Source organism: Martes martes (assembly GCF_963455335.1).
Source record: "Martes martes genome assembly, chromosome: 16".
In the NCBI taxonomy this organism is placed as follows: domain Eukaryota; kingdom Metazoa; phylum Chordata; class Mammalia; order Carnivora; family Mustelidae; genus Martes; species Martes martes.
Window position 1 is genome coordinate 31460118 of NC_137904.1, and position 239864 is coordinate 31699981.

General features: G+C 37.3%; 4 protein-coding genes across 9 annotated transcripts in view; 2 read left to right on the forward strand and 2 right to left on the reverse strand.

The window, feature by feature from the left end:
- Window positions 1-6321, forward strand: part of TUBD1 (tubulin delta 1) — a 26145-nt gene extending 19824 nt beyond the window's left edge. The window contains exons 7-8 of the mRNA XM_080827473.1: window positions 3825-4008; window positions 5755-6321. Of these exons, the coding sequence (XP_080683599.1) occupies window positions 3825-4008; window positions 5755-5857 (287 nt within the window). The 3' untranslated portion in view covers window positions 5858-6321. The remainder of the gene's footprint in view (window positions 1-3824; window positions 4009-5754) is intronic.
- Window positions 6322-21188: 14867 nt separating this feature from the next.
- VMP1 (vacuole membrane protein 1) lies at window positions 21189-156086 on the reverse strand. Of its 3 annotated transcripts, XM_080826038.1 has the most exons (13): window positions 155846-155916; window positions 136960-137054; window positions 135579-135680; window positions 133103-133238; window positions 131683-131773; window positions 130368-130478; window positions 99512-99679; window positions 91370-91501; window positions 51927-52007; window positions 48382-48498; window positions 41878-41939; window positions 23773-23875; window positions 21189-22507 (listed from the first exon to the last, which is right to left on the reverse strand). In XM_080826038.1, the coding sequence occupies exons 2-13, from the start codon at window positions 136973-136975 to the stop codon at window positions 22364-22366; spliced, it is 1263 nt and encodes a 420-aa protein (XP_080682164.1). In that variant the 5' UTR covers window positions 136976-137054; window positions 155846-155916; the 3' UTR covers window positions 21189-22363. The 3 variants fall into 3 exon arrangements, with proteins under 3 accessions (XP_080682164.1, XP_080682165.1, XP_080682166.1); XM_080826039.1 differs by lacking the exon at window positions 136960-137054 and having other exon boundaries at window positions 155846-156086; XM_080826040.1 differs by lacking the exon at window positions 136960-137054 and having other exon boundaries at window positions 155842-155940.
- A 70-nt stretch (window positions 156087-156156) lies between these two features.
- Window positions 156157-162413, forward strand: PTRH2 (peptidyl-tRNA hydrolase 2). Of its 3 annotated transcripts, none has more exons than XM_080826042.1 (3): window positions 156157-156239; window positions 156357-156495; window positions 161793-162413. In XM_080826042.1, exon 3 carries the CDS (start codon window positions 161793-161795, stop codon window positions 162330-162332), a length of 540 nt encoding a protein of 179 aa, XP_080682168.1. In that variant the 5' UTR covers window positions 156157-156239; window positions 156357-156495; the 3' UTR covers window positions 162333-162413. The 3 variants fall into 3 exon arrangements, with proteins under 3 accessions (XP_080682168.1, XP_080682167.1, XP_080682169.1); XM_080826043.1 differs by having other exon boundaries at window positions 156184-156239; window positions 156357-156512; XM_080826041.1 differs by lacking the exon at window positions 156357-156495 and having other exon boundaries at window positions 161793-162407.
- A 4685-nt stretch (window positions 162414-167098) lies between these two features.
- CLTC (clathrin heavy chain) lies at window positions 167099-231378 on the reverse strand. Of its 2 annotated transcripts, XM_080826046.1 has the most exons (33): window positions 230873-231378; window positions 210070-210277; window positions 206854-207122; window positions 206225-206386; window positions 203586-203699; window positions 202997-203170; window positions 199479-199676; window positions 198593-198793; window positions 196143-196295; window positions 195415-195537; window positions 194596-194733; window positions 194229-194393; window positions 193899-194079; window positions 192032-192195; window positions 187069-187194; window positions 186326-186468; window positions 183767-184001; window positions 182973-183095; window positions 182053-182198; window positions 181641-181824; window positions 181238-181430; window positions 179584-179741; window positions 179232-179396; window positions 179008-179115; window positions 178759-178926; window positions 178478-178627; window positions 178254-178385; window positions 177791-177901; window positions 176486-176656; window positions 175923-176144; window positions 174654-174674; window positions 170921-170996; window positions 167099-168138 (listed from the first exon to the last, which is right to left on the reverse strand). In XM_080826046.1, exons 1-33 carry the CDS (start codon window positions 230912-230914, stop codon window positions 168014-168016), a joined length of 5049 nt encoding a protein of 1682 aa, XP_080682172.1. In that variant the 5' UTR covers window positions 230915-231378; the 3' UTR covers window positions 167099-168013. The 2 variants fall into 2 exon arrangements, with proteins under 2 accessions (XP_080682172.1, XP_080682173.1); XM_080826047.1 differs by lacking the exon at window positions 174654-174674.
- Between the last annotated feature and the right edge of the window lie 8486 nt (window positions 231379-239864).

The following is a 239864-nucleotide window of genomic DNA, read 5'->3' on the forward strand; positions in this document are numbered from 1 at the left end:
AATAAATAAAATCTTTAAAAAATTAAAAAAAAAAAAAAAAAAGGAAGTCCCCGGCGGCTGGGTGGCTCAGTCGGTTGAGCATCTGCCTTTGGCTCAGGCAGTGAGCTTCTGGGTGGCTCAGTTGGTTGAGCGTCTGCCTTTGGCTCAGGCAGTAATCCTGGAGTCTGGGGATTGAATCCCATGTCGGGCTCCCTGCTCAGCAGGGAGTCTCCTTCTACCTCTGCCCTTCACCCTGCTTGTGCTGTCTCTCACTTGCTCTCTCTCTCAAATAAATAAATAAAATATTTTTTAAAAAAGGAAGTCCCTGAATTTATTTTTAAAGAAAGGAAAATCATAATTATGTGTTTCTATCAGTTACTATGTGATTGGACACCAAAAATAGAAGTGATTGAAACAAGATACAGGTTTAATTCTTTCTTTTGAGCCTTGCTGTTCTTATTGTCCTTACCTTATGGCTTCCTTTTGTAGTCCCAGACATCTGTTTGAGCTTCAGGCATCAAACCACATAGGAATGAGCATGCCAACAGCCTCCTTGCACACACTGGTGTTTATACAGTTTTGATTGGGGCTGACTTTGACTGGGGCTGACTTGTGTTACACCTAGCTACAAGAGCGGCCATGAATACAGTTAAAATTTGGGGGTTCTCTTTCTAAAGAAGAAGGGGAGAACAGGTCATGTAGCATAACCAGTGGTCTCTGTGACAAGCACTTTGATATAAAACTTTCAGGAAGTTCAAAGAGCAGTACTCTTTTAGCTTTGTGTTTTTACGGAAAATCTCCAGGTTTGTCTTATCTTTATTTGATGGTTTTATTTTACTTTTTTAGAAATTTATTTATTTTAGAGAGAGATCGTGCATGCACAAGTTGGGGAGGGACAGAGGGAGAGAATCTCAAGCAGACTCTGCTGAGCACAGAGCCTGATGGGGTCTTGATCCCACGACTCATGAGATCATGACCTGAGCCAAAACCAAGAATTGGACACCCAGCTAACTGAGCCACCCAGGTACTCCTTATTTGATGATTTTAGCAGTATCAAGTTGCCTGCTTCTAGCTGTAATATTAAAAAAAACAAACAATCCAGTTCCTATAATACACCTTAGATAAGAAAGTGGTAATTAAAAAGGGATTGTTTCAAGTCTGTCAAATGGTATACTTTCTCCTACCTCAGAACATTTTCTTCATATTCTTCATTTCAGATTTTAAATTGAGAGAATAAGAGGATATATAAAGTAATCAAACTGCCAAAAATGTATCCAGCACATGACATACAGAGACGTGTTCTCACAAAGATATTTACTACAATATCTATCACAGAAAAATGCAGAAACAACCTAAATGCTCAACAGTAGGAAATGTGTTAAATAAATTATGGTATATTCATATAATAAAACTTTATGAGTGATATTTATTGACATGGAAAGGAGGTTCACAACATATTGGTGAATGAAAACAGACTACAGAACAGCATTTTTGTAAAATTACAGACCCAAGAAGGTCAGCAAAATGTTCATGGTCTTCTCTGGGTGGTGACATTTCAGATGTTCAGTTGACTTTTAAATTTTCTTTTTTTTTTTTTTGTTTCAAGTTTTTATTATAAATTCCAGTTAGTTAACATATACAGTAATACTGGGGCGCCTGGGTGGCTCAGTGGGTTAAAGCCTCTGCTTTCGGCTCGGGTCATGGTCCCAGGGTCCTGGGATCGGGCCCCATGTTGGGCTCTCTGCTCAGCGGGGAGCCTGCTTCCCCCTCTCTCTCTGCCTGCCTCTCTGCCTACTTGTGATCTCTCTCTGTCAAATAAATAAATAAAATCTAAAAAAAAAAAAAAACCATATACAGTAATACTAGTTTCAGGTGTAGGATTTAGTGATTCATCAGTGACACACAACACCCAGTGCTCATCACAGGTGCCCTCCTTAATACCCATCACCCAGTTAACCCATTCCCTGCCTACCTCCCCACCAGCAACCATCAGTTTGTTCTCTGTAAAGAGTCTGTTTTATGGGGGGACCTGGGTGGCTCAGTGGGTTGGGCCTCTGCCTTTGGCTCAGGTCATGATCCCAGGATCCTGGGATCGAGCCCCGCATCAGGCTCTCTGCTCAGCAGGGAGCCTGCTTCCTCCTCTCTCTCTGCCTGTTTCTCTGCCTACTCGTCATCTCTGTCTGTCAAATAAATAAATAAAATCTTTAAGAAAAAAAATTAAAAAGGGTCTGTTTTATGGTTTGCCTCTCTCTCTCCCTCCTGCCATGTTTGTCCATTTTGTTTCTTAAATACCACACCTGAGTGTGGGATTTGTCTTTCTCTCATTGACTTATTTCATGTAGCATAATACACTCTAGCTCCATACATGTTGTTGGAAATGGCAAGATTTCATTTTGTTTTATGGCAAATATTCCATTGTATATGTATGCCACAACTTTTTTTTTTAAAGACTTTATTTCAGAGAATGAGAGAGTGAGAACACGAGCTGGGAGAGGGGTACAGGGAAAGGGAAAGAAATCTTCAAGCACACTCCCCACTGAGCAGGGAGCCCAATGCAGGGCTCAATCCCAGGACCTCAAGATCATGACCCAAGTGGATATCAAGAGTCAGACACTGAACTGACTGAACCACCCCGGCACCCCTGTATACCACAATTTCTTTATCCATTCACAGTCAGTGGACATTTGGGCTCTTTCCATAATTTGGCTATTGTTGATAATGCTGCTATAAACATTGGGGTATATGTGTCCCTTTGAATCAGTATTTTTGTATTCTTTGGGTAAATACCTAGTAGTGCAATTACTGGGTCAGAGAGTAGTTCTATTTTTAACTTTCTGAGGAATCTCCATACTGTTTTCCCAAGTGGCTGCCCCAGTTTGCATTCCCACCAACAGTGTTAAGAGGGTTTCCCTTTCTCCACACCCTTACCAACACCTGTTGTTTCCCATGTTGTTAATTTTAGCCATTCTGACTGGTGTGAGGCAGTATCTCATTGTAGTTTTGATTCATATTTCTCTGATGATGAGTGATGTTGGGCATATTTTCACTTGTCTGTTGACCATCTGGGTATCTTCTTTGGAAAAATGTCTATTCGTGTCTTCTGCCCATTTCTTAACTGGATTATTTGTTTTTTTGGGTGTTGAGTTTGATTGGTTCCTTATAGATTTTGGATATTAACCCTTTATCAGATATGTTATTCACAAATATCTTCTCCCATTCTGAAGGTTGCCTTTTAGCTTGGTTGACTATTTCCTTCATTATGCAGACTTTTTGTCTTGATAAAGTCCCAATAGTTCATTCTTGCTTTTGTGTTCCTTGCCTCCAGAGACGTATCTAGTAAGAAGCTGCAATGGCCAAGGTCAAAGAGATTGTTACCTGTATTCTCCTCTAGGATTTTGATGATTTCCTATCTCACATTTAGGTCTTTCATCCATTAAATTTTCTTCTTAATACTTTCCTGAACGATGTGAATTTTTTTTTTTACAATGAATATGGATCATTTATCCAAAAGCAACATAAAGCTAGTTTTAAATATTTTTATTTACTTATTTATTTTTGCGAAAGAGAAAGAATGTACACGAGCAGGGGGAGGGGCAGAGGGAGATGCAGACTGCCCACTGAGCAGGGAGACAGATGTGGGACTCATCCCTGGACTCCGGGATCATGACCTGAGATGAAGGCAGATGCTTAACCAGCTGAGCCACCCAGGCGCCCATAAAGCTAGTTTTAGAAGGCAAAACAAAAGGAGACTTCTGGTGAAATGAATTTAAAAAAAAGTTGTATTAATTTGTTTCTAAAATTAATGATTTATGATGTAAACAATGGCTTGTGTTGTTTTACTCTAGGAGGATTTAAAGATCCAGCTCTCTATACTTCTTGGTTAAAACCTATTAATGCTTTCAGTGTGTGGAAAACCCAGCGAGCCTTTAGCAAATATGAGAAGTCTGCAGCATTGGTCAGCAATAGCCAGTTCTTACTAAAACCACTTGATACAATTGTGGGCAAAGCCTGGAATATGTTTGCTTCAAAGTAAGTAAAAAATAAATCTATAAACCTTTCTACCTTAGGCAGATAATACCTTAAAACACAAAGCAGGATTTGGAATGTTTTAGTCTGTTTGGTTTGCTGTAACAAAAATAGCCCAGACTGGGTATCTTATAAACAACAAAATTTCTCAGGAGTTCTGGAGATTAGGAAGTCCGAGGTGAAGGTGCTGGCAGATTCGATGTCTGATGAAGACCTACTTCCTGGTTCATAGATGGTTTCTTTTCCTTGTGTCTTTAAATAGCCAAAGGGGCAAAGAACCTTTCATGGGCCCCTTTTAAAAGGCACTAATCCCATTCATGAGGGCTCCACCCTTGTGATCGAATCACCCTCCAAAGTCCTCACTGCCTAATACCATCACCTTGGGGGTTAGGATTTCAATGTATGAATTTTGGGGGAACATAAACATTCAACCTACAGCCTGGAGTAAGCACAGTTATCACTTTGTAGGTGTGAAACTGGGTCATGTTACTTCAGGTGTCATTTTCTTACCTGCGCAGTGGGTCTACACTGAAGATATGCAGTGAGGATTAAATGTGATACCCATGTAAAATCACCTACTACAGTGCTGTTATTGGCTAGAGGAGTCATTTCTTTTTTTTTTTTTTTTAAAGATTTTATTTATTTATTTGACAGGCAGAGATCACAAGCAGGCAGAGAGGCAGGCAGAGAGAGAGAGGAGGAAGCAGGCTCCCCACTGAGCAGTGAGCCCGATGTGGGGCTCGATCCCAGGACCCTGGGACCATGACCTGAGCCGAAGGCAGAGGCCTTAACCCACTGAGCCATCCAGGCGCCCCTAGAGGAGTCATTTCTAAATGAAATGAAATGAAATGAAAGTAGAAATTTCATTATGAGGCTGGACAATAACATAGTTTTCCAAAATAAGACCCTTGGAAGAATGGAAGAAATCCCTGATCTTGTTCAGCAAGAAATCTTACAAGTTCAACTCCTTCTGCTAAGAAATGTCTGCTTGGTACTAAGAAATGCATTATCAGATTTCCTGACCTTGGCCACAATTACTTAATGTCAAAGCAAAATTTCCATATTACTGGGCAAGGCCTCTACTGTGATTAGCCAGGATTCCCAAGGGCCCCCCATCCTGCATGTGGCCATTCAATAAGCCCCTACTCCCAAGACTGTGAACTCTGTCCTTTCCTGGTATTGTTCTCTTCCCACTCCCATTAAATGGCCACAGCCCTTATTACCTCAGTTTAATCCATGTTTGCCTTTGCTTGACATTCTTTTTAACATGATTTCTCATTTGGGGGGTACAGGGTATTCATAGAACTACCTGGCATAACTATAAATTAAATGTCTGAAAAATACTTGGGAAACTTCATTTTATTCCTAGAACTGGATTAATGTATTTCTGAAATTTCAAGGTTTAGGTGAAAATTCTCAGGCACTTTTTAGAGTTGATACTGAACCCAGTCATCTCTGTAGGGTGTTGAGTATGTGCTGGGTTTGATAACCAAATCTGAACATGCTTCTTTTTCCTATGTGCTTCTTATTGTCACTCTCTTAGACACTAAAGAGACAGGGAGCTTTACATAAACTTTCTCAGTTTGCTAATCTTTAGAATAAACATTGAAGCAAATCTAAGACATTTAAGAGGTTCTGCCATCTTCAAGTATTCGTGAACTAGGAAAGTTCTACTTATTGTTTGATTTTAAGAGTTATTCATTTGCCTGATTTTTTTTTTAATTTTACATTTTCTGTTTCTTTCACCAGAGCCTACATTCATCAGTACACAAAATTTGGACTTGAAGAAGAGGACTTTTTGGACAGTTTCACATTGTTGGAACAGATTGTTGCCAGTTACTGCAACCTCTGATGTCGAACAAAGGAGAAATATGTTAAGTCATTTTTGGGCTAAAATATTTTCTTTTATTTTTATTTATTTATTTTTTAAAGATTTTATTTATTTATTTGACAGAGAGAGATCACAAGTAGGCAGAGAGGCAGGCAGAGAGAGAGAGAGGAAGCAGGCTCCCTGCTGAGCAGAGAGCCGGATGTGGGGCTCGATCGCAGAACCCTGGGATCACGACCCGAGCCAAAGACAGAGGCTTCAACCCACTGAGCCACCCAGGCACCCCATGGGCTAAAATATTTTCAATAATACTTTCTCTGTAAGGTTTTCAAATCTCTACCTGTTAAAGTAACAAAGCTGAATGCTGTTTCCTTTGGCATGCTATGACCACAGAAAAGGGGGAAGACCTTTGAAATGGAGAATGTCATGTTTTCAATGAAAATGTCTACGTGATATTTTCATTAGTAAGAAAGAAACTGGTACTTGTATAAAGAAATTCGGAAACACTTTGCTGAGATGTTGGAACTCTGGAAGTATCCAAAAAAGGGAATATTCTGCTTTGTCCCCATGTTTCTAAGTCTTCCCTTTTTTTTTTTTAAGCTTTTATTTATTTGAGAGAGCGAGAAAGAGCAAGCATACAAGCAGGGGGTGGGGCAGAGGGAGAGAGAGAAGCAGATACACTGCTGAGCAGAGAGCCTGAGGTGGGGATCAATCCCAGGACCCTGGGATCATCACCTGAACCAAAGGCAGATGCTTAACCAAATGAGCTAACCCAGGTGCCCCTCTAAGTCTTCCCTTCTTTATACCAAAAAGTATTCACTAGTGGCACCTGGGTGGCTCAGTCACTGGGCATCTGCTTTCCACTCAGTTCATGATCCCAGGATCCTAGGATCCAGCCCTGCCTCGGGCTCCCTGCTCATGGGGAGCCTGCTTCTCCCTCTCCCACTCCCTCTGCTTGTGTTCCCTTTCTTGCCGTGTCTCTATCAAATAAATAAATAAATAAAATCTTAAAAAAAAAAAAAAAAAAAGGATTCACTAAATACCAGCTAAACTTTCACCACACAATTTGAAGCTAAGAAATTGCAGTTCTGCATTTAAAAAAAAAATTATTTTTATTTTTTTTTTTAGATTTTATTATTTATTTATTTGCCAGAGAGAAAGAGAGAGACAGCACAAGCAGGGGGAACAGAGGGAGAAGCAGGCGACCCATCAAGCAGGGAGCCCAATGCGGGGCTCGATCCTAAGACCCTGGGATCAGGGCAGGAGCTGAAGGCTGACGCCTAATGACTGAGCCACCCAGGCGCTCCTGCAGTTCTGCGTTTACTTGAAGTGGATGCTTTGAACCACAAGAGGGAGCTATTGTCAAATGCTAGACTATGAACTTTTTCACTATTTTCTTCTGTAACAGTTAAGATTTTCCACTTGAAGCAGCTATTTAAAAATAAACATCAGATTTTGTTAATAAACGTAAATCATGCTTAAGTACAAAAATAAGTAAATTTTTGCTTTTCTTAAATTTTCTAGGCATCAGAAAATCAGGTCACTTTTTCTTTTAGAGCTTGAAATGCAAGAGCAGAAACTGACTATATTCAACTAGTGCTTTCAGATTACTTATAGGTATTTAGCTAGGATGGAAGATGTTATGCTTGTCAGTAAAAAGGGGTAAGAGCTTTCATTAAGGGGCGCCTAGGGCACCTGGGTGGCTCGGTGGGTTAAGCCTCTGCCTTCTGCTTGGGTCATGATCTCAGGGTCCAGGGATTGAGCCCCACATCGGGTTCTCTGCTCAGCGGGGAGCCTGCTTCCCCCTCTCTCTCTGCCTACTTGTGACCTCTCTCTCTGTGTCAAATAAATAAATAAAATCTTAAACAAAAAAAAAAAACTTTCTAAAAAAAAAATTAAGGGATGCCTGGGTGGCTCAGTGGGTTAAGCCTCTGCCTTCAGCTCAGGTCCTGATCTCAGGGTCCTGGGATCGAGTCCCGCATCGGGCTCTGATCAGCAGGGAGCCTGCTTTCCTCTCTCTTTCTGCCTGCCTCTCTGCCTACTTGTGATTTCTCTCTCTGTCAAATAAATAAAATCTTTTAAAAAAAAAAAGCTTTCATTAAAATTTCACGAAGTTGAGAAAATTACCACCAAGGAAATACTGTCCTTGATGAAATTGACACATACAGATGTGGGTTTCACTGAGAACAAAACACACTTGGAAATTGGCAACTGAACTTGAGGGTAATTGTGGATTTCAATAAAATACGTCACATGCAGTGTATTAACAAATGTCAAATGGGAAACAAATAGGAACATTTGCCCCTTCTGCCAGATCTACCAGTGGTGATTTATTTTTATATGGAAAAATGACAGTTCACAGCTTCACTGGGTTTCTTCCTTTTCTTTCCATATGGAAATGATTACTTTTTTGCTGTTTTTCTTATCAACTGTTGCTATGATTTAAAATACTGAGCCATATCTTACTTCTAAGGAATGTAAGAAGTGGTCTGTTCAGCCACTAAAAGGCACACCCCTCTGCTGCATTTTGTTAACCCAAGTATACTTGAAAAATAATCAGATCATGAATTTTACAAAATGAAGTTAAAAGTAATGGTTTTTACACTGAAGACATCCAAAGCCTGAAACAGTTTCCCAAACTGAACCAGCATTAATGAAGATCTGGAGCTCACCAGGGGTTAAGCTGATTCTGAGGAACCTGCTACAAGTGAAGCTTAAAGAAAGTCATAAGATTAATCACTCTATATTTAAGGAAGTAATTCATGAGGTACCAACGGGCATGAGTTTATTTCTAGTTTGGCAACTCATGGAATCAATGGCAGGTGAATATTCGAAAAAAGCCGCAGGCAGACACAGCTCTTGGTCCATTCACTTATGTGAGTAGAGCTTTTCTTTTATGATCCATTATTGCATTATTTGATGTGTGTGAATACTCAAATATTTGCACACTTGTCTTAAACATTTACATGGAAAAAAAATTCTTTTTGGTCTATTTGGAGTAACATCAAATTTTTACTAATAGACTTGTGATTTAACTTCAACACAAAGAAGGTGATGCCAAAACTTCAAGATAGAGGATGTCACTGGAAATGTATTTTGCATAGAGAAAATGACCTATCAGCAGATCAGCCAGGACAACATTAGGATCATAACTTCCTGGGCATACAGATCCGGAGGCTTTGAACTTGTAATATCTTAGATTACTGGGTAACTGGAGTACTACGTTGTCACTCACATTTTTCCCACAGAGCCTGCACACACCCCCTGTAGGCAGGAAGGAAGTGTAAATTCAAACTGCTGCTTATTTTCAAGGCTTTTCACTCCTTCATTTGTGCTTTTGTCAAGAGTTCTTTAAGCTGTAGAACCTGTTTCTCCCCATTCATTCCCTCTTGCTTCTAGCTTTGCTCCTGCCAACACGATCCAGTCAATCATAAACATCTTTCTCCTTTACTTAACCTGTCACTTAGACCTTAGCCAACGTATCCACAGTTCACTGTTCTCAGGCCATTCATTCATTCAACCAATATCTAGTCAGTGCCAGGCATTGATTTGGATGTTAAGGACATAGAGGTTAATACCACATAGTTAACATGAAGAAGCTTACAATGTAGCTAAGTTTCTTTGGATGTCTTGATGCTCCAGTTATTAGCTTCCTAATTATTGCTTATTATTTTTCCCAAGTCCATGTTCCACTTTTTTACAGGAAAGATGTAGTACAGGGAACAACGAACTGGGAGCTCTAGTCTGGGCTTTAAATTGGTCTGAAAGGCCTCCTCCCTGGCTCTGGGGACTATTCTGCATGGTACATACCAATAATTCTTCTGACCACCATGTTTATCACACTTGAATTCCTATCCAAAATTTTGTTTTAAAACATGCTCCATATGTTCCTATCACAGTAGTCTCTCCCATGAGCCCAAGGTTTGGCAGTCAACCCTTTCTTGTTCTTCAACCTACCTACCAAATATGGCTTTACTCACTAACTTGTCATTTTTGGCAAATAACCAGTAATTTTAGAGATGTCTGCTCATCTTTATCAATCACACTGTTTCCTATGGATTTTAGGGATGTGAGCTAAAAAATCTGGCTCTACATATTTAACTAAATAACTTTCTGGAGTGCCTGGGTGGCTCAGCTGTTAAGCATCTGCCTTCAGCTCAGGTCATGATCCCAGGGTCCTGGGATCAAGCCCCACATCGGGCTCCCTGGTCAGCAGAGTCTGCTTCTCCCTCTCCGACTCCCCCTGCTTGTGTTCCATCTCTTGCTATCTCTCTCTCTGTCAAATAAATAAAATCTTTAAAATAAATAAATAGGGGCGCCTGGGTGGCTCAGTGGGTTAAAGCCTCTGCCTTCGACTCAGTTCATTATCCCAGGGTCCTGAGATCGAGCCCTGCTTGGGGCTCTCTGCTCAGCGGGGATCCTGCTTCCCTTCCTCTCTGCCTGCCTCTCTGCCTACTTGTGATCTCTGTCTATCAAATAAATAAATAAAATTTAAAAAAACACAAAAGAATAAATAAATAACTTCCTACTCCTATACTCTGAAATGCCTCAGACGATACAGTGTCAGCCTTACTAATAAAGGGAATCCCATTTCCACTAGCCAGAATGCTTGCACAAGAATTTAAGATAAACAATGTAAATATCTCCATTTTCTGGGCAACACAGTGTGGGGTCAGTGTTGTAGAAGATAGGGCATTTAACGCAGAAGAAGGAAAAGATAGAAAATCCTGATCACTGAGATCCCAGGGAGCCAGTGACATAGGAAGAGATGAAAAGGAAAGTTGGTGATGCCCCCGCAACCATCAAGAACTGCTTACAAAGAAAGAATAGCTTACAAGCATTTTCTGAAAAGGACTTGATGGTTTCTGAATTTAGACTTTACCTAAAGTAATGAAAAACTAATAGCTTACAAGAATAGCTTAAAAAGAAACAGTAAGCCAAATAAAGTGTCACTTAGCAAATAATCCTCTTACCTGAATTTATCTCCTTTGCTCATGATGGAACCAGTAAGATGAATACTTTCATAGTTTGTCTAATTATCTACATGGGGAGTACACAGAAATTCAAAGATTCTGTACTTGTGCTGTCCAGTAAGGTAGCCATTAGCCACATGCGGCTAGCACTGTAAGTATAAAATACACATTGGATTTTGAAGACAGTATGAATAAAAGAATGTACAATATAAATGTTTTTGATTGTTGAAATGATCTTGTGGACATATTGAGTTAAATTATTCAAATTGGCATATTTGCTTCTTTTTACATTTTAAAATACAGCTACAAAAGTTTTTAAATTAGATATATGGTTTGAATTATATTTCTGTTGAACAGGGATATTCTAGACATTTCAGGAGCAAAGGCCTGGGAACTATAGAAAAGGGAGCTGAACAAAGCTTGTCCTTATTAGGTGAAGGGTCATGGGAACATGATAGTAAGAAACATGACATAAGGCAAAAGATGGGAGTTTCCTTTTCAGAAAAAAAAAGGACTTTGCTTAAGTTCAGCTCATGTGAACGGTATGAAAAAGGCAGGATGTGAGCTTAACTCAACAAACATTCATTAACTAGCCGCAAGGAAAGACAGTGCTAGGAGAGGCAGATTTTGAAAATGAGTTAAACCTGGCCTCTGTCCTTAAGGAGTTTACCATTTGATATATTCTTTGCTGCAAAGCATACGCCTGGCTCATGGCAGAGTTTATAGATTAATACACATGTCTAAAAAACTATGGAAGAGACAAAAAACTGCAAAACTAGAGGCACAAAGTAAAGCCCATTAAAGCTCACTTATTATCAACAGATCTCGTAGCAGATAAAACTGAGGACCTGGAAATACAAACATAATTAAAAATATTTGGTCTTGGAGTGCCTGGATGGCTCAGTCAGTTAAGCATCTGCCTTCAGTTCAGGTCGTGATCCCAAGGGCCTGGAATTGAACCCCACATGGGGCTCCCTGCTCAGTGGGGAGACTGCTTGTCCCTCTGCCTGTGCCACCACCACCCCGCTCCCCATATTCTCTCTCTCTTGCTCTCAAATAAAATCTTCAAGATGGTTTTTTTGGTCTCTGACCCATCTTATACAATTAAGAGCTATCTAGGACAATATAAACTCAATATATTGAGAATGAAGAAATCTCTTTGTTTCTAAGTCCTTGCCTAAAATCTAAAGCCCTAGCCCTGGAATTCCAAGCCTTCTGAAGTTAAGCACTCCCACTGTTCCCTTTACACATGCAGCAGTAAGCCAAGACAAACAGAAATGGCTGTTAAATGTTACGAAAAACACACAGATTTGTTTAATTTTGTTCAGTAAGGACAGGGACGGAGCAGTCTAACACTGACCTGAAGATACAAATAAGAGACGTGAGCCAGTGATTCTGGCTGCCCCTGCTTTGCCCCCACTGCCAGGCCTCCAAGACAGAGGAGAATGGGAAGCTCAGAGCATTTTTGAGCAGTCCTGAAAGGATACACACTAAACTTCACAGTAATTTTCTCTGGGGGAGTATCTTTCTCAGATTTCCTTTTTATGCTATGCATTTCTTTTGCTTGCCTTTTTTTAAAGCAAACTCTTTGCCCAATGCGGGGCTCAAACTCATGACCCCAAGATCAAGGGTAATGTGCTCTTCCAACTGAGCCAGCCAGTTAACCCGGCATATTTTTATTTTAAACCAAGCTTGAAAAACCCAACGTAAAGATAAACTAACTTGTTATTTTTAAAAGGGTGTTAACACCTGAATAGTTTGATGAATGAAGAAATAAGTCAAATTAATCAGAAGGCAGTAACAAGGGGTTGAAGGAGAAGGCAGCATCATTGTTCTGTAAACTACCACATAAATAGGTGTAGAAATTACAGGATCCTCCACGTACATTCAGAGACCAAACACAGGAGGAAGGGAAATTAAAGACTAACTTTGGGGTCCTACTATCTCACCATTTCCTTCTAATGAACACACTGCCTATTGCAAGGAAGACTAGTAAATATTTCTCACACAAGGGGCACTTGGGTGGCTCAGTGGGTTAAAGCCTCTGCCTTCGGCTCAGGTCATGATCCCAGGGTCCTAGGATCGAACCCCGCATCGCATCAGGCTCTCTGCTCAATGGGGAGCCTGCTTCCTCCTCTCTCTCTGCCTGCCTCCCTGGCTACTTGTGATCTCTCTCTCTGTCAAATAAATAAATAAAATCTTAAAAAAAAATTTTTTTTTCTCCCACAAACACAGTCTGGGAGCAACCTAAAAAGTCGACAAAAAAGTAGGAAATCTTCTGTATCTGAAAGAACTTTTTAAGATTTTTTTAATTTTTAAGTAATCTCTACATCCAAGTGGGCTCAAACCCACAACCCCAAGATGAAGAGTCACATGCTCTACCTCCTGAGCCAGCTAGGCACCTCTTACGTAGTTTCTTGAGACATTTTTTTGTCTTTATTTTTAAGATTTTATTCATTTGAGAGAGAGAGAGAGCGCGAGCACAAACACAAGTAAGGCGAGAGGCAGAGGCAGACAGAGGCAGAAGCAGGCTCCTCGCAGAACAGGGAGCCTGACTCAGGGCTTGATCCAGGACCTGGGATCATGACCTGAACCAAAGGCTGACATATAACTGACTGAGCCACCCAGGCAGCCTGAGACATTTTTTGTCTTCAAAAGTAATCTCTACACCCAATGGGGCTCGAAATCACAACCCCAACATCAAGAGTAAGATGCTCTACCGACTGAGCCAGACAGACGTCCCTGTATGAAAGAACTTTTTATTTCTTCCTTGCAGAGACCAGGGATGTCTTTTATGCTCCAAGGGATTCTTTATGTTTGAAGAAGGAAATGTAGAGCATCTGAAAATTTCTTTGATCTCTGTTTTTCTAAAAGCACTATTTTCAGCTTCCGTTACTCTTCTGAAATCGTGCAAGAGCACTCCCACATAGATGCTTTTACTAGATAGGCATCTCATTATGATTGATTCCATCAGAAAGCCAGTAACAGTGACAATCCCAGTTCTCCCAGTCTCCAAAAACTGCACACCCACCTTAGAGAGTACTAGTTTTGTACCTCTCTTCTCCATCAAAGGATCACACACAACTAAATCTCTCCTCCTGAACTCTGCTGCTCCTGGTGAGTGGTGTAATTGTGGTCATATGTCATTGATTTTGAACTCCTAGCCAGACAACTTCAGTAAGCATAACTCATTTATTGAAACATGTAAACAACCCCAGCACCAAAGCAGCCAAATGGAAAGCCGCCTTGACCACATGCTAGAAGGTGTAATAAAGCCATGATTCTGCCTTTTGGCTTGGCAAAGGCAGTTGGGAGGATGCCCTCATACTTACTTGGGAATACTTATGACATCTGGGTTCTAGGTGGCTGCCACTGCTGTCTAGGCTAGCACTGCTGGAATCTTGGACTCCAGTAAAAATATACAGGAAATCACATTGCCAAACTTTTCTCCTTATAAAGACAATCCATCCAGGAATTACCATCCTCCCAGTTCTCATAGGGAGGAGCCATTCATTAAGCAAGCAGGATACAACTGGGATGAGGAATTTTAAAGTGGCTTCCTGTGGCCCGAACGTCTGGTTACAGTGCCGTCTTTTCAAGAAGAGAGCTACATGACTAGTCAAGGCTTAGATGATCACTTATGAGAAAGTACAAAGGACATATTACTGTAGAGAATTCTCTGAAAAAGTCCAGTTTATTCTCTGACAGAAGTCACTGGGTGGTCGGGTTGTACATTCATAAGTCCAGGAGTTAGAAACTCTGAAATAAGACCCATGGTGGCACCCTCCATCCTACTGAGCAGTACCTTCCCTCTGTGTGTTCAGAACAGACCACCATTTCTCACGCTCTCAAACTTGCTCCTCCTCCTGTATTCCTGGCCTGGATCAGCACGACTATCTTCTCAGGTTCCTTCTTGACCTCTGCCCTACCTCCTTTACTCTGGCCTTGCCTGGTCCACTGGGACCCGGACTCAGGTAGCCTCTCCTGTCCACCTTTGCCTCTCCACCGTTCCTTCACTGGACGACTGCGAGGGTCACTCAGCAGACACTGTGAGCTTACTGAGTGCCAGGTCCAGGGCAAACAATGGAGAGCGTAACAGTGCCTGCTCTCACAGGGCTTATGTTCTTGAGCAGGCAACAACAAAAACAAGGCAACAGAGAAACTACTTGTGAGTTATGCAGGTGCTTTAGAAGATACAAAATGGCAATAAAGCAAAGAATAACAGAGGTGTGTGGACTGACCTTAGGTGGCTCCTTGAGTCTTGTCTCTTCTCCCCACCTGACAGAGCTCTCCTCTCTATGCTTCCTGCTGTCTCACAAGGCTTTCTGTGGTTGGACTGCTTTCCCTCTGTCCACCCTAGCTGGCAATTCAAATGCCACATCTTCATGAAACCTTTCCTGATCCTTCCTACTCAGCCATTCTCATCCTCTCCTCAGTGCTTTTCTTAGCCACAGACTTCACCTTGTATTGTAGTTAGCTGCACAGATGCATAATACCCCCAAGAAGACTCTCTAGTCCTAGAGGGAGAAGATTATTGTCACTAGCATTGTCTCTTCCCCACAGTACCTTAAACCTATAGAAATTTAAAAAGCGAATTAAAAAATATCCCCCTCTCTCCCAATGTGGCTAATGCCACTTTTGGCTCTATTCCATAGGGTTGCTGTGAAGATCAAATAAAATTTAACATGTGAAAGTGCTTTGAAAGAGGAAAAAAAAAAGGTCTATACAAATAGAAATTGCTTTGTAATCATAATTATATCAAACATAATTCTGGGAACCTGCCCACACAGGATGGTTAAGAATGGAGCTGGCTTGTCCACCCTTGTGATACAGGGAAGCACAAAGACCGCTCATCTATTTAAATAGCAAAACTTGTAAGGCTGTGGGCTTGATTTTCAGTGTCTCTTTCTCCATCACCTACTTGTGATCACAAGAGGAAATAAGTATGTAGCCAACAAACAAGCTTGGACTTTTGTACTGGACTTTTCTGGAGAACTGAATGTTAAAGAGCCAGAATGCCTAGGGTTTGAATCCTTTTTCTGCCACCTTGCTTCCCACACCCTGCTACTAAACTTCTGTACCTTAATTTTCTCATGGAGTTGTAAGGACTCCAGTATTCAACAACACAAAACAGCACTGAAAACAGCACCTGGTACAAAGTGAGCAAACAATCATTATCAGTTACAGTAATTCACTGTACTTCCTGGTAAAGGGCACATCAGAGGAGGTTCCTGGGAGCTAATCTTGACTGCTGGTGTTACGTGGTTGTGTACAAATATACCTTAGAAGGGACATGGGAATGGAAAGGGGCTGATACAATGGTCCGAATGGAGCAGAAGTGTCTGAGGAGCCTCAAGAATGTGGCCACTGTGAGGTTAGGTGGAGAAAGTCTGGCTGCTTTAAGAGGTTTAGGCTGGTCACTCAAGTGATAAGACCTCTCTGCTGGAAGGTGCATTAAAAAAATACAAGGCAGAGAAAGGCATCCTCTCATTTTTAGCTTTATTATTTATTTATCTTTTAACTAATGAGAAGAGGTTGAGGACAACACGGTTCTTGGGGTGATTGGTGCACCAGGCTACTGTATTACAGCTAAGAGGAGTGAACCTGAGCTCCTCTTTTCCAACACATGGTAGCCAAAGAGAGACAAGAGTCATCTGAACAGTTATTTCCTACCTTCAGGGAAAGGCAGAAGCATCTCTCTTCAAATCTCAAACTGCTTTACTCCACGGAAATGTGTTTTTTTTTTTTTCCCCTTTGGAAACAGGCTGGGACACAATTAAGCAATGCTGTCGGGTTGGGTCAGTCAAAAGCACCTGAAGGAAAAAGCTGCTCACGCGCTAAGCCCCTAAAGGGGATACATAGCAACAAAGCTAAACAGCACATTTAGAATGATGAGGTGGGGGGGGGGGGGAGAGAAATGTGGTCTATAAAGGCCTCCGTCCCAGAACAAGACCTCTCCAGAAGGCTTTAGGTGGAAGGCCGTCAATTCAAGTTGCACATACTCACCCTGTGGAAACTCTCAAAAGAAGGCAGTGCCTGTTAGTTTAGATAGATGGCCCGGGGTCGCTCTTAGTCAAAGATGCCCAGAAAAAGCCAGAGCCTTCCCCTCAAGAATTCAGGAATGTGGTTTCCAATGCAAATAAAGACTACATTGTAGAAATACTGCTGGAGTGCGTCCAAGTACTCCCTTTGTCCTTTGAGTCATTTGGAAATAGTTAACAAATGGGTTGAACACCTGGGCTGATTACTCCTGAAGGGGATTTCCAGACTCTATCCTGTAGTCATCTCCTCCCTTCCCAAAGCAGCTCTGTTCCTCCCTCTCTGAACTGTGCCCTAAAGGTTCCAAATTTTCTGATCCTAAGCTTCCTAAGTTAGAGCAGCAACTGCTGCTGACACAAAGAAACAAGGAGCCAAGCAACTTTGTGCTTTTTTAAAAAGTTTATTTTAAATTAAAAGGAACAGATGTCCAATGTTTCAAAAAGCCACACATTTGTGGATTTGGCTGACGAACCGTCTAAGCTGCATTTTGTTTCTGTTCCCATAGAGTCAGCCAGCCACTTACAACTGACTCACGCTGGGCCACAGTTTGGGCCTGTCTCCCAACTACAGAATTAGAATCCCAGATCTCAAATGAATCCAGGGTGTTTGGGTGGAGAGCGGGGGCCATCTAAAATAAAATTTTTCTTTTAATTTAGTAGTATCAACACCCACACAGCAAACTGTGCAAGGCTAGTGGGTCAAAGAGAATGAGCAAACAGTTGGCACCTGCCTATCCCTGCACCACACAATTCTAAAGGCAGTGAGTAAGCAGCTGTCCAGAACAGGTTTTATTATAATCTCTTTTATGAGTACTGGTTAAATATGCAAATACATGTAGGTTATTTGCTGCAATTCAAGGCCTCACCCTCAAGGCAAACGCATTACCTCAGGTGAACTCCTGGCCTTGTTGGGAAGGGCAGGAACCTAACTCCCTGACTACCAGACACAAATGACTCAATTGCTTCTAGAATTTTAAAGTACATTATGTGCTTTCTTTTCTTGTTGTCTTCAAGAAAAAGGAACAAACATTTCAGATGCAACAGTTTTGCTTAGCATTTACCATGTTTTATGAATACCAGAGATTTGATCAATGTCAGTTACAAATGGAATATTACTTGGCTTTCAAAAATGGCTATAAACGCCTGCTTAAGGGCGCCTGGCTGGCTCAGTCAGTGAAGTATGCGACTCTTGATCTCGGGGTTGTGAGTTCGAGCCCCACCTTGGGCATGGAGCCTACTTAAAAAAAAAATCCCATAAAGGTTAACTTTTTGAGAGCACTTCAATCATGAATTATTTCTGAATAAAACAAACAGATTTTTTTTTTCCTAACAAAAATGAGACTTTTAGGTCTACTGAGGAAAGGTCTTGCATGCCAACTTTTTTTTTTTTGGTAACTGCTGTAACTACAACCAGCAAACCTCACAGGGTATTCTAGATGGAGCGTTTCTAACCAGGTATTAAAAGCAGATAGGGGCTCCTGGGTGGCTTAGTGGGTTAAGCCTCTGCCTTTGGCTCAGGCCCTGATCTCAGGGTCCCGAGATCAAGCCCCACATGGGGCTCTCTGCTCGGCAGGGGGCCTACTTCCCAACCCACCCTCTCTGCGTCTCTGCCTACTTGTGATCTCTCTGTCAAATAAATAAATACAATCTTTAAAAAAAATAAATAAAAGCATATTCTTTTTTCCTCTACCTTCTAAATTTTTTTAGTATTAACTGTCATTATAATAAAAATAAATTAGGAAATGTTAATATTTTAAGGTGGTAATGTTAGAAAAGCATTTTCAATTATTTTGTACTAATTTTTTTTTTTTTTTTTTTTTAGGATTTTATTTATTTACTTGACAGAGAGGGACAGCGAGAGAAGGAATACAAGCAGGTGAAGCTGGAGAGGGAGAGGCAGGCTTCCCACTGAGCAGGGCGCCTATGATGTGGGGCTTGATCCCAGGACCCTGGGATCATGACCTGAGCCGAAGGCAGATGTTTAACAACTGAGCCACCGAGGCACCCTTATAATAAATTTTGTGTATCTTTGCTTTGTTCCTTAAATTGCCTAGCTGGGGGTTTTAGATTTAACATGGTTTTGGTTTTATCAAGTTGATTCCTTAATACATGCTTTTTTCTTTATTAATTTGTATCTTGGGTTTAACTTTTTTTTTTTTTAAAGATTTTATTTATTTATTTGACAGAGATGACAAGTAGGCAGAGAGAGGAGGAAGCAGGCTCCCTGCTGAGCAGAGAGCCCGATGCGGGGCTCGATCCCAGGACCCCGAGACCATGACCTGAGCCGAAAGCAGAGGCTTTAACCCACTGAGCCACCCAGGCGCCCCTGTTTTAACTTCTTTAAACAGAGTGTTTCTACATCCAAACAAGGGCATACAGGCTGAGTATTTAAAAACATGTATACTGGGGCGCCTGGGTGGCTGTCATAAGCGTCCGCCTTCAATTCAGGTAATGATCCCAGGGTCCTGGGATCCAGCCCCTCATCACATCAGGACCCCTGCTCAGCAGGAAGCCTGATTCTCCCTCTCACACTGCCCCTGCTTGTGTTCCCTTTCGCTCTGTCAAATAAAATCTTTAAAAAAAAAAAAAAGTTCTCAAAGTCACCTACATGAAAGGTGTAATTATAAACCATTAACATAGGCTGCTGCATATGGAGGGAAGTGGGTTTCAAAATTATGGAAGGCTTTTTGACACTAAGAGGCTGGGAACTCCTATAAGGTCTTTATACACGGGTCAAAACACTTTTCACCCCAGGGTACGAGAGGGCAACCAGTTATTCTAATTAGCTTAATGCATTAATTGTACTCAGAGGAATCAGTGTGGAGCTGTGAAAGACAAGCCTCATGTTGTCCTACTAAAGCTGCAGCCCACACAGAACACCCTGGAAACAGGCTGAGCTGGTTTCTATGGGAGCCCTTGCTACTGCATCTACTAGTGTACTTCAGAAACCGTACTCTGGCCTTATCTTTCTCTGATTTTTAGAGAATGAGGAGGGTGGCCATCCTCCAGATGAAAATAAAAATCTCCCTTTCTTTGGAGCCCCACACGCCAGTTCATAGACAGTAGAGCAAATACTACAAGTTCCCCATGTGACATGAACTCTTTGAAGGGTGTTTCCCCAGTGTGTCAGTGCACACACTGCAGCTGTGTTGCGTTATACTGCACTGCACTGCTTCTGGTCACGGAGTCGAGATATCACACAGTACCACAGACATTCAAGGAACAAAATGACACTTAAACAAAGTAGACTGAATTAGAATTCCCAGGCCTTTTTTTTTTTATTTGCAGTAACAGCAAACCATCCACTTACATTTTCTGGTCTTCCATCACCTGGAATCAACTAGGTTTGTCTTTGGGATCATGTAGTTGTTGTGTCCACTTTGGTGGATACAAGAAAGGAACAAACCAACCACCTGAACAGAGGGTGCCATTCTGCCCCAGTGGAATCCAGCAGGACCATCTGAGCATGCCACACCTGAACACTTAGCGGAGGGAAGGAGGACAGCTGCTCTTTTGTTTTCCAAGTAAATTCATTCGAAAGTGAACCAACCATCATCCTATGTCAAATGTATTAATTACTTAGATCATCAGTCTAAGAAACATTTTTCTTTTTCTAATACCTTACTCTGAAACAAATTTACCATAAATCCTAAAAATTTAGTACAAATAGTACAATTCATATTTGACTTCCTCTTTCCTTTCTTCAAACACCAAATAAAATGCAGGTGAAAGACATGAAACCCAACTGGAAGGTAACTTAGCAATTCATGATAACCCTAATGAGTGTAAAAAATTTTGTTGGTTAACATGAATCTCTCTAAAATAGAGTATCTGGGTACTGCTTTTCAAATAAAGGATCAATCACCTTGCCAGAAGGTCCCTGGGCAGAAAAAAAGATTATTAACCTTTTCAAAACCCACAAGACAGGTTGTTTGTCCTTTATTTAGCTGTGGTCATGGAGACCATCCCAATTTTCCATAAAATCTTCTCAATACTGCTGCAATATCATGGCATAAAAGATTCAAAGTGCCACTAGACATAAGGATCACAGTTTCTGATCATAAACCATGAGGCTAGGTAATGTTTAAATGGGAATATTTGATATGGATGGTCAGATGAAAGATACCAAAATGTCAGACAGCCCATCGACTGCTGTTGCCATGACATTCAACAGTCAACATCAGTCTGATAAGCTACCCGACAAGGTGGTACAGCCATGGAGATGTCACGACGGTAGGCAAAAATAAGCAGACATTCAGGCAGGATTTTATAAAACAATCAGGCATTTCTGGCCTGTTGCAATTTAAACCCAATTCTACTCTTAACATAATGCCAGAAACAATCTTCCTAAAGAAAAAAGCGAAGCTGTTTATTTTCCTCCCAAGCAAAACAAAGTGACCAAGTTCAACCAGAAACATCCCAAAAGAACGTAACACTTATTGAAGAAAGGCAAGAAAATTAGGTTACATAAAAAAGTAAATTTGTCAAAACCAGAGTACATGCTGAGCTAAAATTAACACAGATATGAGAAAGTGGGTTTTTTTTTAAACAAACAAAAGTTATTCTCTCTTCACTGCCCGGTAATTTGTATACTTTCATTCCTCCTGTTTTCACAAACCCCTCGCTATTCAAATCCCTAAACTGCCCTTTCAGCAATGGGTAGCGAGCTGCCCAATTCCAGCCTAACGAAAAAGTACCTTGGTTGTGGCTCTTACGTGCGAATACATGAAGGCTTAAGAAATTATGGTTGTGGGCGGATTCGGCAAGGCTGACCAGTAGGTGGTAGTAGCTAAAATGAAGCAAAAAAATCAAAACGCTCAAGAAAACGGACACAATTTTGGAATGATCAAAGATGTCTTTATAAAGTTTGTTCATGACTTCATTCTAAATATACAGAATAAAAAATGGTGTCAGCTCATTCGTGAGACACCAACCAGAATTTTCTTATACTGTCTCAAAATTTAAAGATCAGTTTCCCAAGAGGGTGTGCAACGCATCATAAAATGGCCTTTTTTTTAAAGGTAGGAGAGGAAGGGGTGGGCAGGATAGCATATTAAATTTTACCATGATAGACATGCAAGACTGTCATCCAATCTAGTATAATTTATATACATTTTAATGACTTAGAAAAACAAAGGAGTCATTTCTGACAAGCCTAAATGGCTTGACTATTCAACATACTTAGGAACTTTTTTTTTGGTGTCCGGGATTCTTTAACTGTACCACGTGGGCCTTTTGAGGGTAACAAAGAAAAGGACAGTTTCTGTTAAGTTTGCTGCTGAACATCACATTCCACCCTAATAAAATACAAGCTGGACTGAATTGAGGGTGGATACCTTACCTTAACACACAAAGGAAAAGTATGTCAGTGCAAAATATGGACCAAACTGCTTTCGGGGAAAAAAAAAATTAAAATTGATAGAGGTTGGAAAAGGGAATTTTCCTTCCTGGTTTGGAGTCCTCCCAATTTAAGGCAGAACCCATCCATTCTAATTTCTGCCATTAAAACCTTTTCCTGCTTATTTAGTTTTCTCCTCCGAGTTCAACCGCTGCTGCATTCGTTTGGCATAACTTTGTGCCATGGAGTTAATGATGGACAGGATGAAGTAGCACACCATTACAACCACCAACTTCTCAAACAGCCAGGATAACCAGTTTTCTCCCTGCAAGAATAAATGCAAAACAATCCAGAAGAAACATTTCATTAGTTTGGTAATAAAAAGGGAATCATCTATATAATATTTAAGAAAAATGATGAGAACTTGACGCTTATAACCTATAAAGTCTAAACAATTAAAACGAGAAGTCTTACATCTCCAGGTATCCTGAAGTCTACATTCAGGCCTTTTTACAGCCAATTATTAGGATTTCACTTTGTTAGATGTAAAGTCAATGTTGATTCACATAGTTTAGAATGGGCCAAGTGTGAGGTCGCCTCTTATCTTTTACTACATAAGGATAAAAGTGATTAAATTCTACTATCTGAAGTTGCCATGTAGATATTTGTAGAGAGTAGTGTCAAGATAGTTACATATTCTTGTTCCAGCATTGGGAGCAGCTTTTAAAATGTTAGCTCTTCCTGAAGTCATATTTGGTCAACTGAGGGCAGCAAAGGGCCACACAGAGTCTAAGGCCATCAAATAATAATAATAATAATAATAATAAATAAAAAATCCAACAGTTGGGGTGCTTGGGTGGCTCAGTTGGTTAAGTGTCTGCCTCTTGATTTCAGCTCAGGTCTTAATCCCAGGGTCGTGAGATCAAGCCCTGCACTGGGCTCCATGCTAGGCGTCAAATTTACATTAAAAAAAAAAAAAAAAGAAAAAAAATCCAACAAGTATGCTTCCTTCAAGTTTCCCATTTCAGGTTACTGCTTACTCATCCTCTTCTAGTCATTTCCCTTTGCCACAGAACTGTTTACAGAAAAGGCAGGCTTAGTTTAATAAGTTAAAGTTTTTAAGTTCAGCTCTGTGAAGAGACTGAGTTGATTAAAAAAAAAAAAGATTATTTTCCCATCTCTGAAAATAGGGCAAAAATGAAGGGAGATATTCAAGTGACCTCGGTTAGTCTAATACCTTCTTATGCTACAAAATGCTACAAATTAAAAATCTTTAATCCACTTGGGAATTATTATTTGTTAAAAAAGCATTACAGTCAGTCGACAACTCCTTCAATATAACAGATCCATTATTTTCTGTTAACTCTACCTTTGTTTTTTGGGAGAAGATAGATACAAAATAAGTTACATTTCTGATTTAGACAAAGACAATTCCCCAGTAGAGAGTAAATAGAGCCGCAACCTCAGTTAAGGAAGACTGACAAACAAACCTAGCTTTATTTGCCTAAAAATGCCAGTAAGTGCTGTGAATGTAATTTCAGCCTGAAACCACGGGGGTGGGGAAGAGAAGAAAACGGAGTCAAGTCTCACCTGTGGTGTGCCCATTTCACTTTTGTGGTGAAGCTTCTGCCGCTGGGCCTCCAGGTACTCCTGGAATGGCTTCTGCAAAGATGGACCTACGCCGGGGACAGCACTGGAAGCAGGGCACAATAACCCAAGGAAAAAGATAAATTTGGGGAGAAAAGCAGGAAGAATGTTAAAGAAAAATCCACTTACCACCTGGATTCAAAAAGCAGGGATTGGACAGAAAGAGGAAAAAAAAAATACAACAATCAGCAGAGCTGGCAAAGCCTCTGAACTTTTTTTAGTGGGTAAAATTCATCCTTTAACAACCCCCTAGAGAAAAATCTCTTCCACCAACATGTCTGGGAGAAAGTAGGAGCTGAGCCCCTTCTAGCAGAAGAGTTCATCCTCAGAGTGAGGCCAGCTAAGCTAATGCTGCACACTGGTGTGGCACAAAGAATAAAATGAATGACTTCTGAGAAGTCCCACATTTATCACCACCAGTTCCTGTAAGAACTGGTTTGAACCGATTAATAAGGAAATGACTTATGCTTGTGTCATCCCCAGTTGAAAAAGAAACTGCCCGCCCTCTCTCTGACTTGTCCCATCTTCTCAGAGGGGGGCGGTCCTTTCTCAATCTAAGTCCTTATTAGGACAATCTGTGCGTCATCCTTATCCAAAAAGAATGCATTAGCAAATTTGGGAGGCACCTCCCACCAGTCAGAAGTCAGTGATTAACAAAGGAACAAAGAAGGAACTATGAACCTTGAATCACTTCGTGGCTTATGGTAGATGGTTTGCACAGAAACTACAGTACATTACTAAACAACTTGTTCTGAAACGACTGGGATAGTGATCTTTGATAAGTTTATGTACTCGGAGCTCCCTCTCACCCAGAGTACGTGGGGGCAGTACTGTTAAACCGGTTTGGTAACCAGCGACCAGGATCCCGTTTTAGAAATGCTTGCAGGCGTTTTTTAAAATGGTAACTTGAGGCAACTCAGAAAATCAAACATCTCTATTTTCTGTACCTTTTATTTTCTCATCTGCCATAATAGGGCTAAAAGGTAGATGAGCCCAATCTCCTGCAGCCATCAAAAGGTATGCCAATACATATATGCAAGAGCACCTAATGGTCTCCCTTGTAAAGTACTAACTTCACCTCCTCTTTTCTAGAACAATCCAGTTACTGCTTTCTTAATAAAAAGCAAAGGGGCAGAGGAAGATAATTTTTTTGAATACTATATTTACCAGAAGCTAACACATACATAAACTCCTGGCTGATACTTTTCCTTGATCCTCTTAACTATCAACCACCTAATACTTAATGCAGTCCTTATTTTGTGTCTGACATTGTAGTTGGCACTAAGGGAAAACAAAACACAGTAAGGCAACTGCAAGAAACAGTTCATGCCCACAAGGAACTTAAAATCTTGAGAGAGATTCAAAACACACAGGCACATACACCCACATATATACAAATGGATTTGTGAACAAAAGAATTTACAAATCTATACTAAATTCTTTTGGTACAGAAGATATATTTCAAAGGAACTGGAGAAAGAAAGGAGATCAGTGTGGGGTGAAACTGTACAAAAAGCTCCTTTAATAACTACTGCAGGATATGGGAAAGAGGCTGACTAGACATGTATAGCAGAGGCAAAGACTGCACTGATCAGACCATAAGACCCATATGACAGCCATGGAAGATGGAGGCGGGAAAGTCTCTTAACCTACAGCCTCAGTCTCTCTCTCTCACTGACTTCTAAGTGGCTTTACACTAACAACCCATTCTGGGGTAAACCAGAAGAGCTGTGTCTGAACTATGTTGCTATTTATCAGTAATGATTCTGACTGCAATGGGGTAAGAACAGGACAAACTTTCTCTTTATTTTCTTTTTTAAGCTTTACTTATTTAAGTTATCTCTACATCCAACACAAGGTTCCAACTCACCACCCTAAGATCAAGAGTCACACACTTCTCTGACTGAGCCAGCCAGGCTTCCCCAAACTTCCTCTTTAAAAGAGAAATTTTCCTTGGATAAATTTCCTTTTCCTCACATAATGTATAAGGGAACGCAAATAGCTCATCCATTTACACTTGAAACAAACCACGTGAATATAAAAAAACAATTCTAGTAAAATGCATGTGTAAAAACATGGGCTTTGAAGACCGCAGATTTATAAGGACTTTGTTTCAGATATTGATTCATATTCACTCTTAATAACAATACCCTATTGTCATTGTTTTAAATTCTCAAGGATAGCCATAGTCAAGCCATTGTCTTTTTTTTTTTTTAAGGTTAAGAAAACCCTTTTATTCATAAAGGCTGAAATGACTGTATGCTAATCTGAACAGCTGGTTGTACAAGAAATGACTTGAACATTCTCTTTTTTTATGTGCTTCAAGAGTTGGACTCCAATATATGTGCCTTGTTCTCTCTACAGACTTCTAACTTTAACTGGAGTTGAGCAGAAATATGGCTTACAGTTTCCCTCAAGTCATTCTTGGGCTCCATTCTGGGCCATAATTGAAAGAGAAAATGAAGAACTAAGACCCACATGTTAGAAAGGTTCTTCTTTTTTGTTGCTGTGGTTGAGGGGAATGAGGAAGGGACTGGCAACAATCATTCTAGACTCCCTTCAAAATAATCTTAAAAGTTAAATGATTGCCACTGTTAAGTCCATTAAGAGCTGCACGCTAGCTGACAGAGAATATGTCATTACACATTTACATTCAGTGATGTGCAATTTTCAATTATCTTGGGCTAATGCTGAGATTAATTTTTCAAGGTGCTAGAGTGTTACAGGCTTCTTACATGTTTTTGGTAGGTGGGAGAGGTCTCTATGTAGTTTCCAATAAGAGACGAGGAAAACAGTTGAAAATAGAGAAGTTAAAAGCTTTTATTGCAGTATATTAACCAAAACTCTCATGATAAATGCCACATGATCTGAATAAATCTGGAAAAATGAACATATAGGTATTAAGTATTATACCACTAATTATTTATCAGTCCTCTTAATCTTTATATATTTATCAAAATTTTAGTTTTATTTTCATTGCTTTTTCTCTATAAACAATGGTTTAGGCCACAGTTGTCTCAGCTTATACAAAGCACACTTACATTAGAGATTCCTTAATTAATACTGAAGCTATTTTAGTAATGGACTACATAAAAGTTGCAATTACATCTGTCATTCTTTACGTGCATTTAAGGCAAACAATAATAACCAGACTATGACCTCATCCCTCAAGTTATTTTCAAGCAGTCAACAGAAGAGCCATTCCGACATTTAAGATTAATTTAAGGTATATATATGGGGGGTAGGAAGAATAACTTGCATTCCTCTCCAGTGGTTTTTTATAGTTGGCTTAGTAAATGGCTACAGTGCCATTCCCAGAAAGCCATTAAATTCAGAGTATCCTGTGCACATGACCAAGGACTCATCTCAACCTGTAGTTGAGTGCGTCCTCCATCTGCCATTAGATGCTGATTAAGCTAAAAGTATTAAAGTTTTGTGGTACAGATGAAAATAAAGTTGGAGAAGAACAAACACACACAAAACTACTTTTCAGTCAACTGCTGGCCTTAAATATGTTTAAATTAGCTTTGTCAACAGCCACTTTCTCTAATCAAGAAAGCCTTAAAGAAACCCCAAAACAGAAAAAATAAAAACAAAATTGATCTCATCTGCTTTTCCTTGCTGTAGACTTTCAACATGGTGGGTAGAAAAAGCTGTGGATAGTAATTGATATTTATTTTCTTGGCATACACAAAAGTGTTCCAGATAACAGAACTTATTAAAAAACACATTTCCAACAAATTATTCTAATGGCAATTTTAAAATTTTTGTTACTGATTTTAAGAAAGGGGGAAAAAAAAACCTCTCAGAAAATGCAGACAAATGAGGGGGGAAAAAACAAAAAACACAAAAACAAAACCCACATAAGTCCAAACCCACCCGGAGCTTGAAAGTGGTTTCATGGGAACAGTATTTTGTCAGGCTTACATATCTTAGTAGGTGTTAAGAAACAAGACAAACTTCTTTGTAAAATTCTGTCACGAGCCCTGACCAATATGCAAACAAAGGTTATTATTTTTTTAAAGCAATCTTTTTTTTTAAAGATTTTTTAAAAATTTATTTATTTGACATAGAGAGGTCACAAGTAGGCAGACAGGCAGCAGAGGGGGAAGGGGAAGCAGGCCCCCCACTGAGCAGAGAGGCCAGTGTGGGCTCCATCCCAGGACCCTGAGATCATGACCTGAGCCAAAGGCAGAGAAGGCAGAGGCTCAACCCACTGAGTCACCCAGGAGCCCCCTAAAGCCATTATTTTTCTACAGTTTTAAAATCGTATGTGACTTTGCTTCTGAAACCCATTTATCTGATAAGAAATCTATAATTTAAACTCTCCCCATACTGACTCATTATAAATAAAGGTCTCCATTATTCTTTGTACCCACAAAAGCCAGAAAATCTTCCAGAGGAAGCATCACAATTGGCAGAGATTGCATAGAGAGTGGGTGGTGTGATTATTTTTCACAATGCTTTATATTTTCATTTTGTTGGTTATTCCTGGGCTCACACCCATTCCAAAAATTTATCGGTCATTATTATTCTTGTTTTCAAGGGACACTTTTCAAATTGTGTAACTTTCAAACAAACTGGATAAACAGATACTAAAAAACACACATTTTGATTTACTTTCAATCTCCTCTCCATCATAGGTAGTAATCAAACTAAGACTTGTTATTAGAATACCTGAAATTTCCCTATTCAGGATTCTGTTTGGATTTTTCCAGCCAGGTGTATTTTTTGGTTGTTGTTGTTACTATGTACCACCATAAAACTTGGGCACAGTGTTAAATAACAGAAATAACATGAACTTAAAAACAACTGATGTGTCTTGTTGCTTAACCTTAGCTACACAGGGCTGCCTTATATAAAGGTTAAACAGTTAAAATGCCTAAGGGAACTAAGTGGGTATGAATAAAATAAATGTTATAATTAATATAGGCTCTGCTCCTTTCTTAACCACTTTTTGGAGGATCTTAATATTAATGTGATCATGTAAGTTACACTGGCTTTCCTGAAAACATACTGTCTGACATCAGTTCCCAGTAAGGCTACAAAGTAATAAGGCTTTATTTTTCTTAGAAAAAATTACAGGCACAAGTTTTTGTTTGTTTGTTTGTTTGTTTTACCTTTGTTTCACTGGTTGTGTATACTTTGAGGCTGATTTTTTATTTAACATCCCTCTGATGATTAATTATATCCTAACTAACATTCTCAGGGGTGATTAGTTAGACCTCTGAAAGCTTATAAGTGGGACAAAAATATTTTTAGACTAAAATTCAGGTCAAGGGGGATATTAAAGAAAGGAAAATACAAGGTTTAATCAATTCGAAGTGTCATTATAATTCAGAAGCATGACAGAGATTACTGAAGTAAATTAATGATGCCCAGTACTTTTTTGTTTTTAAAAAGATTTTATGTATTTATTCCAGAGAGAGACAGAGAGCGTAAGTACGAGTGGGGCGGTGGGTGGCAGAGGGAGAAGCAGGCTTCCCCACTGAGCAGACAGCTCAGGGCCCTGGGATCATTACCTGAGCTGAAGGCAGACCCTTTATAAACGGAGTCACCCAGGCATCCCATGTAAACATTTCTGATATATGTATATATTACTTATGTAAATAGTAAAATGTACAAGTACAAAAGGATAAAATAAAGATAAAATTTAAAAAATTTTTTAAATTCTTAATTTTAAATGTCTTTCTAAGTATGATGGCTTTTGTGCTATCATTAGTGAATATTTCAAGACAAATTACACATACTTGTCCTTGATTAAAAGTAATAATTTCTAAATTTGTTGGCTGACTTCTGTAGACATATACTAGGAACAGGTAAAATGTCAATGCTGCAACTTTTTTACTGCCTCTTGTGACTGCACTATTACCACTATCCCCCTTCTACTGTTTCTTTACAGGAAACTTTTAAAGCCGCTTGTGTGTTTTGTGAGGATTAGTTTAGTTAAAACTAGGAATTATAAATCTGATTAATGGGGCACAGAAAAAACACAACATATTGCAAAAGGTCCACTGTGAACCCCTTTTGCATTGTGGCACTCCCACTGTTCCCCTAGCCTATTTCCGTACTCCATGAGATGTAATTTTCTGACATGTGGCCCGAGGGAGTGCCAGTCAGACTGATGGTAGTAAACTACATCCTCCATATGTGTAGAGTCATATAAACTGTGTATATATATGCTACCATAATGTTATATACCTAAAATACACAAAAAAGAAAACAACGAAGATGAAAATAAATATAAATAGAAGTTCTAAAAAAAAAAAAAGTTCTATTGTTTTAGTCCCATTCCTATGGTAGAGACCACTGGTGTAGACCATGAGGCTAAACTTCAAGAGGTATAAATATTATACCTTATTCCCAAAAGGTATAGTTAGCAGACCAATTCAATGCAGGACTGTTAGGTAAGATACTAGAGAGAAATAAAGCTATTCCTACAAAGACTGTGGGAGGGGAGGCATCTGGGTGGCTCAGTTGTTGGGTATCTGCCTTGGGCTCAGGTCATGATCCTGGAGTCCTGGGATAGAGATCGCACAACGGGCACCCTTCTCAGCGGGAAGCCTGCTTCTCCCTCTCCCACTCTCCCTGCCTTGTGTTCCCTCTCCTTCTGTCAAATAAATAAATAGATATATAGACAGATAATAAAGCAGACTGGATGTCTCTTTTTTCCTCAGACTTCTAATGGTCATTATAAAGAGGGACTTTTAGAATCCAGATAGCTAAACCTCAAGAGACTGAAACCCTGAGCCCTCAATTGGAACACAACTATATTTCAAATGAGTATCAGAGTCTTCAGAATTTTTTTGACTGAGTGAGGATCACTGCATGTAAATCAATAAATCAGATTCATCTTCTAACTCCAGAGAATTCTATCAACTGAGATTTGGCCCAGAAGGATAAGAGTAGAGAGCCCTATTATTAAATGGAAAATGGTCTCTTGTAGATTCAAGCCAACAGATTCTTCTGCTGAAGAGACTGAATTTTACAGTGAGGGTAATAGTAGGATATATATATTCAGGGATTAAAAAAAAAAAAACCCACCCACCCCACTCCCCCTTTATATGCTGATACTGTCTTCCATACAAAGGATGCAATAAAAACATGGTAGAAGTTCAGTAAGAAGACCGGACTAGCAATTTCCTTTCTTTTTTTTTTTTAAATTTTTAATTTTTTATTAACATATAATAAATTATTAGCCCCAGGGGTACACGTCTGTAGCAATTTCCTTTCTTAATTTTTTGTTGTTTTTAACTTTTTCTTTTTTTTTTTTTAAAGTAAACTCTACTCCCTACATGGGGCTTGAACTTATGACTCCACGATCAAGAGTCGCATGCTCTACTGACTAAGCCAGCCAGGCGCCCCAGCAATTCCCTTTCTTGATAACAGTCTTATAAATAATTTTTTCTGTTTCCAGAAATGCTCACATTTCAAACAGTACAGAGTTAAGTTGTCCCCCCACCCCACGCAGTGATCTAAACAGGCTTAACGGTTAGTATTTTAATGAGTTGTCATTTCCTGTCTGATAAAGATTCTCACAGTATTTAACCACCAGTTTCCCTGGGGCCCAACCAATACTAGAGCTCTATTCATAGTGACTCAGAATGGATCTCAGACTCCAGGCCTGATTCAACAATGATAGATGGCCCTCCAAATGAAACTGTCTTTCCTCATAAGGTAGACTGCTCTGGAGAAGGGAGGAAGGGGGAATGTAGTTTATCATGTAATCTTTCTGAAGAAGCCAAAGGCCATTATGCTGACTCATTAATATTTATAGCCTTCCCGTCCTCAGAGATTAGAGAGAGAAAAAAAGAGAGAAACAAATTGATATCTAATTAACCCAGGAATATGACAAGTAAATGAACTGGGGCTAACTGCAAATCAACTTATATTTAACCTAGTAAAAATGGGATCCCGTAATTCTGTATGACTGTAATGAAAGGGTTATTAATTTTCCCATGTAATCGAATGGAGAATCTGAATCTTTGAAGCTAATATTACAAGAGAAAATTGTTAACTGATGTATTCTACTTGTTTTTGGATCTGAAATGTGGTAGCCCACCCAAACCAAATTCCTTTATATCTTAGGATCTTGGAAGAGTACCCCAACATAAAATAAAGTCAAAATGAAAGTTATGTACTACACTAAAAAATCTAAGGCTTTTTCAGATATAAAATTTTGGGCTGACAATCTAAATTGTTAACAGTCTAAAATTCGTTATGATTCAACCTCAGGATTTGGAATTAAAACATCTTGAATTTCGTTCACATCTGTGTCTCTTTCAAACGATTAAAACCTCTTTTGTACTCTAGTTAGTCCATTGTGTGCTCAGTGGTATTATAAACACATGACACCATCGGGTTTTTAGCGGCTGGGCAGAAGGAAGACCACTGCTTTATCCAGAAACATCAGGTGTATTGTGCTACTGGCTCACAGCATATTTCCATCACAGGCGTCTTTCAAAAAAAGAATTTGCAATCGCCCTTGCTTTTGAACATTTAGAACTGTTTTCTATCAGAAGCAGAATGGAGGTAAAACCTCCTTATGATAATTAGTAGCTACTCTTCGAATTATGTGATCATTAAGGGACGTTTTTGAAAACAAAACCTCAAATCTGAATGTAGACTTGAGCAGCAGGAGCCAAACAGGCATTTATGTCAATGAATGAGGCCAGAGCTAAAGGAGTGGTCTATAAGCACCAAGTAAAAGTGATTGGCTGCCAAAACAAAACCCTGTAAAAAAATCAACTGATTTCAGTTCTAGAAAATGGCAAACTGGCAGCAGCTTTGTACAGTGACAAATCTGTGGCTGGCTTGAAGACCACTGAGTTCTAAGGATGAAATCAGCAATAGGGAACCACAGTCCCAACGTCAATAATAAAGAAGAGTTTGTAGAATTATAAATTGAAGGTAAAATGGTATAAAAACTTACTGACCTTTAGTTATTCAAAGTGGCATGATGGTCAGTGGACTAAAAAAAATGACATTACTGACTGGAATTCAATCTCATCTCAGAACAATATAACTATTCCAATATTAGGCAGAAAATCACTAGATGTAGTAGATAACTAAGAAAAAAGTCAGGATCTCTGTCCTAATGAACTTAATCTAGACGGGTGATGAGAAAAAAATGCATTTAAACCTACAGTACAAAGGCCAGTAGGTTCCTCCCTCAAAGTAACACCTGCAGTAACTAGTTACAGCTGCACAAAGTGAATACACTTGTGAACACGGAGTGGACAGAGAGAATTTCTGCTGACTCCTTATCAAATTCACACAGCAGCCATTTGACACCAGTGCTCTTGTCCAAATCTACAACTTCAAGTAGATTATCTCACTGCTTTCTATAGCACTGACTCAGTTCCTCTTTTCTACTTCAAAAGATCTTGGAATCTTTACTCTAGTTTTGAAGGAAGAAGTAGTTAAGGAAATAATCCACTTAGGCTTTTGATCTTATTTCTTGGATCCTATCTCCAACTCTTGCATTTATATGAATTTAACTTCTGTGTGTTTCAGTTTCCTCATCTATACAGTGATAGTACTTTATAGGTTTTGTTATACATATTCAATAAAAATATATGTAAAGCATCTGGCACCGTAGGTTCTTACTAAATGCTAATTTCCAACCCACATCCTTCCCTTTTTTCATTTCTATTTTCCATCTCTAGTTCTTTACTAGTCTTTCCCTCAGCCTAAAAATACTCAGAGGTCTCTCCTAATAATGAATGAATTCATGAATCGACAAATATTTATAGAACACGTACAATGTGTCAGGCATGACCCTGACCTGCCTTTTCCTTTAACCAACAATTCTATGTAATACAATATAATTCAGTTTCAGTTTTCATCATTCTACAGAAATGTTCTAATTATGGTCAATAGTAACTTCCTAATACAATGACAATTTCTCATGCAGTCTAACTCCAGAGTTCCTGCTTTATCCTTTAGCTATGTTGCTTCCCAATATCTATAACAAAAATATAGAATAGGTAAGTGTCAAAAGAGAAGATAACAAATTACAGGAAAAGGACATGAAAAGGAAGGAGTTTTCCACCTGAATTGCAGAAGATTGTGTTAAAGTCTGTATACAACTGAGTCTCTGCAGTTGCAGTGTTAAAACTTAATATATCCTTGGGGCACCTGGGTGGCTCAGTGGGTTAAGCCTCTGCCTTCGGCTCGGGTGGTGATCTCGGGGTCCTGGGATCGAGCCCCACATTGGGCTCTCTGCTCTGCGGGGAGCCTGCTTCCTCCTCTCTCTCTCTCTGCCTGCCTCTCTGCCTACTCATGATCTCTGTCTATCAAGTGAATAAATAATTTAAAAAAAAAAACAACTTAATATATCCTTTTTCAGTTAATACAAGTATTTGAATTCTACACCTCCATTACCTTTTCTGATTATTTTATAGTGATCAAAGTTAAAGAGAATAAACTGTGTTAACCATTTTATATTTTAAAATTAAAGAACAGATTTGGGGCGCCTGGATGGCTCAGTGGGTTAAAGCCTCTGCCTTCGGCTCGGGTTGTGATCCCAGGGTCCTGGGATCGGGCCCCGCATCGGGCTCTCTGCTCAGCGGGGAGCCTGCTTCCCCCCCTCTTTCTGCCTACCTCTCCGCCTACTGGTGATCTCTGTCTGTCAAATAAATAAATAAAATCTTTAAAAAAAGAAAGAAAGAAAGAAAGAAAGAATAGATTTTCTTTCTGTAGAAGAAAAAGTCCAGACTGACATAGCTCATTCCAACCACTTATTACAAAGTAAGGAACAAGAAACATTGTTAAGATTCAAGAACTTAATTACTCACTGGTTAAAATGATCTCTCTTGCCACAGGCAAGTCGGACTCTGAGGTCAAACATCAAGTTAACTCAGAAATAGGAGACAGCAAAGAGCATGGAACATTCTGTATCTGGTAAAAAGTCCCTGCTCCAGCCAACCCCCACCCCTAAGTTCAATGATTGAGTTACTTTCCTGTGTGGTAAAACTAGGGACTTTGTCTTCCAATAAGACCCTGGCAACCTGACAATGAGCCAATGTTCTGCATATGGTTTGTTACGAGTCAAAAGCTTAATGTTATTTTCTGGGAATTCTTATCCTCTATTTGGTGAGAATACTGGAACATGTCATTTTAATCATGATTTTAATGTTAGACTTGGTCATGCTCTTTAAGAAATATGTCCAGGTCTCTCTCATTGGAGAAAGTCTAAAATTAAATAAAAATTAATTTAAAATCTTATTAAAAAAAAAGACTGAAACAAATATAATGCCTTTGAGGCTCTGAAGTTCTCTCTTTCTTTGGTTCTGTCCCCTTGACTTATTTCAACCTAAGACACCAAATAGTGAAAAACTCTATTACACGCCTAATCTTTTTTTCAGAATCTTTTCGCTGTTCCCTGCCAAACATACCATAAACCAAAAGGCTTTTTCTCAAGGCTATTATCTGTATTCTAACATCTCTCGGAATATAAAACTGATTCATTATACCTGTTCAGATTTCCATATATAACTAGACAAACACTTTGATTTAGGAAAAGATAACAGAGATACCTTTCCCTAAATCTAATGACACTAGCGAACTTTCCAGAACTATCCAAGAAATAAATCTAATTACTATTTCTAGTAATTTACTCGTAAAATTACAGTAAATTTTGAAGGTGGGGCTTATATTCTCTCTGGGACGTTAGGACTGTCATAGAATGACATTCTGTACTAAAAATACCAAAGGCCAAGGGTATACTTAGGGTATCATATTTAGCAGGGCCACTCCCTACTTACATTAAGACTAGAAGTCCTTTGGAAAAGAGTCAGTCATCAGTATAGCAGTCATACCTCGGTAAAATTAATACTAAACCACAGCACCAGAGATGTAATGGTTAACACTAACTCACTACCAGGGATGGTGTGATGGTGGTGGGCAGTTGGCCTGGCAGACCACCGGCATACCCATGGTGAGAATCTGCCCGAATCTGGTCCTAGATAAAATTATCTTATCAATACTAAGTTATCGGGGTGCCTGGGTGGCTCAGTGGGTTAAAGCCTCTGCCTCCAGCTCAGGTCATGATCCCAGGGTCCTGGGATCCAGCCCCACGTCAGGGTCTCTGCTCAGCGGGGAGCCTGCTTCCTCCTCTCTCTCTGCCTGCCTCTCTGCCTACTTGTGATCTCTGTCTGTCAAATAAAAAATCTTAAAAAAAAAAAAAAAAAAAACTAAGTTATCAAAACAGGAGTCTGCTGGGGATACTCTCTCTCCCGCTCCCTCTGGTGCTCCCCTCCCTCCCCTCTGCTTGCTCTCTCTCATTAAATAAATAAATGTATCTTAAAAAAAAGAGAGAGAAAGAAAGAAAAGAAACGTATTGTTTGAAAAAAGAGCAAATACGGACACCTGGGTGGCTCAGTCAGTTAAGTGTCTGCCTTTGGCTCAGGTCATGATCCCAGGGTCCTCGGATATAGCCCAGCATCCAGCTCCCTGCTCAGGGGAAAGCTGCTTCTCCCTCTCCAACTCCCCTGCTTGTGTTCCCTCTCTCACTATCTCTCTCTGTGTCAAATAAATAAAATCTTAAAAAAAAAAAGAAAAGAAAAAAGAGCAAACAGAAGTGGATGCAGAGAGAAATTAAATAACTGGTCTGGGGCAGAGTTCATACTCAAATCTCAATTTCTTTTGTTCAAAGGCTGTACTCTCTTTTCATATTCTACTCCCTAGCTCTCTTTTACCTTGGGGTTCATTTTTCATTCTTCCTTTTTTAGTATCTCATCATTTTAAATTTCAATTGTTGCTGACTTTTTGGTCTTGTCTTTTGATTTTTTCACTACAATGGCAATTCACCACTCCCTTAATTGTGGGTATATAGTTTTTAATATCCTTCAAAAGGCTGTATTCCAAACTTTACTAGTTTGATCAACTGCTAAACCATTTACAGTTTAATAGTGTAATGAGACAACAATCAAAGGATAATGTTATTATAGCAAACTACAGGCACTATTTTCAGTTCAACTCAACAATGGGTCTAGGGAATCAATTTAACTATTCTTCTCTTTTCTGAAATAGATTGCTAAACTATTATGGTATGTAAAAATAAGTTTATGTCTACTAAAAATTCATTCTCCTTGTTTAACTTAATTTTCAGTCTAGGCTTAGTGAGTCTATTTATTAATTATCATTTGAACATTTGTATTTATTTATTTATTTTTTAAGATTTTATCTATTTATTTGACAGAGATCACAAGTAGGCAGAGAGGCAGGTGGTGGGGGCGGGTGGGGAGGAGAAGCAGGCTCCCTGTGGAGCAGAGAGCCCAATGCGGGGCTTGATCGCAGGACCCTGGGATCATGACCTGAGCCAAAGGCAGAGGCTTAACCCACTGAGCCACCCAGGCACCCCTGAACACTTGTATTTAAAAGCATTTCCTACTTCAAAATACAGGAAAACAAATCATGTCAAGCTCAACTGGAGAATATGATTAAAAGATAATGTTATTCCTGACAAATATGAAAAATATACCCATTGGTGTCTGGTAATAAAGAATTATTATCATCTGCTAAATGTGATTATTTATACTGTTTAATACACTGTCTAGAAAAGAAATTGATGAGGTAATCCCTGTAGATAGCACTGGGGAAAAGATGAGGATATCAGGACATTCCAGTATCTATCTCCTGAAAACAATTTAAAAAATAAGATACCACCCATTTAATTCAATAAAAATTAGATTCTAGCAGGTCTTGAATATCTCAGAATGACTTTATGCAAAACCATCTTTAAGAAGGAAGAATCAGGGGCCCCTGGGTAGGCTCAGTTGGTTGAGTGTCTGCCTTTGGCCCAGGTCATGATCCCAGGATCCTGGGAGTGAGCCCCACATCTGGCTCCCTACTCAGTGGGGAGTCTGCTTCTCCCTCTGCCCCTACTCTCACGCATGCTCTCTCTCTCTCTCAAAAAATAAAATCTTAAAAAAAAGAAGGAAGAATCACTGGGGCACCTGGCCAGTTTAGTTGGGGGAGCATACAACTCTTGATCTTGGGGTTATGAGTTTAAGTCCCATGTTGGGTATAGAGATTACTTAAAAATAAAATCTTAAAAAAAAAAAAAAAGAATGAATCACTGGATTTTTTTGAAAGGGTATGCTAGATGAGATAACAAAGGGAAGAAACTACTGTTTTTGAAAACTGTTAAGAAATTCTGACCTTAAAATGTTGGCCTGAGATTATAAAAACTCTTTTATTTCTATCTACTATAGATAAATAATATAACTTTTCAGAAACTCCAAAGGCTGGGGAAACAGAAGATACTGGGCTATGAAATGATATGCTAATTTTTATTAGCCAGAGCTTTATTTGGACATCATGTGTTCATTATATTCACTAGATACTTATCAAGCACCTGTTGGATGTCAATCAAGATGCCAGGTGGTACAGAGACAACAGTGAACAAAACTAGGCATGGCCTTGGCCAGAAAGAAGCTAACAGGTTAGTGAAAGTAGTTAGTAGAAAGATAATAATCATATACCCTCAAATATAAATGTAAAACACAACTGTCAGTGCATGCAGTACATGCTGTTGTGAACAAACGTCCCTATTTTCTAGGGAAAAGAGGATACCTGATTTAGTCAGGGAAGGCATTTTGTTAATGTAATAGTTGAAATCTAAATAATGTTATCTAGGGTCGCCTGGGTGGCTCAGTTGGTTGAGTGTCCAACTCTTAATCTCAGCTCAGGGCTTGAACTCACGACCCTTGATTTCAGGGTCGTGAGTTCAAGCCCTGCATTGGGCTCCGTGCTGGGCATGGAACCTACTTTGAATGAATGAATGAATGACATTATTTAGGTCAATGGTTCTCAGTGAGGTCGGTGGTGGTAGTGAACATATATGTGCATTAGGACATTTGGTAATGGCTGCAGACATTTCTGATTATCATGGCTGGGAGATATTACTAGTATCTAGTGAGTAAGAGGACAGGTTGCAATTAAATATCTTACAATCCACAGGACAGTCCCCATAACAAAGAATTAGTTGGCCTAAAATGTCAAAAGTACAAAGGTTAAGAAACCCTGAACTGGAGTGATTGAGTGGCTCAGTTGGTTAAGCATCTGCCTTTGGCTCAGGTCATAATCTCAGGGTCCTGGGATTGAGCTGGCATAGGGCTCCCTGCTCAGCAGGGAGACTGCTTCTTCTTCTCCCTCTACCCCTCCCCCTGCTCGTGCTCTCTTTCAAATAAATAAAGTCTTTAAAAGAAAGAAAGAGAGAAAGAAAGAAAGAAAGGAAGGAAGGAAGAGAAAGAAAAGAAACCCTGAACTAAGCAAAGGAAAAACCACAAGCAAGTAAAGACCACTGACGGGAGACTCAAGAAAGGGAAATTATAGGGGATACATCATGCAAGGCTCTCTAGACCATGTTCAGGAGTTTTAGCTTTATCTAAGAAGGAAAAAACAATTTAAGGGTTTCAAGAAGATGAGGAGCTGGGGGGTAAGGACAGTGGTGATGACATGCTCACATTAATACTTTTAAAGGTTGCTAACTGCAGTATGGAGAACAGATGGGAAAGGAACGTAACTTGATGTGAGTAGATAAGATAGGTAGTTGCCTAATTTAACTTTTTAGAAATTCCAAAGGATGGTGACACAGAAGGTAGTAGTGGTGAATATGTATAAATTGCTGAAAAACGTACCCCTCCCCTTTTCTAAGATTAATTACTTTATTTTACAAAGAGAGAGAGAGAGAGAGAGAGAGAGAGAGAATGCCTGCATGCAAGCATGCATGCAATTGGGGGGGAAGGCGCAGATGGAGAGAATCTTCAAGCAGACTCCCCGCTGAGCATGGAGTCCACTGAGAGGATCCACTGCATGACCCAGGAGATCACGATCTGAACTGAAACCAAGAGTGAGATGCCCAACTGACTGAGTCACCAGGCACCCTGAAAAACCTCCTTTTATAAATGTTCAGCATAGGAATAGGAGAAGAGAAGGTACAGTGTTACATCCACAGTCACCGTTGTAACTTGTAGGTTTGTACAGTGGTCAGCTCCAGGTCCTTTGGAATTCTAGAGATGGAATAATAACTCTAAAAACAGATGAAATGTCTTCTTTTGTGTTTACAAAATAAGGAACAAGAATATTTCTTTCTAAATGTGATGTATGTTGACTTGTAAACCAATTTATTTGTAAGGATCCAGAGAACAAAAAACTGGAATAATTAAATTCTAATGGACAAGCTATAATCCACATTTATAATCAGAAGCTTAGGAGGTAATAAAACCAATAATTGGCCCCACTGAGTATATTCTCAAGAACACGTTTTTCCTCAATTATTACATTAAAACCATAATAGAAAATATTAAATACTATTTTATTATAAAACATATACAAAAGAGTATAAATATATAATGTATGATTTAAGGAATAATAAAATTAGGGGAACCTGGGTGGCTCAACCTGTAGAACATGTGACTCGATCTCAGGGTTCTGAAATAGAGCCCCACATAGGCTCCCTGCTTGGTGGAAAGTCTGCTTCTCCCTCTCCCTCTGCTGCTCCCCCTGCTTGTGCTCTTTCCCTCATGCTCTCTCTCTCAAATAAATACACTAAATCTTAAAAAATAATAATAATAAGACTAATACTCATGAACTCACCTCCAAATGGCAATATTTTTAAAACAGCAAAAATTCTTCTAAGCGTTTTGTTTTATAAATGGCTTTTAAGAAGGTACACAAGGGGTACCTTCTACCATCAGGCAATGAAGCTTTTTTAATTTTTAATTTTTTTAGTTTTAAGTAATCCCTATACCTAACGTGCGGCTCGAACTCACAACCCTAACATCAAGAGTCACATGCTCTACAGCCTGAGGCAGTCAGGCACCCTTGGGCAGTTAAATTATTAAATGAAAAGAAAGGCTCTCACCTGTAAACACTGAATAAAAAACAAAAATGCATAAAAAAGTTTCATTATCTGACAGTATTCCCATTCTAGTAGGTAATTAACTTGATTAACCCGACAAAGAGGGGCTCCTGGGTGGCTCAGTGGGTTGGGGCTCTGCCTTTGGTTTGGGTTGTGGTCTCGGGGGTCCTGGAATCAAGTTCCGCATCGGGCTATCTGCTCAGCAGGGAGCCTGCTTCCCCACCAACCTCTGCCTGCCTCTCTGCCTACTTGTGATCTCTGTCAAATAAATAAATAAAATCTTTAAAAAAAAAACAACCCAACAGAGTCTTTCTTTACTATTTTATCAAAGTCCACTCCACAAATTTGTGACATTACCATTTGAAGCATAAGTTAAAACTGATCTTACTTCTATAAACACAAAAATAAAAGCTATGGAAAGTCTAGCCTCTTAAAATGGCCTGATTTTTCTCTAGTGAAGTAACAGGTTCATAACTGATAAATTTTGTAATATTATATACCATCTTATCATGACTTCTTTAATGAAATATTAATATTTTATGTAAGATTTGTATTTAAATTAAGTGCAACTGTGCATCTGACAACCAAGTTTTAGCTAAAAATCACAACATTGTACTAAGCACCATTAAACTATAATAATACACAGATGTCTTTTATATAAAGAGAAGTTATTTCTTTGGTGGATCAACAGTCTCAAACTCCAAAGCTTTTAAAATATTTTTTATTTTTTATTTTTTTTAAAGATTTTATTTATTTATTTGACAAACAGAGATCACAAGCAGGCAGAGAGGCAGGCAGAGAGGGAGAGAGGAGGAAGCAGGCTCGCTGCTGAGCAGAGAGCCCAATCCCAGGACCCTGAGATCATGACCTGAGCCGAAGGCAGAGGCTTTAATTCACTGAGCCACCCAGGCACCCCCCAAAGCTTTTTTTAAATCAAGAATTATATGACTTTAAAATTAAAATTTAATTAAAAATCTAAAATTAAATAAGGATTATCTGAACTTCACCTTTCCCAGCTGTAGGGTAAGAAAGTCTTCAATTTAATAACAGGGCAAAAGATATTTCCTTCTCAAAAAATAAAAAGGTATTAGAAAAAGTCTGTCCCAATAAAATATTTTATACTTTTTTTCTATTTGAACAGTGATTACATTAATATTAATCCACAAAGAATTACTCACCCAATGAAAGCCACCATCTGCTCCACTATGTGTTTGCTGAATGTTATTATAACGAAGATTTTCTGTAGAGAAAATACCAGTTAAAATAAGTATTTCTGCTATCAGAAAAAAAAAACCTTCAATATAAATTCATAATTCTGGTAAGAGTTTAAAGAGGCGAGCTCCTGCCCCAATTACAATTTTTTAAAGTTCTTTAAAAAAAAATACTGAAAACATCACTTGCCTAACAAATGCTACCTCCTTTGTATTTTAAAGATGTTTTTCCTTAAGCACAGCTCTAGGCTTACAGGATACGCGACCATGTCTGAGGGAAAAATGTGAGTCATGAAACCCAAGGCTGAGTGAACATTCCACATGTTATGTGTATCTCAGAATGGAGCATACAAACTGAAGTCATGGGTTCCTATATAGCCCCCACTACTGAAATTAAAGCTGATCAGCCTAAGGACATGGGTCTGGACTAAATCTAATCCAGAGGATCCTGAAAAGCCTGTACACCCTTTATAGAAAGTTTGTTGAAGTTGACATTAAAGTTGCATTCTTAGATCCTGGGTGATCTTGGACTTTTAGACTTAATTGTACAAGCAAAAACATCAACAGGTTATTGAGAATCTTTATCAGACCTGGATCATTTTCAGTTTGGTGTTACTGAGGTAGTCTCCATTAATTAAAGATGTTGATACCTTACCTTTTAAATAAAAATGCCTTTAGTGCTAAAAGGTAGCAAATATCTTCAACTCAGTTAGTTGAAACTGTTCAAAATAATATACGGCATTCTTACGGATTTTCAGGGAACATGAAATGCAAAGGACACTTCTTCAATGTCCTGAAGAATTTTTTTTTTTTTTTTTAAAGATTTTACTTATTTGAGAGAGAGAGAGAGAGAGAGAGAGAACAGGAGTGGGCACAGGGAGAGGGAGAAACAGACTTCCTGCCCTGAGCAGGCAGCCCTCTGCAGGACCCAATCCCAAGATCCTGAGACCATGACCAGAGCCAAAGCAGATACTCAAATGACTGAGCCACTCAGGCACTCAGCCCTGAATTAATTAATTAATTAAGAATCATTTAATTAATTAATTAATTAAGAATGATTAAGAATTAATTAATTAATTTAAAAAAGATTTTATTTATTTACTTGAGAGAAAGCAGAGTGAGAGAGAAAGAGACCATGATTCGGATGAGGGGCAGAGGGAGAAGGACAAGCAGACTCCCGGCTGAGCAGGGAGCCTGACACAGGGCTCAAGATCATGATCCAAGACAAAAGCAGCTGCTTAACTGACAGAGCCACCCAGCCACCCTGTGCCCTGAAGAAATTTATAAATCTTTTCCTTTCTTTTTCTTTTTTTTTTTTTTAAAGATTTTATTTATTTGACAGAGATCACAAGTAGGCAGAGAGGCAGGCAGAGAGAGAGAGGAAGGGAAGCAGGCTCCCTGCTGAGCAGAGAGCCCAATGCAGGGCTCGATCCCAGGACCCTGAGATCATGACCTGAGCTGAAGGCAGAGGCTTTAACCTACTGAGCCACCCACGTGCCTCTCTTTTCTTTTTTTAAAAAATATTTTATTTATATATTTGACAGAGAGAGAGAGAGCGCTCACAAGCAAGGGGAGCAGCAGGCAGAGGGAGAAGGAGAAGCAGGTTCCTCACTGAGCAGGGAGCCCAATGTGGGGCTCCATCCCAGGACCTTGGGATCATGACCCGAGTCGAACGCAGAGGCTTAACCCACTGAGCCACCCAGGTGCCCCAATAGGTTTCTTAAAAAAAAATGAGGGGTGCCTGGGTGGCTCAGTGGGTTAAAGCCTCTGCCTTCAGCTCAGGTCATGATCCCAGGGTCCTGGGATCGAGCCCTGCATCGGGCTCTCTGCTCAGCAGGGAGCCTGCTTCCCTTCCTCTCTCTCTGCCTGCCTCTCTGCCTACTTGTGATCTCTGTCAAATAAATAAATAAAACCTTTTAAAAAAATGAACTATACATGACATTAGTAGTAAAAATGTATTCTACGAGTTCAGAGAAAGGAAATGTCATATAAGTACGATTAATTAGAGATTCAAGGTGATATTAAAGTTTAGCTCTAAAGGACTGATAATAACTCTCTTATCAAATATGAGTAATTCTAGATTCTCTCCAAATTCCTGATGATGCCCGCTGACATTTTTATTATTGTTTGTCAAATAATAACTTGAGCCTATGCAACCAAAAGGGAGGGAAGAGAAATAAATGATAGACTTCTTTTTATCTACTCATTATGAATCTCAGAAAAGTAGCTAAATTAGACTAAAACATATTATTTCAGATATTAGACTAATAAGGCAATGACATTTTCTTAAGAAATGTCCTAGCGTTAACAGAGACATTGGCAGCCGCATAGCTGGATCTATGTAAGGAAGTAAGACCAAAAAGAAAAGTTCAGTCGTTTTTGGTGTTTGTTTATTTATTTATTTTATTTAGTTTTATTTATTTATTTTAGAGAGAGAGCTGGGAGAGCAGTAGAAGCAGGACAAGCAGATTCTGTGCTGAGTGTGGAGCCTGAACTGGGGCTCAATCCCACAACCCTGAGATTATGACCTGAGCCAAGAGTCAATTAATTCACCCAGGTGTTCCTATTTTTGTATCTATTGATTTTAAAAAGATACTATCTCATGAAAAAAGCAAGCACATGTCAAAAAGAGCTACAAGATGGATGATGATTTCATAACAGTGTTATATAAATGGTATATAAAGATTATGAAACTAACAAGACAATTATTACAGATCATTTAGGGAGAAAAAGCATTACTATATGGGGGTCCTTCTAGTTTCCATAAAAGCCAGTTATTGGAGCTATAAATCTTTCACTAAGAATTAGAGCTAAGAGTTTTGCCTCTCAGTGATTTCACCATCATGAGTTTTCCCTACCATCATTTCCTAACATTGAAAATAAGCCAATGCCCAGATAATTGCATAATTCCATTGCCTGAAAACAAAACAAGACTTTCTTTTTATATGTAACAGCTTGAAAATTCACATTTATGTCTCGCTGGGCAAGACATAAATGTGCCAGATATTTAAGAACTTATGTCTCATCTCATTCAGGCTAGAGGTCTGAGTGGGGATTCTACCAAAAAAACAAAAACACCGATCACCAAACAGCCCACTTAACCACATGTGCAGAGGAAAGGGTTGAGTAGGGGCGGGGGAAAAAAAGATATGGGTGCAGAGAACTAACAGTGCCAGAATTAACAAAGAAGAAACTATCTATAAAAGAAAGTCCTTCGATGGAACAAAAAATCTTAAATTCATTTATTAAAAATTTACTGGATGAGACAGGGTGCCTGGGTGGCTCAGTCAGTTGAGCATCTAACTCTCAGTTTTGGCTCGGATCATGATCTCAGGATTGTGGGATCAAGCACTGTGTGGGGCCCTGCACTCAGCACAAAGTCTGCTTGAGATTCTCTCTTCCCTTCTCCCTCTTCCCCTTCCCTAGCTCACACTTGCTCTCTCTCTCTTCCAAAAAAATAAAATCTTAAAAAACAACAACAACAACACCCAAATTTACTGAGTGGGGCACCTTGGTTGGCTCAGCTCGTAGAGCGTGACTCTTGATCTCAGGGCTGTGAGTTTGAGAACCATGTTGAATGTACAGATCACTTAAATTTACTGAATATCTACTACATGCCAGATGATATTCTAGGCACTAGAATACTCAGTGAGTCAAAGACTAAATTCTCCACCTTCATGAAGCTTATATTTCTGTGTATGTGTCTGTGGTGGAAAGATAAAGAGGCAATAAACAATATACATGGTAAGTAAGTTATAGGATATGTAAAGTATTGAGTATAAATGTACTGAGTTTGGAAATCCCAATCTAACATTATTAGGTGGGTTAATTTGAAATTTTTAGGGGAAGTTTAACAAATAGCAAGATACGAATAAAAATAGTATTTTTGGCTGTTTACTTTAGGCTGAAAAAAAAAAGGGAAAAAAACCAGAAGATGGGTTTACTAGTAGATGACAGAAAAATCTGTGTGTGGTTTCCTTCTGATTACTTCAGAAATAGTTAAAACATTTATATTATGCACTCCCATTGCCTACCCAAAGAATGAGAAATGTTTGTCACCCTGAGCTACATCAAGTGACATGCCTTTAGAAACTATGTCTCCATGGTACAATGGAACACAGAAAACATATCCCATGGTCTCAGTTTAGTGAAGGAATGCAGATTCTCTGCTTTCAGAAACAGAAAGATTTTGGCTTTCTTTTTTTCGTTCCATACAGATACAGGGTATAGTTTTGAATTTATAGAGTTTGGTTTCAATTCCAGGGCTTTAGCCATGTATTTTATCTTCTCTAACACTCAATTCCCATACGTATGAAATATGGATAATAACTATCTCATAGGATTGTTCTGAGATGACCAATGCACACTGCCTGGCACAGGTCCTGATAAATAGCAGGCTTTAAACAGTTCAGTTTCCTTAATCACATAAATAATTTATAGTTTAGAAGGCAATACAAAAGAATGGAAAGAACACTGAACTTGAAGCCAGAAGACATGGGTTCAAATTCCAGCTGTTACTTACTTTACTTATTAACCTTCTAAGTTTGACAATTATAAAACATAGTAGTCATTTTTCTATCCGAGGATTATAATAAAATCAACTCACAAACACTAAGTGCTTTAAAATGTGAAGTACATATAAAAAACTTAAACATTATCATAACTTGAGGGGCGCCTGGGTGGCTCAGTGGGTTAAAGACTCTGCCTTCGGCTCAGGTCATGATCCCAGGGTCCTGGGATCGAGCCCCGCATTGGGCTCTCTGTTCAGCAGGGAGCTTGCTTCCCTTCCTCTCTCTGCCTGCCTCTCTGCCTACTTGTGGTCTCTGTCTGTCAAATAAATAAATAAATAAATAAAATCTTTAAAAAAAAAAAAAAAACCCTCTATCTTAAAATATTATCATAACTTGAAACAAACTGAGAATGTTTAAAAAAATGTTTAGAATATTCTGTAATGAAAAATCTGATAAGTTGCATGACCTATCACTATAGAATACTCCTAGCATAATAAATTTTACTAAATTCATACAGAAAGTTACTACACAAAGCTGGGTACATAAAGCTTATGGATTCTCAGAGAAGTTGCTATTATAAAGGGAATTAAAATAATCTTATTGTTTCTTAGGTATTAATACTTTTGAGGGAAAATTTTTTATTTTTAAAAAACAAAATGTTAGCTGCCTTCTTCCCCAGAAAGAACTGAAAAGATCAAAGAAAAATATTATCTTCTGTTATACTGCAAAATAATCTACTACTCCCATAGTATTTTATTATTTGAAAAATCCTAATATGGTATTATAATGTTTACCAAAGTAAAAAAGTAATTAGTAATTACTAATTAATTTCAATAATTAGTAAAAAAACTAATTTCATTGAACAATATACTTAATATAAGTGATAGAAAATATATTCCTTGAAGGAGTAATGCCCTTGGAATCCTGAGTGATTATCATGGCAGGGGAGCAGAGGATAGGCTCACTAAACTCATCCCAAATGCCAAAATATAACATTAGAAACTGGGCATGTAAAAGCTGCTCAAGTTTTCCTGTCTCATTCTTCTCTAAGAACTAAAGGTAGAGAGGTGTTAAGAAGAAACCTGGGACAAAGGGGCTTTTAATTTTGAAGGAATCATACCAGGGCAGACATTACTCACTGCTCTTCCCTTTCATTTGGTGAATGCCTCTGTGTTGCAAACCTCACTGGTTAAGAAATTCTATTCAGGTTAATTTTGTTTTCTTCTAGTGAGATTTGCCCTTTTAAAAGGAAACAATTCATATCACAGTCCTAGAAACACCTATTCATTTCCCTTCATTCTCTCTCCTCTATTCATATATATACATACCTCTATCCTAGGGCTTTTGTTAAGACTGGCTTTGAACAATAGAAGATTCTCACTTCTCTAACCACAACCCACAGCTCTTCACCTCTTCAGAGACCCCTTTCTTCCCCACTCTCTCCCACACTAACATCTGGCTGGTTTTCTGTAAAGGACATTGATGCCTTGAAAGGAAGTATATTGGGGGGGTATGAAAGAAAAGTAGAATTAGTGAAAGGCCATTTTCTCTCAGCTCATGGTCAGTAAAAATGTGAAATTTTTAGACTACGTATGTGAAAATGACATGCATTTTCCTATACAGGAACACTGTTTTTGGTTGTTAATAGTCTTCGATGAACAGTTTCACAAGGCAAAAAGTGAAATAAAGAAAGACAGGAAAGGAGGGAGGAAAAAGAAGGAAAGAAAGAAAACAAGAAGAAAAGTCTTAAAGGGTCACAATTTTCCAACAGGCACAGGAAAAATTTGTACCAAATTCACTAACTTCCAAATGACATGGTTAAATACCACAGTAAGTTACCAACCAAAAGAAGCAAAACCAAAATATTAACAATTCATACTGGGATAAGCAAAGAAATTAAGTTTTAATGCCTTTTAATGGGCTCATCATCATTAGGCAGTGAATCAGAGCATATAATTACCTGGATATGCATCTTAATTATTGCTTTTCCAATCAGAGTTGCACCAAAGAAAGTCCAAAAAGGTACAAGAAAGTGTCCACATGTTATTCCAGCCAGATCAAATAGAGGATTTGGAATCTATTTAAGAAAAAAAGTTAAAATATATAATCCAAGGAACAGATTAATCTTATGACTTACAGGTATGGGGAATCATGCTTTAAGCCTTGCTTTCACTGCAAAGACAGGTATAGGTTCCCTCATCACTAGGCTGTTCAGAAGGTTAGGCAAGTATTCTAATGTTTTTGTAAGTTGGGTCTCATATTCATTTTGGGCTGCTGTTCAAAGCAAACCCAGCTGTCCTTTTGCTTTTATTTATAGCTAACACCCCATATATTTTTTTCTTTTAATCACATTAGAATTGGATAAAACCAATGGACCTGCAGGAATTTAATACCTTTCAGCACATTGCCATTTGGTAGCTGTGTTTAAGGTGAGGTATAAATGAAGAAAAAGCTTTAAGATTACTTCAGTAGTTACTAGGGCTCTAAAATCTTCAGCCTGAAATAAGAATATTATCTAGAAAGTACTCACATCTTTACAGCAAACATTCTTATAAAAGTCACAAATACATTTATGTGGAAATGTGCTTTTATTCCTCAACATAAAAAAATTCATAATTTGTATATTGCACATACAAACCTCATCATTTGTATGATAGCCCAAGGCTGTGGGACTGTGTAATATATTTTAAAAAGAAAATCAAGTGTGGAAATATGAGCACATAGATTCAGATGTTCTGAATACTCAGTCCCAGACAAAGAAATGATTCAAAACAAATACCTTTTCCAAACATTCCCACATTTCAAGAATGCTGAAATACAATTTCATGTAAAAATGCAAAGAAACCACAAGCTGCTTTTGAGCACTTCATCTATTTTTCTCCCATAGAAGCACTCTGTCCTTGTGGCAGTTGGCAGAACCATTCAGAAGCCAATTAATTTATATAATTTCATTTTTGAAATTTCAAAGAAAAGCCTAGTTGTTTAAAAGATATTTGTCACATATGTTCTTTTAAAAATAAGTCCATGACTAAATTAGAATTCAAATATTCTTTTGTTCATAACACTTGGATTCAATAACTCAGTTTTGTTTTTCTCATCCAAATTCAAATGTTTTATGCAATTTCATCTGTCTTATAATCATGTTAATAATAATACCATTTGTACAACTTTACATCAATCATTTCTTATATTTTCTCATGTGACCTTCATAACTCCATGGATTATAATTTTAATTGTTTTCCTATATTATCAGGCTCTACCTCATGTTGAAATAGAAATTAATCTAAAGTATACAAGATGTAAAGCAGAGAAGATTAAAAATTAGAATTTGCTAAACATGTTGGACACCTCAGCGTATGCTATATGCCCTCAGAAGAGCATATATAATCAGTGAATTTATTGTTTCATGTGCATGTTATTAACTCTTGCTTTTCAACTCCTGGCTATATACACAGAAAGGAAGACTGGGATTAAATGAACTAAGTAGCTTTGAAATTTTCCCTCAACTAGGAGTTTTATTTATCTTAGTTTGAATGTTAACAAAATAATAAACTTAAATGAAGTATATATGCTTTCAACACTTTAAGATAAGTATCAAAAATTTTCTAGAAAAAAGTTCCTGGTAGGCCAAACTGATCTATCAATTTGCCTATTCCTAGTCCAATATAAAGAAGACTGACTAGTATAGAAAGTGGATTTTCAGAAGTGAGGACACACGGATAGACAAGTACCAAAGAATAAATACTATCTTGTTTTAATAAACTGAAGGTACTCTGTGTTTTCCCCACAAATAATGAAAGCTAATTTTTCTTGAATGTTTTGACTTGTTCAGTACTTTTCTAAAATTTCTACATTGTCAACTTATTTAGTCTCAAAATAATGCTATATGGTACCATTACACTCACTTTACAGAAAAGTGAGACAGGTTTGACAATTTATTCAGGATAGCAGGATTTCAGCAGCAGAGCAGGATTTCAACTCAGGCAATACGGCTGTCATGCTTGTTCACTTAGCCTCTAAAGTAAGGACATTATTATCCATTAGGCCTCTCAGCTTAATCCCATTCTGTTGACTTCCATGGCACTTTCTACCTATCCTTGTATTTCAACGGTCTTCCTCACTGGACTTCAGCATCCTTGAGAAAAGGGAGTATCTTTCATCTCTTTATTCCTAACACTCAGTGACTGAATCAAAGCTGATGAGTAACAATAAAAAATGGAGGAACATTTTATGTTCTAAACACTGTGTTAGTTCACATACACTTTCTTAAATCCTCACATCAGCCTTTACAATGAGTGTCTTATTGCCCCATTTTAAAAATTAGAAAACCAGGGTTCAAAGAGAGTAACCTGACTAGGTTATGCAGTTAATAAGAGGCAAAACTGATTTAGGAATGCCAAAACCAATTCTTTTTCTACTATAACACACTACAATAAACTTAACTTATAAATTGTTCAAATAGTTGAGGTCAATATTATGATAAAATATTAAACATTAAAAAGAAAACTTAGATTACAAAAATTTCTAAAATTGCCAGGGTCAAAGGCACATGTATATTTTACAGTATATCTAAAATGTTCATATCCATTAGAAATTTTGGCACCAATTGTCTTCTTTTCTGGCCATTTGCTTTGCTAAGGCAGGAGTACTCAAAGATTTATTCATATTCTAGTACATAATGGATAAAGGAGTTGTGTGTCAGTAGACAATAATTTTGTGAATTATACTTACAGTTGCAGTTTTCATCATATCAACTAGATGCACCTAGTTACACTGGCGAAATCCACCACTGAAGTGCCAAAAATTGTGCACAGGCTACCAAAGAAAACTCTGTTCAAAATGTTCCATTTCAAATAGAACTGTTTCTATTATGTTAGAAAAGGAGCAGGATAAAAGCCAACTCATCAAGAAATGTCAATTTTACAAATCTGCAATTTGAGACATTAACTACATTTTTGACGTAAGTGGCTTCTTAGTTCACTGTAGCCAAAGATGCACTTAACTTTGCCCGAGAGGTTTTGATTACTTTGATAATTGTAAATATCCCTTGAGACAGGTTTCATATGAATTCTTCCTTATAGTTAATGCTTGAAACTCCGGAAAAAGCCTACCTATCTATAACTCCGGAAGGAATGAAGTCATTTTATTTGGTTAAATGCACGTCATTTTATAAGTTCTTCATGGAAAGGATGAATTTTATCTTTCTTTTTTTAAATCTTTTTATTCTTACTGAAATAAGCTATTTAAGTCCAAAGTCATCAATGGCAAGATGAAATGTTTAAAAAGTCAGTAAACAAGGTATGAACTTATCCAACATAAACAGCTCATTTGATGAGTAAGATGAATGATTAATAAAATTACATACTCATTAAAAGTGATAACATTTTTGTTCACTCAAGTGTGTTATCTTTATTTTTCTAAGTGTGCTATCTTTAAAAACAAATTGGATCAAAATATAAATCTACCATTTATTAGAATTTCTCACTTTTAATACAATTCACTTACTGAAGCACAGGCCAAAATTCCAAAAAATCCAACTTTCTGTACTAGGTTTTGAACTGCCAGTTTAGCCCGGGAAGCAAAGTCCTGTATAAAAGGAGGATAATCAAAACATTAATGAAAAGTCTAAGAAAGAATGAAAGATGGCTCTTTATAGAGTTTATAATATTAAATATCTCACAACCTGATCCACTTATTCATTGCTTTTGACGAATGATTAAAAAAGATCACAAAAGGTTGCACTAGAAAATACGCAAATATAATCTTTTTTTTTTTTAAGATTTTATGTATTTATTTGACAGAGAGAGAGACCGCAAGAGAGGGGACACAAGCACAGGGAGTGGGAGAGAGAGAAGCAGACTTCCTGCTTGATCCCAGGACTCTGGGATCATGACCTGAGCTGAAGGCAGACGCTTAACAACTGAGCTACCCAGGCACCCCACAAATAAAATCTTGATAAAATAATTACACCCTAAAGATAAACTTTCACCACAATTCAAGAATAAGCCAAAACATTGTTACTTTATTTTTTGTATTATCTCTGCATTATCTAGGGCTGAACAAAATGTTATAAACTATGAACCAACACATTCTTTTTTTTTTTTTTTTTTTTTTTTAAAGTAGGCTCCACACCCAGGATGGAGCCCAGTGTGGGGCTTGAACTCACAACCCTGAGATCAAGACTTGAGCGGAGCTCAAGAGTCAGACACTCAATAGACCGAGCCATGCAGACGCCCCAAACCAATTCACTCTTTTGGAAATACTGACCTACCACATTTGTCTCTTTTTCTTTCCTTCTACTACTTGCCAGACATACTCCCTGACTAACAACAGGGTCAAAAATCATAGAATTTTTCAAGACAGTCAATGAAGACACCTCTGCTGATCACCAGTCAGAAGATGAAAAAAATAGTTATGTGGCAATAACTGAATAAGCCTTTATTACCCCCCAAAGCAAAATGACATCTTACATTTCACTAGCTTGTGCTAGTGTCATGAAATATTTTCAGAAACATTTTACTCAAGCCTTCCAATAATCCTGCATTATAATAGAGCAGATCCTTTAGACTCTGAAATCAGTGCTCTTTTTATTTAACTATGCTATCTTCCATGCTGAAACAGGCATTTGGCTGGCTAGCATATTTTCATGATTTTCTTTTTCCTGCATGTTGATGCTACAAATATACCTCCCTCCTTAAAAGTGCCACTCTGGGGATGCCTGGCTGGCTCAGTTGGTAGAGTATAGGACTCTGGACTTCAAGGAGGTAAGTTTAAGCCCCATGTTGGGCATTGAGCTTACTAAAAACAAACATAACAAAATAAAACAAAACACTAACTCCCTCCAACTTACTTGGTTGGTGAGAAAAGTGGTGAGGGTAGTGAGAAAATTAAAGGAATTAAGTCAAAAAGGTATATTTTAAAAGATATTAACAGTTAAGATAACCGTTAAGATAAACACTTTCAAGTTCATATGTATTGGCTTTCAAAGTCAATCATTAACTAAATTTTATAATGCAGTTTTGTAATTTAACAATTTATTTCCAAAGAGAGAATTTTTCTTTTTGGGATGTCTTCCTTTTTCAGTAAGTCAACTATATCAGATTTTATATATATATAAAATTTTAACGTAAGCTCTACACTGAATGTGGTCTTGAACTCACAACTTTCAAATCAAGGGTCACATGCTCTACCAACTGAGGCTTGAACTCACAACTTTGAGATCAAGAGTCACATGCTCTACCAACTGAGACAGCCAGGTGCCCCCAAGATTTAATATTTTTAAACAAACTGAACTACTGCAGCAGAGAGAAGTCTCTCTTTTTATTCAGATTTAAAAAAAAAGATTTTATTTATTCATCTGACAGAGAAAAATACAGTGAGAGAGGGAACACAAGCAGGGGGAGTGAGAGAGAGAGAGAAGCAGGCTTCCTGCTGAGCAGGGAGCCCGATGCAGGGCTCGATCCCAAGATCCTGAGATCATGACCTGAGCTGAAGGCAGAGGCTTACCCTACTGAGCTACCCAGGGGCCCATATTGGTTTCTGGAGTAGAATTCAGTGATTCATTACTTACGTACAACACCCAGGGCTCATCACAAGTGCCCTCCTCCTTAATACCCATTACCCATCTAGCCCACCCCCAACCCACCTCCCTCCATGAACCCTCAGTTTTTCCTTTATTGTTAAAAGTCTCCTACGGTTCCCCCCCCTCTTTTTTTTAAGATTTTATTTATTTATTTGACAGAGAGGGACATAGCAAGAGAGCGAACACAAGCAGGGTGAGTGGGAGAGGGAGAAGCAGGCTTCGGGCTGAGCAGGGAGCTGGATGTAGGGCTCAATCCCAGGACACTGGGATCATGACCTGAGCTGAAGGCAGTTGCTTAACCAACTGAGCCACCCAGGTGCCCCTCCCTCTCTCATTTTTTTCTTTTTCCCCTTCCCATATGTTCATCTGTTTTCTTTTTTCAATTCAACATATGAATGAGATCATATGCTATTTGTCTTTCTCTGACTGACTTATTTCACTTGGCACAATACACTCTAGCTCCACCCATGTTATTGCAAATGACAAGATTTCTTTTCTTTTTTTTTTGATGGCTGAGTAATATTCCCACTGTGTGTGTGTGTGTGTGTGTATGTGTGTGTGTGTATACACACTACATCTTTATTCATTTATCAGTTGATGGCCATTTGGGATCTCTCCATGGTATGGCTATTGTTGATAATGCTGCTATAAACATTGTGGTGCATATACCCCTTCAAATCTGTATTTTTGTATCCTTTGGGTAAATACCTAGTAGTGCAATTGCAGGAGTGCAGGGCAGATCTATTTTTAACTTTCTGAGGAATCTCCATACTGTTTTCTCAAGTGGCTGTACCAGTTTGCCTGCTCACAAATAGTGCAAGAGGGTTCCCCTTTCTCAGCATCCTTGCCAACACTTGTTGTTTCTTCTAATCTTATTGATTTAAAAACTGTTTAATATATAATGGCACCAATTTTCCTATATAACTTGTTTTAAAACAAATTATATTTCCATTCATTTTTAATAATTTACACAATAAATTCCACAAGTCATTAAACTATAATTCACTAGAAGCACTAAATAAAAATTGGTAAGCCATAATGAAGATATATTTTGAGTTTTAAAAATATCAAACAAGGGTGCCTGGGTGGCTCAGTGGGTTAAGCCTCTGCCTTCGGCTCAGGTCATGCATGATCTTAGGGTCCAGGGATCGAGTTCTGCATCGGGCTCTCTGCTCCGCGGGGAGCCTGCTTCCTCCTCTCTCTCTCTGCTTGCCTCTCTGCCTACTTGTGATCTCTCTCTGTCAAATAAATAAATAAAGTCTTTAAAAAAATATATACATACATACATATATATATATATATCAAACAATACTATTAGAGTATAAGCAAGTTATGAAATTTTAACAATACAGCCAAGATTTAAAAATATGAATTCAGAAAAACGTCTTCCTTTACAACCCTTGGTATCTTCATAGCAAATCCATTTTTATGAGTGGTAAGATGGCACTCAACTGCTAAGAAAAAGTGAAACGGGCACCTCATTGCTCAGTCAGTTAAGCGTTTGCCTTTGGTTCAGGTCATGATCCTGGGGTCTTAGAATTGAGCCCCATGTCAGGCTCTCTGCTCAATGGGAACCTGCTTCTCCCTCTCCCTCCCTCTCCCTGCTGCTCCCCCTGCTTGTACTCTCTCTCTCTCTCCATCAAATACATAAGTGAAATCTTAAAAAAAAAAAAAGACAAAGAAAAAAGTCTACATAAATTTTATTTTAAAGATAGCACACTTTTTATGTCCCAAGTTGGACAAATGTGGGAACACTTTTCCGTTTGTTTTTTTTTTTTAAAGATTTTATTTATTTATTAGAGAGAGAGAGAGAGAGAGAGAGAGAGAATATGAGAGACAGCATGAGAGCAGGGAGGGTCAGAGGGAGAAGCAGACTCCCTGCTCAGCAGGGAGCCTGATGCAAGATTTGATCCTGGGATCAAATTTGATCCTGGATTTGATCCAGGATCATGACCTGAGCCTGTTAGGTCCCCCAATAACAGGTCTGTGATCAAAGGAACGAGACTAATACAAAGCGAAAGTCAAGCAAAGCTTTATTTTGCGCCAAGCATCGAGAATCAAACTGACCGGTCAGGGCTGTCTCTTACAAAGAGGGACCCTTCCCTGCCTTACAGACTAACTTTTATAGAGCAAAGGCCATGTGGTTGGGCCTGGCCACACACAGGTGGCCAATGAGATTGTAACACACAGAGAAAGCTGCAGTCATGCTAAGTCACACACGGGTGGCCAATTGAATTACAATTTACCCTAGTAGATACTTGAACTAGCCTATCACCTTGGTCAGAACTGGCACCCAAAAGGCAGGACCCACACTGCTTGGTAGCTAGAGAGACAGTATGTGCGCCCCACTGAGTGGATGTCTCCACCTGGCCTGACCCACCCTTGTATTTGGTCTTTGTTACCTGGGACTGGTTTCCCGGACTTGCTTTTAAGTAAGTTCCTGAGGTGGGGGCAGGGTCAGTTTTAGGCCCTTACAAGCCTAAGGCAGTCACTTAACCAATTGAGCCATCCAGCCACCCCTGGGAACACTTTTCTATCATACCATTTATATAGTCCTCATTATGTAAAATTACAGCAAAAAACTATTTTTTTTACATAAAATTGTGTAGAAAAGATCAGTGAAGTGTTTATTTAAAGTTTGGTGTCCTGTTTTATCTTAATTTAATGGTTTTAGAATCTTTTTCTTTTTTTTTTAAAGGTTTTATTTATTTGTCAGAGAGACAGAAAGAGTACAAGCAGCGGGGTGGGGTGGGGTGGCAGGCAGAACAAGAAGCAGGCTCCCTCTGAGCAAGGAGCTGGATGTGGGACCCTGGGATCATGACCTGAGGTGAAGGCAGATGTTTAAAGGACTGAGCCACCCAGGCATTCCTAAAGGCTTTAGAATTTTATATTTATTTAAATCAAGTTACTAAGATAGTGCCATCATTTTAAACTGATTTTTCCCCTATTATAATGATAAATATACACACACACAATTTTTTTTTAAACTTTTTTAAAAAAAGTAAGTTCTAGGGGCACCTGGGTGGCTTAATCATTAAACATCTGCCTTTGGCTCAGGTCATGAACCCAAGTCCTGGGATCCAGCCCTGCACTGGGCTCTCTGCTCAGTGGGGAGCATGCTTCTCCCCTCTCCCTCTCCCTCTGCCTGCTGCTCCCCCTGCTTGTTCTTTCTCTCTGTCAAATGAATAAATAAAATCTTAAAAAAAAAAAAAATAAAGTAAGCGCTATGCCCATTGTGGGATTGAACTCATGACCCTGACATCAAGTCATATACTCTACTAACGGAGCCCCATCCAGGCACCCCCATACAAACGCATTTAAATTGGGAAAGAGGTATGACCATACCAACTGGTTTATATAAAGAAAAAATGATTAGGGGTGCCTGGCTGGTTCAGTCGGTAGGGCATGCAACTCTTGATCCTGGGGTTGTAAATTCGAGACCCATGTTGGGTGTAGAGATTACTTAAAAAAAAAAAAAAAAAATCTTAGAAAAAGAAAAAGGAAGAAAGATGATCTAATATACAAAACAATGAAAATATTTAAACCTACAGAAGTTCATGGAATCATGTTTTTATTTGACAGACAGAGATCACAAGTAGGCAGAGAGGCAGGCAGAGAGGGAGAGAGGAGGAAGCAGGCTCCCCGCCAAGCAGGGAGCCCGACGCGGAGCTCGATCCCAGGACCCCGAGATCATGACCTGAGCCGAAGGCAGAGGCTTTAAACCACTGAGCCACCCAGGCGCCCCTGGAATCATGTTTTTAAAAACATCCTGAAAGTAAGGTGTCCTTTTAATCTTCGAGGGCAGAATCTCCTTATTCAACAGAAATTAGGTAAGAACAAAGGAAAACAGTCTCCTTGCCCTTTCAGATGCCTGGGTGCTCATCATCAATTATCCTTAAGGGTACAGAAAGAATTTTCATTTGAGAGGAAAAAGAGTTACTTTATCTAAGTAAATGAAGTAGAAACCTCTTTAACTTTTTTTTTAAATTAATTTTTAGCTGCGTGTTTTACAAGGAAAACAAATTAAGTAGGTTTTTAATGGAAAGTTTTACTTTTTAAAGTCCGAAAGTTGTCTACTGAAAATGGATTTCATAAATCTTATTATGTGTTTAACACACACAGTGACCATGCTACTTTCAGTTCCTGTAATTTATTTTCCAGGACTTACACAATATTCTCAGAATTAAAATTACATTTATATATTAAACAATCTATAAACATTTATTTAAATTCAACTAATATGAAATCTGCACACTTGTTTTAATTACAAGAAACCAGCAATAGCAGAATATGCAGCTTGAGAGAATATTTTCTTGATGTTTCTCCTTGCTGTGTAATGAAAAAAAACTTCAGGGAAGCACTGTACTAGTATCTGCATCAAATCTAAAATATTTTATGATAGTAACTCACGTTTAGATTTCATAAACACAACTATATTTTGTTGTTTTTATTTTAAACTTATTTTACTTAAAGCCATATATTCAAAACTTACTGACATGGCTCTAAAGGCTTTATTGAAAACATCATTCTTTTATTGTCTAAAATGTTCTACATGTTAAATGTAATTATACTTTGCTGCTCTGTAGTTTTAAAGGTTCTTTTTTAAAATAACTTCAGTACTTTAAAATTATTTGCATATTTGACAGTTCTTATCATGTTGATTTTAAAGTAACATTGCCTATGTATATGTTTATTTACTTCAGCTTGCTTTTAAAATAGAATTTTATGGTAGGTACATTATTTGACAATAAGCCCAATTTACACGCCCAAACACACACACACCCCCTCAAAACCAGCCAAAAAACGGTGTCTTTTAACTAAAGTTTAAAAGAATCATTTCAAACATAATTTGCTCTTCTTTTTAGGCCAGGATATAAAATAAAAAAGCCAAAAAAAAGTACACCAATAGTGCACAACAACATTTTAAAGAAGAAGTTTAACAAATTAATATGTTAGGCATTCAATATTCGAGTTAAATATCAAAGGAAATTAATGTCTCATTTTAATCGTTTTGGTGTATTTGTGGGAACAATATAGCAAGTTCAGTTTGATTACTTCCTCAATTGTCATTCTTCAGTAAAAAAAATCTGTACAACTAAAAACAAATTCCTTTTAATAGTTTCATTTCTCTGGATTCACATTTCACAACATTTACCTATTTCACAATTTAAATGCCTCCAAGTTTTATTCTCCAGTTCAACCTAAATAAGCAACACAAATTTACGATTTGTAACCACGTACCTCAATCGACTTTTTAAAAAATAAAATGCAAGTAAAATTATCATTCCCTTTCCCCATTGTGATTATGTATTTAACAAAATCATGTTTCTGAAATTAAGAATGAGAGACAATAGGAGCATTTCCCCAACAACTACAAGACAAATAAGACAAGGTTACAATAAATCCTTCTTATCACTGAGACTTCAAGGATTAATAAAGAACAGATAAAGCCTTCAAGTATGAATATTCCTGGACTACTTTTACTTCACCTTTCTTTTTCCTAAGAAAAGTAACTATGATTAAGGGAGAAGAGAAACTCTATGGTTAATTATTAAGTAGCTTGTAAAATACTAACCCTTGAATCTAAAAATACCGATGGATTTAAGTACATGAAATAACATTTATCTACAGTACACTTATTTTAATTTCCATATGTGATCACAGGAAATTTCAAGATCTCCTTAAAAGCAACAAAAAATACCTAAATCTGTGAAACAAATGCAGTATTACTAGAGATTATTATGTATTCGGTTAATAGCTTATGTTAGTTTGAGATGACCTATTACTATCAATGTAATAAGTGGTGAACAATTTTATAGATTATAATTTTGTAAATTATCTGCCTTCTTAATCCATAATACGTTAAAACTTCTGCTGAGCTTGGGATGGCACTGAAGTGGCTCCACAGATAATACTAAAAACGACAGAGCAACAGCTTCAATAATAATTCCTTGTATATAAAGGGAACTTAAAATATACTTTGTGTGTGTGTGTGAAATTCTTTCACCATCTAAAAATGACTTTTTAGGGACGTCTGGGTGGCTCAGTTGGTTAAGCAGCTGCCTTGGGCTCAGGTCATGATCCCAGCATCCTGGGATCGAGTCCCACATCGGGCTCCTTGCTCGGTGGGGAGCCTGCTTCTCCCTCTGCCTGCCACTCTGTCTGCTTGTGCTCACTCTCGCTCCTCTCTCTCTCTCTCTCTGACAAATAAATAAATAAATAAATCTTTAAAAAAAATAAAAATGACTTTTTAGTTCCTTGGCCCTAGTCAAATATGTTGTGTCAAGGAAGTAAAACTCTATTAACCAGAAATGGAGCTAAATTGTAATCATGACTTAATATAAGCTATTTCAGCATTGTAGACAATCATTCTGAAATAGTAACTTGTTATTAAGATCGTAATAACCATGTAACTAAATTAGTATTCTAGAATGAAGTCATATTAAACATAATAAATACAATTAAAAGGTACAATTCTCATTTTCATAGAAAGTGCAGTGAGATATAACTCATAATCTTTGAAGTTTTCAGACTAAAACATGTCCCAATTGCAATTTTCTACCCTTTATCAGGGTTCTTTACGGGTTATTTTCCACATACAAATGTAGATTAATTCATTGAATTCAAATGAACAAAAAAATTTTTTTAAAGATTTTATTTATTTATTTGACAGAGAAAGAGCAAGAGGGAAAGTATAAGCAGGGGGAGGAGCAGCAGAGAGAGAGGTAGAAGCAGGCTCCCCGCTGAGCAGGGAGCCGATGCGGGACTGGATCCCATGACCCTGGGATCATGACCTGAGCCAAAGGCAGTCTCTTAACCAACTGAGCCACTCAGGCGCCCCTGAACAAAATATTTTATCTGTTAACTTCCTAAACAACATCAATAATGTAACTGCTGTGCTTTAACACTGCATATTTAAGTAAGTCTCCTTTATTTTTATTTATATTATTATTTTCTTAAAGATTTTATTTATTTGAGAGAGAGAGTGTGTGAGAGAGAGAATATGAGAAGGCAGAGAGTCAAAGAGAGAAGCAGACTCCTTGCTGAGTGGGGAGCCCAATGTGAGACTTGATCCTGGGACTCTAGGATCATGACCTGAATCCAAAGGCAGTTGTTTAACCAACTAAGCCACACAGGAGCCCCTATTTTTTTTTTTTTTTAAGATTTTATTTATTTATTTGACAGAGAGAAAGATCACAAGTAGGCAGAGAGAGGCAGAGAGAGGAAGGGAAGCAGGCTCCCTGCCTAGCAGAGAGCCCGATGTGGGGCTCAATCCCAGGACCCTGGGACCATGACCTGAGCCGAAGGCAGAGGCTTTAACCCACTGAGCCACCCAGGTGCCCCCAGGAGCCCCTATTTTTATTTTTTTAAATAAGTCTCCCTTAAATGAGGTATATTTTCAAGAGTCATATATCACCTATTCTGTTATTGAATTATAATGGGACTCAAACATGCCTACGTGGTAGAGATTGTAAGGAAATAAACTCTAGAATTAAAAGCAAAAGTAGGGATATTAACTTGATGAAATAAAGTGATTCCAACAGCAGTAAGTAGTTAATAAATTTTAAATTTAGTATCTATAAAATACCAGGTAACAAAATGCACATACACTTACCAAAAAAGGTTATCAGAGCAGAGTTGTACAACAACTACTGAAAATGAATTTTTTTTTAAAGATTTTATTTATTTGATAGAGAGATCAAAAGTAGGCAGAACAGCAGGCAGAGAGAGAGGGAGAAGCAGGCTCCCTGTTGAGCAAAGAGCCTGATGCAGGGCTCGATCCCAAGACCCTGAGATCAGGACCCGAGCCGAAGGTAGAGGCCCAACCCACTGAGCCACCCAGGTGCCCCCAAAATGAAATGTTTTAATATCAAATTTATGGCTTTTGCATTGTTACATCAGAGATGATCACTGGAATTTCTTTCTTTTTTTTTAAAGATTTATTTATTTATTTATTTATTTGACAGACAGAGATCACAAGTAGGCGGAGAGGCAGGCAGAGAGAGAGGATGAAGCAGGCTCCCCACTGAGCAGAGAGCCCGATGCAGGGCTCGATCCCAGGACTCTGGGATCATGACCTGAGCTGAAGGCAGAGGCTTTAACCCACTGAGCCACCCAGGCGCCCTTCTTTTTTTTTTTTTTTTTTAAGATGTTACTTATTTATTTGAGACAGAGAGCACACAAGGGGGGAGGAGCAGAAGGGGGAGGAAGAAAGAATCTGAAGCAGACTCCACACTGAGTATGGAGCCCAATGTGGGGCTCAATCCTACAACCGTTGAGGTTATGACCTGAGCCGAAACCAAGAGTCGGTTGCTTAACTGACTGGGCCACCCAGGAGCCCCCAAATTTCTATTTAAATTGGAAATTAGGGTAAAATTCTATAATGGTGCAAATAGAATACATCACATAAACACATTTCATAAAAGCAAAGAAAATTTATTTTGAAAAAACTTAAGAGATTTAGAAGTTGTGTTTAAAACATTTTATTTATTTATTAAATATTTTATTTTCTTTATTTGGGACTGAGAGAGAGTGAGAGACAACATACAAGCAGGGAGGAGGGTCAGAGGGAGAGGGAGAAGCAGACTTTCAGCTGATCAGGAAGCCTGATGCTGGGCTCGGTTCCAGGAACCTGAGATCACTACCCGAGCTGAAGCCAGACACTTAACCAACTGAGCCACCCAGGTGCCCTAAGATTTAGACATTTTAAGAGATTACAGAGTTCTGATTCAAGATGGTGACATAGGAGGCTCCTGAACACACCTCTTCCCACAAACACACAGAATGTACAGCTATCTAAAGAACAATTTCCTCTGAAAGAAATCCAGAAACTAGCTGGCTATTCCTACACATCAGGTGAATGAGGAAAAAAAAAAAAAAACAAAAAACAAAAAACAAAACAAAAAAAAAACCCACATCAAAAGGGTGGGAAAGACTTGGAAACAGCTCACCATAAAACCTACCTCCAGTGAGACAACCTGCAACTGGGAGGGAAAGCATAATTCTCAGCCTCTTCCTGAGGAACAAAGGGTTTGGCCCCCCACAAACCCATACTCAGCACCCTATCTTTTAAGACTTCCATATGAGAGAGGCACACCCAAAACATCTAGGTTTGAAGCCAACACGACGTATGTCCAAGAGACTCACAAAGCCAAGCTAAAAGACAGTTCTTAAGCCCATGTCCTTAAGCACATGGACTCATCTTGGCTGACCCCTTGGGACCCAGTATACAGGCAGCAGACTAGAACACCCAGTCTTTCCATGAAGCAAGACTATTCGCTTATCTTATAAGTTTTGGTCTGAGGGATGGGCTTCTAATTTAAAATGCATCTAGTGGTACCTGGGTGGCTTAGCTGATTAAACATCTAACTTTGGCTCAGGTTGTGATTTTGGCTCAGGTTGTGATCTTGGGGTCCTGGGACCCAGCCCTGTGATGGGTTCTATGATCAGCGGGGAGTCTGCTTCTCTCTCTCCCTCTGCCCCTCTCCCTGCTCACGCTTTCTCTTTTTCTCTCTTTCTCAAATAAATAAGAATAAAATCATTAAAAAAAAAAATGTATCTAGAAGCTGAATGCAAACTCTCCAGAGCTGCAGAGACTGACAGGTGCCATCTTCACACTGTTCCTTTACCCATTTTTAGGTTTCTGGAATCTCCCAAAAAGGAGCTTATGGACATGTCCTGTGCCCTGGATCTTGCAGATGCTGCGCAAGGGATCCCCCTTGATTGCCTGGCTCTGGTGGCCAGTGGGGCTTACATTCGCAGAGAATGAGACTGCGAATGTAAGTGCATATCCACCAAAGGAACAGGAACAGTGCAGATGCAACACAGAAATGCCCAGTCTTTCCATGAAAGAGGTCTATTTGTTTACCTAAAAAGCCTTGACCTGAGGGGCAGGTTTCTTTTTTTTTTCCCCTTTTGGTTTTAAAGAAATCTCTATACCTGAGGTTGTGAGTTCCAGCCCCATGTTTGGTATAGAGATTACTCAAAAATAAAATCTTGGGGCGCCTGGGTGGCTCAGTGGGTTAAGCTTCTGCCTTTGGCTCAGGTCATGATCTCAGGGTCCTGGGATGGAGCCCTGCATCGGGTTCTCTGCTTGGCAGAGCCTGTTTCCCCCCACCCCCTCTGCCTGCCTCTCTGCCTACCTGTGATCTCTGTCAAATAAATAAATTAGATCTTTAAAAAAAAAAATCTATACCCAACCTAAGGCTCAAACTCAAGACTCTGAGATTAAGAGTCACATGCTGTACCAACTGAGCCAACCAGGTGCCCCAGCAGGCTTCTAATGTAACACACATGGGGGCCCATTGCAATCCTTTCCAGAGACTGCAGAAGATAGCAAACACCACAACTGCCCTGCCCACCCCCTCATCACTGGTGTCTCTGAGAAAATAGCTCGTGCAAACCTCCAGCGCCCCAGCTTTTATGGTTGCCTTGCAGGTGACACGTCCCTTGATTGTCTAGGTCTGGTAGCCAGTGAGTCTTGTGTTCATGAGTATAACAGGATGGTATCAGACAGAAAGAGTTCTTACTATCTTACCAGGGCTCAGTGCAGAGGGAGCAGAAAGAAATGCCCATCTCCATCTTCCCTTGAAAGAGGTCCATTTGCATACATTAAAAGTTGCTGCCTGAGGGTCCATTTTCCAATCAGCATGCATCTAGGTACTAACTAAGCTATTCCCCTTATGAACACTGACAGGTACTGGTACACCCTTAATTACTGGGAGACCCTAAGAACAAATAAAGCTGTTTGGACACAATCACAAAGGACTGACAGACAACTAAGAGCCAAGACGGTTGAAAGAAATAGTTGATTTCCTACAGGAGGCCACCTGTTCAAGACTGAAAGCGGTGGATGTTTTACCTACGGCATAGAAACCAACACAGATGGTCACAGAAAATGAAGAAAAAGAGGAATATGTTCCAACAAAAAACCAAGATAAAACCTCAGAAAAAGACCTTAATGAAATGAAGATAAATAAGGACCTAACAGAGAGTTCAAAATAATGATCATAAATATGCTCACTTAGATCAGGAGAACAAAGCAAGAATTTTAACAAAGATAGAAAATATAAGTTCCATACACAAGTCATAGAGCTGAAGAAGACAATAACTGCATCAAAAATTCAATAGAGGGGTTCAACAGTAGACTAGATGATCCAGGAAAAGGGATCAACAAACTTGAAGACAGGTTAGTACAATTCTCCAATCAGAGCAGGGGAAAAAAAAAAAGAATGAAAATGAGTGAAGATAGCTTAAGGGAATTATGGAGCAATATTAAATGGACAAATATTCACAGCATAGTTCCAAAAAGAGAAGACAGAGAGTAAGGAGAAAAGTCATTCAAAGAAAAAAAAGCTGAAAAAATCCCTGGGAAAGGAAACAGACATTCAGAGTTCCCAATGAGATGAATCCAAAGAGACCCAAACCAAGACACTTTGTATTTAAATTGCCAAAAGTTAAAAGCAAGGAAAGAACTGTAAAGGCAGCAAGAGAAAAACAACTTGTTATATACAGTAGAACCCCTATAATACTATAAGCAAAATTTTCAACAGAAATTTTGTAGGCCAGAAGAGCTGGCACAATACAAAGTACTGAAAGAAAAACAACAACAGCAGCAAACCCTGCCAGTCAAGAATAATTTACCTAGCAAAGTCATCCAGACTGAAGCAAAGAGAAAGAGTAGTTCAGACTAGCAAAGTCTGAAGGAGTTTAGCACCACCAGACCTCACACTTACATGAAATGTTAAAGGAACTTCTGTAAGTTAAAACAAAAGGGCGCTAATCAATAACAGGTAAACATGTAAAAATATAAATCATAAACATAAAGGTAGAAACATAGTTAAATTCAGAATAATCTAATGCTGTGAAAGTGGGTTAATCACTTATAAGCTAGTATAAAGTTTAAGTGAACAAAAATAACTTTAAGTACAATAATGTGCTAATAAGTACAAAGACAAAAAGACATAAGCTGTGATATCAAAAACAAAATGTAGGGGCGCCTGGGGTGGCTCAGTGGGTTAAAGCCTCTGCCTTCAGCTTGGGTCATGATCCCAGGGTCCTGGGATTGAGCCCCGCATTGGGCTCTCTGCTCAGCAGGGAGTCTGCTTAAAACAAACAAACAAACAAAACAAAACAAAACAAAAACCCCAAAATATAACAGTAGTGTAAAAATGTACAGCTTATTTTTTAAAAATTAATGGTCCTTTAGATTCACCATTTTTATAAGTTAGTTTGTGTATACCCACCATGGGGCTCAAACTCATGACCCCAAGATCAAGAGTCACATGCTCTACCAATTGAACTAGCCAGGTACCCCAAATGTGGAGCTTTAAAATGTGTTTGAACCTAAGGTGTTATCAACTTAAGACAGACTATTATAAGATGTTTTATGTAAGCCTCATGATAACCACAAAGCAAAAACCTATAGTAGATACACAAAAAAATGAGAAAAGAATATAAGCATTATCATTACCGAAGTTCATGAAATCACAAAAGAGAGCAAAAGAAGAAAGGAACAAAGGAATTACAAAACAGCCAGAAAACAATTTTTTAAAAATGGCAAATCCATACTTATCAATGACTACTTTAAACGTAAAAAGATTAAATTCTCCAATTAAGAGGCAAAGAGTGGTTGGATGGATTAAAAAAAAATAAGAGCCATCTATATGCTATCTACAAGACACTCACTTCAGCTTTAAAGACACAAAAGATTGAAAGTGAAAGGATAGAAAAGGATATTCCATACAAATGAAAACCAAAAGAAAGCATGGGTAGCTATACTTATATCACACAAAACAGACTTTAAGACAAAGGCTGTAATAAGAGACAAAGAAGGCCATTATATAATGATAAAGGTGTCAATCCAACAAGAAAATATAGCATTTGCAAATATTTATGCACCAACACAGAAGCAGTTAAATATATAAAGCAATTATTAACAGATCTGATGATAAACAGATAGACAGCAATACAGTAACAGTTGGAGACTTCAAAACCCTACTTTCATCAATGGATAGATCATCTAGAAAGAAAATCAATAAGGAAACACTAGAATTAAATGATACTTTCTAAAACCAGTTAGACTTAATAGATATTTAAAATACACTATCCAAAAGCAGCAGAATACATATTCTTCTCAAGCACACATGGAACATTATCCAGGACAGATCATATATTAGAAAACAAGTTGTTTTTTTTTTTTTTTTTTTTTTTTGAGAGAGAGAGAGAGAGTGAGAGAGTGTTGTGGATGGGGAGGGCCAGAGGGAAAGGGAAAGAAAGAATCTTTTTTTTTTTTTAAAGATTTTGTTTATTTTAGAGAGAGTGTGAGTGAAGAGCGCTTGAGCACACATGCTCATGCGAGCAGGGGGAGGATAGAGCGGTAGGGAGAGGGACAAGCAGATTCTACACTGAGCACAGAAACCCACATGGGGCCCAATCCTACAACCCTGAGATCACCACTGAAGCCAAAATCAATAGTTGGATGCCCAACCGACTGAGCCACCCAGGCGCCTGGGAGAGAGAGAATCTTAAGCAGGCTCCATGCCCAGCATGAAGCCTGGTGCAGGGCTCATCTCATGATATTGAGATCATGACCTGAGCCAAAATCAAGAGGCAGACACTTAACCGACTGAGCCACCCAGGTGCCTCTTTTTTTTCGAGAGAGAGAAGACAAGTATTAATAACTAAGAATACTGAAATTGTATGAAGCATCTTTTCTGACCACAATGGTATGGAAATAGAAATCAATTAAAAGAAGAAAACTGGAAAATTCACCAATATGTGAAGACTTAACAACATTTTACTGAACAACCAATCGGTCAAAGAACTTAAAAGTGAAATAAAAATCTACTGAAACACATGAAACTGGGAACACAACATAGCACAACTTAAGGGCTGCAACAAAAACTGTTCTAAGAGGGAAATTCACAATGTTAAATGACTACATTAAGAAACAAAAAAGATCTTAAATAAACAATCTATCTTTATACCTCAAGGATCTAGAACACAAAGGACAAATTAAGCCCAAAGTTTGTAGAAGGAAGGAAATAACAAAGATCATAGAAGAAATAAACAAAATAGAGACTAAAAAGATAATAGAAAAGATCAATAAAACAAAGCTGGTTTTTAAAAACTAAACAAATGAATGAACAAACCTAACAGATTCGCCATAGCCAGATTCACCAAGAAAAAATAAGTAATATACTGAAAAAGTTGACACCTAAAAGAAATGGATAAATTCTTAAAAATCTACAACCTACCAAGAGTGAATCATGAAGAAATAAAAAATCTGAACAGACCAATTACTAGTAAGGAGATTGAATCAGTTAACAAAGACCTCCCAAGAAGCAAAAGTCCAGGACCATATGGGTTCACTGGTGAATTCTACTAAACATTTAAAGATGAATTAATGCCAATCTTTCTCAAACTCTTCCAAAAAACTAGAAGAGGAGAGAACACTTCCAAACTCACTATACATGGCCAGCATTAGTCCAATACCCAAATCAGACAAGGACACTTACAAGCAAAGAAAATTACAGGTCAATATCTCTGAAGAACACAGATGCAAAAGTTCTCAAACAATTTTAGCAAAGTGAATTCAATACACTATAAGGATCATCCACCAACTGGGACTTATTCCAGGGATGCAAGGATGATTCAACATACAATTTCAATCACTGAAATACACCATATGAACAAAATGAAGGATAAAATCATATGATCATCTCAACAGATGCAGGAAAAGCATTTGACAAAATCCAACATCCATTCATGATACAAACTCTCAACAAAGTGGGTAGAGAAGGGATGTACTTCAACAGAATAAAGGCCACATATGACAAGCCCACAGCTAATTGCATACTCAATGGTGAAAAACTGAAAGCTCTTCCTCTGGAACAAGACAAGGAGGCCCAATTTCACCACTTTTATTCAACACAGTACTGGGAGTCCTAGCCAGAGCAATTAGTCAAGAAAAAGAGACAAAAGGCATTCATTCAGAAGGGAAACAATAAAACTATGTTTGTCTGTAGATGACATATTATATGTAGAAAATCCTAAAGACTCCACCAAAAAACTATTAGAATAAATAAATTAGTAAGTAAACAAATTAAGTAAAGTTGCAGGATACAAAATCAATATTCAGTAGCATTTTTTAAAGTTTATTTTTAGTAAACTCTACACCCAAGGTGGGGCTCGGACTCACAACCCCAAGAGTTGCATGCTCTTCCAACTGAGACAGCCAGGTGACCCCCAAATCAGTTGCATTTGTATACACTAATAATGAAGTATCAGAAAGAGAAATTAAGAAAATAATCCCATTTATATTTGCATTATAGCACACTAATGAAAGAAACTGAAGACACAGATAAATGGGAAGATAGTTTATGTTCACAGATTGGAAGAATACTGTTAAAATGTCCATACTACTCAAAGTAATCTACAGATTCAATGCAATCCCTTTCAAAATTCCAAAGGCAGTTTTCACAGAAATAAATTAAAACAACTCCAAAATCTGTAGGAACCACGAAAGACCCAGAGTAGCCAAACCAATCTTGACAAAGGTCAACAATGCTGGACTGGAGTCATCACGCTTCCTGATTCCAAATAACATTACAAAGCTATAGTAATCAAAACTGTATGGAATTAACTTAAAAACAAACACATAGATCACTAGAAAAGAACAGAGAGCCCAGAAAGAAACTCACACCCATATGGCCAATTAATTTGAAACAATGGAGCCAAAAACATACAATGGGGAAAGGATAGCCTTTTCAAGAAATAGTGTTGGGAAAATTGGATGGCCACATGCAAAGGAATGAAACTGGACCCCTATCTTACACCATTCCGAAAAATCAACTCAAAATGGATTAAAAGATTTGAATAAAGGATCCAAAACCATAAAACACCTAGAGAAAACACAAGGAGATAGGCTCCTTGACACTGGTCCTGGAAATGATTTTTTTTTTTTGGACAGACCACCACAGCAAAGGCAACAAAAGCAAATAAACAAGTGGGATTCTTTCAAACTAAACAGCTTCTGTATAGCAAAGGAAACCATCAACAAAAACAAAAAGATAACCTACCCAATGGGAAAAAATATTTATGAATTCTATATATGATAAGGGGTTAATATCCAAAATATATAAGGATTCCTACAACTCAACAGAAAAGAATCTGACTGAAAAATGGGCAAAGTATCTGAATAGATATATTTTCCGAAGACAACCCATTGATGGTCAACAGGTACATGAAAAGGTATTCAACATCGCTAATTATCAGAAAAACACAAATCAGGGGCGCCTGGGTGGTTCAGTGGGTTAAAGACTCTGCCTTTGGCTCAGGTCATGATCCCAGGGTCCTGGGATCGAGCCCCACATCGGGCTCTCTGTTCAGCAGGGAGCTTGCTTCCCCCTCCCTCTCTGCCTGCCTCTCTGCCTACTTGTGATCTCTGTCTCTGTCAAATAAATAAATAAAATATATATTAAAAAAAAAGAAAAACACAAATCAAAACCCCAGTGAGGTTATCCATTCATAAATGTTAGAAAGCCTATCATCTTTTTTTTTTTTTTTTTTTAAGGTAAGCTTTATGCTCAATGTGGGGCTCAAACTCCTGTCCCTGAGACCAAGGGTCGTATGCTCCATCAACTAAGCCAACCAGGTGCCCAGAAAGCCTATCATCAAGAAGACAAAAGATACTAAATGTTGGTGAGGATGCGCTGAAGAGAGAACCCATGTGCACTCTTTAGGGAAATGTAAATTGGTATAGTCAGTATGGAGAGTCCTCAAAAATTAAAAATAGAACAATCATACGATCCAGCAATTCTACTTCTGGGTATTAATCCAAAGGAAACAACCAATATCTTGAAAAAATATCTGTATCCCCCAAGTTTACTGCAGCATTATTTATAATAGCCAAGACATGGAAACAGTTTAAGTGTCCACTGATGGATGAATAAAGAAAATGCGGGAAATACACACACACACACACACACACACACACACACACACACACAGAAATATTATCCCCCATTAAAAAAGAAGGGAATCCTCCCATATGCAACAACATAGATGGACCTTAAGGGTATTGTGTTAAATGAAATAAGACAGAGAAAAACAAATACTGTATAATCTGATTTATTGTGGAATAAAGTAATAGATATGGAGAAATAATAGATATGAAAAGTAATAGATATGGAGAAGTAATAGATACGGAGAAAAGTAATAGATTACTTTTAAGTAATAGATATAGAGAAAGTAAGAGTAATAGATATGGAGTAAGTTTAGTAATAGATATGGAATAAGTTTAGTAATAGATATGGAGAAAGTAATAGTAATAGATATGGAATAAGTTTAGTAATAGATATGGAGAAAAGATTGGTAGTGCTAGAGGCAATGGGGAGGAGCAGTGGATGATGGTGGTGAAATAAAGCCAGCCTTCAGTTATAAAATAAATGAATTCCAGGGGTGTATACTGCATGATGACATGTTAACAATACTGTATTGTGTATTTGGAAATTGCTAAATTGCTAAGAGAGTAGATCCTGAAAGTTCTCATCACAAGAAAAAAACTGTAACTATGTATGGTGATAGATATTAACTATTTTTTTTTTTTAGATTTTATTTATTTATTTGACAGACAGAGATCACAAGTAGGCAGAGAGACAGGCAGAGAGAAGGGAGGAAGCAGGCTCCCTGCAGAACAGAGAGCCCGATGTGGGGCTCGATCCCAGGACCCTGGGATCATGACCTGAGCTGAAGGCAGAGGCTTTAACCCACTGAGCCACTCAAGCGCCCCTAGATATTAACTATATTAACTATTATTGTGATAATTATTTTGTAACATGTATGTATAGTAAACCATTAGGTTGTATACCCAAAATGAATAAAATTTTATATGTCAATTATATTTCAATTTTTTAAAAAAATTCAGTAGTTAAAATGAAAAAATAAAACAAAGGACTAATGGTACAACTGTTTCACAGATGTGGCCAAAATCAAACTGCAAATGATATATATAAGAAATCTGTGTACTCCAATGTATAATGAGCAAACAGCTGTCCTGTCTTCATATTCCCTCCAGTACACTAATTTTTTAGAGAATTAAAGATAATGATTATAAAAACAATATTGGATTATCTAGCTAGAATTATTATTGCTTGCTTTTGTTACTATCTAAAACTGGGACTATGGTTTCCTTTTCTCTGGCACATTAAAAATAAATTAGAAGAACATAAAATAAAAACCATCTTTCCCCTTTAAAAAAAAAGAAATTATATATAAAATATATCTCACATCCATCAAAATCAATGAAAACTGAACACAAGCAAAGATCTGTGTATTCTTTGAAATAATAAGAAATACTTATTTTGGCAAGTAGCTAAGTAAATAAGTACTAAAAAATACTAGGTACCCTAGAAATCTTTAAAAAGAAAATTCAGTTTTTGTTCCTGTTCATATTCATATATTTCTTCTTTTTTTTAAAAGATATTATTTATTTATTTGATAGACAGAGATTACAAGTAGAGAGGCAGGCAGAGAGAGAGAAGAAAGCAGGTTCCCCACTGAGCAGAGAGCCCGATGCGGGGCTCGATCCCAGGACCCTGGGATCATGACCTGAGCTGAAGGCAGAGGCTTCAACCCACTGAGCCACCCAGGTGCCCCCATAGTCATATATTTCTATTACCTAGGGTACTTTTATTAGATTGCATATTGTAAAAATTTAATGTGTGTATACAGGAGGGGGATAGTAATTGGTAGAAAAAGCAAAAAGAGATGATGAATGACTCAGGAAACATACAATGCAAAGGAGAACAAGAAAAACAGAAAAGATGAAAAAAAGTACTTAGAGAAACAGTACAAATACTAATTCTACAGACCTAATGTGACTTCAAAATGATACAGTACTGATTATATTGTCTTTAAAGTTTCCTGAGCCACAGTTTCTTCAGCTTGTCTATAAAATGGTGATAATAGTATTTATTACCATGATAAATAAGAGATAAAACTGCTTATGGGAAAAATTATAGACCGAAGTTAAATTACTCAGTAACTGTCAAAAGGTTAAAAAAACCTGAAAGCCAAAGAAATAAAGTATCTTGTCAGAATTCTTAGTTGACATTATGATGAGCTCAGTTCTAGGGCAACCTTACAGTTACCGGGATAAGAGGTTTTTGTTTTGTTTTGAATTACAAAAAGAGAAAAGCAACATGTTAATATCAAGGAAGGAAGAGGTTGTAAAGCAGGAAGAAGGGAAGGAAAGAAATGCAGTTAAGAATTAAAATTTATCGGGCACCTGAGTGGCTCAGCGGGTTAAAGCCTCTGCTTTCGGCTCAGGTCATGATCCCAGGGTCCTGGGATTGAGCACCACATCGGGTTCTCCACTCAGTGGGGAGCCTACTTCCTCCTCTCTCTCTCTGCCTGCCTCTCTGACTACTTGTGATCTCTGTCTATCAAATAAATAAATTAAAAAAAAAAAGAATTAAAATTTATCAAATCTGTCTTGTAATGCCACCAATTAGTTTACCAAATCCAAGAGTGTAGCAATGGGTAAGATTACTACTCCTAGGGGCACCTGGTTGGCTCAGCTGGTAGAACACACAACTCTGGATCTCGTGGTTTTGATTTAAAGCCCCATGTTAGGTGTAGAGATTACTTAAAAATAAAATCTTAAAAAAAAAAAGATTACTCCTCCTGAATGCTAGTTATGTGGCTTTTTTTTTTAAGATTTTATTTACTTATTTGACAGGGAGAGACATAGCAAGAGAGGGAACACAAGCAGGAGGAGTAGGAGAGGGAGAAGCAGGCTCCCCGCTGAGCAGGGAGTCTGATGTCGGGCTCAATGCCAGGACCCATGACCTGAGCTGAAGTCAGACACTTAATGACTGAGCCATGCAGGTGCCCTCTGAACGCTAGTTCTTAATCAACATATTCTTGTCTCCAGAAAATAAGAGTTAATTCTTCAGTTATTAAAAAAAATAAAAATTTTGGGGCACCTGGGTGGCTCGGTGGGTTAAAGCCTCTGCCTTCGGCTCAGGTCATGATCCCAGCGTCCTGGGATGGAGCCCCGAATTGGGCTCTCTGTTCAGCAGGGAGCCTGCTTTCCCCTCTCTCTGCCTGCCTCTCTGCCTACTTGTGATCTCTATCTGATAAATAAATAAAATCTTTAAAAAAATAAAATGAAATAAATTTTTTAAAAAAAGGAATTATTCTCTCTGACAAATAAATAAATGAATTCTTTAAAAAGAATTTTTAAAATTTATTTGTCGAGAGGGGGAGAACATAAGAGAGAGGGGGAGAGCGCTTGCACAAGCAGGGGGAGCCGCAGGCAAAGGGAGAGAGAGAAGCAGGTTCCACCCTGAGCAGGGAGCCTAATGCGGAACTCATCCCAGGAGCCTGGGATCATGACCCGAGCTGAAGGCAGACGTTCAACTGACTGAGCCACCCAGGCACCCCAGATAAATATTCTTTAAAAAAAAAAAAAGAAAGAAAGAAAGTAAAGAAATCTTGCTATTTGCAATGGTATGAATGGAAGTAGAGTATTATGCTAAGTGAAATAAGTCAGAGAAAGACAAGTATGATTTCATTCATATGTGGAATTGAAGAAACAAATGAGCAAAGGGGAAAAAAAAAGAGGCAAACCAAGAAACAGATTCTTACTACTGAGAACAAACTGATTGTTACGGGAGGGGAGAGGTGTGGGGAGATGGATTAAATAAATGAAGGGGGATGAAGGAGTCCACCTGTGGTGATGAGTACCTGGTGTTGTATGTAAGTGCTGAATCACTACATTGTATACCTGAAACTAATATTACACTGTGTGTTAACTAACTGGAATTTAAATAAAAACATGAAGGACACCTGGGTGGCTTAGTCAGTTGGGCGAGTGACTCTTGATTTTAGCTCAGGTCATGATCTCAGGGTTGTGAGATTGAACCCCATTTAGGGTTCTATGCTAGGGAAACTACTTGAGATTCTCTTCCTCTGCCCCTTCCCTTGGCTCAGAGGCATCTGGTCTCTCTCACTAAAAAATAAATTAAAAAAAAAAAGAGGGGGGGCGATGCCTGGGTGGTTCAGTCGTTAAGCGTCTGCCTTCAGCACAGAGTCCTCAAATTGAGCCCCTCATTGGGCTCCCTGCTCAGCGGGAGGCCTGTTTCTCCCTCTCCCACTCCCACTCCCCCTGCTTGTATTCTCTCTCTTGCTGTCTCTGTCAAATAAATAAATAAAATTAAAGAGAAAAAAATAATAAACATAGTTTTAAGAGAAAAAAATAAATAAACTTAAAAAAAGGAGAAACCATATGGTATTTCTTAGGAAGGGCAGGCAGGCATCCATTCTTATCAGTGCCTGCCTCGTCTCTATTTGAAATAAAAACAGACTCTGCAGTCCAAGAAGAACAACAGTGCTTTAGACACTCAGGGAAAAAGTCTGAGTATGCAAGATTTACTAGAAATGACACATTATACAAGTCATGCATTTTTCTTTTCTTCTCTCTTTTTCCAGTCTGAAGTTAATATCTCCTCATGTGATTATCTCATGTCTCACCAGAAAGGGTATTTACCAAGTCTTAGTTTGATGCTGGGGTGGAAAATCACTCTTCATTTTCAGCACTTTATAACTGATTCTATTTTGGTTACAAGTAATTAATAATGTTTATTTCCAAGTTCAAACTGGAACTGAGAATACAAAAACCACACAACAACCTGCTACATATGTAAGACAACAATATTAGGTTGTGGGTGGAAAAAAGCAAAAGTAATTGAGAAGAACTTCACTTAAACATCCAAAGCTATGAAAACAAAGCTAGTATGGAATTTACAAATTATCAGGGACAGGAAACTTAAGAGACTGAAAATAAAGAATAAAGATAAATGGGATCTTCTCTTATTTGAAGACATGTAAATAGTGGGATTCTTTCCTAAGAAAGAACCAATTTTGCTTAACAAATTTAAAAATGGTCCTGCAAAAAGAGCAAAGAGTTTAAGTTCCAAATTTACAGATGAAATTAAAATTTTAAAGTAAGAAATACCAAATTCATGACAATAAATTGAGAGATCATGTGAACTTGAGCAAGAAGAAATTAACAGTGTAGACCAAAGTAAGAGAACACATTTAGGGAAAAATTATTTAAATATAAAATGATGGGTTATAAGAGTTTTATATTATGAACAAAGAAAAGGGAACTGGGAGCAGTCTCCCAAGTAAATGGTTTACTGAAGTAAACAGTTTATTAAAAACATCAGCAAAATGCATTGGCAAAAGGACAATAGTTGCAGAAATCTGAAAAAACATGAGTATAGTAATGCCCTTAGAAAATCATGTGCAGATCTGATAACTTCATGTTAGGAAAGATATAAAAGAATTAGATAATGAGCCATGAAAAAAAAAGGGATCAAAGACTTTTAGGGGCTGTTAGATATAAAAGTAAATGATTACTTTCTCTAGAAAAGCTGAAAAGGGAACCAACATGAAATCTATAGAGTTATGAAAAGAGGAAAGGGGAAGTGTTAAAAAAATCTTCTAATGCTAGAATGAGGGTGGCACCCTTTATGATGTGAGAGAGGCAAATTTAAAACCAACAAATGGCAGCACTGCTTTAATAACAGGCTGTGAATTTACTGAAGTCCTTACCTCAAGAAGTAGTAAACACACAAATTTTTATAGGTTTTGATCAATTAATTCATGCAGATCTATATGAGGGAAGGAGATAGAGAAGTCTAGAATACATGTGTACTTTTGAGGGGGAGGACTGAATTAATTATTATGCCCTCTTTCTGGTATCCTAGTGCTTGAGTTTAAAAGCACAACAGTCAGGTTTTTACATTTCCAAGACAGGAAAATGACAAACCAAACACCGTGGCTAATTAGAAACAAACACATCTTTTGTGGGGCGCATGGGTAGCTCAGTCAGTTAATCGTCTGCTTTCAGGTCAGGTCATGATCCCAGGGTCCTGGAACTGAGCCCTGTAGCAGGGTCCCTGCGTGGTGGGGAATCTGCTTCTCCCTCACCCTCTGCCCCTCCCCGTGCTTGTGCCTATATGCTTGCTTGGGCACACACACACTCTCTCTCTCTCTCAAAAAAATAAAATCTTTAGAAAAAAAACCCAAAACTTTTGTAATAGGAAATGGGCATAATAGTTATCCTACTGTCTGTGTTTTGCATTAAACTCTGATCCAGGGCCAAAAACCCTGAGTGCACTTAGCAGGTATAACAGAAGGTGGGTTTGTATTCCTATGTTGATTTGCGAACTCATGAGCAAAACCACAGCATACATAGTCTGTTGATCCACGTTTCAATGAAAGGGGCCTTTCCGAAGGCATTTTACAAAAGGTGTTTGAAACATAACCTGAAAAAAAATCTTTAAATTAGCTTAACAAAGGTAACCTAATGCCTAGCCACTGCTAATTTTTCCCCTATATCTGTAAACAGGTGTGCAAATGAAAAGAACAAAGCAGACATAAAACAAAACTATATTCCACTCCAATATACAAAGCAAACTGACAAGAAAAATCTTAACCATTTATTACAGACTGTGCTTCGCTAATGACTAGGGTACATTAACCTCTTATTTTCATTTTAAAATCTAGATTCAATTATAAGTGCTCCTTCATCAAAAGAAAATTTTTTTTCTATTTTAATTTGACCATTGAGAGTTAGTGAGAATTGTTAGAATACAACAATTTTAAACTTCCACTATTCTGTATTCTTTCCTGGGAAGACGAACAAGCTCAAAATTTTCTACCACTTGTTTTCTCTAAATTTATTTTGATACCAAAAAAGTAAGCAGAATAAAAATGATTTTTAGGAAGTTGGATTTAAATGTATTCATTAAGTTTATTTTTAAAAGGAAAGTCTGGCTGAGACAACGACGTTAAATACAGAAATACACATGTAAAAAGAAATGGATTCAGGAATGTACAATGAGTAGATTAGTTTCCCAGTGGCCATTCACTCAGCAGCTTGCGTCAAGCTGCAACTCCTGCTCAGTTAGTTAGTTAATACTACTATTAAAATGGGCTAAAGAAATAGAGAAGACCTCAGAAAACAAATAAGGAATAAAAGTCTGCGAGTGGGGTGGTGAGAAAAAGAGTTCAAAATAAAGTAAAAGTTTCCTGAGAAAACAAATAAAATGAGGCATTAAGAATTCCACAGTAAAACATGCTAAGTGTGTGTGCTCAGAAACTACAACTATAGAACTATTTCAAGTGCTACCTTTTCTCATTGAATCCAACACAAGTGACCTTTGTGTACCAAAGCTAAATGTGCTAGCATTCGCAATATCCTGCAACAGAATCCTTCAAAAGAGGCCACTGAAAATTGCTTAATCTTGATGGTACTTTGTGGTAAAATCATGAGCCAGCCTGAAAGAAGATCTAGCAGGCCTGTCTTTTCAAAAACGAAACGCTGCTGGGTGTGGTTGATTCTGAAAAGTGAAACTACAGTAAACCCTGGTAGCTCTGACATGCCTTTAAATGATAAAGAAATGGGCTTAACATGTGTCTCTGCTGTTCATTATGGTAAAGTCGATCAGTTCAACCACTTGCAAACAGGGAAAAGATCTTGAGGACAGGAAGCTTTTCTGTGGAAGTCCTGACGCAACACAAACCATAGCAGTTACTGCAAAGCTTAATGCAAACCCTCTAGAGTCCACGTTGACAAATTCTTTTACAAGTCCTGTGGTTACAGGGAAGCTGGTTTCACTCTGACTCACTCCTACTCAAACAGTTTACTGGAAATGAAGGGGAGGGGGAATTTTCAGAGAAGTCATGTGATGACCAGACAAACCACAGCCAGTAAAGGTTCGACAGAGTCAAAAACAGGTCCCAGCAACAACTGACACCCAGTGAGTTCAACTGGCACTAAAGTATACAAAAATAGTCCTGTTAGGTTTCAGGTCATCCACACCATGAACTCTTTCATAAATCTCTGTATGTAAAGGAACAGATAGTTCACAGGGGGAAAAACCAGAAGGCAGTGATATGGTAGCGGCAACTGCAAACACTTCATAGGAAAATGTGCTTAACAGAGTACAGCATCAAAGGAATGTTAAAGCACTCTGGTGAGTGTATAAATAATCATTAGTAAATACTTTCCCAAAGTCTCTAAACTCAAATGTTCAAACACATATTCTATCATTACCAAAAGAATGTCAAAAGAACCTTTAATTATCATCTTGCACTTTGGGGGATGTTCACTGGGTAATCTAGTCTACTGCATAGAGAGAAACATAGCAGCCATAAGAATGAGAATTAACATTAGGACTGACAAGTTTTTTTGTGTTCTGTGCTTTCACTAAAAAAATAATGTAATTTTTTTAAACATTATTTCTGAACAGGAAAGGATCTTATTAACCTAAAAAAAAAGTTTTTTGGGCCTTAAATACATTTAATACCGACTAGTAAGATAAAAGATACTAGCATTTAAACATAATTTGGTGGTTTAGCCTCAACAAATCAGATTAAGTGGCAAATATTCATCCATTTAGATATTATAGTCCTAAACAGAAGCTAAAAACATGCTCCCTTAAAACGGGATTAATACCAGAAATTATAAAAAGGCCTCTGAGGAAAGATGGTGTATAGACTTGTGACTTACACTCAACAGAAAAACTAGCTGATCAATATAACAATGGAGGAAAAAATTGCATTCTCTTGGGGCGCCTGGATGGTTCAGCTGTTAAGCATTTGCCTTCGGCTCAGGTCATAATCCAGGGGTCCTGGGATAGAGCCCCACATTGGGCTCAGCAGGAAGCCTGCTTCTCCCTTTCCCACTCCCCCTGCTTGTGTTCCCTCTCTCTCCTTCTCTCTCTCTCTGCCAAATAAATAAAATCTTAGGAAAAAAAGAACTGCATTCTCTTAACAGATGAAGTTTTAAGAAAATTAAATTTCTTACTTCTGCCTTAATTCTCAATTTCCTATAGGAGTAACAAGAAATAGTAAATTTCACACAGTCAGCAACCTAATATTGTGTGCAAAAGAATCCAAGTAGCTAGGTCAGTTGGACAGATGGTGTTTAGGAAAGCAAACTTATTCAAACCATATTCTTCCAAGTAAATATGTACAAAATTCCTGCTCTATTGTGTAAGCTTTAAACACAAAAATACCACAACCACCCCCATGCTCCCATTTCCCACTGCTTCAATAATACTGGCCGCTCTAATCTTTTATGATACATCAAGTGAATAGGTTACTTTATTTTTCAAACTTCTTTATTCCTAATGTTTCTAATTTTCCTCTTTTCTTGGCTATGCAGCCTACAGAAAAAACAAGTTGCCACAAGAAACTTCATTTGTTTCTAAAATACAGAATTTTATGAATTTTCTTTTACTTACTGTGAATTTAAAAAATTATTAGACATTTAATTACTGATGTTTCTTATATTATCTTCAAGTCTGGTTCTCAGATGACTATTAAACTCAAAGATGCATAACAATTCAGTCTTTCTTATGTAAAATGATCTGTGTTCACTGCAGTTTACATTTTACTTTGCAGTGGAGTGAGACTATTAAATGAACGTGTTTTGTGTAATGTATACATTTTCACTCTTGATATTTCTTAGTTTATTCAAAGTAATTACCACATGAGTAGTATGTGTAGGACCAGGTACATGTTGTTGTGAATAATTTTTATGGTCTCTTCTCAAGGAGTTTACAGACTCCTGGGAGAGATGAGAAAAGTCCAGAAATCGTTTTATTTTTAAAAAGATACTTTTTTAAATTCTGTTTTTTAAAAGGAAACTCTATCCCCAACATGGGGCTTGAGCTCACCACCCCGAGATCAAGAGTCACATGCTTTCCCCACTGAGTTAGACAGGTATCCCAGAAAGTCCATAAACAGTTTTAAATGAAGGTAGAAAATGACACAAGAAAGTTACAGCAGGAAACAGTTTCTGGGGATCAGGAAGATTTTTGAGCAGCAAAGTTTCATGACAGAGGTATTTTTTTTTGAAAGTTATTTTTGTAATTTTGTTCAGGAATAGATTGGGGGACAAAACTAGTAAAGAGGAGACCTATTGGGAAGTCACTGGAAATGTTCAGGGAAGAGGTGGTAAAGACCTGAACCAGAGAGGGCAGATATGAAGATATTAAGGAGGTAGAGTCAAAAGGCCTTGAAAAACAACTGGATATGGGAAATAAGGAGGGAGTCAGATGACTCAGTTTTGACTGTGATTATGAGGACGGTGACATCATTAACAGAAATCAGGAACAAAGAAAAAGAATATCATAAAGAGAATAATTAAACCTTGCATGAGGGGTGCCTGGGTGGCTCAGTCAGTTAAGTGTCTGACACTTGATTTTGGCTCAGGTCATGAGACCGAGCCCTGCGTTGGGCTCCTTCCCCACTCAGCACAGAGTCTGCTTGAGATTCTCTCCCTCTCCCTCTACCCCTCCCTTTGCTTGCACATGTACTCTCTCTCTCTCTAAATAAAATCATAAAAAGAACCTTGCATGAAATACTCCACCAAGCACATAAACAGCTATCTAGACTTATATTTTATAAATTATGTTAGAACAGTTCAAGGTCATAGGAAGCTACATTTATTCATGTCTACCTCCCACAGACATCTAGTGAAAACATGACAGAAAGCCAAGAACAAAAGGAAGTCAGTTTAGTGGAAAAATACTGCCTAATCTCATACTGTACTCACAAAAATAAATGAGGTACCATAAAGAATCTGAATTCAAATAAATGTATTAATAATCTCTTCTTCTCAAAATATTTATGGTACAAAATCCAACTATTACTCAAAACTAGAATTTAAGCAAATACTTAGCTGTAAAATTGCTACCTAGTAATAATTTCCTAGGAAAAGCATATACACCCTTTAACCTAGTTGGAGAACACATGATAAAGCAATGAGAGCCAAGTGTTTTTTTCATTCTTCCTGCTGATAAACTTATTCTATCAAAGGGCTTTACCTAGATGAATAAAAAACACATTTTTTACCTCAGTCTCAGACAATCTTAACATTTAAATACCCACTCGTATTACTCATTTTACTCAATTTCCTGTTTTAGCTACAGCTGATCCAACTTTTCTGTATTTTAGTGCTCCTATCAAATTGGGTGTTTTACAAAATGCATGTATCTGTGAGGAAATTCCAGGACCAAAGTCAGATAAACTTCTGGATCCCTGTGAAACTGAATACTATAGAAACTTTTAAATTACAATCACTAAAATATAACTAAAAGATGTCAGTAGAGTTACAGTTTACCAAATAAATAAAAACATAGTATCTTTTTATATATCAATAACTATTTACAAAAATATAATATCTAATTTGTAGCAATAAAGTGTAAGACAAAACTAACATACTGACATAATGGGAAAATGTTGGAATGACACAGAAATAGTTAGTTACTTAAAGGTAAGAAAGAGTTCTATATTATATGACAGATAAAAGTATTTTAATAAATATTTAAAGATGAAAGAATCAAACCATAAATATACTAAAAGGAAATATGGCTGAATATTCACTACATAATCATAATCATTCAGTAAGATAATTTTAGGCATTACTTCAAAATGCAAAGTCTTAGATACTAGAATTTTTGAAAAAGTAAACTTTTTATCCAAGTAAAACATAATAAAAACACATACAATAAACAATATGGAAAAACAGCAGAAGCATATGACAAAAGAAATCTCCTTAAAAATGTTAATAAGTCAGAAATATACTAAACATGAAAAACAGGTAAATAAACTAGTTAGATGAAGTTTGTTCTCTCTTTTTTTGTTTATCTGCATTTTCAACATGTTATACAATGAACATACTTTGTAACCAGAAAGAAAGTTGTCATAAAAATCAAAGATGTAGAAAGTATTTGATGACACTGAAAAACGTTTATAGGATGTTTTTATAGTCAAAACAAGTCACAAAACAGTAAATACAATTCACTCTTTAGAAAAACAACTGAAGGATAGAGGAATTATTTTTAAATACACACATAAATTTTCCACAATGACCTGTGTCACTTCATAATAACACAATTTTAAAAATCAGCATCAAATGTCTATGACATACATGTGAAAAAGGAACTTCAGACTAATATTTATAGTATGATTCTAGTTTTTATTTTTTAAAAGTTATATATCCAAAGAAAACAGTTGAGAATGTGTTGATTATTATTCCACTCTGGGAAGTAGGAATGTGGGCTTTCACTTTTTTTTTTTTTTAAGATTTTATTTATTTATTTGACAGACCGAGATCACAAGTATGCAGAGAGGCAGACAGAGACAGGCAGAGAGGGGGGCGGGGGCGGGGGGGGAAGCAGGCTCCCTGTGAGCAGAGAGCCTGATACGGGGCTCGATCCCAGGACCCTGAGATCATGACCTAAGCCAAAGGCAGAGGTTTAACCCACTGAGCCACCCAGGCGCCCCAGGGCTTTCACTTTTTACTTTTACTACTTCTGCAACATTTCAACCCTATTACTTTAAGAACTTATGTAATTTTAAAATATGCAAATTTGGAAAAATAACAGAAGCAAAGAGCCTAAAACAAATTTGTTACTGAAAAGATAAAAAATATTTTTAAGATCACTATTTACAAATAAAATGACCAAAAAAACCTTGTAAATTGTTATAAATTTATTTGCCTAATGAAAACCTTAAAAACAAAAACAAGACTGTGTCACAAAAGTGTATCAAAATGCTGAGGTATAATAGAGCTTATTGGACATAGTAATAGTCCACAGTGTTAGCAAGATCAAACAAAAACAAAAACTTATTTTTGCTAAGCCACAGTTAGAAACTCTTCTCTGAATTATGAATTAAAATATTAGCACTATCTCAGATAATTTATAATGTGGAAAACTGGCAACAGTCCCCTCCCCAACTACTCTAACCCCACTCCCATAACCACAAATAAATAAAGAAAAGTTATAAACCTCACACAACCCCTTGTCTAAATCTGGGGAAAAGTATACAGGGATAAATATACCCACATAAGCTAAAATCTATAATAAGGCACAAAACTGGTAAAAACTGGTAAAAAACCAAAACAATGAAAGGCCTTAAAGAAAGAAAAATCAAATCAAATATAGGAGAAAGAAAAAATTTTTAAATTGGTTCTTCACTTTTTATTGCATTAACCTAGAGGAAAATGTTGCTATGCTGTAGTACAATAAGCAGAGTACTAACCTTGATGTCGAAAAACTGGATTGGGTGATGGCTCTGAGATTCACTGGCTGTGTGTTCTTGAATGTACTTCCTGTCCAATCAGGAAAAATATCCCTACTTCAGAGCTGTACTGTGGCACTTCATTTAAGGGCCTTATACATAATTTTATTGATCTCAGAAAGAAAATCAGTAGTTGTCAGGGATGAATTATTTCACTTTTTCTAGTCTGACTGCATAATTGGTTGATGTACATATAACTGCAATTCCGGGTAAAAATTTTAAATGAAATGTTCATAAAGAATATGTAATTTCTGGGGCGCCTGGGTGGCTCAGTGGGTTGAGCCTCTACCTTCGGGTCGGGTTGTAATCTCAGGGTCCTGGGATTGAGCCCTGCATCGGGCTCTCTGCTCGGTGGGGAGCCTGCTGCTCTGCCTACTTGCGATCTCTCTCTCTCTGTCAAGTAAATAAATAAAATCTTAAAAAAAAAAAAAGAATATGTAATTTCTGATTAAAGGACATGAAACAGAATGCCCACATTTTGCTTACTTGATTTTTCAACAGAAGCAGATATAAAATTAGGGAATAAGAAATACATAGTTTATCCTAAAACAGTGATTGTAATTATTGGCTTTATAGGATGAAAGCAGCCAAACCTCATAACCATCAGAAATATTGTGTGCAGGCTGGTTTCCACGACTCAAGACAAACAAAGCAGAATTAGAGAAGATATAGTCAAAAAGTAACTAAAATAATCAGGGCCATAACAGATGAACAAAGAAGATTACTGCCCTAATGGTAGAGAAAGGTTAAAAAACCTTCAAGAACACAAATTATACGTACGAGATGAAGCATAATTTACTTCATCAAATTCTAGGAGATCTGAGTTTTTAGAGATAGAACTTTTAAATGGTAACAAGTTTAGAGAATGTATTATTTATAATCCTAGAATCAAAAACTTGCAAAGAATGAAATGAGTCATCCAGTTAGTATTATACACAATGCAGGAAGTGCTATGCATGGATCTATGGAAGATAGCAGAGAGAGAGAGAAGGTATTCATTCTTTTTGAAATAGCAATTCCATTTGTACACAATTAAAATTGATAGGCAGTTGGGTTTCTGGTTTTGTTTTGTCTTAATATTGAGCCATTGTGGGCCTCAGAAACCTCTACCCACTAATTCTAAGACAAAGTTTACCTCTACAGTTTCTCAGCATGACTATATTCTCTTGACACGGGAGAGACAACTTTTTGGATATTTGACAAGTTCATTACTTCCCCCTTTCAAGGAAGTATGTCTAAATTCTTTTCAACAACCTCTTACATTATATAAATTCAAGATCATTTACCATCCCATTCCCGTCCTATAAAGAAATTCTGGTTTGTCAATGTTCTATTCTGTTAAAAATGATATCACAGGAAGAGTCCCACTTCAAGATAACCAAAGAAGACCTTCGTTCCTGTGGTAGATTAGAGATGGCTGCAAATTCTTGCTTACTCCTCTCAATGAGAGGTAGGATCTAATTTGCTTCTCTGAATCTGGGCTACCTTTAGTGACTTACTTGGCCAAGAAAATATGGCAAAGTGACTAGGATTTCTGAGGTTACATCATAAGAAACCTTGCAGCTTCCACCTAAATTAGTTCTGAACCCATGTTTTTGGAACTTGGGTGCCGTGATATGAGGAAGCCAAAGAATCTCCATAAAGGGTAAATTGAGGTCTCAAACTAACAGTCCAACTGAACTCCAAGCCAAGAGCCAGAATCAATTTGTCAGTCAAGTAAGTAAGCCATCTTGAAAGAAATTCTCCAATTTATAGTCAAGCCATTTTCAGTAAATTTCATATATGTGAGCACTATGTTTTTTGTTTTAAACCAGTAAATAAGCTGGAACACCTCCTATCTTCATAATAACCCCCAAAATAAAAAATAGAAACATGAACTCTGACTTTGATAGAATTGAGCATTAATGAAGATAAGGGAAGATGGAAAAAAAGGTTATACCTGAGAACCTACAGTGAAAGATATGGAAAAGGAGAAAAGTGATCTGCATTATAGAGCTCCAAAAAGGACTTTCAGCTGAACTGCAGAAGAGGCTGGGGTAGGGCAAAACCAAGGAGACTGTAGTTTATTTTTTAAGATTTCTTTATTTTAGAGAAAGAGCACGAGTCGGGGGAGGGGCAGAAGGAGAGGATACAGAAGCAGATTCCTGAGTGCGGAGCCTGACACGTGGCTCAATCTCACGACTCTGAGATCATGACCTGAGCCAAAATCAAGAGTCAGACACTTAACTGATGGAGCCATCCAGGATCCCTGAGGAGACTGTATAAGAAGTAGACATCTAGGCCCCACCCCTACTTGGCACAGACAACTTCCCTTAGCCCCGTAAAAGACATTAAGTATAGTCTCTAGACAAAGTGAAGCAAAGGTTCTGGGCTCAGGACATGTTTATGCAGGTATCCATAGTCTGAACACTAAGTGAGTTAAATGATAAGTCTATATGGTAAATGACCATCTCTAACCCCACTTTATAGCTTAGCTTTACAATATCAGCCACAAAGTTAATATTCCCCAAGCAAGAAATTGGAGGATCCATCTAGAGAAAATGAACTATCCAAAATGAAAGAGCCACAGAAACTGATATATATGGAGGTTCCAATAAATAAGATGGCCTACCACTCCTACAACTTGCCTCCACACACACACCTTACATTCAGCCTTTATGTGCCTTATTCTTACATATAAACAGAAAAATAAGGATCACTAAGCTTAGAGGAAAGTTTCCAATATGAAGCAGAACAAAGGAAAAAAACATGCCTGGAGTAACAAAAGACCCGAAGAAATGAAGTATCTTCAAACACGTAAGAAACTGGGATGCCTGTGTGGCTCAGTTGGTTAATGTCTGACTCCTGATTTTGGCTCAGGTCATGATCTCAGCGTTGTGAGACTGAGCCTGCATCAGACTCCATTTTCAGCAGGGAGTCCACCTGAGATTCTCTCTTTCCTTCTCCTTCTGCCCCTTCCCTCTGTGCTCACACTCATGCACACACTCTCTCCATCTCTAAAATAAATAAATCTTAAAAAAAAAAAAGATAAACCATTTCTTGAAAATATAATACAAATCACTTTCTGAAAATAAACAGGACAGTGGAAAAACATTTTAATATTAGAGTTAGAAGATAAAATTGAGGAAACTGCATACAAAGTAGAATGTGATAAATATTAGGAGCAAAATGATTAAAAAAAAAATCAAAAGGATAAGTGTTGGAGGTCCCACACCAAAATAATGAGAATTCCAGAAAGCAAAAACAGAGACTAAAGAGGGTAAATTGACACAGAAAAAATACAAGAACATTTCTCCAAACTAATGGACTCTAGATTAACAAGCTCCTGAGTGTTTAGTAGAATAAAATTTTAAAGACCCTCCCAAAAAAATTTAAAGACCCATACCTCAGATAATGAATAACATATCAAGAGAAGAAAATAAAACAACCAAAAAAGAATACCTATGAAGAGAAGTCAGGATGGCATTAGCTCCATCAATATCAACACCAGAGGTCTGAAGATGACTGAGCAATGACTTCCAAATTGTAAGTTAAAAAAATGATTTTCAACTTAGAATACTACATTTAGTTAATTGATTAAGTATGAATGAAGGACAGAGTTTTCAGAATTTCCATCAGAAAACTATGGTATTCAACCAAAATGAAGGAGTAAGGCAAGAAAGAAAAAAACAAGGGGTGCCTGGCTGGCTCAGTCCGTAGAGTATGCAACTCTTGATCTCAGAGTCACTGAGTTTGAGCCCCATGTTGGGGGTAGAGATTAAGAAAAAAACAACAAAAACAGAAGAAGAGATCCAAATGGAAAAAGAAGCAACTGTGCAGAGGGAATCCAAGAGAATGCAGTCCTGATTGCATTGTGTAGGGAGAGGGTAGCTCCTGAGTGAGGACTCTCAAGAAAGAAAATAGAATTGATAATATTTTATAGGTGTTACCAAGTGGAAAGTGATATAGAAAGGTGTCTTACAGAGCTGGTAGAAGGGAGAGAAGAGACTGAAAAAACTATGCAAATGAAAAAATGTTAATTCTAAAACAAAAAGTTAAAAAAAAAACCCACAAAAAGTTAAAAAAAACAAAAACAAAAGGAAAACAGCAACAGTGTATTACTTGACTTAACAGAGAACAATACTTAGACCCGTTTGGCATCCAATCCACAGCATAAAAATTTAAAACTACAAGTATCCTAGACTTATTCTACTTTAGCTTGCTGATTTTATATAGATGAAAAAACGAGTTTTGGAAATGTTGTATGACATACACTAACTATTGCCACAATTTCAGATCTATCAGTTGTTGCTATTGAAGATAATCAGCCATTTAGTCTACAGATGGACATGGTTTCAGTAGTTGGAATATACTAATGATACGGGCATTCTGAGTTCTGGTTCTAGCTCTATTTCTAAGTGTAAAATTAGGGAGGTACCAACTTCTAGATCTGAAGTTTTCTGTAAGATTAGAAGAACAGTACCTTTCCATACTATTTTAGTTATTAACACAAGGCTCAAATTAGATATTGGGTTTTAAAAACCATTAAAAATAATTAAAAAGTTGTTTATATTAGTAACAATTATTAGCATTAATATAAATATTATGACGTGAGGAGAAGAGACATAGAATCTGGTTGATAGATAAGGCAAAGCAAATACCAAGGTCAACTTGTCTCTTTCCACACAGAGCAAATGCTCATAGCTCTTTGGTTCATTTGTTTTATATTTGGCTATTTGGCTATTCTATACTCATATTTGAAAATTTTGTTTTCAATTAAAAACCATAACTGTCCTTAGTGGATTTCCACCTAATAATGCCTTTTTAAAAAGTCCATCTGTTGGGGAGCCTAGGTGGCTCAGTTATTAAGCATCTGCCATCAGCTCAGATTGTGATCCCAGGGTCCTAGGACTGAGAGCACCACGGTCATGCTCCTTGCTCAGCAGGAAGCCTGCTTCTCCCTCTCCCACTCCCCCTGCTTGTGTTCCCTCTCTCACTGTCTATCAAATAAATAAATAAAATCTTTTAAAAAATTACAAAAATAAAAAGCCCATCTGTCATTAAAATATGTTTTCTGGGGCGCCTTGGTGGTTTAGATGGTTAAGCATCTGCCTTGGGCTCAGGTCATGATCTCAGGGTCCTGGGACTGAGCCTCATGTCAGGCTTCCTGCTCAGCGAGGAGCCTGCTTCTCCTTCTTCCTCTGCTGCTCCCCCTGCTGTGCTCTCTCTCTCTCCCTCTCTCTTAAATAAATAAATAAAATCTTTAAAAAAAAAAAATACATACATATGTTTTCTTTCCCCTCAGGGTAATGGTTTTTTGAGTCTCAGATTCCACTGAGAAGAAAACTATGAACTCGTTCCTCATAAAAATGTGTGTGCTTATGTGGGCACACGCACTTATAAATACAAAACGGTAAGACAATTTTTCAAACAATTTCATTTCATAGGTTCATGAACACATCTGGGAAGGGATCTCTCTTTCGCATATTTTTCATTTTTGTCTATGTTGATTTCTACTGTCATTCCTAAGATGGATACTCAATCAGATAATAATATTCTTTTTTTTTTAAAGATTTTATTTTATTATTTATTTGACATACAGAGATTACAAGTAGGCAGAGAGGCAGGCAGAGACAGAGGAGGAAGCAGGCTCCCTGCTGAGCAGAGAGCCCGATGTGGGGCTCGATCCCGGGACCCTGAGATCATGACCTGAGCCGAATGAAGGCAGAGGCTTTAACCCACTGAGCCACCCAGGCGCCCCAGATAATAATACTCTTAGGAATTTTCCGGCAAAGAATAAAACACCAGTTTTATAACATTAAGATATAGGTTGAGGGCGCCTGGGTGGCTCAGTGGGTTAAAGCCTCTGCTTTCAGCTCAGGTCATGATCCCAGAGTCCTGGGATCAAGCTCTGAATCGGGCTCTTGGCTCAGCGGGGAGCCTGCTTCCTCCTCTCTCTCTCTCTGCCTACTTGTGATCTCTGTCAAATAAATAAATGAAATCTTTAAAAAAAAAAAGTAAAAAATATATATGTGTGTGTATATATATTATATGTATGTATAATATATAAATATATTTTTATTTTTTATTTATTTTATTTTATTATTTTTTATTTTTTAATTTTTTTTTATTTTTTTTAAAGATTTTTATTTATTTATTTGACAGACAGAGATCACAAGTAGGCAGAGAGAGAGAGGAGGAAGCAGGCTCCCTGCTGAGCAGAGAGCCCGATGCGGGCCTCGATCCCAGGACCCTGAGATCATGACCTGAGCTGAAGGGAGAGGCTTTAACCCACTGAGCCACCCAGGCGCCCGTATAATATATAAATATATTTTAAAGTAATCTCTACGCCCAATGTGGGGCTCAAAGTGATGATGCCGAGATCAAGAATCACACATTCTACTGACTGAGCCAGTCAGGTGCCCAAAAACCTTTTTTTTTTTTTTTAAGATTTTATTTATTTATTGGACAGAAAGAGAGATCACAAGTAGGCAGAGCAGCAAGCAGAGATAGAGGGGAAAGCAGGCTCCCCGCTGAGCAGAGAGCCCGATGAGGGGCTCAATCCCAGGACCCTGAGATCATGACCTGAGCTGAAGGCAGAGGCTTAACCCACTGAGCCACCCAGGTGCTCCCCAAAAACCATTTCTAAAAAAAGTAATATCTACTCTGAATGTGGGGCTCGAACTCATGACCCTGAGATCAAGAGCTGCATGTTCTACCAACTGAGCTGAACAGGCACCCTTGTAATTGTTCCTAGTTAGGAGTTCTCAAATAATTTCCTTTAAACATGGTAAACTATTTTGATGTTATTCTCAAAAACATTCTGTTATTCAGAAGTTTGACTATTTTGGACTCATATCCTGACCCACCTACTTGTCCCCCTTATTTAGTTAGTTGTCTGCTTGGTAATACTTAAGAAAACATAATGGAAAAAGAAATGTTTTCACTCCTTAACTTCATTGGCAACAACAACTTGTCAGGTGTTTTGGCTTAGTCTGAGTTGTCTTGTGGACTTTCTGTATCTCTCTATTCTAAAATTAAGATTATAATCACTTTTATATTTCAGCTTTTCTGAATATTCTATTCCACACCATGTCTTTTTTATTTTTACGCTGGCAGTTTTCTTCTTCAAAGTATCTATTAACAATTTCACCTTAACCGTAACTTCTTTAAGGATAATTAAAGTATTCTGGTTTTTTTCTACTGTTCTTACTTGTGCAGTCTCTGCGTGTTCCAGCATTTCTTCGAATTCCTGATACTCTTCATCATCTGGTTCGGCACCTGAAAGGCGAGCTGCCCTGGCCATGAAATATGGAGGCAGCTCTCCAATTGCTGTACCGATACCCTATGTGCAAAACCAAATACTCAATGAGATTCTGTTCCCAACACAGTGTCACTAAACAGATCAAATCTATATTTTTCTACATTACCAAAAGCATGTTAAGATGCACATGTTAGGGAGGAAAGCATATACTACATAATCAAGAGAACATAACTGTGAATCCTGGCCCTAATATTGAATATGCAATGCCAGGCAAGATAATATACATTTAACTCTTAGACAATACCTGGTGCATTGCAGATAAGAAATTACTGTTAGTTCTCTAGCATCTCTACTTACAATTATTTTGCCAGTTTTTTTCCCCTTTTCAAATGATTTGGTAATGAGTATTCACCAGTAGAACTGTTAGATAAAATATTAAAAAAATTTTTTTTTCTAGGAAACCTTCTGTTATTTAGGGTGTTGCTTTAATCTCAATACAACTTTATTTTGTGTAGAGTTAAAACTTTTAACAAATCGTAGTCAGGAAGCCCCTTGAAAACTCAACATTAGGATGGATAAATTTTTACCACAGGAAAAATGTTAATTTCCTCAGGACATTGAGTGACTCATGTTTCAGTCACTTTGTGGACTCTTGTTTTTGAAGACATTGTTTTTTTTCAATCAGCTTAGGACATAGGATGAAAACAAAGGTAAAAGAATCAGGAACTTGGTTTGGATTGAAAAGGCTCAAACGCAAGATAATACTGTAAAAGGTACACAGTCTCGAGGAAAATTCTCAACTTTGAACCATCCTTCTCATCTTGAGTCATAGTGAATGAAAAGCTGTGGTAATTCTCAGAAACAATTTTAGGTCTTTCTATTCACTCTGTACTATGACTTTGTCAGCAAATGTCTTGAAAAGAATCCCTAAGAAACATTATCAATTTAAACATTTTGTGTTCACAGTGTTATATTCTGATGTGTGGAATAACAATCTCCAAATGAAACTGCATTATCCACATGTGAAACAGGAGTTCTGAAAAAGAATATACTTAAGTGCCAAAAGAATCAGGCTATACCTAAAGAACACAGAGAGAGAGAGGGAGGAGAGACAATACATTGAAGGATATATGAAGAGAACACAAATCATATTTTGTTAAAAAGTTAACATTAGTCAACTTTGGAGGCTATCAGAGAACTATTTAAAAAACAGTAAAAAAAGGGAAAAGAATCCATTATTTATCCTGTCTTATTTATATGAAGAATATCTCAGGGTAACCAAATTGGTGAAAAGGAGGTTTCTCTTTATAAAAATATTCTAGTCAATAACTAAAGGAAAAAATGATGTGATTGGAATACCCCTAGTTTATAACTCTTAATAAAATAATTGACTTGTATAACAATGGTGCTAATATCATAAAAAGAAAGATAATCAGACATTATTATACCTTATGATAGAACTACATAAGACTATGAACTATGTTCTTGTCAAAAAAAGGTTTTTTCAAGCCTCTCAATCTATCACTCACAAGAAACACAGAGAACAGAACTATGCCAACTGGGATACAATCAGTAAAATCTAGACTGTGGGAAACTGTATTTGACAAACAACCCAGTTTCAACAATAAATAAATCTGAAACGAAAAACAAGAAAATAAACACAATAACATTAATAAACATTAATGGGGTAACTGATTTGAAGAAACTACTCCTAATTTTTCTTAGATGTAATAATGTTTTTTTAAGTCCTAAGATTGATGTATTTACAGATGAAATGTGATATGTTATATAGGATATGCTTCAAGATAATTGGCAGCCAAATGACAAAGGATATAGATAAATCATATTAGCAAGGAATTAGTATTAGCTGAGGTTGAGTGATAATATATTAAACTAATTATATAATTCTCTACACTTAAATATTTTTCCCACTACAAAAAATAGGAAGAAAAGTTAATTACAACATTTTATTCAAAACATGAACTTCTCTTAAAACCTGTTAACTCAAATGGCCAATAGTTCTGAAAGCAATCATATGATTAAAACTCATGACAAGTTTCCTTAAAGCTAAAAAGGAAGTAATAATGGATAGAAATCAAGAGCTACATACTGACTTATACTTGGTTGACCATATTTATTTTAATAGTTTAATTCTGCTCATGTTTTCCTACGCTATCAAGAAACAAGAATGGTGATCATGAGTCAATAATTTGTTTTTTATGCCAATAAATTAAAGAAATATAGTCATCCAGACAGTTTCCCCCAAACACATTATATTCTAGACATGAAGTTTATTTAGTCATTTATCTCAAATTAGATACTAAAGTTCCATAATCTCATGATTCTTACAAAACAATTTTATAATTCTTGCAAAATCAAAACAAAAATCCAAAACAGAACTGTGGAACACTAAAAACTGTCAGCCTAGGTTTAATTAAAGGGAAGAAATAACTGGCTTCCTTACTGCAAAACAAAGAGACAAGTGGTTTTTAGTCAAGCAATAATTCAGAAAGCTCTTCTAAAAACTATGTGCTCCATATCAAATGATTACCCTGAAGTCCCTGCTTCTTGAATTGGAAAAGAGTTTAACATGCACAAAACATGCAAAACTAAGAGGGAAGTATCTTTCTGGAGAGTCAATTTTTTTTAAAGATCTTATTTATTTAATTGAGATACACAGTGAGTGATCAAGAGAGCAGGAGCAGGAGAGCGGAGAGAAAGGGAGAAGCAGGCTCCACTTCAGGGAGCCCAATGCTGGACTTGATCAAGACTGACCCTAAGGCAGATACTTAACTCACTGAGCCAACCAGGCACCCATGGAGTGTCAATTTTACTCAAAGATTTGGGGGAGGAGAAAAATCCTGAATTTTCATGCTCTTAAAGAGTTTTTTCAAGTGGATTCACAAGCAAATCAGCAGCATTTTGCTTTTCCATGTTGGGAATCATAAGTTTAATGGTAAAACTCTGGAGAGCAGAAAATTTTACATATGCCGACTCTCAGAAATTACAATAATTTTGTATTATCTGTGTATTAATACTTTTTAAAAACAAAATCATTTTTCTATTACATATTCCAATTATAAACATAAATCAGAGGTTAAAAGCAGAAGTTAGGAGGGTAAGCTTGAAACCATTGAGAAATTCAGGGCTCTTACAGCAATGTTTTAAAAAAAAATTGTACAATTCTAGCAGAATTATCAAGACTAATTTGCAAATAAAAGAGAAAATTTGCTTCCAGTTTCCCTTGGGTCAGTTTTAAAATGATTTCAGGAAGGAATGAACTTCTGACATATGGTATAACATGGACAAAACTTGCATTATGGGGGCGCCTGGGTGGCTCAGTGGGTTAAAGCCCCTGCGTTCAGCTCAGGTCATGATCCCAGGGTCCTGGGATCAAGCTCCACATCCGGCTCTCTGCTCAGCAGGGAGTCTGCTTCCTCCTCTCTCTCTCTCTGCCTGCCTCTCTGCCTACTTGTAATCTCTGCCTGTCAAATAAATAAATAAAATCTTAAAAAAAAAAAACAAAAAACAAAAACAAAAAAACTTGCATTATGCTAAGTGAAATAAGCCAGGCATAGAAAAACAAGTGTTATATGATTCCATTTATATGGGGTATCCAGATTAGACATATTCAAAGAGGCAGAAAGTAAAATAGAGATTATCCCCTCACTTTCTCTAAAGTAAAATAAATCTTAAAAAAAATAGTTAAAATGGTAAAACTTACATTATGCATGTATTACCACAATAAACACCCTCTAACCATGAACTTAACAAATAAATGACCTTAAAATGTGATGCTCTTTATCTGAAAGTCAACACACATGCTCTTCTCTTCTCTGCCCTGCTATCCTGCTTTACTCCTCATCATTCTTAGATCTGAAATGAAATGTTACTTCTTCATGGAAATCTTCCCTGAATCACAAATTAGGGAAAATTTTTGTGTTATACAGATTCCTCCTTCACATTTTTATATGCAATTTTTCCACAATATTTACTTATACATTTTTTTCATGATAATTATTTCCCTCACTAGAATGAGGGTAGAGACTGTTCAGTTTTGCTCACTCTGAATCTCCAGTGCTTGGACACATAACAACTGTTACTGGAATTCATGAGTAAAAAAGTTGTGAAGCCTTGCATTGGTGATACAGCCAAATTGTGGAAGATCAAAAGGTGCAAATGAAAAAGAGTAACTAATGATCAACAATATCAAACAATTCATTTTAGCGTTCTCCTAAGACCCATATGAATAAGTTGAAACTGAAGGTAACCCTGGTCTTTATGTTAGAATTGAAAGTAATTTGTATTTTAATGATTCTACTGATTCAGTACATTTATAATGATAGTGAAGTCTGTAAAGACATTTTACTTTGCTAAGTACAAATTAGATAAGTACTTTGCTAAGTACAAATTAGATAAAAATTTCAAAATAAGATATAAGTTTTTAATCAAGACATTCTCTTGAAAAAAACATATGAACATAAATGGGACATTTGTGAAAGGATAAACTCTAAGAATCAAGGCCAACACATTCTAAATTAGGTTTCTCAACCTCAGTAGCATGAACTTTTTATGACTGTATCTCATTTAACCATTTTAAAATATAAAACTAAGTGGCATTAATTGCATTCACAATATTGTGCAGCCCTCATCACTATCTATTTCCAGTATTTTTCATCACCCAAATGGAAACTCTGTACCTATTAAGCATTAATGCTTCTCATTCCTCACAACTCTGATAACTTCGAATCTACTTCTTGTCTCTATGAATTTGAATCTTCTGACAATTCACATAAGTGGAATCATACAATATCTGTCTTTCTATGGAATGACTTATTTCATTCAATATGATGTTTTCAAGGTTCATCTATATTGTGGCACGAACCAGAGCTTCATTCCTTTTTATGGATGAATAATATTCCACTATATGTACATACTACAAAAAAAAGTGGGGTTTGGGTTTTTTTTTTTTTTTTTTTGCCTTTCTCTTTTAATCCCCTCCCTGCTCCAACTCTTAAAGAAGGACCCAGAAATCAAATGAAGGATGCTCAAAGAGCCAAGGCTAGTCAGCCCAAGATTAGCAGGCTCCCTCTTACAGGGACTAAAGTCTGGGTGCTGGGGTCTCCAGAGTCTGGTAGTAAAAGCATGTGCAGAATAAGGTGGTTCCAAAGGCTAGCAGTAACCTGGTCCACAGGGACTTTCTGCAATGGGGGCACCTGTAATAGGGTCAGGCTGTGTAAGAACTGGTGTTTGTTGGTCTTGTCAAAGAGCTTCTTCCTGTAGGCATTCGAAAATGGTACCGTGCACCCCACAGGGGACCAAGCCTAAGGCCCCGGCTCTGGACAAGACGTCTAAGTAGTAGCAAGCAACCCCTGGCCTGGCCATGGCAGTGGATGGTCACCTACATTTTGTTTATCCATTTATCTGCTGAGGGACACTGGGTTGTTCCCATCTTTCTGAAAATGTGAATAATGCTGCTGAACAGTGAAGTACAAGTATCTGTATTTACACCTGAGTCCCAGTTTTCAATTCTTTGTGGGTAATTACATAGGAGTGGAATTAGAGGAGGGTGATATGGTAATTCTGTTTAAGTTTTTGAAAATCCACAAAACTCTTTTCCCCAGCAGGTGAATCACTTTACATTCTCATCAAGAATCTATAAGAATTCCAATTTTTCCACATCCTAACACTTGTTTTCTTTTTAAAAAAATAACAGCCATCCTAATGTGTGTAAAGGGATATTTCCTTGTGGTCTGGATCTGCACTTCCCCAATAACTAAATGATGTTGAGAATCTGTGCACTTACTGGCCATTTGTATATCTTCTTTGGAGAAAAGTCTATTCTAGTTCTTTGCCCATTTTTTAACTGTGTTTTTTGTCTTTTGTTGTTGAGTTGTGGAAGTTCTTCAAACATTCTGGATATTAAACCTTTATCAGATAATGATTTATGAACATCTCCTCCCATTCTGTGGGTTGTCTTTTCACTCTATTATTAGTGTTCTTTGATGTAGAAAAGATTTTAATTTTAGTGAAGTTCAATTCATCTAGTTTTCTTCGTGTTGCCTATACTTTTGGTGTCATATTTAAGAAACCACTGCCAAATCTGACATCATGCAGATTTGTCTCTACATTTTCCTCTAAGAGTTTTATAGTTTCAGTTCCTAAGTTTAGGTCTTTGATGCAATTTGAGTCAATTTTTACATACGGCATAAGGAAGGATCCAAAGTCATTCTTTTGCATGTGAATACTGTTTTCCCAGCACCTTTTGTTGGAAGGACTATCCATATAAATGTTGAGAACAAAAGGAACCGATTTAAACATAACTTGATATGTGCTATACTTTATACATGACAAATAATTTCAAAGGAGGAAACATGAGTAGCAATGTGCCATGCCTAATGCTGATTGCTATGAGGATAATAAATTTAAGGTACAGTCTTAAAATTTGGGAAAGTAAGCCACTATACCAGCCAAATTAACTAATTTAAGGGATGCATCGAGCCAAGCCAAATGAGCATTCAGACAATATGAACTACAGGAGTTAGAGGAGGCAATTATCACTGCCAGCTGCAATGGAAGTTTTTCTTTGTTGGCATTAGTGTTAATCCAGCCATGTAAATCATTTATCAAAGAACAAAAGCAAAACTGAAAACCAAAATCTATACACATGGTCTCTTTCTAGCATGTTCCAAGTATCTTCTGTTATTTTAATAATATTTTTCATCAAAAGACTAATGCGGTCAAATTTATAAAACATATACAACTAGTACAATGAATTTGTTTCCAGTATTTATAAAAGAGTAACAGGAAGTATGACAATTTTTCCTGTCTTTCATATTCAACAAATTCAATATATGGCATTTCCTTTGTAATTCTTTTAAAATATAACATACTAGGTTATAGTATATATACTGTAACAGACAAATAACTTAGACTAACAACAAAGACAATAGTTTGAAAAAAAACCCACACCCCCAAATACTCGCTAACATTTAAACATAATATATTTGAAAACTCTGCCTCTTCTGTGGGTATGGTATTCATGTTCATTTTAGTTAAGATTTTTAAGTGATCTGTTCCATATGTTTTATTTTATAAGACACTGTCAGGGGAAAAAAGTTAAAGGGAACATAACTTAATGAGTCCAAACAATAAAAAAAGTATTCAAATGATAACACGAAGTCTTGAGCAAAGTAACTATTCCTCAATAATACACACTTGAGGGGTGCCTGGGTGGCTCAGTGGGTTAAAGCCTCTGCCTTCGGCTCAGGTCATGATCCCAGGGTCCTGGGATCCAGTCCTGCATCGGGCTCTCTGCTCGGCAGGGAGCCTGCTTCCCTTGCTCTCTCTCTGCCTGTCTCTCTGCGTACTTGTGGTCTCTCTTTCTGTCAAATAAATAAATAAAATCTTAAAAAAAAAATACATACTTGAGTGAATTTGGCATAATGAAAAAAAAAGAATGCTTTGTATAGATTAAAATAATCTGCCATTGAACATACAGTCCAAAAGCTTCCCAAAATGTACTTAAGCAAACCATAAAAAAAATAATTGGTACAACTGAAAGTAAGCTCACCATAGACAACAGCCATATAGTCTGATACTGTACTACAGTAAAGTTAGGTTTATTAAGAAATATCTGACCTTACTTCAGTATCATTAACAACTCAGAAAATGAAATAAGCCCTCTAAGAATAAACACAGAGTATCTGAATATAAGAGAGAGACATAATGTTTACTAGTGTGGGTCTGATACATAACCACTTGCTATGTGTTTATCAAATTTATAAACATTGGTAAAATTTTGCAAAGTAGTACAGTTGGATTATCTGTACTCCTTTTCCCTCCTGTTGTCTACTTGGCATCCATTGCTTTGTGGTACCTATGGCTTCATGCCTTCCTTCTGAATGTCATTCATGAATAGAGGAAACTCTAAAGGGTGTTTCTTGGAAATGGATAACTGGTGGCTAAATGAATTAATTATCTACTGACTTGCTAAGTAGATATATATTTGTACTCAATTTCAATGAACTATAACAAAGTTATCAAGATAGTGAGGTTAATTTTAGACAAAGATGAAAATGGACATCTTACCCACATGCAGGCCTCAATCCTAACTTTTGAGATGATGCTCCACAAAGAAATGGTTCCTTCAATGCCCTCTTCATCTGGACAAATAATCTGATCAGGATAGGGTGGTTCAGGGAAATTAACTGAATTGCATTCATAAGCAGCTAATGTAACTGAAGCTATATGTGGACCCTATAAAACAAATATGAGAAACCTCTGATGAGAAATATTAAGGCAAAAGGAATTATCAACACACATGTCATTTTAACAGTACCTTAATTACTACATGTAAATAGAAAAATCTTAGCTTTTATTTATTTATTTTTATGGTGGGGGGCAAAGGGAAAGGGAGAGAGAGAATCTTAAGCAACAAGGGGATCAATCTCATGACTGTGAGATCATGACCTGAGCCGAAATCAAGAGTCAGATGTTTAACCAACTGAGACACATAGGCATGCCCCCAAATCTTAGCTTTTATTTATTTATTTATCAAAAAGATTTATTTGTCAGAGAGAGAGGGAGAAAGAGAGAGAGCATGAACAGGGGGAGCAGGAGGCAGAGGGAGAAGCAGGTTCCCCACTGAGCATGAAGCCTGATGTGGGAATCGATCCTAGGACCCTGGGATCATGACCTGAGCCAAAGGCAGACGATTAACCTACTGAGTCACCCAGGCATCCCAAAAATCTTAGCTTTTAAAGAACAAGAATCAATCTAACTAAATATTTCAAGTTGCAGTTGGTAATCTGAAAATAAAATACTGCTCAGAACTTCTTCCTGGCTTGCTTTTTAAAAAAAAATTCAGATTTACTGAGTTATAATTTACATAGAGTAAGAGTCACTGTTTTTATGTCTGTAGTTCAATGAATTTTGACAAATATATTCAACTGTATAACCACAACCAATCAAGATATAGAACATTCCCATAGCTACAAAAAATTCCCTGGTGTTGGGGCACCTGTGTGGCTCAGTGGGTTAAGCCTCTGTCGGCTCAGGTCATGGTCTCAGGGTCTTAGGATGGAGCTCTGCGGCATTGGATTGTGTCGGGCTGTTTGCTCAGCAGGGAGCCTGTATCCCCCTCTCCCTCTGCCTGCCTCTCTGCCTACTTGTGATCTCTCTCTCTGTCAACTAAATAAAAAAATCTTAAAAAAAAAATTCCCTGGTGTCCTTTTGTAATCAATCTCCTCCCCCAACACCAGACCCTAGAAACCATGATTTCTGGCTTTATTCTGATTTTATCTATATTCTCATTTGCAAGAATGTTATAGCCTGTGATAAAAACTTCCTGTGCCCTCTTATTTTAGGCATAATTTGAGAATACTGCCTTTTGTCCTTACTTAAAAATAGCTGGTAAAATAACTACCTCACTTATCTTCCCCAAAGATAACAGAGCCTAAAACAAAATGAAAGTGATCTATCAGTGAATTTTTCATTCCTTTCTTTTTTTTTTTAAGATTTTATTTATTTATTTGAAAGAGAGTGTGTGTGTGTGTGTGTGTGTGTGTGTGAGAGAGAGAGAGAGATCATGAGTAGTGGGGAGAGGTAGAGGGAGAAGCAGACTCCCTTCTGAGCATAGAGCCCAATGCCAGACTCAATCCCAAGACACTGAGACCCTGACCTGAGCCGAAGACAGATGCTTACTGACTGAGTCAGGTGCCCTGAGTTTTTCTTTTAAAGCAAGTTTTTCCATGGAAGCTTTTGTGTTGCTGCGTACCTTTACTTTAAAATATTACAAAAATTAATAATAATCGCACCGGTTAAAATGGATTAACATTAGATGTGTGATAAGGGCTTAAACACAATGGTTCTCAAGTGCACATGTATGCCAAGGTGAGGGGTCTGCATAAGAACCAGGTTAGGGGGTTTACTAAAAATATAAATTTCCAGGGCTCCTGGGTGGCTCAGATGGTTAAGTGTCTGCTTTCGGTTCTGGTCATGATCCTGGGTGCTGAGACTGAGCTCCACATCAGGCTCCCCGCTTAGCAAGGAGTCAGTTTCTCTCTCTGCCCCTCTTCCATTCATATTCTCTCTCTCTCAAATAAATAAATAAAATCTTTAAAAAATATATATAAATTCCTGGGTCCCCTAAGCATGATTTATTCAGTAAGTGGGGATGGGAACTTGTATATTTTAAACAAGCTCCTTTAGAATTTCAAATAGGCTAGGTTCTAATAGGCTAGGTTTAGGAACCATTGGGAGAACAGTAGATCAAGGGTCAGAAATTAAACCATCTTGGACAAAGTCACTTAACCTTTCCAGGCCTCAGTCTACTCTTCAGCAAGGCAAAAGAATTAGACTCACAGTTTTATCCAGCTTCAAAATTTAAAAACTCCAAATTTAATCAAATATGTCAATAAAATCTAAGAATAATTTCCAAAGTTCTCATGAGGTGTCAGAGCTAAACCCTGGACATCCTGAACATGTTGCTTTACCACAGAGGGTAAAGCACTCTGCAGACATAGTGGCCATACCATAACTTCTGGAGCCAGATGTTCTGGTTCAGGTTCTGGCCTCTGCCACTTACCTTCTGAGTCCTGCTTTCCTAATCTATAAAATGGAAATCATCAAATATCTTCAGAATCTACATTCTGGGGATATCATAAGGTTTAAGTCAGTAACTCATATAAAGTACTTAGCTTAGACTAAGCCCTCAAAATGTCCTAGCCAGGGGCGCCTGGGTGGCTCAGTGGTTTAGGGCCTCTCCCTTCGGCTTGGGTCATGATCCCAGGGTCGGGCTCTCTGCTCAGCGGGGAGACTGCTTCCCCCTTTCTCTCTGCCTGCCTCTCTGCCTACTTATGATCTCTGTCTGTCAAATAAATGAATAAAATCTTAAAAAAAAATGTACTAGCCATTAGTTATTATGAAGAAAAATACTATATTTGTAGAATAAAATTTTGTAGAATAAATAAAATATTAAAATTTTAAGTTATATAATGTTATAAATAATATAATCTGAACTTATGTTATATATGTAAAAAGTACACATAATTTTATTTTCTTTTGCTTTCTCTATATACATACACATACAGTAAGAGGTCTCTGTATATAAGAGAGGCTTTTTAAATCATAAGGTAAAAGAATTTGTGGTTCAGAGGCACCTGGGTGGCTCAGTCTGTTAAGCATCTACCTTTGGCTCAGGTCATGATCCCAGGGTCCTGGGATCGAGCCCCAAGTTGGGCTCCCTGCTCAGCGGGGAGTCTGCTTGTCCCCCTTCCTCTGCCCCTCTCCCCGCCTGTGCTCTATCTCTGTTGCTATCACTGTCTCTCTCAAATACATAAATAAAATCTTGGGGTGCCTGGGTGGCTCATTCATTAAGCATCTGCCTTTGGTTCAGGTCATGATTCCAGGGTCCTGGGATCGAGCCCCACATCGGGCTCCCTGCTCCATGGGAGGCTTGCTTCTCCCTTTCCCGAACCCCCCCACTTGTATTCCCTCTGTTGCTGTCTCTCTCCTTCTGTCAAATAAATAAATAAAATCTTTAAAAAAAACTCATAAAATGTGATTTAAAACAAGACCAGTGCTCTAACCCCTGAGTTATGGAGCCTTCCCCTAAAATGTGATTTAAAACAAAACTTTCTGGGGGCACCTGGGTGGCTCAGTGGGTTGAAGCCTCTGCCTTCGGCTCAGGTCATGATCCCAGGGTCCTGGGATCGAGCCCCGCATCGGGCTTCCTGCTCGGCACGGAGCCTGCTTCCCTTCCTCTCTCTCTCTGCCTACTTGTGATCTCTGTCTGTCAAAAAGTAAATAAAATCTTTTAAAAAAATAAAATAAAATAAAAAAATAAAATAAATAAAACAAAACTTTCTGTTGCATGTTAATAGGAAAAATATATTCATAAATCTAAGCTACGTTTCTCCCTATATGCAATCGGCACTGTGTGTTCACATAAAATCCAAAAAAAGAAGTTCTACACTTAGCACTGAGTTATTCAATTATTAGTTTTTTGGGTGCCTGGGTGGCTGAGTAGGTTAGGTGTCTGCCTTAGGCTCAGGTCATAATCCCAGGCTCCTGGGATTGAGTCCCACATTGGGGGTCTCTGCTCAGCGGGAGTCTGCTTCTCCTTCTATTGCTGCTCATGAGCTCTCTCTCACTCACGAATAAATAAATAAAATCTTTTTTTTTTAAATTGCTTTTTTTTCTGGACCAACAAATTCTATGTGAATTTTTAGTCTATTCCTCTTTTCCTTGAATTTTAATTCACAGAAATCCATAAATAGCAATATTTACATTTAAAAAATAATTACATAATTGCTTTTGATCAGTCATTTTTTCTTAGTCACATTTTCCTTAAAAATTATGATTAACCATGAAATTCACAACTTCTTTGAATACTATATGCATGAGAGATTTCACAATTGGGGGGAAATTATTACTTTGTGATTCTTTAAAAAAAAAACAAGTTTAAAGTCTGTGGAATTCAGAATAATTGAATTGGGTGAAAAATTTCTTATTGCACACATTAGCTAAGTATCAGATGCAATTAAAAAAAAACACTGTAGTGTCCACCTGTAATATCTGAAAACATGAAAGAAAAATGTGATACCAGTAAATAAAACAGAAGAAATTCAAGGGTTTGTCCACAAGAGCCCCACATAATTGTCCCCTGTAAGATGTAGGAACAGTTTGCACCTCAACTCTAGAAATGAACTCTCAGTGAACAAAATTAAACGGTCCTGAATGCTAAACTAAGATTTCTGCGATACAAAGGAAAGAAAAAACTACATTTCTATTCTAGAAATACAGACAAAATATGTACTTCAACAGATCAAACACATTATCCAAGATAAAAGACTTATTCATAGTTTCAATTTTAAATAATTCTAAAAAGGGAAAATTTCAGCAACCTGATGAGAATTTTTTCCCTAAAGAAAGGACAGTTCATTCACACAACTAAACCGATATATACTTTCCATAACCACATTAATAAGTCATGATTACTCAGCCTTAGAGCAGATGTGGTGGTTCCCAGCAAGACACAAATAACTCAGCTTCTTACCCTTTGTTCATTCTCAAGAGCCTGTTTAGCCTGTACCTTGACCATTTAGTTTAAACTATGCTAACTATAAGAAACCTCACAAGTTCTTTTCAATTTTATAGGCTGATGGTTCCTAAATGTAACTGAGTTGACTGAAATAAATATGTTTACAGAAAAAAATACAAACGCCAAAACTAAAAAATGGTTAATTAAAATAATTTTTAAAGGTTACACATATTCAATCTACCTCTTAAGTTTATTTTCAAAACAAGTCCCACTGCAATGTATCAAATATTAAAGAATCACATTTTAACTATACTAAATGAAAAAAACAAGGGATAAAGACACACTGCTACTGCATAAGCAGAAAAGGCTATCTGGACAGAAGGCTATCTGGACAGAACCACCATGAAATATGTAAAAAAAACCTCACAATGTACTAAGCAGGAGGTTACGCTGTCCTGTGAGTATGCAGATATTGATATATATGGGTTAGAGGTCCTGGCCTTTGGTTAGGGGGTTTTCTTAATCAGATCATGAAGTAAGTGGTACAGACTTTTACATCTACAGTAATCTAGAAAACTGCACAAAGCATATGGAGCAATTCTTTTCAGGCATTGTATCACAGGCAGTACATGATTTCTGACTGCTAAGAGAAGGGATACAAATGAGGAAACCCTATGATGACTCTGGCTTTTCATTTGTAGACACATTTCATGTCTATAGCAAAATCCAAAGAGAAAGAACCCAAGCAAAGCACCTGGCTGGCTCAGTCTGAAGAGCATGAACTCTTGCTCTTGGGATTGTGAGTCTGAGCCCCACAATGGGTATAGAGATTACTAAAAATAATAAATAAACAAACAAAGCATGGTGGTCTTGCTGAGTTCAGAAGTAAACCTGAGTTTAGGGAGGCTGAGTAGCTGAAATCTGTGGGACAAAATACTAATGAAGAGGGAGCGATACAGAGAAAGAACTCTAGAAATACGCACAAGGTCCTCTTGAGATTTTAACATACAAAGCTGCATTGCAGGCAAGGGTGAGATTCCATTAAGCTAGGCAAAATACAAGCAATGGGAAAACAACTAACGGGGAGTTGTAAGCTAAACAATTCCTAGAGTTCACACAGAACTAGGAAACACTTGTACTTCAACCAGCTTAAGTGGAGAGACAGCATTCAGGGAAGACCTTGGAAAGAGCCTAGAGTAACAGTTACTCCAGATAGCCATAACATGCTTTTTAAAAACCCTTAAATAGCGATCGAGCCCCTTGTCGGGCTCTCTGCGCAGCAGGGAGCCTGCTTCCCCCCCCCCCACCCCCGCCTCTGCCTGCCTCACTGCCTACTTGTGATCTCTGTCAAATAAATAAATAAAATCTTTAAAAAAAAACCAAAAAAACCCTTAAACAGGTCAAGCCGATCCATAGGTAACTTAACTGCTCACCAAAACAAAAAAATTGATGCTCTCTAGAGGAAGACAACAAAATCCATATAATCAGCAACATAATACATGTCCAGCATCTATCAAGAAACAACTAGATCTGTGAAACATGAAAATATGACCCATAACTGGAAGAAACATTAGTCAATAGAAACAGAAATGTCAGAGATAATCGAATTAGCAGACAAGAACCTAAAAACAGTAAATATAAATATGTTCAAGGATTTAAAGCAGCAATTGGCAAACTTCAAATATGGACCAAATCTGACCCACAATAGTTTAATGAAGTTCAAAGAATACAGCCATGTGCATTCATTTACAAATCGTATCTGGCTAATACTGTGCTACAAAAGCAAAACTGAATAGCTCTGAAAGACGCTATAGTTCACGAGGTCTAAAATATTTACTATATGGCCTTTTACAGAAAAAGTTTGTTGATACCTGATTTAAAGGAAAACATAAACACATGAGGAAAGAAATGAAATGATAAAAAACGGAACTTCTGGGGTGCCTGGGTGGGTCAGTCGGTTAGGCATTTGTCTTCAGCTCAGGTCATGATCCCAGAATCCTGGGATCAAGCTCCATGTTGGGCTCCCTGCTCCGTAGAGAACCTGCTTCTCCCTCTCCCTCTGCTGCTCCCCCTACTTGTGCTATCTGTCAAATAAATAAATAAATAAATAAAATCTTAAAAAAAAAAGAGAGAGAGAGAGACTTCTAGGGCTGAAATTAAAACACCTGTGTAGAAAAATTCATTGGCTAGATTACCAATAGATTAGAGGACTGCAGGAAAAAATATTAGAGAACTTAAAGATAGGAGAATAGAAAAGTATCTGAACTAAACGATATAGAGAATAAAGGCCATGAAAGAAATAAACCTCAGTAACCCGTGGAATAATACCAACCAGTCTACTATACATGTAATTGGAATTGTAGAAAGAGAGGAGAAAGTGTGTGTTGGTGGGGAGGAGTGTGTGCAGAAAAATAACAATCCACCAACTCACAGATCTAAGAAACTCAACAAACCTCAGTCAAGACAAATACAAACAAATTAAAACTTAAATCACTGAAAATCATCATAATCATAATATAATCAAATTATTATAACTCAATAATGCTGAGAAAATCTTAAAAGCAATCTGAGGGATGAAGATAAATTATCTACAGGGAAATACAGATAAGACTTCTACTCAGAATAATGCAAACCTAAGAAAATGGAATTATTTCTCTGAAGTGCTGAAAAGGGGAAAAAAAAAATCTAGAATCCCAGGAAAATATATTTAAAAAATGAAAGTAACATAAAAACATTTTCAGACAAACAAAAGCCTAAAAAATTTGTTCTACCAGATGAACATGTTAATGTACACAAAGGAGTAAGGAGTACTGGAAATAATACAAGACATTTCTTCCTCATTAAAAATCTCTTCAGGGGCACCTGGGTGGCTCAGTGGGTTGGAGCCTCTGCTTCCGGCTCGGGTCGTGATCCCAGGGTCCTGGGATCGAGCCCCGCGTTGGACTCTCTGCTCGGCAGGGAGCCTGCTTCCTCCTCTCTCTCTGCCTGCCTCTCTGCCTACTTGCAATCTCTCTGTGTGTCAAATAAATAAAAATAAATAAATAAATAAAAACTCTTCAAAAATATCTAGCTGTCTAAAGTAAAAAACCACAGCATATGTAAAAGTAAAATATATGATAACAACACCATATAGTATGGGAAGGAGAAAAGAGAATATACCATTGCAAAGCAGTTATATATACTAAAAAAAATGCTCAGTCTAAAAAAAAAGATAGGAAAAGAAGAATAAGAAATAGGTAGGACAAAGAGTTTGGGGATACATTTAAACCCAGTCATATTGATAACTACATTAATTATAAATGTCCTAAACATACAAATGAAGGGCAGAGAGTGTCAGACTGGATTAAAAACAAGACCTCAGTACATGCCATCTATAAGAAGCCCATTTTAAACATCAAGACCCAAAAGTAAAAGTAAAGGGATGAAAAAAAGATAACCCATTTAAAATAATAAAAAAGGGGCGCCTGGGTGGCTCAGTGGGTTAAGCCTCTGCCTTCGGCTCAGGTCATGATCTCAGGGTCCTGGGATCAAACCCTGCATTGGGCTCTCTGCTTCGCAGGGAGCCTGCTTTCCTCTCTCTGCCTGCCTCTCTGCCTACTTGCAATCTCTATCTCTCTGTCAAATAAATAAATAAATAAATCTTAAAAAAAAAAAAAAGAAAGAAAATAATAAAAAATTTGCAGCAGCCATATTAATATCAGATAAAGTAGGCTTGAGTATAGGGCATATTACTAGAGGATCAATAACGACATTTCATAATGCTAAAAACACTAATTCTCAGGAAGTCTGAACAATCCTAAGTGTGCAGGCACTTAATAACAGAGTGTAAAATACATAGAGCAAAAACTGACAGAACTGAAAGGACAAATAAACATCTCCAATTACAGCCGGAAATTTCAATATCCTTCTCTTATTAGTTGATAGAACAATTAAATTGACAACTAGTATGGCTACAGAACACTTGAACAATATGGAACACTCCACCCAACAATAGCTAAACCCATATTCTTTTCAGAAACACATGAAACACTCATCAAGACAGACTGTATGACGTGATAGAAAATGAATCTCAGTGCATTTAAAAGAAAGTGCCATGCAGAAAGGTAAAGATACAAGGAGCACTACCTAAGGAAAAGTGGCAAGTCAAGGTTCTTGATGGTTATTATCTCCAGTTAAGGTCAGCAGCCTTTAACCTACGAAGTGGTAATCAAAGGAAGCTAAACAGCTATATCTAGCCCAGATTGTTATTCTCCATCAGATGAAGGTCTATAAATTCCCTAGAGATCAAGTCATAAGTAACATTCACTAACTGTACTCATAACCCCCAAGAGTTCCCAATTAATGTCAATAGAAGTTCCTGTCAATGATAAGGAGGTTAAATTTTAAGATTGCAATGAAAAGTTATACTCTCATCAAAGAGGCAAGTTTTAGTTTTGTTTTGTTTTTAAATAATTCAGTATAGTCATTCTAAGTGAAGTCACCTCAATAAGATAGTTCAGCTATTTGTGACATATCAGACATCTGGTTTTGCTTCAGTTCAAAACCTCATATATCTAGTCTCATGAGATGTATGACATTATATTTTCCAAAGTTTTGACCATGGAATAATTTGCCTTGTTCAGGATAAATGATGTTTGGTTGGCCAGGGAATAGTATGTCTGGATGAGAGCAAAATCATAGTTAATTTGGGGGTAAAATTTCTTTTAAGAGCAGATATAGGTATTTATGGAAAAAGTGTTTTAACTTTTAAAATATTCTTAAGATAAGATTTAAGTTATATTTCTACAATGTAAACTCTTTTATGAGTAGTGTATAAAAGGAAGTTTTAGTGATTGAAAAAGATTTAACAGAGATACTTCTATGAGATCAATTTGTACTCTAACTTCAGGGATAGTAATATACCGAAAGCTCTGAGACAAATTATTAAAGCCCCGAGAATGAAGTCTTGGTACTGCAAACACAAATTAGGGTTTTTGCAGGAAGGTGTGAGACATTCATGCTAACCCCTGAAAAAAACTACATTAGTAAAATGACGAACTTGTATGTGCACTGCTGCTTCATTAAAAAAAAAAAGTTTTCCGCTTTTGAACTTAACTGTTGGATTTACTTGGGGTCCTTTGTTTCTTTTTTTTTGTTTCTTTCTTTTTTTTTTTTTTTAAGATTTTATTTATTTATTTGACAGAGATCCCAAGTAGGCAGTGAGGCCGGCAGAGAGAAAGAGAAGAGGAAGCAGGCTCCCCGCGGAGCAGAGAGCCCGATGTGGGGCCCGATCCCAGATCCCAGGACCCTGGGATCATGACCTGAGCCGAACGCAGAAGCTTTAACCCACTGAGCCGCCCAGGCGCCCGGAGGGCGGGGGAAAGGCTTTGTTTCTTGAAGAGCCATTTTTTAAAAAGGGAATACCTAACACGGTCATATTAGTTAATTGTTAGCCTATTCAGGCATAACTCTTTATTGACCAAGATGAATAATATGATATCATATTAAAAGTGCAGTATGTGTATGCTTGAGTTTTTGTAGGGAAGATAAGGGGACAGACAGACATTCTTCACCTTAGGCAGCTCCCTTAGAACTGATAAAACATCCTAAAGACTAGAGTTGTTTGTACAACATCTGTAATGTCAATTCATAGCCTAATCCATCATCCATACACAGAAGTCAAGTGAGATCCCAAAGGCAAAACTTTCAATTAGTTTTGTCTGGAAACTTTAGGGCAAAGGTAATAAAATCAAGAATCCTGTGCTGATTCACTGGGAAAACATTTGTTTGCCACACTCCTTCACTAAGGAACAAAAGGAGTCAGTGGTTAGTCTGGAATGTGATTCATTAGGAATATCTGGGTGATAAATAAATGAAAAGAGATGACAAATGGTTGTCTGTACAACTTGTAAAACCTTTGTTTTCTTTAAGTCCGACGTTTAGGGGACTTCAAAAATGCCTTTGCAAACAGGAATTATACTTCTCAAATTCTTTTAATCATTGCTTTTCTCATCATAGTCAGAAAACAACTTACTTAAGGTTATGGTGTACAGCAAATCATTCTAGAAGGCTAGAGCATATAACTATTAATTCCAAATGGGCACAAAAAAGTTTAACTAGTGTTTATATTATTTTTGTGAGGAAGGTCCCAAGTTTACAAATTAAGCCTCTGGTCCCTCTCTATAAAATGCAGCATCACTAATGCCCAAGCAGTAATTTGGGCATTAATATGGGTTTGTTTTCTGAAAATGCTAGTAACTTACTGGATATAATCAGACTTCTATCTCACATTCCTCATTTGACGAAAAGCCTATTAGTAGTCATAGTAGAAATAATAATAGTAATAATGCCTGCACACCTTAGGTAATAGCAAGAATATAGGAGATTCTTTTTTTACAAGAGATTTTTTATTTATTTTAGAAAGAGTGCCTGCGTGTGCACAACTGGGAGAAGGGGTAGAGGGAGAGAATTTTCAGGCAGACTCCTGGCTGAGCATGGGGCTTGATCCAACCCCCACAAGATCATGACCGAGCTGAAACCAAGAGTCAGATGCCCAACTGACTGAGCCACCCAGGTGTCCCTATATGACATTCTAAAGCAAAAAAGTGTTATGGTAAGTATAAAACTGCTAACCAAAACAAAAAATGTATAGTAAATTCTATAGTTCAAGACCCCAAGTTATAAGGACATGCTGTTGAAGTCATTTTTATTATACTGAAATAATCCATAAGATATGTTTTTTTTTTTAAGATTTTATTTTTACATAATCTCTACACCCAATGTGGGGCTCAAACTCACCACTCTAAGATCAAGAGTTGCATACTCCACCCACTGAGCCAGCCCCATGCCCCTAGACATGTTTTACTTTTCTTTTCTAAACCTAAGCAATTTTTAAAAAAGATTTTATTTATTTATTTGACAGAGAGAGATCACAAGTAGGCAGGGAGGCAGGCAGAGAGAGAGGGGGAAGCAGGCTCTCCGTTGAGCAGAGAGCCCAATGCGGGGCTCGATCCCAGGACCCTGAGATCATGACCTGAGCCGAAGGCAGAGGCTTTAACCCACTGAGCCACCCAGGTGCCCCAACCTAAGCAATTTTTGATCAGAAAGTTGATTTAAGTGTTCAGGAGAAGTGGATCACATATCTACAGAGAACTTTAAAAAGGTTACCATAAATTGTTTAAAATATATACCCAACACGGCAGATTTCAGTTAAACTAAATCTCCTCACCTTTCTTTTAAGCACACATTAATAAACAGTGATTTAAGGGCAGGAAGTTATCCAGTCTATGCATACCCGTTTTGTTTTGGGAAACCTGGCCCTATCTCCTGGAGACCCTGGTTTCTTCTTTTGATGTGGCAATATAAGAGTTAATAGATGAATCATTCCTTGGGGAAAGGCAGGGAAAAGAGCTGATCATGCCTTCATCAAAAAAAGCACAAACAGACCTTTTCTAAGAAGGGCCTGTTTGGTTTTCCCGCAAGAGCCCTGAATCACTGCATACTTATAGACAGTCATTATACCTATACAGAGCAGTATCAAGTTATACTAGAATCCTACTTTTGCCAATGTCTCTCCTGTTTTTTTTCTTCTTCTTACAGAGGGAAAGACAGGTGAGCAAGAAGCAATAATCAGAAGTCAAGCAGGAAGAAAAGTAAAGAGGTTGGCTAACAATTTTTTAGAAGAATTATTCTACCTCATGGCATTAAACAATTACTATAATATTTCTTTTACTGAACCTACTTCACTATTTCATTTCAACCCATACCCATGCAGTTTTCCAAGTAACATTTACTTTAGGCATTAAATTAGCCAACAGTCATAAAGGGTAAGAAATGTCTACACTTAAGGAATAAAACAGCTTTTTAATAGCACTTTTTAATAACACTACAAAGTAGTATATATGTACTATAAAGTACTTGTTCCTTAAAGGAAACAGGGCGCTATATACAGAAGGTTTCTATAAATATTCAATAGCAATCAAGAGGTCAGATTTTTTTAAATGTATAATTTTTAGCACATACTTCAGTGATGAAATAATCCTAAACTTTAAAGCAGAAACAGGCCTCTAAATCTTATACTAAGGCAAATATCTCATAACTAACTTTATATCTATTTTATAACAAAAAGAAAAATATTTTTTCTATCACAATGGTTACATTAAACAAATAATTCATTAATACTATTCAGATCGTAATGCCTTCATGTTATAGCTTCTAATAAAACCTGATTTGTCCACATTGGAATGAATTGTTCCAAAGCTTCTCTACATCCCAACTGCATCTAGACAGGGCAATTCTAATATTTTCAATATGTGAATATCTCTCTCATTCTGATCCCCAAAGGTGAGGGAATTCGATGGTAAAACCTGATTTGTCCACATTGGAATGAATTGTTCCAAAGCTTTTCTACATCCCAACTGCATCTAGACAGGGCAATTCTAATATTTTCAATATGTGAATATCTCTCTCATTCTGATCCCCAAAGGTGAGGGAATTCGATGGTTAAAATATATACAACAAAGGCAGTGCCTGGGTGACTCCGTTGGTTAAGTGTCTGACTTCAGCTCAGGTCATGATCTCAGGGTCCTAGAATAGAGCCCGTGTTGTGTTCCCCTGCTCAGCAGGGAGTCTGCTTGTCCCTCTGCACCTCCCCCTGCTGGTATTCTCTCAAATAAATAAAATAAAAACTTAAAAAAAATATATATATATACACATACACACACACACACACATATATATGATACACCAAAGGGGAAAGTTATCTGTAAAATATATTCAGCCTTCTCTTTATAGCTCAATATTTGGGTGCCTTTTACCATTATTCTTGATAGGCATTGTTTCCATTAGACTTCATTTTCTAGGAGCTGGGTTTATTTAAAAGGCATAGGCTTGTTAAGGCTTTGTCCAGGAAACTGCTCCACCTAGTGTCAAAACTGTTCACAAATCACATTATCTGAGACGTTAATTCTTGCCAAAGGACTCATTCTCTTTGCTATTGTTAAACACAATAGACTTTATATATCGTAAATGGCACTTACAGTTTACAAATGATTCTTTAATCACCTCCTTCTCTTGTAACATGGTGAATAATAATGTACGTGCATATAAGGAGCATGTCTAGGATATATTTCTCATTATCAAGTACCAAAGTTCCTGTTTATGTTACCCTGGTTGATTACAGGATTATGAATCATATTTTTCTAGTAATGGGAAGTAATTCTACAGTGGCTACTGAAATAACCCATAAGTTTTCCCAATTGTTTATAACAAGCTAAACTTCACCCATAAATTACTTACTTTTCAAAATGACTGCAATGTTGAAAAACGAGTATTTAATAACTGCACACATCAATGATTACAACATGAAGTAAGAATTAAATCTTGCTGTCATCAGGCACATCATTTGAAAGAAATTTTCCCACTTTACTCTTCACGCAAAGTTAGTTTATTTTCTCTTGATGGTTTTCTAGACCATTCAAAGATTTGCACAACTATATTCTCTTCTAAAAACACCACGTTAAGTCTAATATTATGACCTGGAAGAGAGAAGTGGTGATTCTTTTTTTTGGCAAAGGGATGAGTAAATGCATGTGTCTTGTAAAAAAAACCCTTAGAAGGTGGCTAGGTCACTAACCCTGTGAGTTAGAGCAAGGGTTAACAAACTATAGTCTGCAGAACAAATGCAGTCAGGCCACCTGTTTTTGTGAATAAAGGCTGATTAGAAAACAGTCTCATTCTTTTCCACATTATCCATGAATGCTTTCTCATTGCAATAACAGATCTGAGGAGCTGCAAAAGAGACTATATGGCCTAAGATATTTTATTATCTGGCTCTCTGCAGAAAAAAAATGCTGACCAGTGAGCTGTCCAGCCCTAGGTCAGACCATTATTAAGGTGGAAATTTTGATTCATCCAAATAGAGATGCATCAAAGAGGTTAACAGCAGCAACATTACCTTCATCAACTTGTTTTTACTCTGGGCATAATTTCCACTAGTAAATAAGCATTCCTGGATCACTCATATTCTAAATCTTCTGAAAGGAAGCCCGCTACATGCTTGTTAAGACTAAAATAGATTTGTTAATGGATTTCTGAAAATGAATATCCAAGAGAAGAGTGCTTAGAAGGCGCAATCTGAGAAAAATCTGCCAGCTACAGAAGGCTTTTTACATCTGATCTACTTTTAAAAAAACATGAATAAAGTAAATGAATGAAGTAAGTAGCCTGCACTACTTGTCAGGGAAAATTCATCATACAAAGAAACAAAAAAATGCCTGCATTAGAAATAAAATTGGTGCTCCCTTAACTTTTTTTTTTTTTTTAAGGATTTTGTTTATTTATCTGAGAAAGACTGCACAAGCAGGGTAAGTAGCAGGCAGAGGGAGAGGGAGAAGCAGGCTCCCCACTGAGCAGGGAGCCCGATCTGGGGCCTGATCTCAGGACCCTGGGATCATGACCTGAGCCTAAAGCCTGACTGAGCCACTCAGGTGCCCCTACAAATGCTACTTAATTTCTAATTTGTTATTTAGTAAGGATACTTTTCTTATATGAAAAAATAACATGCCTTACTATACAGACATACCAGAGATCATAAACATGCTCATATACACTAAACAAAAAACAAAAGCACATTTTAAGTCATTCATTGTGCCGGTGTTTATCTAAATTTAAGTAAATTTAATGCAAAGAACATAGTACAGTGTTGTTTATAAAGCAGAGAGTAAATGTAGTTTTATTTGCTGGGGAAATAAAGAGTTTGTAGTGATGTTCAATACAAAACTGTTATGCAAAATAAGAAAAAGCCATATACAGATTAGGTCATTTTTCATCAATAGTCGTAACAGACATTAGGGACAGCCAATAAAGGAAGTCCAATTATTCTGCCTTATTCTGCACACCCCCCAGGATTTTTCAAAGATTTTATTTTATTATTATTAACTTATTCAACATATATTTATTGAACACCTAGTATGCACCAGATACTATTCTAGATACCAGAATACAGCAGTAAGCAGGGTAGAAAAAATTCAGGTCCTTAAAGAGCTTATATTTTATATATTTGGGGTTTTTTAGAGGGGAAGGGGCAGAGGTAGAGAAAAAGAGAATATTAAGGGGCGCCTGGGTGGCTCAGTGGGTTAAGCCGCTGCCTTCGGCTCAGGTCATGATCTCAGGGTCCTGGGATCGAGTCCCACATCGGGCTCTCTGCTCAGCGGGGAGCCTGCTTCCCTCTCTCTCTCTCTCTGTCTGCCTCTCTGCCTACTTGTGATCTCTGTCAAATAAATAAAATCTTTAAAAAAAAAAAAAAAAAGAGAATATTAAGCAGGCTCCACGCCCAGTGTGAGGCTTGATCTCACCATCCTGAGATCATGACCTGAGCTGAAATTAAGAGTCAGATACTTAATCAACTGAGCCATCCAGGTGCTCCAAGAGCTTATAGTTTAGAAGTAAAGCTCATACTTTAGTATCTGTATTTTATAGCACATTAGGTTTTCTTATTTCAGCTACTTGCACTTCCATACACAATCCAATCCCTCAAATTTGAAACCCTTCCCACTGTCACTGCTTTAAATCAGGTAATTACTACCTCTCACCTGGACAGCTGTCTTCTAACTGGACTCATTTTCAGTTGCTTCCCCACCAAATCTACCCTCCACACTGCTGCCAGAGTTATGCTTCTTTTTTTTTAAGATTTTATTTATTTATTTATTTGTGAGAAAGGGACAGCACACATGCAGGCAGAGAGGCAGGCAGAGGCGGAGAGAGAGGCAGGCTCCCTGCTGAGCAAGGAGCCTGATGCGGGACTCGATCCCAGGACCCCGAGATCATGACCTGAGCCGAAGACAGCGGCTTAACCCACAGAGCCACCCAGGCGTCCCCAGAGTTATGTTTCTAAAACACATGTTAAAACTTGTCTGAAAAACTCTTTACAACACATAAATTCCCTAGTCTGATATCCATAGCTTTTCACAAATTGGCACCAACCTATTTTCTTGCATGAGTCTTCTCTCCATTTCCAAAATATCCTACTTTCAAGTCTTTGCATTCACTGCCTTTCCCTCAACAAACCCATCTTCATGAACTTTTCCTACTCTTTCTCCAAGAGAATTCCTCCTTATTTTAGGGGTCCCAAACAATTTATGAATATCACTCTTAAAGTATTACCACAATATCCTGCAGCATAATTATTTATGTAATAGATATCTTCTGCTCTATATATCCAGTTCCTTTTGTAATTCACGTATTTCAGAGTGTTTTGCACTAAGTAACTGTTCAAGCTTTCTGAAGTAAACTCAACTACTAGTGATGATTTTATGAAAGAATTCTTTTTTTTTTGAGAATATATAAGACAATCCATTTGCTTGCAGTCTTAGTTTGAAAAAGTCTCAGAAAAATGAATGTTATCTAAATGAGTATTTCTGATTTTAGGAAGTAATTAGATGCCAATTTAAAAGAACTATAGCAAGGGTGCCAGGCTGGCTCAATTGGGAGAAGCATGCAACTGTGGGTCTCCAGGTCATGAATTTGAGTCCCATGTGGGGTATAGGGATTACCTAAATAAATAAAACTTAAAATAAAATACAATAACTACAGCAGACATTACTCAGATGTACGTAGGCAAACGGACTATAAAATTCTTTTTTTTTTTTTTTAAGATTTATTTAAGAGAGAGAGGGAGTGAACACATGAGTGGGGATAAGGGGCAGAAGGGGAGAATATACACACAGACTCCTGCTGAGCCAGAGCCAAATGTGGGGCTCAATCTTAGGACCTGGGGCTTGATCTCAGAACCCACAAGATCAGGACCTGAGTTGAAAACGAGAGTCAGATACTTAACCAACTGAGCCACCCACGTACCCCCAGACTATAAAATTCTAAAACAAAAAAGTATATGATACTGAAATAAAGTATTTAAGTATAGCATATATAGAAAAGTGCATTATGCATATATCCTAATGAATTATTATAGCACAAGTATCCTGTATGCAGATCAAGAAACAGAAACACACAATTAAGGGACATGTCCTACTGTCTGTCAAGACTGATTATAAAGCTACTGCAATGAAAACTTTTTTTCAATTGGTCTGTCAATTTCTATAACGTTCCAACAGATACTGCACTGATTTTGTATATTAAAACTGGGAGAAATCATGGCCTTGCAATATTGTATCTTTTACTCTGTGAACATGATACACTCCTTCTTTTACCTATATGTTTCTCCTTCCAAAAATATATTAACAATTTATGTAGAGGCCAACCACATCTTTTATTAAATTTATTCTTAGATTTTTGCTTTTTAAAAAAATGCTATTATAAATGGTCCTCCTAAAAAATTTCATTCTCTAAATGTTTCCTGTAGTACACAGAAATACAATTGTTTTATATAAGTTGACCCTGACATTGCATCCAACAATTATACTACATTACCCTATTAATTTTTCCAGATTTGTGGAAGTTATTACTTCTCTCTAGTTCTGTCAATTTTTGCTTTTTATTTTTAAAAGTAAGCTCTATGCCCAATGGGGTCTTGAACTCACAACCCAGAGATGAAGAGTTGCATGCTCTGGGGTGCCTGGGTGGTTCAGTTGTTAACTGCCTTCAGCTCAGGTCATGATCTCAGGGTCCTGGGATTGAGCCTCACATCTGGCTCCCTGCTTTGTGGAAGCCTGCTTCTTCCCCTCCCACTTCCCCTGCTGTGTTCCCTCTCTCGCTGTCTCTCTCTCCATCAAATAAATGTGTGAAATCTTAAAAAAAAAAAAAAAACACCAAGTTACATGCTCTACAGACTGAGCCAGAGAGGTGCCCCAAGTTTTTTTTTTATATGTTGAGTATACATTATTAAACAAATACAAATTTATAACTGTTATATCTTCCTGGTGAATTCAATCTTTTATTATTAAGAATGGATGCATTCTGGGGCACCTGGGGACTCGGTTAGGCGTCTGCTTTCAGCTTAGGTCATGATCCCAGGGTCCTGGGATAGAGCCCTGCATCAGGATCCCTGCTCAGCAGGGAGTCTGCTTCTCCCTCTGCCCTCCCCCTGCCCCTGCTCTTGCTCTAACAAATAAGTAAAATCTTACAAAAAAAAAAAAAAAAAAGAATGGATGTATTCTAGGTGTGCCTGAGTGGTTCAGTCCATTAAGCATCCAACTTTTTTTTTTTTTTTTTTTTGAGAGAGAGTGACTGACCGAGGGTGGGGAGCAGGAGAGGGCAGAGGCAGAGAGAAAGCATCTCAAGCAGGCTCCATGCTGGGCATGATGCAGGGCTTCATCTCACGACCCTGAGATCAAGTCTAAAACATTTAACTGAGTCATCCAGATGCCCCAGGCATCTGATTCTTAATATCAGTTCAGGCCTTGATCTCAGGGTTGTGAGTTTGAGCCCCACGCTGTGCTCCGTACTGGGCATGAAGCCTACTTAAAACAAAATTAAAAAAAAAAAAAAAGAAAGAAAGAAAGAAAAAGAATGAATGAATGCATTCTATTAAGACTTCTTGCTTCACACTCTACTTTGATTTCAATATAGCTACATAAGGTTCTTCTTGGTTGACATTTGAATGGGCTCATTTTTTCCCCTCCTTTTACTATTAATCTTTCTCTGTATTCATATTTTATGTATGTAGTTTATATACAGCAAACAGTTAAAATTTTTTTTAAAAAATTTTATTTATTTATTTAAGAGACAGAGAGGGAGCACAAGCAGGGGGAGCAGCAGGCAGACGGAGAGGGAGAAGCAGGCTCCCCGTAGAGCAGGGGGAGCAGTAGGCTCCTTAGCAGGGAGCCTGATGTGAAACTCGATCCCAGGACCCTGGTATCACGACCTGAGGTGAAGGCAGACACTTAAACAAATGAGTCACTCAGGTGCCTCTGTTAAATACTTTTTTACATTTATTTGTACAACAGGAAGGAATATTTATTTGAGTTATATTTACATAATTATCGATATATTTGGATTTAAATCTACTAGTGGATGCTTACACCTCATCCTGCCTGTTTTATGTTCATTTTTGTCCTTCCTTGCCTTCTTTTGGCTTGGTTTTTCATTCCTTCTTTTTTTTAAAGTAGGCTCCATGCACAGCATAGAGTCCAATGCCCGGCTTGAACTGATGATCCTGAGATCAAGATCTGAACTGAGATCAAGAGTCAAATGCTTAGCTGACTGAGCCACCCAGGTGCCCTTGGCTTGGTTTTTTGAAATTACTGAATTTTGAGAGTGCCTGGGTGGCTTAGTCAGTTACGCCCTGGACTCTTGATTTCAGCACAGGTCATGAGCTCAAGGTTGTGAGATCAAGCCCTGTGCTGGGCTCCATGCTGGTTGTAGAGCCTGCTTAAGATTCTCTCCCTCTCCCTCTGCCCCTTCCCACTGCCCACTCGAACTCTCTCTCTCAAAAAAATAAATAAACAAATAAAAATAAATCTTAAAACTACTCAATTGTTACTTGTCCCTTTTAGCTTGATAGTACATATTTTGTAGTGCTTAGCCTATATATTATAAGTCTTTGTTTATTACAGTGTTATAAATTAATATTTTGCCTTTAATAGGGCAATGCAAATACCTTAGAAAAATCTTCAGTAATTTCAATTATTAAGTATCTTATTTGTAGATGCTATATTTTAATTCTCTTTATATATTTCAATCTTTCAAGACTTTATCATTACTGCTCATCTTAATTTAAATTTCTACATATATTTACCCCTTTCTTACTTTTTATTCCTTCCTGAATTCTCTGGGCTTCAATATAGAATCACTTTCCTTTGATTCAAAGAACACCTTTTAGTATTTCCTTTAGAGAATGTTTGCTAATATCTTAATTTTACAGGTCACAGGCTACTTCGAGTATAGACTCCTCTGTTGTTAGCTATTTTCTTTTACCCTTTAAAGATACCATTCCAGGGATGCCTGGGTGATGCAGCTGGATGGGCCTCTGACCCTCGGTTTTGGCTCAGGTTGCGATCTCCAAGTCATGAGACTGAGCCCTGAGTTGTGCTCAGTGCAGAGTCTACTTGGGATTCTCTCTCCCTCTGCCTCTCCTGCCTTTGTGCTCTCTCTCTCAAATAAAAAACAAATTTATGGGGTACCTGGGGGGCTCAGTCAGTTAAGTGGCTGCATTTGGCTCAGGTCCTGATCCTGGTGTCCTGGGATGAGCCCTGTAAGGGCTTTCCTGCTCAGTAGGGAGTCTGCTCCTCCCTCCCCTTCTGGCGCTCCCTCCCTGCTCATACTCTCACTCACTTGCTCTCTAATGAATAAATTAAAAATCTTTTTTAAGGGGCGCCTGGGTGGCTCAGTCATTAAGTGTCTGCCTTCAGCTCAGGTCATGATCCCAGAGTCCTGGGATCGAGCCCTGCATCGTGCTCTCTGCTCAGCGGGAAGCCCGCTTCCCCCTCTCTCTGCCTGCCTCTCTGCTTACTTGTGATCTCTGTCAAATAAATAAATAAAATATTTTTTTAAAAAATCTTTTTTAAAAAACTGCATCTTCAAAAAAAGAGAAAAAGACAACATTCTACTGTCAGTTGCTGACTTCTCAACAAAATCAATGACAGCAAGAAATCAGTCTTACTGGAGTTTCTTTGCAGATGCTATGCTTTTTTTCTCCATTTCTTTTTATTCTGGACATCCTTCTCTGGCCTATTTTACAGTTTACCAGCCCTGTTTTAGCTATGTCCACTTAAAGTTCAATAATAGAGTTCTCCATTTCAGTTACTATATTTTTTTCAATTCTAGAATTTCCATATGTTATTTCCTTTAGTTCTCAAAACAAGCTTTTGCAATAGGTACTATTATTATCATTCACATTTTCAGCTGAATTAACTATGGTTTAAAAGTTAAGAAACTTGCCAAATATCACAGTTAGTAATATCTGAAGAGGCATTCAAACCCAGCTGTTTGATTCTGAATATCCTTTATCAACTTCCATTATAGGAATGAAAGATTTTAGTCCCATAACAAAATCACCTTCAATCACTTGCATATTCCTGAATAAAAAAAAAATGGAATTACAGCATTATATCTGAAACTGGGCATGCCAAGGAAGTATGCCCTACCTGTAAATATTTATGTTACAATGGAAGTAAAGGCTAATAACTGTTAAACTAATTAATGAATATGGAAAACTATTAGGAAAACTTATTTTCCATTTACAAGCATTAACTGGTATTATATAGTTGTAAATACAGACAAATAATAGAATATGTCTTTATGTAGAACTTTTCAGGGTTTCATATTTATCTAGAATAGAACTTACAAATACAGTACACTATATTGATTGTATTTGCAATGCCACCTAGTGGCAGCCAAATACAGACATATTTAGGAAAAAAGTTCTACAAAACTGGTTCTTAACCTGTTATGGGTTACAGTCTTTGGTGAATCTACTATCATAGGTCTTTTTTGCCAGAAAGATGAGTATTTGCAAAGACACATAACAACATGTATAGTTTCAGGGCATTAACAGACCTCCCGAAGTCCATCTGTCCACTATTACAATTAATGGAACAAACCAACTAATCTAGTATATGTGCTGCCGAAGCGAGCACACAAACCAACTAACCTAAAGGCCCAACTAACTCCCCTTGACCCGTGAGAAGAAAAATTCATTCACTTTCCTTTTCTTTACTCTCTGGTTAGTAATCAGTAATCCTGCATAAGCAGTATCTAACTTTTCCTTTGTGGCTAGATATCTGTTCTCTGAAAACTACTAGATTTCCACTGTTTTCAAATCAAACTTACAAAAATTTTTTTTAAAAGATTTTATTTATTTATTTGACAGAGATCACAGGTAGGCAGAGAGGCAGGCAGAAAGAGAGGAAGGGAAGCAGGCTCCCCGCTGAGCAGAAAGCCTGATGCGGGGCTCGATCCCATGACCCTGGGATCACGACCTGAGCTAAGGCAGAGGCTTTAACCCATTGAGCCACCCAGGTGCCCCAAACTTACAAAATTTGATGGTAGTCCAAGCTAGTCATTTTTCTCTATTGATTTTCATAAAATTTAATGTGGGTCACACAACTACATTTACTTCTGATATCTAAAGAAATAATAAGAACCTTTAGGACATCCGAATTAACTTATAACTTCAATTATACCTAAAATATAAATGAAATTATTGATTAACAAACTTAAAAACCAAGACAATTTTTCCATTTTATTTATTTTTTAATTTTAAGTAGGCCCCACACCCAGTGTGGGGCTCAAACTCACAACCCTGAGATCAAGAGTCATATGCTCTACCAACTGAGCCAACCAGATGCCCCAAGACAATCTTTCCATTTTATTATTATTATTTTTTTTTAAGATTTTACTTATTTATTTGACAGACAGAGATCACAAGTAGGCAGAGAGGCAGGCAGAGAGAGAGAGAGGAAGCAGGCTCTCTGCCAAGCAGAGAGCCCGATGCGGGGCTTGATCCCAGGACCCTGGGATCATGACCTGAGCTGAAGGCAGAGGCTTTAACCCACTGAGCCACCCAGGCGCCCCGACAATCTTTCCATTTTAAAGACAGATATACAGGTAACTAATATTACAGGAAATACAGTAACAGTTTGAGATCACCATTTAGTTGTAAAATGAGTTATAATTAGCTAAATGAAACATTTAAAAGAGGTAACTTCCATACTGAGAAGAACCTAACTGGGAAATTTTGCCTATTTAAAATATAGGAAAGATTTCCTTATTTTGTTTTTAAGCCATGATTTCTAGTAAAGAGTACTATGATGAAGAATGAATTAAATCTTTTCTACTTGCTACGTTTCATTTCTTTTTCACCTATTTTACTACAAATTATTATCAAAAGGATATTTAAATTTCTGACCAGACTACTACTCTTTTTTTTTTTTTAAGATTTTATTTATTTGCCAGAGAGAGAGAGAGAGAGAGAGTGCACACAAGCAGGCAGAGAGGCAGGCAGAGGCAGCGAGAGAAGCAGGCTCCCCGCTGAGCAAGAAACCCGATGCGGGACTCGATCCAAGGACCCCGGGATCATGACCTGAGCCGAAGGCAGCGGCTCAACCAACTGAGCCACCCAGGCGTCCCGCGACCAGACTACTCTTCTAACATGGTCACTTGTTTCCTTGACTGAGGAGTTATATATGTATATAGAAAATGTGACAGTTTCATTAGCACAAAAACAAAAAACACGAGAATGTTAATATCACATTCCTATGTGAGAATAAAGGCTCATAAATGAAAGGTGTAATTAGGACTTTCAAAACACAATCATGTTTCACAGATAAAAGGCAAGAGGAGTGTATAAGGATGAACTCTTGATCATCTATCACCAAGAAAGTGTTAAGTTTTAAAAATAAAAAATTATTTAGAATAGCTTCTTAAGGAGAAGGCTCCATAGCTCAGGAGTTAGAGCACTGGTCTTATAGAATAGCTTCTTAAATAACACAGGTAAAATTTTTAGACCTTTACTTGATTCTGCTTTTGCTTCTGGTTTCCTTGCTATTTTGATCTGTTCTATATTTGCCAACGTTTACAAGTGGACAGTCTATACTTATTGAATAATTTTTTCCTCTACATCTGATACCCTATTGGTTATTGACTACCTTCCTCTTGGGAGGACTACATAAGATAATTCATATAAAGTGCTAAGCACACAGCCTGGCACATAGTAAACATTTAATAATTGTTAGTCTATCATTCAGGATAAGCTATAACAACAAACAACCCAAAAATCTCGGAGCTTAAAATAAAAAAGTTTATTTCTCCCTTCCTATACATACCCGTCACAGAATGGTAAAGGGAATCTGTTCATTACAGAGTCTCAGGCTCCATCTTCATACAATGGGTAGGTGAAAGAGTATGACAAACCTTGCAGTTTCTGCCACAAACCAATAGCTATCACTTATGCCCAAATTTCAATGATCAAAGCAAATCTGTGGCTGGAGTTAAATATGATGCCGGGAATGCAAAATCTCCCCAAAGGTATGTATACCATAAAAATAAATATTAAACAAGGATTAAAAAGGAATAGAATCAACTTTAGTATTACTATGACAAGTACAATGATAATGTCTGCTACTGTATTAACAGTAGTAGTAACAGTGGTGTTAACTTCTTGCAATCTGACTTCCATCCCAACCAGGCAATTGAAAAATAAAGACCAGTGATATCTTATATTTTCCTTTTGCTCAACTTCCCTGAAAATTATTTTTTGTAGTTGCTCATTTTTCTTCATACACCATATTGCACTTAAGAAATCCTACAAAGAAAGCCTACGTCTAAATGAAAAGGTCTAAAAACTAAAATAATCTGATTGAATGGAAATGTCTCATACTGAGTCTACTTCTTTTTAACAAAGACTTTACATACTGAATTTGTTTGCTATATTGGTCTTTCATCCATTTCTGATCACTACTGTCTAAAAAGTGTTCGTTTATTTATTCATTTGTTTCTTTGTTTATTAAAGAGAGAGAGAGAGCATGTGAGCACAAGAACATGCACAAGCAGGGGAGTGGCAGAGGGAGACAGAGAAGCAAGCTTCCCAAAGAGCAGGGAGCCTGATGTGGGGCTCAATCCCAGGACTCTGGAATCATAACCTGAGCCGAAGGCAGACATTTAACCCACTGAGCCACCCAGGCGCCCCTAAAAAAGTATTGACAACACTGATGACTGACAAAACTTTGAGCAAACTAGGAAGAGAAGTGAGCTTTATCAACTCAATAAAGTACATTTGCAAAAACCCTACAGCTAACATGATACTTAATGGTGAGAAACTAGAGGCTTTCCTACTAAGATTGGGAACAAGGCATGATGTTCCCCCACCATTTCTGTTCACTACCACACTGGAAGACCTAAGTAATACAGTAAGAAAAGAAAATGAAAAGATATACAGATTAAGATGAAAGAAATAAAACTTATTTGCAGATGAGATGATTATCAATGTAGAAAATCCTAAAGAATAAACAAAAAAGTTCTGAAACATTGTTATAGCAAAGTTGCAGTATACAAAGTTAATATACAAGTCAACTGCTTACTTACATACCAATAATTAACATACACAACCCATGAATTATGCCCCTAGGTAATTACCCAAATGAGTTGAAAATTCATATACACACAAAAACTTAGTGCATGATTGTTCATAGCAGCTTGATTCATAATTGCCATAATATGGAAATAACTGTGATGTCCTTCAGTAAGTGAATGAATAAACAAACTCTGGGGTACATCCAGAAAATGGAATATTATTCAGCATTAAAAAAGAAATGAGGTAGCAAGCCATAAAAAAGACATGGAGGAATTTCTTTCTTTCTTTCTTTCTTTTAAGATTTTTTATTTATTTGAGAGAGAGAGCGAGTGCAGTGGGGAGGGACAGAGGAAGAAGCAGGCTTCCTGCTGAGCAGGGAGGAATTTTAAATTCATACTGTTAAGTGAAAGAAGGCAGAAAAAGACAGATGTATAAATCTAACTATATGACATTTTGAAAAAGCCAAAACTTACAGAGACAATTAAAGGATCGGTAGTTACTAAGGGTTTGTGGGCAGAAGAGAGGTGGAAGGTAGGAATAAATAGGTGGAACATAGGCAATTTTTTTTTTTAAATAAACATATAATGTATTTTTATCCCCAGGGGTACAGGTCTGTGAATCGCCAGGTTTACACATTTCACAGCACTCATCATAGCACATACCCTCCCGGAACATAGGCAATTTTTAGGGCAGTGAAACTATTCCATATAATACTATAATGGAGGATATATCACATTATGTATTTGTCAAACCCACAGAACTGTAAAACAAATAATGAATTCCAATGTAAGCAATTGGCTTTAGTTAATAATATATCAATACTGGCTCAACTGTAACAAATGTATTGTACCAAAGTAAGATATTATTAATAGTGAAATCATCATCAGGTTGTACATCTAAAACTAATATATTTCATGTCAATCATACCTCATTTAAAAAAACAAAACAGGGGTGCCTGGGTGGCTCAGTGGGTTAAAGCCTCTGCCTTCGGCTCAGATCATGATCCCAGGGTCCTGGGATGGAGCCCCGAGTCAGACTCTCTGCTCAGCAGGGAGCCTGCTTCCCCGGACCTTCCTGCCTGCCTCTCTGCCAATTTGTGATCTCTGTCTGTCAAATAAATAAATAAAATCTTTTAATTAAAAAAAAAAACAAAAACACAGGGGAAGCTGTGTGTGGGTATAGAATGATACATGGAAACTTTATCCTTTCTGCAGCCCTAAAACTGGTCCAAAAAATAAAGAATGGAAGCAGAGCAAGCAAGCCAGCCAGCCAGCCAGCCAGAAGTAAGGAAAGGAAGGAAGGGAAGGCAGGAAGGAGGGAAGGAAGGGTGGGCGGGGAGGAAGGAAGGAAGGCAGGCAGGTGAGGGAGGGGAGGGAGGGTCGGTTCATGGGTTGCTCTGTTGGTTAAGCAACTGACTCTTGGTTTTGGCTCAGGTCATGATTTCAGTCAGGGTCCTGAGATCGAGCCCTGGGTATGGAGCCTCCTTAAGATTCTCTCTCTCTCCCTCTCCCTCTGTGTTGCTTGTGGGCATGCTCTCATTCTCTTGCTCTAAAAAGGTGGGGGAGGAAGGAAGGAAGGAACAATGAACGAAGGGAGGGAGGAAGGGAGGAAGGTAAGTAGGTAGGTGAATTCTTAGTCTTTCGCAAACTCCCCTTCTTTTCTGTCCAATCACTGGCACCAGCAACCCATGTGGATCAGGTGAAGATCTCATCTACGTTGCAATATAATTACAAATCCTTTTAAATTTCTCTTTTTAGATACTTATAATACATACTGAATACACAAGTGAAAACAAAACTATTCAGTTAATAGTATCAACATCTACTCAAGTCAAAAACCAACAGTTATCTCTGGCTCCTTGCAAGGTAACCAAATCACAACATCTTTGTACCAATCACATTTCTCTGAGATTTGTCCTGTTCCATCTCAGTGCTACTAACCACTCTTCTGAAATATTAAAAATTTATGCCATCTTTTGGTGTCATTCTGCTTGCCTTCTCTCTGCAAGTTCTTTTTTGTAACTCCCCTCCTCTACATACTTCCTGCTACCTCCACAGAAGCCTTGTCTCTCAGAAGGATTATCATAATTGCCAATCTTCTTTCTCTCCCACTTGCAATCTATCTCCCACACTATAGCCAGTATCATGTACTCAAAATGCGGATCTGGTTATTTTACTTGTATTTAATTTTAGCACATTTAAATAATTCTAAGGGTGCCTGGGTGGCTCAGTTGGTTAACTGTTTGCCTTCAGCTCCAGTCATAATCCCAGAGTCCTGGAATAGAACCCTGCATGGAGAATCTTTGTTCAGTGGGGAGCCTGCTTCTCCCTCTCCTTCCTGCTTGTGCTCTCTGTCACTATCTCTGTCTCTCTCAAATAAATAAATAAAATCTTTAAAAAATTTTTAAAAATAAAATAAAATCTAAATAATTGAAATAAAATATAATAAAAACAATAAGTATTTATTATGAATTTTATAGATATTGTATATAATATTATTGGTTAATATTATATTAATAATTTTATAAATATATAAAAATAAAAATAATAAAAACAAAAAAAATTTATTTAATGCTAAAACGTGACCTGATCCACTCTGGACCCCAGTTTATTATTAGCAGTGATAATGGTACAAAACCATTACTTATTTATTCAGATTTATTTATTTACTTAAAAGAGAGAGAGTGCAAGGGGGAGGGGGCAGAGGGAGAGGGACAGAGAAATTTTAGCAGGCTCCATGCCCAGCGTGGAGCCAGAGGTGGGGCTCAATCTCACTACCCTGAGATCATGACCTGAGTTGAAAGCAAGAGTTAGGCACTTAACTGGCTGCACTGCCACAAAACTTTAAGTACAATGTACTTAAGTACAATGTAATACAATTTCAGATGTTCCTTAACTAATTCTTCATACTTGCTAAACTAGTGCAACATATACAGTACTGACTTTAATGAGAGTATAATACATTCCTTCAAATAGCTCTTGAAGAATTCCTTCTACACTTGTGAAAAGCCTAACCAAACCCTATTAAATCTGCCCTCTGATCCCCCAGCAGAACTACTTAATTTATGAAAGCAAAGACTTGACTTTTCACTCAAATGAATTTTATAATAAATGATTATTTGTATCTTTCTAAATTCTTTACTGGATACATGGATCAATGAAGACATTTTATAAATGTCATTTTATAAAGGTTTCTAATGGATATGAAAAGAAGCAGGAAACATAAAACTTCCTTCTTTCAAATTTCTTTAACTTATTGTGGAATTTCTAAGTTTCATTAGAATCCCTCTTAATATTTGGCAGAATCTGCTACCTGGGTTGCTTTTTAGATAGTTCTAAATTAATCAAATGCTACAAATGAATTCCTTAATCTGGTTTTCCCAAGGAATCTCAGAGAAAAGGTCTAGAAAAGAATAAAAGGTAATCTATAACGGTAATTCTTTTCCCTTCTCCCTAAACCTCTAATAGAGCATTATACTTCTAAAACTGTAATTATTAAAGATACACTATTGTGGATTGGTTCTGAGATTTATGTCCCTATTTGGGATAAAATCAGCAACCAATCATGAATAGAATCCTAAAATTTGAGATTTTAAAGTCCTATAGACTTGAAGAAGTTATGAATTACACATTAATCCTCAAATTATTCTTCAGGCCATTAATTTAGCAGGCTTCTGAACAATCACTCCTTAACACCTACTTCCCTGCTTCAGAAATGAATTCATTGAAACATAAAGATTGGAAGTGTTTGCTGTGTTGAACTTTATTTTGGCAATCAGTACCACTGTGACAATTTTCACCTGTCTTTCCCCAATGAAGATCAAGCTATTTCAAGTATGAAGTTGCTTTCAATTCCTCAGGAACAGGAATACAGTGAAATAAGAGAGGCATCCAGGACACAAAATTTAATGAAACACTCACTCATCAAGTCCATATTTACATGACCCTGAAAATGCCCTTTAAATTCAGTGCCCTAGATGTCTTGCTAGTCATCCCTGGTCCTAGCCCTGCTATAATTTCAATGCATGTGGAAAACCTATCTTTTTTTTTTTTTTAAGATTTTTTATTTATTTATTTGACAGAGACCACAAGTAGGGAGAGAGGCAGGTAGAGACAGAGAGAGGGGGAAGCAGGCTCCTCGCTGAGTAGAGAGCCCGATGCGGGGCTCGATTCCAGGACCCTGGGATCACGACCCGAGCTGAAGGCAGAGACCCCAACCCACTGAGCCACCCAGGCGCCCCGAAAACCTATCTTGTATCTCTCTAATTTCTTAAGTAAAATAGTATTTTAATATAATTTAATATAATATAATTTTTATATATTATATTAAAATATATTATATTTAATATAATTTATATATATAAAAATATATTTTTATTTTTTAGGAGGGGTACATTTTATATTTTGATTTAAAAGGGTTTAAGAAAGCTTTTAATTCTACACACATAATACTTCATTAATCACATTCAGTGAGAATGCCAAAATGACTATCCAGGTGTGTATACATGATATTTGAGGATATGAGGGAAGGCACCATTTCTCATTTGCTGATTAACAGAGAAAGTAAACTGTTCAAATTAATTCTAAGTTTTACATGGCTTGTAAGCCATTACATGGCTTACATGGATAATTTCATATATTTAAAGAACTTCAACTATTAAAATGACAATTGCATAAGCAAAAGAACCATTATTCCAAAATCCAGAAAGATAAAAAACATTTCCTGGCTGAATTAATTTAAGTAAACAATCTCATCTGCTCAAGGGTTTTCCCCTCTTCTCTTTTTAAATCCTCAATCAAAAAGGAAAAACAAAACAGAATTCTAAATCAAACTTACTGATTTGAGGATGAGAATGCTTTTAAGATGCAAAGGTAAGTAAATAAAAATCTTAGAATTTTAACTTCTGAAGTAAAAGCACCAATTAAAACATCTCTTTAAATCTTCCTTATTATTCTTACCAGATAAAGGAGGAAGGTGTGCAGCCCTGTTCCAAGCCCAACAGAAGACAAAATTCCTAAGCCTATCCAGTAGGCATACAAAAGAAATTGTTTCTCTATACGTTGCACATACTGAAAAACAAAAAGGATAGAGTGAAAAAAAAAACAACAGTTTTGTTAAACAAAAATGTGTTATTACCTACAATCAAAATAAAACAAACCAACTAAAATAAGTTTCTAGTAGGAAGAAAGCATTAAGGGTAAAAACCCCTTCAAGAGACCTAATTCTTCTTACATAAAAAATTCATCTAATTGTAATAAAGCTTTTGGTTTAGGCCTTTAAAATCCTACTATTGCAAATGACATTTACAGGAAAAATGCAAATTACTAATAAGATAACTATGAGAATTAAAAGTTTTAAAGATAACTGAAAGTTACAAAGACTTTGTTTAAGAAAAGCATTGTAATAAACAGCAGTGAGAGTGGCAGTTATTTATCCATTTGTGAATGGAACATATTCTTGTTTATCCAAGTAAAAAATGGAATAAAATTATTTTTGTATATTTAAGACCAAGATGTTTTTTAAACAAGAGCCAGCTGAATGAATTCCACTGAGCTATGGACTTGTTGGAGGAATTCCAGACACTAGAGTCTAGATTCTCATACTGGCAAATAAATTAATCTAACCAGTTGCTTACAAACTCTAAATGACACACACAGATTTCTTCAAAATATTTGAAAGAAATGCATTTAAAACTATAAAAACTTCTCTATGATTAGAGGTTAACTGCTTCAAAAAATAAAGTAATACCACTTTTAGAACCATTTCCTATTAGAATACATTAATGTTTTACTATTTTAACAAAAGTTATTAACACAATGTCCTATTTTCCTTCAGTTGTATTGTACTTACGGACTACAGACAAATGAATGTCTCCCTTTTCATACATATAAAACCTAACCTTCAATCGAGGATGACTATATCTGGACAGATCACAGGAGGGTGTTATAGAAAATATGAAGACTTTGGTGCTGACTAAAGGATTCATGCTGTTCTGACTAAACATCATCAGGAAAGTTACATTCAAATCCTTGAAAGTAAAAATGATCTATGCCAAATATAAAGGCTCAGCAGCCATCAACTGCCGCAAGAATATTTTTAATATTTGGTCTTAAAAGAAAGACAGTAAGATATCAGTTATGAGATAAATTTAAAAAACAAAACCAAGTCTAAAAATGTGGAGGGCAGAAATTTTATCAAACCCACAATAGTTCCATTTTGAAACTGTTTGGGAGGCACGAGGTACAAGAACGGAAAAGCTGCTGAACCTCTTACCTGTTGATGTGCTCCTTCAACATAATATGTAGCTATAAGTACAGCAAGCAGCAGTAAAAAAGACACCACAATGCTTTGACGATGCCATAATCTTAAAAACAATTTAAAAACAAAAACAAATGAAATATCTCACAGGACTTATCACTCCCAAAACATGTTCTTGTTGAAGCACTTAGGTTATTTAGCATAGCTATAGAATCAGTTTTTTTTGGACTGACTCTTCTAACTCTTCTGTCCTTAAACACGATGGTCTCTTGGGGTACAAAAGGAGGTCAAGAGAAGATAAATGGGTACAGAACATCCAATTTCTTAATCATAAACCCTACTGTAGCCTTTCCTTTACCCAAAAAAGACTGATCTTGTTTACATCCCAACTTCTCACTGGGAGAGGCATCATAATATAATGAGAAAAGCACTGGCCTTCAAGTTAGAGGACCTGGGTCAAAGTCCCTAAGTATTGCACTTTGAGAGAGACACTTAACCAATCTGATTCTATTTCTTGTTTTATGATTCTATTTCTTGTTTTATGATTAAAATCATAATACAGTTGACCACAACACAGGTCAGAATTGCACAGGAGTATATGTGGATTTTTTTTTTACAGTATAGTGCTATAAATATATTTTCTCTTCTTTATGATTTTCTTAATAACATTTTCTTCTCCCTAGCTTATTATAAGAATATAGTATATAATACATACACAAAGCTTCTGGTCAAAAGTAGGCTATTAGTAATTACGTTTTTGAGGAGTCAAAAGTTGTATTTTCAACTATGTGGGGGTTGGCACCCCCAATCCCCATGTTGTTCAAGGGTCAACTGTAATCATGTATTTGTTTTACTAGTTTCAGAGTTGCTTTAAGGATCAAATGAACTGAAAAATGTTACAAAATGTTTTATAAGCTCTAAGTACAATAAAAATGTAGGACATTATTAAAGATAATAACTTAGAAAAGCAAGCCCAAAATGATAAGGCATGCAAAAGTTCAAGTTGGTCTTTATGAGATCTGAAACAGGGCTCATAAGTATTAATCTTAAAGATACAACACATTTCCTTGGCAGAGTCCTTCTTCATTGGCTCAAATTATCAGTAAAAGTGCCATGTATCCTGAACCCTGGCCTACTAAAGAATCAGTGTATCTATTGCACACAGGCCCAACTTCTCTCTCATTTCCTATGTTTCTCCTTTGCATAAAAGATTCAACATAAGACAAGGGTCAACTGTAATAATCCAGTGAGCAAATAGCAATATGTTCCCCTAATCTATTTTTCTTCAAACTACAGAAAGGAAAATAAATATGTTCCTAAAACATTCTAAATTTAATTCATTTTGAAAGAGCAGTTGGTAGAGAGTAGGAGAATGTTAAAGATTTCTAAAATTAGTAAATAAGGTTTATATAAAAGGTAATAGAAGACTCTTTACTTTGAGGTCCATTCCTTCAAGATTACTAGGATTTCCAGAGAAAAATACTGCAAGGTAATGAGTGGCTGTCTCCATAGGACAATATTCTGCCTTTCTTCCCGATCCCTCCTCTTCTTTTCATTCATTGAAGAGGGGTCTGAAAAACAGCGCAGAAATCTAAACAGAATGTTCACTTTTTCCAATCACTTTAAAAATTTATCTACTTTCCATCCCACATTTGAAAGACTGCATATTAACCTCAAAAAACAAGCAATGTGTTCACACGATAAGTCCTAGACAGACTAAGTGCTTCTACTCTACTCTTCTACTCTGAGAACTATTTTTGTAATCATTTCATTCTCAAGACACAAGTTTCCTTTCTTGTATGCTATTGGGATACTAAGTTAGCCCATCTTCTATGAAGGGCAATTAGTATCATATTACAGAACAAAGTGGTTTAGAGTTCAAAATAGGAAGGCAAACTTCTTGGTTCCAAATCCTGGCTACTAGTCATGTGACCCTGCGCAAGTTAGTTAACCCTTCCATGTCTCAGTTTTCCCCTTTCTAAAATGAAGATGAAAATAGTACTTACTTTTTTAGGGTCACTGCAAAGATTAAATGAGCTAATGTATGTAAAGCTTTCAGAAGAGTCTGACACTTAATAAGTGTGTAAGTGTACAATTAAGGTCATTATCAAAATTACAAATGCATATACCCTATAACCCAGTAATCGCATTTCTAAGAATGATTAGGTATGAGGTAAAATGTCTCTTGTACAAGTTTATTAAACGCAATGTTACCTGTCTAAGCAAAAGATTATGAACAACTTAAATGTTAACAGCAGAAGTCAGAGGAGTGATTAAAGTATGGTATACTCATACAATGGGATATTAAGCAGCCATAATGAAGAAGTTCTTCATGTGCAATTATAGCACAATCTCTAGGAAATATTAAGCAAAAAAAAAATAAAAAAAAAAAAAGCTCACAGTACAGGAGAGTAAATGTGTCATACTAACATTAATTTGAAATTCCAAGGGGTGTGCAGCAGGGGAAGAATATATAAAAGTACATGCTTTTTGAAAGAAAGGACAGAAAAAAAAACATGCAAAAGCTCCTAATATGAAAGAGACTATATGATATATGCATGCCTATCTCTGAATCCTGAAACTCTTGGTGAAATGATATAAAATTTATCAATGATCAGAGTAACCAAAAGTCAGATAAGTGCTGCAAAATGTCTTCTGCAAGGCAATGTAGTGATTAAGACAAAGAGAAACTACTATTTCAGAGAGCCTGTACTTCTTCCAATATAAGAGAATTTTTATGATATATTAGCACCATGCCAAAGTATTATTTCCAATATGTTTGAGATGCCAAACAATTTAGAAGTCAAAAAGAAAACCATTACAATTAAGAGAAGTGAAAAATCTTTCATTGCCCTTTAAACGCATTATGGAAAGTTCCTACTTGAACCATCTATGTAAATAAAAGCAGTAATTTTCAGGGTTTTCAGGGCTTTTTTTTCCCCTTTGGTAAATGTATGAATAACAGTCAAATACACTGAAATTTACCACAAACTCCAAATTTGGTGAAAATATAAATTTGTCACAAATGAAAAATTTAAAATAAACCCAAAATGATCACATTCTGACTTTTTTGATATTTGTGTATTTAGGATTAGTGTAATAAGTAACTTTATAATTTGCTTCTAAAGTTACAAAATGGCATGATAAAACTGAGCACCAAACAATACCAAATAAATACTTAACACGCCATAAGATTAACAAATAATAATCTTGTACCTAAAACACTGCTGATGTGACTGTGACTAGGCTGCTTCGGCTATCACTATCAAAATTCACCATATAGGCACTGGCCCATAATTACATTTACTATGAGGAGTAAACAAAAGATAATTACAGTAGACCCCCCTTATCTGTAGGGGACATGTTCCAAGATCCCCAGTGGATGCCTGAAGCCACAGACAGTACTGAACCCTATATATAATATATTTTTCCTATATCTATATAGCTGTGATAGTTTAATTTATAAATTAGGTAGCAAGATTTACAGCAGTAATAATAAAACACTTATAAAAATATACTATAAGTTATATGAATGTTAACTCTCTCAAAGTGTCTTACTGTACTGTCCTTCTTAAGATTACGTGATATGATAAAATGTCTATGTGATGAGATGAAGTGAAGTGAATGAGGTAGGCATTGTAACCTGGCATTAGGTTATTACTGACCTTCTAATAATAGATCATTCTGTTTCTGGACTGCAGTTGGCCACAGGTAACTGAAACCGTGGAAAAAGAAAATGCAGACAAGGGGCAGGGGGGACTTCTATAATCTTATATAAGACATACAAGAATCTTATTTTCTTATTATATTAACAAAGGACAGTAAGTATTTGATATATTTCTATTTTACTTCAATGGAAAGGATATAAATTAAACCTGCAGATCTTCTCCCTCCAAACCACCATAATTTACCTGTGAAGTTTCCATTATATTGTTCCTTGTTCATTGCTACACGTCTCTGGTCACAATTTTTTCCATTCTCTGCCATTTCATAGATCAGTAATTCTTGAGGAGCTAATAAAGCAAATAAAATCCAATGATATGTTACATACTTCTACTTTGCATTTATGATTGAATAAAACTGAGAAACAACATGGTAGTAATATTCTGTATGTTATCTGAATAATGTGTTTATACTTTGATTTTCTTTTATAACCAAGATTTGAATAATTTGTATAGAAACTCTAATAGAAATAGTAAAAATATAAAAGCCATGTAGTTGTACACCTTTTTCAGTCATTCTAGTTATCTTCCAGATTAAAATTTAGAGGCAATTTGTCCACTGCAGAAGGAGATAAAATACTAGCACCTTCAAATATTGATAAGCTATAATATCTGAAGTTTGGGGGGGGAGGGGCAGAGGGAGAGAGAGAATCCTTTTTTTTTTTTTTAAAGATTTTTAAATTTATTTGTCAGAGAGAGAGCGTGCACAAGCAAGGAAGCAGCAACAGAGGGAGAAGCAGGCTCCCCGCTGAGCAAGAAGCCCGATATGGGACTCAATCCCAGGACCCTGGGATCATGACCTGGGCCAAAGGCAGACGCTTGACCCACTGAGCCACCCAGGTGTCCCAAGAATCTTTTTTTTTTTTTTTTTAAGATTTTATTTATTTAACACAGAGAGACAGAGAGAGAGCACCCGCACGTGCACAAGCAGGGGAGGGGCAGAGGGAGAGGGAGAACAGACTCCCAGCTGAATGCAGAGCCTGACACAGAGCTTAATCCCAGGACCCAGAGATCATGACCTGAGCCTAAGTCAGATGCTTAACCGACTGAGCCACCAGGTGCCCCAAAAGAGAACCTTAAGCAGGTTCCACGCCCAGCACAGAGCCCAATATGAAGCTTGATTTCAAAACCCTGAGATCATGACCTGAGCCGAAATCAAGAGTCAGATGCTTAACTGACTGAGCCACCCAGATGCTCCTGAAGTCTTTCTGATTCATAATTGAATATTATACACACTACTCAAATTTTATCCATCTTTCATATTTTTTAAAGCATTATTAGAAAAAAATGGATTATACTACCAAACATGTCAAAAATGTTGATACACATCGAAGGCAAATTAGGAAAAAATTCTACTGAAAAAAAAAATGGGCCTAAAAAATAAAAATTATAAGTGTTTAAGATATGTTAAATGTACTCTTTATATCATGCTTCATATTACATGTAGAAGTATAAATTTTTACTTTAAATCCCTGTATTACAGGGGTGCCTGGGTGGCTCAGTGGGCAGCATTTCAGTGATGTCAGTGTCTTTCATTCAGTGCTTATTTTAAAAATTCTGAAATCTGTACCAGGCTCTGAAGACATAAATATGAATAACACAAGGTCCTTGTCCTCCAAAGGGTTCTTTCTTCTGCTATGGAAGCCAGATGAGCACAGGATTTCACTTAAAATGAAATAGATATACAGTATCTAACTTAGTGGGAAGAAAACAGATTTTGGAGTCTAACAGAACTGGATTCAAACTCAAACTCTGTAAGTATCTACTCCATGAGCTTGGACAAATTTCTCAATCTCTCTAAACAAGAGTTTCTTTAACCTGTAAAATAGAGATAACATGACACATATCAAAGGGTTGTTATGAGGATCAAACAAGGTAATGCATATAAAATACTAATACATTGTCTCACTTTTCATATGAACTCAAGATATATACTAGTTGTAATGATGAGGAATAAAGTACAGTAGGCAAATATGGGAGCTCAGAGTTCAGTATATTCAGAAGAGTTCATTAAAGCTGGAAATTTTGATTCTGCAAACTTAAGTCATACTTATGTGAAAATGTTTTCAAAAGATATAGTCCAAGCAATTACAAAAAAAGACAAAATGAAGTTATTTTGTGAAAATCTCTAAAACCAGAGCATTACAATCGGTTCACAAAATGTAAATGTATTCCACAAATCACGCTTTCTGAATAAGATTAACTGAGGATACTGAAGTGGACCAAAAAATAAAGGAGTGTAGGATTTTCTATCTCCTAATCACTTAACTAGAAACCATACTTAAGTTCTGTAAAAACTTAAAACTGGTACATTCATATTAAGATAAATTCTGTACCCAATTTTTTTTCAGAGATGAACAGCCATTCACCTACGTTGCAATAAATAAAATGTAATTAATTTGTGGCAAAAAGATAAAGAAGTCACAAAGGGGCATATGTGCTATGAAAAACAAATCCTAAAACTTGTCCCTCTGCAAAATAGCATAACTGACCTCATTTCCCCAGGTTTACTCTTTCCCGTAGTATCGCCTTTAAGAGATAAAAACTTTTGGGTGCCTGGGTTGCTCAGTCGGTTTTCTGCCTTTGCCACAGGTCATGATCCCAGGGTCCTAGGATGGAGTCCCGAATCAGGCTTCTTGCTCAGAAGCATCAGGCTCCTTGCTCAGAAGGGAACCTGTTTCTCCTTCTCCTTCTGCCTGTCCCTCTCTCTCAGTTTGTAACTTCTCTGTCTCTATCAAATAAATAAATTCTTTAAAAAAAAAAAAGATTAAAAACTTTTATCCAGAACAATGAGTCCATTTGAGTCCTTACTTATGACGATGGTATTATGCAATTGTTTGAAGATGTTTTTAAAGATATTGCAACAGGAATTTTCATTTGAGCAAATAATGTGTTCTTACACAATATCTTAAAAAAGAAAGCAGCTTACTGACATTTCCTACTCAAAAAACTCTCTGGAAAACAAAAAAGTCCGGAATTTAGTTTTGTAAGAAATAGCCAAGGGAACGAAGTTATTTTCTTTTAATCAGTCTACTTATTACAAAATAAGTTCACAGTTTTAAAAACAACTTTTGAAAAACTTGTGCCATTCCCAAAAGAACTATAAATATAAAGCCAAACATGCAAAGAATCACCTGTGTTCTAAATAGTTAAGCTTATAGGGGTGCCTGGGTGGCTCAGTCATTAAATGTCTGCCTTCAGTTGGGGTCATGATCCCAGGGTCCTGGGATCAAGCCCCGCATCTGGCCCACTGCTCTGCAAGGAGCCTGCTTCTCCCTCTCCCACTCCCCCTGCTTTTGTTCACTCTCTCGCTCTGTCAAGATTTTATTTAAATAAAATCTTTAAATAAATAAGTAGTTAAGCTTACAAAAGCATGAAAACTTTTTTTGGACTTTAACAATTTTAAAAAATATTTTACACTATTTCTTGTCTTTTAAAACTCCCTTGAAAACACCTTCAATTCCTTCGTCTTCATCTTCCTCAATCATATTTACACTTCTCAAAACTGCACTGTCCCTGGAACAACCTGCATCCTTATGGTCTGTGAGTACAGGTGAATGTAACTGGAGAAAAATCACCCAACTCTTCAGCTATTTTAAATTCATACTCTCTCTCCTCTCTGAAAGTAAATAAATGAAGTCTCTAAAAACATTTTTTTTTTGAAATTTGTGATGGCAGTCAGATTCCTATGCATGGGGATAAATCCAAAGTATTCCTGGCCTGTTTATAGGACTGAAATCTCAAACAGGAATCGAGCACATATTTCTGACATTCGATGGAGCTTATTTTGCAGTGAAAGTTGTAATATCAATTTTAATAGCATGCAACTAAGTTAAGTTTTATTTTTAGGAATGAAACTGTTAAAATAAACTATAGGTCTATGGATAGGATTAGAAGACAAAAAAGGAAAGAAGCATAACTTATCAAATAATAATTTTCTTTGTGAAAATATATCTAGATACAAGGAATGCTTTATAAAGGTTGCAACTAGCAGATTTTAAATATAGCTGAAGCATTTAAAATGAAAGGTTGAAATTAAGATATGTGGGGTCTTTTGTTTCTGGCAGAAGTGCTGAGAAAATACTGCCAAAATCAGCTCACAAAGGTTCTTTGTAGGTTGTACATCCACTGCTAAGACTATAATACTCCATTCATTTTAAACATTAGCTACACTTGTAATACAAAAACAATGTGAAACTGAATTACTTTGAATTCCCTAAAGCAACACAGAATACATTTATGGATGACATGAAAATAGCAAATCCCAGAGTAACATCAGTGGAGAATTTAATAAAGAAAAAGAAAAGAGTGATGAAGCCACCAATTCTAATTTTCTTGGTCACTGTATTCCAAAATAAAATGAACACACTTCCTTAAAAAAAAATCATTTATTCAAATGACTCTACTTTCTCACAAAAATATTAAGTCAGGTTTCTCAATAATGCACACTGTTCTTCCTACAAGGCATGCAAAGACAGCCAACTTGAATATTTCAGTAAACTTTCTTGCTTTTAGAAGTGTGTATAACTAGACTATTTAGTATATTCATTCAAAGAGTACTTCAAAATAGCTGTATTATTTCTCTAGAACTATTAAGAAATTGAAATTTATTATTGGAAACTTAATAATCTAAACAAACAGTAATAAATATATTTTGACCAGTGAGGCTTTCATATGGTTTGTACAGGGGTAAAAAGCCAAAGGTAATTCAAACATCATGCACAGTATCACTGACTATTAGATCATCTGACTCTAGAAGCCAGAGATTATCACATGGTTGAGCAGTGTAAAAGTATGTTCTCTGAAAAATTCATTATTTGAATAAGAATACATGAAAAAAGAAGTCCTTGAATCTTTTTGAACTTCTTTTTTAAAAAAATTATTTATTTATTTTCGAGGGAGGGGAAGGTGGAGGTACAGAAGGAGAGGGAGAGAATCCTCAAGCAGCTCCTCCACTGAACACAGAGCCCCACATGAGGCTCAATGCAGGGCTCAATCCCAGGACCCTGAGATTGTGACCTGAGCCGAAATCAAGAGCTGGCCACTTAACCAACTGAGCCATCAGGCACCCCTCTTTTTGAACTTTCTAAAGTCTATGGGAATTCAACAAATTAAAACACCAAGTTAGGATACAATTTAAAGGCATTCGAAATCTCTCTCTCGCTCTCTCTCTCTATATATATCCCAATAATCAGTTAAGAGGTTATGAAGGTATATATTTCTGGCTTAAAATGTCCCTCAACTTAATTTAGTGAAGTGTAAAATACATTGAACAGTCTCCTAATTGTTGAAAAGGCCATTGCTCCAGATCTAATTTTTAATTACATAAAATTTTAAGTAAAAATCCCTATTTTAAAAAGATACAACCTGGAGGACATTTTAGGGACCCCCTTCCTTGAGAGTTTCATAGGTTTGGGGGGAATGTTTATCTCTCATGTACAATACATAAAAATGTAATTCTATGTTCCTTTGGGTAAAAGCATGATATTATTTTATTATTTTTTATTTTTTTAAGATTTTTATTTATTTGCCAGAGAGAGAGAGAGAACACACAAGCAGGCAGAGAGGCAGGCAGAGAGGCAGGCAGAGGCAGCAAGAGAAGCAGGCTCCCTGCTGAGCAAGGAGCCCGATGCGGGACTTGATCCCACGACTCTGGGATCATGACCTGAGCCAAAGGCAGCGGCTTAACCAACTGAGCCACCCAGGCGTCCCCATGATATTATTTTAATACAGAAAATATGTAACTTGTAAAATTACAGTTTGAAAAATCCCATCTCTCATTTTCTCTCAATCTACTAAACGTTCACTCAGTTTTTCATAACCAACACAATCTTAGCAAATCATTTTCACCAAAAAGATGGGGGACTAAGGTTCCAAAGTTGGGAGATTCAGCTAACTGTGAGACCTTGGGACTGTTACTCCACATTTCTGCATCTCTCTTTCCCATCCAATTATCAGGCACATATAATAAATTACTGCCATAATTTTCTTTCTATTCTAATACTCTTAAGAACTCTACTTAGCCCAAGGTTAAGGTTTGGGTTTATGTAACAAAAACTACTCTGTATAGTGATTTATAGTTTACATACAGATTAGCTAAACTGATACTAACAACCCTTTGTAGGGAACAGTTATTTTAATCCTTGCCTTCTACAAATGAGAAATTCAAGGGCTGGATGGGCCCTAAATTGCAATTCAGCAGCATATAAATGGCAAAGTGAGAGTCCAACTTTACATTTCTACATCCAAATTTAATGCTTCCTCTACTACACAAAACAGTCCAGCGAGATCCTTTCAATTCTCACCAAGGAATTCCGGAGTCACAGAAAAAACAAAATGGTAATAAAATAGTTCCAAAAGTTTAACATGTTCTAATATTTACAAACATTTCCCATTAGTAGAATCAGGAGAACATTCATCTCTGTCGATTCTCACAAACAGACAAATAACGGACAGTCATTAAAATTGGATGACTTTACCCTTGGTTCTTTCAGTCATTTCTTTGTGTGTTTTTACTATTTGTGCATGTCTGACAAAATTTTAAGTTCAGATTGCTTAACAGACTCCCTAACTTTACTGCCTCTAAAAACCTGGGGAATATAAACTAGCCCATACAAGTCATTAGTAAGAGAATAAGCTAAATCACAGAATATTTGTAAGTGACAAAGGCACACATTTCAGATTATTTAAATCAAAATGAAGGATTTTATCCATATAGTTCTAAGTTTTATGATCAATGAAACAGATTTTTTTAAATTATCCACAGTTTGGAAAAAATACTAGAACTTGCTGTATGTTATCCATCCACTGAAATGGTAATAATGTTCCTACTACACCCATTAAGACTGGTAAATGGAAGTAACTGTTGGTATTTTTTGGTCATTCAACATTAAAGAGACCAGAATGATCTACAGCACCTGCTACTTTGAATTGTCATTGTTTGCCCACTTTAAAGGGTATTTTGGGTTTCATTTTCTCTTCAGTATTAAATAGCTTCCCGATAATAATCATTTAGGAACCTTCACTTCTACCTTAAGAAAATTAGAACCTACTGAGTAGATAAAATATGATGTAATTATGCATAACAATGAATTCTTAGCATCCACATGGCTTCACGATAGAGTTTTATAAAATAATAAACTAAAATACTGCACATGGAAAAATGTAAATGAAACTTTTCAGTAACATTTACTATGTGATGTCAGGTACATGTACTAGGAAGTTTGACAGTAAAATGGACCCTGGATTGGATATATTCTTTGAGAAATCACGGTTTCACAAAGGAAAGAGGCAGTCTCCAAGGTCCTCTTCCATCCCTTCAAAAAAATAAGTAAACTACACAACAGACCCAGAGAGACTGAATGGTCTGAGTTAGGTGATTGCGAGGCATGGTGGGAAAGGAAGAAAACCTGAGCAGTAGGAAAGAGACAGGAGCAACAGGCAATTCAGAAGTCTCAAGCTACCCTGAGAAAACATTCTGAGAGCAACATCCCTTTAGGAAGACTGAACTTCGAGGTGGGAAGCTGTATTAGTGACTTTCTCTTTAGGCAAAAACCCATGAAGAAAAACAGAATGTCACCTCAAAATCTGCAACTTTGGCATACTGATTACTTTGAATTAAAGGCACTTTTAAGAAACGGCACTCTGTTTCTTTCTTTTTTTTTTTTTTTTAAGATTTTACTTATTTATTTGACAGAGATCACAAGTAGGCAGAGAGACGGGAGGAAGCAGGCTCCCCGCTGAGCAGAGAGCCCGATGCGGGGCTCGATCCCAGGACTCTGGGATCATGACCTGAGCCGAAGGCAGAGGCTTTAACCCACTGAGTCACCCAGGTGCCCCGGCACTCCGTTTCTCAAAATGGACACTTTGACTCTCCTTTTTCTTCCTGAAAGTAAGAAACAGAACTTCCGTGTAAAAGGTACCCTCCCTGTACCAGGAGGAAGACATTCTTATCACCAGAGATGGGAACTTGGGGCTGATAAATCTGTACAAACTTTGTCATATTAACCCTTATCTTCCTAGATATTTCTTCACCATTTACTACCTCTAGATCAAACTTCTTTGTCAATTCTTCACAAATTTATTGTTCTTGGTCTAAAAGGTATAAAAGCGTCCTGCTTTGGTCACTTCTTGGGGTCTTCATTCTCTTGTGAAGGGTCCCATTTACATGTAAAAAAATAAGTAAAGTTTGTATGCTTTTCTCCTATTAATATGTCTTGTATCAGTTTAATTCCTAGGTCCAGCAGGAGACCCAAAAAAGGTAGAGAATATTTCCTCTGCTGCAACCACAAAGGCCACTGATGTAGTCCCAAATCAGAGGTGCCTTTCTAGCTCTCAGCAGAAGTAGAAGTAAACCCTCTTTGTAAATTAGGTCTGCCGGACTCCAACAGAATAAGATCAATCAATAAACTCACAAAAGTTCCAGGAAACAAGCCATTATCAGTATAGACCCCTCCAATTGACCCCACCAATCCCCTACCTCTTCAGGACAAGAACAACAGATATCAGAGATTCAAGTACAGATTAAGTATATTATAGAATAGCTATGTATATAACGTTTACAGAACAAAAGATGAAATTATAAAGATGAACACATGATAAAAACTAACACACCTTATGAAAGAAAGAAAAGCAAATGGAACTTTTAGAAATAATAACTGTTGAAAATAAAAGCCAACGGATGGATTAAATGCATGGATCAAACACAGATAAAGTGAACTGGATGAGCTATCCAGGGAATTTATTAAGAACGCAGCAGAGATAAGATGGAAAATATAAGCAAATAAGAGACACAGAGGACAGAATGAGAAGGTCTATTATTTCTTTAATTGCAGTCCCAGAAGAATATAAGGAATGGGATAAATGTAAATTCAAAAAGATAAAGACCTGGAGCACCTAGATGGCTCAGTGGGTTAAAGCCTCTGCCTTTGGTTCAGGTCATGATCCCAGAGTCCTGGGATGGAGCTCTGCATCAGGCTCTCTGCTCAGCAGGGAGCCTGCTTCCCCCGCCCCCTCTCTGCCTGCCTCTCTGCCTACTTGTGATCTCTGTCTGTCAAATAAATAAATAAAATCTTAAAATAAAAAAAAAGATAAAGACCTAAAATTTCCAAAAATGAGTGCATCAATCTAGGAAGTAAAATATATGCCAAGTAGAACAAATAAAAATAAATCCCACCCAGAAAAACTGCAATCAAATTGCAGAACACTAAAGTAAAGAGGTCTTAATCTTGAAAGAAGTTGGAAAGAAAGGACAGATTGCTGGAAGAACACTGGGGTGCTGGGGTGGCTCAGATGGTTAAGTGTCTGCCTTCAGCTTAGGTCATGATCTTTGGGTCCTGGGATTGAGCCGCACATCAGGCTTCCTGCTCACCAGGGAGTCTGCTTCTCCCTCTGCCAATCCGCCTGCATGTGCTCTGTCTCTCTCGCTCTTTTTCTCTCAAATGAATAAATAAAATCTTTTAAAAAATAAAAATAAATAAAAAATAAAAATGGAAGAACAGTTAGATTGAAAGCAGAATTCTCAACAGCAACATAAAAGCCAAAAAACAATGGAAAAATATCAGTTTTCAGATAAAATAGTCTGGAACTGTGTGCCCAATAAAATAAAGACATTGTAGTAACCAATAAGTAAGGGTATTTAACCAAGTATTGTCTAAAATAATAAGTGTCTTCAACAATAATTTTATTTTTTTTAAGATATTATTTATTTATTTGATAGAGATCATGAGTTGGCACAGAGGCAGGCAGAGAGAGAGGGGGAAGCAGGCTACCCGCTGAGCAGGGAGCCCGATGCGGGGCTCGATCCCAGGACCCTGGGATCGTGATCTGAGCTGAAGACAGAGGCTTTAACCCACTGAGCCACCCAGGCACCCCTGTAACGATAATTTTAAAAAGAATTGCAATTTGGATAATGACATATAACTCTGGAAGAGAAAGATGAGAGCTAACGTGTCCTAAAGTTGGGGAGCTTCAAAATAGTACTTGATAGAAAAAGTCCAAGTAGTCCAAATATGCCAATAATTAAACAATAACAGTTTGTCACTTTGAAAAGGTTGCAAATTGTATTTTTTTAAAAATCCATGATTTTTTATAAGGACATAGAAAGGCTGAAAATGGGGTGCCTGGGTGGCCCAGTCGTTAAGCAGCTGCCTTTGGCTCAGGTCATGATCCCAGGGTCCTGAAATCGAGCCCTACATTGGGCTCCCTGCTCTGCAAGGAGCCTCCTTCTCCCTCTCCTATTCCCCCTGCTTGTGTTCCCTCTCTCACCATGTCTCTCTCTGTCAAATAATTAAATAAAATCTTAAAAAAAAAAAAAAGGCTGAAAATAAGACAAAAGATAGAAGTCATAATTAGGGACAGCGAACATAATGATAAAAGATTTAACTCAGTAGGGAGACAGAACAATTCTAAATATGAAAGCACCAATACAATATAGCATCAAAATTTAGAACATAAAAATTGTTAAAAATACCCAGAACAATGGATAAATCCAACATTATACTGGGAGATTTCAAAACAACTATTAGTTACTGATACTTCAAGCAAACAAAAACAATGTTAAGCAACAATAAAAGTTTTTTTTTTAGATTTTTTTTTAATTTTTTATTTATTTGACAGAGAGAGATCACAAGTAGGCAGAGAGGCAGGCAGAGAGAGTGAGAGGGAAGGAGGCTCCCTGCCGAGCAGAGAGCCCGATGCGGGACTCGATCCCAGGACCCTGAGATCATGACCTGAGCCGAAGGCAGCGGCGTAAACCACTGAGCCACCCAGGCGCCCCTAACGATACAATTAAGAAATAAAATGTGGGGGGCAGCTGGGTGGCTCAGCTGGTTAAGCATCTGCATTTGGCTCAGGTCATGATGCCAGGATCCTGGGATAGAGTCCCTGATCGGCTCCCTACTCAGAAGGGAGTCTGCTTCTCCCTCTGCCCCTCCCCCCAATTCATGTGCAAGCCTGCTCTCTTTCTCAAAAAAAAAAATAAATAAATAAAATCTTTGGGGAAAAAAAAAAAGAATAAAATTTCCTTAAAAACTAATGTAGGCATAGATACATATAAAATTCAGCATCTCACATTTAGAAAACACAAATTTTTTCATATGCTACTTATGATTAAGCTAAGAAACCAGTCTTAACATATTCCAAAGAATGGGCATCATAGACTACATTCTCTGAAAACTCAGAAATTATGTCAAACAAGGAGGGCCTGGGCAGCTCAGATCATGATCCCAGGGTCCTGGGATTGAGCCCCACGTCATCCAGTTCCCTGCTCAGCGGGAGTCTGCTTCTCCCTCTGAACCTGTCCCCCACAACGTGCTCTTACACCCACACGCACTCTTTCTCAAATAAAAGCTTAAAAAAATTATGTCAAACTTTAGTAACAAAAATATAACATTTGTACATACTTAGAAGTAATGCACACTGTTTAAAATATAAACTCATGGGTCAAAATAAGAGAAAACTGAAAAATGCTCAGAACTACTAGAACTAATAAATGAATTTAGCAAGGTCACAGATTAAAGGTCAAACCAACACTCTTTCTATGAAATATCTGGAATAAACAATTAGAAAATTAAATTTAAGAAATTTCATTTACAGCAGCATCTGAAACATAAAATACTTGAGGTAAGTTTAACAACATACGTAAAAGACCTATTCTAAAAAAATAAGAAAAGAAATTACAGAGGGTCTAAATACATGGGGAAATGTACCAAGTTCATTATTTGAAAGACTTGATATTGTCATTATGACAATTTCTCTCAAACTGATATATAGGTTTAATGCAATCTCAAGCAAACTTTTTTTTTTTTTAAAGATTTTTGAGAGCGAGAGTGAGAAAGCAAGTGCACGAAAAGGGGGAGGGGCAGAGGGAGAAGGAGAGGGTGATGCAGACTCCCTGCTGAGTGCAGAGCTGATGATATTCAGTGGATCCCAGGATCCTGAGATCAAGACCTGAGCAGAAGTCAGATGCTTAACCAAATGATCCACCCAGAACCTCTTAAGAAAGCTTTTTTAAAAATCAAAAGTGATAAGTGGATTCAAATTTATATGGAAATACAAAGAACTTAGAATACATAAAACAATTTGGTTAAAGAACAAAGTTGTAAGACTTGCACAACTGACTTCGAAATTTATTATAAAGCTAGAGTACTGATTAGTATGGTTCTGGCAAAAGGACAAAGATCAGTGAACAGAACAGAGAGTACATAACTAGACCCACATATACTGGGTCAATTAATTTTCAACAAAGGTACAAAGCAATTCAATGATGAAAAGAAAGTCAATTCAATGGTGAAAGTCTTTTCAACAAATAGTACTAGAATAACTGAATATTCCTTTTTTTTTTTTAAAGATTTTATTTGTTTATTTGACAGGCAGAGATCACAAGTAGGCAGAGAGGCAGGCAGAGAGAGAGGAAGGGAAGCAGGCTCCCTGCTGAGCAGAGAGTCCAATGTGGAGCTCGATCTCAGGACCCTGGGATCACGACGTGAGCCGAAGGCAGAGGCCTTAACCCACTGAGCCACCCAGGTGCCCCGAATAACTGAATATTCTTATGAAAAAGTGAACATCGACCCTTATTTCTCAAATGCAACAACTGATTTGAAATGGATCATAGACCTAAACCTAAGAACCATTACTATAAAGCTTCTAAGAAAAAAAAAAAAAAAAACCAAACACGAGGAGAAAATCTTTGCAATCTTGGAGTAGACAAAAATGTTTCTTAGGATTTAAAAAGCATGAACCATAAAAGAGAAAATTGATAAACTGGACTTTACCAAGTTTAAAAACTTTTGTGCTTTGAAACATTGTTAAGAAAACCAAAAAGGTAAGCCACAGAATGAGAGAAAATACTTGGAAGATGCATGTATCTGACAAAGTTCTTGTGTCCAGAGTATCTCTCTCTCTCCACACACACACACACACACACACACACACGTAATAAAGAATGAAGGTTGTTTTGTATGGGTATGGAAATAGAGAAAGCAACCAAGGAACATAATAGATGGGCATTTCAAAAGATTCTTGTATTTTTGGAACTCTTTATGCCTATGGCAAGATAGAGCAGTAGGGAAAGGAGAGGTTATTCAAATTGGTTATCCATATAAGGAGAGAAAAAGTGGATTACTACTTTGAGCCATGCACAAAATTCCATTCCAAATGAATTAACAATTTAAAAGTCAAAAAGCAAAACTTCTAGAAGAAAATATAAATATCTTTTTGCCTTGGAGTAGGGAATGGTTTCTTAAGACACACAAAATAGAGCTACCCATAAAGGAAAAGACTAATAAATAGAACACTGAAATTAAAGCTCAAATTCATTACAAGGTATCTTAAGTGAAAAGATAAACCAGAGAAACACATAACTGAAAAGGACTAAGTAGGTCGCTTATATAAAGAATTAAAAATATTAAGAAAAAGACAACCCGGGAAGCCTGGGTGGCTCAGTGGGTTAAGCCTCTGCCTTCGGCTCAGGTCATGATCCCAGAGTCCTGGGATCGAGCCCCGCATCGGGCTCTCTGTTCAGCAGGGAGCTTGCTTCCCCCTCTCTCTCTGCCTCCCTCTCTGCCTACTTGTGATCTATCTGTCAAATAAATAAGTAAATAAATAAATCTTAAAAAAAAAAAGAAAGAAAAAGATAACCCTACAAAAGCAAAATAGGCAAAAGACATAAAGAGGTATGGCATAACAGAGGACATATATATGGCCAATGATGAAGATACCAACTTGATCTCACTGACAATCAAAAAATATAAATCAAGGTCACAATGAGATACCATTTTTATCCAGTATACTTTACTACGTAACAATTTAGTTCCAAAATTTAGTGATATCCCTATGATTATTTAATAAAAAAAATTAAGGAAAATTCTTTTGTCCCACTGAAGCAGTACTAAAAATCTCCTATAAACAGATCTTAAAAACTATTAAGGGGCAGAAGAACCTTGCATATTCTCTTTGATTAAATACTTTTTGCAATGTGGAGACTTGAGAGTTTCTGGAAGGAACCGGACTCAACAATAAGGAAGTGGTTAGTCAGATCATCAATTTTAACTTCACTGGATTTTGGTCTATTTAACCGTAGAGCAAGATTTGACACACCTGGCCCTTTCTTTTCTTTCCTTTTCTTTTTTAAAAGATTTTATTTATTTGAGGCGCCTGGATGGCTCAGTGGGTTAAAGTCTCTGTCTTCAGCTCAGGTCATGATCCCAGGGTCCTGGGATAGAGCCCGCATGGGGCTCTCTGCTCAGCAGGGAGCCTGCTTCCCCATCTCTCTCTCTGCCTACTTGTGATCTGTCAAGTAAATAAATACAATCTTTTTTTAAAAAGATTGTATTTATTTATTTGTCAGAGAGAGAGTACATAAGCAAGGGGAGCTGCAGGAATGGGGAGAAGCATGCTCCTCGCTAAGCAAGGGACTGAGCCCAATGTGGGACTCGATTCCACGACCCTGGGATCATGATCTGAGCCAAAGGCAGAGGCTTAACTGACTAAGCCACCCAGGCATCCCAGAGCTGACCCTTTCTTGAAAGAATTCTGAATAAGTAAAAACTTTCACATGCTATATATATGTATATGTGTGTATATATAGATGAAAAAAATGAAAAATCTTGTTTCCCTCAGTCCCTCATCTAGTACACTCCCTGCTAGATATAACCACCTTTATCAGTTTTGTGTATCTGATCATTCTTTAAAAAAAAAAAAAAAAAATTGGGGGGGGGGCGCCTGGGTGGCTCAGTCTGTTAAGCGTCTGCCTTCGGCTCAGGTCATGATCCCAAAGGGCCTGCGATCAGGCCCTGCATCGGGCTCCCTGCTAATCAGGGAGCCTGCTTCTCCCTCTCCTCCCATTCCTGTTCTCTCTATCAGTCTCTTTCTCTCTCTCTCAAATAAAATCTTTAAAAAAATAAAAATAAAGTAAAATAATTTTTAAAAAAGACTTTTTATTTATTTGTCAGAGAGAGAGAGAGAGAGAGCATACAAGCAGGAGGAGCAGCAGGTAAAGGGCCAACGTGGCACTCGATCCCAGGGACCTGGAATCATGACCTGAGTCGAAGGCAGACACTTAATGGACTGAGACACCCAGGTGTCCCTCTGATCATTCTTTCTTCAAACACTCCTTGGACCCCTTTTGCCAGTTCGCTTTTACTTAACCTGGGCCCTCTCTTCTTCCCTGTCTCTCCAAGTGATTTTTCTGGTCCTGTAGTTATAATACTAGCCTGAATTTATATCTCTGGTCCTGATCTCTAGATCTGTAAACCTACAACACATCTGGATAATTCCTAAGCATCTCAAATTTAACATGTCCTTTCTTCCTTATTCCCATCCCGCCTTTTGTAACAAACCTGGTCTCCCCAAATCTTCCCTCTCCCAGTACTTGGCATAACCATCCACCCAGTTACTAAATCCAGAAGCATAGTCATTCCTGACTCTTCTCATTTCCCTACTCATCACATCTAATCCAGGACCCAGTCCTATTTCAAATATATTTAGTATCCACCTACAGCTCTCCACTTTTTGTCACCACTCTGGTCCAGGCCATCTTCATCTCTCACATAGATTACTGCCATGGACTCCTGATTTCTCTTTCTACTTTTATTCTTGTCCCCTTCAATTCATCCTTCACATATAAACAAGAGGGGACTTCTTATAAATCCTATTACTCCCCTACTTGAAACTGTAGAACGACTTCCTATTATAGTCAAAATCAAATCCAAATTCATTTCCATGGCCTGCAAAATTCTATATAACGTGGACCATGAATATGTCTCCTAACTCATTCCAGGTTGCTATATTCCAAATATACTGTACTAGAGTCTCAAAAAGGCATATATCCGCATTAACTCTCTCAGACCCTTTTTTACTTCATAATATTTATTACACTGTGTTTATTCTTTCATTTTTGTATTTACTTTTTACTCTGTTAGATTCCTGACTGAAATACTTGTTTCTCTATTAGGCTCCCAAACTAAAATATGTTTGTCTTTGCTTCCCTCTGTTTCCCCCCCCAAAACCTGGTAAAAGACCAAGATATAAGATTTTTGCTCACTGACTGGATGAATGAACAGATATGGCAATAGATGTCATTGCAGAATAATCTTCCCATGCAAAGAAAGTAAGTGCTAGAAAATATCATTAAACATCAAATTCTCAATCTCAAATTCCGTTATGGCTTACACAAATAATGTGAACTATGAACAATAATACAAAAAGGTTGACAGAATAGCCCACAGGAATATATCATTTTTTAAGAGTCTCATGTATGTTGTAAAATATACATACAATGAAATGTATATATATTTATTTACTGAACCTTCACTAAAACTGACTAAACAACATGCATCCTAAAGTTTATAGCAGCATTATCAACAACAGCCAAATTATGGAAAGAACCCAAATGTCCATCAACTGATGGATAAAGATGTGGTGCATGCATACATACACATGCATACACACACACACGCACACACGTGCGCGTGCGCACACACACACACGGAATATTACTCAGCCATCAAAAAGAATGAAATCTTGCCCTTTGCAAAGACATGGATGGAGCTAGAGTGTATTATGCTAAGTGAAATAAGTCAGAGAAAGACAAATACCATATGATTTCACTCACATGTTGAAGTTAGGAAACAAAACAGATGAAAAAAGGGAAGGGGAAAAAAGGAGAGGGTAACAAAATATAAGAGACTCAACTATAGAGAGCAAACTGAGGGTTGATGGAGGGAGGTGGGCAGGGGATGGGCTAAATGGGTGAAAGGCATTAAGGAGGGCACTTTGGTGAACACCAAATATAAGTGATGAGTCACTAAATTCTACTTCTGAAACCAATATTACCCTATATGTTAACTAATTAAAATTTAAATAAAAACTTGAAACAAAACAAAACAAAAATACTGAGCAGACAATGATCAAGTTAGCAGCAATGAAAAGATACGCTTTCAAAAAGGATTGGGAAGGAGTTCTCTCAGCAACTGCTCAGCGGACTACATGATGGTAACAATGGTAACAGTCATGGTTAACTACATGCCATTCCGAATGCTTCACTTAAATCTATTCATTTAACCCTAACAGTAAAGGTACTGACTTCATTGTCTAGGAGGAAATTGAGATGGCAAGAGGTCAAGTAACTAGCCCAAGGGTTGCACAGCAGTAAGAGCTGGAATTTGAAACAAGGCAATCTAGCTTATTAGTCCTGGCTCTTAACACTATCTATCTAGTCCTTCCAAAAAAATCCATAAAGACCAAGCTTATGATTAAAGAACTTCAAGAACAAGAGAAAACATCACAATGTACTACTGAAAAGACTATGTATCTCTGAATACCGCCAAACTCTTCAGCAATTACCATTAAGCTGGGATAGGATTACTCAGTGGGTTGCCCTTGCTTAATTCAAAAATGCCTTAAGCTTTAAATGGCTTAATCTTTTATCTGACACAGAAAAGTATCACCTGTTCAAATTTCCAAAACCTTCAAGGAGCATAATATTTTTAAATGAGCTTTACAGAGCATTTACATAATACATAATATCAGTTTGACAAACCCTATACAAAGCTGCTTTACCAGAGTTGTTTTTTTTTTTTTTTAAGATTTTATTTATTTATTTGACAGACAGAGACCACAAGTAGGCAGAGAGGCAGGCAGAGAGAGGAAGGGAAGCCGGCTCCCTGCTGAGCACTGGGCCACCCAGGCGCCCCTTTACCAGAATTTCTTGAAGCAATAAACTCTTCAAAAGTTTACCCCTCAAAGTATTTGCAAGTCTGTGAAGGCAGATTATTAACTAATACAACAACAATCACTTAACTCATCCAATTTGTTTCTGAGGTTAGTAAAGATTCTGTACTCAAGCGTTTATTTCTATACCAAAGAGAGAGAAAGAGACACCAACAAAGAGCACTGGGCAAAAGAACAGTGATAATAATTATCTAGCTCTCTGATCTCCAAAAAAGGGGACAGACTAAACAGGTTTTGTGAAATTAGTAGGAGCAAAACGGTTCTTATCAAGACAAAGAGTTAAAGATTCCTACAGAGGCTATCTACCCAAAATAAAATACAGAAATGACTCTACAGATTAACAGATAATTTATATAACAGAATATTAAAATTACAAAGAACTGGGGGAAATTTTTTTAGCAGGAACAAAGAAATTAATACAGTTTCCTACTTATTACCAACAACATTCGTTCAGTAGAGACGTGTAACAAAGATACTCTCTTTTCCACTTGTCAGAAAGAAGACACCTTGATATCTGATAGTAATTAAGCATGAATTCAGAATAACTGTTCTGAAGAACAGAATTTTCTTTTTTTTCTTTCCTTATTCCATTCCACTGCAAATACTTCCAAGCACAGGGTTTTTGTTTTCCTAGAATTAACAAGACTAAATAAGCTAAAAAGGGGAAACATGTATACTTATAAATACCTTTAACACATGAAAGAAATCATTTTCATGCAAACCAGGAAATATTTCCAAACCATAAAGAGATGCCTGGAGACAACCTTAGCAGAACAGAAAGAACACTTGGGACCTCAATTCCAGTTCAGGTTCTGGTACTACCTAAATCATATGACCTCAGGCAAGCCAATTACTGTTGCTGGGGAAGAATACAACTATATGTTCACAGAGGTTGATTCTAATTCCAAATATTGCTTTCAATGGGTATCGGTAAAATGATAGATTTTTTTTACTTAATGTAAATAAGGCTACTTTTAACCATTAGTTAACTATATATAAGCACCTTCCTCTGTAGTTGGAAATTCTTAAGTGACAATACACAATGACCAACAAAGATCAGATTTAAACCCCCAAATGCAAAACTATATTCATTTTCCAGTCACCTACTTATTAACCACGGTGACTAATTCAATGGGTTATAGTATCAAGCTATTCCTAGGTAGCTTTTATTGGGTTCAAAAGTAGGACAAAGATCATCTCAGGAAAGTGTGTGATACTTTCAGATAAATAACACACAATATAAAACTTAAAGCTGTGAAATGATATAAGCAACAGAATTCTGCACTGATATATTTCCAGTTTTCAGAGTAAACTAACATCACCAAATTTTCATTTCTACAGTGATTTCCCACTTCCCACCTCACTTAATCATTGTGACAATCCTTTGAAATAAGTAAGCAGTATTTTACCAACACAATCCAGACCAGCTTAGAAAGTTAGGTAACCTATCAATCATTATTCTAGAATGCGAGTCACAGAAATTAAACTGTATTAATCAAGTAGGATATATCCCTCAATTGGGGGGGGGAGCTTTAATGTTTTAAGGTAATACAGGCAAAGAAATAAAATATAAAAGATTTCTACTATGGAGTCATTTCACACCCATACAAATAGGCCACATCGGTCCAGGTACCATCATCCCTCTTCCAAAGGTCAATAAAAACACATTATAGAATTCATAAAATGTTGTCTAATAAATAATTTCTTACTATCATTTATGCTAAAAATACACGACTAAAATCACAGCTCATAATACAATTAATAGGCTGTAGCTGTAGGAACATTAAATTCTCTATCATTACAACACCAGAAAAACTTGTACAAGCTTCTCCAGAAGATCAGTGTAGTCTTGTCTACAAATTTTCTGACATCAGCCTCAAAAGAGAATTGAAAAACATTAAAGTTAGGAAAAGCAGCCGTCTTGCCATGGTAGATAAACAGTTCTAGAACCTATATGAGATTTTTGCATGGATTTGCAGAAAAAACAAAAGATAATAGTTTAAACCTACTGGAGGTCACTAAGTAATCTTAGTGTGACACAGGGCCACATATGTCTTCCTGGAAGTTTAGAGATTAAGCTGACCTCCAGGTTTTTTTGCAAATACCTCCACTCTAATAGAAGAACAAGGTGTGGGGGCGGGGGCACTTAGGGACTTGGAAGCGGAAGAGAATCCTACCCTTCATAAAGTAGTAGGAGATCCGTGAGGGGTCTTTGCAAAAGATCAACGGAGCGAAGGCCCCATTCCCTTGGCCACAGACGCTTAAGATGGCACTTACATGCCTGAATTTTGTTTAGCAGCGAATACGTTTAGTCTCATGTGTTACCATGTCAGTGATTGGGGAGGTCAAACTGACAGGTCCTGAGAAACAGCTTGGTCATCAGCAGGGAGGATCTCATTTACTCTGAGGTCCTAGACACCCAGGGAGGAAGAGATGAGTACTGTACAGAGCTTAGAACAGCTTCCAAGTCCGCGACAATGAGAGGGAATGGTAGGAAACCCGTGTATGGGTTCACTGTACTGGTAGCCAACCATGAAGAGGTGTCCCAGATAACCTGGCTACCGCCAGACTGAGACACAGAGCCAGCAGCGCTCTAAAACACTGCCTGAAGTCGAAATTACGGAGCCCCAGATCTGCATGGTCTAGGTGGCAGAGCTGCGGAAGAAGCCAAGCTCTGAGGATAGTCTCAGGCTTCCGTCCCCAATTCCACCCGCTGGCTTACCTACCCGCTCTGACCCCGGCTTCTCCGGATCTCAGGATCCTGCAAGCGGCTCAAGACCGCCTCTCACACCCGCCGCTGGGGTCCGGCCAACCGGAACTCACAAGCGTCACTTCCGGTCCGTTCTCTACCCCCTCCACCCCCTCCGGGGACCGCCTCCAAAAGACAAAAGTTCCCCTCTCCTTTTCGCAACCTCCGCGGATCGTCGCGGGATTTCGGTTCGGGTTTAGGATTGAGGACCTGTGGGCGGGGCGAGAGGAAGAATGACTGTTCGATTCGAGGTTCTTGATCCGGAACTTATCCAGGAGTCCCGGAAGAGGTAACTCGCAGGGTAAAAGCGTGTTCACTACCGGAAAGGAAAAACGCAAAGGCGCGAGTGAGGCGGTGGGGAGGTTCCCTAGGTAAGTTGGCCCTTCACAGCGCTAAGGAGAGGGATGTTCTCCATTCTCTCTCCACGTGGAATGTTTCTTCCCACCTCATTCCATACCTCCTCCCCCAATGTTTCATCTTCTCCATAGACTGTTCCGCCCAAGTAGACGTTGGAGCCTCTGTTCCTCTTCTGCCAACCGTCCGTTGGAAGAAGGGACTAAGATCCTGGGAAGGAGAAGGACCCAGAATTTCTGGTTCCCAGGCAAAGCCTCCATTCAGGCAGCATCGGTGCGCTCTCTCCGAATGTGAGAAAATATCGCGCGGGCCTCACATTCTGTTGAATACTTACTGAATACCCACAGTGTATGAAGTTGTTGAGTCCTACGAGAAAAGAAGAGGTTTCCACGAATACGACCGAAAAATGTGTCTTTGTGTAACACAAAGTGTTCAGCGAAATTTTAACCGGATTAACCTTTCGCTCCCCACCCCACCCCCCAGCACTGGACACTGAGACTATGATGTACAGTAGTTACGTATAATTGCTACAGCAGTTCTAAGGAGTAAATTATTGATTGAGGAATGATAAAGAGTTCAGAAACAGGTGTCACTTGAATCACGCCTTCGTGGCTGAAGAGATTGTGTTTGTGTATTTAGGTGGAGAATAATAGAAAATAATTTGGGGGGAGAGATTGCTTTTTAAAGGGACCTAGCAATTTGGTGTGGCTGGAGAGTACAGTGTGTAACAGGAGAGTAGATTAGAAGGATAAAGTAGATTGTAACCAAAATTGTGTGGTGCTTTGAATTCGTGCTAAGGGATTTGTCTTATTCTTTAGGCGTTTATCCCGTGGTTTTTGAGCTGGGAATTACAGGATCAAGTTTGTGCTTTAGAAGTATAATTTTAATGCCAGATGGATTAGGCTGAACTAGAACATGCATGAAGCAAATGTGGAAAGATAAGTTGGAGAAGTTAATTTTGGAGGTTTTGGGCCAAGAGATCATTAGGGTACTGGTAGTAAAGGTAAGGAGATAGGCTTACCAGAGATAAATTCAACAAGGTTTGGTAACTGGATGTGGTAGGACAGGAGAAAAAGTCCAGGGTTACTCAGAAGTCAAGAATACAGAAGAAAGAAGTTTGAGAGGGAAAGGAAGATACTGAGTTCAGTTTAGGACACAGAGACTACTTCATAGTACACTAGCAGAAGCTGAATACTCAAGTTTGGAGCGAAAGAGAGACTTTAGGAGTCCTCAGCATATGACAGCTTAAGAATAAATATCTCACGATCTTGTCTCTCTCCTCCTACTAGATGTCAGCTCTATTAAGAGTGGGACTTTGTTTTGTTTAGTGCTCTATCTTTAGCGTCCAGTACAGTACCTGGTACACAATAGGCCCTCCATAAATATCAATTGATTGAATGGAAAGAGAGTATATAGACCATCACTGTCCAAAAGAACTTTCATGCAAATGTTCTAGATCTTAAAAGAGTGGCCGCTAGCCACTTTTAAGTTGTTGAGCTGTTGAGCACTTGAAATGTGGCTCAGTGCAACTGAAGAATTGAATTTTTATTTAGTTTTAATTAAGTCTAAATAACTATGTTTGACTGATGGCTACTATATTGGACAATGTAGGTGTAGACTGAAAGGAGGTCCAAATGTATAAGCAGGGGTAATATGTACATCAGGAGCGAGTGACATAGAGCTAAAGGAAACTGGAAAAAAGCTATCAGAAAAGTAGAATGATAAAAGGGTGAAAGTTAGATTAAGAATTTTAGGGAAGAAACTAAAGAAAAGTTACTAGTGAGTTGTGGGGAAAGCTCAAGATGAGGCCTAAAAGGAGGCAACTCTGGCATTTAGCAAGTGTCTTAATTCCTTAGTGATTTCAGTTGAGTGGGAAAGGAAGGCAGGTAATTAAAGAAGTTGAGAGGTAAAGGGAAGAGGAAAAGTCAGGCAGTTGTTTAAGGGTCAGAGGGGATTTTTGGAAAGGCTTTTTTTTAGGTTGGAAAGGCCAAAGTACAGCCGGTGAAGTGGGATTAATGGGTGGAGTGTGGTTCAGAAGGGGTAGGTAGGGATTGAGAGCATTGATGAAAGGGGTTTAGTCTGGTGGAGGAATGAGAACGCACCAGGAGGAGGGTTTTATAGGACATGTTTGTTTGGCAGTGCCATCATTGCCCTGGATTATCCATGAGACTAAGAATAGTTGTTTACTGTGGTCACAAGCACTGGGTTTATTGTATGTTTGTAGTGGATGTAGGGGGACAGACAAACACTTTTTGGAGGAGTTAGATGATAATGTGATCAGGCTGATAGGAGATTAGAACATCCTACAGAATAAAGATGTTAGGATTAACGTGTTAGAATTAGAGACCTCGTGAGATATTGTAGAGAAGCAATAAACTTGGTAATTTCTGGAACTTTTTCTGCTTTTGGTTTTTGCTGACTCCTATTGGTATATATCTGTTTTTAGATAAAGTTAAGAAGATGAGAAGTTTTCTGTCATCTCCAGATGAGTTTCTTTATCTGTTACTGCAGATAAGCAGCTTCTCTGTTGGATCCTTATTTTTCTTGTCTTTAATAATGAGGCTCATGTCTTTTTTCTTATTTTCACAAGGACCATAATAGAAGTAAAGGGTTTATTAAGTTATGCAACACATAACAGGTCCTATGTATGCAGTTACCTTCTTTAGATAGTACCTGAATCTGATATATAAGATATTTGGTTACTTTGCAACCTAGAAATTGGTGGAGAAAATCCTTCTAATTGTTGACATGGAGGTTATACATATAATTTTTACATAATTGAATATTTGTTCATTTTGGAGTCTGGTTAGATTATCAGAGAAGTCTTGTTGATGTGTAACCTCATGCAGTAACTAAATGATAGATGCATCATGAGATAACGTAGGTTTTAATAAGAACTTAATGGTTTTTTTTTCCTGACTGCAAAGGCATCTAGAGCCATAAAGTACTGTCAGTACAGCCCTGTGACCAGATGTCACACCAGTGAAAGGAATAAACTGGGTACTGACAACTTAATGTGTGTGACCCTCCTACCTCTGGCTACTCCATGTCACTCTCCTTTGACCCCTCAATGTTCATTTCTTTAGGAATTTGTTTTAGCCCTTCCATCACTCTGTATACTTGTCCCAGTGGCCTCACCACTTCACCACTTCAGTAACTTCAGTTATATGTTAAGTTTTCTTAAATCTCTATTTCTGGCCTAGGCTTATCATCAGAGCTTTAAGATGGTATATTCTTTTTTATTGTTGCTGGACATCTCTAACCAGCATGTCTTTTGGTCAAACCAGGTATAATATATCCTAAACCGATTTCAGTATCTTTTACTTTCAAACCTGCTACTTCAAGACAATTCTCTTCATCAGTAAATAATACCTCTGTTCTCCATTTGTTCAAATCCAGGTTATTCTAAACTTCTCCCTTTCTTCTATCACCAGACCTCCAGTGAGTCACCAAATCATACAGATGTGCCTTGGCTACTTCTTTCCTTTTTCATTGACACTTCTCTTGTCTTAAGTGACTTTCACCTCATCTAGACTATTGGGAAAGGCAAAATAGAGCAGCATTAAGAACATGGGAATGAACATACATGCCTCAACATGGATGAATCTTGAAGACATACTGAGTTGATGGAAGCTTGAAACAAAAGGCTACATATTGTATGGTTTGATTTATATGAATGTCCAGAATAGGCAGTCTGTAGATTAGTGATTGCCAGGGGCCCAGGGCTGGAGAAAATTGTAAGCAACTGCTAATGGGTACAGGGGTTTCTTTTTGAGGCACTGAAAATGTTTTGGGATTAGATAGTGGTGATGGTTGCACAACCTTGTGGATATATTAAAAACATTTTACTAAATTGTACACTTTAAAAAGGGAAATTTGGGGGGCATCTGGGTGGCTCAGTAGGTTAAAGCCTCTGCCTTTGGCTCAGGTCATGATCCCAGGGTCCTGGGATCAAGCCCTACCTTGGGCTCTCTGCTCAGTGGGGAGACTGCTTCCTCCTCTCTCTCTCTGCCTGCCTCTCTGCCTACTTGTGATCTGTCTGTCAAATAAATAAATAAAATCTTTTAAAAAGAAAAAGGGAAATTTTGTAGTATGTGGATTATATCTCAAAATATTTAATATCTCCTATGCTATCCTCATTTATTTTTTGAAATTTTAAGATTTTTTTTGGTAAGGATTTTATTTGCTTGACAGAGAGAGACACAGCGAGAAAGGGAATATAAGCAGGGGGAGTGTGAGAGAGAGAAGCAGACTCCCCTCTGAGCAGGGAGCCTGTTGTGGGGCTTGATCCAAGGACCCTGGGATCAGGACCTGAGCCGAAGGCAGATGCCTAACAACTGAGCCACCCAGGCACCCCTGAGATTTTATTTTTAAGTAATTGCTACACCTGGTATGGAGCTTGAACTCAAAACCCTGAAATTAAAAGGCACATGCTCCACTGACTGAGCCAGCCAGGCACCCCATCCTCATTTAAAATATTTGAAATAATATATTTCAATAAAATACTGAAATAAAATATTGAATACTGCACATTCTGCCTGCCGTACAATTTAAAAAACACTCATATAATGTCCTAATTTTAACATAAATGAGAAAAGGAAATTTGACAGCTATCTATATGCCATGTAGATTATGCAGTGCATAATCGAGGTTATTACTTGTAAGCACCACAAATATGATGGCCCCATACATTTCAATATATAAATGCTTACTCTTTCAGTAGAAGACATTGATGGTTGGTTGTGCCTGTACATGGAAGCGTTATGAGTCCAACTGCCTCAAATGTAGACTGATAAAGGTGTTTTATTGGTGACTCAAATATCATCAACAGCTTTGCTGAGGGAACACAAATTTCTAAAATATAAAGGACAAAGGATGATCTTCCTTTGTTTTATATGATAGTTACACTTTTGGTAAATTCAGTGACTATTAGAACCTTGCAGAACATACTTTGTGTCCATGTGTATAATGAAGTTGGGTTCTTGTCTCAGGTGTTAATTATTTTTCACCTATAATTTCCAGTGGGACGAATCTTTACTTGGTAAGACTTTTAGCACTCCATGCTGAGGTCGAGTAAATGTCAGCAGTGCACCTCACTCCAGGCCCATTGTTGTGACAGCCAGAAACTTCTCCGAGGGGTTGGTACCATCCCCATTGAGAACCACTGGATTATGAAGACGGTTAAATGAGCACTGTATGCCAGAGAAGGGATGAGTTATTCTCGTTTTCTTTGGGTCCTTTAGACAGCTTGGTAAAATGGAATATTTCCTTCCTCTCTACAAGACTTAGGGAAGACTGAGGAATAGAGCTTTATTATATCCAAGAAAAAGATAGATACTCCTTATGTTGAGATTGAAAATGACCTAAACTGCTTTACCTGTATTCTTGAATCTTTTAGAATACACAGGGGAGAAAAACAGTACATTAAGATCCAAAATACATTTTGCTTTTTTTCTGGATACCTCATGTAGTTTTAAAATGTTACTGCTTATATTGTCAAGGTGTTTTGTCTAATAAGCCTGTTACCTTTCACTGCTAGATAGTGATAACTTTTTTCCCTTTCCTTTAAGATGCTCTCCAAATCCTTGGTGATGGAATATTTGGCTCATCCTGGTGCACTTAGCTTGGCTGCTGGAGTTGCTTGTGGCATGTGCCTGGGCTGGGGCCTCCGTGTACGCTTTGGGATGATTCCCAAAAGCTCACTGAGCAAGACAGACACAGAGACCGGAAGTGAAGCATCCATCTTAGGAGAGAGTGGGGAGTACAAAATGATTCTTGTGGTTCGAAATGACTTAAAGATGGGAAAAGGGAAAGTAGCTGCCCAGTGCTCTCATGCTGCTGTTTCTGCCTACAAGCAAATTCAAAGGAGAAACCCTGAATTGCTCAAACAATGGGAATACTGTGGCCAGCCCAAAGTAGTGGTCAAAGCCCCTGATGAAGAAACTCTGGTTGAATTATTGACCCATGCGAAAATGCTAGGACTGACTGTAAGTTTAATCCAAGATGCTGGACGTACTCAAATTGCACCAGGCTCTAGAACTGTGCTGGGAATTGGGCCAGGACCAGCAGATCTAATTGACAAAGTCACTGGCCACCTAAAACTTTACTAAGTGGAATTTTGTATGATGGTCCCACCATGATGTGCTTTGAAACCATTAAATTCTAACAATAAAAGCTGAATTTCTCCCCCCACCCAGCTTAAGTATTTTTGATATGAAAATCCGTTTCCATGTTCTTCTATTATGTACTTGGCTCAGTTACAGTTATGTTGGGCTTTAAAAAAAAAAAAAAAGTTGGTTAAGTGATCCTGATGGTTCAAGTGATACCACTTGAAAAACAAGAAGTATTTTTGAGAGAAACTTGTCACAAGATTGGATTACAAGGGCAGGGGTACTGGGGAGAGCATTTCCTGTACATCATCAGCTCTCTGTGTTAATAGCTTTTCTTCCCCAAGACAGTGTTGCTATACCCCCTTGAAGGATCAGGGTTCAAGTGTGTACCCATTGGATGCTAAATACAGCTTGTTTTCCTCCATCACTTTTTGGAAGACTAGAAGCCATTAACAGATCATGGTATAGCCCCACACAATGGGTTTACAATCTAACCTTCTGGATGTCTCAAAACTGGGGTTTTACAGTCATTGATATAATCCACTTGTGCAGTACTTCGTGTTCATTTCCCCAACCCACACTGGCCAGAGGTTCTCAGCAGTGCTACACCATGGCCTATAAAAATTCCTTTTACTTCCCCCAACTTTTCTAATAGCAAAGGCATTGAAAAACATGCAAAATGACTTGTATGGACTTTGAAGGTAGTACTGGGCCCATATAAGAATTTACAGTAATTGTGGAGTTAATATAGTGTGTCATCCCAACAGCCTACTGTTTCTTTACCTAAAATTTAAAGAACCAGGTAATTATTTAAGGGCACCTTTATCCCTTTTGATCTTTATATGCCTATCATGATATAATTCCAGTAATTGCTGTTAAACCAGCTGCCCAGAATATGAAGGAGGTCCCAGTTCCCAAAACCTACATAGCTTCTTGAATGAAAGCCACCTTTTAGGGGAATCCTGATAGTATTTTTAAAATTGAGTATATCCCTAAGAACCGATGATGCCACAGAGCATTTTGGTAACAGGTGCACATTAAGTAGCTCCAGCTCTTCAAGGTTAATTTCGACAGTTAGCTTTAGTTAGCATTTAACTTCAACATAAGTAGCACGGTAACACAATTTCAAGGTCTAATGTCAGTGGAGTCAGGGCAGAACACCAAAGATTACTGCAGCCAGTTTTAGTTCTAATATTTAGTCAATTTTATAGAGTCTATGCTGGCATATGACAGCACAGGAGAAATCTCATCTGTAAATGATGCCACAGTAGCAACTGCTTCTAAATAGAATGTTTATACTAGATTCAAAAGTGATGCAATAGCATGTAACTGAGATGAAGAGAACTCCATCATAAATGCATGATTCTGCTCAGGTTCTAAGGCTTGCCTCAGAGACTGATGACTCCAAGTTCAAAGACCGTGCATTCCCAACAGGATGGCCTGCTGTGGCTGACTCAAGTAATTGTAAGAAGTCATGACATATCTACTAGGATGAACTGTACACAAATTCTATTAAATCTGGAAATATATTATGCTTATTTCCTAGTTCACCTATACTTAGTATTTATTTTACAGGGTTCTTAATCTTACAGTTCTCAGGGTATACTCTACAGAGCCCATAGGGTCCTTAAGAGACTTCCCTGGGGTCAAAACTATTTTCATAATACTAAGACATTTTTCTTTTTGCTGTGCTGACATTTGCAAAGGTGGGTAAAACTGTTGGGACCTTTTCACAAATCGAGGCAGGAGCATCGTACCTATATAAGTAGTACTTCACTGCCCTACACCCACAGTTTAAAAAAAAAAGGTTCACTTAATGTCCTTGATAAAGCAAAAAAAGTATTGAATTTGACCCTAAACTATATGTATTTGTCTTAATATTCTCTGTAATATTAAGTACTTCTGGTACACACTGAAGTATGAATGTTGTCTTGAAAAAAAATGGGTGATTGAGTTGTAAGCTGAACTAGCAGCCTTTGTCATAGAAGATTTTTACTTGCGAGAACTGACAAACTAGTTACCCATTCAGGCCTTGATGTTTGGCAGGTATTTCCTCATAAATTAAATGACCCAATCATTTTAAGGAAAACTGACAGTATTCTAGAAAACTTCTATCTGCCTCTCCTCCCAGGTTTCCCAAAACTGGAGATTTTTCTGATGAGATCAGTGTTCCCCACAAATATTTTATAAAAGCTATTTGTCAGGGGGGCACCTGGGTGGCTCAGTGGGTTAAAGCCTCTGCCTTCGACTCAGGTCATGATCCCAGTGTCCTGGGATTGAGCCCCGCTTTGGGGGGCTCTGCTCAGCGGGGAGCCTGCTTCCCTGCCTACTTGTGATTTTTGTCTGTCAAATAAATAAATAAAATCTTAAAAAAAAAAAAGCTATTTTCAGTATGCAGAAGACCTACACAACTTAGTGAATCAGTATTTTCCATATAACCAATGCATGAGGGTACAAATCATGCATGGGTAAAAGATCCACTCAAATTAGAGATTAATGGGTTTTAATATAACATCACAAAAAGTTAAGTGTTAGGGTTTCAGATTCCCACATTTCAACTAACCACAAGTATCTCAAAAGGCTACTAAAATACACCCTTCCTTTCCTAATTACATATCTGCATGAGGCTAGACTTTCTTCACATACTTTAAAAAAGAAAAGAATATATTGACTATAGAAACAAATACGAGAATCCAGCAGTCCTCTGTGAAGATGGACTTTGAAGAGACTTGTAAAAAACAGTGCCATACCACTTTCACTTGTTTTGAGAAATATGGTTGGTTGGTTAACAGGCAATGAGTTTAAGTTAATATTTAAATGAACTAACTTTTAAAATGTTTTAATTACTAATACAGTAAATATCAACACTTACAATTCCACTTAAACTAAAGCTCTTTGGGATCTTCTTAATTTAAGAGTATAAAAGGATCTTAAGTTTGAGAACCACTAGTGTGACAATGTCTACATGACTAAATCAATTTACAGAAAATTCAAGCAGCCCTACTTGGAGATCATGTCAGTCTGTTCCTATTGTTGTATATGTTGTATGATGTCTAATGTCTATGTCGAAATAATTATCAACAAGTAAGATATTTTTGGTACAATGGCTGTATTTGGGTAGTAGGGCAAAAGATCATTGAAAACATGTTTACCTCCAGAGAGGTTTCCCATTAAATCTCTCTTTCCCTTCTTCCCTCCTGTTTCAGTTAAATTTGAGAATTGTAAGAACTCTTTTTTTTTTTAAGATTTTATTTATTTGACAGACAGAGATCACAAGTAGGCAGAGAGGCAGGTAGAAAGAGAGGGGGGAGGAAGCAGGCTCCCCTCTGAGCAGAGAGTCCGACGCAGGGCTCGATCCCAGGACCCTGAGATCATGACCTGAGCCGAAGGCAGAGCCTTTAACCACTGAGCCACCCAGGCACCCCAATTGTAAGAACTCTTAATACTCTGTTTTTAGTTCCTTTTCCCAGACCATCCACCTATTCAGAGTAATGTTAGGGAAGACACCTTAAAATAAAATAAAGTTAAAATAAAGTTTATTACCAATTTGTTCTACCACTTACTGTGGTATACTTTACTGCCAAGTCGTGAGGTAGGTAGGCAGTGTGATTTAAACATACTCCTGAAAATAATTCTGGGAAGTACTCATCATGTTAACATACACAAGAGGGAACATGTTCAGACTTTCAGCTTGCTCAGGATTTGAACCTGTGTCATGCACTGCTGCAGTTTCTACATCAGCCCATTATTAGCCCATTAGGGATGGTTGATGCAGCAACTCTGTATCATTGGACATAGTATCACATTTTAGAACATGGTTGTTGGGTTTGTTTGTTTTAATTCTTAAGGTTATAAGAAAACCTTTGCTAAATATTTAACTTAAGGAAAAGAGATGAATTATTCCACTGGAAAAACAAAACCCCCAGCTGATTTAAAGTACAGGAAAGATTCAGAAAAACAAATCTTGACTCTGAAAAGAACGAACTTCCAGGGACCATTGCTATTCTCCCTCATGATTTTGATAACAATAAAAGGGGGGTAGGTGCAGAGATCCTACAGAAACTTAAGTATAGCCAGATGTTTTCAGTTTGACAAACCAGAAAAGGAAAGGGATTTTCCAGCTAATACTTTAATTTTTGATAGGAAAATAAGGGATGATTACAAGTGGGAAAGGGCAGGGGTTCCAAGTTTCAAAAAAAGCCTTCCATGCAGCTGATAGTCATTTGCCTTACCTAGAGAATTATAGGACAACACAAGGCTAGGTAGGGGCTCTCTAACTCTATTGAGGATTAACAATGAAATAAACAAAGTAACATTCTCAGCCATAAACAAAAAGGGCTGAATTCAAACACCGGTTAAAAAACAAAAAAAAGTACCCATAATTTGGGGGCCCTTACTATTCATGATAAGGGGCAATATGTTAATTACATGCTTATATATTTTTATTTCAAGTTAATAAAACATCCATATCTGTATATTTAAGTGAAATGCTTAGATAAAAACCTAAGGTACCACTTGGTGAACATGATGGGAGACAGCCAAAATGTAGCCCACTACAGTGCTGTTTCTTCAGACTACCACATGTACCTTATTAACTATAGGAATGCACATGATGTAATGCTGTGTTTCCACATGTCCCAATCCTCACTCTGCTTCTGTGCTCCTGCCTCACTGTACCGTGCCTCAGTTTTCAGTATGAAACTATGACAACCATAGTTCTTTTGGTTAAAGTTTGGGAGGTATTTAATTAAAACTTCCATTCTACGTATTATTTCCACAGTCCAGTAATTTATTTTAAATTTGAGTAATTTCAAATTCCACAAACAAAACTGAAGAACAGCAATATTTTGTTTGAATTCTCTCTTCTGTACACTCAGTGATCTAAAACACCACAATATCCAACATACACAAACCTCAGGGAAGGGTTAGTAAATACACACAGATTGGAATCATGGTGCGCTTTGTTCCTGAATGGAATGGTCCCACAGAAAAAGCACAGGATACAGCACAACATAAGGGCACCTGTTACATATGAAGTGAGCAAAAACACACTAGCATTTTCTATATGCATAATGAGAAATCCTGCATAGGTTAGAGGGCCTTTTATGCTCATTTAAAAGTCAGGCAGTTTGTCTGTAATGCATTTTTCAAATAATTTGGAGAGCACTGCAATCCAATGTAGGATATGCTGATTAGTGTTGTTTTGTTGGCATTGACAGTCTTACACATGGTCACATACCAATATTTTTGCTGTAGCTTTTAAGTAAAGAGATTTAAATGCATTTAGACAATACATATCGAAAGCTGTTTACATACACTAAATTTAAGAGATTCAATATTAGAGTTTTTTTTTTCTTTAAACACTACAGAGTGCAAATCAGATTCTTCACAACAGATTGAGTATTAAGCAGTTCTTCAAAGTATGAGGGGGAAGAAAAAAAAAAAAGCCCAAGTGAATAAAACATTGAAACTATTCCCCTTTGAAAATAAATTCTAAAATGATGCGGAATGTGAAATAAGCTTTTAACACAGGTGATCCGAGTTTATAGTTAGAAACAAAGTAGTCCTTCATGAAATAAAGGTTACAAGAACATGTGCCTGTTTTCCCGTTATAAACTGAGAAGTGGGTAGAGACGATGTTTCAGTAAGAAAATATGCGACTACAGGATCAGCTTTCTGTCTCACATGCTGTACCCAAAGCCAGGCTGTGGCTGCCCATAGGGTGGTGCAGTATAACCATAGCCAAAAGGTGCCTGGGGAGGGACTGCAACACTGGGTCCTGCTGTCAGCATCAACTGGGGCTGACCTAGAGAAGAAAAACATGAAGGGTCAGAGGGTGGGGAGGCAGTGGGTGGGAGAAATTGTTAACACTGTAGGACTATCACACTCTAATCTCACACACTCTTAACAACATAATCACAACTTATGAGTTTTGTAGTGGCTCTTTTGACTATCACAATTTTGGCATGACAATCACCTTAATAAAAAGGGTTCTGCCTGAAAAGCCAACAATTCAGGGCAGAGGACAGAACTATAACAGTAACTATGTTATTTCATTTCATTTAAAGCAATACACACAGACGTGCCTGACATGACTGAGCAAGACAGCTGCCAATAAGCTCATCACTCCATGGTACTCATACATTATATAACATGTTTTTTTGTTTGTTTTTATATTTTATGTTTGTTTATTTGACAAAGACAGAGTGAGAGAGGGAACACAAGCAGGAGGAGTGGGAGAGAGAGGGAGAAGCAGGCCTCCCGCTGAGCAGAGAGCCCGATGCAGGGCTTGATCCCAACACCCTGAGCTGAAGGCAGATGCTCAACAACTGTTAGGGTGACAATATATAGGCCTAGAAAAGCTTAATTTTTTAATGGACGTGTTTTCCTACAGATGAACTTTTAAAGTGAGATTTAAATTTCTGATTTAGGGCACCTGGGTGGCTCAGTGGATTAAAGCCTCTGCCTTAGGCTCAGGTCATGATCTCAGGTCCTGGGATGGAGCCCCACATCGGGCTCTCTGCTCAGCAGGGAGCCTGCTTCTTCCTCTCTCTCTGCCTGCCTCTCTGCCTGCTTGTGATCTCTCTGTCAAATAAATAAATAAAATCTCTAAAAGAAAAATAAAATAAATTTCTGATTTAGGTTTCTGATTTAAATTCCTGATTTAGACACTCAGTAGGTTAGCGTCTGATTCCTGACTCTCAGGTCATGATTGTAGGGTTGTGGGAGCCCCGAAGCTGGGCTCTGCACTAATCAGGGAGTCCTGCTTAAGATTCTCTCTCCTTCTCCCTCTACCCCTGCCCCCTGCTCGCATGCAAGGGAGATTTCTCCCTCTCTCTAAAGTAAATAAATAATCTAAAAAAAAGAAGAAAAAAAACAAAAAAACTGATTTAAACATATCTAAGTAGTAATGAAATGAAATGATAATATAATGTATATCTAGCAAAGAATCTAGTACTAAAACAAAAATAAGACATTGAAATATACATTAGGTATGAATACTTGAGTATATACACCCTGTTTCAAATACTATGTTAATGCTCTTATGTACTTCATTTAAAAAAAAAAATTTAAGTAAACTATCCCCCCAACAGTGGGGCTCGAATTCACAACTCTGAGCTCAAGAGTCGCAGTCTCTACTGACTGAGCCAGCCAGGCGCCCAACACTCTTAAGTATTTTAAGTAGTGGTTGACCACATAAAGAAAACAACCTGTAGAAAACCCGTCTTATTTAAAGGGAGAAAACAACATAATACCTCTACCCACGCCCCCGCAGAAGTAGACTTAATCCCCCAAATGAATGTAAACCTAGTGCAAGGTTTCTCTCAGACAAGTGACCTCATGTCTCTTTTTTATGAACAACGAAAATTGTTGTTTGCGAGTAAATTCTTTTTGGAAATCAGCAGTTTGTAAAAATCACTTTTAACCTTGATGCTGAAATTTTGAACTGCCTAGACCGACTCTCCATTTAAACGCTCTGAAGATAAGCCAAATTCAGTAGGTGCCCCCAAAGTATTACGGTATACTGTGTTTCCTATCTCAAATATATCAAACATCTTGCTCCAATCTTTTAACCTGCTTTAATCTAATCATCTTTAATCTTTTAGATTTATCTTCTCCAACTTTATCAAAACCACACAGTCCTCTAAATTCCCCGAATCCTTTTAATATATAATAAAAAGGAGATAACTGTTATAATAGATTTGTATTTTGTCATTTCCTTTAGCAAGGTGGTCACAATTTTATGCTTTCCTCCAATGAACACCTGGTTTTAGTGCTGTAATTTATAGCTGCCTAATTCATTGTTCAAATGAGTATGCTCACCAAGAGTAAAAGGGAAAAGGGAAGTAGCTCAGACTTGCACATAGAAGAAATTAAACTGCCTTCAATATTCACGGAGAGTCTCAAGATCCTCTCTCTCTGGAAAGTTCTCAAATGGAAATAACCCAGTCCTCTGCCCTGGTTAGAACTTAGAGATATACTCTTTATGCAAAGCACACTAAAGACACCCTTGGCATGTTCTCTCACTTTCTGCATTTCTGAAAACTGAACTCATTAATATTTCTTTCTTAGTAATTTACGAATCAACCAGTGAGCAGGCAATAGGAAAATTAAAGTTATGATCTTAAGTGACTGGTTTTTAATACTGTCTTTGCATTTAAGATGACCTTAATCAAGGGCACCTGGGTGGCTCAGTGGGTTAAATAAAGCCTCTGCCTTTGGCTCAGGTCATGATCCCAGGGTCCTGGGATCGAGCCCCGCATCGGGCTCCCTGCTCAGCACGGAGCCTGCTTCCCTTCCTCTCTCTCTCTGCCTGCCTCTCTGCCTACTTGTGATCTCTGTCTGTCAAATAGGTAAATGGAATCTTTAAAAAAAAAAAAAAAAAAAAAAAAGATGACCTTAATCAACAATTTCAAAGTCTGCTTTAAGACTGTTTTCAGAAAAAGATGGCAGAATTATTCCTAAACTCAGTGAGCCTTTTGCACTTTAAAAACTTACTATATTTCTGTTTTGAGGTAGGATCCCTACAGAATTAAAATGTCTGCCTAATACTTTTCTGTGGGGTTAAACAAAGAGAGCGAGATTACCATAAACAATAGGTTGAGTCTCTGTAGCTTGTTCTTCTTCTTTTCTCAGTGACTCTGAAGCATCTAATTTATCCACCTGGAGAAAAACAGGTAATGTTACTTAGCACCTCAAAAGTATTACAAACCTAGGTTTATGGCAGAAAGTGGAAAAGCCTTAGTATGTTAAATTTTGTCAAAATAAAACAGACTAAAGAACATTCTCAGGCCCCCTCAAATTCATTGGCAATGTTCACAGTTCAGTCAAGGTGATTTTTAGCACTGTCATTATAAACCCTCAGGAAGGAGGGATTTATAAATGCCATAAAAGCTCACGCCAGGCTAAAACTGGGCATGCTAGGATGCAGCCAGCCTGAGGGAGGGAAATAACGAGAAGGAACCACTTTTTCAAATGAAGTTTAAACCATGTCAAAGGTAATAATAATGAACTCATGACCAGGCAAAACTTCCCTCCCCAAAGGAAAAGATATTCAAAGAAGTAAATGAGTTAATGACTGGACAAATGCTCATTTGGAATAAGCTATCTTTTGCCAATTGTGCAGTTTCTGCTGATAATTGTTAACAGGTGCAGACTGAAGTTTAAGACACGAAGTGGCCCCATATTCCTTTGTTTTAGATAAAGACAGGCTGCATGTTCTAATGCTCTATTTTCTAAGAAGTAGAAATAGTAGTAGAAATGCCTGATTTTTGCCCCAGTGTCTCTAAGAATTTTTTTTGCTTTTAATTAAGCAAAGTAGTAAATGGCTATTACATGCTAACTACTCTAAATAAAAGTGGATAGTATCAGAAAGAACTAATACTGTAGGAGTCCGAATCTTTAAAAAAAAGTTTAAAAAAAAAAAAAAGTGAAAGAAAAAGGAGCTGGAGTACGTAGGTCCTTCCACAAACTAGTTGAGTGACCCTGGCAGACCATTACACCGATCCTCAAATTTCCTGTCTGTATAATGATAGCTGAGTAAGATATTCTGCAAAATTTATTCTAGGACTAACAGGATTTGGTTCTGTTATTCTGTGAAAAATTGGGGAGAAATGTTATTAGGACAGTGGGCTTATGGGATGTCTACTATACAACTTCCACCTGCATTTTAAATTATATCTGTCTTTTAAATTATATTTAAAAGTCTATCATTATACCTGAGGTAAAACTAAAACTTCAAATTTTGATGTTATCTATTACTCGTGGTCTTCAAAGTCCTAAGTGTGTTGGGTGAGATGGTGGGTAGAGTGCAGGAAAAACTTCTAATGAATCGTCATGGCGTATTCTTCAGAAAGGTAAACAGTGAAAATCACAAAAAAAGACATGCAGACTTTAGTAAAAAATTATAAAGACCGGGTCCTAAAAAGGTTAAAGTAGCCTGTAGTTTCTATTTGAAACGATTTAAAATTGCATGTGTGAGTCTTTACATAGGTTATTAAGGTCAGGACAGTATTTTATACATATTTTGTCCCATATTAAATATTATAAATGTAAATCAAATCCGTTCTAGTTTATCAGAGAATAATCTGAGAAAAGCTGAGGTACACACCCTAGATACCTTCAGATAAAACATGGTTTTTCTACACTTGGAAAATGGATTGGTTATGCTTTTGTATGCCGTTTTCCTATTTTATGGCCTATGTGTTCAAGTGTTACAAATTACACCTATATCAAATTAAAAACAACTATGGAATAGAAGTACCATGAGAAATACCCAATATTTGGCATTCAAGCTTAAAAATTATTTCAGCTGTATACTTTAAAGCACAGTCTGTGCCATCAGGGTCACATAGGGTTTTGCTAACTAAACAGTATCCAAGAGTGAGCTAAAGAGGTTATACAAAAAAATACATGGATGAGTGTAAATAACTTCCAAGTTATTAGAAGAAAAATGAAACACCAACCAAAAAAAGTCACCACTGCATAATACATTTCCAGACTTTCAAGGAAAAGAATCTGAAGGGAACACATGTTTAAACATTAATGTCAGAGGTGAACTTAAATCAAATGTTCAAGAAAGATGTCCTATTAAAGTAGTACACATTAAAGACTTAGAAGAAAAGCTAGCAATACCACAATGCCCAGACATGGTCACAGACAGGTTGGGCATGGGGGGAAAAAAACAAAAAATAGTAACTCTGAAGGAACAGCATCAAATTAAGCAAAAATTTTATTTTTCTATATAATGGGACAGCCTCTGGCACAGCAACATCTAATTTTTGTTTCCACTGACCCAATTTAGATTGCTCAAAAAAGAAAAGCAGAGAAGGCTTTAATGAACATAAGCTTTTGTTAAGAGCTGTAACAAAAGTTTCTGATCCTTGGATTTAAAAAGAAAAATACAGGTAAGCATGTCACTGAGTTCAGTTCCATCTGTACTATTAAAAATTCACTATAATGTAAAAGGCTTTTCCACAAAGACTGCAATATGCTGCAGAGGAAAAGTTAACATGCAGTCAGTTATTTTGGTGTATGTGTGCATGAAAAAAAGGCAAAAGTACTGAAGCAAGAAGTGAGATCTGAAGATGACTGTTGCTATACAGGCTCTCAAGGAAACACACACAGCCCACAGCAATGCTTTAAGAGTTTCAAAAGTAGTATGATGTAATTGCAATGACTGTTGTACATGCTTGATTTAAAACAATGCATAACACTGCAGTTCAATTACCTGTTTTTCACACACACGCTTTCTAACTGCCTTGCTTTACTAGCTGCTGAAGGGCCTCACACACAATGCATTTTACTCAGGTTTGCCATAAGTTCCAATGGTGATTCCAGTTTGGTTCAACATAATGCCAAGGCATTGTCCCCCACCCAAAGTCTTTCAAATTTGTTTCAACCCTCCTTTACCTTCCCACCCTTTTAGTACAACAATTTGATACCAGTCATAAGTTTTTTTCATTTACACTGGGATGGAGACAAGCCAATGAAGGAAGCAGCAACCAAAAAGGTGCCTAAATTTGACCTTGGACAAGCCAACGGATGAATAACAGCAAATTTTAGGTAGCTTCAGAGGTGTGCCTTATTACAGGAAGAAGTTAATATTGCTTCATTATATACAGAAATAATCCATGTTGCTTAGCAACAATTATAGCAAGCTACTCTCACGATTAAAAAAGTTTTGATTCTTCTTGACAATGGACTAGCACCATAAGAACTGGACACCTGGAGAAACATGAGGAAAGTCTCTTCGGAAGCAGCTAGTATCTCTTGTATCTACTTTCAGCAAAAAATTAGTAAGAATCAAGAGATCAGAAACTGGATCACAGTCCTTCAATACCAAAAAAAAAAAACCCCAAAAAGCCTTTTAGGGCATATATATACATATATAAATTCAACAACTGTCAGGCAAAGCTCACAAAATAAAACCAGAGGCTGCTTAAATTTATTTAGAGTATTAAGAAAATCCTATTATGGTCCAGATACCCTGACAGGGAAGAGAAATTTCCTGAAACTTTGGAATTAATATGGAAACTCACCAGGCTCGGTTTTTAATAATATATTTAAGAGAGACTGTGAACCAACTACTGATTAGCCTCCTGCCCTTCCTAAAGCCTATTAGCCGATTAGTAGCAAACATCTACTAATGTCCTACAGCTCTATTATAGTTATGTTTCAAGGGACTTGCAGAGGCTTTAGTGAAAATTTATTTGGGGGAAAAAGCAGCAGCAGCAGTGTAGAAAAGGAAGGAAAAAAAATCATGCAAATTCCTTAGACTTAGTCCTCCAGACTTAAAGATGGAAAAGAATCAACTTTCACCTTTTCCTTTATTGCATCAACCTGCAAAGGAATTCAGAAGGTGCAGCTTAGAAAAAAAATCAAATTCCATATTGAGCATAAAAAGGTAGAATCAGCAACAAAGGTTTAGGGGAGAAACAACTAACCACTAAAAAAGGCATGAGAAAAGTGAAAATAAAGGGCATACTGGAAGCAAAATTTAGGATTTTTTTTTAAACTTCAGAGCTTATTGCAGAAGAATTTATGCTAGTCAGTGTGATAGAAAGCAGCTTAATCGCTAGTAAAACTTACAGCATTTCGGTTAACAGCAGCTTACAGCCAGGTCTCTTAAATTGGCATTATGCATATGAAAAGAAGCTATTCTCATCTATGGCTAATATAAGGCAACCGTTTTCTTATACTGGATTTCAAGCAGTTTTTATACCAAAAATATTAATTCTTATAAAATTATGACTCAACACAATGGTATCTACTTAGATGGCACCCTAAGGAAATATTCATACTAGGGGTCATTAGCAGTACTTTTTTTTCCCCCTTTACTCAGACATGCTGAAGAGATCAGATGTGAGACTGATTTTAATAAGCATGTTTTATTTTAACAAATGGATCCCTTAGGACCATTTAAAAATGTTCTACAGTAAAAAAGCTAGTAACTGTTGAGGATCAAGTAATTAAAAAAAATTATGACATCAAAAAGGCACATTAAGTGAATTTTGTAAGATGATTATACCCACGGCTTGTTTAATGCATTTTTAGGTAATATGTTGTTAATTATTAACCTGCTATGGTATTTTTAAATTAGGGGTTAAGCTACCAAAATGTACTACCAGAAGATCAATGGAATGTTAAGAATATAGATTTTGCTTCCCCAGAAGAAAACAGGCAGATATATTAAAGTCAAGAAGCAACCAAATAAAAGGGAATCTACACTACTAAGTTATGGATATCTGAGTTATAAGAACTGATTTGAGGAAGATGTTATTTTGGGGGGAAAAAAAATCTTTTTAGTAGATGTTTAAAAAAACCCAAACATACAATATAGAAGTAACACTATTCACCCTCAGAAATACATGGAGGGTAAACATTCTGACAAGTTATGTTTGAGTTCCCTTTTCCATTCAATTCATTTGTCAGACATTACAAATTACTGAAAAATAAAAATATTTTATGACAACCAAATGACTTAACACTTCTACTAGAGAAAAAACATTTGAAAAAAATAAATCTGCATGTGGAATTTTACAAATCCTTAAAATAAATAGTTCTGAATATACTCAGAGGCACCATTACCTTTGTCAAGTATTCCTTCATGACCTGGATGAAATAGGGCATGGCAAAATCCATGATATTGTGCCTCCATGCAGTTTCCAGGACAACATCTGGCCTTAAAAGATCATAACAGGTAAAAAGACAAGCTCCGAAGCACTCTCTTTTTTCTTCCTGCAAAAACCACTGTAGGAGTTCTTCAGCCAACTCAGTATCTTTAGATTCAGAGGCATACTGCATTGCATCCTATTCAAAGGAAAGGATGAAGGTCAAACATTAAACTCAAATATAATAAACTGGCAAAACGAGTAATACAATGAGGGAGGAAAACATTTAAAATTGATTTCTTGAAAGAAAAGATGACAGGGTGACTTTTTTGTTTTTTAAACAGAGGTTTGACACAAACAGATGACCCTTAGAATCAAGAAAATGACTTAATTACCATCCCCCTCAAATGGGGGATTAAAGGCAATTCTCATATACTGATACTTGTATAGACCATAATCCTTCAAATATAACATTCTTAGAGTTAAAACAGATCATCCAGTTCTTGATTTAATAGGGCTGCCCCCACCAACTTTATCCACCTTGTACAGGCTATCTTTCTTGCACAGCTCTACACTCTGTTTCCAGCGATTGTTGCCTTTGAAGAGATAAGCAGCAATTCTTCTGAACTCGATGAGTTCATGTTTTTCCAAACGTTGAGCAAGTGAGATATTGTCAAAGTTGTCATAAGCATCTATTGATGTTCGCAGAGCCTTTAAAAAACAAAAAAATCCAATGCCAAATCAGTTTTAGTTTAAAACTTGTTCCATCATTTTTTATCAAGAAGTCATTACTGTGTCTGACTTAACCAATACGCTGTATGATGTGTATGTCTAAAATACAAGTTGATCAATGAGCCTTCTTATAATACAACAGCCTAGATTCAAGCATCAGGCCTGAAAGTTGCAAGCTGAAGAAGTACTGAGGTTCTTCGATCTGACTGTTTAACAATGTCCTCAAAGGCACTATAAAATTTATAAAAGGTACTATAAAAAATGTAGAATTTCTAAAGGTGCAATTTTCTCCAAGGTTTTCAGTATCAAGAACTAACTTGAACAGTTACGAAAATGGGAGGATTTGTAATCTGGAGGATAAGATTCTTTGCTTTAGAGAAACTCCTGATACAATTAAACATGGTACTTAGTAATACAGATTAGCATGAGATCTGAACCCATCACACTGAGAGTAAGAGAAAAAAAAAGGGAACAAACTTAACCTTAATTCTTTTTTTTTTTTAAATCTTTTTTATTTATTTGACAGACAGAGATCACAAGCAGGCAGAGCAGCAGGCAGAGAGAGGGGGAAGCAGGGTCCCCACTGAGCAGAGAGCCCCATGTGGGGCTTGATCCCAGGACCCTGAGATCATGCCCTAGGCTGAAGGCAGAGGCTTAACACACTGAGCCACCCAGGTACCCCTACCTTAATTCTAATTTTATGTTTGCAAAATTCTTCCCTAGCAAAAGTTTATTAAAAGACAGATACTAATATACTATTGGGCAAGAAAAGCAGAGAATAAATACACTTAATACCAAGTAAGTTTTAGTTAAGAGACCAAAGACTTTCTGAACTTCACCTAAAATCTAGATGATCAGGAAGAAAGTAACTACAATATTTTTCTAAAGCATCAACTAAGACATGATCTAAGCAAAATTCTGCAAACTTGGCAATTAGAACTCAGATTTATCAATCCTGAAAACATCACTAAATTTAGATCCCAAGCATCTAAGTACCTACTGTTTACAATCCTAAGGGATAATGGGCTTTTTTTTTAACCCAAACACATCAACTTAACCACTCAATCATAACCTGAGTTTTTGAAAATATATGCAAGAAATAAAAGGTTTTACCTGATAATCTTCTTCTGTAATGAAGAGGTTGTTCAGTGATTCGTTCACAGATTTGTTATTGTGGTTTTGAACTGAACGCAAATATGGTTTCACCAGCGGTAGCTGTTTAACCTTTAAAATAAAGAGTTTTGTTACAAACAGAGCATATCCTTAACATTCAACAAAAGTTATCCAAACATGTCTTAGTTCCTTGCTGAGATTCTTAAGGTTGTTGTTTTTTTTTTCCCCAAATTTTATTTATTTGACACAGAGAGAGAGAGAGAGAGAGAGAGAGAAGAGAGAGAGAATACACGTGCATGCACGTATAAGCAGGGGAAGTGGCAGAGGGAGAAACAGGGTCCCCACTGAGCAGGAAGCCCAATACAGGGCTGGATCCCAGGACTCTGGGATCATGATCCAAGCTGAAGGCAGCCGTTTAACCAATTAAGGCACCACCCTGAAATTCTGAAGTTTTTAAAATTACCTTGCTGAAATAATTGACAGCACGAGTATGATCCAACCGTGGAGACAGCACCATCAGCAAATCATTTAACAACAGAGGCTTGAATTCTAAGTAGAACTGTATTGCTCTGTAGTATAGTTCTACATTGGCAACCTAAAATGGGAAAAATCCACATGTAAATTAAGAGTCATTTCCTAATGAGCTTTCTCCTTTCAAAGCTTCTATCTTCTGAAGAAGATACACACCTTGGTAATGATATCTTTGAACTGCCCTTCTTTCCAGGCATCAGTTGGATGATTCATCATAGTAATTATGGCATTATCATATTCTTCGTACTTGTCATACAAAAACACCAATTCTGCCCAAAGATGAGCTTGTTCTGCAGCTCTAAGCACCTACGTAAGAAAAGACTTAAATGCTTTAGATAGGAATCTGTAATTCTAGCTAAAGCCTAAAAAAGGAAAGATGTTTTAAAGTTTTCATTACAGCTACAGAGCCACCTCACAATGTTAAAAGGCTGGGTTACCTTAGGAATATTCACTCTGGACCAGAACAGCTCCAGATGCTCCCTCATTTTCTGTGGCTTAAATTTAGAATATAGAATAGCTAATTCGGTAAACATTCCCATATGAGCTCGCTCAAGTCCCAGCGCTGCTTCCAACATGGTTATCAGTTCTTCAAAGTAGCCTCGATCCTGAATAAGGGAAATACACAATTAAAGATAAGACCATCTGCAGCAATAGCACTCAATTAATTAAAGACCCCTGTTCATTACCTGATAGTAGTTGATAAGTTCCTCCAATTCATCTGCATGTACTACTATATGAAGCCCACACATCTGAGCAAGACGAAACTCCTTGCCATCTACACAGGCGAAGCAGACCTATAACAAAAGTTTCAATTATGTAAACTCAAATATAAACATGGCTGGTTAATTCAATTAATCAGTTTAAAGAGATTTCCAAGAATCTTAATTCTTCGAACTGGTATTAAGATTACCTCTTTCCATGTTCGAGTACTGTTAGCTTTCCTAGCTCCATCAACAGCTGCCTGATATTCACCCAGATGAACCAGGGTAGATGCCAAGCGTCCAAAATTGGAAACATTATTATACAACAGTTTAGCAGCATCATACATCTTTTCATCATAACAACGGTCACCAACCTGAAACAAATACAATTCATTTTCAGTAAGTGTAAACTTGATCCTCTTTCCAAAGTCATAACTCAATTTAATACTGAGAAACATTTTTTCTTGGAAATCATCAGTTGTGATAGGTTAGATACTATTAAAAAAGTTGCTTAACAGCTTATTTTTTACACTCTGAAAAAAATCTGAACAGGAAACCCACTTGTTGGATATGAGCATTATTTGGCCCATTGATGAATTCTTCTAACTCTGCAAGGCGATTTGTTTTAGCCAGGGCAAATATCAATTCTGTCTCCACATAGGACTCACGAGCCTTCTTACGGGCCATCTGCAAGTACTTCACTAGTTCTTCCCAGTTTCCTAGGTATAAAGAAGAAAGTAAGTCCAAACACTAACATCTTAACATTTACCTTTTCACTCAAATAAACCAGAATTGTTAATTTCCTTTCTAAGGAAACAATAGAGAATAATAAATATAAATGATGAAAAGTATCTAAAATGGCAAAATTTTTATTACATTCTGTATTATCACCGACCAAATGAATAGCTGAATTCCCCTTTTCCTTAAAGTTGTCAGATTAGAAATCAATCAAAATTTTATGAGATTTCCAAAACCACAATGAGATACCACCTCACACCAGTCAGAATGGCTAAAATTCAGAAGTCAGGAAATGAAAGATGCTGGCAAGGACACAGAGAAAGAGGAACCCTCCTACACTGTTGGTAGGAATGCAAGCTGGTGCAACCACTCTGGAAAATAGCATGGAGGTTCCTCAAAACGTTGAAAATAGAGCTCTCCTACGACCCAGCAATCGCACTACTGGGTATTTACCCTAAAGATACAAATGTAGTGATCCGAAGGGGCATGTGCACCCGAATGTTTATAGCAGCAATGTCCACAATAGCCAAGCTATGGAAAGAACCTAGATGTCCATCAACAGATAAATGGATAAAGAAGATGTGGTGTATACACACACACACACGATGGAATACTATGCAGCCATCAAAAGAAATGAAATCTTGCCATTTGCGACAACGTGGATGAAACTAGAGGGTATTATGCTTAGCAAATAAGTCAATCAGAGAAAGACAATTATCATATCATCTCCCTAATTTGAGGAAGTTGAGAGGCAATGAGAGGGATTTGAGGGGTAGGAAAAGAATAAATGAAACAAGATGGGATTGGGAGGGAGACAAACCGTAAGAGACTCTCAATCTCACAAAACAAACTGAGGGTTGCCGGGGTGGGGGGGGGGGAGGGGGGGTAGGGAGAGGGAGGTGGGGTTATGGACATTGGGGAAGGTATGTGCTATGGTGAGTGCTGTGAAGTGTGTAAACCTGGCGATTCATGGACCTGTACCCCTGGGGCTAATAATACATTATATGTTAATAAAAAAATAAAAAAATAGATTTTTTTTTTAAGAAAAAAAATTTTTATGAGATTTCAGGGGTGCCTAGGTGGCTCAGTCAGTTAAGCATCTGCCTTTAGCACAAGTCATGATCCCAGGGATTTCTGCATTGGAATCCCTGCTCAGCGGGGAGCCTGCTTCTTCCTCCCCCTGCTCCCCTCCACCTCCGCTTGTGCTCCCTCTCGCTATATCTTTCAAATAAATAAAATCTTAAAAAGAATTCTGAGATTTGAAAACAGAAAATATTCCCTGTGGATCTTTTTAAGTTCACAAAATGCAGCCCTTCTGTATGCGGACTAAGATGGAGTGCTAAATTTCTTCACAAGTAACCATGCAGTATCTCATTCCTATATAAATTCAGAATAGACCAATATCTTAATGCCTAGCTTAATCATAGCTTAGGTACATTTTCTGAGGTCACAAACACATAAAAGTAAGAAGTCATACCACTAGTATTGGCAGCTTGAACAACTTCCATATAGGATGAAGGATCATCTGCTTTGATATAAGAATCAATGGCTTCTTTCACCATTCCTTTCTGCAACTGGGCTTTTGCAAGCTGACTCCAGACTGCAGGTTCATTGCAGCGTTCAGCAAACTCATATGCCCGATCCAAATTTCCAATATGTTCAATCAAGACCTAGGCAAACAATTTTTTAATCTGGACTGTAGTAGAATGAATCTTGCCACATAGCTATTACATTTAAACAGTTAGGATTGTGCTCGCTTCGGCAGCACATATAATAAATAGTTAGGATTTTATTGCTTTTCTATGCCAAAGCAATCAATTATGCTGAGCCTAACAGTATAATGCATACTTTGAATCAACTTAGGCAATCTGAAGATCTACCTGAACTGCTGAAGTATTGACATCAAATTTCCGGAAAATGGCAAATGCTTCTTCGAACAACTCATTGCAGATGGCAATATTGGCAATATCTGGGGCATCATAATTATCCAGGCGGTTAATATACTCCATAACACGTGTACGGTCAGCCTTGATTGCAGTGAGGATGAGGAGGTTTTGCAGATTCCTTTCAAGAAAAAAAAATTGCATTATTTCAATATCTTATTAGTCATAAAGAATAAACATTGTGGCTGTGAAGAGTTTTTTGTCTCAGAGGCAGGGTGAGAAGAGGAGGCTATTAGAAGAGTCAGAATTCAAACAACATTCTCTAAGCTTTGTCTTTTTCTTCTCAAAAGTCATAGGCCGTAATTTAAGACTGAATATTAATAGCCAATGGACCCTTCTTAGAGCATACCTGTGTTCACTGAATACAGAGTTATCAAGGACAATTTTCTCCAGCAGTTCAATGAGTTCATTAGGAAGGTCTGCAGTCATAAAAGCCTTGACAGTTACTGACACTTCTTCAGGGTCCTGAGTCTCAGACAAGGCTGTCTGTACAACCTACAAAGTATACAGAGAGAGATATGTATATACACATACATATGTATCTGTGTATATGTGTATGTATGTGCATATATATACATATATATATTTGTTTATTTAGGGAGTTAAAGTACTGAAAATCAAGGTGGTTACTGAAGACATTATCTGATAAGAATAAGGTGGCATCTCAGCAGAAAACCTGAAATAAGAATGAGGGAGGAAAAATACCTTTAAACTCCTCACACAAGGTCTTTCTACACAAATCCACGTATACCCACATCATGTGTACTTCCAGTCTCTAGAAAAACCACCCTAATTACGTAACTTCTTTTTCCCTGATTAAAATATTATCTGTAATAACCACTCCTCATTATCACTTTAATGGCTAAATATGAATTCAACTACATAGATGTGGCAATACTGACTCAGTAATTCCTCTATTTTTGGCTAATTGTATGGCTCCCAGGAAGCTTTGTATCCAAAATGGGAATTTTCCTTAGACATGCTTCCTAGGAAAGGAACAAAAAATAAATAACCTTCAAATTATTCTCTTCTATATTTATACTTCTATCAAAAGAATTTAAAAACCATTAAGAACCCTCAATTTTTAGGGTTCTAAAAAACATATTTATGATGTGTGTGCAATATATGTTAGTATAATTTTATTTTCTACTTTTTACTGCCTTCTCTCATACTTAAATATGATCTATTTGAGTACATACGGGTATGGTGACAGGAAAGGTTTTATTCATAGTTAAAAAGATAAGCCTTAAACACATCTGTCAATTTTACCTGGTCAATTAGGGGTCTCCTGTAAGGATTGCTTTCCAGCAGCACACTACCCCATAATTCTGGATCCTTTCGGCGTACCAAATAGCGGGAAAGACTTTTGAAGAGGGAATTCTCATTGCAAACCTAAATAAGATACTAAAGGTTAGTTTCAAAATAAAAAGTAAAGACTTTCTATAGACTAACTTTAGTTTTAAAGGTTATTTCTTATGATTTATACCCTGTTAATGTTTCTTTTTTTAATCCATCACTTTTACATATAACCCTGAACAGGTCACAACCAAGTTTTATTAAAATTCAGTATGTGCTACAAAGGACATTATTGGGGCAATGACAAAACTAGAATAAGAGAGATTTTAAAATTATTCTGTCAGTATCAAGATGACTAAAGTTTGTATCTACAGTGTGGTCATGAAAACATTTTCTAAGACCCTTAGTCTTAGAAAATACACACTGAGGAAGTATGTACCATATTCTCATATGTACATATATATACATATACATATATGTATGGTGTGTATGTGTGTTTATGTATGAGACAGTGAATGAGAACACAGGTGATATAACTACTGGGGTTAAAATGTTAGTCGGTGAATATAGACTTAATTTACTATTTTGGCCCCTTTAAATTCACAATTATTGGCAAATAAAGTTTTTTTAAAAAGCACACAACTACAAGGAATGCTCTGTATCACCTAAAGCCACCGCGAAACTCAAAATTCACTAATCTAACATTATACAACAGGTATTTAAAAATGCAGCCTTCCCTCTGTAAACATTTAGCTAGCAGTACTCACATTAATAAGTTCCAGATCACACTGGCCACGTTCATAAGCAACACAGGCCAGATGTGGATCTCTCTTCTCACAATACTTTCCAACAACGCGACTGTCATAATAAGGATTTTCACGAAGAAATCTCTCTGGGTTGTTATTACTGTCTATGTAGATTTTGGCTAATGCATTGTGAGTAGCAGGCTCCTCACAGCCTTCATGAATTCTGGCCTCTAGCCAAGGCAGAAGCAGTTTCAATCTAGTATTTCAAAACAAAACAAAACAAAAAACCACATACACACACAAAACAACAACACAAAACCACACATGATATATTATTAAAAAACACACAACTCTTGACAATGCTAACTACAGAAATACCTTCCGGTATATAACATGCTCTCCTTTATGTAATTTTGAATTCTCAACAATTCTGTTACAAATTGGGAAATTAAGATTCAGAGACGGCTAAATGATTTGCCCAAGATTATACAAAAGGTATAGAGGACTCTCTTCAGAATCTCCCAGACCTATCTGCTACATTATTTAGATAGGATATAGAAAAAAGAGATTATAGATTCATACTTTTTTTTAAATACTGGACAAAATACCTAGACTTCAGATAAATTTTGTTTGGAAGTAAGATGGGAATGTCATATAAAAAACCAGGCCAGATTATCTAAGGTTCTTTATCATTTTTCTTTTTAAAGATTTTATTTATTTATTTGACAGATGAAGATCACAGGTAGGCAGAGAGAGAAGAGGAAGCAGGCTCCCCGCTGAGCAGCGAGCCCGATGCGGGGCTCGACCCCAGGACCCTGAGATCATGACCTGAGCCGAAGGCAGAGGCTTTAACTACTGAGCCACCCAGGCGCCCCCCTTATAAGTTTTTTTAAAGATTTTATTTATTTATTTGACTGAGAGAGAGAGAGTGAGAGCAGGAACACAAGCAGGGGGAGTGGGAGAGGGAGAAGTAGGCTTCCTGCAGAGCAGGGAGCCCGATGCTGGGCTCAAACCCAAGACCCTGGGATTAGGACCTGAGCTGAAGGCAGACGCCTAACGACTGAGCCACCCAGGTGCCCCGGTTCCTTACAATTTTAACACAATTAACAGACATTACCTACAGCCAAAGGGGGCAGTCCCCTAAGTACACAATGTGAACAAAATCTGGTGGCTTTAGAAGCTCTGGGTTTAATAATTCTAGCAGTCATTTGACTACTCCACCAAGGATCATGGTTTCACTAAGCTATAGTTTATGTTTCAGTGGTTCTGATGACCCAATACTCTTTTGACAATGGTATAAGTATTAAAAGCACCTAGAGGAGGCGCCTGGCTGGCTCAGTTGGTGGAACCTCCAACCCTTGATCTCAGGGTCATGAGTTCAAGCCCCACGCTGGGTGAGAAGATTACTTAAATAAACAAACTTAAAAAAAATAATAATAAAAATAAAAGCACCCACAGGAAAAATAGCAAGCCATATTTTGGCTACCAAACTCATATAGCTATTATGAACTCACTCCCATTAGGGTAAAGACATGAATTTGTATTAAGGCAAAAAAATCATGGTCCTATAAGCAAGTGCAACACAAGCAAATACGCCATGGCAACTGAAAAAATAAGTATTAGCTAAGGCGTATCTAAACTAGTGACTCAGATGTGAATCTAGTTTATCACAATGTAATTTGTAACTTAAAGACAAAATTGTCTAAGTTTATCTGGCTATTTGCTTAGAATATACAAACAAGATGGTTTTCAGGTATTAGATTGAAGATGCAACTAAAACCTCTTTCTAAATGTTAAATTATTATGACCTATAATCAGTTCAGACCAGGCTCAAGTTTTTAAAATCAGTATTATATTCTGTATTTCCATTATCTTTGAATACAGAATTTTCCTGTTTGAAATATTCAAATACAAATTCTAGAATACCATTTCAAGGATACCTATACCAACTCAGGTTAAAATTAAACCCCATAGGTTTTCTTGTTATCTTTTCATAGTCAGAGTAACTTCCCACAGTTAAACCAATCCACCAACCTCATTTACTACAGTAACACTTTCTAAATCAGTTCATCAAAATTTCCCAGCTAAAAAAAGACTTCATGGTATAATAAATACTAGAAGCACTTATACTATATTCTCCTCTACTGGAAATTCAGAATTCATATTATCACGTTAAGGTTCAAATTAAAAATCAGTTTAACCCAGAGTTACACAGGGAATTCTTTTCTCTCATTATACCTGACATAAATTAATTAAAGAATCAGTTACTAAAACAGTGGTGTCATACCTAACTAAAAGGAGGCCTTTTACATAGTTTACATTAGAAACATATCCAAACCATAGCTGTAATTATAAACATGTAAATAATATCTATGACAAAACTGTAATGTTTCAGAAAACAGATTTCTTTCCCAGCAATATAGCTAGCTTGTCACTTCTAAATTAGGTGTCTCCAGGGAATTATGATCCAGTTTTATCAAACAGCTTTTAGGCAAATGAGAGTCTATATTTTTTATCCATTAGCCTGCTAAGAGAGACTACTAATTTATCACATTTATGTAGGTTAAAATGGTACTACACCTGTTTCTTTTTTCAACCTCAGCAACAAGCTCATCAGTAGAGAATTGACCTCTTACAACAAGAATTAAATTTTTAATGACATCCTCAGAGCAATCAACATCAAGCAATCCTCCAATAACCACAGGAAGTCGACTTGGATTCACCTATGGTTAAAAAAAATGCCATTATGTCACTAACAAGCAAAGCAAAAAGGGAGTTTTAAAAAAAAACAAAACTCTTATTTCCCTCTTTGAAACTCAATTTTAAAGTTCAGTAATAAACCAAGAGTCTAAATTTATAAGTAGACACAAAAAGGAGGAAAGGGGTTGGTTAATTACCTCAGCATTGCTCTAAATCCAAAGAAGCTACAGGATGTGTATGAAAGACTAATTAAAAGACCTCCATTACAGCAAAACTGCTTTTCCATTTCTCAAGTTAGAAGGTAAGGTTTCAAATATCTATGTTTAAGACGGTTTTAAAACTGCTCTAGAGTTTATGGCTCTACATGGACACCTCAGGGGTTGGGTTATCAAGTAACTAGTGTGTAGGTCACCCAACTTTTTCAACTACATTAGTCTGTTCTGTTTTATGCTTAATATGAAGGTAAAATTCTAATCCAAATAAGGATTCTGAACAGGAAAAGAAAAAAGTTGCCAGGCACTGTAGCAGGCTACTCCCATTTTGTAGAGTTTCAAAAGGATATGAAGATTTTCAGAGTGTGATAAGTAGAATTTACAGTAAGGTATTTTTTAAGTATTACTTACCTTCTGTACATATATCTCTATATACTTTTGAAGATTATTTCTATATAAATAGAGCACCAAATCATGGACAAAGTCAAATCGATCACATACAATGATAAGTGGTAACTGATCTGTTAGCTTTGCTTCCTGAAAAAAGAACAAAAAGAAGACTATCAAATCTATGTAAAATATGAGAATCTATTCTACACTGGCAAGAGAGGCTCACATAAACTTGGTTCTTCTCTCAAAGAAAGAAATGCCCCAGTAGCTGGTGTTCCACTAAATTTTTTTAATTCCACTAAATTTTTAGTAAGCTAGACTTAGATTCATAGCAAAATACCAAGTCCTTTCCACATACACCCTTTACCAAAAAAAAGTAACAGATTTGTGAGCCACCAGTGTTATTTAGGATATAAAATAATCCCAGTAGGACTTTCATTAACAGTAACATTGCAAATGAGTTTGGAGTTGACTTAAGAACTACAGTTACATTACAAAAATGACGACATAAATGGTTCAGAGTTGTTTCAAACTAATGATTTTTTACCCCTCCCAAATTCCAATCTACGTGGCCTGCCTCTAACACTATTACAATAAAGTCTAAAGGAGCAGCATGATGGTTAAGAAAAAAAAAAAAAAGAGAGAGAGAGAGAGAGAGAGAGAAAAGCAAGCACATAAGGAAAAGACATCTTTAAATTACCAATTGCTTTTATCATTACAAATACCAAGCTATAATCCTACTTACAGATTGACACAGATGTTACAGACAGGTTGGTAAGACCTGTACTGGGCATTTACCTGATACATGTCCTGTTACATTCCACAGATATAAGGTACAGCACAAAAAACAATAGTTTCCATCAGGAATTCATTTATACACAGTGAAACATTCCTCAATAAATGATTCCTCTATGTCAGTCTACTAACGAAGTACAACTAAGCAGAACAGGACTTTCCCCAATGACAGCCACTGAGAACATTTGCAATGTTAAAATAAAATGGTTCGTAAGTTTAGTGCATATCACTCATCCAATTATAAATAATTTGAAGAATAGCCTATGAAATGTTCAGAGAACACCAAACTAACTATGGGAGTCAGGAGAAATTCCAAATAAAAAATCAAAATGGCTGTAAATCTGAAGTGGAAGTCCAGCTGCAGATTTTTGCCATTAAGGAAAGTCTAAAGCATGTATTATTTAGCACCATGGAAACTCTGTACTAACAGCTACAATAATTTCTAGAAAAAATGTTGATCTACCTATCCGTAAGATTTCAGTTGGCCAAGTTTTTCCTACTAAATGAACATCAGAAAGTCAGTGGATCACCACACTAATTTTCTTTTTCCTCTTTAATATCCACATAAAATATTATATACTTTATTTTACCACTTAGAAAATACACTTAACAGTAATGTAAGATTACCTAGGTGTTCTAGTCTCATGCATGGGTCTTTAAGAATTCTGCTGGTTAAGACAACTATACTGTATTTCTGAAGAAAATTTAAGATTTAGAAACGTAGATTAAAAACTAGTGTATTTTCTTGACTGCCTAAATTTGCATATGATTTCACATATGGGAAAAATGCTATTCATAGTTTAAATTATTTCCTAAAAAGGTTAACTCACTAGCTATTATGGTTAAACATTTTAAAGAACAAAACTGAAATTATATAAACACGTTCAGAGGTTTTCTTAAACGTTAAGTTATTCACTTAAATCGTATTTATTGAGTACCTATATATTGGACACTGTTCTTATGCACTAAGATATAGCAGGGAACAAGGTAAAGCATTCTCTCAGGGAACCATGTTCTGGTGGAAAAAGGCAAGGTCTTGTAATGTTAAGTGTTTTAAAGAAAAATAAAGCAGGACATGGATGAGGTGAAGACGGAAGGTAGGTTTTATTCTAAACATGGTAATCTGAGACATCCTTGCTCATAACATTTCATCAGAAATCTGAATAAAGGCAAGGAATTCTTGTCATGAAGATTTGAGAAAAAAAGTAGAAAAGGGCACAAGCAATGTCCTGGGGCAGGAGAGGGTTCAGGGAGTTCCAGGAATAGCAAGCAGGCCAGTGTGGTTTAAGTACAACCAGAAAAGAAAAATGATAAAAGAAATAAGATCAAAGGTAGCAGAAAGCAGATCATGGGTCTGAAGAACAGTTCCATGCTTTCTACAGAGAGCTATAGTTCCACAGGGTGAATGCATGAGCCAAATGATTCTAATGACAACATTTCATCCTGCTCACAGGCTACTTTAAAGAAGTCATAATCAATCGGCGTTGGTGATATAGTGGTGAGCATAGCTGCCTTCCAAAGAAGTCATAATCTACCAATCTCTGTATTCCCTGTGGCTAACACATAAATGGCACTTGAATGTTCAGGATCAGAGTATTTTTCTTCTCAGAGTTTACATATCACACCAGTCAATTATCATACAGCTAGTGTCTCCAAAATGAAATTTAATGACCACGATGATGAGATGTAGCATTATACAGGTCAATAAAGAAAGTGAATGAAGTTCATTCTTACTACTGAGGTACAAGGTAGAATACAACAGTAATATCTAAGTACTGAGCTCCCATTTCAGGCTGAAGATAAGACACAAGGTTTACCTTTAACTTCGGCTGGAAATAAAATTCCTTCATAAAGTCAGGAATAACATAAAACCAAAGGGAAAACTTGCCTGATAGAAAATGATCACATGTTGGCTGACTCTACCTTATTTCCAAGGTCCACCAACACAGTTTATTAACAATAGTTATCACTCAAACACCTATGGTATACAAGGTACTTGACTAGATGAACACAGCTTCTGGCTGGAGAAACTGAGGCTAAGGCATACTAGTCAATTTGCCTTAGGTAACAGCTAGACAAATACCAAATGAACAAACAATAGCTAATGACACAAACAGAATTTGAACCAGGGCTGACTGGTTTAAAAGCCCAGAAAAAACATCCATTTTCCTACTCTATCAAACTTACACCTGATTCACAGTGTGATGTGTGGAAGGGGAGTCCTCTTCTCATTAGATCTCAGGGGCTATGTAACATAAGGTTATACCATGCTAAAATCCAGAGGATTTCTGAAGCTCAAGATCATAATTAAGTGAAAATAGTTAATTTAGTACCATTCTACATATAAATAATAGAAAAATAAATAATAGAAAAATACAAACCCAGTTCTAAAGCAATGACAACTGAAGCGTAACAGTTGAGAGCTTAATAACAAAAAAGGAATCAGTGTGAGAATCAGGTAATATTAAAAAAAAAAAAAAAAAGGAAACAGTACTGATACTCAAAAGAGGAACTGAATTGTTTTCTTGGGTACTCTAGTCAAGCATAAAGCATCAAATCTTTCTGATCTGGAGGGCTTTTTGGCACCAGAAAGACTTGGGTTTGAACACAGCATACTAGCCAGGATACTCAGAATACTCATGATGGCCATGACATTATAGAAAGCTATACATACTGGGGAAAATTTATCTTTTAATCTAAAATATAAGGCAACTTCTATACTTAGTAACTAAGAGTTTAGCTGTTTAATCTAGAGCCCAGCAATAATTCTTCAGAAGGGACAGCAGCTAATAAAACTATAGATTTAGATAATCTATGTTATTTAGTACAGTATTTTAGATTCAGTATACTGAATTACAAAATAATCGTTTTGGTTTTAGTTTCAATGTAAAATTCTTCCAAAAGACAAAAAATAATTAACTTTATATACAGTCTCTGGAACTGTTTCATATATATACACACACACCCATGTATGTGTATATAAAATTTAAGTGCAAAATATATTTTTAAGGGGTAATCGAAGTGTTCTATAGTTTATTTTTATTGGCAACTGCCAATTTTAAAGCTTTATTTTCCTCACAGTATAACCGGTAGATATGAGAGTAAAACTAAAGTAAACATTAAACAAATTTAACTGCCCGTATGTTCTGATGAGCTAAAAATTTTTAAACCATTATTCTTCACTGCAACACAGGCAGTTCTTACTTTTCTATAACTAGTGTTGAAAAGCTGAGGGTTTTTTTTTTTTTGTTAGATCTTACCTTCAGTTTAATTAATTACACACAATTAATACTGAGTTTCTAGAGAAAAGCTACTTCGATGAGAGGGAAACCTAGGTCCTTTAGATAACAAGATAACAAAACCCTTCGTGTAAATACAGGCTCCTGAAGGACATGAGGGCAAACTGACCTTAAAGAGGAGTATACCTGAAAATCTAAACACTGAGAATCTCCAACTCTTTTTCAAAATTTTTCTTCCAAAATTCAAGTGAAAGAAATTCTTTTGACACAGTGCTATTTTTTCTTCTTTTAAAGAGATGTTCATTCTTTTTTTTTGGTTAAGATTTTATTTGTTTATTTGACACTCAGAGATCACAAGTAGGCAAAGAGGCAGGCAGAGAGAGAGGGGGAAGCAGGCTCCCCGCTGAGCAGAAAGCCAGATAACAGGCTCAATCCCAGGACCCTGAGATCACGACCCAAGGTGAAGGCAGAGGCTTAACCCACTGAGCCATCCAGGCAACCCAAGAAATGTTCATTCTTAAGTATTACTTACCACTTCCCTTATTTTGAAGGAAACCACAGAGTATTAAATATGGAAGAAGTAATTAAGCACGTAATTTGAGAATGTTAAGAATTTCCCATTAAGGGAAACAGTATTTTTAAAAATTTATTCATCTGAGACACAGAAACAGACACAGACAGACAGAGAGAGAGAGAGATAGCACGTACACCCATGAATAGGGGAGAGAGGCATAGGGAGGAGGAGGAGCAGACTCCCCACTGAGCAGGGAGCCCGAAGTGGGGCTCCATCGAAGGACACAGAGATCATAACCTGTGCTGAAGGCAGACATTTAACCAACTGAGCCACCTGGGTGCACCAGGGACAACAAATATTTAAAACTATGATGAAACCTATGTAAAACTACTGATCTTCAATCCAGCCAGAAAGTGCATTACTCAAAACCACTTACCTTGAGAAAATTCTTGACTCGCTCAGGATCATAGCAGTTGCTTTCTCTGCAGATTCTTTCTACTTCTTTGATCTGCCCAGTCTTGCAAGCTGCCTGAATATACTTAAAGTGCACATCTGGGTCCTGACTAAAGTTAACAATGGATCCCAGAAAATAAAAGAGACCTTAAAGAGACAAATAACTGAAATTAAGCATAGATGTACCTCTGAGAATGATAGAACTGAAAAATATTTAAGCAATTAAAGAAACATCATGTCAATTATACCTCAACTTAAAAATAACTTATATTGTATAGCCCCAAGTAAAAACTGGTTGCTCAAAAAGCTCAATAAGAATACTAATTAATCTAGTAATCAGTTCAATAAATGAGCATTCACTTAAATCCCTACAGAACAGACAATTCAAAGTTCTCTAGTAGCTGAGAAGTAGTTAGGAGGCAGCTACCTAATACCAAAGCTAATCACACCATGTTCCACAAGAGAAATTTTAAATGAAATCATACCATGTTTCATATGAGAAATTTTAAAAGAAGTCCCTTAGAGCAGGTTTTTCCTATATTCAGTTAATAGGAAAAATACAAAAGTGGTTTGAAAAGAATTTAATGTAGTGCTGTCCAACAGAACTTTCTGTGATAAAAATGTTCTATATCTGCACTGTCCAATATGGTAGGCACCAACCATACACAGCTATTAAGTACTTGAAATGCGGCTGCTGTGACTGAAGAACTAAAATTTTAATTGTAGTGCTCGCTTCGGCAGCACATATACTAAAATTTTAATTGTATTCAATTTTAATTACTTCAAATTTATGTAGCTACATGTCACTAGTGGCTACTGTACTTGAATGAACAGAATCAATTTAGTGTATAGTATACAGAAACTGAGAAATTAAGTAAACTAGTAGAAATCTTATTCTGTCCAGAGCAACAGGACAAAAAGAAGGAAAAAAAGATGACTGGGGCCCAGAAGCTTAGCTAATAAACCTAAGCGTCATCCAATAGGGATTACACTGCTACTCAGTATAGCAGTGATTCTCACATGGGGTACTTTTCTTCCCAAGAGACAGACATTTGGCAATGTCTGGGGACACTTTTGGTGATCACAGCTGTTTTAGCTGCTACTGGCATCTAGAGGTAGAAGCCAGGGATGCTGCTAAATATCCTGCATGCACATGACAACCCACCCCCAAAACAAATTATCCAGCCCAAATTATCTATGGTGCAAAAAAACAAAACAAAACAAACAAAAAACTCCCCAAATTATCTATAGTGTAAAGGTTGAGAAAACCCAGTATATAATGATAAGTCACAAAATGTCCCTGGCTAGAAACATTTGCCATTTTTTTTTTTTTAAAGATTTTATTTATTTATTTGAGATAGAGAGAGAGAATGAGCATGAGAGGAGAGAGGTCAGTGGGAGAAGCAGACTCCCTGCCGAGCAGGGAGCCCGATGTGGGACTCGATCCTGGGACTCCAGGATCATGACCTGAGCCGAAGGCAGTCGCTTAACCAACTGAGCCACCCAGGTGCCCGAAACATTTGCCATTTTAAGAGTCAGACAACAGAAGTGTGAAATCTTACTATACCTGACCATTAATATTTTCATTTTATACAATTACAACAAAGCTACTGTATAGGTTTATGTCTTAAAATTCTGCCTTTAATTCATCTATAAAATATCCAAGCTGACAGTCTCATTCGTTGCACATCTCTAGAATCCAACATAAAAGGGATGACATTTAATAAATAAAACTCAAACTGTCCCATAAAATTTAGCTTGTAGAAAGACAGAATTTCCAATAGTACAATATCATAATAATACCCCTCTTGGCTCTCTTAATTAAAAACAACTTAGAAACTCTTAATTACCTTCAAAACTCTTGAAAGATTCAAAAAGTTCAATCAGAGATTGAGTTGACAGTTGCTCATGATATTTCGAAGCCACCTGAACACAAATCTGCAGATTTTGACGAATATTGGCAGACAGCATGGCCCTGAGGCATTCTAGGGAGTCTTCCACTGATAAGGACCCAAAGTAATTCACTAACCACTAGAGGACAAAATAAACAGGTAAACAAATACATAAATGAAACAATATCGAACTTAATGGTAGAATGAAATTACTAATTCAGTACTACAAACACATTTTCTGTATACCAATCAATCATATCGCCATCTGTTAGATAAAGATGACAATACCTCAGGGTTAAGAAGATGAGTGTGAACAACTGCACGCTTTATGTCATACAAATCAGTGAAGTGTTCTAATGCACGCTGCAGCAGACCAGCCTTTTCACACAGCTGAGCAATATGAGCCCGGTCATAATGCGTGAACATCTGATTCCCTAGAATAGCATCTGCAACCTATAAAACCACAAATAGGACAAATTTATTTTATATCCCATTTACAGCAATAATTCTATATCCAGACTACACACTAAGATTCAACAGTGAATAAAGGAGAAAGTAAAGGCATCACAGTAGCTTCAAATAGCTTAATCTAAGAAGCTCTCAATATCTACTAACTAGAACAGTGGAAACATGCCTAAACGCAGGAAAAACGTACTTGAGGCGCATGCATAAGGTTCATCTCAAGCAACCGTGTCTGTAAAGGACCTTCAGATGGGCGGTTATTCTTCAGGGCATCAAGCAAGAATGCTGTACACTGCTGAATTAGATTGTATTCCATAAAGACATCCACAATCTGGGGAAAAAAATTTAATGAGAATTGTTTTTTAAGATGTTTAAAACTTGCTTTATGATCCTGTTGAAAATTTGTAAATGAAAGGAAATTAAATATCACTTTACATATACAAAAACTGCCAGAACAAAACCCAGATTTAAATATCATTTGTACAATGTAACTTCATAATTTTAAGAATAAATTTTTGTCATCTAGTTATTTTTAATTCTGATAAAAAAACTGTCAAGATACTATATATAAGAGTAGAATACAATCAATCAAAACAATAGTTCTAAAATTTTGATGAACTATTTAAAATACACAAAATAGGAAAGTCTCTGAGTCCCGTTTCCTATATGCATCTCTTCCTTCACCCAATGGCAGAAACCATCCTTTATTATTATTCCCATATATTTTTCATATTTTTAATATATATGCATTCTAAACAAGATGGTATTTGTTTTTACATGTTTTAAAACTGTTTATGGGTGGTATCTTCCTGTCCATTCTTCTGCTACTTGCTTTTCTGGCTTTTTTATTTATTTTTTAAAATAAGATATTTGAGGTTTATGTTGACAGACACAGCTCTGATTTCTACAGACTGAAAGGTTAACCCATTCTTCAAAGCTGTTTAAACCCAGATCCCTCCCCCGAACTCACTTTTTAAATCAACTTCTACAGAATACATTTTAATGCCTTTACCTGTGTGATATCAGCAAGAGGTTCTTCATCCTGAACTAACATTTGAGCAAACTGCTGTCCCTGATCTGGACTGATACGCATGACATTCCTCAGCAAAAATATCCAGTCTGGAGTATATCCAACCTAAAAATAGACAATGATTTGCAAAGTTTCTGCTGTACAGTTTTATTTCTGTTTAGCCTTCATTTGAAGGCTTTTTCTACAACAGAATTTTACTAATATAGAACTACTACAAGTACAAATTCAGTTTTAATTAAGTTAACATGCTCACTTTGACCTTGGTTTATATCAGGTGACTAGACCCCTTGGTGATAACATATTTGAATGGAAAACTATAAATTTTTATAACTGACTTACTCATTTTCAATGAATGACCATTTCAAAGTTTGTTCTAAGAGGTTAAAGAGGCCCATGACATCTTAAATTATGAGAAGCCAACCAAGATTATCTTCATTTTTTAAAAGAAATCTCTCTATCCAATGTGGGGCTCAAACTTGACCCCAAGGTTAAGAATCTCATGTCTATCAAATGAGTCAGTCAGGCACCCCAGCATGTAATTTCTGAGTTAAGTGTAATTCTATATGTGAGAGCTAAAACAGAGTTTTTATGCTTTTTCAAGTAATTCAAAGTTTAAAGAAATTCACTATTAAACTCATTGACCATTACTGTAAGTTAATTTCTCAATGTTTTAATGAATTTATATTGAGAATCTGTTTCACTGAACTCACTTTTTTCGCATATAAAACAATCTTCTGGACTTGACCTGTTTCTGCAAAGCACTGAATGACTTTATTTGGGACATTAGCCCGCAGATACACACTAAGTGCCAATGTAGGGTCCACAGATTTCACAAGGTCACCCAGTTCTTCTGAACATTCCAACTGTCAAGGGAGAAAGAGATTGTTTAGTAATCCATGAGCTATTTTATAAATGAGCAGTTAATATTACTTCCACTATAAATAATAACTAATGACAGGCACTTACAATTGTCCCAGAATACATTATAAATATGCAAGGGTTGTGGTTAGTAAAGACTCTTCATCTTGTATTCACAGCACTGTCTCAGCAGAATTCTCCACACACCCTACTTAAGGATAAAAGGCCCACCAAGACTTCATACTTATAGATATAACCAACTACTTTGTTAGGAAGTAGGTACCTAAAAAGCAGAATCTTGTACTTCTATCTTTTATGAATATTCAGATCATCAGATCAACATGGCCCCAATTTTTCCAAAAAGAATCCAATTTTTAATGTAATGTTATCAAATGAAAATTTAATATTTAAGGAGTCAGATGAGGCTTATCCTAAGGACCCTCCTTAAAATTAAGGTATAATTTGTATGTCTATGGGATCTAAGCTCCATTATAATTTTGACTTTTAGATCTAAGGTCGCAAAGCAGAACATACTAATTTTACAGGGACTGAGATAAAAACTTAAGAATTTTTAGGTGGTATACAAGCAAATACCCTCCTCTGTACTATTCAGACTGAGTCAGTCAGCTGCCCAATCTGGAAAACAGCTTCCCTAAGAGTTTTGATTTATATACTAGAGTTGATTTTCTACTCTTAATGGTTATGTCAGAGAATAGCGTTTATCACTGAGAGGTAAAAAGTTCTACCAGAGCCTATACCTCTTAACCGAACATGCTAACTAGTACAGAGTTGACCAGTGTCCCTTTTACCATAAATAAATCCCATATGACCATTTTCACAAAAAAGGTAATGATACCTAAAAAGCTTTCACACAGCTATATAGGTCAACTCAGTTACTTTGGCTGTTCCCATCCTCCCTTAACTTAAACAATTAGGACAGACCTCAAATACTCGCTAGTGTGGCTAGTAACTATTCTTCAGCAGTGACTCCTGTCCAAGCATCCCAACTCTGAAGCACTATTCTCCAGTATCCCATAAGACTGTCAGAAGCTGGGTCAAGAAACAAGGACTTAGAATTAGTAATGTAAAAATATTATCAATATACACTAAAACTGAAAGGTATAATGGTATTAAAAGTTATTTACTACCAGAGTATTTTAAACAGTACCACCTCAGTTCCTGACAGTGGTATAAGACAGGGTAATTCAATACTACCACTTTGTTGAAAAAGGCTTTTTATGGTGGAATGAAAGGATTAATGCCACCAAGCAACTGTTTAAACTTGTTAGCTGCCTTACAAATAAGCAACATTTTCCATAATGTGCTCAAGAAACACAGTGCTATTAGCTGCTTTGTGTAAAAAGAAATTGCTGGGCAAATACAAAAAATATAGGGAAACCCTACAGAAAAGAAAGCTGGTTAAGAACAAATTTTAAAGAGTCAAATTTAAATAAATTTCAAGAAACTAGTTAAATATTTTTCCATGTAATTGGGAATCCCTGCCACTGCTAATTAGACAGCCCTGAAGTTTTATAACATATCAATGATTGTTCAACATTTCATGTCTCCCTTGCACATCCAAACACTTCTTACTAGTAGCAAATACAACAATTTTGATAATACTTGGGAATTTCTAAAAGATGTATTTGTAAGGCTGAAACTACTATGTATATCAAGTGTGGGATGTGAGATAAAAGAATATATAACCTATGTCCAAAAGAGTCTTACATATGTTGACCATATGCATATATGTATATGTATACTGAAGTAAGCGTCTCACACCAAAATTTTCCTAAAGCAAAAGGATAGCAATTTGCTTCCAGGTTAGTAGTCTTTTTTTTTTTTTTTTTTTTAAAGATTTTATTTATTTGCCAGAGAGAGAGTACACACAAGTAGGCAGAGAGGCAGGCAGAGGCAGTGAGAGAAGCAGGCTCCCTGCCAAGCAAGGAGCCCGATGCGGGACTCGATCCCAGGACCCTGGGATCATGACCTGAGCCGAAGGCAGCGGCTTAACCAACTGAGCCACCCAGGCGTCCCCAGGTTAGTAGTCTTAAGCACCAAGCAAGAACCCTGGATTCCATTTAAAAAACTGAACAAAGATACCCTATCTCAGCGTGACATAAAAATTAAATACATTTTCAAAAAGGTAGTAAGTTAATGCATCTCATACAATGTCTGTCCTTATTCTGTTCCTATAAGCTGTAAATAATGGGCATTTTGGTGCAGCCTAGAGGTTTCTAACTTGCTACCATGGTATTTAAATACGATCAAAGCAAAAGTATGTTAACATAAGTTAATGTACCTTATCTTCTTTTAACCATTTCTCCAAAAGCTGTTTCCGTCCTTGCTGAAGTACAGGCCTACACAGTTCTAAGGATTCGTATTTGTTTAGCTGACCCTGGTCCAAAAGAATTCCAAAGTATTGAAGTAGAGGAGAAGTTTGACCTGGCTGGGCTGGAACACTCTGGAACCGACGGATAGTGTCTGGGGTACGAAGGATTCCCTTTAAGAAAGAGAAATGTTCAAGACTCCTTTTAAAGGTGATCCAACATTACACTAATAACTCCAAGGATCTCTTGTGTCAATCTTAAAAGCATGACTTCATCTACCAATAACAAATTTCAAACGTTCCATACACTAAATAGCAAAGATTCAGTCATTATCTGTCACAATCTGGTTCAAGGTTGTAAGATTATTCAGAATCAGAAATATACCAATCCAATTACAATGCCAGTGTGTAAGAGAACAGCTTAATCGTAAAGCAGTTACGGCTGGCTGTTGTTGCAGGTTCACATTAAGTGCAAACTTCGTAATACTGATCGGGGTATAGAGTGTTAATTCAGTCCAATATAACAGTAAGGTGATGAGAATAAATTCAGCTAAATTTCAGACAATCTTCTTACCATAAACTAAACAGGATCTATTTAATTTTGAAGTTTAGAAATAAAAATCAGCAGCTATCACTGATGAGGGTAAACACAGCTTGCTAGATCTACATAACCTGACACTGAGTTTTAAAGAGCTAACCAAGTCTAGAGGCACTGACAAGTAACTTATACTACAGGAAAATGCAACCTAAAAAGGGTTAGTTTCTCTGTGAGAGAGCTGGTTCCACTTCTAACATTATTAGAAATAGAACATATTAACATGAATCCCATCATGGCAATTTCGTTTCCGTAACTATTTACCTTTGGTGCATTAGCAGCTACCTTTGCTGCCTCTGAGTAATTTCCCTGGGCAAAAAGAGCATTAAATTTCCGGGCAAAGAGTTCTTCAGCACCAGCTAAGTTGTTACGTACAGCCATTCTCAGAGCCAAATCAGGATTTTGTAGGACATTGGTGATATAAGGAATTATGTTTTCTTCTTCCACACATACTGACAGAACCTGCAATTTAAAGACTGATGAATAGCTGCAATGGATATCAATGATACAAAATTTGTTTAGAGCTGTTTACTATTGAGTCATAAAGATAATGAAATTGTGACAATTGCATTCTTGTTGCCATAAATAAGTTAAAAAAAACTAGGGCAGCTGGGTGGCTCAGTCAGTTAAGCGTCTGAATCTTGATTTCCGGCTCAGGTCATGATCTCAAGGTCATGGGATCGAGCCCCGTGTTGGACTCCATGCTGAAGCATGTAACCTGCTTTGAGAGTCTCTCTCTCTTTCTCCTCCTCAGCCCCTTCCTCCTGCTCATGCACATGCATGCACACATGCGCTCTCTCTCAAAACAAAAAAACAAAGCCAAAAAAACCCAGGAGAAAGAAGACTAAGGGTTGGTAAGCCATTTGGGGATTCTTAAAACATGGCCATATTTATAATATAAATATAATACCTACTTCATACTATCTTCACACTGTCTAAACTAATTGCTTTGTAATCATCCATTCATTCTTAACATGGTTAATATCAAAATTAAGGCTCCCATTTAGCTGAGCTCCAAAAGGCAGCTCTCCATGTGGTTTATCGATTCTTGGGAGAGAGTCTGGACAATCTACAGGACTATGAAAAACCTCTGCAATCTCAATGAAATCTAGGGCTCACCTGGAAGAAGCTTAAGGTATATTCCTTTTAACTCTAGGTTTTTTTTAACAAGGAGTCTCAGTAATTTTAATTCCATTTACACTCCTAGAGACCAGACTATATACTCAATGAGGGGAGGGAATCACTGAATCTTCATGCACTTAATATACTGCAACACATGCAGTAGGTGCTTTATAAATGTAGCATCAGTAAAGGGCACTTGGCGAACACTTACCCTTAATTCTCCTTTAAAAAAAAAAAAATCACTGTCACAGAATTCTGCCCTACTTGCCTAAATTCTAAATTACTCTCAACTGACATGAGAAAAGGGAGCCTTCACTTCACTACTTACATATTCATTCCTCTCCCCTACACCAGAACTGGTTATACACCTCAGCTTACAAACATATTATCCCAACAGCACTTCTCATACTGTAATTTCTCATCTGTTTCTCAGTCACTACGCCGCATAAGGACAGGCACCTACTTTTCCTTAGTTGTATAATTAGCACCAGACTGTTTTGCCTAAAATAAACGCTTGATATTTGTTAAGTAAATGAAAATGGGAAATTTCTGTGCCAGTACTAACAAGAATCAAAACACAATCTGAGAATTCAATAATCAAAAGAGAGGTAACAGTGTACCCTGTCTGTTCTATTTTTCCTTTTGAGAAAAATGAAGAAATTTTAACTTCCAAATGCTTTCACTTCTACAGGTCAGAGGGACCCCTCCCCAGCTCCAGGACTTCGGCTATCTTATATCTGCCTCATGTCATTCTACTACAAATTAAGACATTAAAGGAAGGAGTAATTACTTGTTCTTTATAGTCATTTGCATTCCAGACCCTCACCCTTAATTTAATGCTTAGTTCCCAGGAAAAATAAGGAAGATGAACAAATCCAGTTCCAGTTACAGTCTGAAGCTTCCTAATGATTGCTATGCCTTCGTCTTTCCCAAACACCAAATCCACAGATTCATCTTTATCCTATTTTAGACTGTTGTGGCAGATTTCTAGCAACCAGTACTTAATATCTACAGGGGACAGAGACGGTTCCTCTACCTCTAAAGTCAAGTTCAGAATTTAAGCTAGATACTGCCAAAAATGTTCTCATGACAGTTTTTTTTTTTTTTTAAGCTTTTGATTTTTAAACCAGTAGAAACCACAAACTCATTCCTTCAGGGCATATGCCCAGCAGCAATTGACTTTGACCAAAGACCAGAGGAAATGACTTGAGGCCTAAGGTCCCTATAAATACTCATCTCCCTACTCAAAGCAACTGGCACAGAAAATTTGTTGGGAAGGAGAATCATCAGTAAGTTCTCAGAATCAGAGTTACAAATGGCAAATATATATGGTGAAACTTTCCCAGATACTTTATTACCTTAAAAATATCAGCATGGTAACAGAAATAAGGAGGTCTTTAGTTTAACAACTTCATAATTAAATTATCACTAACCTAGTTCACCAAAAGGCCAATTCATTCCTGATTTTTCCAAGAGAGACGCATTCAACTGAATACTTGAAAGCTACTGAATTTTTAAAGTTGTCTTAGCACCAAGACATTGACTGGTATAGAAATACAATTTTTTAAAAAAGCCCCTTTCTAACGAAGAATAGTGACTGAAGCAGTTAAACAAGCAATTGTAATTCATTGTGATAGATGTAGAAGAGGAGAGCTACCTAAATTCTGGCAGTATAAAGCATAAGCACCTAATCAGGTGTAGAGATCAGACAGGGAATGGATAGATAGGGAAAGACTCCCTTTCTCTATAGGATCTGCCTCTTTACATACATAACCATTTTCCAGAAATTAATAGAACAAAGGTGGAGGGGAACCTATCTACTTCCTTTGCTTACTAGCTGGGAAAACTACTAATTTGAAAAGCTAGAAAAAGGCAAGACCAGTAACAGTACTGCTTGAAATTTTAAACCATTTTTTAGAAAATAAGATACCTCCTGGTGGAGTATTTTTGATTACGCTAAAATACTAAGAAAACAGAAAACGAATTACTTCTGACAATTTCAGAATAGGTAATACTTCCCCTATCTAATTGGATAACTTTCCAGGTGCCCTGCAATAGCTATTGTAACACAGCACTTTCCAACATTAAATATTAAATAACAGGAAAAGAGATGTAGAAAGAATTCTTTCCCCAGTAGTTGATTAACTGTCTTAGCAATCACAGAAGAAAAAAACCCCTATTAAAAAAAAGCAAAACCACCTGCCAAATGTGACCCTAATAGTTTTTTTTGCATGGAGAGTCATTTCTTTTTTCTTTCTTTTTTTTTTTTTAAGACTTATTTGATTGGGGGAAGGGGCAGAGGAAAAGACTCTTCAAGCAGACTCCCTGCCGAGTACAGAGCCCTACTTGATCCCCAGATCACGCAATCCATGAGATGGACCTGAGCTGAAATCATGAGCCGGACAACTAACAGACTAAGCCACCCAGGCATCCAAGAATCATTTCTTTTGACAATGAAGACAGATAAACACAATCCTAAGTGGCTATGTGTCAAATAGTTTCTCTCTGAATCAGGATCAAAGAGAGACTTTTTACCATGTGCTTCTGTATTTTTATGTGTACATTATTTCTGACATCCAAACCATTTGCTTTTTGGGAAGAAAAAGCAAAGTTCATGGTAGTGTTATTTCACTGCTTAATCTGTTTCAAGATTTCCTTACTTGTCCCTTTCTGTTGACTCCAATTATTCCAGCTGTAGCTTCATGAGGTGCAGTAACAAAGATTGTTTCTCCACTGATTCTATTCATGTAGATACAGGTACCGGTCTCAAGATCATAGAGGTGGATATAGCCATACTTAGTAATCAAGAACACTACATCATGCTTTTCACTAATCTGTATAAAGAAAATCAACAATTCAGTAAAATCATGAATCTACAGAGAGAAAAATTAATTCAATTCCATTTTAGAGACGCTAAATTCTAGAACTTTGACAAGAGGCTCATATGAGAAATATATATGGTTTCCTCATTTCTATTGCCATTTACTACCCCAAGCTCTTACAGTTAACAAAGAGTATAAGTAAAATGTATAAAAGAGAAAATATAATTTTGAACTTAGGATAACCCAGTTTATTCATTACATGAAAATTAAGAACACTTCTTTACAAAGTAGCACTAATAAACTTTACTACTGAATAAAGGATATTTTTCTAAGCACTACTAAATTACACTGACTGTGAGTAGCAGTTTGGGGATTAATTTTGTTAGGAGGAGAGATTTTAAAAGTCCATTTGTTTTGCTTAAAATACCTGCATTGCAACAGGAAAGTCATTTTGTGCTTCTGGAGGGAAGAAAACATCCACTGCCTTCTTTGGAAAGGGCTGGTTTCCTGTAGGTGGTGTGCCAACTTCAATGATATGTAACTGTTCAAAAGAAAATAAAATTGATATAGATCTCTCATTCAGCAGTTGATCACAGCAACTTTATTTGTAGCGCCACACTGAAAACAACCCAAATGTTCTAAAATAGGTGAATATTAAACTATGGTACAATTATACCATGGAATACTCCTCAGTAACAATAATTTAAAAAATTCTCATGGACATTATGCCAAGTGAAAAAAAATGCCAATCTCAAAGTGGCACATGTTATACAGTTCTTCTTATGGAGCATTCTTGAAGTGATAGTATTACACAAATGGAGAGTAAATTAGCAGTCAGGAGTTTTGAGACACTGGGGAAGCGGAGGAATCTGTGGTGATAGAGTAGTATATATCACGAATCTACTCCTGTTAAATGACATAGAATGATACAATTGTACCAATGCCAATTTCTGGTTTTTCAAATGTACTGTAGCTATGCAAGATGTAACCAAAAACTAGGTAAAAAACACAGGGCTCTCTCTGTACTGCCTTTGTAGCTTCCTATGTATTCTTTTAAGATAAAAACTTTTAAAAAGCTAACTGAATAGCTAGAGGGATCACACCTCAATCTACCATAAATTAAGGGCACAGAATGGTAATATATGACCCAGGAAGGTACTTTCTCATCGTTTTCAATTATAATTTACTATTTCCAAATAGAATTCTAACTGAAGTTGTTAAATTTTTCTCTACCTATACATCTACTCTAACACAGATGGAAAGTATATACCTAAGTTGGTTCTCTAATCGCATATATACCTCATGGATGAGAACATTTTGGTTTAAAATATCTGATGTTGCATTTCAGCCAGGAAAGAAAAGTAAAAAAAAAAAAAAAAAATCTCAATAAAAGAGCATTATATATTTAGCTTAGTCATGTCGGGAATGGACTCAAAAAACAGTACGGTTTTCAAGATATATATCATACGAAAATTGTAGGGTCTCATCCTTCATTAGGATAAGTATCCATACTGAAAAGAATGGTTTTCTTTCAAAAGCCATGGCAAACTATAGCAGAGAACACAGCTATCTTCCAAAAGCCATGGCAGAGTACAAAAGATATAGCACTCAAGAACCTATACAGGTTTTCAGATACTAGAAAAATGGCATTAAAGTTTTTTCCCAGTAGGACTTTTCAAAATATATCTCAGCTTTATGTCTTAAGGATAATATCTGACTTCTAAAACTTAGGTGTCTCTTCATGAAATTCAATCAATTCAGACCAAAAAAACCAATGTTTTCTCCCATCCCAGTACTAACCAGGCCCGATCTTGCTTAGCTTCCAAGATCAGAGGAAAATGGGCATGTTCAGGGTGGTACGGCTATCTTCGCCGTATTAAGAGGCTGACTGGATCATTCCTCAGTTCAGGGATTCTTATTCTGAAATTCTACGCAGAATTTTAACTTTCCATGCATCTGTTCCCTCTCAGCTAAGAAGCTATGTATTTCAAGCCACCTCTATCTTAACTTTCTTTTTTTTTTTTTAAATTTTTTTTTTTTTAAGATTTTATCTACTTATTTGACAGAGAGAGAGAGATCACAAGCAGGCAGAGGGGCAGGCAGAGACAGAGAGAGGGGGAAGCAGGCTCCCCGCCGAGCAGAGAGCCCGATGTGGGGCTTGATCCCTGGACCCTGGGATCATGACCTGAGCTGAAGGCAGAGGCTTTAACCCACTGAGCCACTCAGGTGCCCCTCTATCTTAACTTTCTTAACTACTTACGGAAGACTTAAGAGATTCTACTCTGGCAGTTACAAGGGCAGCTAAACTGAGTTGCCAGGGCCAGCAGTACCAACTGCGGCGTCCAAGTGCAGGCACAGTAGCAGGTGAATCCTCAGACTTCTGTGTCAGGGCTTTTGGCAAGGAACATGGCTGCTGCCCATTCTCTCTTATTCCTTCTCATTTTTTTTCCAAAGCTTGGTCCTTAACCTTCCTAGCAAATTGTAAACTATCTGTTATCTTTTCACTAAACTTTTTATATTCTAGTCAACCAGGCCTTGTTTCTATTATAACTGAGAACCTCAAGATATAAAGTACTTCAGTTTGTCCAGGTGATTCCAATGTACAGCCAGGGTTGAGAAGCTGACTTAAGATGATATTACTCAAATTGTGGTCCACATCTATCTAGTCACCTAGGGCATTTAAAATATAGATGATGGGCTCCACTTACTAAGTCAGACTCTAGATATAAGGCAAACAAACGTATATCATAGCAACCCCAATTCTTATACACAGTATTGAGAAACATCAAATTAAGGCCTTTGGTAAAGATAAGCAAAATAAAGTGTCACTATAAACAGCTGATATAAAAAAGTTGTTAGACATTATTCATTTTAGACAAGTATCACAAGAAAACATTATTTAGATAAGTATCACTAGAAGCAGAATCTAAAGTCACCACAAATCTTAATATTAAAAACAAATTAACAATGGAGAGAGAAGACTTTTGAAATTAGAGGACTAATTAAATTAGTAGAAAGACAAAGATAAGTTCTCACTAAATAATAATTTGTGAAGCCAAAACTCACCTTCCCTCCAGCTTGACCCCGTACTGCGAAACAAAATAACGTTGATTCTTCTGCATTTCCTTCCATTTTAAACTGCGCAAAGCTAGCCGCGTGTCCTTCAATGGGCTGAGACACTTTCCTATCTACAGAATACAACTGCATAGCTCCCACCACACGATTTTGCTACAAAGGATCAAAAAGAACAAAGTTTGGGGACCCAGTGAAACTATAACTCTCAGATTCATCAACCAGTAAAATAATTAAAATGCTTTATATCACTTTTGGCAGGATTTATAATTCTTTGTAAATTTAGTCTCTCCATGTAGATTTGATACCTCTTAATTTAAAATTTGGTTCCAACATTTTCTTAATAAAGCTTAACATGAATATTTAAAATGTGCCTCAAAAACAAGCATCTCTTTACACTATCTTGAAAAAAAAAAATCACTTGGTAAGAGTACTCTGAAAACGTACATCAGTATAAAGCCATTAAGCTAGCAAACTTTATTTCTTAAAAAAAGAAAAAAAAATGCTTTCAAAATTAAGTCTGATTCACTAGGACTAAACATAGAAGACATAATTTTAAAATAAACTTCAGTCTGCTACATTAATTCTCTTTACCTTTTATTAAACATCTAGAAAAATGTTACCTGTGCAGATATGCCAGTCAGAAGTAACCACTTTTGCTTTGCATCTGTACGATAATTGATAATCTGACACCCTGCAAGGCTAGAATGACGATCAAACATTTTCACTGGCTGAGACTCCCCTTCCATACTCCAATGATAAACTGCATTATCCGTAACAAGAGCAACTGTATTCAAAGAGATCCATTTCCAGAAGGTGACATCATCAGTCATGGTATGGGCCTTCATTTTACTTTTCATTTCAATGTTAAATATCTGAAGAGTTTTCCCAGCTAAAAACAAAATTATGAATTATGAGTCATTAGGAAAGCAAACTTCAGGATAAATTATTATCTAGCTAGACTATCTCTAACAAGCTGTAACTTCAAAACAAAATGGTTCTATCAGGAGACTAATAACCAACTACAGAAGTCACACTGATAGAGCAGCAACCTTTGAAGAGATAGCAGAGACTAAGCCAACAATCTATATCCATAGCTGAAGCAAAAACTACATTACCTCTACTAAGGACATTTTAAATAAATAGTATGACTTCTACAGAATTCTCAATCCCAACTGAAAATGAGTCTGAAGACTTAACAGTGATGGGAAACAAGGCTGTAGCCTTCATGCTGATAATTAAGAATGTTTATGCATAAACTAAGTTAGTTGTAGGTACACAGAACAAAGCAAATCTGATACAAACACACGGGAAAATGTCTATTTTTTAAAAGGCAATCATCACCATCCAACCAGGTCTAGTGGAAACTGCCTATTTGGAGAAGGATCTACAACTCTGCCTTGTACTAAGCACGTAAGAGAAGTATATGCTACATCTCATCAGGGAAAGGTAGAGGTGCTGGGAAAAAAAGGAGACAAAGGAGACAAAGGACAGTTTCAGATGCTGTTAATATGCTGGAAATACAAACAAAGTTCAAGCTTCATCCAATTAAGACAGCAAATAGTAAAAGAAGGATGAAATTTGCCTTGACTGTTAAGAGTTCACGGAGTCAGATGCAAAGGCTTGTACTTATAATTTGAAATCCATCAGAATGAAAAGTGATTTGGTCTAAATTAACAGAGGTCAAAGCCCACAGCAATCTCTAGGTTAGCTAATCCAGATTAGTCCTTAGAGACTAAACAAAACTCCATTCCTGAACCACAGAGAATCTGGCTCTTGAAAAACAAAAACTAAATGATAGTTGGGGGGGTGGGGGAGGTTGGGGTTGGCAGAATGGGACACAAAACATACAGTTTTGTACCATGACCCTTCTTACCACATGTAAAACTTCTTCCACAAAACAAAGAATGCTACTGCCATCCCACACAATATGTAAACCACAACCAGACTTGAACAATTGTTAAAGTTATAGTCCTGTTTATAAAAAGAAGTGAAGGGTTTAAAAATGGCTTCAGAGGGAAGCAGTATTTGGGATTGACTTACTTTCCTTTGCTACCTTACCCAGCCTCTAGTTAACAGACTTTCACTTATTTATTTTTACACAAAAGGGGTTGGAGTACATGTGTAGGGTGATTGGGCAGGAGGGCAAGATAACAGCTTAATTCCATAATACAGACATATAGACACAAATCTATAATGCTATTATTACAGTGCTCTGAAAATCCTTTCAATTTATTCTTCTTATATAACAGGACAATAACTAATACAATCTAATTTAAGATAACTCACCATCTGCACACATAAGAAAGCATTAAGAAATGTGATAAGATAACAATAACATTAAAAATAGAAAAGAAATGTGAGAAAATTAAAACGATGGCCTTTTAATGGAGAAGAGTGAGAGTTGCTAAGCAGTTGAATCTAAATTCTTTGAGGAGGCTGAAGGGAACTTAAATACCTTAAAGTATAACATAGGTATCGTTTAACAGAAGCAAGAAGCTTGCTGCCATAAAACATGTGGTCCTAGGTGAAAGCAGGACCACTTTTCCTTAAGTTAAGATCAACAACTCCTATCTTGGATATGTGATGATGATGTAGTTATTTGACTATGCTTGCCTCCAACCCTGCATTTAATCTCCAACCAATTTCACTACTAAATACAAGGTTTAAATTATGTGAAGAAAAAACCTGTTTAAAAACCTCAGCAACATTAACAACTCACCCACAAATTTATCAAGAAATTACTAGGAACCTGAACTCCTACTACCAAGAAGAAAAACAAAGCAAAATAAAGACAATTAAATGCCTTTTTCAGAGTCAGCAAGCTTGTCACCTCGTCCTCTCACAAACTTCTGTTTAAAGGGTCAATTACATTCTCACTCTATAGTTCAAAGGAAAAAAAATAATACAGGCTTCCAGACAGTATGAATTTCTTTAAACTGCTCAGATGGATAGGTTGTATGGTTCCCTACTGTGAGAACCAAAAAGTTAGTCTGAATAAACTCTAACACCCTTGATTCCTAAGATTTAATATCCATATACACACACTTCTAACAATCAGTGTAAATTGAAGACTTTTTTTTTTTTTTTTTTTTTTTTTAAAGTAGGCTCCACACCCAACATGGTGGGGCTTGAACTCATGACCCTAGATCAAGAGTCAGGCTCCTGGGAGGCTCAGTGGGTTAAAAGCCTCTGCCTTTGGGTCAGGTCATGATCCCAGGGTCCTGGATCGAGCCCCACATCATGCTCTCTGCTCAGCGGGGAGCCTGCTTCCTCCTCTCTCTCTGCCTGCTTCTCTGCCTACTTGTGATCTCTGTCAAATAAATAAATAAAATCTTCTAAAAAAAGTCATTATGTTCTACCCATTGAGCCAGCCACTCACCCAATTCAAGACATTTTTAGAACCTGACATTCTAAATGAAACACACACTTGAAGAATAAAAAAGGCACAGCATAAATGATAAGTTTACCTTCCTAACAAAATTCTGCAATGTTTAAGTACTAATATTAAAGTATATTTTATTCCAGAATATGAATTACTAATGTCTTGTCTTCTGTATACGGAGTTGTATTTTTAGCACAGCCTTGTCACACTGGAGGTATAAAATTTAAATTCTTTCAACTTAAAATTTTACCAAACAGTCTATGCTGAGGACAAAGTAAGACATTTCACAGAAACATATGCCACTCCATGAAAGCAGTTAAAATCAAATTTAGTAATATCTTTGACTTTGCAGATTTAACTAAATTTAATCAACACACTAAAAAAGGTAAATCTTAATTACTGTATCTGAATAAATTATACATACGGAAAAAAAAATCCCCACAATCTTTTATACCTTTCAATGCAATCACTTTGCTAGCTGGATTCATGATGGCGCTGTCTGCAGAAATTGGCCTTCGAATTGGATTACTTGGGTCATTCATATCAATGATTACCACCTGGGCCTGCTCTCCTACTTTCTCTCTAATGCAGATGAATTTGTCTGACTCCATAGTTAGGGTACTGAAGCCAATGTTTGCTGGATTTATACCCAGGTTCTGGAGCTGGGGAAAAAAACAAAAACATAATAAATCATGTTACAAAATGAATCAGAAAGACTTGACATTCATACATTGTCATTACAAATCCTCATTTAACCATTAATGCCTTAAGGTCAACAGTGACAACTCCATTACAAATGAGGCAACTGATAGCCAAATGATGGACCTTCTATTCTTTCAACAAATATGGCATTCAATTATTTTGTTATAACCTTATAGTTTTAACTAGAGATGTGTAACTCCAGGGTTAAAACTAAGAGGCAGAACAAGTACATAAAAGGGCAAAGGAGGGGATCTGAGGTCACCAATGTTTCTTGGTTTAAGAATCTGTCCTCCATTACCCACTCTAATATTTCACATGCACTGGACTTTAGGAATGAAAATTAAGCTCACCATAAAAAGACTTAAAATTTCAGAGTTCTTATCTAAAGGAACTCAGACTAACAAAAGCACACAGACAAGTACACAATTAGCAATTCTTTGCAAAAAATACCAAAACAAAGATATTTAAGAGGGACCTGTCATGGAAGGCCCACCACTAAGGGAATGTTTTCAAGGGAGGTCGACAGGAAGCTTCCTTCTAAATACTAGGGCCCAGAAGCTTCCTTCTAAATACTAGGGCCCAGAGATGTGAAAGGGTAAATCTGCTAAGGGAAACAGAAGTACTTCTGTTAACACTGGATACAGACTATGAAAGGTTTGCAGAACAAAGAAATTAATAAGGTTTTAAAGACAAGCAAGGGCCAAAGTGATGAGCTAAATGTATCCCAATAAGAATCCCGAGTGTCTTCTACAGGCAAAGGAAGGTACTTAAGGGTTTTAACAAGGAAAATAACGGAATCAGATTTGCTTTGTATACTCAAAAGATATTATCATATTTGCTAAGTAAATATAGAGGATCTAAAGACAGTAGGTCCCTGAAAACCTATTAAGTGTGTAAGATCGAAAGGCACTTGCTAGAAGGAGGGCTCTACCAGAGTGGGTCATTAATATTCTGACTGACTAAATGTAGTATGACAGATTAAGTCCCACTAAAAAGTTACCAGCAGGTTTTTATTAGCCTTGGACAGACTAATTTTTTTTTTTTAATTTTCTCCAATGGATTACAAGTTCACACAGAACAAAATACAAACAAAAATGAAAAAGCATGGGGGGGTGGGCAGGAACACATCTTCCTTCTGGCCAAGTCACCCAGATACCAATTTCCCTCCTTCTCCTCAGAGACCACCACTGTCATTACTTTCTCATGGACTGGGTGAGACAAGTTAATTGTATTTTATCTAAATTCTTCTGTCAAATTCTGCTAGTAGGTCTTAATAATAACCAGGCCAGGATCTGAATAAAATACAACATAAGATTAAGACACTGCACTTTACTTTCACTTTCCTCTTATACCTCAATGACTACGAGCACAACTAGTTATAACGTGTAGTTACAGTAACTTAGTTACTGAATATCAGGGCAAGGAGTCAAGCAATTGTTTATTAATACAAACATGGTAATAAAATAGATTAACTGGCTTTACAAACTCAACTATACACCGCAACACAATGCAAGTATACAAGCTGTGAGATAAGTAATTTATAATAAATTTGGTTACAATAAAACTTTATAAATTTTTTTTGTTAGAGAGAGCGAGCGAGCGAGCACAGGCAGAGTGGTAGGCAGAGGCAGAGGGAGAAGCAGGCTCCCCACCGAGCAAGGAGCCCGATGTGGGACTCGATCCCAGGACACTAGGATCATGACCTGAGCCGAAGGCAGCCGCTCAACCAACTGAGCCACCCAGGCATCCCTAAACTTTATAAATTATTAATTTTCATTTCTTCCTGACTTTAACTTTACAGTAACCTTTAGGTCCAGAATTAATGAAGGAAGATAAATAAAAGAGGTCTCCAATCACATATAAAGGGACTGTGGATGGGCTTCCAGAGGCCAAGTTATCCATCTAGTTTCAGAGGTATATTTTTCTGAGTGGATGGTCCTCAAACTCTTGTGAATTTAATCCAGTTACCCTTCTAATAATTGTGGAGAAAAAATTCCAATGGTTCCCAGATCACCTAGAACTCTATGTGTAAAAGCAACACATCATCTTCTTAACTATTCTGTAAAATAAGAATTCTGTATTTCTAAGTCACTACACCAAACATTCACATGAGACAATTTTGAGGTTCAACTGTCACAGCTTAAGCCCTACAATGCTGAGAAAGAGAAAAATTAATAGTGTTAGTCAATTAGTAACTAACTGAATCCCAAATTATTCCTCAGGGCCAGGTACAAGACAACTAGAAGAAAAGAAAACTATTAGGAAAGACGGTAGAGGAAGAAAACCCAAGAAACTTTTGTTTCTTATTCCCAACTAGGTCTCCAAATAAATGCAGTCAAAAAAGCTGTTTCAACAGTTAGCACTGACCTTCAGCCTCAGGAGAGGCTACTCTTGAGCTACACTTTTTTGCAAAAAGAGCAGATTTGGAAAAAAAAAAAAAAAGAGCAGATTTGGTTACAAATGGGTGGGGTTCTTGCAATCCTTGCAATCTACATAATCTTATGTTCTTCTCTCATTCTTCATTTACACATTCTACCAAGAAAGCTATGCATATGTATTTTTGATCTTCCCTACCATGAATGTACTACTGCTATTCAAAATACTTCATGTGAAACAGACATACATGCTGTATTTAAAAAAAAAAATTAAACAAGAGGCAAGTGTCAAGCTCTCACCAATTTCACATATTTAAATATTTTTTAAAAAGCATACTTAAGTAATGTCCATTTATACTACTACACAGGAAATTGCTCCCTCCTGAAAAGATTCTCCCAGTTGTTAGGATAAGTGGCAGAACTTCAAGTGATGTATTCCTTTGTCTCTATCAAATACAAAGCTGTATTTTATTCCATTTCTTCAAAAAGGTCAGTGAGATTTTTTTCCCTACTAGTGATACTTTTCAGTGAAAGTGCTCAGAACACTCATCAATTCTTCCCATATTTTCCTACAACATATTCACAAAAGGGAAACATCCCAAAACACATAGTAATAGGACAAGACACCATCATTAATAGCAATTTTGGCTTAGGTACATCCTTAAAAGGGTTATACTAGATAATTATGTCTACTAATATTTGTACAGATAAAAACTTCTAAAAATGTTTTTAAAAAGGTTTTATTTTCAAAACAGCACAAACTAACCATAAAAATTTCTTTTTTTTTTTTTTAAGATTTTATTTATTCATTTGACAGGCAGAGATCACAAGCAGGCAGAGAGGCAGGCAGAGAGAGAGGAGGAAGCAGGCTCCCCACTGAGCAGTGAGCCCGATGCGGGGCTCAATCCCAGGACCCTGGGATCATGATCTGAGCTGAAGGCAGAGGCCTTAACCCACTGAGCCACCCAGGCGCCCACCATAAAGATTTCTTAAGTTAATTATAAATGTCTGATGGTACAGGAGACATATTACCAGAAACATAAGTGGGTGACTTTTCATAGTATACCCTTTCGTACTGTTTGAATATCTACCACAGAAGTTGTGCAACAAACTACTAATAAACTCGGAGGACGTGTAAGAGTCTCCAAACTTGCACCTATTTTCAGAGGATAACAATAATATCCAAATTCTGGTTACATTTTTTATAGCCTCAATTGACAAAATGTTGCTACTACTGAAGCTGGGGATATTCTGTCTTGCTATACGCTTGAAAATTTCTAGTAAAAATTTTTTTAACTTCAAAAAATTTCTACTGATTATAAATTAAAAAGCATAAATATGGAATCAAACTTGGTCCATGAAAAGGGGTTACTTATTTTTTTAAATAATTATTACATACACATGGCAAAGTATTCAAACAGTACATAAGGGTATACTATGAAAAGTCACTCCTATGGTTCCAGTAATACCTCTCTATCCCCAGCAATTAGAGATGCTTTTCCATCTTAGAGACAGCTTACGTATATGAAAGTATAGATTTCCATCCTCCCTTAAAAACAAAACAAAAAAAACCACCCACTAATAGCACACACTCAAAACCATCCAAATTATCAATTGCTCCCTTTTGAAAGAAAACTAACTCGAATGTCACAATTCATTTGTTTTCCACACTACATTTTGGGCCCTGGTCTGTAGGTGGCTCTATTGTAGGCCCTGACACTTAAGCCTGGCTCAGCTACCAGAAAGTTTAAGTAAACAAATTTACTGTTAACCAGCCAACCCAAAACTCTGGGGAGTCCTGGAGTTACATGTTAGAAATGATATAAAAATGGGGCACCTGGGTGGCTCTGCTAGTTAAGTGTCTACCTTTGGCTCGGGTAGTGTTCTCAGGGTCTTGGGATCAAGCCCCAGGGTCCCTGCTCAGTGGGGAGTCTGCTTCTCCCTCTCCCCTTGCCCCCCACTTGTGCTCTCACTCTCTCTCTCTCAAATAAGTAACTAAAATCTTAAGAAAAACAAAAAGAAAAATGTTTCTTTTTCCTTCTCACGCCAATCTGGATTAACGTGCCGGGGCAGGGGGCATGGGGAAACACTACATTCTTAGTTTTTGTTGTGTGACTTAGTATTTCAGATTCCCCATTATCTACAGAACACAGGTGGTTCATCATTCAAGTAGACAATATTATAAAAATACGTAACTTTGATTATAAAGTAGAAGTGCCATCCAAAATTAGCTCTGTGGATTCTTCATAAGAAAAAAATGTCTGGGTTTAGTCCCAGTTTTGTCACATAAATGATCACAGGGGAATCAGTTATCTGTGTATCTGTTTCCTCCTCTTAAACATCTGAGATCCCAAAATTATGAGGATTTAATGTGGAGCACTTAGAACAATGTCTGAGACATAGCAAAAGGTCATTATATTAGAACACACAACACATCAGTACTTAGGCCAGCTCAAAATTAGCTTTTTTTGTATTTGTATTTTACTATCTGCTTAATTCAGCTGTCCTCCAGGTTGCTTGAAACTCTGGGTGTGAATATCTTCTGACTACTGATAATAGATTAGTGGTCTCTGGGTGTTTAACTTACTCAGACACTGTGAAGTGTCCCTTTTTTTCTTTTCTTTCTTTCTTTTTTTTTTAAGAATAGGAAATTACACTTAAAAACTTTTAAGTCTGTTCTTTAATTTGACTAACTAAAGTTAGGTAGAGACCAGAATTTCCAAAACCTCATAACATTTTCATACTAAGTAACCCTGTTTTAATTCCTATTTTTAGGTACACCATGGAACATTGTTAAGGCTTGCTAACAAACTTGGCAAATATGCCTCTAACACCTTTGCTGAGGAAGCAAGCTGGGAAAGCTAATGCAAACATATGGCATAAGGTCAGCATCATCAAAAATTCTCTTTGCCCTAAAGAACTCAAGGCTAAGAAAACAGAAGGTAAAATGTAAAGCAAGCACTGAATTTATCTCAACATGCAGAAAAGTTTAAGGCATCCTGTTCAAAAACACACACAAACCTATACTATACCTTTCCAAAACCAGAGCTTCCCAATTGGTCAATACCACACAATTCCAGGTCAATTTATCCAACTAAACTTCAAAAAACTTCAAATAAAAGTTCTTCAAATAAAAGAACTTTCTTAAAAAGTAAAACCCTCTTCAATCTTTGCTCATCAATATGTCTAATGTTACAGAGGCATCATCTTATACAGAAAGATAGCATTTCTTTTGCTATACGTATACTGTAAATTACGTTGCAGGACAATTTTAGATTAGAAGAGGTTTATAAAATCAGAGTCAACACTAATATAAATAATGAAAAATGAAAAGCTCTTTCTTAATGCAAACTTAAAAATGGTAAAAAACCAATGGAATTTTTGAAAAGTCACTTCTTTCAAGTATTACAATAACCGATTCAGGGAAGAATCATCAATGGATACTAAAATTAATGGGTGAAATTTCCTTCCTTTGGTAACTACAGTAAGGTTATACAAGACAGACATTTACATAGTCTCATACTACTTCCCAAGATACTCATTACAAAAGGGGAGAGGGGGTGCCTGGGTGGCTCAGTCAGTTAAGGGCCTGACTTTGGCTCTGGTCATGATCTCAGGGTGGGGGGATCCAGCCCCTGTGGGCTGCCTGCCCCGTGAGGAGTCTGTATCTTCCTCTCCCTCTGCCACTCCCCACTTGTGCTGCCAAATAAATGAGATCTTAAAAAAAGTGAAATGGCATGATAGCTTGAATTTCTTTAAAATGTTTAAAACAAATAAAGCAAACACTGCAAAATATCAAAAACCTAGATGACTAGGATATAGCTCTCCCCAGTCTTCTATGAAAGCTTTCAATTTTTCTTAGTTTTTAAAAAAGACTAAATTTTACTCTTTTATAAGGTTACAGAAACTCAAAATTAAATTGTAAGAAATACATTTTTATTAGGTAATTTATCTGTAGGGCAAGAAAGAATACAACTTTCAAAAGGTAAAGATGATAATCAAACCAGAGTGATATAATTCAAGTGTTAAGAGTTATGCTCTATAGGGGCACCTGGGTGGCTCAGTGGGTTAAAGCCTCTGCCTTCGGCTCAGGTCATGATCCCCGGGTTCTGGGATCAAGCCCCGCATCAGGCTCTCTGCTCAGCGGGGAGCCTGCTTCTCCCACTCTCTCTGCCTACTTGTGATCTCTCTCTCTCTGTGTCAAATAAATAAATAAAATCTTAAAAAAAAAAAAGAGTTAAGCTCTATAAAGGAGTTATACACCAGATGTCTGTGCAATCAGAACTAAGAAGTTTGTTGCACTTATACTGTCCAAGATAGCGGCCCCTGGTCACATGCAGCTATTCAATTTTAAGTAAATCAAATTTAAATTCGGTTCCTCAGTCCCACTAGACACAGTTCAAGTACTCAACAGTCACATGTGACTACTGTATTGGAAAGCACAAAATATACATTTCCATCACTGCAGTCTAATGAAGAGCATTGTTTTCAGGTGTTTTCTTGGGAGTCTAACAAAGAGAAAAGGAAAACTTCCTTAACATTAAACTCCGTCATGGGGGCGGCGCCTGGATGGCTCAGTGGGTTAAGCCTCTGCCTTCAGCTCAGGTAATGATTCCAGGGTCCTAGGATCAAGCCCCGAATTAGGCTCTCTGTTCAGCAGGGAGCCTGCTTCCCTTCCTCTCTCTCTGCCTGCCTCTCTGCCTATTTGTGATCTCTGTCAAATAAATAAAATCTTAAAAAAAAAAATTAAACTCCGGCAAAATATGATGGACAGTTGGTAAAGTCACACAATTTCAAGTACAACAAGGAGAAACAGGAAAAAGTAGAACTTTCAAGTTTCAGAGTCCAGATAGCTACAGGAGGCTTGGTGGGGGAAATCTGCAAAGTTCAATACTAGCAGAAGTGAGAACCTAAGAAAAACTCCTCAATTTGGGTGGCTCTTTCCTCTCAAGAAATCACTAGACTTTCAAACAGTGAAGGCCTAGGGTTATAAAAGACTGAGAATGTGCAGATGTAATAAGATGCAATTTCTTCAAAGAACATGAAAAAAGAGAGGCCTGTCTCTATGCTTGGTAAACTTCCACTGCCTCAATTTCTCAATGTCATAAAGCTTTTGGAGAAAGAGTACACATCTGTATGATGACTCCCTAATTTAAAAAACTGTTAAGTGTGAAAGAGACTGTATTAAAATCAAAAAGATATTGTAAGAAAAAAATTTAACTTCAGCAACATTAAATCAGAAATCTAAGTTAAAGATTCATAAGTTTTTAACACTTTAAAAGCTTCCTCCTGTCTTGGTTTTGAAACTATACTTGATTTGACTGTATGATTGGCAAACAGAAAAGAGGAATTGTTCATCCTTGCTCAAGGGTGAGCAAAGCATGGATAAGTGCTACATGAAAGGTTAAAGTGAGTTAGCACCTATCAAACACTTAAAACAGTGTGGGGCCATATAAGCACGCTGTTTCATGGATTTCTATCATTTCACAGTTATCTAGCTCAGGGACTATGACATCGTGACATATACTATTCCAAAAGAGATTGACTCTGACTTCATGCTACTAACTTTACGTAGTTAAACCTAGGGTGGGCCAATTTACTTTGTTTGAAACACATGTTACTAAAGACGCTTAGGAAAACCTCCATATAATAAGGAATCAGGAACCCAGTAATGGTCAGTCAGCAGCTTATTAGAAGACATTAGTGATCAACCTATAACTATTAAAGGGACTGAATGGACAATGGATATATATAACCCAATAGTTTACATTTATTAAAAAAGGAAGAAAATGCTAGCAGAAGACAATACAACCAAGTAAAACCATGCTATTTTTCAATGCCCAATTCTTGGGCTGAAGAGGAGATTGTTAGCTCAGTCTCTCTCTCAGCAATCAATCACAATTGTTTGTGCCTGCAGACATCATATAATTAAAGGAATATTAGTCTTGCTTTAAGCCTACTAATTTCAACCAGCTGTTGTCACATTTGATCAAATAGGAGCATTCACTGCAAACAGCCTTCTTCATAAGCATACTCAGGGAGACTGCTTCCTATTGAATGACTAGTAAACTCAGAACAGAACTCATTTACCAGCTGTATCAGCTGAAAATCAAAATACCTTAAAACTTGTGTTTATGACAGCATTACTAAGAACTTATGTTTCACAATTAGTGCTTGGCTTTACACTTTCCAGATCCTTCCTCCTTGTTTCATCTGAAGAGTCAGAATGGAAAGGAAGTATGTACAAGCTACTACATTTCAGATGAGACCATTTTGTAAGTGGTCTATGTATATAGTCCTACTTCAGTTGCCTTTTCTTGAATCTTCTATCTTGATAAAGACTTAACAGGTGTTATCACTACAAAATTAAGAAGTTAACAATCTGAGAACTGCTGATACCTGGATATCACTCAATGCAGTTATTCTGAAGTTAAGTACCTAAAGATTTGGTTAACTTCCCATCCCAAGTACTTCACTCAGCATAATTTCCTTTAAAAGTCCCTGAACATCCTCTACCTTCACTAGTATCAATCACAGTGACAAAAACTGCTGACAGCAGTCACTTTGCAGAGCCCTTGAAACTAGCTATGAAACCAGAAGAATGTCAAATAAAAGCTGCAGTTGCTGTCTTCTACAGGAAATGGAGAAAAATGCTGAGAATGCAGGATTCCTTTAGTTCTTCCATCAACAGGATACTGGCCATTGTTTTGTGTGCTCCACACATTTCAAGCAAGTAAAAATGCCTTTAACTCTTGCTGACCCTTTGTTTTTACTCCACGGTTAGCTTTTGAGGCGATCACTGTCTCTAGGAGAATTGGACTCTGGTCACTCCAAAATTAAGTACTACATTCAAGAAGGAACCACGGCTGGACTGTAAGACTATTAGCTTTGGCAAATTATCAGGAAACTCAGAGCATTTTTTCCTCCTTGTAGCCAACTACTGACTGGAAAATTTAAAAACTTTAAATCTGATTCATTTTTTTTTTTAAAAATCTAACTCATTCTTAAAACAATCCAATAATTAGATGAAATGTCACACACTGATTCTGATCAAGCTACAGGAGAATATATGGAAAATTTTATGTCCCAAATCTTGCAGATTCTCCAAAGTTATGCCCTTTTCTGCATAAAGGCCATTCAGGGGCACAAAACAAGTGAACGCTACCAAAGTCATGACTGATTATAGGTGTTTACCTATGTGTTTGGGGTAGGGGTGCAGGCAAGGGGTCGTAGTTTGTCCAGACATTCTTTTCAAAGAACTAGAAATGAGGCTTACTTTGAGGGTTTAAGATTATAATAAAAACTTAGTGCTGACTTACGATAAAAAACTTCAAAGGATGATTTGAATGTCCCTAGGCAGACACCAAAAGCTTGGTTTCCTTACTATTAAAATTGTAAAGGTTACAATGAAACTTCATTCTATGACAAAACTTCCCAAAATGTATTTCTAAGTGGGAGCCCAATGATTCAGCTCAACCCCATTACTGCTGCTACTGCTACACATATTCATGTCTTTTCTACCCTATACCCACAGACCTGATAGGAAATGAGACATTATGCAGTTATTGCTTATTTTTCTAGTTAGAGCACTCATCTGAAGCATGATCAACATGTAGGTGCTACAAGTTACAAGACCAGAACCATTTTTTCACATTTGAATCACTGAAATATTTCCTTGTAAACCTAAACGCCAAAAATTACAAGTTCAACAGAGTGAATGAATACTCAGCAAAAAGAGTTACAAGCTTTCTCAAAATCATTTAATATTAACAAATTCAGGAGCGCCTGGGTGGCTCAGTGGGTTAAGCCTCTGCCTTCGGCACAGGTCATGGTCTCAGGGTCCTGTGAGTGAGCCCAGAGTCCTGCTCTCTGCTCAGCAGGGAGCCTGCTTCCCACTCTCTCTCTGCCTGCCTCTCTGCCTACTTGTGATCTCTCTCTCTCTGTCAAATAAATTAAAAAAAAAAAATCTTAAAAAAATAAGAAAAATTCAGGGAGTCTGAAACATTAAAATGACTAAATGACCAGAATTTATTTTCTAATATCTATTGAGCATCTATTATTTGGCAAGCTAACATCAATTCAGTATTTTATAAACTATTTAAGTTTTGTGTGAGACCGCCTTTACTTTGTGTTAAGCTACAAATCTTACTACTAAGTTAACAACCTATAGGGAAAGTAACAGGTTTTAGGCTCAGAGGGTTTTGAGTGTACAATTTGCACCTCACATCCTCTAAAAAGTGGAAAAAAAACTTTCCATCCCCAGACTCTATAGATACTGCTTCACTATCTCTAACATTCAGAGTTAAAAATATAAGACTACCTTAACTTTTTGGTAAGGGAGAGGATATGCTCTGGATGCTTGTAGATTTTTGTTTAAATCTCACGATACTAAAACTTCCCCAGGCCTGTCTCAAAACACTGGACCCTTCAAATCTTCTTCTTCCTTTGTATCAGTTACATTTTCTTCCATTGTCTGAAAAAAGCTTCCATTCCAATTATTTGTTTCTATAGTTCTTTATTTGTAACCTATTCTGTCACACCTCCTCTTGTTTTAATTCTGTGATTTCTCTCTAAATTTAAAATCTTCAAAAAATTCAAGTTAATCTTCCACACTGCTGATTTCCACAGGGGCAATTCTGCTGTGCCCAGGATCAACTGTTTCTGTATATATTCTATTACTGCAGTCTTTTAGGAAAAAAAACACTTCCTCAGATCTGTTCCTAGTTCTGTAGTATTTTCTCCAATAATCATACATTTAAACAATGAGCAGCTACTGTATGCCAGACACTACACTAATAGAGAATTCTACAGTAAAGGTGCTATGGCCTCCTCTACTCAGTGTGTTAACAAGAACATAGCAATTACAAAGGTGCCTTGGGGTTACAAGGATGCATGCCTAGCCCAGATAAATGTGGGAGTATACACAGTGTCTGAGAAGAAATGGAAATACAATCTGAAGCAGGACACACAATTCAAGGGAGGACAGAGCTACAAACTTGAGAACAGAACTAAAAATACCCTATGTGCCCAAATACAGTATTCATTTTAGCAAGGGACTATTCCCTGGACCCTCAAGAAAGCTTCTGACCAGTATTAGAATGTGGAAAAACTGGAACTCATACATTGCTGGTGGGAATATAAAACAGTGCAGCTGCAATGAAAAACAGTTGGGTAATCCCTCAAAAATTTAAAACAGTGCTAAACCATATGACCTGGCAATTCCACTCCTAGGTATATATCCAAAAGAACTGAAAACAGGTATTCAAACAAAAACTTTAATGTTCATAGCAATACCATTCATTCATAATAGCCAATGGGTGGAAAGAGGCCAAATGTCCATTAACTAATGAAAGGACAAATAAAACGCAGTGTATCTATTCAATGGAGTATTAGTCAGCCATTAAGGAATGAAGTATGCATCTATACTGCAACACGATGAACCTCCAACATCATGCTTAGTAAAAGTCAGACAAAAAAGGTCACACATGATTCTACTGATCAGTAAATCCATAAAGACAGAGCATGTTAGTGGTTGCGGAGGATGGGAGGGGGTGGGAATGAGACACTGCTTAATGAATTTGGAGTTTCCTTTTGGGGCAATGAAAATGTTTTGGAACTAATACAGGTGACGGCTGCACAACATGTTAATGTATTAAATACCATTAAATTGTTCACTTTAAAATGGTTAATTTTAAGTTATATTAACTTTATCTCAATTTTAAAAGAACTTAGGCCCTGTTAATATAAATTCTTAGGAATCAGATATGCTTACTGTATAGTTCAAGTCGTCATTTGACTTAGCTCACAAGGACATTTAAAATTATAAAATAATTTACAGGGGCACTTGGCAGGCTCAGTTAGTAGAGCAGATGACTCTTGATCATAGGGTCATGAGTTCAAGCCCCATGTTGGGCATGGAGACTTATAAATAAATAAATAAAATTATAAAATAATTTTTATACCTGAGAATGTTTTTCTACTCTTCATATTTCAGAAACCATTTTAATTCTTCATATGCACTTTTTTTACATCAGTGTTTTCATTAGCACTGGAAAGTCATCTCCATTCCACTGAAGTGCTTTTTAAAAATAAATCCATTATGTAACAATTATGGGAATTTTAGAACATGCCTAAATTTCCATGTGCATATTAGAAGAGCTGGGTTTTTTGCTTGTTTTTGGATTATGATCTCCAGAAATATAACCCTAATAGACTGGGTTTTTGAGGGATGTTTAAAAATGTTTCCTTACCACATCCAACAGTCATAAATGTAAGACCAAAAAACAATAATTGTTAGCTATGTTTTTTACCTCTTATCAATCCAGATGATTTCAAGCCTATGATAGTCTTCAATGAACAGTGTTGTAGTATTCAAAACAGAATTGTGAGAGGGCTAGATAAATGCAGAGACTTGTTAAGGCTTTTAGTATACTGAAACTCTTGGGACGCCCGAGTGGCTCAATCAGTTAAGGGTCTGCTTCGGCTCAGGTCATGATCTCAGGGTCCTAGGATAAAAAAATCCCAAGTCCAGCTTCCCACTCGTCAGGGAATCTACTTGTCCCTCTCCCTCTGCCCCTCCCTGCTAGTTCCCAAATATAAAAATCTTAAAAAAAAAAAAAAAAAAGAGAGAGAGAGAGAAACCCATTTAAAAGAATATATGTATAAAGGAAACTCTTTCTTGAAAAATATTTTATGGTAAAAAAGAAAATTACCTTAGCTTTGCAAGGTTCAAAAGGAGGAATATACAATATTGCAGAATGGGGAAAGACATGAATTTTGTAAATGATGTTTTCCCTATGGGGGTTTTTTCCCCCTAATTATTCAGCCTCAAATAAGGAGAGTGATCCAGTCAGTTGCTTGCTAAACTGAGCATATGTGGATAGTCTCCAGCCTCACTGTGTCCACAATAGTGGTTTTTAAGTCCTCTTTCTCAGCTATTCAGAAACAGATGAAGGCAGCTCTTGACCCAACTCCCATTTTCATCTACTCTGACTCTTAGTCAGTAGATGGGAGTCATCAAATGGATTCTGCTCTAGAGCCTCCAGGAAGAATGTAACCCTGCCAAAACCCTGTTTTCTCCTGTGGGATTCATTTTAGCCTATTACTTTAGGGTAATAAATTTGTGTTGTTTAAAACAAAATTACCTATACACAGTTACAGCTCAAGATCATCAGAAACTGCAATCCCTAGGATTGCAGTGTGTATCACTATTAGAGTTCTTCCCTTTCCTCCTCCAGAAATGGGCTGGATGTAGACAATAAAAGGAAAGAATCTGGTGGAACTCCAAGATCTTGGCTTCAATAACTGGGTAGATGGTAGTTTTTGCCTTTAGCTTGGCATGTATGTTCTACTCTACTGGATAAAGGGAGACTTTCCTCTAGCATAGGGCTGAGAACTAACATTTGAGTATCTCACAAGCTACATCTTACAATATAAACACAAACACATACCACAGTCTAATTTCACAATTGCCAAAAAATATTATTTTAACTTAATAAATGAGGAAGTTGAAAAAAGATAAAAAGATACAGTTCAGATTAAACATCTGAGACATCTTCTACAATAGCACACAGAATTTAAATTTTTTAATGTGGCAAATGGTTGCAATACACTCAATCCCTATTCTTTCAGAAGTAAGCTTTAAAATCATCTTTACTTCAGAACCCAAAGAAAAGTCCTTATTTACCCAATGATTCAGAACAGGAAGTACTAATATTACTGGTAGTTCGGCCTCCAAAGCACAACCCTGTCTAAGTTTGTAACCAGTTTTCCCCTCTATGGTTATACTATTCACACTGAGCAAACATGTCCAACTCCCACTTTCCTTCTCCCCCACCTCAAGCACCATTGCTTTCTTAAGAGTTCTGTTCAAGTTTTTTATTAGTACAAACGCAAAACATGAATAATGCAGTAAAATCAAAAGAAGCTTTCTGCTTTCATAAGTGGCTTCAGACTGGAACACATTCACTCTCCTGTCATTAAGAAAAACTCCATAGACACTTTTGAGAAGTTCAGCTTTATGAAGGGGATAAAGATAATCCTCATCTTTAAGTTAACCTGATCCCAATCATTCTGTACAATTTTCTAGTAGGAAGTTGAACAAAGCCCTTTAAAAACATCATCTAACCATTTAAAGCATAGAAAATCAAATATTGGTTCACTGGCCCCTACTTTTCTCATAATATAGAAACTATTAAGGGATACCTGGGTGGCTCAGATGGTTAAGCATCTGCCTTCAGCTCAGGTCATGATCTTCAGGGTCCTGGGATCAAGCCCTGTGTCTGGCTCCCTGCTCAACAAGGAATCTACTTGTCCCTTTCCCTCTGCTTCTCGCTCTCAAATAAATAAATAAAATCTTAAAAAACAGAAACAAAACCAAAACTATTGACCTAAAAACAAACCACTGGTAGAATGTGTACAAAGAACACCACAACACAGATGCAAACAAATTGTGCTATATTCTGCAGTTCAAATTATATAGCTCATGCACCAAATGAAGCAATGTGCCACACTGCAAAAAGACCAAGTATTAAAGTCTGACCACCCACTCACTAGCTATGACTCTAAAAGTTAACTTCTGTTTCCTCATGTGTAAAATAAGGCTAACCCTACCTACCTCACAGCATTTTCTTGCTAATTACAGGAGATTATAAACATTAAATATTTAGCAGTGTTCTTGACACAGAGTAGGTACTCAAGAAGCTAGATGGTCAATTAATTTTGATATTATAGATGTCAGCACAACTGAGATTTGATGAATAGTTATTCCCTTTAAGAACAAAATAAATTATGCCTCTCATAACACAAAAAAAGGGAGACAAAATCCAGTCTGACAGATGGGTTTCGTATAATGCATTCAGATCCAAGCCTCCTGCCATGCCTTCAGGTTAAGAGCATTAGCCACAGACACTTGGCCAAGGTGGGGGAAAAACATCTAGAACTATAAATTTTGCTATGATTTAAAAGTTGATTTGTGAAGTTGCTTTAGCATGGGCATATATGTAAATAAAGTTAAGAGAAATAACCCCATTCTAATATAAGGACTGAAATATTAGTTTTGAACTCATTTCCCATCTAAGTGAGAACATTCACTTTAACACTACCATCTTATAGAAAGACATATTTAACACTAGCAAAGGTCTGACTGGCATTCCAGGTGGGTCTTTTATCAGATTTGAGGAGGTTTCTCAAATATATCTGACCAAGGAACACTAATTAAAAATGTACCAATGGCAGACAGCAAGTGCTCATGGGACAGAATAAAAAAATAACTTAAAGATTTTTTTTCTCGGGGAGCCTGGGTGGCTCAGTCGGTTAAGTGTCTGCCTTCTACTCAGATGATCCCAGGGTCCTGGGATCAAGCCCAACATCAGGCTCCTTGCTTGGCAGGGAACCTGCTTTTCCCTCTTCCTCTGCTGCTTCTCCTGCTGTGGTCTCTCTATGTCAAATAAATAAAATCTTAACCCAAAAAAAAAAAAAAAAAGATTTCTTTTGGGCACAGTTTCAGAGCGGGATTAGTTTTGTATCATATGAATATTTGTATTAAGTCCTGCACAGCACCGAACAATGAATAACATCCATGGTTGCAATTATGTGTGGATAGCCTTTGCCAACTAATCAATGCAAGCTTCAGTCCGTCTTGTTCACCATTTTGTTTCTAGTCCAACACAGTTGCTGGTAAGTACTCAAATCTTAGGTATCAAATATTTATAAACCATAAAAATCTAGGTCTGCAAATAAAATACTGTGTCACTGGTTCTGAGATACGTAAATAAAATGTACTAGACAAAAATTATAGCTAATAATTAATGTTCCTAAAGTGCTACACCAAGTACTTCCGAATACATGATCTCAGACTTTTACAGTAACTTTGTGAGGCAGTAGCCCTATTTTACTGAGAGAAGTCTTAACCTTGTGTTCTTCAATACTGGAGCCACATTTTCACAAGCCACATGTGATACTGAGCACCTGAAATACGGTTACTGTGACCGATTTTAAAATTAAAAATAATTAACACAGTAACTGATAATTATGAAAAACTTAAGTTTGGAATAACTAGATAGGCAGATCTGCTTTTTCAACTGTAAATATTATGAAAGCTAAACACAGATCACATATTTCCAATGAAAATAGGGTCTAAATTGGGATGTGCTCTAAGTGTAAAATACACATCAGTTTTTGAAAAATCAGTACCCCAAAAGGAATGTAAAGTATCTCATTTGAAAATTTTATACTCCTTACATGTTGAAATTATAACATTCTGAGTCAAATTATAACATTCTCGGAGCAAAGCCTAACAGAAAAAAGCACCATAGGATACTGTGTAACTTCTCTTCTTAAAGCCATTCTATTTCCTCAAAATATTTTATCTGAAGACCCAGGATCAAATCCTATTCTGACAGTGCTCTCTCGGGTGGAGTCTCACTTTCTTTAACTATTTAATAAGGATGTCTGGGGAGATTAAGCAAAGACGTGAAAACACCAAGCCACAGTCATACGGAAAAACAGGCTCTCACAAGAAGTCTGCTGTTCCCTTCATTCACCAGCCATTGTTCATCGCCAACATGACCCAAAAGAGACAGCAGAATTAAACTAACACTTTCTTTCAACTAATACTTTCAAAAAATGTTTTTAGTTAATAAAATGAAATGTGGGTGGTCAGATAAAATCTTCATTCTTACAAAGTCCATCAGTATGGCCTATAATGGTGCAGTCCAATGTCATAGACAATAGCCTCATGTGGCCATTTACATTTAAATTAATTAAAAAGAAATAAAAGTAAAAACTTAGTTCCTCAGTCACACAAAGCACATTTCAATATCCCTATGTAGCTACTATAAATACTCATCACAGAAGAAAGTTTTTTTTTCTTTTTTTTTTTTTTAAAGGGAAGAATCTTAAGCAGGCTCCATGCCATGTTCATCTCACAACATAGAGATCATGACCTGAGCCAAAGTCAAGAGTCAGACACTTAACTGACTAAGCCACTCAGGCACCTGGGAAGAAAGTCCTATTGGACAGTAACTCTCAAAGGGAAAAAACACATCAGTAACAGAGACAGAAAAACATATTGTTGAATGTAATTCAAGTATTATAGGGTATGGTTTCTAAAATCACGCACTGCACTACACACTAAAATGAAAATGACAGTGGTTCTATACACACACACACACACACACACACACACACACACACAGTTCCGGGTCTTGAATTATTTCCTAAACAGAGTGAAAGCATATTCACTAGAATCAGCCACACCCCTTTAAGCTGAGTAAACTGACAATTAGGAAAATTCTGAAAAACATGATACATCTTAAGTTTGGAAGCCATTCTCAGGTTAGACTGTAGCAGAATTCTAGGCGGTATGCCTCTCCAGGCAGTATAGTACCCACATAGTACATTACACTAATACTTAGCACTGCTTTCTCTCTGCAAATCAAAATAGCCATAGCAAGAACCCGTACCACTCAATTCGCAACACATCCCATGCCTGCATTTATGGATCAAAGGGAAGAGAAAAAGGTGGGGAGAACCCAAGACCCTGGGAATACAGTAGAATGTGCCAATCGGCACAGAGAAACTTAATGTGCCAAGAATTGAGAACTGCAAGCAACATTTTATGTGTAGTCCAGGAATCTTTTTAGAAACTGCAATTCTAGTAATCTCTTGCTCAGATAGGCATTCATCTGTTGACTATCAGCCTAAACATCCAAGGGGGGGGGGAACAGGGGGCAAAAAACTTCTTAATTTAAAATATTAACATTTATTTGATGTAATTCCAAGCCTTCATGACAGATACTTCAATTGGCCAGAATGGTTAAAAACAAACTTACAGTTCACCTTTAGAAACTTTCACAAAAGCTAACTCTACATTCAAGTTCCTCAATTCTTGTTCCCAATTCTTATCCTCTTTCAGAAAGTTTTCTGCTACTTAGCAAACTGACAGAACTCAGATAAAGACACGAGATGCCAATTAAAATAATCCTTATTAACTTTTTTAAAAGGGATAAAAGTGAGAAGTTAGGACATATTCTGGAATATCTGGGAGAGGTTAGTGATCAGGGCTCTTTGCACAATTAATCATTATCAGCTGGAGCATACAGTCACACTAGTAAGCTTTACTTTAGCCATGGCATATCACTATCAAAAAAATGACTGAATTCTTCAAATACATTTACAAAGCTGCTTTATACTCAAATCTTCAAATTATTTCCAAAGGAAATTGTTTCACTTGAGTATTTGCAGAAACTCAGAAATCAGACCCCAATTAAATCTGTCTTCAATTAGTGACAAGGCTGGATTCCAATCTTGGGGAGTATTTAACAATACTTGTCTCCTCTTTAAGAGAAATGAAAAGCTACTGCCCAAACCATCACTAGCCAAGAAAGAAGGTTTACTAATGGGAGATACCTTTGCCCTGTAACTAGCAACCATACCTGCTTCTGTTTCTAATTTACAAACATTTGTCTGCAGAAGTATTATATTTCAGAAACATTGTGAGGATAAGCTTGTTTTCCCCTCACACTCAAAACTATTTTTCTAAACCTCTACATTCATTTACACCTCACTCTAACTGAAATAACCACAGCAATTAAAACTTGAATTGAGCAAAAACCATAACTTTGGTGTCCACTCCATCACTTAAGACTTTAACCTTTTTAAAGTGTTCCATTACTTCAGATGAGTTATCCGAAAACCACAGATGACCAAGAAAGTTTTACTTATTTTTTAGATTTATTATTCATTACATTTCAAGACTTAAAAAAATTTCTTGCTTGTGCAAAGATGGTAATACCTGTAAAGAAACATGAGGTTACTGACAGCATATTCATATTTCAACCTTTTTATTAACAAGAATCTTTTCTGTATTCAACTGCAGAAAGTAAATAAAACAGCTTTCAATGGCGTCCAGTAGGTCACTAACATTAATGTCACATCAAACCATAGCATCTTTTATCCTTACGAATTTAGGCCTTCAGAAGGTTGAGCTGAGGCAGGCCTCTTTAAGGGAGTATTTGGGAAGAAAGCAAATTAAGATGAATAAATTACTGCAGCCAAAGTAAAACGAGGCTTGGTGAACTAAGAAAATCAGAAGCTCAGAAGAGGCTTAATTCACTCAAGCCCTCCAATGATCATTTGCCTCGGCCCGCCACGGGCACACTGCCAGATAAGACAGTATGTTGCCTACAGGAAAATGCACCATGGGAAAGAACTCTAGAACCTACTAAAAGGAAGCCAATTACAGACCAAATAACTTTGCATATCTCAGAGCAGGTGTGCTCTATCTCCAGGGCTCGGTTCAATTCCATGCAATCCTGAGTGAGGTACTTACACCAAGCCCACGACTACCTGCTACACTCCAGTAGACCCCAAGATAACCTCTGGATAACTCTTCCCTACCTCCTAAAAAAGCAAGAGGGGATAAAAGCCACACCATTCCCAAAGAAATAAGGGAAGGAAAAAACGACGAGTACCCCTAGGGACCTTGACCCCACGCACTCCGAGACTGACACCGCCCTGAGAAATATGTTCCCCCATTCTATCCTCCTTCTGTTCCTTCAGTGACCTTCTGTTCTAACCGCCTAGGGGAAGGCAAGAGGCAAGCCGCCGCCGTTCCCGCCCCCCCCCCAACCCCAGGGGAAGGTGCCTTTCCCAGTTGATAACTGCAGAGGGAGGAAGAAAAAGGGTTGCTCCTCCCCAGCCCACCCGCCCCACAACTGGGTGCAGACACGATGGGGGGAAAGGAAAGGGAAGAGAAGAGTAATGGGAGGTGACAGCTCTGCATTGGCCTACAGGATGAAAATCCCTAGTCTGGAAGAAACGCGGGAGAACTACACCCTCCACCCCGTCCAATCTACCCAAATGAATGAACTGAGTAAAACGGCGAAAGGGGAGGGAATTAGAATGCGCAGTTCTTACCACCCAGGAAGCGAATATAAGAGGCCCTCGAACCCAGGTCTGGCCTCGCTGCCCTTCGCACCCCGACTTTCGTCTTTTCTATCCAAGCCCCACATCATTAACTCTTAAGCTTTCCGAGATAGTGCCCCATCCTCCATCTACCCCAAACACCAATACCCACCCCCCCCTTCCGATCCTGTTCCTTCTACTTGGTCCCAGACTCCAGCTTCTTCTTTGCTACCACCCTCTCCACAGCCCTCACCGGCCCGGGCCCGGCCGCACCTGGAGATGCTCCTGAAAACGAATTGGCAGAATCTGGGCCATGGCGCTGTCGGGGTGTATGGTCTCCTCCTGTCACTGGGGCTGCGGGGCAGTAGCTGCCCGGGCTCTCCAAGGGAGAGGAGGAGAAGGGGGAGGGGGGAGGCTGGGCTCAGCAAGATACTCTCCGGGGACGCAGAAAACTGGCAGGCAGACGAAAGAGCTCGGGTCGGGGGCGGAGGCTCCAGGGTCCGGGAGAGCCGCAATGGCGGAACCGGGCGCAGCGCAGACTCCGGAAACGGCTGAGCCCTGCGGAGGGATCCCGACGACAGAACTCCGCCCAAGTCACCTCACCCCCTCCGTCTTATGTACCCCTCCACGGAGCGCCGCGGTGCAGTGGGGCGCAGGAATTCGGGGCGCAGTGCGCCGAGGGCCTCGCTTACTGCTGCGCCACGAGGGTAAATTAGAGGACTCGAAGGGACTACTTTTTTGGACTCATCACTTTCCCCAGCCTCCCCAGCTTTTCCTCCCCCCACTCCTTTTTTTTTTTGCATTTTGCCACATCATGCGACTAGCAGTGACCTACGTCACTTCCGTGGGCTCTTTGGTCCCACCCACGTACTTCCGGGTGCACGTGATGCTGGTCGGGAAGGGTCGGCTGATCGCTCCCGGAATGCGGAGCAAGTTCTAGGGAAATGCAGAGTCTCTTGGGAATAGGGTGGCTGCTGGGCTGCCTTGAGGAACAGCGGTGTTATTCTCTTTTCCTCTGGGCCCTGCCTGTTTAAACTGAGTCCCTTACGAAAAGGACGTGGCGTGGGCAGATGGGCCCAGCCTCCCGCCCTCTCCGTGACTCAGGGAAACGGCCTCCTTGCAGAGCGCTTTCTTGGCAGCCGGCTGCAGTACTCCTCCCCCGCCTACTTTAATACCGTGGGTGGTTTCTTACGTCTCTGGGAGGGGGAATGAAATGGGGTTTAAGATCTCCCTGCCCTTATGCACACCCTTCTGACGCTTGGAGAAGCTGACGCTTGGATTCTAACTAGAACTAGCAATTTCTTTTGCATATTACTTAAATAACTGGCGCAAACAAAGGACAGTGAAGGCCGTTTATGAGGTGTCTCAGCTGGCCTTGAGATAGCTTCTTATTTCTGCGGACATTTTGGAGGACATGTGTGTGATATGGGTCTAGCTTAGTACAGAGTTAGAGACTTTGAGTATCGTGTATGTGCTACAGAATTGGACCAGGATTGTGGCAGGAGGATTTTTTTTAGCCACATCAAAAAAGGAGTCTTAAAGATTTCGATAATGAGTTTAAGGGGGAGGTTTGAAACCCTTAAGTTCTTCTAAGATGTGGCTAATACACATTCTTGGAAAAAGGGATTAACTATTAGAGGTGTATTTCAGTGGGACCACCTTAACATTGCCAGTTAAGTAGCAGTATTTGGGAATGTAAGCGCTTCAAACCTGGAGCATCTTGTTTTCCAGTAGCATTAAGATAACTACAATATTATCGATTAGTAACCTTCCCAGTACTTTATTGCTAAGGTATAAGGTGTAATACTTCATTAATAGCACAAATGCATTAAAGGTTTAAGAATTTAGTTATGTTCCTTTCATCTTTATAAGAGATGTGGTTAGTTTTCCAGAAAGATCTTGAAAAACAAGTACAGAGTGATTCTTTTTAGTGCCCTTTTCAGTTAAACATAAAACCCTATTAGGTATACAGTAATTTTGTGTGTTAAGCAGTTTTGCTTAGAGAAGTTTGCTTAATCATTTAAATTGCTTTTAATGTTTTTCCCAAAATGTATCTCACATACTTAGGATGAGAGAAGAATCTTTGGAAGGTAAGAGAGGAGACAGAAGGCTGTTATGCAAAGGATAAGAGTGAATATTTATGGTAGGCAAAATTGTGTGTTGTTTTATTAGGCCAGATGCTTGAAAATGTTCTGTATTCTGCAACATCTGGAATAACCTTTCTAATTCCAGTTAAATAGTACCTGCTTTCAATCATTTTTGGAAGTGGACAAATTCTAAATTAAAAATCTAAAGGAGTTATTGTTTTATTATAGTAAAAGCAGTAGCTTAATCGGGTTTCATGTCTATTTTCAGAATCTGGGATACAAGAGCTATATCATGAATGGACCACCAATATTTTCTTTAATTTGCTAATAACTGTCTTGCATTTTCTTACAGACCTATAATTTTAAGTACATTTAGAATTCCAAAGCAATTGATTTTTAGCTTGGATATTTGAATGTGTGGAATATCTAACCAAAAGTGCACTGAGGTTCTGTTAACGACTGCTGTGTCATCACATATAGAATGTAATAAATGCATTGTTTTCAGAAGTCATTTAGACAGAAGAAAAATAGATTACAATTTACCAGTTCATTTTGAACACTATCCTTCAAGTCAGTAAATCCAGAATTTTTCAAGAGGAAAAATGATCCAGAGGATAAACATTAAAACCCAAACCTGTGCATTTTAAAGATCAATAATTTGGGCTGAGGTAATAAAGAGAGCTTTTCACGGTAGTAAGCTGTTCCTGCTAATGGTGTAAAGGCAAAAAAGGTTATCCTTGGTTTAGAGGTCCCAAAGGCTGAGTCACTGTTCGCAGTTACCTGAGCAGTAATCAAATGGCTTTGTTTTCAGGTGCTACCTTAGGTTAGAGAAGATAGGTAACTGTATAAATCAGAAAACAAACGCTAGGTTTTTGGGTTTTTTTCCTAACTATGACAAAGCCTTTCAATACATCTGCAATTTTTAAGATTTTATTTATTTATTTGGCAGAGAGCACGTGCAAGGGAGCACAAGCATGGGGAGCAGCAGAGGGAGAGGAAGAAGCAGGCTCCCTGCTGAGAAGAGAAGAGAAGCCAACTTGGGGCTCTATCCCAGGTCCCCCACCCCATCATGACCTTAGCTAAAGGCAGGTACTTAACTGACTGAGCCACACAGTTGCCCCTGTATCTATTGCTATTAATGTATTATCGTCCTGGCTTTTAGTTTCAGAAAAGTATTTTAGTAAGTAGCCATATTAATAAAAGTGGTCAAATTCTTCCAGTTTGAACCTATTTTTATCAGAATATTCAATAGTAGTTCCTCACTCTGAGTCACAGTAAGCACCATTAGCAAAACTGCATTGCTCATATGCTATTTTGAGGAATGTCGGTTTCTCAAAACCTATACAAAAAACCTTTATTGTACCCGCAATTTTATATTTTATGCCAGGAAATACTATGTATATATAATGTGAAATATAATATAATGTTTAATATGAAACATCCAGTGAGAATGACATCTCAGAAGAACATTCATTGGATTTCTCTATAGTTGTTTATCCTCAGGCAGCCCCCAAATTAAGGCCCCTGCCTTTTATTTTTTTTTTTTTAAAGTTTTTTTTTTTTTTTAAAGATTTTATTTATTTATTTGACAGACAGAGATCACAAGTAGGCAGAGAGGCAGGCAGAGAGGGAGAGAGGAGGAAGCAGGCTCCCCGCCAAGCAGGGAGCCCGATGCGGGGCTCGATCCCAGGACCCTGAGATCATGACCTGAGCCGAAGGCAGAAGCTTTAAACCACTGAGCCACCCAGGCGCCCAAGGCCCCTGCCTTTTAACTTGACCTTTTAAAAACAGCAGGAGCTAGCTACATTGCAAAACCCACAAAATGAAGGCATTTCCCAAACATTAAGAGATCAATTTTAAAGCAGAATTTTAAGCTTAACCCATCATACCCACCACTTAAAAATTCAGATGTTAATGAAACCAAGAGGGATATACTTTAGCATTACCCAATAAGTTAAGTGGTTTTGCCATTTAAACAGCAGCTTTAGGGGTGCCTGGATGGCTCAGTGGGTTAAGGCCTCTGCCTTCGGCTCAGGTCACGATCCCAGGGTCCTGGGATCGGGCCCCGCATCGGGCTCTCTGCTCGGCAGGGAGCCTGCTTCCCCTTCTCCATCTGCCTGCCTCTCTACGTACTTGTGATCTCTGTCTGTCAAATAAATAAATAAAATCTTTAAAATAAATAAATAAATAAAATAAACAGCAGCTTTAGGGGCGCCTGGGTGGCTCAGTGGGTTAAGCATCTGCCTTCAGCTCAGGTCATGATCTCCGGGTCCTGGGATCGAGCCCCACATCGGGCTCTCTGCTCAGCAGGGAGCCTGCTTCCCCCTTCTCTGCCTGCCTTTCTGCCTGCTTGTGATCTCTCTTTCTCTGTCAAATAAATAAAGAAAATCTTGAAAAAAAATAAACAGCAGCTTTGAAACACTTCAGCCCCCTAGGGCCACAGATACGAATCCCACAGGATTAGGTAAAGAGCAGCATATCAAATGCACTGACTCAAGTATGAGGTCATCCTACAGTGCCCACTTTATTTTGGCCCTGTACAAGGCACTGACTATGGGTAAAGCTCACCCGAAAAGAAACATTCACAAAGCCAGAATAAATTTTTTCATGGCCTTTTTAGTAGGAGATGGACCTGAATTTATAATTAATATCATTCACTTACTCAGGCTTGTACTAAATCTAAGTTATACAGACAAGTTTTAAAATGTATCATGGATGGCAAATAAGATCTATAATGAATCTTTATTCTGTGTCAGGACTGAGCATGTTCCAAGTGAATCCCCAAGACTAGCCCTGTGGGAATACAATATGGAATCTAGTCATATTATATAGGCCCCTCCCATGTTGTCTAAAGGTTAAATGGGATTCCAGCGGAGGAATGAAGTGGCTCATAAGATTACCTTAAGAAGTCATCTCAGAAAAGTTGGTTCCAATATAGTGATACAGAGAGCATTATGGACAGAAAAACCCAGACGAGTTATAACCCTCCTGATCAATAGGGAGTCAGATGCTATGTCGCTATATCCCTTTCATATCCAAAAATTAAAGTCACAAGAAGCTTGAGTTCTATACAATAAAGGGACGATGCAGATCACGATGTTGGAATGATTGTTATGGGCTATTTTTTTTTCTTCCTTTCTAAATATGTAGAACTGTCTCTATTCATCTCCTAGGGTTATTACCATCTCCAAAGCAAGGCATGACCCACAAACATGTTTTCTCAGCAATTTAAAATTCTGTCACACTCCAGGGATAGTTCTACTAGTAATAATGCACATATGCAGCCCCCTTATAGTAGTAAACTCTCAGAATAGAATGGTTAAAAACTGAGATCTGGTGAACAAAGTTTTGATTAGCTCAATAATAAAGTTTTAAGGAAGCATAATCTAATTTACTTGGTCGACAAATACCTTTCAGTACATACAATGAAAAATTAAATACTCAATGTTAAAATCTTCCGATTAAAAAGATTTTTTTTTTTAATTAACAAAGAGTGGCATAGCCAGAGAGGGAACACAAGCAGGGGGAGTGGGTGAGGGAGTAGCAGGCTTCCCGCTGAGCAAGGAGCCTGATGTGGGGCTCGATCCCAGGACCCTGGGATCATGACCTGAGCTGAAGGCAGATGCTTAACGACTGAGTCCCCCAGGCACCCCTACAAATCACTTTTTAAGAAATGACTTACCTTAACATGTCATGACTGATAAAAGTGGATTATGTAAAATGATCCAAAAACCTGGTTATTTCCTTTTCCTGGTTGCTTTTATTCCAAATAACTGTGAGTTTATAATGCTGTACAGTATACAACTACACAACTATTCATTCCATAACATTCCAGTAAAGAAAAATATGTAGCACTCATATAAGCCTACCTCATTTATTGATTTAAATGTTTTTTCTTTTCAGAGCCAGCCCTGTTAGCACCAAGAGGCATGAAAAGTTCTCTTTAGGGTGAAAATAAAAAGTAACCTGATAAAGACAACCTTTTACCATCTATATTTTTGGGCTATCTAGCTAAACCATCATAACAGATTTATAGATGAGATTATACCCATTACTGAGGAGGGTTTAAAAATTCCATCTCTTGAAAGGTAACTAAGTAGAGTAGCAGACGGGCACACAATAGCAGTCTCTAAGTACTACATGTTGTAAAAGGATAACCCAAGTCCAAGCCAACTTTCACATTTTTCTGTAAGAATGAGTGGCACTCAAATTATTCATTTGACCTACTTGGTGTTAGCCCAAGTTACATACTGGAAACTGAAAAATATTTCAAAAAAGCCCCTCAAGGTGACACTAATATTCTTTCCATGCTTAACTCTGGTCCCTCTCCCAATCACACAAACTGTCTCCTTTTTAATCTAGTCCAAGCCCTACTCTGCCTTAAAAACTCAGCTTAAAATCTATTTATCCTACTTCTTAAGCTAGTATAACATTTATTGACTGTACTGCCTATTTAATTCAAAGCCTGGGCCAACTTATGTTGTCAATAATCATACCTGGAGCTAGCACAACAATTATTTATAAATATCTATCATACACAAAAGGCACCAAACTGGGTGCTATGCTGTATTTGGGATTAACCCATCTCATTTCCTATGTATTAGCTGAGCACCAAGTACTATTAGTTAAAGAAACATGTAGATTTTATCTGGACAACATACTTTAAAAAAAAAAAAAGGCACCTGGGTGGCTCAGTCAGTTAAGCATCTGACTCTTGGGTTTTGGCTCAAGTGGTGATCTCAAGGGTCATGAGATCAAGCCTTGCATTAGGCTCCTCACTCAGTGGGGAGTCTGCTTGAAGCTTCTCTCTCTCTGTCCCTCCTGCCACTCATACTCTCTCTAAAATAAATAAATATTTTTAAAAAAAGAGTTGAAAATCTTTAATAGTTTCACAAGAGAATTTTGTATTATTCATATTTTAAGGTTAAAGGAACAGCTAACAAGTAAGTAATATAGATTGCTCTGAAAATTCTGGGGAGAATAGAGATTATAATTTAAATTTATTGATGCTTAACATTATGCTCAATCCTATCTACTATAAGGAAAAATAAAAGCCAGAAAAATCTCAGATATTTTTATGAAATAAAGATCTTTTCTTACAAATGAAATAATCTGAATTAGAATGGGTATATGAAAAGTCACTTTCCTGGATTAAAGTGCAAGTGATAAAGAAGTGAAGTCAAAAGAATGTTTCCTGATAGGAAAATTACATGAAATTTAAATTTCATTGTCCATAAATAAAGTTTTATTGGAACAGAGCCGTACCCATTTTTTTATGTACTATCTATGGCTGCTTTTTATACTACAACAGCAGAGTAGTTTCAAGAGAGACTATGGTCTGAAAGCCTAAAATATTTACTATCTGGCCATGTCAAATTCAAATCAGTTATTTCTTGTAGACAGTTTGAACATAAGGAAAAATAGCTGACTATCTAAATACGTAAATTAACATAATAATGAGGCACCCTTTGGCCTATAATTAGAAAAAAATTTTTGAGGGACTACAGGCTATAGTAAGACAGGCACTTTACGACATTGCTGTTGGGAATGCAAACTGGTTCATCTGTTCTGCAAAGCAGTTTGAGTAGGCATCAGGAGTCTCAAAAATCACTTTCACTGGTGTATATAGAATTTGACCATAAGAACATATCACAATTATTCAACCATTTCCCCATTGATACATACATACTGTTCTCAATTTATTTGCTATTAGAAATGGAGTATAACATTTTAATGAATGCCATATTTAACTTTTTATGTGTTTAACATCAATCATCAAATTATGCTAAATCTATGTGAGTCAAACCTTATGAGGAACAGAGTATTTTATATAATCCCAAAGAGCTCCTAGGATATTAATCTAAAGGTGGGCTTGCTGGGTCATAGATTATGCACATCTTCAACTTTACTAGATATTGCCAAAATGTTCTCTAATATAAGAGCAATTCATTCTATGCCAACACTTTTCAGGCATATTGGCTATTGCCAATCTGATGAAAAAGAATGGCACCTCAGTTTTAAACTGGATTTCCTGGGGCACCTGGGTGGCTCAGTGGGTTAAAGCCTCTGCCTTCGACTCAGGTCGTGATCTCAGGGTTCTGGGATCAAGCCCTGAGTCGGGCTCTCTGCTCAGCGGAGAGCCTGCTTCCCGCTCTCTCTCCGCCAGCCTCTCTGCCTACTTGTGATCTCTCACTCTGTCAAATAGATAAATAAAATCTTTAAAAAAAAAATAAACTGGATTTCCCTAATTACTAGTAAGATACAGTACCCTTGTCTTGCCATTCACGCTTCCTCTTTTGTGAGAAAACATTTGTCTTCATTTGTTTTTTGTTTTGTTTCATTTAGTAATTTGAAGGTGAATCCTTATTCTTTAAAGAACAAATTTGTCCATTACCACTACCATTCCTCCAAGGCTCCTTCCACCTTCTTAATTAGATCTAGTATTCCTCTCATCCTATGGACAGCCTCTCTCAGTGAAAATCAACTATTTTTATAGGAACTATTGTCACAATTACCATAAAGCTTTAACAATGTCATTCTCCTTTAATACATTCCTATGGTACAAAATAAGTCCAAATTCCATAGTTTGGCTTTCAAAGCCTTGTATAGTATGTTCTCAACCAACATTTTTAACCTATTACTATCCTACATGTACTCTATGCACCAAATAAACTGGATTGTTTGCCACCCTTCTCAAATTGGCCTAATTCTCTGTCTTGATCTATGCTACTCCTAGCATCCATCTGTTTACTGGAAATTCTTCTTCAAAGAAAACTCTTTCTTATAATGCCAACAAATAAATATAGGAAAGAATTAGGGAAAGACAAATCACCATTTTGCGACCATAAGAATAAACTGATTTGGCAAAGGGTGCCTGGGTGGCTCAAATGGTTAAGCATCTGCCTTCAGCTCAGGTCATGATCTCCAGGTCCTAGGATTGAGCCCCACTGAGCTCCCTGCTCAGTGGGGAGTCTGCTTCTGCCTCTCCCCCTGCTCGTGCTCTCTCTGTATCTCTCTGTCTCAAATGAATAAACAAAATCTTAAAAAAAAAAAAAAACTGATTTGGCAAGAATCATCGTTTGATGATAAATCCAGAGGGTGGTAACTTATGAGGAATAGGCTATTTAACATAATCTCAACATATCTCTCCCCAAAATTACTTTTTTTTTTTTAAGATT

Coding starts and splice junctions, on each gene's coding strand:
- VMP1 (XM_080826038.1), bottom strand. Junction 133,239..135,578: donor ATATAATGGAAACTTCACAG/GTAAATTATGGT, acceptor GCTGTTTTTCAG/ACCCCTCTTCAATGAATGAA. Junction 48,499..51,926: donor GAATTTTGGCCTGTGCTTCA/GTAAGTGAATTG, acceptor TTTCTTAAATAG/ATTCCAAATCCTCTATTTGA.
- PTRH2 (XM_080826042.1), top strand. CDS start 161,793: ATGCTCTCCAAATCCTTGGTGATGGAATATTTGGCTCATCCTGGTGCA.
- CLTC (XM_080826046.1), bottom strand. CDS start 230,914: ATGGCCCAGATTCTGCCAATTCGTTTTCAGGAGCATCTCCAG. Junction 182,199..182,972: donor GGAGACCCCTAATTGACCAG/GTAAAATTGACA, acceptor TATACTTTGTAG/GTTGTACAGACAGCCTTGTC. Junction 176,145..176,485: donor AGAAAGATAGCCTGTACAAG/GTGGATAAAGTT, acceptor TCCTTTGAATAG/GATGCAATGCAGTATGCCTC.